General features: G+C 28.9%; 6 protein-coding genes and 3 long non-coding RNA genes across 17 annotated transcripts; 6 read left to right on the forward strand and 3 right to left on the reverse strand.

Annotated features, from left to right (window-relative positions):
• The first annotated feature begins 20,378 nt into the window (after positions 1–20,378).
• Positions 20,379–111,318, forward strand: LOC148234468 (protein SCAI). 2 transcript variants are annotated; one of them, XM_088187708.1, is made up of 10 exons: positions 20,396–20,499; positions 63,133–63,318; positions 88,545–88,577; positions 100,591–100,773; positions 100,901–101,254; positions 103,261–103,514; positions 106,433–106,624; positions 106,702–106,944; positions 107,113–107,283; positions 110,911–111,318. In XM_088187708.1, the coding sequence occupies exons 2-10, from the start codon at positions 63,221–63,223 to the stop codon at positions 111,165–111,167; spliced, it is 1,785 nt and encodes a 594-aa protein (XP_088043834.1). In that variant the 5' UTR covers positions 20,396–20,499; positions 63,133–63,220; the 3' UTR covers positions 111,168–111,318. The 2 variants fall into 2 exon arrangements, with proteins under 2 accessions (XP_088043835.1, XP_088043834.1); XM_088187709.1 differs by lacking the exon at positions 88,545–88,577 and having other exon boundaries at positions 20,379–20,499.
• A 5,479-nt stretch (positions 111,319–116,797) lies between these two features.
• On the forward strand, positions 116,798–134,204 carry LOC148234469 (uncharacterized). 2 transcript variants are annotated; one of them, XM_088187465.1, is made up of 4 exons: positions 116,798–117,103; positions 117,236–118,439; positions 127,779–129,969; positions 131,275–134,204. In XM_088187465.1, the coding sequence occupies exons 1-4, from the start codon at positions 117,073–117,075 to the stop codon at positions 133,747–133,749; spliced, it is 5,901 nt and encodes a 1,966-aa protein (XP_088043591.1). In that variant the 5' UTR covers positions 116,798–117,072; the 3' UTR covers positions 133,750–134,204. The 2 variants fall into 2 exon arrangements, with proteins under 2 accessions (XP_088043591.1, XP_088043592.1); XM_088187466.1 differs by lacking the exons at positions 116,798–117,103; positions 117,236–118,439 and adding an exon at positions 123,740–124,018.
• Positions 134,205–146,275: 12,071 nt separating this feature from the next.
• LOC148234470 (alpha-tocopherol transfer protein-like) lies at positions 146,276–154,902 on the forward strand. Its single transcript, XM_088187671.1, has 7 exons — positions 146,276–146,338; positions 147,608–147,803; positions 149,871–150,030; positions 150,321–150,382; positions 153,669–153,862; positions 153,964–154,168; positions 154,291–154,902. Exons 2-7 carry the CDS (start codon positions 147,620–147,622, stop codon positions 154,491–154,493), a joined length of 1,008 nt encoding a protein of 335 aa, XP_088043797.1. The 5' UTR covers positions 146,276–146,338; positions 147,608–147,619; the 3' UTR covers positions 154,494–154,902.
• A 5,503-nt stretch (positions 154,903–160,405) lies between these two features.
• On the forward strand, positions 160,406–172,528 carry blot (solute carrier family member bloated tubules). The gene is made up of 10 exons (XM_088187419.1): positions 160,406–160,692; positions 163,226–163,481; positions 168,810–168,952; positions 169,021–169,064; positions 169,133–169,225; positions 169,284–169,538; positions 170,468–170,678; positions 170,749–170,965; positions 171,476–171,732; positions 171,941–172,528. Exons 1-10 carry the CDS (start codon positions 160,654–160,656, stop codon positions 172,319–172,321), a joined length of 1,896 nt encoding a protein of 631 aa, XP_088043545.1. The 5' UTR covers positions 160,406–160,653; the 3' UTR covers positions 172,322–172,528.
• On the reverse strand, positions 172,526–174,991 carry LOC148234472 (uncharacterized). The gene is made up of 3 exons (XR_015809869.1): positions 174,685–174,991; positions 173,416–173,486; positions 172,526–172,867 (listed from the first exon to the last, which is right to left on the reverse strand). It is a non-coding gene; the product is annotated as an uncharacterized LOC148234472 (long non-coding RNA).
• A 23,759-nt stretch (positions 174,992–198,750) lies between these two features.
• Positions 198,751–205,548, forward strand: LOC148234473 (uncharacterized). Of its 5 annotated transcripts, XR_015810077.1 has the most exons (5): positions 198,751–198,856; positions 199,678–199,916; positions 200,576–201,985; positions 203,632–204,113; positions 204,301–205,548. It is a non-coding gene; the product is annotated as an uncharacterized LOC148234473 (long non-coding RNA). The 5 variants fall into 5 exon arrangements; XR_015810074.1 differs by having other exon boundaries at positions 203,632–205,548; XR_015810075.1 differs by having other exon boundaries at positions 203,671–205,548.
• A 57,839-nt stretch (positions 205,549–263,387) lies between these two features.
• On the forward strand, positions 263,388–268,063 carry LOC148234474 (uncharacterized). The gene is made up of 2 exons (XM_088188073.1): positions 263,388–263,744; positions 266,166–268,063. The coding sequence occupies exons 1-2, from the start codon at positions 263,529–263,531 to the stop codon at positions 267,417–267,419; spliced, it is 1,470 nt and encodes a 489-aa protein (XP_088044199.1). The 5' UTR covers positions 263,388–263,528; the 3' UTR covers positions 267,420–268,063.
• A 419-nt stretch (positions 268,064–268,482) lies between these two features.
• On the reverse strand, positions 268,483–269,932 carry LOC148234475 (uncharacterized). The gene is made up of 4 exons (XR_015810078.1): positions 269,874–269,932; positions 269,582–269,761; positions 269,251–269,516; positions 268,483–269,133 (listed from the first exon to the last, which is right to left on the reverse strand). It is a non-coding gene; the product is annotated as an uncharacterized LOC148234475 (long non-coding RNA).
• Positions 269,933–272,898: 2,966 nt separating this feature from the next.
• On the reverse strand, positions 272,899–282,664 carry LOC148234476 (proton-coupled amino acid transporter-like protein acs). 3 transcript variants are annotated; one of them, XM_088187461.1, is made up of 8 exons: positions 282,475–282,664; positions 281,056–281,151; positions 280,901–280,996; positions 279,435–279,585; positions 278,888–279,367; positions 278,646–278,824; positions 276,477–276,652; positions 272,899–274,563 (listed from the first exon to the last, which is right to left on the reverse strand). In XM_088187461.1, exons 2-8 carry the CDS (start codon positions 281,121–281,123, stop codon positions 274,322–274,324), a joined length of 1,392 nt encoding a protein of 463 aa, XP_088043587.1. In that variant the 5' UTR covers positions 281,124–281,151; positions 282,475–282,664; the 3' UTR covers positions 272,899–274,321. The 3 variants fall into 3 exon arrangements, with proteins under 3 accessions (XP_088043587.1, XP_088043590.1, XP_088043589.1); XM_088187464.1 differs by having other exon boundaries at positions 281,056–281,148; positions 282,475–282,644; XM_088187463.1 differs by lacking the exon at positions 282,475–282,664 and adding an exon at positions 281,275–281,322.
• Positions 282,665–288,358: the final 5,694 nt, after the last annotated feature.

Consider the following 288,358-nt stretch of genomic DNA (forward strand, 5'->3'; position numbering starts at 1 on the left):
GTATCCTATATCAAATATAGCAACAGGTGTCTAAAATAAATATAAAATAATAACCAAATATATCAACAGATGTCTATAGCAAATATAAAATAATAAATATATATTATATTTAACTTAAAAATCCTTTCAACCTGAATACTTTTGATATATTAATAATATTTTATATTTTATGTGAGTTGTATAAGCGCTGATTTAAAAATAAATTTAATGAGGTAATTTTTTTACAAAAGTTATCTCACTAAAAATATGTATCATATTACATATTAAAAAAACCTAGCTATAAAATTACCACAAGTCATTCACTAACGAATAATTGATAGACAAGCCTATTCGTTCAGTTTTGCTTGTCGCATACTGCAACCTTCCGTCATCTGAAACAGTGGCGTCGAGCGGGGATACATATTAATAAAAAAATTTACTTTATTTTTTAATAGTAATAATATTTAAAGTCTCATGGCCACCCGTGATCGTCGCAACGACATTAGTCGCAAGGTCACGCTAAAGCTTTCAAACTAATTAGTTAATTAACAGGGCGACTGCAATTTGGTGTGCAAGTTGTGCGCCGCACAAGAGCGCTGCAAGGTAAGGCCGGTAATAAGAGCAATTTATGTACATATATTAAAGCAATGTATCTGAAATATACAAACGTCGCGGCATAAACAGGTGTAAAGGCATTCGTGCGATGCAGTTTTTCAGCTTGCGTCGGCGCTCAGACAAATGGCAGTAATTTCAATATGCGTGCGTCAAGTGTGTTTCATAGGCTATTCGAGCGTTGATCCTAAGGAGTCCAAATACCCGGTTCTCGGATACTTTTCCATTACTTAATCGGGTACCCGGTTATGTTTCGGGTATTTTTGGTCCACTATTATATACTGACACAAAGATATAGTTTATATTATAATATATACGTACGAAGTGTGATCAAAAAATACGGTGAATGTTTTTTTATAGCAGCAGCTGCTGACGCTACAATCATTTGAAGTAATAAGTCCGTTAGCCTAATCCGTTGAGATAGTCAGTGTCAAGTTTGAGCAAGAGTTTCAGATCTGTGTTTATCGTGTCTGTCGCGCATCGTGGATTTCAAACAAAGCGTTGACATTAAGTTTTGTTTTAAATTGCAAAAAAGTGTCAAAGAAGCTCATGAAATTTAATATCAGTGGTCTTTATATATATATATATATATATTAAGGACGGAATAACGAAGTCCGTAACGTCTCAGACTAGTAACTCTGAGGTTGCAGGTTCGAGGTCCGAACTGTCGTGTCAGAACTGCGCCCCAACTGACACTAAAACAATCAACGAAAATATTTATTATTTTACAACCGTAATCAAAGTATCTAAAATATTATCTTATTGAACTTACTCCATCGATTATTTTTTTGATTAAAAATAAAATAAGAAAACAGTGGCGAAAAACTAAATATCCGCAGAAGAACTTAATTAAACAAACTGACTAATTCGCGATAAAATTCAGAGCATTAAAAATGAAACGTGTTCGCATAAACTTGAAAAATTAAAATCGGCAGATAATTTATTATGGAAAGTTACTAAATCGTTTAAAAATAAACACCGTTAAATCCGGAAAAATCATAGTTACCACGAATCAGTTCAAGGTAAAGATGTTAGCTTATGTTTTTTCTGCATCGTGTACTCTTAAATTGAAATCGAAGTAAATAGGTCGATAGGAAAAATGGAAGCATTCGCGGTAAATAAGGATTTTATTCGCTAAGTAAGTTTGCGGGAAATTTCCAATGTCATTAAAAACTTGTTTACATAAATTAACGGTATTGTATTTCAATTTTATCAGTAAATAAAAACGAATTACAGGGAGGTTTGTGTTCAGTAGAAATAATAAATAAATTTTATTTTTTTAATTAAATTATTAATAAAAATAATATTTCTTTAGATCCACTATAATTAAAATTTTCTTACTTACATAATATTAAAAGCATTTGATTTAAAAACATTGAAAATGTTATATTTGAGAATGAATATTCCGTCATAGCAATACGTAATTAATTTGTTTAAATTGTAAGAAGATTTTTTTCCCTGAAATTATAACTACTAACGTTTTATTTAATATTCTTATTTTTTTATCAAATTGTAGCTAAAAACAAGTTGTAAATTATTATATTATATAATTATTATGTTTGTAAAATTATTTAAATTATTGCAATAAACGCATTTAAAAAAATATAAAAAATTCCCGTATTTTTTCTGGTCGTAACGCGGGCTTTTGTGTGGTACCATTCTTGTTGATGGAACATTTTAGTCATTTTTAAGAACAAAACCCCACAATTTATACATTGATGATATTATTTCGTTAAAAATCTCAAGTTCTTTTTCATAAGAACAAGGTCAAGTAACAAATTGTTTGATGTTATTTTGCTAATCTAAATCCTCTGTTTAAATTACAGAAATTGAAAACATTTCTTAAATCTTAAAATCAATTACCATCTCCGATGTAAAAATAATCAATTTGCATTTAAAGATTTATGTTTTTAGAAATTAAATGGATCTCATATATATTAATAGAGGTGCCACATTTATACAAAAGGTAATAAAAAATATAAAAATAAATTACGAATGTGCGAATCAAACACAATCCGAAATATATTTTCAGTATGCAGTAATTATAAAAGACAGTGTTTTTAAATTTTAATTGTGTCTGAAAGATCGGAATTAGTGATAATTAAACAATTAAAATTCCGATCGATCATCACAGATTAAGTCTACGTAGATTTTCTTAATCTCACGGATGAATGTCGTAATGATTAATTAAAATCGAGCTAGGTCGTACATATCTGGCATTTAAAATGTTATATTAATGAGCTATTTTTAGCCCATAGAAAATACATTATATATATTAAAATAATAAAAAATAAAAAAATATTTGCTTTAATTGAATTTTTTATTTTTATTTTTTAAATAAAAAAATAACTCACGTGTTTTTTTACAATTTTTAATCCCGACTGCTTGAATGTCAGCGGCAGTCCTGTTAATTTGTGTTTCTTAAATAAAATAAAATAAAAACTAAATTAAAAACCGTCGTACCTAATCCACTTTTACTAGAAATTAGGAATACACTTCCTACAGAAACTTCCTTCAGAGCTACGCAGAGACAACCATCAGAAGTCTGAGAAAGCAGCCGCTTTCTACTTCAACCTTCCAACCAAATCCAAGTAATTCAACCCGATATTCGAGATGACTTGCATGTATATAACTCATCATTTTAAAATATATAAAAAATAAATACGCGCACCGCTATGAACCGCACATTATATTATTTTTACAAAACGTTCAATTTATGTTCAATTTGAAGGCATTCGGTTGACTTTTGAAAACATGTTCATTCAATAGTCATGCGAAAATTTCGATTAGGTCTGTTTCGAGCAATTGAACTATATATCAATATAATTCATTGAAAGGAAAATTTTGCTTTGGCAATTTCCATCGTATTTATAACTAGTAAGCTTTATTTACCCTTTTAATTCAATATAATGGTATTATTTATTTTACAGAAAGCAATAATTGCTTTCATTTGCATTTTCTTTCTATATATTTAGGTATTTGATATTGTTTTATTTTGGTCGTCATACTTACTACTCAGTTTAATTACTTTACAAATCTTATGAATAAATATTATCTTAATACAAATTCACGAACTAAAAATAAAATAACTATTAATAATCTATGAACCTTGTAATGTTTTTTTTTTGTATTTATATAGATACAAAGTTAGCCTTTTATATTTTTTTATTAAATTCGCCACTGTTCAATATTATATTTTGCGATTTTTATTCAAAGATGGTTAAAAAATACCGCATTTAAACTAAATGTATGTTTATTAATTATGAAGATTTATTAGATAAAAATATAATACATGATTAATGCTTAATGTTTTTAATAGAGTATTTTATTAACTATTTACCTTTTTAGTGCCAACGAAATTAGGCGATGTAGCAAGAATTTTTTTTGGCAAATACAGATGATTTTATAAATATATTTAAAAAAATATATTTATAAAATACAAGTAAATTTACAAAAATCATAGATTAAAATTATTTCATAATTTTACAAAATAAAATACAAAACTAGAAATGGACACCCGCGTCCATACGGCACTCAAATAAATAAAATATTAGAAAATGCGATAATAAAGGATAGTTGAGTATATGTAAACGAGTACGGCCAGGGGTATATTATAAAGTGTGAATTTATATAATAATATTCTATAGAATATTAGTATTTTTAAATAAAATGTAATGGGTTTCCTCAATGGAATAAAGAAACACCTTCGTGCATTAAGAAAAAAATTATAATATTAAAGACTTTTTTATATTAAATTTTATATCTGTTACGATATTCAGTGTATAAAGAATTAGCTATATGAGCTAAATAAATTATTAAAATTTAATTTAATATGCTTTTAAAGTTTTTGTGTATGTATAATAATATCACTCTACTACACTGCCCTTTTTGGTTTTATACAAAACTCATTAATCTAATGTTAGTTGTGAAGATAAGTTGTGTGACCTAGATGTTAATACAGAGTTAAAAATATTTTAAAGTGTAACTTTGCTCGGTTCGTTTTGCATCAAAGTTAATACAGAATACCCGGAGCTATATTAAATTGCACTTAAAACTCAATTACCCATTGCATGAACTTATTGTGAGGCTAGTTTCTCTGGCATAAATTTAATTGTGTAAAAGTTTAGTATCCATTACCAGTGGCACTTTTCATAATACAGCTCAGAATTACAAAGAAAGATATAAACAAGTTTACTTGTTATATACATCTATGAAAAAAATAAAACGCGCCTTTCATTAAAAATTAAACTATTGCTTAAAAATATGTTTATATAATAGTTAATTAAAATATAAATTATTACTGTGCCGTTAAATATATTTCATTATATAGCATATGCAGTTTGTAAGTAAAATATTCGAAACAGTATTAATTGCAAACCATTAATTATTCAACAATAACTTAATACGGACTTGCCCCACTTTCAAAATCAACGGATCACCTTTCAAAGAAATTGTTGATAAAACGCACGAAGAAATTTAAATGGTTATAATTGATTTACAATGCAAAACCGAAATTTAACAATATATTTCAAAACGACGATCTTCCTAATTTTTGCAAACATTATTTCCCATTGGTAATTAATAACTAACTATGATAGGCGAATGGTAATTTAATTTATAAGTACTTATCTCTACGAGCAATTGTTTTCTAAAATTAAATTATTAAGAACAAGGATCAAAATCTTATTTATGGCGATAGGCTCAAAAATTGCATACTGGTTGAAATATCTATGTTCGATACCAGCGGATGCTAGATAAAAAAAATGTTGAGTTTGCACTTTGGGCTCACGTACTTGACTAAGCATATTGGTCTGAAGATATTGATGTTCAGTTCAGTTCAGAGCACTTTAATCAGACAACTGATTCGTGAATTTAGAGAATACATTCTAAAATTTGCCACTTTTCGATCCTTCAAATTGAATTAAATTTTGTTACAATATCTACAGAAAATTTGACTGACGTTTGTGAGGGTCCTGAGACTGACATTTTGAATTAATTATGTGAATATATGTATGTTTGTGGGGACGTACGTGTGTCTAAATAATATATGAGAGCGAATACGACAGGGATGAAATTTGGACAACCCAAAAATGGCAAAATAGACTTACCGTGAGATGAAAATTTGGAACATATTAATCTATTAAAATGATATAGTGATAATAGCACATATCAATAAACTTTATTATACAACGTATGTAATTTGTCATTGTAGTTTAATATCATCTTTACGTTATTTATAAATATATATTACAATATTATTAACACATTAGTCTAGTAATTAAATGATTATAATTCTCAGATGTAATCGATAAAATTATGAAGAGAGAGAGAATTCTAGTTTCATATTTAGGAACATTGTCAATTAATTCATAGTAGTGAATTACGATGAAACTGGCGACCTAATAAAAATGCGACCTCGACATACAACTTTACGTTTAATAATATTTCATCTACACGTATGCCCTGCTTCACGGAGAAGACTGAGTGCCTATTATTGCTATTAGTACTCCCGTGAATAGAGGTGAGATAATTTAATTCTGGAAATTCACTTTTATGAATTTTTAATATTTTTTTTCGCTTTTACTCTATGCACATGAGTGGGTCAGAATTAATAAAATGTCGTTAAAAACACTCTACAGCAATTTTCCGAGGGAACTTGGGGCAATTTTTCATTAATTACTATTGATGCTGTACCATATATGATGAATTCAACACCTATGGTACTATATTGAATAAGTCGTATCAAATTATCCCGACGTCTATATTATAGGTTCCCTATTATTATATCGGTATATATGTATGTATGTAAAACATCCTTATAATTTTTATTTTTTAAATATTTTTTTGACAGTATTTAACCGTTAAAAATATTATATTCATATTATTTATTATTAGTATGTATAATACATTATTACACATTTTTCTTAAAATTACTTTATAAAAAGCACATATCATATAAAGTGGATTTAGTTGTTTTTGTTAGGAAATTTTCATCCGTGGAAAAGTTTCTTTCGTTTGTATCGATGTTGGCTTAATCGACAACAGGACATCAAACAAGCACTGTAAGTTGTTTGTTCTTGAGTCTGTCGATTCAAACACTTTGAATGCTTCCTCCGTTAACCCTTTGTAGTCCAAAGTTTTTTTTTAAATTGTTGCCCCAAGTCCAAGCCATTTTGAATGAATATATTTAATCAAATAATTTAATGATCATTAAATATTAAAAAAAAATATTTTTTCTATATTATATATTTTTTTATTTATTTATTTATTTACAACTAAATTTTTTTTTTTTTTTAATTAAATAAAATTTAATTTATTTTATTAAAACATACAATTTTATTATTTATAAAAATTGTTACATTAATTTAATATTATATATAGGAATATTTATATATTAAATAAAATATTAAAAATACGTTTTATTTAAATTAAATTTAAGATATATTATTTGCTCAAATACGTGTGGGCGAAGCACTTTGAAAGGGTTAATACGCAAGTTGTTGATTTTCTTATTTAAGTATAGAATGCTTGATTTTTCTTTGTTATTTTATATGCACTTTCAATTGTTTTATTGTTATTACTTTTCCTCGAGATTTAAAAATAATAATTTTAAGCTTCTTTTATTTGTTTCAGTAATAATTTTAACGCTACTTTGTGTGCAGTAGAATATGTGATTTCATTGATGGCCCATTATTTGGAAAAAATCATTCCAATCGTCGCTTCAGTTTCAAAAATTCAAACATGTCTGCAAGGTTAATTTTATTCATGTTTAACCATTACTTATTAAGGCAAAAATCTAATTAACAGCAATCTGAACAATTATTTTGAGTTCGGTCTTGATCCTCAAGATTCAGAATCATCAACTTGAAATATGTTCATATTTTCTGATATTGTTTTGGATTTTTTGGTGGGACCTGCGGTTGAGAATCAACTGGATTTTTTTGTTTATAAAATAAATAAAAATAATGTCACATTTTTGTAGAAAAAATGTGACGTCATTATTTTTATCAATCGCTACACACAAACATTGAGTAACAATTGCTTTTGAAACATTACTGTAAAAAAAGTGCCGGAACGCCGTTCCACCGCGCTACATGACAAAAAAAGTCCTGTGTAAATCAATTATTTTTAAATATATAAATATTAAATTAGTGGAACTATTTCAAGAGATTATTCGATAAACGCAAAATGGTGAGCGGTGATTAAGGGTTATTCGTTTAATTGATAGGATTTGTTATTTGCCACCCTTGAGTTTTGGAGCCTCTCGAATGCACACGCAGGAACCTTGACCCGCGCGCGGTCGTGAATCGTGAAACACATCCTCCCTCCACTCATCTCTCTCTCTCATTGATTTCCCGTGGTGTGTGCGACGGGTGATTTTGTGTGCGATGCGTCACGTTACGTCAGAGGGACGTGCGCGACGCCGTAACGCCGCCGACGACGCCCGTGCGAAGTGGCGTCGCGTGACGTCATTCATTGAACAGCTGCCTGGCGCCGCAGAGGGCCGCTGCCATGCGCCGTTCGCCGGCCGCCGCGTTGGCGCGAGTCAGGGGCGCCCAACGCACGGGCGAGGGGCGGAAAACTATTTTATTACACCGGTAAATAGAAGGGAGAACAACTTAACATCGGGTCAGTTTTGATCGAATTTAAAGTTAAACAGGTATTTTACCGTTTATCTGTTACATTCGATGCATAGTTTTACAATGTTTGCACCGGCTGGAATCATCATGTTGCATTAGCTAGTAATAAATATATATTGTAAAAAAATATGGTGGCAAGTATCGCTTTTCTCCGAGCGCTGGTGGAGAAGCTGGCGGAGGGTTGATGTCAAGTAGATTTTCATATCTCTGAAGCACGTTCCTCTTGCTGTCCGCCGATGTCTGTCTGTCTCTGAATTTAGAAAGCTTTCTTATGAATCATACTCATGCATCGCCCATTCAGCCAATTATCATTTATCTAGCTAATATAATTAATTTTTAATCTAAACAAATTTTAACTAAACATACATTTAAAATACATATTAAAAACATAAATAAAAAATATGTATTTTATAATGTATTTTAGAAACCCGCTACAGTTTTATTGTTACAGATTATCCTATGAATATAAATAAACAAATTCACACATCCGTACATAATTCCCCTGGCCGTACTTCATTTTTTTATTTACAAAATGTACGATGCACACAATAGTCATGCAGCTTCAGGCTTGTAAGCTCGTAAACTTTTATGGAAGATCTTCCACTTTATGGAAGATCTTTTCACAAAATCTTCCATAAAGTGGATGGACACAGCTCCAATTGCTGTGCACGATGGCGAATCGACTCATTCGAGTCCTCCTCAATACTACGCTTCACAGCAGAAACAACTTATTCGATGTACGACGTCTCTGCGGATGCGTATTATGAATTAGAGTATGCATGATGCAAAAACGATCCATGGATCACGATTTGAGAAATTTATTGCACAATTTGTAAGCGTTATTCTGGCGAAAGTCTATTCGTGGTGAAATGGCAAACCAAACTGAACACAAATCAGTAGTCAGCTGTAAAATTGGCTGTCGCTGGAAAAAGTGAAACCAAACCTCTAAAAAAACACTCGTTATTTTAGATGATTTTTTGTGTTCATACTTAACATATTTTTCAAACCTATTAATATGTAATTACAATGTACTATAACATTTAATTTTTTATAACTTACAATTATTCCTAAATATTTTATATTATCAACTAGTCTTATATTATTTTAATTAATAAACATACATTTAATTTTATTCTTATTTAGTTTAAGTACAATATTTTTTAACCATATTTATATTATACTTAATTCATCAACACTTATTTAATATTATCATCTATGTCATCCTCAAACAGATGTATTTTACATTTTTTTATATTATTAATATATAATATAAACAGCAATGGTCCCAATTTAGACCCTTGTACACCGTGAGATATTATTTTCTCTTTGAAATACGCATAGTCTATTTTAACTTTTGCTTTTTTTTTTTAAATAATTATTTAACCATCTTAAATCTATTTCACTTATACCAATATTCTCTAATTTCTTATACATTATTAATCCAAGAAAACTGTTCCAAAGATTGTTATTTTTGTAGCACAATTAAACAATTTTAAAGCGTTGAGCGGTGTTTAAGCGTTCCATTTTAATTAATGTGTTGTTGCAAACTAACAAATGACACGTTGAACACGCGTGATTATTGACAGATGTCTGATTTACAGTGCTGCTAACATAAGAAACTGTGTAAGTTAGAATACCACAATAAAAAAATCATTTCCTCCTTTACCTTCCAAAGTATAAAATCAATGTTCATACTACTTCACTTCCGACTTAACATCCGAAAGTATAAAAGCCTTAGTGCATGCCTTTGATCATCAAATTTAGTCAGCAAGCTTAATTTGATCTTTTAGATTTCACAGCATGAATGATTTATAATTTTTGGAATTTAAATATATATGTGAATTAAATGTTCACATCTTCATAATAATAATATAACTGTACCTTCTGAAAATGTTGGTGCTTGTGAATTACATTGTGGTGTCTAGTGTGTTTTAATTAGACGCAGTTCAAACTGTTTGAACAATGAATATTATGTTACCAACATATTACATAATTTTGTTGTGCTGGCTATTTTCAATTTAACACAGAGCATTATATTAAAGTGCAACAATGTAAATTCTGTTCACTTACAGCTTAAATAATGGTGTTATTGTATACATAAAATAATCTTTTCGTGTCTGTGACAAGAGCGGTTTGAACTCTTGACGTGAAGAGAGAAGCGGTTATTTCTTTGAAGTTGGTCAACCTGTTCTTACAAACGCAGATATTATTGTATTTTTTTTCTACGATTCGGGTATAAATACGAGAGCCCGACGCTCGCGTCTATTATAATCAGATGGAACACAATGATGGTGATGCAAGACTGCTTTTTATGAATAAACTGAAACGGTTGAATTTCAGTGATCTGTGGGATGAAGAGTAATTATTGCTGTTGGGGAGTTTACAACTTTACATCCAATTTTGATTATTGTAGAAAATAAATTACATGGATTCAGACTCAAACTTTCAGCTGGAAATTAAAAAATAAATATACAAGCAAAAAGACAATACAATAATGTAAAAATTCAGGATCTCTTTCCAATCAATAGATTAATGACTTTTTAGTTTTTATTTAAAGTCAGAAATGTTGAAGACGAGTAAAGAAATTATTCTCAGGCCATTATATGATCACTTGCGAGTCCATTATTAACATACAACATTTATTAATTTTTCAACAATTGTAAAAATAAAAAAGGTAATGTAAGAAACTCAACATTTTATGAATCAACGGAAGGCGCATTCAACATATTTTAATTAACTCGACAGCAATACTTCGATATAAAACAAAAAAAAACTTTTTTGCGGGCGAAAAATTCCTTACAAAAAAAAACAATGTATTCCTTTTTAATTGATTTAAAAAAAAATATTTTAAGAATAATTTTGTACGTAACATGTTTTAATCAATAATAAATGTTTCATCATTCTTCAAGTTTTTGTTATACAGGTGAGCATGTTTTAAATCGCTTCTGAGCGATAACATGGAAAATCCTTGGAAATTTAGTCGCAATGGATCGCTTTACGGGGGAAGAACGCTCTGCATAAAACAGTTTGACAACTACCGATTACACAGCGTTAATTTAATAAGCTCGTGGCTCAGGAAGTTTGAGGATAATAGTTTAATGTTAAATAAGAACAAAACCAGATGGCTATGGAGCAGGAGAAGCGAAAATAATGTCGCGCAAGCTAATGAGTCTGTACGAGAAGATCCGAGCGTGTCGACTCGCAAGCGTTCTGCTGCTATAGCGATACTAATATCAACTTTGCAGCGAATTTTGAAATTGGAATTGCAACTACACGTATATAATATCGAATTGGTGTAAGATTGAGAAACCTGACATACATCTAATGTTGTAATAATAACACCGGTGGTAAATAAAATGTTAAAAAATCACGTAGATGTGACACCAAATGGCCTCTCGCAGCCCAGATTTTTTTAATACCTCTTGTTTTATCATGTATTATCCTAAAAGTCGTGTTCACTTAAATAAACCAGTCACAATAACTCAACTTAAGGTGAATACACGTCAAGAGAGCCAACATCCCACGCGTTTTGTGTCATGGTGCTTAAAATCTAGGTGCCAGATATGAGGAATGCTAGCGGCGGAATAATACACATTTAATCGACACTATTTTTACAACATAATTTTCAGTGATATAAACATTTATTATCATTTTTTTTTAAATTAATTTTTAAAAGTGAAAAAATTATAGCATATTTAATATTTTAATTGTAATAAGTTAATATCATGTTTGATTAAATTTAAGCATTCTAAGATAATTTTAAATCGTGACATTTTTAACTATTTCTATAATATTAAAAAACTGTTACAAGAGCTTAGTAATTTTATGAATAATGAAAGCTTAAATTACATCCCTAGACAATATTTAATAGTGGTTGAATATATGGAAATGCAATTATTCCAAGAATCAATAATTAATATGTCATAACATGAGCCGTACAAAGAAAAAGCTGAACTTGTGGCAAAGCCCTAATTTAGCACTTCCTTAAATATATAGCACTGATAAATGTTTCGTTATATGTATATATATAAAAAAATATAATATATAATTATTGGTTAAGTAAAATTCAATTTTCACAAAAGCTTATATTTTTGTTATTAAATATCAAAAGCTAGATATTTATGATTTAACTAATGCAAAGACCCTATTGTTTCAAAATCAGGAGAAATCTTTACCACCAAAAAACGCTGAACTACCCTTATCCATAAAATTGTTCTCTCTTTTTTAACTTTAAATTTTGACAGCCGCTTGTAGCTTAGTTTATTTTATTTTATTTCAAAAATTATTTTTCTCACCTTCAACAAAAAAAAAACGTTTTTTCTTTTGTCTTTTTATAATAATTGTGTTAGTTTGCATAAACCAATTACTTAGTTTGTCGTAAAACATTGCTATTAGTTTAAGTATACTAAAAGATTTTTTTTTTGTCAAAGTGGCAATTATTAGGATAATTAACCCATTGAAAGCAACGGTGTTTTTAAAAAAATCTTTCTCATATTATTCATCGGTTCTTCCTACACATTAATATAATTAAAATAATTTAAAAACAGCTTTTTGTCATTGCAATACTATACTAACTAGGTAATAAGTTCACAAATTAATTTATATTTTTCAAGCATATAACACACAACAGTAATTTTTGTTAATATTAATTTTATATCATAACGAACGATGATATATCATTGTTTAGCAACCAGAGAGTATCACGTTATTTGTTTATAGTTTGCTAAATGATTTATTTTAAAAAATTCGTATATAAAGCCGTTAACATATTTTTGCAAAAATTCATAGTTAAAAATTTTGGCCATTCAAGTCTCTCGTATATTTGATCTCATTGTTCACTGATAGACTCATTAGCATACTAGCAATATAAACAGTTATGGTTTTTGTGTATATTTCCTCCGATGTTGTTTCATACTATGAAGCTGCAGGTAAATTAAAAATATTTTAGTTGCTTTATATTTTTTTGTGCTTCTTCTAATTTCTTCATGTTTTCAATATTTCAGGTTCTATACAACTAATGGGCATGACTTCGCAGTGAGACGCAGGTGGAAACTTGTGAGTATTTTATTAGATTATATTACACATTGCGGCAGACCATGAATGGCATGATGTTTTCTCCGAGCGGTGGTGGAGAAACTGGCGCTGGGATGTTATCCGGCCTTGTTGGTGGCGTGACAGCGGGTGTACAGCGGAAATTGATCTATCACTTACGGTGCTTGTATGGTAAAGTCCCTCTCAGGATGTGAGCCCCTGTGAGCCAGTCTGATAGTCTTTTCGAGTGACTGCTTGAGACATGCCTTAAGTACTTAACTTGCTGACAAATGCAGCAATTGTCCAGGCAATATATGTACTCGTTTCTTAGAACAGCGAAAAATAGAAAATTACATTTTCTTGATAGGCATTGTTCAACGGGAATCTTGTGGATCTTGTGATTTATTGCTTCTCGAGACCATTTCGCAGCATAGTAATATTCTTTCAATGACGGAAAATATTATTTATTTGATTCTTTTGGGTCATAACGAAGGCTTTTGTGTGGTACCATTCTTTACGTTATTTTCTTGTTTCCTTGTTGATGGATGATCATTTGCTGTACCAAAAAGCTACTGTTTTTGAGTATGATTTAAAAATGTCAAACATGGTTAAAATACGTAGATATATTTGTGCCATTGTCATAACGTTGAGCTCTGAAATATTAAATATCAAAGTTGTCAACCTGCAATTTGTCCATAATTTATTTTGCCAGTCCCTCTTCAGTGTGCTCTTTTAATTCAATAAAAGCAATGAACCTTTCCCCGATGGAACAATTACTGTATTTTATAATTTAAAGTCCGGTAAATAAGTAGATTAGGTGTCAATTAAAAGCCACGGATTTTATGTAGCGTTATCCAGATGAAGCAGCACAACTTTTATTAAAATTCAATCTAGATTTTACTTCTGCACACTTTAAAAATAATATGTAACAAGTTAAAGTTGCTTAAAGATTCTTAAAAATATAATTTAACATCAACCGTAGATTTAATTGCGCAAGTCGATAGTAGCAAATATAAGGATCAACTTCGAAAAGGAGTAACATTATTTTTATTGCTAAAATAAACATTTTTTAGCCTAAATTAACCTTGATTCGTAAATTGCAATGAGCATTTATCGAGTTATGGGATTAACTTTATTGATATTAACTTATGGTCCTTACTTTTTTAAATACTGTGATTTAATGCTTATTGTTACTTAAAAGTTGTATGTCATTAAAAATGCAGAAACAATCATTCAAGGTACAAGAAAAGTCATGATTTATTCTTAATCTTCTGGTGTCATTTCCGAATCCAGACGTTAATAGTCCTTTTTCATAATTTTTTATTAGCACTATCTAGGGAGATCCGAAGTTTTGAGTAAAAATGTCAGTGTCATCAGCATAACATTTTTTTAATTTAACTGCCCCTTTAGTGTTTCTTTAATTATGGTTTTGGAATATATATTAAAAAACGTAGAAAAATAATATATACCTGTCTGACACTTCTGTCTAATTAAATATCTAATGATTGATACAAATACAATTTTTTTTAATTTTACATATAATTTAGGCCTTTTATAAAATTGTAGTGTTTTAGGCGATCGAATGCTTTCTCAAAATCTCCAAAGCAGATGTTTGGTTTGAGAATTTCATTTAGCTTGAGAGAAAAATATAATGCTAAAAAAATCTTGACGGCAGCAAAAATTAGAACCGGAAAATAATTTAGAGTGATTACAGCTTTTACTGTTTATTGGTGTTGATGTCAGATTCTCATGTCTTATATGTTTGTAAACGCCGCTTTACAGCGGGGCGTACAGGCAGCGAAACCTGACGATTTGCGTCAGTCGGAACCAAACGCTTCAATTAGGCTTTATACTTTAATAAATATCCATTCCGCGCAATACGATACTCAACAAACGGTTAATGATTGCTAAATACGATAATGCTGAGCACAGCGTAGGTGTCGAATAACCCATTAAGTGCCGGTTATTATATCTATATAAAGACTTGAAATAAAAATTAAGCTTTTGTTATTTAAAAGCCTAATTGTATTTAAAATAAATACTATATTATCAGTTTTTTTATACCCATGATTAAAACAGATAAAAACAAAATATTATCTATCAAATGTCAGACTATTTAGAAGCCTGTAAAAGGGTTAAACTTAAGAGAGAAAAAATATATTATTATCAGTTCAGAATCACCATCTAATCTTGACAAATAAATGTTCTAGGTTTTGATGCTGAAGAGATGAAAATTTTCTGGCAAATAGTCACCAGAAAATTTTTTTTTAGATAATAGTTAGTATTGTGGTGATCGCTTTTTAAACCCTCCTTCAAAATATGTTCATACCTTATAGATAAAACGGTCTAGATGGCCACTCTGGCGATTGGTAACAACAAGTTAAAGAACAATAGTAATGTGTGTAAGTGTAGAAAGTATCATTACACAAAGAGTAGTTATTATCGGCGGTATTATGGATGATTATTATCTTGGGACGGATTTTATTTTATGTTTTGCCTCACTTTCGGGACAAGTTGATATCTTCTTTCGTTTGTTTGAATGGTCGTTCATATCTGTAAATTATAACATTTTTTTTTATTGTTTGAAACATACATATGCATCGTATTGATGCGGTTGAATTGAGGATTGTTTATATTTGCATGCCCATTGTCTGAAATATATATTTTTCATATAAACTGTTGTAGTTTTTACGTTGATGAAAATTTTGTGTATGCTTTTATAAAAAAAATTTAATTAAAATGTTTCATTTGACACATTTTTTGTGCAGCATAAAATTTGTTAGTTTTTTCTCACAGAGATATTTTCTTTAAATAATATTATAATCGCGTTGTATTTTATTATCCTTATTTTTCCTTTGAGGAAAATTTGATTGCTGATACTGCGATTTAAAATAAATGTTTCATAAAGCGTTTTTTTAAGCGTAAATAATGCAGCGAAAAATATTCTGGAATTTTAAAATCCATCTGTTCTGAATTTAAGTTGCTTATAAAATAATCAAATAAAAAAACCGACAGAATATATAGTTTCATATTACATGATATGTTTTTTTTTTTGGTTATTTGCATGTCAAAAAAATATTTTTTAGCGTTCTAAAATAATACTACAGACTAAGCATTAGAAAAGCAAAATATTTTTGATATTTTTATTTTAAAATGGATTCTATCTAAATGTTATAGAACGGTGTTAAAATTTTGCTTGAAAGTACTCGCGTTTTGCGCCACGTAGCAATCAAGCCATGACAGAGATCATGTTGAACTCTTAGGATTCAATTTATTTATTTAGATGGTCAAAGTAAAACTACTGCTTCAGTAATTCAAGTAAACTCTAGTTTATTTCAAGTTGAGAACAAATCAATATTAAAAAGTCTGATAACTGTACTTATTGGAGAGTTGTTTTTGCATGCGATACTTCAAACAATACTCGGGAAGTTCTTCCAGAATCTCCGGATTGTTTATATTCTCTGCTTTTTAATTACACTAGGAAGCATATCTCTAAAAATTCTGTTTGAATTTATTGAGAAATAAATATGGATAAAGTTACGTACAGGTATCTGAGAAATCAAGAAGTGAGTCGGATACATTAATTGGCAACTAGATCAAACAGCATGCTCAACGGTTCTGTGCAATAAGTAATTATATAATTGAGAGATATTATATAGTCAAGCGAGAAGATATGTATATTTACATTTCTAAGAAAGCTACAGTTGGAGCTAATACAACTATCCTCTCAAACCGGAAAACAATAGAACAATCTATTAATAATTAAGTCGACAAAGATGTGGCGTAACGAATCAAATCCAACTAAATCTCAGAATATCAATTCTACAAATAGAATAATCGATCCGTTACTGAGAATTTGTAATATACCATAAAATTATATCTGGACATATATTTCTAAAAAAATCCGGATAAAGTGTTAATATATATTTAAAAATAAAGACTATCCACCTATGTTTTTCATTTCTTAGGAAATGAGATTTCTCATGATTTTCTTGAGTATATTATTGTAGATGTAGTGACCCATGTCGATCCTTAACTTTGCCCCCACCCCTATAAAATATTATGTAATACAAAATCTGTAACTTAATCCATGTTTTTTATATTCTACAGGCCAGGTGATAAAATCAGTATTTGTTAAATTGTTATTTATTGATTATACATATGCATTCAAATATTTTTGACAGCACAGGTAACAGGATTATAAGTTTATTTGACGTTGTTTTTTCGAGTCCTGGTTTTGGTATCATTATTACATCTGCTATTTTTTAGGGCGAAGAAAAGTATTCCAGCCTTAATGGCGTTAAATATTATTGCGATAATTTTCATTCATTTTTCCGATAATTTTTAAAATTATTTTCCTGATATTAAGTCAAACTTTGGCGCTGTTAAATATGATTTGTTTTATTTCTTTTACTTTAATTTTTTTAATATTTAGACTCGATTTTCTTTGCATTTATTGTAGTTTCTGTTGCAGGATCATATGGTGTGATTACCTCCTTCAAATGAGCTACAAAGGTATGTACCTTTTTCTTATCACTTCTAGTCCATTTATTGTTTTCGGTTCTAAATGGCGGCGAGTATTTTATAGGTTGCTTTAGCTTCTTTTGTAGCTTTCCACAGCGTGTAGTATTTGCTTTTTGAGGCCGACAAGTTCTTAAAGTAATTTAAATCGTTTTTAGTTTTTTACCGGCTTTATTGAATTTTATATAACCACTTTTTTCTGTTATTTTTTTTTGTAATATTACAGAGGGCTTTATAAGCTGCTATTTGAATTGCTTTTGTTAATTGTTCCATCGTTTGTTGTCAATCAAAGTTTTCCTTGAACAAATCTTAATCTGTTTTATGATTATTTAAGGTCGGAGTTTGTTGTTTGTAGATTAAATTCGTTTGTAATTATACTAGTATCGGAGAATGATATGATGACAGCTCGAAACATAATTTAGCTAGAATTCGTTTTACATCTAAGCCTTTGAAAATGCAAAGGTCAATAAAGTCAGGTAGTTTACCAGTATGTTGGTCATCCTGTGATGATCCATTTCAAGGTGTTCAAATTTTCCACTCCCGCTTTGTACAATGATTTTTAGTCTTGATTCCCAAGCAAGATTTTTGCATTATAATGTCAAAAATGCCAAAAAAACGCAAAGCAAAGTTAAGTTGAGAAAATCGTAAGCGATTTTTTGCCGTTTAAATACATCTTCTTAAAATCATGCATATTATCAAGCATCTGGCACGGACTCACTCTTTTTTATGCAGTGATTTTTAAAACTTTATTTTATTTTTTTAAAAGGGTTCATTAAAATTTTATAAAAATCAGTAAAATTTTCGAGAAATGAGAATTTTTGAGTCGCAATTTTTCTTAAGAATTTTTTTAGAAGAAAAATTAGCACAAACATTAACTTAACTAACAGCGTGTAATTTTATATGCAATTTGAGTGTGCCAAATCTTGATGTACAGTAGAATGCAGTTAAAAATGCTATGGGGGCGTAAGTGTTTTTACGCCCCCACGATTGCTGCGTTAGTTCATGTCACTCTTTTTGCAGAAATAATGTTGATTTAAGTTGTTGGAAAAACTGTAAGCAATTTTTTTGCCATTTAAATATTTCCAATCAATATTAAGAGTTTTCAAAAAAGCATTCAATTTTTTAAACACCATATGCAGTGACTTTTAAAACAATAAAAATAATTCGCCCAATTATTTTTTTATATAAAATAAGGCTTTATGATAATTTAAAAAATCAGAAAATTTTTGATTCGCAATTTTTCTTAAGAAATTTTTAAAAGGAAATATTACCACAAAAATTTACTTTACTAACAGCGTGTAATTTTTACGCAATTTGAGTGTGACAAATCTTGTTGTACAGTAGAATGCAGCTTAAAATGCTAAGGGGCGAAAGTGTTTTTACGCCCCCACGAATACTGCGTTAGTTCATGTCACTCATTTTGCCAAGGTAATGTTGATTTGAGTTGTTGGAAAAATTTTAAGCAATTTTTTTGCCATTTAAATATTTTCAATCAATATTAAGAGTTTTCAAAAAAACATGCATTTTTTAAACATCATATGCAGTGACTTTTACAACAATAAAAATAATTCGCCCAATTATTTTTTTAATATAAAAAAGGCTTTATGATAATTTAATTAAAATTTATGATAATTTAATTAAAATCAGTAAAATTTTCGAGAAATGAAAATTTTTGATTTGCTATTTTTCTTAAGAAAATTTTAAAAGGAAACATAAGCACAAAAATGAGCTTTACTAGCAGCGTGTAATTTTATATGCAATTTAAGTGTGAGAAATCTTGTTGTACAGTAGAATGATGCTTAAATTGCTACGGGGGCGAAAGTCGTACAAAACGCCCCCACGAATACTACGTTAGTTCATGTCTCCCTATTTGCATAGATTTGAGTTGTTGAGAAAATCGTTAGCAACTTTTTACTATTTAAATACTTCCAATCTATATTAAGAGCTTCAAAAAACATGTATTCTTTCAAATATCTGCACAGACCCACCCTTTCTTATGCATACATTTTTAACAAAAAATGGCTTTTTGAAAATTTAAAAAAAATTATTTAAATTTTCTAGAGGAAAAAATTAGAGCAGACTGATTTAAACTCAACTAAGACTTTTTATAGCAAATTATCTAACATTTGTGAGAGAATTAATTTTGGTTTATTACCAAAAATATTCAAGTTTATTATTAAATTTCTGTTGCATATTTTGCCTAATCTGAATCCCAGCTTATGGTAAATATCATAAGCCGCTTTATAGAACAATACAGCGCTTATAAACAATAATTCGTGGCTCGTCCGATAGCCCTATGGTCAGTTGATCCACGCTTAATAAAAACAATACTGACAGTGTGTATTTTTATATGCATATCGAGTGAGAGAAATTTGAAGTGAAGTCGAGAATGTTACGGGGGCGAAAGTGTCTTTACGCCCCCGCGAAGACGGCGCTAGTGCATGTCTCCCTTTTTGGGGGCGTTCGGGACGCGCGCGCGTAAAGTTTTCATTGATTGAAAAGAAAGGTTGAGCGCAGGCGACGCACGCCGTCGTCCCACCCCCGCAAAGCGCCCAGTCCCGGGCCGACGCCCCCGCACGCGCTCCCCCAACCCTTAGTAACTATGATGGTAGCGGCACCCGCGGCCACACCGCAATTCCCTGACGTTTGAACGCCGCTCCCGGAGAGCCTCGCAAGTGACCATGCCCCACTGGAGAGAGACAGCCCCGGCTACCAGGTCAGTGTCTTTTTCTTCCGATTCCGTTGCGGCCCGAAACCTTTGTGTGTGCATGCGTGCGCTCCGAATTCTTGCCGTTGCCAAAATCCATAATACGAGCACACCCCTGCCCGATACATTACCCAAAATCAAACTGCCCCGCGGTCATTAACGTTAGCTTGCATTCTGAACGCAAGCAAGAATCTGTGTCATTTCGTCTTATCATACATATTACTCGCATGTGCTCTAATTTGCTTGTTAGGTTTCTCGTAAGAACGACACTCATTAACGTTTATAGCGCAGCGTGTTTCACTAGCGCCGCGTGACCGAGCCGTGATGTACAGTGAAAAAATTTAAGCTGAAAATGTGATACGAAATTGTGTGGTGCGTGAAATCAGTTATCAGTATATTCAATAAGACGATTTAAATTCAGGACAATATATTTATAAAAAAAAGCAACGTCGATTTGTACACGCCTGCTTTTAAACGCACGTGGAAAAATAGTTTTTGTACAAACAACCAATGTCCGAGCAACTTGCGGTAAAAACGAAAAATATCCAGTTTATGTATTGTGTTTCGAACATTATTAAATGTTAAACTACGTAAACTTTATTTTCTGACAGTTCAAAAAAATACGCGGAGTTATTTATAGACATTTTCCAGTGATGCTTTCATTGAACATGAGTTAATATATTTTCATTAAAATACCTTTTAGTGCAAATTTAATATGACATTTCGCATATCAAGTGTAAATTATTAACTTAAACTTAAATAAAAGTGAATCGATGGATTATTAAATTAAGTAATATTCTTCCGAACAAATAATACGGAAGAGCTTAAAGAGTTAGCAGAGGCACTTCTTGAACTTCGCTTCAATAATAAAGCACGCATGGAATTTCAGACCATGGCATATCTGTCAAGAGATATAAATTCTTAAAAAAAATGCACACTAGGAAGCAATAAAAATGCTGCTAACGTCTTTATTTATTTCATCTTTTCAAACAAGGATTTTACGTAAATCGGTTGAGCCTCAAAGAACCGTAATCCTTATTGTAAACATTGAAATTATACTGTTCCTGTTTCATGTTATAAATACTATCCATTTATAAATATTATATCTTGCTATTTTATTTATATAAAAATGTAGTATAACAAAAATTTGCGGCAATACATATGTATACAGACAGTCCTCGCTTTCGTACATGATTTGTTCCTGGAAATTTGAATATACAAAAGTAGAGCAATGTAAAAAATATTCTCAAATATTTATTTTAGAATAAATACAATATATTACAATTATAAATATAATTAATATGATAATGATCTATTTATTTTATTTAATTTTTTTATTTAGCTTAATAGCTAATTTTTACATCAAACAATTTTTTTTTCCATTTAGAAACACGTTACAGTTTTATTTTAGCTTAGGAATTTATATAAATTCACTACGCCATATCCGTACTCGTTTTCTTATACTTAACTATCCTTAAATTTTCTCTGTTTCTAGTGTTAAATCTATGTACATCTTTATTTCTTATTAAATGCTTTGCCGATTGCATCTCATTTAAAAAATTGTTGATTTATTTTACAGCCCTATTTTTAGTTAATAAATTGTTGACAATTCTTACATAATATGAAAAATATGTGTAGCACTCAAATGCTTAAAGTGTAAAATCGCTAACTTTACTTTTTGCTGAAAATGACTTAGCAATTTCATCTTGTATCTTAAATCCAAATACACAAGATCATTTATTTTCAGTCTATTTAGTTTTTTTGTTTTTACCGTAAAGTTGGCAAAAATGGAATTTAATTTACACTTTAAGCCATTGCTTTTTAAACTATTTTCATTCACGACCCCAGATAAATATAAAATAAAGATATGTAAATGTTTTGTGCTGATTTATGGATTAGGTAACAATATATAATAATATGAAAAAATATAGTTTTAGAATTTGCTTAGAAACAAATTTTAATATGAAAATTAAAAATTGCACAAAAAGTTGTAAAATTGTATTTAATATGTGTCCTATTTTTCATCAAAACTACATTTTTTGCAATAACATTAATAAAAGGTAATATTGAGCAAAATATATGGTGGCTGGTTTATATTATAAGTATACAAAAATTGAAGGGAATAACCGTTTTTAATAAAACGGATGTGCTTTTTTTTACTCCATAACAAATTGGTGCAATATTTGACACTGCTAAATGTAAAATCTCTCCAACTTTTTTAGCGATGAACGAAATCGGGATTTAATATGTGTTAAAGCTGAAAAAGTAATTTCACATAAATATGTGGTGTTGAATGGCAGAACAACACTTGTAAAAAATTCAGTTCTAGTTCAGTCAAGGGCTTTTTTGGAAAATCTAGTTTTAAGTTTGAGCCACTCGAAAGCTCAGCAAATTCCTCTTGAGCTTTATATGGCAGGTGATCAATCTCACTCAAGCCAATCAAAATTTTGAATCCAAGATAACTTTTTGAAATCAATATTTGATATAAAATATTTACTAAACTGTGTTTCTAGCGCTTTTAAGTGACATATAATAATTTTTACGATAAAATTATCGATACTGGAAAACATTTCGAACGAATGTTTTCTACCCTACTTTTTTAAATGTTGATGTTTTTAATAAAACTTTCAATTTTATCATTCAAAGTAAATATATCGCAATTGTTTTCTTGATGAGACAAGTTAAGATCGTTTAATTTCTTAAAAATATCTGACAGATAACGCAGCTTGGATTGCCATAGGTCATTTTGAAAAAAAGCCGCAAGATCGCATTTTTTTCGGTTACAAATATTTCGATTTCGTCCTTTACTAACAATCATCTTCTTAAACTTTGACCTTTTGATATCTATCTTACTTCTGCATGTAATAATAAATTTGTGTAGTGGGAATCCGTATTCTTACAGAAATTTGAAAATAAGCGAATGTTAAGGGAATGGCTCTTAATAAAATTTATAATCTTAACAGCATCCCGAAGCACATCATTCAATTCTCGTGCTATTTTTTTTTTGCTGCAAAGGCCTTTCGATTAATAAGGTAGTGAGTAAAATTTATATGATCATAATGAGCAGCTTGAAAAAATGATTTAAAACATTTAATTTAAATATTTTATATTAAAATCTCGCAACCCATATTTTAAGAAGCCTTGCTTTAAGCCATCGATATGTAATAATTAAAATATGTTGAGGGGTGTTTTCTAACATCAAATTTAATTATTATTTTTATTGTTGTAACATCATTGAGAGTACACAAAAAAAATTGCAAATTTTTAAAACAGATTAAAAAAATGTTAATCAATGATTTTTTCAAAATAAAAATTGGCAAATGTTAGGCTAAATTGTCTGGTACTTGAAGGGTTATGCAGTATTTACGTTTGTTATGTTCTATAATATTTATATACAAATTTAAATAATGTTACTTTTAACATGATAAATCTTTCGAAAATAAATATAATTAAAATATAATTATATAAAAAAATCACGTTTTAATCACAAAAATATCGGAATCATATAAATATGTTTTAAAAAAAATATGTCACATTTCGGATAATCGTAACTGACAAAAAATAATGAATAATATATTTTAATAGAATAAATTGTGCGAGTGGTTCTCATGGCCTCTGGTATAAAAATTTAGGAGGCATCCAAAAGCGGTTGATCAAAGACGATATTTTGTCAAAGACGATGTTGGCCTAGATTTATTGCTTCAAAAGAAAAAAATATACAAAAGTGTTTTAATTAAAATAATTTTAATTAAAATACTAAATATATCGAAACATTAGTTGCAGGGGTTTTCAGGTGCTTTGGTTTTGTTAATCAATTAACATTTTGCGAACGGTATTCGATTTTTTTTCTATTGGTAATACCTGTATTATTGCAACCTTAATATATATTTATAAATTATCCTGCGTACTTAAGATATACGCTTTCCATTGAGATCGTATTATTCTATTATGTTAAAAAATTCGTTCGTATTTTTAACGGTCAAAGTTTTAACAATGGTTTTATCGTCAGCTTCTTCATCACCTTGTTTTTGATTTTGTACCTTATCTAATTATTGTAATCCAATTAAGTCTTCATTTGATAAAGGTGCTGAATGAGATTCAATTAATTCATTAACAACTTCGTTGTTGACATCCAAGTTTAATTCATTCATTGATTAACTATTTCAGCTTAGTGATAGTTTCAGGAATTCCTTAGACATTTCCAAGAACCTTTCATTGTTGATTTTTTATTTTTGACTACTGCGTCTCAAAAATTATATCTGTACTTCATTTCCTTCTTTGTTAATTGTTTTGATTGACTGGCTAATTATTTTTCTTTTATAGTACAGATTAAAAGTAGTTATTAATGTTTGATTCATCGGTTGTATTGGGAAGATGAAACACAAAATTTATTTGGGGGTATAAATTCTGCAATTATTAATTATTTTTTACAATATTTTTTAACAACCGGTACAAAGAAAAGATTAAAACATTAATAAAAAAGTTTTTTAGTGACCCATTATACAATTTCCAGATTTTTTTATATTTATTTTTCAGCGTCCTAGGATTTTCTGCTTGTTAATTTAAAATCAACAGCTAAATTTTTACCTCAGCTAAGTTTATGTCCAGAGGCAACAGAATCATCATTTGACAAGTATGTACGCGCTGGCATATTTTATCAAAACAGGTAGTTTTAACTACATTTAATATAAGATAATAATTTCCATCTGTGATGATATTAGAGAAGCTGGAAATAAATTCATAAGCGCTTTATCTGCACTGGCATTAGGGTTCTCAATCGAATATTAATATAACTCCCTCTATTTGAAACTATATAATATTCGTAAAATAACATTTTATACTATCTCAAATGAAATTAAAATAAAATCTTAGAATGAAACAATTTGTATACTTTTTTGCTAGTGTCGCTCTAAAATTCATGATTATTTATGCGCCAAAATGCGAGACAATAAGACGCTTCTTTTTAACAAAAAAATGCTTCTTACGCATCTGAAAAACATTTAAAAAAACATTTTAACGTTTGTCCCTGCTATGACCGAAATTCGCAGAATTCGTTCTTTGAAAGAAATAAAATATTGGAAAGGCCCACTTTTTATAATCGTTTAACGCTTATCTCAAAAACAGGTGTGCGTCGCAAATTTTTGTGACTTCGTATTATGTTTTTATATTTGTTGTTTTAAGACTCACAAATTCGATCGCGATTAATTTAATTCGAGTTATTTAACTAATATGCAAATTTGCATGAATCCGATCTTTATGTAAATCAAATTCGTTTCAAAACATTATCAATTATTGTATTTACAATAAATTCGATAAAATTATGTATTTAGAATGTTTTATATTTTTTTCTAAATTAATTAAAACGCAGTTGATCTTAATTCTAGTGGTTTGAAGATGCTGAAATAGTATGCAATTATAGCCCGAGTATATTTATTTTGACACCCTCTTTGCTCAGTAACTCATACAGTATTATGTTTTGTATTTGTCATAAAATTAAAAAGATCAACATTAATAAATAATGTTTAAATGATTAAATAAATTAATATCGATAATTCCCGAGATTACGAATTTATTAAAATACTAAGTCCATTCTATATTTATTAGCTTAAAAATAATTGAGAACCCTAACTAGCAGCTTCCTCAGTAAATTTAACTTATGTAAATAATCTCTCATTTTGAATTTGTCAAACCAGCAGTTACTTGTACGAAATTCGGTATCAGAATCTTCTTTTAATTTATTTTTTTGATCTTTATAAATATAAGCTTAAGGTTTTGATTGAATAATCAATATAATTACAGGGATATCCCTTTGACGTTGATCTTTTATCCATATTGTGAGAGATAATTTCTTTTCGTCCATTATAATATTATGTTTTTTCGAAACAATTTTCGATGAGAGGTTTTTACATATTCTTTGATTTTAGTTGTGTTTTTAAACAGCTTAAATTGAACAAACTATCAATTAAAGCAAAAGATTCAATGCTTTTAGAACGCTTAATTATGTCCATCTTTGTTTCAATCAAGTTTATGATATATTAATTTTATGATATTTACAAAATTGAAATTTTTATTCTTTATCTATGCATCATGGTATTAAAAGCTTGTATTGCTTGTCGTCGAATGACTGAGCAGCAATAAATATGTGTAATTTAAAAATCTCTATTTACAACCCATGAGTCATTGTTATTTTTTATCTACTGGCATTGTAAATTTAGGGTTACTAATGAGCATCACCGATTTGACTACTGTTAACAAACACCAAAAGAATATTAGAAATATTGTTGATTAAAATAAGTTAAACAGTTTTTTCAAATGTAAGAAAAAAATGAAAAGACCCATGAGTCAGAATTGTAATTGACTTTTGTATGTAGTAGTGAATCTTATGTGTGCTATATTATATTGTAGACAATTTATAAAATTATGTAGGTTATTCACCATGAGTATTTGCATAAAATGAATTTATATATTTATTTATGATTTTGGGAGGAGCCAAATCTATGCCACTTGTATTCTACAAATATTGCCACAATAATAAAAAACTAGAAAAGTTGTATTTGTAAAGAAAGTAACAAATATTTTAGAATTATTTTTATAATGTTATGATTATTTTTTCCTAATTTTTATATGTATATTTATATAAATATATATATACCTTTATTTCAATCATATAAATAATTTTGCAAACATACTATACATGTTACTGATTTATAACAATTTCGTGTTTACAATTTGTTATTAGCTACAATTTTATAAAAATTAGAATATAAAATATAACGTTTGTGATTTTAATTTTAGGAAAAAAACTAAAACCGTTTTACAATTCAAGCGAAAAAAATAAGTTTAACAATTTAAGTATATTTTATTAGAGAACTAGAACTACTGATATATTGTCTTTAATCTCTAAAGCAAATTGTACTTTGGCATTTAGGGCTTGTATTTAAATTTAAAGTTGTTTTTGATCGTAGTCACCGATACACGAGATTAGTGTGGTTTTGCGAGATATATTTATATTATTTTTTGGTATGAAATTAAGTGTTCTTTAATTGTTGGTACTTGAAGGCTAATCTGCATTTTTTAAGATAAAAATAAAGTTATGTATTATATAGTATTTTGGATGAGTTAGATTTAGGTTAGTATTCTTCAGGATTTTCTTTTGGTTTTTGCTAGACATTTCCTTGTTTGTTTGGTGTTTTTAAATGAAAATCATGTATTCGTGTAAGAGAAAATTTCTCTTCTTCATAACTGGATGCAGCAATTTTTAATTTCTGTAAATCACATTTTTGGCACGTATCTTTACAAGGAGAATGAAAGTTTAAGTTCTAATTATTAACGTATCATATACTTACATTTCTCTAAATAAAAGCCATACATTTTTTTAATATATGAATCAGAAATAAATATTTTCGAACTGAAGTGTGATGAGATCTGGTATAGTGGCTTTCATTTGCTGGAAAACTTAAAATGTGTTCATTTATAACATTTTATCATCACCGGTTTTCCGAGATGATCTATTTTACACCTTTTGGTATTTAAAGTCCGAGAAAATCGTATCTAAGTAACTTATAAAAAATCTTACAATCAGCACCTTTTGAATTTAGTGTTTAAAAAATTTTTTTGGACGACTTTATTTTATTATTTGTTAATGTACTGTACATTTTAAAGTAAATTTTGCTTTGGAATTTTTTTCAGTTCCCCAATTTGTTCAAAATTAAATTTTCTAGAAGAGATTGAAAGATTTTTTTGAGCAGAAAAATTCTTGTTTTTAAAAACTTTAACTGTAAGTTTTGTAGTGTATTCTTTGCCGTTCTTAGTTATGTTCATTTTATGTTTTCTATTTTTTTTTCATTTTCTCTGACTCCATGTCTGAGATTTTTGTATTTTTATAAAAAACGCTTACAGGGAAATCTTGGTGAGATTCATCGGAAAAGTCTGTCTGAGATTCTGAAATATAAGCACTCTAAGGTTATTCTATATCTTGATAAAAACACAATAATTTCACATGTTTTATTAAAATTCTAATATGGGCCAATATTCGTTTTCATTTATGAAATGAATACCTTCCATTCTGAAATATAAGAAGCACTTCAAGATCATTTGTCTCTCAATTTTGCACAGTTACTTGGAAACATTTTTCGCTGCCTTGACGACGAACGTAATGCGCCGATATATGGCTTATATAAATTAATTTTAATTTCATCAGAGTGCCCCCCAATTTATTTAAATCCAAAACTTTTGAATAATTATAACCATTTTTCACCTGTCACGTATAAGAGTGGTCCACATTTATTTATTTAATAAAATCACATTCGTAGAATTATTTGCTTTATCAATGGTAGTTATTTTAAACATTTACTCGATTTTTAACAAACTTTGACATTTTAACTGAAGATTGTTTATAACAAACACGCTGTAAAATATCTAATCTATAATCTTATTAAATAATATACAATACCCTAATGGTTTTTTACGATTCATTGTATTTTTAACTAAAAAATAATAAAGACATACTCCTGAATATGTAATAAATTCTTATATTACAATTATATCTTAATTAAACTCTTATGACTTCTATAAATAAATCGTTGTTTTGCACGCTACTGGTATGATTAAAAATAATTTATATAGATTATTCCTATTTATATAAAAATATTTAAAAAGTACAAAATTAAAAAAATATTGATAGGACGATTTCTGATATTGAACAAATTTTCATTGTCTTTTGAGTTCAACTTTTCTTCATAATAGTTGCTCAAGAATAAGTACATAATGAAAATTATACCGTTGATTTTAAAATCACAAAATATATTTCTAACGAACTTATTTACTACATTTTTTTGGTGTCACTTTATTTAATGTGATTCTTGTGTTATCTTTGTGCCGGATAAAATCTATCAAGTTTATTGATATTGAGTTGCAATATTGTAAGCGACAAACGAAGTACGCTTCTATTCACAACATCAATACTGTTATGAGCTTTTGAGAGGAGATGCATAATTTGAATAAATCCAGATTCAACGAGATGAGCTATAGAAAATGCACTGAAATGAAAAACTTGCTCTCTTCTAGAGCTGTGAAAATGTACTTGTCGTTTCCGTGCTTTGTTGTCGAAAAATACGATCTCAAAGTATACTTGATTTAATGAAATTTATTACAATATTAAGACTATATATTACGCCGTATATGGAAATGTATTTTGCATAATATTTTTCAGATATGCGATAAGTCCTCGATATTTGCCAATCTTTGAAGCAGCCTCATCGGTTACACAAGCTAGTATATTTTCAAGCGGGATATTTTTCTTCATAATATTTTTTTCTTCCCTTTAATTTATCGGTTCAGTTTTAAGCTATCTGATAAAAGAGAATTTTTAAATGCCTTTGTCGTTATCTCGAAATCTAACATATGCCATTAGTAGGAATTTATTATAACGTATATACGATTCACATATTTGCAAGGCGAACTTATGCCTCTATATTGAATAATTGCTCAAAGTAATTACTTGGGTAAGTTTCGGCAATAGTATGTTATTTTGTGACTTTTGCAATTTACTGTTAAGTCTTATTAAGAGCAATTGAAGCATTGTCAATTTTTGTTAAATGCTTATTATACAGTTTTCTTGACTTAAAATAATCTTGAAGCTTTTTAAGGTATTCAACTGGTTCATCTTTATTGTATTTATATATAGTTTCCAAACGTTTTCGTAACTTGCAAGTTTGCATGCTATTGTTTGTTATTATATACATATATAATTAACACACAACTTAATATACGTAAAATCCATGCGTAAGATAATCGATAATATTGTCGACATTTTTTATAAGATTCAATACTCACGGGTAATTAAAAATATTTTTTAATAAATGTAATACATAACTACAAATAAGTATTATCCACTAGATTTTTTAGTCTTGAAATCAGTGATATTTTATTTAAAAATAATGATGAATTAATAAATGTTACTTTGCAGATAAATCAGTTTTTAACGATAGACTGTTTTTATAAAGATAAATTATCATAACAATTGTTTTAACTTTGTTAAAGAGATTTGGGGATTAAAATTTTATAATCTTATGCTGTCTTTCGTCTGAAATATTATTAACATAGCATTAAATGCTTTCATATGTATTTATTAAATGGTCAATCAAACAATTTGTTGTAATAGCAATTTAATACTGAAAATTCACATACAAATTTCGGTCCACCGCACTTTATTGTATATTAATTACAGTACGGTTTTATGATCGTATTATATGAGTGAATGATTTTAACGAATCATTTTCCAGAATTTAAAATTTTGTTGTATACATATGGTGAAATTTATTCACTCAAACATTAGCAATGTAATCAGTTATAAAATTTGTATTTTTTTGCTAGCATATAGTAACACAACTATATGTATGTGGTATATTTAGAAAGTTAAAATTCAAAGCTCGGAAAATATTTGTTTTCAGATTAAACCCAGTGATTTTGGTTGAACCTGTGAACGAGTTTCATGAATCCTTTTAAAAGTCACGGAAGTCTTACGTATGCTCCTTTTCCGCGCGTGAAATTTCCATCTTTGAATAACTATTTCTATTATATTATTCAGATACTACCAAAAATTGTTTTTTAATCTCATCATTGTCAAATAGATATTTATTTTTTTAATGACTTCCATTCACAATTATTATTGTAAAATCGGTTTGCTTTTTAATTTTTTAATATGGTTTCTTAGATTTTATTTTATAGTTTATATTATTGCTATTAAATATTTTTATGGAAGAAAAATAAAACACGAAAAAAATGCACTTGCAGGAATAATTAATTACCACTGGAAACATAATGTCAATTAAGTTATGCAGATGCTAAAAATATGGTTTAATAGCTTTGTATCTATACTATATGATTTTTTTAAATTATTTAATTATTTCGGCGTAGTTTTCTTTACCACTGCATCTCTATCATTAAGATGTTTTATTACATTTAGTGTCATTCTTTTTTATTTAAGCATTTTAAATAGTTTAAAAAAAATTGGTACTACTTTAATCTTCTTGAAATATAGTGCTTTATTATTTGCACAAAAATCTTTGAATCCCAATATTAGCTTTCGTCCACTCGTTCCTTATAACTAGATCCATTAACGTTTTATTTATGCAGCCCTTAAATTTTATCATTCGATCGTTGAAAAAATAGAGTTCACTTCGTCCAGGCATCTATAAGTAAAATTAAACCAGTGTTATATATTCAATTCATACGTATCCCTGCAATTAAATTTTTCATTGCGCTCCTTCTAAATATTTAAATTGCTCTCCGAGTTTATGTTAAAACATTATCAAATTTTGATTCCAAAGTAGATGTATTCTCTTGGAGTTTTCCCTCATCGCTATTTGTAATGTCAGATTATTCGTTATTATTATCATTGTTATTAGTACTAGCAGTTATATGTATAATACATATATTTGTTCCGTCTGTGCTCGTTGCTGCAATATCTGTTTTAACACTTTTTTTCTACATCTATTCATATTTTAATAATTATAAACGATAAATGAAAGTTAAACCATTTATATTGCGATGCTTCGTAGTTTTAGACTTTCATAACCAATAGTTGGAAAACGAAGAGGTAAATTACTATTTACCTCTTCGTTTTCGAAGCGAGATATGTTGATTTGAGAGGGTGATCTCGAGACTCGATTCATTACTAACTCTTTTTTAACGACCTGCTCGCAACCAACGAGAAGCATTGTACATAAATTGTTACAACGTTTTGTGCTTGTTTATTCATACACTTAATCGTTCACTACTACAATTTTAAAGAGAACGAAAATAAATAGAAAAAAAATATTCAGGAAATTGGCGAAAGGCTATCGTTATCTATTACTCAAATATTCTTTAAAATAAAATATGTTTAATATTAAAGTAGGAAAGAGGCATTATAAATATATTTAAAAAATTTAGTTTCTATAAATATATTAAAAAAAAATTTTTCATCTCATCTTTTTTCATTGAAAGTTTTGCTATTTCATTTTTTTTATTGACATTTTTATGATTTTTTTAAGAAAAAAATTGCTTATAGGTTTAAAAATAAACGGATGAAATTAAATCATAATATGTAATTAAAAATCTTTCTCAAAAATAAAATCAATGTTATAAAAAATAACATATGACAATAAAGCTACGCTTAACCCTTTGAGCGGTATCGCCGTACATGTACGGCGGTCGAGCTTTCGCTGTTTTGAGGTATTCCATATAGTTATATATTAAATATTAAATATAAAAACACTTATTTTTAATTTGATTGAATGTAAATGACTTTTATAAAAAATAATATTAAAAATAAATATTTTTTATTAATTTTATAAAAATTATTTAGAGCCTCTAAATTGTTAAAATTGAAAAAATTTGTACATAAAATTACGCAATGATCGCATTTTTTTTCACTGAAGTCTTGCTATTCAATTTTCAGTTTTAAAGAAGAAGTATGCTATTAAATTTAAAAATAAACCGAGCAAATTTTCTTATATGAAATCATAATATGTAATTCCGATTCTTTTTTAAAATTAAAATCAATTTTATAAAAAATAACATATGACAATATAAAGCTACGCTTAATTTTTTGAGCGGTATCGCCGTACATGTACGGCGGTCGATCTTTCACTGTTTTGAGGTGTAAATATAAAAAACATTGTATTTGTAAAATTTTATTTAATGTAAATGACTTTTATAGAAAATAATATTATATATTATTTTCTATAAAAGTCATTTACATAATAATATTATATATTATTTTATATAAAAGTCATTTCTATATAAGTCATTTAAAGCTACGCTTAATTTTTTGAGCGGTATCGCCGTACATGTACGGCGGTCGATCTTTCACTGTTTTGAGGTGTACATATAAAAAACATTATATTTTTAAAATTTTATTTAATGTAAATGACTTTTATAGAAAATAATATTATATATTATTTTATAAAAATTATTGAGAGCCTCTGAATTGATATAAAAAAAATACAAAACCAAATAATATGTACATTAAAAAACAATAGTATTTTTTTAATAGAAAAATGTTTAAATAAATTGTTATTATATTATTACACGCTAATACAAAAAAAAAAAATAGTGAGCTAAATAAAATGCAATAAAACGTTAAGAATCATTATTTTTATTGATAATTTATTTTAAATTAAATATAAAATATTAATAAATAAATAACTACAGAAATATTTATGTAAAAATACGAAAAATAACGTGTATAATTTAACTCGCCACTCAAAGGGTAGGCAAAGTCTGAATTTGGCACCCCCTTAAGATAAAATATTGATCAATGTTTCGTTATATAAATTTAAAAATAAGATAAAGATACACATGAAATTCTTATTTTCGTTATAAAATTAAATTGTCAGGAAAAAATACAGCTTGTGTTAAATAGGCCAGATTTATGTAATTAAAAATTAAAGGTATATTTCTATGATTTACCTATTGCAGAGGCACTCTTGATACGCCATCAGGATAATTTTAATACAGTATCTCTATCACAATGAACCGCAAAACCACCCTTCTCTATAAAACATTTTTACTGAGATATATTTTTTTTTTTTTTATAAATATATGTAAGAAATAAAAATTGTTTAAAATTCTGCATATATATAAAATGTATGTTATGCTGTTCCACGTTAAAAGTATACACAAATTTTTTAATCTATCATGATCCATTGGAGATAATAAATAGTTTTTGACAAGTTTAAATTTATTGAAGGATCGTTTCTCTGAAGCAACGGTTACTAAAATACTTATATGTTTATAGTTTGCTATCAAGTTAAATCGTTCAAGAAATTGAAGTACATCGAAATAATGAATTTTTAAAAAAATATTCATCGTTTACTGCATTACCTGTCTCACTTCTGGCACGTTCATGTCATAACTATATTTAATCCCAAGGTCCATAGGATATCTACTCGACTCAGTTTCATTTTGCGATATTATATTTGAACCAGCAAGAAAGTCAAAATGTTGTGACACCTTTTAAAGCTTTTTAAATCTCTAGTTTAGTTACTCGATTATTGTGTCAACAGCGTCTGTGTATGTTTACTTAATTTCCCAGCCACATTTTAATTGCAATATTTAACAAATTCTGAATATAGAGTGGTTTACATCCAACGACTGCTAAATACTGTTGTTGAAAAGTCTCAATATTTCGCCAAAGATATCCTGTAGCATCATCAGGAAATAATTATTTATTTATGGTACATTTTTTTTCTTGTAAATGCACTTTGATAATTTTGCTTCTTATGTTTATAAAACACGGTAATTAAATTTCGATTTTATCTCTTATATTCTTACAAGTTTATTTGATCAATTAATTTAAAGCAGCACGTAACTTATAAAGGTAACTAATAAATATTACATTATTCGCAAATTTTTAATTAAAATTGACACATGCATTTTTGTAATGCTGTATTAATATTTAACATACGTTCAAACGTCGATTTCATAAATTATTTAATATTGGTACGTTTGTTGACGTTTAAAAAACGTAACGGGTATTTTACGTGAATTTTGTAACGGTTCGATTCTATAAATAATTTCATGAATATGGGATGCGAAACTGAGTCAAATGCAGTGTAATATAAAATAGTTGAAGCTTTATTTGTACAATAGTATAACTAGATACTAAATTATATACTCTGTGGCTTGCTGTAATTAAATAGATTTTAACAGCTGGTTAAGTTTATGAATTATATCACAATCTTTTTATGTCAGTTAGATTTAATTTATTTTTGGTTAATTTAACAAATTTATTTTCATACAACATGCGAATAAAATATAAATGTATGTTTGTACTGTATTTTTATTTAGTCCCAGTCGATAACATTCGCTTAAAGATAGATACTTTACATAAAATATTTTCTCTGATACAATAAATCAATATGAAAACTAGTAGTCTGTTTTAGTTCAAAACACCGTTTTTTGGTTCACTTTTATGCAAATAAGCTTTTTTTTTTAAAGTTAGTAAAAGCATAAAAATTGATTTCGTTATATTTTAATAGCACACATATTATGTATATGTTTATAAAAGATTTTATTGACACAAAACAACTTATAAGTATTTTATAATATTTTTAGTGTTTAAGTTTTATTGAAATAAATATATTTTTCGTGTATTTATCTAAGTCTAATAACATTAATTTGTGTAAATTACTCTAAGACGATTACATTGTCAGTGTATATATTTTTTTGAGTAAATACATTGATGTTTTTCAATTTATATCCGTTGTTCCATTGATTATTTTATTGTCTTAGTTTCCTTTTTAAGGTCTATGTTAAATATAAAGTGTGTAAGACCTTCGTCTTGTGTTACAATTTAAATGTATGTCAGTTTATCGGAAAAATATAATAAAATATCGCGTTACATGGCCAAGTAAAGTTCTTAAAATAAAAATACATCTTTGGAAAATGTGTTGTAGCTAAATACTTTTCGGCTATTTCATATCAAATAATTTATAAAAATAGAAGCTTATAAGCATAATAAGCATAATTTTTCCAACTATGAAAAAAAATTGCATTTATGACGCATTGGGTATAAAATATATATTTTAAATGAATAAAATATATATGCGTATTATACTAATATAAAGCAGGATTTCTGTGTTATCTTAACACAGATTCATATGTGTCATTTAGTAAATTTAAAAAATCCTTTAAGGAATAAAACTATTAGCAAACAGTTTTGTTCTGCGAAAAGTACTAGCTTAATAGTTTAACTGAGCACATATGCGTTATTTATAATATGAATAAGAGTATGGGAATTTTATTGTAAGATTTAGAAAAAAACTTTTTAGACAATATAGCATGACAAATTGATTCATAAACTAAACAAATATAAAAATTCATACCTGATAAGTAAAAGCTATGTTGTTATACAAAACAGTGAACACTCGATCCCGCGTAAAATTCCAGCTAGAGTTTCTCTTTATCTTGTATACAAACGATATTCCAAAAATAAAAAATAGGCGTTTATGTAAGCTGACGAAACAGCTACTTTAATTATTTATTACAAAAAAATATGTAATTAGTGTTGGAAAATTTAAATGGGCTATATATAAAATAATTGTTCCGAAAACCGAATTATTTGTGCATTTGTGTTGGACAGTTTTAGAATGAAAAAAGCATTTTATAGAACAAAATAATAATGTTAATATAAAAGCATTTCATTTAAATAAACCCAATTAATAAAAAAGCAATTATTTTTTACAAAAAGTAGACAAACTCTGCCACCAAAATACTTACAGTGCTTACCCCTCGACTCTATCTTTATATTTAAAAAACATAATTTAGAACTTTGCTCTTAAAGGCTGGCCGCAATTGCGACCTTTAGACCAATATTTTATAGAAATATCACGCTCTATAAAAAAATATTCTCTAAGCAACTAATTAGACCCTTTTTTACATATGCTTATGGTTTTGAGTAACGCCAGTAGTACTAATTTTTCTACATTAAAAGCCATTCTAAGTAATATATAATAAACCTTTTTAAATTTATCTTTAAGCTTTCAAATACCCAACAATTAAAAAACACTGTCATTTTCATACCAGAAAATAATCTTGTGCATTGGTGACTACGATAAAAACAATCTTAAATTTAAATACAAGCAATACAATAAATTACTTTAAAAGTTTAGAAGCTAAAGACACCATATATTATATAATATAGTAAAATATATTTTTATTCTTTTTTTGCATTAACTATATTTGTTTTTTACCTTTTTTTCTTAAATTATAATCACGAACTTTTGGGTAATATTTTTACTTTTAATCAAATTGTAGCTAATAATAAATTGTAAGCATGAAAATGGCTATAAATCAGTAAAATGTATAGTAGATATAATTTATACGTTAAATAGCCGAGTATATTTTCTAATTATCAGTAAAATATTTATTAAAAAATAGACATTTTTTAATATATATATTTACGTAATTTTGCATCAGTAAAAGACATTTTACCGTTACAATTTAATATATTAAAATTATAAATTTATTAGGTTTCAAGGAAAAATATAATAATTACACTTAAAATTTCTATTATTTAATTTTAAATAAATAAATAATAAAAATAAGTAGCATGGTAAATAAAAACTAAAATTACAATTATATTGTAATATGACAAATGTATTATATATTTACTTAATTTTATTTTATTAAAGTTGCATGAATACATTAAAAAAATATTTTTTAATTTCATTTTAATAAATCGTTAAATGTTCTAAATGCAATATGTTTTAAAGAATTTGTGGCAAATTTCACAGAAAATGCATAAGGGATGTGAAAATCATCGGTAGATTTAATTTCATAATTATGTAGCTCTTTTCTAAATTTAAATTTAGTATTTATAATCGATTTTCCCACTAAAATTTTTCTGGTTATCATATTTTGTAAGAAAAGAAACAGCCAAAATTGTAGTTTTTATTTGTATGTCTTATGAGCATCGAAATGCAAATTTAACAAAAATTTTATAGCACTACTTTGATTCACCTGTAGTGATTTTAATTTAAATTTACTTGTAAATCTCTAAATGCGAGACATATATGTTAGATGAATATGAATATGTGCATTATAAATGTATATTATAGTAATACTTTTTTTATTATACAATCCATATGATTATAAAATTTTTAACTTTCATCTAAAAGTAGACATAAGAATTGTATATTATAACTCTTAATAATTAGAAATTTTTCAAGAGTAATTGTAATATCAAAATTATCAGTTGAGTTTTAAAATCATTTATGTATGGATTAAATAATAATGGTCCCAAAATAGAACCCCGTGGAATTCCACACTTTACCACCTCACATTCGTTTTTTGTACCATTTATTACAACTACTTGTTGTTTATTATTTAAATAGCTTTATATTAAATTTAACATTGGCCATCCTAAAAGCGTCGAACCCTTTGACGCAAACTAACCCCTGCTTTTCAGCGAATTGTGACATTGAGCATTTTCTTGCTGGAATCGGATGCTTGGAAATATTTTCCAGTAGTAATCCATTAAAGTGAATTTCAACATTGAAATATAAATGTCACTATTGTGCACAGGTTTCCTACCCTTGCTGTTCCCATGCACCCCAAACCATAACCGCCATATATTTGACTTTAGGTACTACGCAATCAGTAAGATATTCTTCTTCGACTCTTTGACGCACGTGTACTATACCAGGGGTCCCAAAAACGTATGATTATTTAAAAAAATTATTGCTTCAAAAATATTTGAATAAATTTAGTTTTTATTATTTTTTTTTATCAATCAATTTTAGTTTCATCGAACCAAATTACTTTCGCCAAATCTTCAGATGTCTAACCTCGTTGTTTTCTTGCCACTATTTGTGTCAAGCTTTACAACCTCTGTGTTTCATATGGTTGAGCTTTCTTCTCACCGTCCGCGGAAAAATGGATGGCCCTTCAGCAACCATCTTTGATTTTTAAGAGCATGCAATCTTCCTGAGCAGTTGTCTTTTGTTTTCTTCCAATACTTGGCTTCGATTTGTAAAAACAACATACGAACCGTTTCAAAGTATTTTAAGCAACGTGCCGTGAACAATTTATGTGTTTACTAATTTCTGATATATTCCGTCGATAATATGCAATAATATTATAAATTAACACCAATGAAAACAAATGTTGTAAGCACATTTGCACCCAACGATTTTTTTTTAAAATGCCATTATCACGCATCTATCGAAAAAATTTGAAAACACAATGGCTCGGCGTTTGTTACACATATGTAACATTATGCAATTGAGTTATTTTATTGAATGTAGACTGAGTTATAAGCGCCTAAATAAATTGTTGCAGATTTGCAACACCATGCATTTAAAGGTTAAGTTAATTTTACTGAAGATCCTAAATCATTGATATGCTATTTTTAAGCCTTACATACGGCCCGCGAGCCGGATCAGGTCCACCAAAAATTTTCATCCGGTCCTCTAAAAATCCCAATTTCTGCGTATAAATAATTAATATAGGATATATTAATTTTATATTTTTTTATTTGGTTATGAATTAACGGCAGCTATATATCAATTTATTTGGTAGTAGAGAACAAGAGTTTTCGGTGTTTTTCAATTGATTTTCAATTGAAATCAATCGATATTCAAGCAAATGCTAGCTCTAAGATATTTAAAAAAAATTAAACATTAATTTTCTTTTATGATTAATTAAATGAGTCGGACTTTTCCAAGTTAAAATCAAACGCTAGAAAAATAATTTTTGGGTGCACATATACATGTGAACAAACATTTTCCAAATTAAAATATATAAAATCAAAAAAATCACAAAAAGAATACCATCTCAAAAATTACTTGTAAATTGGCATAATTTCGTCAAAAAAGGCGCAAACTTTGCATTATTCACAATTTATACGATATGTAAAACTAAAAAACTATATATAAAAATAAATTCAATACGTTTATTATTACTTTCTTTCATTTATAATACATATATAATAAAATCTGTTTGTTTACATACACGTGAGTATTTTCCTTAATTATTTTATATATAACTCAATAGATAAAATAACATCCATACAATCCTTAAAACTGTAAAATTACGTAAAGAAATAAATTTAATAATTGGAAGGCCTTTATTCTTACTTTAAAGTTAAAATTAGTTATTTCTACATTATAAGAAATATTTTTCTATTATAAAATAAGCACATATAAATTATTATTCTTACTGGATTTCCTTCGGAAAGAATTTATTTTTCATCCGGCCCCTCAGGTTTTAAAAAAATTGAGTCCGGTTCTTTCCTCAAAAATATTGTTGAACATCACCCTCAAGCAATATGTACTTTAGCATTTTGTGCTTGTATTTAAATTTTATCTTGTTTTTATCTTAGTAATAGGTACAATAGATTAGTGTGGTTATGCAAAATATTATGTTAGAGAGCCGCAATAGCGGCAAGCAATTGTTTATTAAAATAAAACTTTCTGTGTATTTAGCGCTTGCTTTCTATTTTACGTTACTGTCATGTTCATTTTGGAGAGGTTCTGTTAATTTTAATTATCCACTTGTTAAAATAACTGTATCGTCAAAGTACGCTGTATATAGATAAATGCGTATTATTTTATTTATGGCATATCGTTCGTATATACAAGATAAAATGGAACAAATCAAGTGTTCATTAATTAGTGAAACAATTATTTTTCAGGTATTAGCGTATTAATTATAGTAGGCAGTCGGGGGTTTTGTTTTTGTATAGTTTATGAATCAAACCGTCAAGCCATAGTGTCGAAAGCTTTTTTTTTATATCTAATATTAAAAGATTCGTATTCTTTTTCATATTAAAATAAGCTTAGTAAAACTATTAAGTGTTGTTGAGTAATTTTCGCAGAAAATAAATTGTTTGTTGGTGATTTTTACAAATATTTTACGGTGTTTGTATTTTTTATTCCATCGATGATTTAACGATGTTTTAAAAAGTTTTAGTATCTAGTTTTAAAGTGTGAATGAACATAAATATTGCTATTATTACTTTACGTAGCGGAAAATATGTTAGTTCTTTTCTTCATCAAAGTGTAACGTATATTTCAAGCATAATATTTACCTTATCCTTCGTCTCTTTCTATAGAATTTTTCATGGATAGAAGGAAACCTTCCTATTACAATCCTTTGATTTGAAGTCTAATAGTATCGCATACATTTTCTCGAGAAATTTTACATATAGTCATGGAAAATGTATCGCTCATTTTGTCATTGAGTAATTGAGTATTCTCAAAGAATTTACTACTCGATATTAAATAATAAATTCAACATTGAGAACCTTAAGAATCAAATGTCAATAAAAGTTATTTACTATATAATTTTTTTATGTTGTTCAAAATTATTATTAATTATAAATATTTTTATATTATTTTTTAATGAATAAAAAGTTTTTATTAACAGATTATTAATTAGAAAAAATCACATACTTTTAATGTTTTATCGTTTTTTTTAAGCATTACTTAATTTAAAAAAAAATAGATTACTCAATGTTTTTTCAGTCAAAGTTAATAATTTATTATCCTAAGCATTTTAATATTTTTAGTATTTTCTAACAAATAGTCATATATTTGTTAAGAAAAAATATTTTAATAATTTATTATAGGCAGCTAAAAAATCAACTAAAAAAAAATCTTCTATATATAATACATCTCAAAATAAAAAATAGCATTGATACGATTTCTGCACACTATTGTCAACTGAAGCACAATGCACTTATCCTTTTCTATGATATTTTACAGCTAGAAATGGCAGTTTCGTAATATATATTAAATGGCGAATGCTTATCTGAAACGTGACGAAGCAGCTTCGAACATAGATTTAATGTACTTCAATGTACGTGATAAAACTCTATTCAATTATAATGTTGCGATCACTTCCAAGTACGGCGAAAGATTTCAAAGCACGTGTTTATATACCCAACTTTAGTTGTAAACAATAAATCTTATGACAAATTAAAGTTTGTATATATATTCTTAAGAATACAGTAACATGAAGTGCAGACATAAATTTTTTGTATTTTATAATTAACCAAAAGACATTTGCCTTAATATATTTCCAAAATAATATTTATATGCATTTATGTATATATTTTAATTTGATATGATATTAATTAATTACTTTAATTAAAAAATCATACTTATAGTACTATTGTAAACAGATACTTATACAATGTAAAAACAGTGCAAATAAAATTATTTATATTTCTAATATTAAATTAAAAATATTTTTTTTGTTGCACTCTATTTAGATTTAAATACTGCTAAAACAGATAAAAGCAAGAAATATTTCTAAAAATCAATAAGTTTGTGGTTCAATTCTTTGTGGCAAACTCTTTTAATCACTTCTAAATGTTTTTAGAAGTAATCAAAAGAGTTTTAAGGTTCTAATATGTTTTATTATTTAATAATTTATTTAGCTAATATGGCTAATTGTTTATTTACTAAATAAATTAAATAAAACATACATAAAAAATATATTATAAACATTTAAGTGTACAAAAAAATACTTTATTATTTTAATTTTTTTTTATTATTTAATATCCTGCTATATTTTTATATTCTGGGATTGTCTTGGGAATATTTTAATACAAATTCACACCTCTGTACAATATTTTCTTGTACCTATCACCCTCAAATTATCTTTATGTCTGTTGTTAAATCTATGAACATATTTATTTAATATTAAAATCTTGTAGTATTGCTATTTTTTAATTGATACATACATATATAAAATATTAAAAAAAAAAATATTCACAAATTTTTCTAACCAAACTACCCTCATTACCCTATTTTGTAATTTTTGCGACATCGTATGAATCATATTGTTGAACAATAATTGCAGTGAATCAATATAATAATACAGTAGATTTTTTTGTATTTCTACTTAACATATTTCTCATCATAGATGATATACTATTTTTTATACTAATTGGTTTGATTATATGAATACAATGTTCCTTGTTTTTTTTCTACTAAATTTTTCCTGAATATTTTATAATATCAAGTTTTTTACTATATCATTAATATATATTATAAACAACAATGCTCTTTATTTGGACCCCTGTGATACACCGTGAGATAATATTTTTTTATTCGAAATAAAAATATATTTTTTAGCTTTATGCTTTTTTTTCGAATAATTATCAAACAATCTTAAAGCAATCTCACTTATATCTATAATCTCTATTTTTTAACCCTTTGTACTTCAAAGTTATTTTCAAAAATTATTTACCAATTTTCTGTGATTTTTCAATAATTATGTTTGAAATAGTACAAGTAAAAATCAGGTTTAAAGTATATATAAAAATTAATTAAAATTAATATGACATTTATTTGACAAATTAATTTTAAAATTGAGCGTAATAATTTTTAACCTTTATAACGCCGCAAATTATTACTATGGCCATGCACTACAGACCGGAAATTTTCTTGTAAAAGCAAAATATATTGAATTTTTTTTTCTCTATAATGTATTCATGTCAAAATAAATATACGATGTGCCATTTACCAAAAAAAAAACACAATATTTTTTTTCTTTCAAGCTAGGGTTGTCAACTTATTAAATATTAAAATAAAATAATAAAAATATGTTGTTGAATATATATATAAAAAAAATATATAGCCGTTCTCATGCGCTCATATTTAAAGCGCGTTAACACGCTTAAGGCGCAGAAAGGGTTAAAAAATCTGGATATTTTGCTACGCAATAATACGCTATTTTGTGTCGCTTTCTCATATGTTATCTGTTAGACGCATTTATTCTGTCAATGACGATGTTTTGGCAGGTATACGACTGCATACATCCTTGGGTTCTCTAAATGTATATTTACATGAAATGGTTTAAAAATAGTAACTGGATAGTTACGTATTATCGTCTAAAGTCTTACGTCTATCACGTAAGCACATTAGTAGTATTACTCGATCTTCACCAATGATAGTTACTGTTACCCATAACGCGATTTATTGTAGTGATTTCGGCATTTTATTTGAAAATTGTCTTAAAATGATAATTGGTTATAGACTGTAAAACTTATTTGTTGATAACTTAATGGACGGATACTTATATTAAATTGTGAGCGATTTGGCATTATTTTTTATAAATACTAGGAAGTCTGACGTTCAATTAACTTAAAAACGAATGACATATTACATAGAGAGTGACAACAGTTGTAAGAAATCTGACCTGAAATTACGGATATATGTTGTATATATAAATATATATGTTTATACACAAATATATGTATATTTATTAAATTTATTAATCGAACGAAATTGTGGATGAATTAGCAATATAATCCATATAAATATTTTTATTCATAATATATTATTAGATAAATTTTTTTATTAATGTTCAATGAATTTGAGACTTTTTGAGAAAATATCATTTAATATAAATAATCTACAGAAATATATTTTAATCGAAAATCAATAGTTTAGCACTTACCTGTTACTAACTTCTGTGAACTTCTCAGTGTTTATTGGTAACTTCCGTTAATTAACAAACCAGATAATACAATTATATTACATAGAAACATCCATATGCGTTTTTTGTTAAATAATAATTTAAATATATTGCTATTTGATGGAATGCTTTGTAAATATATTCTATATCTGGAACAAAGAGTAAATAACATTTAAATTATCCACATTTCTAATAAAATATGCTTTTAATAATTTTATGAATTTATATTAAAAACATACAATTTTTTATAAATAATATTGAACGAAGCTTGATTTTATTATAGTTGTTATTATAATTTGAAGTATATTTAATCTGATGGCAAAATACATTTTTTTTATATTATTTTATTGTGACTGTGGCTCCCATAAAGTTTGCTATAACTCCCCAAAAGTACCCCCATTGAAATATTCTATGGCCTCAATGGAGCCACGTGAGCCACAATCGAGAAACGCTGACCAAGCATTTATATAATAAAATCTTACATATATTTTACCTGCCTTAATAACAATAAAATGTTATAAAGGAAACATAAAACAAAACTAAGGACAAAGAGTAATATGAACAATAAAAAACATTGTATAGAATGATGGAAACTCTAGCACTGAAAGCTGTATTTATTTTTACATTCAAACATTTACTTTATTTATTCAACTTCTCAATAGAAATACGTTTGTTAATTCATGTATTTTTAAATATTCTTTCAGTTATACAGTATAGTATTATTTAATAAAATTAAATCGAGAATAAACAATGTTTCTTAATATAACGTAACTGAAATAACTCAACCTCTTATTCTTTACAAATATTTATTTTTATGTACACAATTAGTATATTTATATTTATAAAAAATATAAAGTGTTGTGTATATTTAAATTTAATTAAAAAAAATTCTTTGATTACATAAATATATTTATTATTTTTAGCAATATTAAATTCAATATATATATATATTATATAAATATATTGTCCGAAAGTAATCTTAAATAATTTTTCACACATAGATAATATATTGTATATACAAAACAATAATAATGTTTTTTTGGTGTATTAAAAATACAAATTTGTAGCTATGCAATTTATCAACACTTTTTTTAATAATTAGAAAATACATTGTTTGTATCTATTGTTTTAACTTTTTGATTAAAAGCTATATAGGTTGTTCCATAAATTTTGAAAAAATGTATAACTTTTAGTAAATCAACTCTAATTTTAATATTCATTCTGTGCTTTATAACAGTGGTCACATGTGTTGCTAATTAGTAACTAGATATTTTTTGTTTCGATATTTCCAACCCTAATGGCAGTGGATATAAAATAATCTCAGTTAAGCTATATTATAGTATTAGTTTCAACTCAATCATATGCGACAGTCAGTTAAAAACATGTGATGCAATCAGCATGAATGTCAAATATGCTTAAAAAAAATTTGGGAATTTTAACATATTTTTTAAATACGTTTATTTCAATATTATAAATATAATGTTACTGGTTTATAACCATTTTCATGTTTAAAATTATTTATATCTAAATTTATTAAAAAATAAGATTATGTTACAAAACGCTTGTAGTTATACTTAAATACAAAAATTAAAAAACCCCTTGCAATTTAAGTAAAAAATAATATCATTTTTGGTATGTTGTCTTTAGTCTCTAAAGCTTGTATTCAAATTTAATGTTGTTTATCGTAGTCAAAGATACATGAGGTTTGTGGGTTAAATGTGGTTTATGGATATAAATATACTTTTATAACATTTTCTGGTATTAAAATGACAGTGTTCTTTCAATCCTCTGTTTTAAACATTGAAACTTTATTTTTTCTTAATAAAATTGACCTCGTTTTAGTACTTGAAAATGAAAATATGTCACTTTTTTCAAATTGGTGGCAAATTTTAAATCTTAAGAATTTATAACTTTGTTAGATAAATCTTACATGAAAGTGTACTTTATAAAAAATGTTTATAATGAAAATCAGCAGCAAAATAAAATTTATAGAAAATATTTTTTTGCTTTAAAATAAGTTTAACATCAAATCCATCTGACCGCCATACAAACTTTTCTTGAGACAGTTAAATCCTGTTTTAAACAGTTTAACTTTATTTTTTCTTTATAAAATCGACCTCGTATTAGTCCCTATAATAATCACTTAGTCTTTATTTTGCAAAATAGTGATAAATTTCAAAACTATTAAGTTCATAAATTTGTTGTATTAAATCGTACATAAAAGTGTTCGTAAGAAACATTTAGAATGAAAAACTGTATCGAAAGAAAGTTTAATTTTTTTTTGCATTATAACAAGCTTTATATCAAATTCACCTGACCGCCATACAATCTTTTATGAGTTGCGATTTTTATTTATAATTATTTTTATTTTATTAATTTATTTAGCTTAATAGCTAATCTTTACATCTAACAAATTTAGTAAACATATATAAAAATATATAAAAAATACATAACAGAAAGAAAAATAAAAATATACAATAATAAAGTCTTAATATTATAATTTATTTCTATATGTACGAAGGTGTTTTTTTATTCCATTTATGAAACCCGTTTAATTTTTGCTGTTTCAGATTTCTCTTGGAAGACTATTATATAAATCAAAACCTCCGTACATAATTCCCCTAGCCGTACTCGTTTTCTTATACTTAATTATCTTTAAATTTTCTCTATTTCTAGTATTATATTTATGTACATCTTTATTTCTTATTAAATACTTATTAAAATATTCTGGTAACATATTATTTTCTAACTTATATATAAATACTAAAACATTCATACTCAATATTTCTTGAACATTCAACCATTCTAATCTATCAATCATACTTTTACAATTAGTTAATCTATTTTTATTTAAGATTACTCTCATTGCCCTATTTTGTAATTTTTGTAACATTTGTTTATCTAATTTATTTAACATATTTAATAGTGTTGCACAATAATTAAAATATTATACTATTGTAAATTTTTTTTTTGTGTTTATACTTAATATATTTTTTAATCTAGATAATAAACCTATTTTTCTACTAATTTTTTTTAATATGTAATTACAATGTTCTTTAAAATTTAATTTTGTATCAACAATTACTCCTAAATATTTTATACTATTCACTATTTCTATACTAGAGTTATTTATTACTATTTTGGTACTATTATCTAACACATTTTTATAATTAATAAACATACATTTAGTTTTATTCTCATTTAATTTAAGTACGTTATTCTTAAACCATATTTCTAATATACTTAATTCATTATTTAAATTATTTACAATTTCTTTAATGTTATCACCTATGCAATACATTAATGTGTCATCCGCAAATAGATGAATTTTACATTTTTTCACGTTATTAACTATATCATTAATATACAAAACAAATAACAATGGTCCTAATTTAGACCATTGTGGTACTCCATAAGACACTAATTTCTCTTCAGAATATACATTATTTATTTTAACTTTTTGTTTTCTTTTATATAAGTAATTATTAAACCATCTTTAAAACTATATCACTTATACCTATACTCTCCAATTTCTTTAACATTATTTTTCTGTCTATTGTTTCGAAGGCTCTCTTGAAATCCAAGAAAACTGCTCCAATGATTTTGTTTGTATCCTTAGCTAACAGCCAATCATTTATCACTACTTGTAATGCAGTTTCAGTGGAATGCTTTTCTTTGAATCCCGATTGTTGTTCACATATTATGTTTTGAGAAGTAATAAATTCCTTTAATTGTTTGGTTACTACTTCTATTATTTTTTCTATACACGGTAGCATGTTGATTGGTCTCATTTCTTCAACTTTTTTACTATTTTTTATTTTAGGTATAGGTACAATAGTAGCAATCTTTAAATTTTCAGGCATTTCTCCTAAGGAGAGTGCTTTATTTATTAAATAATTTAATTTAGTTCCTATAATTTCCCATGTTTCTTTAATTATATTTATATCTAGTTCATCAGTACTAGTTCCTTTTTTAAATTTACATATTATGTAATGAATTTCATCTAATGATACTGATTTAAATTTACTAAATTTTACAATTATTGCTTTATTATTATATTGTACTAAATTACTAATCCTTGGTATTGAATTAACAATTTCTTTTATGCTCTCAATGTAATATGTATTCATTTTTTCTGCTATTATATAAGGATCTTGATATATATTTCCATTAATTTCCATTTTTATTATGTCGTTTTTCTGAGTTGGATTAATTAATTGTTTTATTGATTTCCACATCTTATTTGGATCATTTTGTATTTCATCTATCAATTTTTCATACCATTTCTTTTTAGCCATTCTTAATACTTTGACTGCCATATTTCTACATTGTGTGTATGTTTTCCATTTTTCATTAAAGACTTTATATTCTATTTGTTCTGTTTTTAATATTTGAAAAATTTTGTATGACTCATCTTTTTTCTTTATAGCATTTTTAACATCATCATTAAACCACGGTTTTGGGTTGTAACGATATTCCTTTTTAAAATTTTTCATAAGACTAATTATTAGTATTTAAAAGTTAAATATGATTTAAATGTAAAAGCAAAAATATGTTTCTATTATGAATCAAAGGATTAATATAAGCTATATGAAGTGACGACAATTGTATAATGTACGGATAATAAACTTGAATGCATCATAAAAGTGAGGAATAATATTTTTTGTAACTTCAAAATCAGAATTAAAAATTATTTACCTAAGCAAATAATTTATTTTGTGTATATGGTATCATAATTGCATTGTAATGTTAAAAAAAGCATTAACCGATAGATTCTCACGACGGTAAATAATATCAATAGACTTAAATGCCGTTTTTGTGTACAACCGTCCTCCGAGTTTGCCGTATATATTTTTTGTAAATATTCGCATTTTATTTTTTTGTGAAATGAGTCATGAAACTTACATTGTGAGGCAATATTTTCGTACTGTTAAATAAGGATTTCCTGTCCCTTTTCAATACACCGCTCTCACTTCCCATTTAATCTGTAAATGCGTTTTGCAAATTAGAAAAATAGCCGGAGAATTTTGCATCTTGAAAATTGTGAGATATATATTTCATATGAGGAAATAAAATATTATATTGAAATTAAAATATTTTGAAACCCGGTAAAAATAACAGGGTCTTCGGTTATTTTAATTACGCACTTTTATCGAATATAATAAGCAGTTTAATAATAGTTGCACATTATCAAAAAAAAATTCTAGCATATTTAATGCAGCGTGGGCTTATATTCATATTATTCTCCGACTTCTTGAGCCCTATACATGTGCACCTGTTGCACCGACAGTGTATCAAGCAACTTACTTATTTATCAAATCGTTTTCTGTGATTCTACGACTTTAAAATGATAAAATTATTCGCTTTTAAATATTTAATAATTCTACATCGCTTGTGATTATGTGTGCGCTGCATTTTTATAAAAGTTGTATTAAATTGTTTATAGATAGCATGTTATTTATAATTATACTATATATGACAGGTAGTCGATAAAGAGCGCGATGAATGATATAATGAAAGATGAGTGACATTTAATTGTATGATATCACTTACTGTATGCTCTATGCACGTATTGTATGCTTTTGCTTTTAAAAAAGCGCCTTAAATCAATGTTTTAATTTTTATTTATAATAAATGCGCTATTATAAAAAACCAGATCCAGCTACAGTGACATCTATTACATATAATAATTTATAATTGATAATATAGATATCACCGATAACTAGATTTTATTGTAGGTATTCATTATATCTGATTGGTACAGATTTGCCTGTTGTAACACATTGTCAGGTTAAAACGGAAGATTTATTAAAAAATAAAATAGCATTTTTTAACTTAAATATAAATTTTCAATATTGCTTGAATATTCCACGATTCCAATTTATCAATCATACTTTTACAACTACTTTCATTTTTCTATTTTATAATTTTTGCAACATCGTTTTATCTAATTTATGTAACAAATTTAATATTATTGCACAATAATTAAAATGGGGCAATATATACATGCAATAAATTATAAATGTTTATATATTATTAATTATATCATTTAAATATTACAAACAACAATGGACATAATATGAACCGCTGTGGCACACCATGCAATATTTTCCCTTATTTATGTAAAATAAATATTTTCGTTCGTATCCTTAAACAACATATAATGCAGTGATTTAATTTTTTTTTTTATTATAATATAATAATATTTTAAATATTGTAATTACACATATTTTTGACCATCGTGACGGATCGGTGTAAGCCGTTAGGTCTTTATTTAATTAAAATTAACGAATTAATAAATTTGACATTTCTCGAAACAAATTCACCAATATATTTCGAGACGCGATATTTTCTTTAAATATAATACTGGTATTTAATTGGAAATGTATATTTTACTTTTAATGAATGTTTAAGATACTGGCTTTACCATTTTTATGAGCGCTTGTTTGCTCAGCTAATTAAATTAAAAATCTGCTTTAGTAAGCTTATTTATTTCAATAAAAACATCTAGATTCATTTAGATGCACAGAAAAAATACATGAAAGCAAGACTCTAGTAATGAGCAATTTCTATTTTAAAACTTACATATATAATCTGGGGATAAAAATTCGCTTTAAATAAATTAAAAAAACTAAATTAATGTTTCTTACGAGAAAATAAAAAAATACAATACTATTCAGTGTAAAATTTTACACATGAATATTAATTTATTTTTACTTAACTTTCAATCCCAACAAACCATATTTTGCATATTATATATTTAATTTATACGAATATTTAATTTCTGGATAGTACGCTAAGTATTTAGCGCAACAATCTTATCAATTGTTATCTAGTCTGATTTACAAAGCGTCGATTCTTTTCTACATAATATTAACTCTCAACGATGTAAATCGGATTCCTGCTCAGCAAATTCCAGATTGTATTACATGCTAGCTGCTTATAAGCTTTACTGGCAAAGCTTTTGAAATCAATTCTATTTATTTCAATTTAAATTGTGTTGTATCTATATTATCACAGCATCGAATATTTTATATATTTACATACATTTTCTAAATCAATGTTTATCTTATATTTTTGCCTGCGATAATGAGCGATGCAATGAAATGTACTAATGAAGATTGTTCGATAACGAGCATGAAACGATCCGATTACGAAATTATATAAAATTCAATCCAAGACATGGAAGATAATTATTTTTTGTGAATTCCAAACGAAATAAATGACCCAAAATCTCATGAATAGTTAATGCTGCAGATAAATATACACATGTAGCATAAAATTAATACAATCGACATTTTACTATTATTTTTTTTTACTACTTTCGTATTCAAATCAAATGACTAATAATTATAAACACACTTACAGTGGAGTAAATAATAGAAATATTAATATTTTTTTTATTAAATATGTAGGTCAAAAGGGTATTTAGAGTTCGAGTTAAGTATGTGTTCCTTTAAGCTCGCTCAAGAATATGTTTTCATATCATCTAGTAAAATAATTAGGTTGATTGTTTATTTTGGTACATACTGAATTAATTCCTTTTCACTAATCCTAGTTTTTATAGTTTCAAATGTGCATTAGTAGGAATTTATCGGTTCATTGTTATTAATTTACTGTATTGTATAAACTAAAGCATATTGAATGCCCTTATGTGTAGCACATGCAGATTAGATGGGTTATTTCTGTGCTTGTGTTTTATATAAATGCTTTGATATATTTACTGTTTTTTGCGCTTTTTTATTTAAAAATAGATAATGAAGTATTTTATTATTTTTTAACGTATTTAATAAAAAAAATATTGATAATTTATTTTATCACATGAAAGAAGAAGTGCTGTGATTGAAATATTGTTGATTATACATTAAATTATTTTGTACATGCATAATGCTTGTAGATTTTATATAACTGTATTTATTTGTAAATAATTATTGGGTTCGTAAAAAAATATACAAAACACCTGTCAGCTATCATTCATTCAATGTCACAAAAAACATGAACGTAATACAATTATGCAGTACAACAGTATGTACCAATCATATGGCAATTTTTAAGTAACATATAAGTCATCATCATCATCACTGCTTTGTACTTCTGGTCTACTCTACCTGATAGTTTGATCCTTTCGACTCGAATTGCACCTTTTATATTATTGATTCAGGACTTTTTCATGCCTTTTTCATGGACTAGATTCACAATATTGATTTTTATGCTAGCAGACGCATTGTCTATTGCATTTTTCATGCACAAAAAGATCGATTTTTATGAGCGTACTAATAGGATCTGTGTTAAGATACGCAATTGTATTATTTATATTATCCATCTTTTGTCCAAACGAGTTGTTATTTCCTTTTTGTACGTTTAAAAGTGTCGTTTAAGTAACCTTAGCCCCCCACAATTTTATTTTTATATATTTAAAAATCTTAAAAGATCTTTATAAGTGTTGTATATTGAGGCTTTATTTGGAATATATATATATATATATATATATATATATATATATATATATATATATATATATATATATATATATATATATATATATATATATATAATAATATTATGACCGGCTCATAATATTTCAAAAAGTTTTGATCCAAGTAGTACAAATATATGTTGACATTTTTAATTCTGTTCCTCAGATGTAACATCTGAAATATTCAGAAAAATCGGCCCGTTTTTCAGACCATAGTTATACTAATATACACAAAAAAAAGCCGTAATGTTTCTGGTGCATCAACGGAGTATTAGTAACCAGAAGCCTGCTGATTTAGGCTTCCGGGTACCCGGGTACCCGCACGTTTTTTATAACACCCAAATATCCTGTTAATTTTAATGAGAACCCGATCATTTTAATTTCTTACAATAAATATATATCTCATACAATGTTCTATATGTAAAATTCTATTTCGCAAAACCAATTTATAGATTAAGTTGGTAGTGAGGGCGGTGTATCAAAAATCGACAGATAATCCCTATTTAATAGTTTCACAATGTAGGTTTTATTACACATTTCATTTCGGCATACTCAAAAAAATATATACGGCAAACTCGGAGGACGGTTGTACACAAAAAAAGGCATTTAAGTCTATTGTTATTATTCATTCTCAGTGAATGATAATCGTAAGAATCTTGATCGCTCGTTATATATCGGTTAATGATTAGCACAGCCAGTAAGGGAAGTGAAATATAAAAAAAAATCTGCATGTATAATTAGGTGATTCATAAATAGAAGATTATAAATTTTTTTAATGCTTTCATTTATAATCCGCACAGTTGCCAATGGTTGTCACTTCATAACGTTTCTGTTAATACTTTGTCTAATAATATAAACATATTTTTTCTGACAATAATATATTGGGACGGGTGAGTCGTTTAACGTGTTTTAATGATAAGCAAATTCCTATATTAAAATTATTGTACGCTCACGGACAACAGGCAAAACAAAAGTGGTTTTAAAATATTTGTTTTTGACATTTTTTCTATCTTACTTTCATTAAATTAAATCTTGACTTTGGACTCTAAAATTTATATATTATGACTTAAATTAATGTTTTTTTAGATACAATTTTTTAAAAATACATTGTTTATCCGTTATTTTAAAGCTGATAAATTTATCAACCATGATAGTTTTGTAATAAATAATAAATTACCTGCGGTTGTAATTATTCTTATATATATTTTTTTAAACCTCAGATTTTTGTTTCGCAAATGCAATTCTAAATTTATCTGTGTTTTGTGAAAAAAATCACCAGTACATATATATTTCTACTATCGAAAATATAATTAAATGGATATGCTGCTCTAACATATCTATGAAACTCAATTTGCCAGTTGCAAAATATTTTATGTTCAAACCAAAACCCTATCAAATTACTTGTCGCATATTGCTTCATATTTTGTCTGCACTTGGATATTATATTATGTTTTAAAAATTATTACGGTTTCTTTTATATAATAGTACTAGTCAAAGTATATTCAAATCGAATTTTGGTCAATAGGAGGGCGCAAAAACAATTATCACTTCTCAGAAGTCAAAAATTCACGTCAAAAGCAATAAAATCGTGTCGGCGCCGTTGCAGTGGGAACGCTCGGTAACGAGCGTTCCCACTGCAACGGCGACGGCACGATTTTATTGCTTTTGGCGTGGATTTTTGACTTCTGAGAAGGGATAATTGTTTTTTGCGCTCTCCTATTGGTCATAATTCGGTTTAGTACTGCTCTATTTGATTCACACTTATTTAAGTCCTAATATAAACAAAAAATAACCGAGCGTTTCTACTGCGATGGCGACGGCACGATTTTATTGCTTTTAACGAAGATTATATACTTTCTATTAGGCTAGAAATATAGAAATTTATATCTTGAAATAAAAATATTAAAAAAACGAAGACTGACTGGGCAATTTTTGACCCCCTCCCTCCCTGCCCTTGTAAAAGCTCCATTGACTTCCCTGTGTCTATTAAATAAAATATTAAAAATTAAACATATATTTTTTTTATTACCGCGTACCCGGTTAATTTAAGTAAAGATATACGAGAACTGGGTAATGAATTTGAAAGTAAAAAGGGATATACCTGAACTTTTCTTACATATGACGTATTTAAGTTATATTTTATTTATTATCTCCAACTAATCTTGTCAGTTCCTGATATTATTTTTAGAATTAATCAATAGCTCCAGATACATAAATACGTCAGCCCGGTCAATGAAGGCAATAACGGGATTATCTTGTTTTGAATCAGTTTAATATTTTTCTTGTATTCAAAAATAAAATTTTTATTCAATAATTAAAATGCTGGTGTATTAATTAAATAGTAAAAAATTAACGCTACGCGGCCGAATGTATAATTAATTTAAAAAAAATATATTGTTTTTTTTAAAATGTATCTCTACAATTTATCGGATAAAGTTCGTATAACCTTTGTAATTAGATAGAAGGAAGGTTGTTCATCGGTGTGCAGCGGAAATGGTATATTTTAATTAATGTGCCAAGGCGCGGAAAATGTTGGAAAACACAACATAAAATATTTTTAGTAAACGCCACGGGAGAGTAATCAACTTAAAAAAATTAATCGCAGCAATTACTTACACCTTTTTCCAATTCTTTCGCAAATATCATTTTACAAATAGTTTAAAATTAACCTGTCTATAATATAATATTTTAAATTGTACTGTACATGTACATTATTTACTTTATATGCTAGTATTTTAGGCGCATTTTCGGAGTATAAATAAGAGAAAAATCTCTGTTTTGAAATATTTTCGGTTTGCTTTCTTACAATGTTTATAACTACTGATAGATTCTAATACATTACATCATCATCATATATCTTAATATAACTTATGTCCTTTATAAAATGATCGCATTTTATGCGATCGAATGTTTTACAGTAATATATCCAAAATAGTGTTAACACGCAGAAGAGCGATTTATTTTATTTTTTATGAATTATTTATATTTTTTAAAAATTTTGTTTTTAAAAAAATGATTGCATATTTATTCTCAAAATTTTATGGTTAAATTAATTTTTGATATGAAAATCATTTACAAAAGACTGCAGTATTTAACGCTCGGCACGCTCAGGCGCCAATTGATGTGACCGGTTGGTAAAGTGTTAAGCATTTTCTGTAAAGTATGACACAAATTCTTTAAAATACATTGCATTTAAAATCTTGTATGATTTACAAAAATTAACTAGGAATAATTGCAAAGCAATTAAAAAATATATTTTTATCAAATTCATGCAACTTTAATCAAATACAATTGAGTCAATAAATAATTTATATTTATTTGCTTTTTTAAAATTAACTAATAAATATTTTAAGTATGCTTATAAATATTTTAAGTGTCTTTTTATGTAAATTATATTCGTCGTATTTGTATTATATTATTTTTGATATTTTAATTCATATAATCTTCTTGATTTTATTAAGACGATGAATATTTTTAACTGATTACTTAATCTCGAGAAACGTTTTACCCAACTTGAATCATTATCGTTTTTATATTTATAGTTTAGTTCTTCTTCGTACCCTATTTGTTTGATAATACTATTTTAATTTAATTCATATGCAAATGCAAGTTGTATTTTTTCGTTAATTTTTGTATACTTATAAAACCAATATAATTGTGCTTAGAAGCCCTAATATAAATGTGTATACATTTTTATGTTACGAGCTATTTTTCATAATGAAAAAAAATAGTCACAGTATATTAATCCACTCTGAAGTGGTGTTGTAGCAATCTGTCGTCATTGTGATATTTATTGAATATCAGCGAGGCAAAGTTTTGTATCAGATATCTCTACAATAGAAAGAGCGGATCGTATAGCACTTTTAAAAATAGCTAAGGGGCGACATTAACAACCCTTCGAGAGTCGCGATTGCAGTGGAATAGTGCACAAAGTATTACAATAGAATACAAATATTAATAAAGTGTTGTATATTAAAAAATGGTAATGCGAAAAATTAATATATTTGCAAGTGATACAATTATTCATTATATAGACGAATTAGTGTTCAATTATACATTTGCTAAAATTTTGTTGAAAAGAAAATGTAAAAGTGTTATTGGATCGGTACGATTAAGTACTGGTTTATATTATTAACAAAATAAAAATTAAAATACTAAATTAAATACCTATATTAACACTAATTAGGTAAATTAAATACTGTTAAAATACGGAAATATAATACTAGTTCGTCGTCGCAAACTCTTCGATCACTCTATTATCACAAGTTTTCTTTGCTCGTTGGGTTGTGCAGTCGATTTTTTTTTAATAGCTCATGGCTCAGAGATATTCCCCCAGTTTAATTAAGGACTATTCTAGTGCCAATCCAAGATTTTTTCGAGTAGTGTTTTATTTTATTTTTTAATCTTATCTTCACTGCATTAATTAAATTTATCAGAAAAGACATATAGCCCCCAAATATTAATCTGCATTTTTTATAATCGTTTTATGCATTTTACTTAACGTCTCATTTTATTTTATTCTCATTAGAGAGTATAGCACTTTTTAATCCAAAATAATCCATCTATTATGTTGATTAATTAGTTGCATACGTCTTAGACATATTTTTTTGCTTAGTAACGTTTTTTTTTGACAGGTATACATCCGCATAATACGCATTAATTTTTGTTTCTGTTTCACAAATACTCATTGGTAATATCAAATGCAGTTTCATTCAGATCATTCAAGCACATTCTAAGTAAAACCTGTTTTGAAAATACATTTATTAATATAAATAGTTTTATAAATGTAAGCTTGAAAAGCTTAGTTATTTTTAGCCATCTTTTCAAGTTGTCTACATTGAGGAGTTTGTTGCCCCGATGTTGACGTTCTGTGTTTAGCAGTAAAACGTTTTATAGCACTGACGATGTATTTGACACCTAAGTTGCGATTTCCAAATTCATGATCCGGTTCGTGGATATTTTTCCATTGCTTAACCGGGTACCCGGTTCTGTTCCAATAATTTTTAGCCACCATTATGTACTGACTATATTTTGCTTAAATAGTACTTAATTAAAAAATGTTTGCTTAGAAGTATAAAACTTATGTGTAATTGTTATTATTTAATTTAATTTATTTATTATTTTTTTTTATTTATAAAGTCAAATTTAATAAAAAGGTAATTTATCATTGCTGTTATTTTATGAAATTTATTTAAAGCTGTAGATACTGATTATTTTATAAATATTTTATGATCTAAATATTTCTTCTTTAAATAATATATTTAACCCTTTAAACGCCAGCGATTTTTTAGTGAGTCACCAGTTATTATCTTCACGCGTCTGTCCCTCTTTCTTTAGATGAGTATAAAATACTTGATTTAATAAATAATAAAGTTATTACAAAAATATTAAATAATTAATTAAACATAATTTTGTAATAATTCGAAAACTTCTTTTAAAAAATATTTTGCTGAAAAAAATAATCATCAAAGGACGCAACGGTGAGTCGCTGGTGTTTAAGTGGTTAAAAGTGGTTAAAATATTAAGTATGTATAAGTGTGTAAATCATTTTTTAAACAACGCGTTTTTTTCAATTTAAAAATACTACCCTGTTTGTAAAAATAATTGCTTCTAATATAATTATCCACCACCAAAAATATATTTATTTAAAATTTAATTTTTTTTTGTGAATTATTTTCGACTCAGTAAAATTGTTTTATTGTCAGCGTTTATAGATTAATGCGTGTTTTATTATTTTTGGGATTTCGTTCATATACAAGATAAAGCGGAACGGCTTGAATAAACTTTCCTGAGAAACTCTAGCTTTAATTTTACGCGGTATCGAGTGTTCATTATTTAGTGAAAAAACTTTTACTTCCCAGGTTGAGCGTATTAAGCGAAGCAGATAATCAGCGGTTTTGTATTAGTAAAGTTTATGAATCAAACTGTCATGCAATATTGTGTCGAAAGCTTTTTTTGTATCTAGCATTAAAATTAAAACTTAAAACTATAAAGTTGCTGTATTATCGAAAATCAAACTGTTCAATAATAATTTTATTTTCTTGAGATACTTTTAAATGCATAAGAAATGTAGGATCATTATAATTTTTTTTATTGAATGAATTTAAGCGGTTTTTAAAATGGTAGGGAAATACCCAAAAGAAAGGCAAGCGTTAAAAATATGATATAAATGATATTTTGCGAATTAAGGTAGTATCAATTATTATTCAATAATAGGTATTGTGTGTATTTTTACCCTTATTGCACTTCTTTAAACATTATTACGGTTTGTTATAACTGACAGTCTGAAAAAATTGTCTTGTTAATAACCAAATTGACGAATTCACGACCGACGTTCTAATAATCGACGAATCGAGGGGTGACGGAAAACAGATTTTTTATCTATTTTTCACAGATTTTCTGTATTTTAGCTAAGGAAATAAAATCAAATCAGATCGCGAAGAACATACTGTGCGCGAATTTCGAATTCCTTGCATCAAATAAAAGCGTCATAAATACAAATAAAAAATATATGCTGCTAAATTGTGATAAAACTATACTTTCTTAAATATGTATGTAAACTATTTTATTTGTTTCAATTTTAACATATCAATACCATTGAATTATTTTTTTATCAGCCTCGTAATCTTATGGTAATAGTAGTAAAATAAAATCTGTCGATGCAGCTTTTGATTTAACTAATAAAATACAGGAAAACTTAAACGATAAAAATAAAACTTCAGCATTAAAAAATGCTTTTGACACATTAGTGCATAACATATTATTAGAGAAATTATAACATATTGCAATAGTAGGAAAAAAGTTTAATTTATTATAAAGCTATTTAAATAATAGACAAGAAGTAGTTGTAATAAATGGTACACAAAGCGAATGTGAGGTGGTGAAGTGTGGAATTCCACGGGGTTCTATTTTGGGACCTTTATTATTTAATCTATACATAAATGATTTAACCCTATGTAAACTCGCTGGAAGGGTTCAACTATATGCTGATAATACGGTACTAATATATAACTTTAAAACACACAAAAATCTATATTAGTGAATGGATGAGATAGAACTAATTAATAATTGATGAAAAAAAATTGAATCGTAATTTTGATATTACAATTACTGTAAATAGTTCTTTAATTACAAATACGTAAATCTTCCTTTAGAAAACAATTATTATTTTATAGCTATATTAATTATTATATATAATAAAAAAAAATACCAAATAGATTAAACATTTTTATGCACATATTCATTAATTACAATTAATTAAAATTAAAATCAGTACAGGTAATTCAAAATAGTGCTATAAAAGAATGTTAAATTTGTGTTTCAGTGCTCACACGAAAGACATTAAAATTAAAATAAAAAAATCTCTCAAGCATTTTCTGTGAAATTTGGCTTCAATTATATAGGATATATTGCATTTAAAACCTTTAATGATTCACCAAAATATCTTGGTAATAGTAGCAAATAAACTAATGTGTACCTATTATATTTTTTTTAATATATTAAGTATTAAATTTATAATTTTATTGTATCAAATCATTTTTTACTTATGCGGAATTACTTCAATAAAAATAATATAATGAAAAAAAAACATTCATCACGCATATATAATTTTAGCAACTTTCGAAAGCATTTGTAATTAAAAAATAGCAATAAATAATCATATTATTATTTTTTAATGATTACATTGCACAATATAAGTATAATGGTAGACGGAATAGTGTAGTCCGTAACGTCTCAGATTAACAATTCTGAGGTTGCGGGTTCGAGCACTCCGGTAGCGGCACTCAAATTTTTATTTATTGCGCAATATTTTAGTTCTATTTTCAAGTAATATGTTTCGCCTTCTGCTCAGTCACTTCCTTGTTCTTGTTCTTCCGTACTGATCATCAAAGAAACTGAACGCTCAAATCTTAAATACAGCTTTAATAAATTCTTCTGGGTCTAATTTGATTTTGAAGGCTTGTGAAGTCAGTCTCGCTGCTACTCTAAAACGTATTTCTAATCTATGATAATTTCCTGAGCTATGTACATGCACAAAAGTCACCCCTATTTATAAAAAGGGTGACAAATTGTGTATAAATAGCCATAGACCAGTTGCAGTGTTGTCAGTTCCTGTTAAATTGTTTGAAATTATTAACCATAAATATGTCTTAAATCACTTTCGGCAATTATTGTTGGATAAAGAGCATAGTTTCGTGCCGCCTATTCCACTATTACTTCTGTTTTTCACCAAAACGGTGACAAAATCTCTCAATGCGGGAATTCAAGTAGACGTCGTATATTCAGATTTTGAGAAGGCATTCGACATGGAACTGGTCCATTTTGTGTATTTATATTTTTTATATTATAAAATAATACAATTATTGTTTTTGACCATGTTAATTTATTTTAAATAAATAATTACTCAGTTGTTACAGATTTACTCCGTTGTAACGCATTGGGCTTACGCCTGTCAGGTTGCAGTGTAAGATTTAATAAAAAAATGTTTTAGCAACTTGTATGTTTTTTGTATGGTAATGATTTTTATTTTAACACTTTACCTACCAGTCATATCAATTGGCGAACGGTAAATACTGCTGACGTCAATTGGCGTCTTTTGTATATGGTTTACATGTCAAATTAAAAATGTATGTGTTGTGTTTTATTGATTTTTTTACGGTATGAATTTTAAATTTATTTTGATAAAAATAATATATTTAGACAATACAAATTCAATACAAAGGTCTATTTAAAAATTAATAATTTACATATATATTATATATTTCTTTAATTTAAATTTCAGTAACGTCTAAAAAAAATCGAACCGTATCAAAAGATACATAAATTTTAATAAGAAGGTAATTTTGCGCAGATTTGCGAAAAAGTACCAATAGTGAAACTGCCGGTAGGTAAAGTGTTAACTTTACCAATTTTAAACCACGATATGATTTGATTTGATCGTTTTACTTATATTCTTAATCTGCGTAAGAACAGAATATTTTTTGAACGCTTCCTTAAGATTTCAATATTTTTTTGCACCGTTTATATTGTTATTGTTCCAAAGTGACATTCTAATTGACGAATGCAGCAATAAGAGTCTAAAAAAAATCTTATTCAACGAAAATATGTATATATTAGACATTAATAATTTACTGACTAGCTTATGCATAAATATTTTTAAAAGAGAAACATTTTTAATATTTTATTTTAAGCTCCGAGGGCTGCAGCTGCGCAGTTACCGCCACTGTACGATGGTAACGCAATTTTACGCAAATCAAATTCTATTTTTTTTTTTAAATATTATTAACACGAAAGCTTATGTATCTACTCAAAAATAGTGCAGACATAGCCCTAAATAGGTGGTAATATTTTTTTCTTATATACTATGCATTTTACTCAGCTCTATTCTGGATTAATTGTCGGTTCTCTTTCGACACTTTAAAATTTATAGTGTTTTTTTGTTCAGACAATCGTTTCTAGCATAAGCTACGTAATATTCTATCATGTTTCTAAATGTAGAATAAATATATATTTGCTTGCTTATTGCCTTCAAAATGTCTTACAAAATTGTGAACGTTTGTGTAACCAACTTAATATCTTGTTGAATGAAAATTGCCAGCTGTAGGGTATTTTCCACCTACCATATATACTCATGTTAACTTACATACATAATCATAAAACTAAACCGCGATATCATACATTTTTTATTGAAATGTTACGTGACTTTTACAACGGAACTAAAATCTATTTAATATGCGTATTCAATATGCATTATATTAAGCTATCGCTGATATAAAATATAATATAATACTGGCAGCTCATAATCGTATTGCAACAATGCACCCACAGTTGAGAGCCACTGAGTTGCATCCCACCCCTATGCGCTCCAAAACCCCCTCTCCGTCTCCATCCCTATCGAAGCACATAGATCATTTTAAAGCATATCAGTCGGGGCTTTCGTCAAGAGCAGACGTCCATTCAACACCTCGGAGAAAATACGATAAAGGATACTTATAATATTTAAAGTGATCTTACATCATTATTAAAGCTGTGGTGATCGTTAATTAATCTGAAAGCTCATCTTAAAAATACATTTTTAATTAAATTTAATTAAATTGTTACTTAAATAAAACTTTCGTTTTTTGCGATGTTAATTTTTTTTTAATACAATTCGACCAATATGTTACTAATATTTGTTTATGAATTCGCAGACTCGAATCCGTCGTATATCCACGTGAGATTGGATGGTCCTTTGACGCACCCGGACGGATGCTGAGAACTCAACTCTAATATCCGGCAATGGTAAAGATGGCCGGCATGGAAGAGCATGAGAGAAAAATCGTGATCGAGTTTTGCCATCTTCTTGAGAAGTCTAAACAACTCTTCAACGGACTCAGGTAACTTGCATGCTGTTTAACTATTAGATATTCGTATCCGCCACGCACAAACGCATATATCTTTTTTATTGTATTATGTATAATGCATTATATTTGAAATATCATATATCGACGCGCATAATAGAAAAAAAGTTTTTAGCTGCAAATATACGATAATCTCATCTATATAAAAATATGCAGTGTATTTTAATTAAATATGAATAGCAACTTATGTAATTGAACAGAAAAAATATGTTTAAAAATAGGTGCATAATAAACATTTCTGCTGTTAAGCTATGAAATATATTATTTAACTTTAAAAGTTATGATCGTAGAATCTCTTTGACTTTTCAATAGAATGTTAACTTTGAAATAGCAATATTATTCATGTCTATTTGTGTCAAATACAAATATAAATACAACTTTTTATTTTATGAATTGTTCGTTCATAGAAATAATAGAATTCAGCTGTATTAAAATTTAATGCTTTTCTTCATATGATTATACATTGATTTAATTAATTCGAGATTTGAGATAAATAAATATGAATATAAGCAGATTTTCTGTAAAAGTGCTTTCAATGTGCGTCACAATTGCATTCTTTAACTCCTTTGCGAATCTAATATATTCCTTAAATTAATTAAAAGCTTTCACTGATTTTTATTTAACGTGCTCAAAAATATTATGCGATATAACACTTCAATAACAATTTTCACTGGAGTGATCACAAAATCAATATTTATGTTTCGTACCAATATCAATTAAAGCATTACTTATGCAGCTCTTTAAATTTATTAATCCTTTGATCATCAGAATTATTAAATTTGGTTCAGTGTTATATTAAAATTTTTGTTATATTGCGTCCTTTTGTCCTTTTAAATGTCGATTAAAATTAGCGATTCTTAATGTAGAATTTTTCGTAACATATATTATTATCATAAGTACATATTTTATTCTGTGAATTATATGAATGATTTGTGAGTCCTATTTTGTGCCAGATTTTATTCATTACATTTTTGAGTATATTTTTATACCGCGGAAACTCTTGATAAATCCTTGTAAGCTAAGAAAAATATACAATAAGTATATTATATGTATTATATTTAGAAACATATTTTTTTTTGTATATATATATATATATATATATATACATATATTAAAAATACATTTTTGCGCGCAATATGTTTTCACACACTAGCCTTTGTTTTATATATTTCCCATCCAGGATATGATTTAATATTCATATAAAACGTCATTTAGCGCGCTTTTAAAGATTTTATTTTATAAGAGTCTTTGACAGCGAATATTTCAATGGAAAATTTGTACCGTCGCTCTTTGCATCCATCGTAATAATGACGTTATTTAAAAAAAATATAATCACTACACGACCCATGTAATATTTCCGTGAAGTTGAAAATGAAACATACATAAATTTCGCAAATTGCAACTGAAACCATAGTAAGCGTATATTAGAAAGTATATGAGGTGTAATTGCTTGTTATACAAATGAGTTTGCTAAATATATTTATAATAATAGCATATGTATCATATTCAAATGGTATTATCACAATCATCATAATAACTTATTAAAACGTTGTTTTAAGCTTAACCGTAATACAATTCTCAGCAAAATAATTATGTATAAATACATTAAATTTATTATAATTTGACTTTTTTACATATATGATACAAATAAAAAATATTTATTCCCTAATTATTGTAAAATAAAATGAATGAAGCATTAATTTTAATTAGAATAAACCGTGATCATTAGTGTTTGAAACCAATATCAATTACACATGTATGTTTCAATTACACTTCACTCTTAATAAGCTCTTTGACTGCGCTTTTCAAGTACCTTTGACATATGAACTAATTCACCTTCCTATTAACGACCAACTACAGTTGCATCAACGTGTAGCATATGGTATTCTGTTTAATGTCAAAATTGCTCTATTATAGGAATACATACTTTAATAGGACTACACTATCATGAAACAGATCGAAGTTATTTATTGAACAAAGGGAAAGCAACAAGTCGATAAAAATAGTAAGGGAATTTAAATATTTAGATTTATCGATTCTTAGATTAATCGATCCAATTTTGGGGTCATCATTTTAGGCGTACTCCGAATTTTTAGTTAAATCGATCTTGTGATTTGTTGTTTGCACTTTTAATTGTCAAAAAATCGTTACATTTACAACGAAACGAAAACAAACAAAATACCATTGAAACTATTTAATTATTAAACAAAAATATAGTACATTAAGGACGAAATAGTGTAGTCCGTAACGTCTCAGATTAGTACTCTGAAGTTGCGGGTTCGAGCCCCAGCAGTGGCACTCGAATTTTTATTACTAAGAAAATGATTGATTGATATCTATTGCTTATCAATTTAATTGCACATGATAATTTATATTTATTGATCAGTCTGGTTGTTTATAGGTATTCATTATATCTGATTGACTTACTCAGTACAGATTTACTCCGTTGTAACGCATTGGGCTTACGCCTGTCAGGTTGCAACGGAAGATTTAATAAAAAATATAAATAAATAAATCAATATTTATCATGTTTTTTGTATAATTATGATTTTCTTTTTAATTTGGAAAAGAGCGATCAGATCTGATTTAAAAAATAAAAAAAAAACAATATATTCATACAAATAGCTCACAATTAAAAAATGCAAAAATTTTTAACTAGAGCAATTAACAATTAAAAAACACTACAAAGTAAGTTTTGATAAAAAGTTTTCCATTCAGCAAAAATTCCATTCGAAATAATGATGTTATAAAATAAACATTTATAATATTATTGAGTATTTTTAGAACTAAAAAATACCTTCACAAAATTTATTTAAGTTAAAAAAATAATATGAAAATTCAAGCTGTTATTTTTAACAAAAATTGTTATAAAAATAAAATATAAGAGATTTTAAATGACAAGTTGTTTAAAAAACACATATTATCTATAAATCTAAATTAAAAGCTTTTTCAATTGAAATCATTTCACGTCAAAAATAGATTCTCTAAGATCTATTTTTGATGCAGTTGACGCTCTTACTTAAAAAATTGCAAAATTTCTAGCGAAACTATATCACCTTTAAATAAGGAAATTAAATCATATATCAGAAATTCTTACGATAAAGATGTTTTTGGCTAGTTATGCCGCAACTCAATACCAGAAATTGCTATATTGTTTTTCTGAAAGAAAATAAAGCTCTCATTAAGCACTGTCATAATTCAACTTTTTGATTTCCAATTAATAAATTAAAAGGTCACTGTGTACATATAAATTTTTTAGTGAAATATTTCTAAACAAGTATTAAAAAATTCGATATGTAAAAACATATTTATAATATGGTCACATATATTTGATAAATTCAACGTTAAATATTATATTTCATTTTTTTAGAAAAAGTAATGGTACAATCAGACACATTTTATAGGAAAAAATACATACACATGCTAATTCACACCTTCATTACTAAATTCTATAGCAGTTTTCTTATAACATAAGATTTCAGATATTGAACAGAAATTTAAAGTACGTGAAAAAAATCAGAAAATCGTTAAAAATGTTATGTATATTTGGAACAAAAATAATGCTATTTCATATATACCATATGTTCGAAGGATTTTAAAAAAAATAAGGCGGGTCCTTTTCAAAAATGTTTTTTTTAAATCTCAACTAAAATAGGCAACTTTGTACCAAATGAAAAAGTCTGAATCAGAAGTAGTATATACTAAATTTCTTGTGGCAATTGTGCCTAAATTTCCATTGATCAGACAAACCACAGGATTTTTAAATGAAAAATATAACATAAAAACGCGAATAAGTTCTTTGATAAAAAATTTCAATAAAAGGAAAAAATATTGATAAAATTAAAAATTAGATGAGAATAAAAAAAATATTGAATATATGTAATAACTTAATTTAGATCGTTGTTAAGATACGCTCATATATAATTCGTCAATCGATCAGCTTAAGATTACTTTCATACATGCTAAATGTATATTTTTTACAAATTGCTACAGAGCATCATATTTAATGTTTCATAATTACTAATAATATATTAAAATGCAGTAATTTTAAATTTATTCCACCTTCAGTATAATGTCAAACTTTCTTGATCACACGTCAATTTGTACCATATTTAACACTATGCCTTTACATATATATTTGTAAAAAAATATATAATAGTAAATAAAGGAAAATTCTCTATCGTTCACAATTATTTTAATGCCATCAGCGATTATTGATTTTACTTTTTTTCCGATATACTGGCAGAGGTCGGCTATTATCCATATAGTAGATAATTAAAAACGTAATTCCATGTTTAATTTTTCTTTGTTGTACACAGACGTGATATTTTTTAAATGTTTATCGAAAATACACTTGATAAACTAATAGTAAAGAATCAAGCGAAAAATGTAATAAAACTGCTAGTCTAGTATGAAATAAGAATATTAGTTAAAACTGCGTCACGCTAATTAGATTGTTTGATACATACAAAACCGCATGATGTTACAGCGCTGTTAATTGAATTTATGAACGATATAGAAACAGTATACTATATTCTAAGACTTTCCGTATTTTTAAATCTATTTAAGAATTCATTAAAAATATTAGTGCATAAACTATACTGCTTTAACTATAAATATACATTTTAATAATATATGTATAGTGCATTTTTATTTAATTTTTATCGAGAATAAAAATATATCATATTGTAATAGGAGCATAAACTAATTTTAAATCGACTTATAATTGAATTTTTATCGCAATAATATAATTGCAGGTGTTAAGGACTATGAATAACTATATTAGTCCAGTCAAATAAGGCGAAATAAAGGCTGAACCTCGGAATGAAAGATAACAAGCTGAAATTTTGCACAGACCTTCGTTTAAGTGTTCTAAGGACAGGGGGAAAAGTCTCATAAAATATCGTGTCTGCTAATCAAGATATCAAAGGTCAAAGGTCACAAAATTTGTTTTTTTGCAAATATCTCGCGTTTTATGCGTCGCACGTCATTAGATGCTTAACAAAACTTGTAAAGCATAAAATTTTCTACAAGTTTGGTTATTATATTTGTTTTGTATCATTAACCGTTTTTGAGATACAGCGCGAAGAGTGGGAGGCGTACATCCGTTTATAGAATCTAGCGAGTATTTCTACCTGCTTAACTTGGTATAAGCTTTGAAAAAGTAAACAATCGTGAAAAAAGTGGTCTCGGCAAGTCGTTTGAACAATAATTTTATTACTTTTTTCGTTGTATTATTAGGAATTAAGAATGAAATATTGCTCTGCAAGAAATTTGTGCGAAAAAATTGAAAGAGTTGAGAGATGTCCTTACGGAGTATGTACCAGATGATATGAAGATCATTTCCAAATTAAGAGAAAAATATTTAACTGATATTATAATTACAACGAAGATTGGATCATTCCCTATTTTTTCTTCTCGCGATGCTCAAGCTTAAATTTTATCCATAGCTTGGTATGAAAATAAAAAAGGCACTTCGGAAGAAGAACACTTGCGCGTAGTGGAAGCTGCTGCGGCGATTATTGGTGAATATATTCGATCTTCTGTTGTTGAGACCAAGTCCTATCCGCCCCCGAGTAAAATATTAATGAAGAAATTCCGAAAACTTAATTATATTTTCTGCAAGAAGTTATTATAAAGAACAGAAAAGGAAAGACGGGGCATTTTAAAACGAAATACACAGCTATAAGTAATGCTATAATGACTTCCATACGAAAATGGTCCTTTTCTTCGCAGTTATTAATAGGCCTATCTGTATTTCTTCATAGAAGAAATATAGATAGGCCAAACATCCAAAAAGACTTTTGGATGTTTTGTCAAGTTTAGGTTTTTTCGCTTCATATAGTGATACTGTAAAATGTTAAATTTCAGCTGTTTATCACCCACAGCCTCGTAATCAACCATCAGAGTCAAGCGACTTAGTACAGTATGCAGCGGATAATGCAGAAAAATATTTATACTCTTGATGGCTATAATACTGTTCATATAATGGGAATGATAAAAATAATAACTCCAAAATCTGAAGTTATATCCGATGACCGCATAAAGAAATTTACAACAAAACCAAGTGCAAAGGAATTAGCAGCACTATCACATATACCCCTTCTAGTGTATGAAAATCATGTCGTACCCAGATTGAGCAAGAGATTCAAGTTCAAAATTTTAATGATGTAGAAGAACTAACCGAACAAATATTTAATGTAGTTGATTTGTTGTGGATGTACGAAAAGTGGAAAAATATCTCACCGTTGCCAGGGTGGAATGGATTTATTGAACAACTTACAAAAAACAATGAGAACTTTGTAACTTCTCGGATTCTGTTTCTTACTTTTATTCATCATCCTGCGAGTAATATTGACACAATTTACACCACATTACAGTGTGCTATAAGCACTGCCAAGAAACATGAACAAAGAACATGCTTAATAACTTTTGATCAGCCATTGTACATAAAAGCACGTGAAATCGTAGCAGCTTCAGATGCTAACTCAAACTTGTCCAGAGTAGTTGTGAAACTAGGAGGCTTTCATATGCTTATGTCTTTTATTGTATGCATAGGATATATATAATGAATGGAAGCGGAATCAAGGAAGCTCTCAGTACAATTTATGCTTCGAATTCTGTCGACAAAATGTTGGATGGTCACGCTTTTGCAAGAAGTATCAGAGGCCATACGCTATTACTTTTTGCATTATCGATGATGATTTTTGAAGATATGGAGATTGAAAGTTATAATGCTTTAGATGGGTTCATTCAGCAGATAACAATTTGCGATGTTTCCTATGAAACTGTGGAAGAATGTGCAGGTAGGTAACTCTGGCTCCGTAGTTTACATAGCGTTATCCTACAAACGGATGCGCGCTTCCCACTCCCCGCGCTATATCTCGAAAACCATTAACCATACGAAGAAATAAACTACAACAAACTTGTAGAAAATTTTATTTTCTATAAGTTTTGTGAAACATCTAATGACATGCGACGCAAAGAAGGCGAGATATTTGCAAAAATATGATTTTTATGACCTTTGACCTTTAATATCTTGATTAGCAGACACGATATCTTATGAGACTTTTTACCCTATCTTTAGAACGCCAAAACAAAGGTCTGTGCAAAATTTCAGCTTGTTATCTTTCATTCCGAGGTTAAACCCTTATTTGACTGGACTATATGTTATATCAACATTATCTGTATATCTACTAATGGTATTTAATCATTTTGCAGTTGCTAAAAATGGTTAATTTATTTTGATAATTTCGAAATGAAATATATGACATTAAAAAAAATGTAAGGATATGTTTCTAACAAAAATCAGAATATTCATGAAATTCTTTAAATGTACATACTACTGAAATTCCTATGATTGAGATCGTCTCTTACAATTTCAACATCAAAGTTTGCCTTCTTGAAATCTCTCGCGCTTTACAGTAAACCCTGCATTGTTATATTTTATTACTTCTTGGAATTATATCTTAATATTTTTTATTATTCAACCGTTAAAATGTTTATCGGTGGCAGAACGCAAGTATAGTATCGTGCCATGGCATGCACCGGTGCCCGGAAAGTTTGCTTACGAAAAAATCATATGAGCCATGGCTACATGGTTTTTAATTTGATATTGTAACTTAATTATTTGTTTCTAAGGAAGCAATATTACAATGTTTATTTTTATCAGTTTTTTAGTAAATTTTATAAAAACTTTTTTATTACTATTTTTTTCTATTTATAACAATTAGTAAAACAATTTAATTTCAATGCTTCTTTAGCTTTTTTAAGCTACATCAATTAATGTTTATTATATGAAAGCTCAATAGAATTTAGTTGTGAAAGATGATGGTGCGAATTACCATTTCAATAGCGATTTTATGTTTTTTTTTTCATCAGTAGACTGTGTCTTAAAGTTTTAGCAATAAACCTAAAATTGCTAAAAATATGTTTTGTCAATTTTCAATTTAATTCTTAGGCGATGATAAAAAAAGTATAAAAAAAACATATGCACCTCCTGAGGATGCCGAAAGAATTTTTTGGCTAATATTTTAAATATAAAACAGTTACGCACTGATTAAATTTATATGATCATTAATAATATTAGTGTGATTTTTATTACGAATACAATTACTAAATAATGTGATCAAAAATTCGATGTTAATCTTGTTTAGGCTTATTTAGGCTTACTTCAGCCAGTTTTTATATTTTTTCCTTCGCAGTCTGCCCAGAAAAAAAAATTCTGTGTTGATTTAGAATACATGTTTTAAGGTAAAATACATGAAAATTGTCTAAGGTAATCCTGTAGTGATTGTCGTATTTTTAAAATTTAATTTTGAAGAGTCTGTCTTGCTTTGTCCGTTGATACCTGAGTTGATGTATTGTTATATCTGTGTATCTCATCAACCTTATTCTCCAGCCCTTGCTCTTCCCGACTAGATTATTTCGATTAATGCAACATTTACGGGATGAAAAAAACATCGAAATTAAAATATGCTTTATGGAATATTTTGCGTCATAGCCTCAAAAATTTTTATAGAAAAAAATATATCTTTAAAATAAAATTATGAATATTTTATTTGTAAAATATTAATAATTTAGCACTGAACGGCAAAAGTAATACTGTGCTATTAATTTAATATAGGCATTCACTTTTACAAAACAAGTGGATCATGTATAAGAGTTTAATTGAAATCCTTTTTTTTAATAATGAAACGGTTATCGACTATGAGTATAAGTGAATCGATTTTCATGAGATGTTGTTTTATCTTAAATAATACATGATTTGCGGCCCCGCATTTAAAGTTAAGTGTAAACCACTGATATAATATTCGTCTTTTAGCGTTACTTATGGTTGATTAGTATGTGCAATATTTTCAATTTTAAGCGCAATTGTTTGGTAACGAGATCTCTCTTTCTTTGTTGTAAAATACATATTTTTAAGTCGTATGGTTTTTTATTTTCATTTGTTTAAAATTATAGTTAAAGTTATAACAAATTAGTTGAAACTCTCACAAAGGTGTAATTTTCATGAGGAAATTAGCAATTTTTTTGTCATTGTTAAAGAGAAAAGTTGTTGTTAGCTATGTGACATTTCCATCGCAATATGCATTAATTCTGCAACATAACAAGCAATAGAGTAATCTAAAGCTGAAACAACTGCTTCTTTACGAGCAAGTTATCATTTTTTCTGAGAGCGTATTTATTAAAAAAAAACTTAATTAAATTGCGGATTTACTACTTTAAGACAATAAAAGCAAAATTGAAATGGTGTTTAATTGGTGATTCTGGAAAAAGCATTTTACATTATTAAGTAATTTTCACTCAAAAGTGGAGTCACCGATATGATATTTTAGTGATATTGTACAATTGCTAGTTTTAATTAGAATGCTCATCGCAGTTTTGTCCATTAAAAAAAAAAGATTGAAGACAATTTCATTGCAAGGTAAAAATCGAGGTATTGATATTTTTACCGGATAAAAGAAATACGTAACCAAGATCAGGTTGTCGTTATTAAAACTTTTCTCAATCAAAACCCTGTTAATTAATGGATTTATTGTCTTGAATTAGGATTAAGATTTTTAAATTATTTTGAGCTTTCACTGCATTATTTATTTATTAGTTATATGTAGCAAGAGACTTTCCGCAAAAAGGGTAATAGATATTGCTTTTAAAATGATGAAATCAATTAAAGGAAAATCTCTTTAGCGGCGACTTTTTTATATACGAAACATTACAGCCTTGATTTTAAGGTGACCGGAATATTTAGCAAACGAAAATTCTGACTGCTTATTATTTTTCTGTTTTAAAATTTTTTTTGTAAAATATTTTTTAAACAAGATATTTTCAAATTAAAATCATATATATATATATATATATATATATATATATATATATATATATATATATATATATATATATATATATATATATATATATATATATATATATATATATATATATATATATATATATATATATATATATATATATATATATATATATATATATATATATATATATATTTATATATATATATATATATATTTATATATATATATATATATATATATATATATATATATATATATATATATATATATATATATATATATATATATATATATATATATATATATATATATATATATAGACATTAAAAAAAAATATTATCAATATTGTTAAAAAAAAATTGCGCACGCGAAAATTACACACAGCAGAAATTTGTTTGATTGTCAAATATATTTTACTTTTAATTCCAAATGCTTTATATTTTTTTTATTTTTAAATAAAAAATTGTCTAATTGTAGGAAATGTAAGCTTATCATACCAATGTAAATTGCTGATAAATTAACGTAATATTTTTTAATTAAAATCATATCAAGATTTTTCATATATATAGAAATTATTTCTTATATAATATATATTAACGTGTACGATCAGAATTTTTTTTGTTTGAAATTTTCGCTGTGCGCAATAATTTTGTTTGAACAATAATCATCGATATGATCAATAAAATTGTCAGTGTTATTTTATATTTACAAGGAAAAAACAGCATCTCTGATTTTCTGCGTTTTAAAAAACACGCTTTAGTTATAACTCAAACGATTTGACAGATTTTTAAGCATTAGATCTTTTCACAAAAAAAGTATATGTCCGAAATACAGAACGTCTGTCTGAAATCTGGTTCAATTTATTTAAGGATTGCAATACTTTTTAATGCATATAAATTTGCTGCAATATTTAGTTTTGATAATTTAGTGATTTAAAATAAAATTTTTTGGTCTTTGCATATATATTTTTGCAAATATTTTTGTAACGAAAAATACCCAATTTTAATAAGATGCTGTGACTATTTAAATTAGTGTTTTAGATTTACGTACTTATGTGATTCAGAATTTTTGTATTTTAAAATGATACTACAAAATAATCGGGTGACCTTGACGAATAGTCACACGGCTTATTATTCTCCTGATTCTATAGCAAATACATTCGAAAATCGATAGAATTATATTTAGCTTTAAGTTTGCTCCAAATTTTCATGGATAAAAGTTTAGACTGATTTTCAAAAATTAAGACTATTTATAAAAAGTATTTGCCATTATTTCAAAGCAGAAAAATACATGTCTGAAATACAGAACGTCCATAAAGATTTTTTAAAAATGTTTAATGGTTTTAGAAAAATTAAAATTCTAGTTCAATTAATTTAATGACTGCAATTACTTTGAATGCAATAAAATAAGCAGAGCAATTTTGATAATTTAATGCATGAAAATAAAATTTTAACTATGCAAAATGATTGTTTTGGTCTTTGCATAAATATTTCTGCAAATATGTTTGTACCAAAAAATACTCAAATTTAATAAGATGCTGTGAATATTTCAAATATTTTTTTAGATTTACGTACTTATGTGATTCAGAATTTTCGTGTTTTAAAATGATACAAAAAAAAAAACACGGAAGATCATTTAAGGGTTGCGTTAACCAATTATTTGCAATAATTTCGAGTGCAAAATATTTTCTAAAAATGATTACTTTGCATAATAATTGCTTTGGTTTTTGTCACATGTAAGATTATTTAAGGGTAGCGTTAATCAATTACTTTATTCTAATTATAGGTTTATATTTACATATGCTTTCGAAAGACGATAGAAGTATATTTCGCTTTGGTTTTAATTCAAAATCTTAGGCATAAAAAATTTGACCGATTTTTAAACATAGGAGCACTATCACTTCAACACAGAAATGTCCGTAAAACATAACGTCTTAAAATATTTTAAATGATAATAAAAAAAATCTAGTTCAATTTATTATAAATCGCATATATATTAGATGCAAATAAATTCACAGAGCTATTCCATTTTGACAATAAAGCGCTTGAAAATGAAACTAATATATTGCAATGAGACATTTCTTTAAGAGCTAGAAATATTTTGTTACCTAGAATACCTATATTTATGAATATTTAAATTCGTGATTTAAATCTACGTGCTTTCGTATTTTAAAATAATAAAACATTAAAATTAGGTGCGTTTGACGAATAGATTCTTTAAGGTTAGCGTTTACCAATTATTTTTCTGAATTCCTAATATATTTTATATTGTATTAAATGTGGTATTAAATATTTTAAGATCATTTATAAATTTGTCTATTTCAAAAAAAAATCCAGTCGGTCGCAATGTTGAACAAGTTGACCATCACTGATATATACTATCTTTCTCTGTCTCTTGCTCTCTCTGATACATTGGGAGAGTTTATTGAAACGCAATTCGACATCAATATCCACAAGGCAACATTAACCAAACATCGGACGAGCCATGACGACGACAACGGCGCCGAAACTCACAAAGGAAATTAATCGGTTCGTGGTCGTGCTGGACGAAGCAGTTCGAGTGTGAAAATCATCTCTCGAGTGTAAAAATTGTCAAGTACCGACCGTCGTGCATCAAAGGGATTTACCGCTCGAAGTGAGCCACAGGGACACGTACACGCGCTTCGAAAAGTTTCGCAACATTATTTTGTAAAATTCTAAAAGATCACTTACAGTACGTTAAATATGCATTTTATTGCAACAAAGCATAAGAATTGTATGATTAATTCTAGCTGTACCTTCTAATTTATTCATACTCAAAGTACTGGATACTTTTTCCAACGATAAACAAGCTGTCGAAGTGTTTTTTTCATCTTTCGCACAAAGCAATCACAAGTTGCCAAGTCAGACAAAGAAAGTGGATTTATTATTAATTTCATTCCTGGAACTACCAAAACTTCACTTGTTAGACGAGCGGTAAGCAATATTGCATTATCATGCCGCAGTACGGGACATACTTGCTTCTTGCTACGAGTTTGTCGTACTAGTTTACTAATCAGATCAGAATAGTATTTGCCGCTTGTTGTGGCCTCATAAAATAACGTGATCATCGCCTTCTCAATTTATTACCATATATTGCACATGGGAAATTTCTTTAATTGATTTTTTTATTTCCAAAAGGAAAATCTGCATTTAAATACCGGTATTGTAGCAAAGATAATACCGGTTTTACAGAATTAAATATCGGTAGTTCCTATTTCTTTATCTATTTTATTTTATTTGTTGATAATAATAGTGCTTGTATTGCTTTATTATAGAATAAAATAATGATCATTGTAGGGAATTGATCTTAAGTAGTGTTATCAGCGTAGGATATTTACATAATCATTCATAACTTATGTTGCTTTTAACATGAGTAAATGAATAAGTTTACAAAAGAAAATCTTTAGAAAATAAATTATAAGTATACAATTATTAAAATAATATTATTTAAGTAAATCTCATCTCAGTCACATAAATATTAAAAACATAAACCATGTTTTTATGGTGCTCGGATTTTTCCGGACATTTATTGGATTTAATTCAATTTGACTGCTACATTTATAATATTGAAAATATTTTTTGGTCCGGAATAAGCTATGACTCAAATAATCAGTGTCCTGAAAATTTCAGTCCGTAAAATTCGTGTCCGGAAAAATAACCGAACTGTTTTTAGAATAAAATATGTCGCAATTTAAAAAAATTTTCTCGCACTCCTTTCTCATATATTTTTTTTTTAATAATAATCCTAATTAACTAAAAATCAGGCTTCGAACTATAACTAAAACAAAAATGGAAAAAAACGTTTTTTTTCGGAACGAATAAAATATCGATTTAATTCTGTTCAATAAAATTATATTTTTTAAAGAAATCAATTTTAATCACAAATGAACAAACACAATCATATTATGAAACATCCGATGAAAAGGTTGACGATTTGGAGGATTCAATTTTTTTTTAAAAAAAAACACTAAATTAAAAATTTGCTGATTTTTTAAAAATTTTCTTTTTTTTTTAAATTAATTTTTTTTTCTTCAAATAAATATTTATTTTATTTTCAATACATTGATAGCCTTATAGGATTTGATTGTTTTTTACGTGAAAAAATTCTGTTTGTTTTACAATCTTCGTAACATATCTGTATTCAGAAAAGCACTTTTTGTGTACCTTTTAGGCCTTTCCTAAATTTAATATAACACTGTTAATAGCTTAGCTTATGTGTATGTTTATAAATGCAGTTGTTTTACTGCAATGGATATGCGGTCTATCAGCACGAAACTTATCAAATTGTGGTGTTATCGAGGAAAGTACTACTAGGGATTATTTTGTCACCGCAGCAGCAGTTAATGCAAATAATCTGATTTCGCATTCACACAATGCTATAAATGGCAACATCACTTGTATATATTTGCTTATTAAATTTCGCAAAAATATTTACTTTGATTCAACCAAAGATCGGAAAACGACAGATTTTATATTTTCAAACTCTTATTTTAAATTATGTGTTATAACGAAAAGAGCAACATTTGAGTTAAAGAGTTACGAGATATGACGTATGTGGTGTTCCTATTGCTTGACATTCTACTGCGACGTTACGCATGTATAATTTTACAGCGTTTTCAGTGCTTTGTGTAACGCTTTTTGCGATATACTGCTCTTATCTCATCAAAGTCGAAAAAGAAAAGACTAGTGGACTTCGAATCTCATGCTTTTAATAAAGCAGGGTGGAGTGTAAATTATTTGTATTATTATGTGATGACATCATGTCTGTACGAAGTTAATAAAATATACTTCGTCATTATCAGATTAGACACTCAATACAATATTCACAACTTGCAGAAAAGTTTTTTATCGCAACTTATTTTTTTTCCGAAAATAAATGGGGTTGTGATTTAAGTTTTATCGCAGCCTTATTTTACAGGTTTTTAGCGAAAACAGTTTCTAGAAGTGTTGAGTACACTGTGTGAAACATCAATAGGCAATTTATTGACAAAAAAATCATTGACTTTATCAAGTGATTTACAAACTTGTTTGACTTTCAACACACGTGCTAAAATCAGGTTTCTTCAAGGCATTATAACAGGTGCACTTAATATTTTGTTTACTTAACGGGTAAGGTAAAATAGTAATAATAAGTGACTACTTCTTCGAATTTTAATGCAAATTCAAAATACATTTGCATTAAATTACAAAATACAAATAACTTTCACTTTACCTTCAATAAAAAGAGATAATTCTGCAAATCCATAAAAATAATATACCAAAATTTTCTAAATGTGCCTTTCAGGTGTAATATTGTCAATTAAGATCAGATGATCGTGAATTTATATTTTTATTTGGCAGCAGCTATGTAAAAAATTTTTTTTAAGATAAAGTATAATACATACAATCCCAATTTCAGGTCAGCATTAACAGATGACTATTTGCAAAAAAATAATAGGCAGTAACTTCAAACCCTAATTTAATAAAATATTATTTTAAAAAAACAATTAAATTGATTTTAAAGACACGTATTTTAAGCAAATTTGCGATTAACGAAAAAAAAATTTTCCTGCCTCTTAAATGTACTGTATAAAATGAATTTAACACAAATATTTATTCTACAATAAATAAAAATTAAAGTCTGAGGAGGTTAATATTTATATTATCTTATTCTTCTCCCACTTGGATATTTTCTTGTAACCAGTAAAAAATTATATATTATTTTTAAAAAGTATTAGGAATAAATTTATAAAATGTACTAATGGTAAACTTTTCGCGCCTTCAGTTTGAAACCAATGAGATGCCATAAAAAAACGTCGTCTTTCAGAATAGATTGATTAAGAATCGGTTGTTGTGTGAGTCTTCTAACCTAAAATTAAGCAGTTTCCTTTGTTAAATACGCCATTTAATTAAAATGTGCTCTATCTGATATTATAAACCTGAAGATGAATATGATATCTTCCTTGAAAAATTTTCAAAGGTAGTAGCTTCAGGTGTTTTGCTGAACGTCCACTATAAGTTACTTTTACGCGTTTCAGTCGGACGTTTTCTCAAGATTTTCCGTGAGAAAATAGTTATTTTTCTAACTACATAAAATGTGCTTTGACTTTAAAAGCATAATATTATAATTATTTTTGTGTTTTAAACTGCAGCTCGTTTCTCTGTAAGTCAAATTTATATTTAGTTTTAAAAGTCAACTGTAGAAATAACATATATTGCACAAATAAAATTGAAGGCTATGAATATTAATTTTTATCCCACAGGAAGTTTTGAATAAATCTTCTCATGGTAATTATTATTTTTATTTCATAAGCTTTCGTTCGCGATATTGCATCCTTATATGCTGAATCTAATACGGTTTCTTATTTTCGTCTCAACATTCATTTTCTATCTCTACAGAAATCGATTGCCCCGAGACGTGGCAGAAAAGTTATTTTTACGAAGATATATGCAGAATAAATCGCGGTTATTGAAACACTTCTGTATCTCTTATAAAGCCAATTTTTAATTGTTTATGTGTAGCTGCTTAAATTATTTCGCTCTACGAGCAAGCGGATCCATAGTATCATATTCTACAATTAGTTAAAAACAGATTTAACGTTCAAAGTAATTTTATTATAGCTATCTGCTTTTAAATTTGTAGTTACACGAGGAGCTTATAAAATAATAAAAAAAAAATCTGGTCAGTAATTTTACTACTCTATTTTAATTTAATATCGACACAAAAGTTTAAAACTGCATAATAAAAAATACACTGCTATAAAACTAGAAATAATATCTGTTAAATATATTTTTTATACCATTATATTTTTAACCGATCAATTTATTTTCAACGGAAATTTTCATTTCAGTGTCATACTTTTTAGAAAAAAGTTTTATTTAATTTGTATAATCTGGCACTGTTGCAAAGATTTGTTAACAAGAACAATCTAAAAAATTAATTATTCGTTCTAAAAAATAAATTCTACTAATAAATAAATTGTAAATATTATAGAAATGCTGGAAATAATGTGATAACATTATGAGTAGAATTTTATTTATAGCATAATTGATTTTGACGTTTTCTTCGAAATGCTCCAAACATACATTTTAGTATTTGGTTGGCTTCCAATTGTAACGGCGAATAGTCTTTACGCTAAAGTTAACCATTGTTTGAAAACCTACAACGAAATTTAATCAAATGTTTTAAATGCATATTTCTTATATTGTCGTAACTGACCTACTTTTTATTGTGAATGTCAATCATAATAAATTTACAATAAATGTAAATGCAGATTTCTCTCAATTTTTATAATTAAATTTGTTTATATATCTATAAGGGTAAAGTAGCGACTCTTAGTTAATTAAAAAATTATGTAAACATACGTTAGTTAATTATATTTAAAACCTTCCTTGTGTTATGAAATGTTGGTTAAAAACTAGGACACAAATACGAGTCAAAGTTAAAAAGGACTTGCACACACATTCAACATAAGTTGATACTTCAAACTTCTTTGTGATTTTTTACATACCCTGTATTATTAATTATCCAGACTTTTTCTTAAAAATGTAAGGTAATCCGTATAAAAATATTTTGTTTTAATTAATGGCTTTCGAAAGTATGCGCAGCTATCGTGTGTTGTTAATTTCGAACATTAGTAAGGCAAACCTTTTACCAAAAATTCTGCAATTCTTACTAGGATACGAATCTTTTAAGTCACGTTGTCGTGTATATCTACAAAATTACTAAAATATTTTAAATTGTGTCATTTGATATTTTTAATAAAACCAGAGTATCAGATATCTGTTTTTGACCGAAGGCTATCGATCTAGTGTATATAAACGTCCATTCTAAAATACTATAAATTTATTAATAAATTTAGTTTCATCGCCAGCTCAGCACATTCATTCTGTTTACGAATTCCGATTCTGTTTATAAAGACCAGATTCAAGGCACTATAATTAGGCATTCATTTTATTAACTACAAATAAAAATGAACGTTGAACGTTCATTAAAAATTTCATTGGCAGATTTATTTAGCTCTCATGATTTAGCGTTCACAATAAATGTTTTATGAAAAGCCTTTTTCAAAAAACGAAATTTCATATTTTATTTAAAATCCAACTCTGCAGCAAGCCTGGTCCCAAACCATGTCCATATACAGTTTAAACAACATTCAATCGGCACTAATATGTCAATCGTATCCATCCGAAAACGGAATAGCTAATAATGTTTACTCCCAAACATTGCATAGTAACACATACAGTAAATATAATGGACGTATACTATGTATATATACATATATATATATTAAATTTGTATCTCGAGATAATATTGGCTACCGATTGACCACGACTGGAACATCACAGCCGAAATATAGAAAAATAAGTTTTAATCGCGATCTTAAGATTACGATTTTTTTTAAATATGTATATATTTGTATATATATTAGATACATTATTACATATATACTAAAAATACTATTTCAAAATCTGAAATCATATTTAACACCCCGTTTTATTTTTTGTTAAAAAAATTTTAAGGTCCTTGAAAAGTTTGATTTAATCGTCAAAAAGGCGCTGTACATAATTTTCATTTAATAATTTCTTTCTCTAATTCTTGAGCCAATGATTTATTTTAATTTTTTTCAATAGATTCTATGGATTCTAATGATTTAATAGAGTAGCGATTGTCATTTGAATTCTCGCGCCATTAAATTATCTGCGAATATTTTTTGCCGCCATTTTATATACATATTTCTGATTTTGAAGAATTTTTTTAAAGTGGATTTAAGCCCTCATTATCGTTTTCTGATAAAAAAAAACTAATTTGCAATTTAAAATTTAGAAATTTATTAATACATAAAAAAAAACATAAAAATAACAAGATATATTTGCGCATTATAACATTACATGATAATTTATTAGCACAATAAATAAAAAATTGCCAAAATAAAATAGTTTGACCATATTTACATACAGTATCTTATTTAAAAAAAATAGGAATAATATATTTACAGACTTATAGAATACTGTTTTTAATTTAAAAGAAATACATTTATCATTTTATAAGTACAATTTACATGAATAATACGAATAAAAAAAATATAATTTCAACATTACTTAAAAATCATATTATTTTTTTATGGTAAATTAATTTCAAAATTAAAAAAAATTTTTTTTTTTTGAATTTTGCACTTAATTTAACATGAAAAAACAGACATTTTTTTTTCAAAAACACAAATTTCAGAAATGTAAATTAGTGAAATAATAAAAACCCATATTGTGAGAATTTTGTTTAAATAGATTTGAGCCCCCATGATCCCTTTCTAATAAAAAAACTTAATTATAATTAAAAATAAATTAATTAATTGATCAATTATTAATAATTATGACAATAAAAAAATAAGTTAACCATATTTACATATTTTTAAAACTTATAGTATTTTTTAAAAAATAACAATAACATATTTACACACTTATAGAATACTATATATACTTTAGAAAAAATACACTTTACTTACAATTTACATTCATTTTCAATTATTTATTTAAAAAAAGGATATAAGTCACTGTTTAAAATGCAAAAAATTGAATGTAAGTTTTTATTAGAGATCTTTGAACCATGTTATAATTCATTACAGAAAAAAATCTTTTGCAATAGTACGTCAAAACAACCATAATATATACAATACTTGATCTTATTCACTTTAGATAATTTATTATAATTTCGATGATCTGTGTCGCGTAAATGTGAATTAAAAATAGAAATGTAAAATAATATATGCAATAATATACGCAAGTATATATTTAGGATTTGACGCAAATTCAGAGTCTGAAAATAAATTTGCATTTTATTTACGTACTGAATGTGCAGTATAATTTTGGATACAGTTGAAATTTGATATGTTTAGGGCTATAGTAGTATTATTATATCCTATTAATAATACCTACTATTATTTTGGACCTCATGGATAATCAAACTTTTGAATCATCATTACCAATATTTTTTTTATAAAAGTAACGTTGCAATGATAATTACATGATAATTACACTTATTTTAATCCGATAAGGTTTAGCAAACAGAGTTCTATCTTCTTTTCTGGCTTTCAAATCTCGTAAAATAAAAAATAACTATGGATTCGTTGAATAGAATTTATCAAAACTAAAAAAATCACTTTGTTTTAAACATATTCGGTCTATTATTTTCAACTTCATAGTGCAAGCGGATATAAAAAAATATTTTAGTTTCTGGACAGCGTATTTTAACAAAACCTATCCACTGGATTTTTTTTATATACATATATACCATTAATATTTAATATTAGTGTATACATATTTTCCTAGTACACCTGTTGTAGAAAATTTTGAATATCACCACTGCCTAACAACCGTTCAATAGTATTAAAAATTCTATATCACTGATATCTCACTTCACATACATATCATCGACGCTTATTTTTAGAAACACAATTGACTAAATTTGGTAGATGTGACAATAATTGATGAAAATGTCGTGTTTATTGGCGTGCAAAAATAATATTATATTGGAATATCGGAGCCTTACCTAAGTTGTCACAACAACAGCCCTGACAGCTTGTTGCTTAACGCTTGAATTAAGCTTTTTATATATAGACATATACATATATAAATATTTATAGAATACGCAATAAACATAATAATAATTACCTGGGTGCAAAAAAGTATCTGTGGTAATATATAATATTATATACATAATAATATGATATTGTTTGATCGATTAGCAGTCAGATATAAACATAATTAAATCAACATTTTTTTATCAGTTATCTTTGTATCATTTTCAGAGCACTGTTACATATTTAGTAATATATATGTGCCAAAGCAATAGTCAGAAAATAATCGAGAGGCGGTTGGTTGGCAAGGAATTGAATCTAGCATATTGTAAAACAATACTTCAAAATCATCACTAAAAGTAAATTATTTAAAATATAAGCGGTTAATTACCACATGAAGTTGTACAGTAATTAAACTATAATTTTATATTTTCACAATTTTTTATATTGAGAAAGTGATTGAATTTTCCTTGGAAAAAGTAACAATTTGGGACTAAACACTTTACTCATTTTTTTTTAATTGAAAAAAAATCTACAGTATTAACCAAATTAAACAAGCATAAATCCTTTTATTAAATTTAACATATTATTTTTTTACAGGTATTTAATATTTAATTTATTAAAATAATGTCTGTTATGATTAGGAACAATTACTTATTTTTATATTTTATTTATAAAAATAGGATGATATTTTAATTTAATTCCATATTTGGTTTAAAATACGTCCTAGGCTATATTACCCTATATTTGAGTTATATGCAATATAATTGATAATTGACTTTTAATAGGGTTTACAATAATAGTTGTGATTTTTTTAATCTACATGATTTTAAAACTTTTCTTAAAAAACTTCCTGATGAATTCTGGTGTGAAAAAATATATGTGTTTTTATTTAAATCAATTGATTTGATTAGATTACTGATTCTTTTCACAATATTAGTATTTTTTCCAGTTAGATTTGCTTAACAATTTATTATTATATTAATAATATTTTTCAAGCCTATACCTATGTCAGTAAGACATTCATCTTTCATTGCTTGTAAGCTTTATAATTCTTTAAATATTCTTCTTATAAATATTGCAAGTTGAACTGTATGTTTTCATCCAAAACTGATGCATAAAAACTTTTAAGCATTTTTTTATTGAGATAATAAATATTGTGACATATCATTGATACGTCTTATTATAAAGGGTATTTTTTCCAAGACTTAATTAATTCACCCTCTGGTAATAATTAATTAGTCTTTTATGTCAAATAAAGTAACTAAGCTTAGCTCCGTCAGGATCCGTAAAATTGAGTTTCCTAACGTCTAGTATTGTTTCTGTAAATTATTTTGCAATATTTTTACATAAAATTTTCATATTTTGATGCACATTTTTTTTGTATTTTCAATGTTTCGATTAAAAGTATCTTTTTAAATTATACTATTTAAAAACAGCTATAGTAAATAAATATTTTTTATTTCAACGTTTTTATGGGTTCATTTTTAAAAATATTTATCTAATTAAATACGGATAATAACTTTTAATGTATGCTTGTTATGAAATTGCTGAAAAATACTATTTTAAGCATTTATTTTAAAGCGGCTTAAACTACAATTATGATGCAAATATGCAACTCTAAAATATTTTAAATATGTAAGATATTAAATGTTTTAACATGCTAAGGTTAATAATAGAAATGTGACATAGCGCAAATAATTTTATTGGGTTTATTTATTAATTTATTTTGATTAACTTTGCTTTATTGAAAAATATTAATTTAATTTAAATTTAATTGTTCGAAATATAAAAATATTCGTGGGCCCGATATATTAAGTCTTTTGCACACCACTGATATAGACCATGAGAGCCCAACCTTTTTCTAGTTTATATTTATTATGACGTTTACAAATAAGTGAAAAAAATTATAATTTAAAATATATTCATATAAAAAAAGTTTGATATAACATTATGAATGAGATCATTGACAATGCATCAATTTTGGATTATACGATGAAAATATAATTGTAGCCATTGGTTAAGATGTTCATTACCTAAATAATTTCACATATTTGATTTTATAATTTTTATATAAAAAAATGCAGATTCAGACAAATATGTTGAGTCATTTAATTTTTAAAGAAAATCTATCAGGATCTTTGGTTTTAGTTTGATTACTTTCAATTTTATTTCATTCTGATTTACTTGAAATATTGTTGAGATTTGACTTGCGACTTATTTTGTGTTGATATATTTCTGAAAGGAAAATAGTGTGATATTTTCCATTTTACCAAAGTTTTCGAATCTTGTCTAAAATTGCTTTTCAACATTTTCAATTTCAAGAATAATTTTGTTTCGGTCAAATAGAGTTATATCATGATACATTCGCAAATATATTTAAATTTACAAAATATGATAAATATTCCATCTTTTAAATTTGCTTAAAATATATTATAAGTTGTTTAAAATCGTTTAAAATTTTTGGCCTGTAGTACACAACCATACTAATAGTTTGCGGTGTTTAAAAGGTTAATATTCTATTTTATATTTAGAGAGCATTGTCTGAAAATGTTATTTGAAACTTAATTTTTTTTTGCAACCGCCACAGTTAATTTGACTATTAACCCTTTCACCGCGGATGAGTTCTATAAAAATTAGCAATCAAATCGCCAGTACTTATCAACCAATTAAATGTGCCATAAACCTTTGAGCCTAATAATATATTTATTTAGTATAATTTAAGGCTATAAATTACTTAAATTTATTGAACCATAATATTAAAAAAATATATATAGCATAAAGTATAGCTATTTTAAAAAATAATTATGCTTCCCTACATATCGCACAAAAATATCAACCGCGGTGAAAGGGTTAAGAAAAAAAATATAATAATGCTTATAATCTTACGTTTTATTAAAATATTTTTTTAAATTATTCTTTTCAAATACCTAATAAATATTTAATACAATAATAATAAAAGGGGATTATTTATTTAGAATAATATAATTACGGCGCTCTTCTTAATAAATTAAAAGAAATATTTTTATATACAAACACAATGTCAATTTCCAGCTGAAGTATTTTTAAATCAGCGTAAATCTGCGTCTGGCATTAATAAAAGTAACATGACAAATACCTTATTATAAACATTAATAATGACGTTATAGCGTAGTTCGTAACGTCTGAGGTTGCGGGTTCGAGTCACGGTAGTGTTATTTGAATTTTTATCTATAAAAAATGCGCTAATATTAAAAAAATCGGCCCAAGCTGCAGTGAGATATATTGGTTATAATTTAAATTACACATAATAATTTTTAATTATTATTATATATATATTACCGATTCCCAGATTTTTAGTCTGGTGGTTAATATTTACTTGTAGGTATTATATATATCTGATTAACTTATTCAGTTGGTACAGATTCACCCCGTTGTAATGTATTGGGCTTTTATCTCTATCCCGTTACAACAAAATATTAAAAAAAATATTTAAATGTCTTATATTTAAATACAATATATTAAGTATTGCACTTTTACTCACGCTTAAACAATATATGGATATTATAAACTGCTTCGTTCAATGCAGAACGTCGCGTCTACTCTATAAGCGACTAGCGAACAAATCAGTCAATGACTGGCACACAGCGTCACACATTGCATGATTCTGTAACTAGGTAAATAACAATATTTAAAGTATACGATGCGGAGTATGCTCAAGTGTTTAAGATATTTCAAGGTTACATTTGTTCATTTTATTAATGGAGCAAAGATTGACTTAAAACACGCTACGCTTTGTTATAGACAATAACATAAAAATGATACAAAAATTCAAAGCTAACCTTCAAGTGCACATATTTTGGCTCAATAATGTCCTTTATATTGTCGTCCTTCTAAATATTTTAATGTACGAAAATTAAAGTCTCTTCGTACGCGTATTATGTACCAAGCTTTGCGATACTTTTGCGTCACGATGGAAACACGTCGTTAACTTGTGTTTAAATAAAAAATTTAGAGGCTATTGAGGAGCAAACACGCAACAGCCTCATTTGTAGTTTATGCTCATTGGAGATGTACATTTATGTTATTATATTGTGTTAATATGAATATTGCTTTATATAACTACGTTAAAAAAATCTGATTTCCCATTAGCGGTTAATGCAAAAAAAATATATTGATATTATATCAACCGTCTAAAAATATTTTCTTTTAATATATATAAATCGAAGGTAAAATATTATAATATTGAAGCTTATTTTAATCCGTTTCTGCTTATGTGTAATTTATTTCCTTTTCCCAAAAACGATGGCAACAAAAACGTTACCAATCGCTCATTTAAAATTTCGCATCGCGTCTGTTAGAGCTGTAGGCGTTTTTGTAACCCATTTTTTTTTTAATAAAACGTATTCATATGTGCTACAATATTAAATTTTTATTATTTTAGTAGCTTTACTATATCACGAAATCCTGTTATTTCATGATATGTTCATTACAATGAACGATATAGACTAAAAATCGTACATCTATTGAAAAAGCTTCAATTAAGCTTTTTTATTTATTACTGCAGCATTACCATTACATAAGCTTTTAAAGGCCCGCTAGGTGCTTTTGGGCCATCTTATAACAATATTTATATGTTGCTTAAGTGAAAATTCAATCTTTAAAAACCGGCGATTGTATCGTTTCAAAAGTAACATATACTATATAATTTACACATTCATATATACATATAATACATACTGCTTTATATTCCAAATTATTAAACATTTAAATACATACACACATTATATTACTTGTTGCATTGAAAAAAAGACATATTTTTTATCTTGTTTCAGTATCAATACCCTTCATCCGAGAAGTTCTATATCGTAAGCAATTCTTCTTTAGTAATTATCGTAAATGAGTAACGAAATAATTGACAATTACTGTAAATCGGGACTTGATTGCATGATGGACGGAATTTTTAGACACTACAAAACTATAAATGATGTATATTTAATAATTATTCAGTCAATTATTTATTAAAATTAATAAAAATGCGTAATTTCTAAAATTCCGATCAATCGTTTACAGGCAAACTAAATTTGATTACACTGTACAATAATTTTGCACTTCCGTACTACAAATATAGATATTATAACTCGATTTATATGTAAACTTATTTCAGCTGTAGCATTAGTTTTTTCCTATAGGGTCTCATATTTCTAGGAATTCATCGTTTTTTGGCTAAATAATTGATAATTATAGAATATATTGTATAAAAATTGTATTTGTTTTAAAGTTCTAGGCTCTACTTTAAAACTATGTTTTTAGGTAGTGAGAAAAACGATTTTTTTTTAAAAAAAAATCGCTCAATTTTTGATCTAGTTATGTATTTAAAATTGATATATTTACGTAATTTGTGTTTTTATAGCATGTTATTAGATAATTCCTAGTACGTGTAGAATTTGTGAATAAGTATATTGTTGAATGATATAATAAATATCTATTTAAATGTCGATACTATAATACAAAAAACATGCTAGAAATTAACTAATGTTACAAAATCAGCGCGTCTTATTTTTTATACTTTTATTTTATTAAAAATCTAATTATCATGACAAGATTGACCAATGCGTAACGCTGGCTATTATTTATACAATTAAATAATAAAAAAAACAGCTATGGCGCATACCAAAAATAAATGACAACCATCTCACATTTATTTTCAACTCAGCTGAAAACATCCTTGTTTGGCAAGCAAGGAGCGTTCTGGCCGCAACGGCAAGAACAAGAGTCGCGATCGCGACTCTACGTCACTCTCTCTAACATATATTTACTGGCATATAAATATTGTTTCTTATAGTCAAATGTTTCATTTTTAAGGCTAATTCTTAAACTAAATCGGTATTTTTTAATAATAAAAGACCGGATCAAAAATATTTTATACTTGACAATAAAAATAATTCAGTAAGATATTTTTAATTAATATATTATATTCTTTTAAAATTTTTTTTTTGCATATTTTCTTATTTGAATCTATTATGCATTTTAGCATATATCGTAAATTTTTTCATTAAAAATAAGTTTGACTTATAAAAATAATGTAATTGCTTTTTTTTTGAGATAACATTTCATAAAACTGGGGTTTAAAATTTTTTAAATTAATAAATTATATTGTAAAATCTTATTATTGTATGTATTTTTTAATTTAATAGAGTTTTTATTTGTTATTAAATTTAAATGTTATTACCTTAATCTACAAGCTTTATAGTTTCATACAATTATTATCTAAGTCTAGATTATTAGGCTAATTATTTATAGAAGAAAATTTGTCCAAAACCTCTTTGCAGATTTATTATTTTAAATTTAAATTTCCATACTAATTTATAACCAATTAACAGTTTTTACAATTATACTAATAGATGTACTCACACGAAAAAGTTTACATTGTATTTTTATTAGTGCAATGTTGAGTGCCGGAGATAGTAGCGGACGATTCTTATGCCCCCGCTTTCTCCGGGGACTTGCGGGTGTCACGACAGTAAGCACCTAAATGCAGATCATTAAACTTTTCGGTCGGTTCGTTTCTTAATATATGTTTAGGTAGCTAATGCTTATATCTGATTGTATGTACTTCATCTTACAAATTATATTTTCACATTGCTGCTGCCAAATACAAATATAAATACCCAAGACTAAATTCGTCATATAAAAAATATTTATATTTTAGCATATCCTCAATCTGCAGATTATTAACCTTATATTTATACAGTCAAATGAATTTTAAAAATCAAAATGTGTTTTGAACTTGCATCGAGATTATAAAAACTTTTAAAATAGTCACTTACTACTACTATTTTCACCTCATGAATATACAAAATATACAGAATATATAAAATATGAGGCGCTATATTGTGTCTGCAATTAATCATCCAAAATGCTCGTTTTTGTTATGAGGAGCGCGTTTCACTTTGACGATCTGTCAATTTTTCTTAATTCACAGAATCAGAATCTCTAATCTGGAATTCTCATTCTCAATCAAAAGAGTTCGGATTTTTTTTTAAAAACATTTGTATAAAAATTAATGTAGCCCAGAGTTTGAAAATTATGTTGCTAAGCATTTCTTTAAACTACTGTAGACAATCAAACTATTTTCGAAAAAAATCTAGTTCTAGATTCTGGAATGTTTTGAGAATCTTGATCGCGACCTCTTCTGATGTCCGTTAGAGTTAAGGCGTCCGCATTAATAGACTCCCCTATGAAGCTAGATGACTGTAGCTATCTAGCTCCTTAATGCGCTGGCATTGCACACTGATCTATTTAATGTCAGCTATGAGGAGCTGGTCCGGTTCGTATATTTTAATTGCAATATTTTATTTTTTTATATATATTTTATTTTATGTATTATTTTTTAGCATCGCGATTTATTGTAGTAACCTTAAAAGTCACGATGGGCTTATTTATTTATTTTTAATAAATCTTTTGTTGTAACCTGACAGGCGTAAGACCAATACATTACAGCAGGAAAATTTGTGCCAACTGAGTAAGTCAATCAGACATAATGAATACTTACAAGTAAGTATTAACCACCAGACTGAAAGTCTGAAAATCAGTGATATCTATATTATTAATTATAAAATATGATGGGGTAAACAATTTATAATCAATTGATGTCACTGCAGCTGGTGCCGTTTTTTTAATAAAATTTGAGTGCCGCTGCTGGGGCTCGAACACGCAACCTCAGAGTTTCTAGTCTAAGACGTTCCGTCCTTAATTTATGTTAATACATAAATTATAAATCAGTATGTATATTCTGCAATAAAATGCTGGTGTTTAACTAAAATAAACACAGCTTCTTCTAGTTTTTCCCATTGCAAATTTTTGCGTTTTATATAAATGTGTTAATTCTTTGTACCATAAGAATCTTTACTTAATATTTGTATACTTCTTAACTTTTGATATTGATATTTAAAAAAATTCTTACTTGATTGTGCTAATTAGATTTTGATCTAAAATATGTATATATAAAAGCACAGCAAAATAACCAGTATTTTATTTTATATAAAAATAATTTACCTCTCTCAGTAATATTATCTCGTGTAATTAAAGTATACATTTTAATTTCGCTTTTTCTATTTACAAAAGTAAATAGAGCTTAATCGGAATAAAAGCATTGTTAAGTTTGTTGAACGTCACTAAGCAGATAAAGTTTTCTATTCTTCTAGATAGATTGTTAAGGACGTTTTGTCTCGTTAAGCCTGATCTCGTTCATATAACTACGTTTTGTAATCGTTTACTTCGGCTTCGAGTTATATATATATATATATATATATATATATATATATATATATATATATATATATATATATATATATATATATATATATATATATATATATATATATACAGTAAGTTCTCGACTTACGCGGTTAATTCGTTCCAGAAAAATTCGCGTAAGTCGAAAATCGCGTAAGTAGAGGAATACTCATCCGATATGTATTAAATATTAATACATTCCCCCAATCATCCGAACGATACTTAAAAGAACTAAATGCCGTCTTTTTGTATGTATACATTAGGTTAAAATGAAAATAAAAGCATTATAAATATTTATTCTATGTGTAAAATGTCTACATACATTATAATCTTAACTTTTTTAACAAAATAAAATGAGAAACATAAAAATAATATTTATACATACATATTCATTAAAATATCATGTCATACTATCTATACTATTCCATTTCAATATCTTTAGGTGTTGGATTTCTTTTATCTAATAAGAAACCGTACTTATCCAGTGAAGATTGTACACTAGATCATTTTTCTCATAATAGATATTTTTATAACAGGAAATAGCGTCCTGAACTGCTTTATTGGCTTTCTCAAACCGATAAATGTCGGGATCTTGTACTTTTAAACCAGCCATTCCTTGGTCTATCAAATTGAGGCATTCTTTCATTTTTTGTACTCAAATTCTTTTGTTTCTTTGACTTCCTCCTCTGAATCACCGCCGTTGTTTCTATATTCTTCAAGTTCTTTTAAATCTTCATTGTTTAATTCCACTCTATGACTTTCTAACAATTCAATGAAATCATTTTCATTTAGATTTAAATTTAATTGGTTTGTCATTTCAACAAGATCATTAATTATGTTATCTTCCTGCATGGGGTCTTCAACAACTTCAAAAAATTGAGGAGTAAGCTTCTTCCAAACGTTTTTCATGGTAAACTTTGCAATTTCATTCCAGGCAACACCAATATTTTTAACAGCTTCATAAATATTGTGTTCTTTCAAAAACTGTGTGAGTGATATACTGTTTGCTCTTCAGTTATTTTTATGGCATTTCTAAAAATTGTCCTTAAGTAATATTTTTTAAAGCTTTGTATTAGACCTTGATCCATAGGTTGTATAATATTATAGAGGTCGTATTTGGAGGCAAAAATGCTATTTTGATATGTTCGTAATCACACGGTGGATGTCCCGGTGCATTATCAACCAGGAACAAAAATTTACGCGCAAATCTATATCAACATCGATATTATAACAAATTTTAAATTTTCGAAATTTTTAACCGCGTAACTACGAATCCGTGTAAGTAGAAACCGCGTAACTCGAGAACCTACTGTATATATATATATATATATATATATATATATATATATATATATATATTATATATATTTATTCTATAATACATTTTTGTATAATACACAAAACGTAGTGTACGTATTAACCGTTTATTTTTCCACTCGTTAACTACAATAGTTTCGGGTTTAGTATGACCTCAGGATTCAACACTTTGGTGTGTGAACCACTTTCGGGTTTTGAGGCCGAAGGGGTGTGCTTTTGAAGCCGACATAGACGCCGGAAACGGTGTAACAGTTTGTTTTACAAGCATATAATAATTACAACATATATATGTAAATCTAGCTGTCTGTATTGGGTGGTAGTTGAAATGGCAGGTAATGAAAGTCGGAGAGTCTTAGCTGGAGTGTCGAGTTGAATTATCGTCGGCTGTGATTTATCGTAATGCTTTGTTATGATAATGCTGGACGGGTGAAGTTTCAGTATATTTGTTAAATGGAAAATTTACAATCCGCAATTTATGAAACAAAAAGTTCATCGATTGTACAATTGATCGCCGATGATTTATTTATTAAAAATCATGACACGTCAGTTTGCGTATTTAATTTCTTTTTCTGTCATTTTTTTCAGATTTTGTGTTTCTTTAATCCATTTAAGAAGCCCGTTACATTTTTATTTTTAGGAATATTATTATACAAATTCACACTTCCGTACAATATTCCCCTGGCCGTACTCGTTTTCTTATACCATGTCTCTATTTCTAGTATTACATTTATATACATCTTTATTTCTTATTAAATACTTAATTAAAAACTATATAGATACTAAAACATATATAGATACTAAAACGGTTAACCATTCCAATCTATCAATCATACTTCTACAACTAGTAAATTTATTTTTATTTAAAACAACTCTCATTGCTCTATTTTGTAATTTTTGCAAATCATTTTATTTAATTTATTAAACATATTAAATAATATTGCACTATAATTAAAATAGGCTACACCATGAAATATTATGTTCTCTTTGGAATAAGAATAATTTATTTTAACTTTTTTTTTTTTTTTTTTAAATAATTATCAAATTATCTCTAAACAATTTCACTTATATCGTTATTCACCAATTTTTTAACATTATTATTCTGCCTATTGTTTCGAAAGCTCTTTCGAAATCCATGAAAACTGCCCAATAATTTTGTTTGTATCCTCAACTAACAACCAGTCATTTATAACTACTTATAATGCAGTCTTAGTGAAATGTTTTTCTCTGAATTCCGATTGTTGTTTACATAGAATATTTTGAGAAAAAATTAAATTCTTTAATTGTTTGATTACTACTTTTTCCATAGCCTTTTCTATACAAGGCGATGTTAATTGTTATCATTTCCGCAACATTTTCATTATTTTTTATTTTAGGTATAGGTATAATAGAAGCAATCTTAAAAATATTAGGTTTTTTCTTCAGAGTGTGCTTTATTTACTAAATTATGTAATTGAGTTGCTAGTATTAACCAAATTTCTTTGATTATATCTACAGCTAATTATCTAAATTAGGTTGTGAATTTCTTCTAAAGATACTGATTTAATTGTTTTATTATTGTAATATATATTATTAAACTAAGGTATTTAATTCACAATCTCAACTGTACTTTTAATATAGTATGTATTTATTTTTTCTGTTAGTATATAAGGATTTTATATATATTCTTTATAAAATAATTTTCAATATTTTAAAATGTTTTACATTAAAAATTAAAATTATACGTAAGTAAATAAATGATTTTCTTAAATTTATGAATAAATAAATTAACAATAGAGCAAACTTACAATAAATAAAAATTAAATTAAATTAAAGTACAATTGAATAAGCAACTAAATTTTTTTTAATTAAAATATAAAAAAAAAAATTATCTATAGACATATAAAATCCAAAACATTGCAAATAGATAATATTAGGATATTACTATATCTGATCTATCGTTATTGTAATTAGCAAATAATTTAATTCAAAGTATTGAGATTCTACAAAATATTCAATATTAATAACTATATTATTATCGAAATAAAAAATCATGCTTCCAAAATAATCATTCACTTTTTAGAGACACTAGAAAAATAACAATATATTTTTTATAATTTTTACAATTTTCATAATATTTTTATACTAGAATGCACTTTTAAAATTATATTTTACTATAATATATAAAAATATTTATAATTACAAGTTTAAAATGTAATAAATAATCCTTATAATAAATAGACAATTTGCATTAAATATAAATATATTTATTTTTAAATATATTAAACCATAAAATTTGCTTAAAATAAAAAATGTTTTGAGAATTGTGAATTAAAAAAACGGTAATAAATAAATGGTAAATTTGGCTTTTGTTAAAAAGTTAAAAATATCCAAAACTTTTAAGTTTAATAATTGATTTAAACTAGTAGTTGATCTGTATTATCTAAATAATGTTTTCGCATATTATGTGTTATTAATATTTTATTACTAAATCCTTTTATTTTATTTAAATACCTATGTATACTAATGTCTGTTTTATTATTAAGAAAAAATAATCTCAATATGCTTCCACACTATTGTAACGAAAATTTAACGTTTCGATTTTGGCAAACAATTCGAAAAATAAAAATAAGGCGATGATGTAAATATTTAATTGTCTGGCTGGCGATGAAACGAATTAGATCCTTATTTTATCTCTCTATTCTGAATTTCATGAAAATTGGATAAATAGTTAATAGTAAAAACAAATCATTTATATTTAACATATAAAATCAAAAACTAAGAAACAAATACATTAATTGCCGTTTAATGATTTTTATTAAATAAATCATTGCCTATAAATAATTCATTCTGGTCGATGAATTTTTCATTCAAAAAAATTAAATTTTTCTGCTACGTTGCCTCTTTTTGTTCATCTGTCTAAATTTTACTTTTTTTATATTGCTGGTACGAAACAGCTCTAGCGAATTTCAGATAAGGATGTTGGCGGGCCAATTGCATCGCTTCATGAACACACCCTAAAAATGTATTAATGTCTTAAAAATGAAGCGCTGGCTACTTTTGGCGATCGTTATTAAATGGGACTTTTGGGATTATTGAACGCATTGTATTTCGTGCATCTTTTTCTCACAAAAGAGTAGTTTTCAGTTATTGATAGGTACTTACGATTATTGTGGTGGTCCATAAAATATTTATAATTATTACCGCAATTACTTAGTAACAAGATTTCTCTTACTTTCAAAACGAGTTAATATTACTGTTTATTTATTCGAAAGAGGCGTTAAAATTACCTCTATATCAATTGTACAGGTGGTTAAAACTCCCACATTAGTTAGTAGTCAATTAAATAAAATTAAAAAATGTTCACATTTTCGTGTCGTGAATAAAAAGCACATAATAAAGTTGTATAAGAGACACTACTACTTTGTAATCGCCCTTCCCCTATTTTATCGTTCGCTTGGCGACATTGCTGATTAATAATAAAATTATGTAATAGTTTGAACTATGCAACAAAATTGCAGGCAAACGTTCGTGTATCGAACAATTTTAAGTGTAGCAAAAATATGTTTTTGTGACGCTGAATTTTTACGTTTGTTTTAATTTGCAGCCTATAACAATTATCTACTCTGTGTATGTTATACAATTATCTACGGTATAATTATCTAAGTGTGCATGAAAAAAATACCATACATTGATTTTTTATTTATAATTTATTTTAAAACCACTTAAAACATACAAACAATATTTATTTATAATAGATTTATTACTACGATACATACTTTTAATAAAAAAAATGCAAAAATCTGTTCAAACAATAAATAATAAAATTATCTTCACTAATTTGCTAATTAATTAAATTTATACGGTAATAGTTTTTATTAATATATGCTGTAGCCCCGACGAGTGCTAAAAAGCTCATTAAAGAATTTTAATTTATTAAAATGAGTTTCTGGACGCCCTTACCTTTAAGAGAAAGTGTTATTTTCTTGACCGCTAGTGTAATTATTTGTGTACCGCATATTTTAGTAATTAAGGAACATATTTATACCTTAAAATTTATAGATAAACTGTTAACGAAACTTATTGTTTTGTATGCTACTTAAACCGCATGAAATATAAATCAATAATTATTATTTAATTTATTGACTATAAAAACATAATTTTCATTTTTGCCTCAATTATCATTTTCAATATATATTGCTTAATTGCATGAAAAATTACAGTACTAGTCTTATTTCAAATTTGCGACTTATGTGAATTAAAAAAAATCCGTTACTGTTGTTATATGATTTTTTAATAAACTACAAAATTGTATGCATGGTCAAGCTACAAACTGAAATGCTATAGTGACACGTTCAATTACTGAAAACTAATACTTCTTTTATATTTCATGCAAACTCCATTCTTGAGCATCGATCGTCTAATTTATTCATTATACTATTCGAAACTATGCAAAATCAGTGTTTAATTTAATATGTAACTGGGTTCTCGAATGTTTGCTTTGAATATAAAACAAATATTCCCAATCTATACATGCAATTTAATTGTTTACTTGCGACTTACCATCACTAAATACTATACATTATAAACAGTCTTGGAAAGTAAAAACAGTAACCATAATCTATCAGGAATTTTGCAAAAGTAATAATTGATTAAACATTTTCTATGTGAAACATTTTTTTATATAAACATTAAACCTTTAAATTTAACTTATTCTTCTGTATTTTCAGAAAATAGTGTATTAAGTAATCAGACAGTTTTTTAAATTATTTTTCTAACATCTGTAATAAAAATGATTTTAAAGCAAAATAATATTAAAATACGTATATACACTACATTACATTGTTATATGTTTTACTCTGCTTGAAAAGTCGGGCGCGATTCACCGCGCGCACGTAGCACATGAAACAACCTTGCACGCACTTCTAAGCGGCGATGCAACCAACAATGGCGTTCCTCTATACTTTTTAAACCATTCTAAAATGCGTAAATGCCTCATATTATCGACAATATTTTTAACTCAAAGACCCTCACTGTCATGGCGCTTTTGTACATTTTTTTTAATTACTCTAAACGATATTTATATTGCTCCCAAAGGTATAAGAAAAATATTTTATCTTTTAATTAATCAATATAATTTATTAAATCAGGGATCAATATAAAAATAAAATAATATTAATAGAAATTTAATTAAATATTTTAAAGCGCTAATAACTTTTATCGTCTACTTAGCCTGTCCAAAATCTTTAAAACGAGGGTTGAAGCGGAATTAATTAACCATCCAACGCATATGGATTTCCTGAAAGGACCAAAGATTTTAACAAAAATCCAAGATAATATTAACGACATCAAATATTATCTAGGAGAATTAATATTTTATATTTATCATAAAATTCTGAAAAAAATGTATTTATACTGTTAATTATATTATATTGTGCAAGCTAAACAATAGAGAATATTAAATAATTATAAAACAGAAGTTATTGTTCTAAAAATAGCATTTAAAAAAATAAATATAATGCATTGCTTCTAAAATTGTGATGTTATGAGAGATAACATTTAAAACAGTAAATACAAATGTTATATATTCTTTTTTTAAATTAAAAAATAATTAAATCGCATCTTTGATTAATAATTAGTGATTATAATAATATAAATATATTTTTGATCGATCATTACAAAATAAGTTTTCCTACTTTTTTTTATTGTCAAGGATGTATATTTAGATTTAAATTAAAATAAAAGCAAACTTAGCTAAGCAAAGCTGCATATAATAGTGTATATTTAATAAAATTTGTTTTTAGTATTATTACACTGTCACATACTTCTTTACTCTCAAGAATTGAACTCATGTAAAAATAACGTTATTAAATTTATAAAAACAACGTTATAAAATTCATGTAATGCTTTTTAATTTAACAAGCAGCAACTTTATCAATTGAATTTGGTTGTTTAATATTTTAACATGCGACATAACTTAATATTAAGTTATGATTTTTAAATATTTGTATAATAACTGATTTTTGTAATTTTTATAAATTTGTAAAGATCTAATTTTAGTCATAATATATTCATTTTAGAGTCCACAGTCAATATTAAATGTTGTCATGAAATCAATGTGAAAAATGGCAAAAAAATATTTTAGAACCACCCTTTTATCTGTGAGCGCTAGACAATTTTACTATATGAATATCGTAAAAACATGTGAAACGGTGCACCCGTTCCAATATATTATTGACAGAAAAAATGTGTTTCTACTATGAGTCAAAGAATTAACAGAAACTTTATGAAGTACCGACCATTCGCGGATTATATTTAATATTTTAAATGATTTTTTTTAATATTATTTATGGATCACTTAATTGTACGTGCAGAATTTGCTTTTTTTATATTAAAAAAAATTAGGAGTAAATATTTTTTATTAATTAAAAACCGATTATTAAAATAAATCTGTTCCGGAGTATTAAAATAAATCTGTTCACATCTCATGTTTGATGGATAACAAGCGAGCAAGACTAACGATCATAAATCACTGACGGTAAATAATAACATTAAACTTAAATATTGTTTTTTTTTTGTACAACCGTCCCCCGAGTATGCTTTGTGTATTTTTTGCAAATACTCACGTTTTTATTTTGTTGTTAAACGGCAAATGTTTGAAAATGCCGAAACGAAATGTGTCTTAAAACTTTCTTTAAATAGGGATTTTCTGTCCCTTTTCTGAGAATTTTGAGAATTTTGCATCTTAAAAATGGTATGAGATTTATATTTCAAATATTATATTGAAATTAAAATAATTAGATACCCGGGTACCCGGGTAACAACTAATAACACAATGAATATATCAAATTTTAAATCATATTTATTTTAATTGTCTTTACAAGTTGTAAATTTGTAGACAATTTTAAATACATTTTTTCTAAAAAAATTTGCGGTGTTGCAGTGTCGCAGCTCCTATGCATGAACCGCCACTCAATTTTGAATGAAAGACTGATAAGAAATAAATAAGTAAAGTTTGATCCTATGCTGCAATAGTGAATTTATAATTCTGATGAAATATCATACAATTTTGTTTTAAAACTACTGTATTATAGATCGCAATTGCCAGTGAAAAGTTATTTTAATAATTTGACTTTGTATTAAATTTATTATAATGTTTTATATATCAAGGATTTTTAAAAAATATTTTCAGCGATTTGAGGCACTTCGGAAAAAAATCGCTAATGCATACCATAAAAAGTAACGTTAAATTACATACTTATACAAATGGTTTTCTTTCTTTTCTTCTAGGGACCTACCTCAATACGGCCATAAACAATGGCAGGCCTACTTCGGTAGAACGTTTGATATATATACAAAACTATGGAAGTTCCAACAACAGCACCGACTGGTCCTCGACACAAAATACGGTCTCAAGAGATGGCAAATTGGGGAGATTGCATCGAAGATTGGACAACTATACTACCATTATTAGTGAGTATTTGCGAACCGAAAAAAAATCAGCCACGTTGCCCTGCGATATCAATTAAATGGCAATATAATGCGCACACGCAATATGTCGTTGCATTTTAGAATCATGTACTATTCGATGTGTTTACAGCCTTCGAACTAGCGAAACCAACTATCTGAACGAAGCATACTCGTTTTATGCAGCCATCAGAGGGAGGGCGTACTATTCCAGAGCGGCCAAAGAAGACAGGTCCGATTTGATGGTGAAGAAACTGAGATACTACGCCAGATTCATAGTGGTGTGCTTACTGCTCAAGAAGATGAAACTGGTCAGGGAGCTGGTCTCGGAATTAGATCGCCAGATTGCCGACTATGCCACCACTTACGATCCAGAAGACCAAGTGGAATGGAATGTGGTATTAGACGAGATCAAGTCTTTCATCAAAGCGGAAGCTATGGTATCTGTTCTGCATGCTGATTCCAATCCGATCGTTTTATCTCACAGGTAAATTATTCATTTAGGACATAAATTCGCATTCAATAATACAATAAAACAGTGTGTTAAAATTACAGCTAATCCATATAACAAATATTTGCGAACCATATTTATTTGCAATTTAAATATTTTTACAATAATATGCAATTTTTCTGGTTTCTAATATAATATTTTTGGTACCAAAGTTTTACAATGTTACAAATGTTCGTTGCAATCGAAACATTTTTAATAATTTATTTAATCATGTGGTATAAAATTCCGTTTAGAATTTGTGCATGGTTGTTAAAAACTACTAAGGCATACAAATACCCGCTCAAATTCATTACCCGTTTTTCGGGTATTTTTTACCCGGAACAGAACCGGGTAATTTATGGCAACTATTATATACTAACCCGAAGTAAAAATTTACGAATATTATATATCTTGTATATTGAATTTTATCTTGATTTATCTTGAATTTTAATTATAATTCATTTTACCTTTTCGATACCCTGCTTATTACTACCTACTCTGTATGCAGCTGCGATTTTAACGGACTTCTTGGAAGCACCGAATATTGTTGCCCGGAAGGTTTTAACTAATCTCTAAACCAGTTTCTCAAAATAGAAAAATATCGTAGAATCGTGTGACAATAGATGTTTAACTTAAAAAAATTATACAATACATTGAAATGAAAAAAACGGGTACCCGGTAACATTACCCGGTTCTCTGTTACTTAAAAACACAGATTTTGAAGCCCTAGACCTTTCTATGTATTAAGTTTTTGAAATACTTAGGTGATTATAGTAAGCAATATTTCATCATCCAATTCATTAATTGTCAAACAAAAATCATTTGTACGACACGTGTTCATTTTTTTCGCACATTGTCGTGCAAAAGAATAAGACGTCTCAGTTCTTTGTACATTTTCTTGACAATATCTGTAAAATTTTATAGATTTTTTTTAAGTTCAGTATTATGAAATGCTTTAGGGCTTTATTTCAATCTAACCATTACACAAATCATTTTCTGTTGTCATCAATAATCTAGTTTTCGTCGCAGGTAACAACAAAATTGGGAAATTGTTCGTTCATGTTGCGAAAAAATAGCGTGAAACAAACATTGTAACTATTTTTGTTTTGACACCTATTTGTAAAGCTTATTATTTAACTATTTTAGGTGTTGCAAAACTGTTGGAAAACAATTAAAATAAATTTTTGAATTGCTCATATTTTTATTAGTATAAGTTAATCCTTAAATTATTTATGTTTTTAAAGAAAATATAAAAGAAAAACACTAAAATATTTATTTTTATTTTAAAGATAAAAAATATATACTTTTAGATGAAGCTTGCTGTTATTGTTTAAGAGTTTCATAATGTACAATACCTTTGCAATCAAAATATTTTTTTAAGAGTGGTACTTGACTTTTAGATAACCACTGTCTCTTTCGGCGATTTTTGTTGTAAAACATCCAAGTCTCATCTCTGATTAATAAATGATCGAAAAATACAGAGGCTTTTGTGATATGGAGATACGTACCAAATTGTTTCATTCATTCAATTGGTGTAAAATCCATACACCTTGCCTCCAAGCCTTCCCAATCTTGTTAATGTGTCTATGCTCTGTTGAATCAGAATTGGTCAGCTGATGGATAGTGTGAGTAGCATTTCTTAAGAACGTAACTTTTAAAACTACGTTTTTTGTAGGCAAAGTTGCAGATTTTTTTTAACCACGTAATATGCAACTTTATATAGATTGTTTACTGTATATGCTATCGTAAATTTTTCAGTTCAATTTAAATATCATAATGTATTATAGATTTTAGATATGCATCAATACAAATGTAATGAAATATGTACTCATGTGTTAATACTTAAATTAAAAATTACAATATTTATTTTAATATTACCTTATGTATCAAAACATTAAGAGATTATTTCCAAGTTTATCTGTCGAAATAAATATTGAACTTATGCAAATTTATAAAATATTCACAAATCTTTTTGTCTACATTATTTCATATTCAATTTTCAGACTGAGTCCTTTAACAACGCCTCCAGTCGAACGATCGCAGATGATGAATTTAACACTTCAAGAAATACTCATCATCGGCAGTTGCTCAGATCAAGTGAAATTCTCTGAGCTGACGATGGACATGTTCAGAATGCTTCAAACACTGGAAAGAGAGCCTCAAGATGATTATAACCATCTATACGATACTTCCCCTGCTCCTGTTCTTGGCGGTGGTCGCGGATCTGGTGGATATCCTAGCGTTCCAGGATCTAAAGGTATACACTAAACCACAAAAATATGGTAAATTTGAAAAGACATAATCCAATTTAAAATAATTATAACATATTCTAAAAGGTGCAAAATTTTATATCTAAAAATAGATTGCTTAAAATTGAAGAAATATGTAATATTTCAAAAAAGTATTCATTCATAAATTAAGACATCTATGAGCTAAAAGTATATTAAAATAATTATAAATAAATTTAGCCAAGTATGAAACCATTAATATAATATTTATTATTTCATTAACTTCATCGATGTGCTTCTTATAATAAAAGATAACTATAGAAGAATAAACATCATTCAATATATATAAATATATATGTATATTTCATCTCATTTGCCGACGTTTCGACTACCGATGTTGAGATCATCATCTTGAGCGTAATTTTCACTTTATCTAAGCCGCCGCAGACTCTTGAGCTGCGTCATCTTTTATTCGATATTGTGTTTAATTATTTTTCCTTATTTATCTGTTGTAACGCATTGGGTCTACGCTAGTCAGATTAAAGCGGAAGATTTAAAAAAAATATTTTTTTACATTTAAAGGTTACAGTTTGCTTTAACTGCACTTACAATAGATCTTAACGTATGTTTTGTTGATGAATTTTCAGTAATAAAATCTAGGGATTCTGAAAGATTTTTGAGGTGGAATAATTTCTTGTTTGATTTTATTTTGAGGTGTTTTGTCAATAAGTTGTAGATATGAGGTGGGGACGTGATCCGTTTTTTTAATATACCTTCTCATTTAGAATCTATAATATTTTATTTTATTAATGATATTTGTTTAAAATAATCAGCTAGTAAATTTATTATACTATTTTAAGGCTTATAACTTCACAGCCAGTAAGACGTTGATTAAAACTGGTAATGATTTATTAGATTATATTACATATTTTGTGAGTTACTAGGATGAGCGAGTATCGTTTTCTCTGAGCAGTGGTAGAGAAGCTGGCTAAGGTATGATGTTCCTGTAAGTGGCAGTGACAATGTCTGAAGGTCAGTTCCTCTATGCTGCGATAATCGTGTTTGGGTGTTGTATGCTGTATCTTTACTTTTCTGCCGGTGGAGACGCGTCTACTAGTCTCCATTTGCGACAAACCTCAAGTATTTAGGGATGCAAAACTCGCTGAAGCAACGATCATTCAGCCAATTGTTCGCTTCTTAGAACAATGAAATATGTATACACCTTTAAAAATGACATTTACTTGATGGACATCTCCAAGGTCGAATTGTACAACGGGAATATTGTAACCTTACGGTGATTTTTGTCTTTCAGTGATATATTGCTTCCCGAGACCGTTTCGTAACAAAGAAATAATTGCGTGTTATTTATGTGAAACCCTTTTTTCTAGTCGTAACGAGGGCCTTTGTGTGGTCTCATCCTTTACATTATTGTCTAGTTTATCCTTATTGATAAATGCTCATTTTTGGGCACAGTCATTAATGCGAGTTTCAAGAATAAGAATAATTATTTTTTAATTATAGTGCTTTAGATAATTTTTGGGTAGGTTTTAAAAAAAAAAACGTTTTGACGAATAGTTAATTTTGTAACAGAATTGAGTTTGTATGTTCTGTTTCTACGTTACTAAGCATTTCTTGAATGGATTTTTTTAGTAGCGATCGCAAAGGTAAAACCATTTGCTAAAACTTTTTTTGTAGTGTTATCAAATTATAATCTGCTATAAATAATCATTTCAACCAAACAAGCCGGTAAATCGGCATGAAGAAGGGATGCATATTCGTCTGAAACTTGAACGGTCTCAATATCTATCATCATTAGTCTACGGGCCGGTATTCCGGCCTGCAAAAAAAATCTGGTAGAATACTTTTGACTCACCAAGTCACATAATTTGTCAATATGCAAGAAAATGTCCTAAATATGATTTTCAATTGAGTTTATATCTAAAAACTATTATGATGAGTACCGTTCTAAAATTTAATTCTAGCAATAAATTGATTTTTTTTAAATTTTTTATATGCAATAAATATTTTTTATCGTATTTTTTTGCGTTACATAAGGTGTTTCCAATTACTAAAAAAATCTAATTACTTTTTTAGTCAAATATTCTTACTTTGTCAGATAGGGATTGAAAGGGTTAAAAATTGTTGCATTTTCGAATTCTGAATTTTTTGTATAAATATCATATTGATTTAATCGTTATTTATTTTTTTATTGTTTTTCGTTATTATTAATGAATTTGGGATGAGATTGAAGGTACTAATAACTAATTTTATTTTTCCTACTTTTTTAGTATATAAAAACTGGTTTTACGTAATATTTGTTTTATTTTTAAAATATTTATTAGTACTTAAAGTTTTGCAAAATTTAGTGATATAATATATTATTGTAATATATTACATTATTATTAAAAAAATTAAGTCACATTTTACTTTTGTACATTGGATTTCAAATGCTTGTAAAGTTTGTATTATTGTATATGTATTCTCTCTGTAAAAGTATATTATAATATTTTTTTAAATTAACGTGTGGTCTAAATTTTATTAAAGATTTTACTGGATTTTAAATATTATTTAAATATTAATATTTATAAATTATAAATAAATGAATTATGAATTATATTTCACTTGTTATTTTCTTAGTAACAAACAAGCGGAAAATAATAAACCACGAGATCAATGACGATGCAGCTTAAGAGTCTGTGGCGTCTGAGATAAGATCAAAATACGCTCAAGATGTTTCATTGCTTCTCAATCATTTTTACAATGTTTTATTTTTCCTTATGAAATCCTACGGTTTGTCTGATCAATACACATTTTGTCACAAGTGTCATTAAAATTTGGTATTTAATTTTTTTTTTAATAATTAACCTTTGGCGTATATCTTAATAATGCAATTTATTTCTATGCACTAAATGAGATGTGTATTATATTATTACATGTATTTTTTCAGGATATCCTATAGAAAACGGCGATCGTTCATGCAAGAGAGACAATCCACACAAGTATCTTTTGTACAAACCATCTCTCAGTCAAGTTTTGGTGTTTCTTGCTAGTGGATTTAAAGAATTGCCTTTGAACGGAGCGTTGCTTTTGTATATATCTGCCGATGGATGCTTCTCTACGACCAAACACCCAGAAGATAGTACTGATTTCCTCGATTATTCTAAGTTATAAATCAAATAATCGTATACTAATATTTTATATTATTTATTTCTACAGTGGGATACGATCTCGGCGGAGTCATCACAAACAGTAGAAGAGAACTCGATCACGGAAAAAAGGGTCTCCATTTGAAAGAAATGCACTGCCTTCACCCCGGTGACATTTACCCATTTACCAGAAGACCACTGTTCATAGTAGTAGATTCAGATAACTCATTCGCCTTCCAACATATACCCAAATATTTTGGACAACCGTTGGTCACATTAATGTCCCCGCAGGATACTCCGCCTGCTTTCCAAGGTATTGGATACTATGTATAATGTAACTATATTAAATTTAGCGCGCGATTTCAATAAATGTTTATTATTTTATGTAACTCATTTTGTAATCTAGCAATTGCGAATTTTCTTTGCTCTCGCAGTAATTCCGACGCTGAACAAATTCACGTGATACGTTTACTTATTTCAGATCAACAGCACAATGGATCTTTGTTCACTCTGTTCTTACATTCGCCGTTAACTGCGTTCTGTTACTGCTGCAATTTGACAAACGTTCCAATCCATCACTGGGAACGTTGTCAGTCTTACGTTGATAGATTCGTCACGGAGGCTTCCAGGCTGTTTACGAGATGTAGATTGGGTAAGAATAAAACCATTTTTTCATAACGGTTTCTTTGCTTTTTTCTTGAATTGGTGCAAACATGTCTTTCCGAAAGCATACAAAAAATATATTTTAGGTGAATGTTTTTCAGCAGTGTTGATTTTAAATTAAAAACTTAATATAAATAGTCTTAGCTGGATCTTATCTAAATCAAAAAAAAATTGAATATTCAATTACTAATAATTTAATATTTAATAATCCATAAATGCCATGTCGAAGCTGTAAGACATTCAGAAAGAACAAAATTTAATAACTATATTTTTTTTAATATTGTACCAGTTCTAGCAGTGATTAAATTATAGTATATGTTAAAATTGTTAAAATTTAAATTTTTTTGATTCGGCATAAGAAATTCAAGTGAAAGTTGCTATTAAAGCAACCACAGAATCGATGAACAGATCAAAATTAGCAAGAGAAAATACCGTTGGCCATTTGCCAAACAAGTTGGCCACTCTTGTTCTAGAAGACCTTGTACAAATAAAGAAAAAAATAAGAGATCAGAAGTTTAAAAAAATATAAAGCAAGTAAAAGAAGTTTAAGAACAGACCAAAACCATGTATGTATATTTTTATTGCAAATCTAATAAATATAATATTTAGATTAAAAAATTAAAAGACTTTTCTACATCAATGTGTAGATCTAGCCCTTTATTTTAAAAAAAAGTAAGCGAAAATTTCTGAAACTAGGTACAAATAGCAGATTAAATAAAACTAAGAAATTTCTTAATAAATACACAGATACTCCAGAAGGTGTCACAATATTTTGACTTACTGATTCAAATTTAATATTGCTAGATAAAACTGAATTGACAGAATTTTAGTGAGATAGTGAAAAAAAATGTTTCTACCTTTAGATAAGGTTTTTTTAATAAAATAACCTTATAGATTTTTTTACCATAATCTATATGAAGCATATATAATTTTGTTAAATATTTTAACAACTGTCTCTCAGCAGAAAAATCATTCAGTAAACTTAAATTGCTCAAAAATCATTTAAGAGCTTCCATGGCTAATGACAACGATTTCTGTATACTTTCAATTGAAAATAGAGTAACGTAATTATTAGACATAAAAAAAACTATAACGATTTTTCTTTTTTTAAGGCAAGAAAGATAACTTTTAAAATATATTTTTTTCGCTACAGGTGACAGTATAAATTAACTAAATATATTTTAATTTAATTCATATTAGTCATAGAGTAAGAATAATATAAAACAATTTTGTTTAGAAGAGTGATTCTAAATTAAAATTTTTGTGTCAATTTATATTTATCCACACAACAACTAACGAAAATTATGTATATTTTAATTATATTATACATATAACGAAATATTTATTATCACTATATATTTAGGAAGAGGCGTTTAATATAATATTAATTGATTTCTAGACTATCACTGGATTAAAAAAAATAATTGCATGTTATTGATTAGTTGCATTTTCAGCCACTACAAAATGTTGTCTATGAATATTCTATCAATTTTCATTAAAATTAAAATGATCAAAACTCTTGAAGCAGTTGAGTCCAGTTATTCATAAAAACATAGATCTTTAATGTTTTGATATTTAAAAAATAGTTTAAATGGTTCAAAATTAGCTTTAAAAGCTTAGAATAAATTTAACAAAATAATATTGATTGCCTCATTGCAATTTAATACTTTATTAACTAAAATTTAAGTATGAACGAATGGTTTAAATATAACATAATTGATCTACCAGATGTTTAAATACTGTAAGGTTCAAATAAATATTTGTTATTTTTGTTTAGTTAAAGCTCATAATATCCTTCAATGATTTTTCGTTGATGTAAGTTGTAGAAAAACGACTCAAATTAAACTGTCTGCTGGTTTTTCTGTGCAGGTATGTTTCGAATATCCGAAATCCTTGGACATTACACAATTTTATCAGATTTGTGCATATAAATTGGAGTGGTCAGCCATAATGACATATTGACTATAAATAATCATATTATCTATTACTATTGTTTTATCGTAACAATTAAACTCAGGCTTACAGTATTCTCAATGTTTTTCATATCTGGAGAAATGAAAATTCGTATTTCTCCTTCTCGATTTTCTCGATAATTCTCGAGAAATTTTGCTAAATTAAAAATTATAAAAAGTATTGTATATATTTTTATGTTTTTAACTGTTTTTATTTTTGCAAAATTTTTTGCTAAAATTTAATTATATCATTCATAATAATTTTAATATAAAATCATTTAAAAAATGATTATTCATTAATTAAATATTAAAAGCTAAAGTGGAATAAGTCATCTTTGTTCTTGTTTTTTGTTAGAAATATTTGTCAGTGCAAAAGTTTTTTTTGGTTCAAATGACAATTGGGCATCAAATAAGCACTGTACATTTTTAATGCTCTTGATCTTTAATTTTCCATAAAATCCATAGCCATTAAATAATTTGAAATTAATTTCTTTACACATCTCACAAATTTTTGTATTAACCCTTTGAGTGTTGAATTAATTTAAAATTAATAAAAATATTTAAAGATTTAATTACGATTTTTTAATGTTTATCTATGGTGCATCTATATTCACCTTCAAGATTAAACCTTATATTATTTTTAATTGAGCGTAAGATAAATCCAATTTTCGTACGGTGATTCAAATTTATCAGCACTTAGCACACAAAGGATTGAAGGAAAAACTAAAAAAATATTTTGATTTGTGAAAGATACTGAATTTAAGAAATATTTAATTATTGACTTAAGTAGTTCTAATTGGCTGTAAAGTTTTCATTACCCCTTCAGCAATATTTAAATATTCTTTGTTCTACATATTATTGAAGTTCAAGTCCTTAAGTGCATTTCTGACGCGAATTTTCTTTGATTAATACAGGAATTTTATACCCAATCGACAAGAAAATGATTAATTACAAATGTAGCTACTTTAAGTTTTTTAGAAAAACTTTTTAGATTACCGAAATTTAAGTTTGCCGACAAGCGAATTTTTCTAAATTTTTCGAAGCACACATAAATTTTTGCAATCTGCTGATTTCTACGCATAGCGTTTTTTCTTATCTGGTTATTTATATATTTCTTAGACTATAGAAGCAAAGATAAAGCCAAATAATTCTGATCTAGATTAAAAGCTTTTAAGAAAGCATGTACATATTAACATATTACGGTCCGTTCACGTGTTTTCGCGTGATAGCGAAAATTTGCGGATAGTATGTTTTTTCAAGGTTACAAATAATGAAACTGAGGCTTGTTAAAATATAGTGCGAACGTAAACCTAAGAATATTCAAATTTTTATTGAGATATGGTAATAAATATATATTTATATTTTTTTATATAAATCATATTTTAGCAAATTCCATAAAAATAGCAGACTGTTAATAATAAGTTAAAACATCTGGCACGGACCTGCCTTTTCTTACTCAGATATTTAAAAAATTATAAAAAATTTAAAAATATTTTCACAAATTTAAATTTTAACAAAAATAAATAATAACAACTTTTGAGAAATCAGCAAATTTCTCGAAAAATAAAAATTTTCGATTTGGAATTTGTTAGGTTATAATGTTATATATTTCATCAAAATATTTTTTTAATACTGTATTCACAAATAAATAACTTACTTTTCAGATATGTCGTACATGCAATTCTTCGGCGATGATTTCCTGCGCCTGGTGCTCGTGAGATTCGTTTTCTGCGATGTGGTCCTGCGTTTGCACCGAGGTTTTAGAGGAAGACAGCAAAGACCAAGAGCAGCACCACAGCTTCCTGAAGCCGAACTGTTGGAGAACTCGACGTTATCCACATTAGTATTAGACTTGGCTACACACTTGGATGTGGCGACGCACTTCAGAGAACCGGCGCCTTCAAACATGCACTACAACTAGAAGAAGAAACATCACAACACAAACACATGAACACAGCAACACGAATTCAGCAATCAACACCGAAGTTATGGGTTTTGAGATAGATAGAAAAATTGAACACGTTAGTATATTATATGAAAAAAACAATAAGATGTTCAATCGCATCTTGATTATTCAATAGTTAATTAAAACGTTGCTGAGCATAATTTTAAATGTGTTAAATAGGATATTTAAATTGTTTCAGACGGTATAATGATTTTTAAATATTAAAACAATTTTTATACTACAAATCATGATAATGATAATTTTGGAATATCTTACACACGTTATTACATATGTTATAAACAGACGCATGTGTAACAGAATATGTGACAACTAACTACTTAAAACAATAAATGTAATACTATTTATCGTTTTAAGTGTTGGTTTATACATTTACTGAAATATATGCACAATTGCCGTCTTTAATGCTGCAATACATACTGTTTTTTAAAATAATAAAATACACATAGCCCAAAATTTAATTCTGATATATCATGAACTATGATGCAATTTTAACAATAAAAACACCTAAATAAAGTTTACTTAAAATTATGTATATATTATATAAATATATAGAAATATATATATATATATATATATATATATATATATATATATATATATATATATATATATATATATATATATATATATATATATATATATATATATATATATATATATATATATATATATAAAAGTATATATATATATACATATGTGTGTAGTTTTAAGGTCATATTAATATTACTATGATCTTGAATTATTGCGCTTCATAAATTAAACTATATTTTGGTGTTTTTATTCTTAATTAGAATTAAAGGTTCTTGAAATATTATATTAATCACAATTTGCGAGTTCTACATTTTAAGGTGGGCCAAAAAACACAATACTTTCTTGGTCCAAGCAAAAAAAAAGCTTACTCTAACTTTTGCGACCGATAGCTTGATATACTATTTATATGTAGATCTGTCTTATAAGATCAGAATATTCAAAATGTGAAGAAAAATCCGTATTTAATATTTTTGGTCCACCTCTTTAATATACATCTCTATAGAAATCAGATCAGGATGTGTATATAAGTATAAACTGTTTAAAAAATAATAAAATAGCAGATAATCAATTGATAACACTATGTTTGTAATACGGGTTTTATTAATATTATATTATTATATAATTGATATAATAAAATCAAATTAAATCACCATGGCGTTCAATATGGATACGTTTATATTTAAGTATTATATTATAATAGATGCAAATATAATACATCACATTTAACTCATTATTATATATTATATTTAACGAAATATATTTCAATGATTGTAACAGGTGTCTGATTTATTATTAATTGAACAATTACATAACATTTAAATTAAAAATAAAATTACGTTTCTTCGCGATGGTCTTAACTTATGACCGATGCTTCGGCAAGTATATTTACGCTTGTATATACACCGTGATCATGACGGAAATATACCTGTCGAAAAGTCGTTCCTAAATAGTAAAGAAACTCGTAATTTTAATTGATAATAATTAATATAAATAATATATATATATATATATATATATATATATATATATATATATATATATATATATATATATATATATATATATATATATATATATATATATATATATATATATATATATATATATATATATATATATATATATATATATATATATATATATATATATATATATATAAATATAAACTCACGTTGCAATGTCAGTATTTGGGGTTGTTTAATAAACACAATTTGCAGTTATTATTAAAATATTTATAAAAAAATCAATACACCTATATTGAAAATTGATTAAAAACCATCACGTATTAAATGGTAACAAAAAATGATATTAAATTATTAATAGTTTAATGTTGAAATACACTACAGATATCTAATATATTAATGTTTAATAAAAAGACTTATTTCACTTTAATGTGTAATTAAAAAATCGTATATATTTTAATATAATTATGTGAAACGATTTTGTTCAGTAATGTTTTAACAGTACTGTTACAATTAATTATTAATTAATAAAAGTCTTACGTTGAATGGTTTTTGCTGTTGCAACTTTTGTTTATTATTAGCCATATTTTATTAATTAACTTAAATATTATTTTTAAAATAAAGATACAGATTGTATTCATAAAATGGTACTTCGTGTATATAAATACATATTGAATATATATGTATAGGGCTACCATAGTGCAAGTTTTGGAGCCCGCATTATATTTTTTTATCATAAGTATGGTAGCCCTATAAAGTGACGGTTTAATTATTTTCTTTGTTATCTTAATAATGCTTTACAATGACAAAATATATATATATATATATATATATATATAAATAAAATCGCACACATTGATTTCGGTTTAAATATTTCGACCGATTCAAACTATATAAATAATATATAATACTTATAAATCATTATAAATAATCATGCCTTAAGCTTAAAAACTCACGTTTTATAAATTATTAAAGTATATATTTATTACAGAGTTTTATTGGGGTTGACCTAACTAAATTTTATAAGACTATATTATAATAAAGATAAAAAATATTAGCAGCTTAAGAATTTTCAAATACCTCGCCGATTCTTGTGTATTGTGGAATTTAAAATTTTACTTCGTTTACGATTTTGATGTTGTGATACGTAAATTTTATTATTTTGGTATAAAAGGTTCGAAAGTTACACATACACAATATGCAATAATAGCGGTTCATTAGATTATATACATACATAATATATACAGCGTGTTACTAATTAAAAAAAGCGTTCGATAAATTATACTTATACCCAGTGCTTTATTTGTAAATAAAAACGTTCCGGTATATTTTATTTATTTATAGTAAAAGGTCATTTATTAGTATTATTCAATTATAAAAATGTAAATATCATTAAAAACGTTGATTATATTTTTAAATACTTTGTCTATTTTGCATAATCAAAAAGCACTGTATATTTGTATGTATGTACTTACATACACACATACATGAATACACATATTTAATTTGAATTAATTATTGATTTGGTTAAAATGTTTTGGTATTTCTTCCATTAAATATTAAAAATAAAATAACTTAAGCAGCAATGAAAGCGTTTTTACAAAGCAACTCCAAATAATTGGATTTTCTAATAAAATTATATAAAAAAATATACATATAGAAAGTAATTTTTGACAAATTTTCAAGATTAAAAAAATTGACTTCATCAACTTAATAACGCAATGTTTATGTTGGTATTCTTTACCTTAAATCACAAGATTGAAAAAATCTTTAAAAATAATATTTTATCATTATTTGCATTTACGATATTTGAATTACATAGTAAATTCTCGTAACTGGACGCTTTTTATTTACATTATGTAGTTTTTAAATATTGCCTTAATACTAGTATAATAATCTATCGAAAATGGAAGCCTTTCAAATATGTATATATACATACATACATACACATACACATACAAATATATATAAATATATACACATTTAAACTGCATATGTTTTATCAGCTTATTATATTAAATATGTTTATGCTGCATATTTAAATCATATAATTAAACTTGTCATCTATAGGGCTACTATATTTTTTGTGCAATTTATATCAGAACGTCTTCTTTATTTATTTCAAAGAAAATCTAGATAGCCCTATAAATATTATATTTATGTATTATGTTTAGAGCTACTTTGAGATTTAAAATTGTTTTAAATCATTCAATTATTTGTAAACGTAATACAAGAATATTAGAGAAAATAAAAATAAAATTATTATGTATCTACTTACATATTTCATTGTATATGTTTTTGACATTGAATAATTTTTTGAAATTTGACAAAAGCGTAAGAGATATATATATATATATATATATATATATATATATATATATATATATATATATATATATATATATATATATATATATATATATATATATATATATATATATATATATATGTATATATATATAAATATATATATACCATATTAATAAATCTCGTAAAAATAATTACATTTAAAGAATACTTATTGTAACATTGAACTGTCTAAATAAATTACCATTTTCGATGAAGTGTATCAAAATCATAATAAAATGCTGAAAATATTTACGTATGCTCAATGACGTTTATGTTTTTTTAATACCTAGAAATCCTTTCCTATGATTTATTTTCTGTAAGGTCAAAACGACTTTTTATAATTACAGTGTATATCAGTGAGCGTCACGGCTGCCAATTTTTACTCACATACATTTGCGCGTGCTAGAGCCAACTCACAAGAAGAAAGTCGCGTAGCACGAAAATACGATTGTGTGTTGTTTTTGTTTCTACCTGCGCTGCAATAACTGTTATTATTGGGAAACTTCAGTGTATTGGCATACTACAAGTCCATGCAGAGCTTGATAGCAATTTTACACGTATGATATATTATTTAAAAACACTTGAAAAATATTTTTTTTATAGTGATAAAAATTACATTTCAATCTCTTCTGCTGCAATAAAATAATTAGGTAATGGACTTTGAAGCTGTAAAATCAATTTATTTAACTTGTTAAATATGTCAACTATATATGCAGACTTCTAGTTCCATTCCTCGTTTTTAAACAATTTTGATAATCTTATACGCTTATCTATAAGAAAAGAATGAATTTCTTCCTTCGATTCAAAAACACGCGATATCATTTTTTCCTAGATAGCAATCTAATTTCAGAGTAATACAAAATATCGTTGTGTTTATAGCCCATACTATTACATCTATGCTAAAATAATAGTTTTTTTTTATAAAATTTACAACTTTAATAGAATTATTTAAAATTTCTAGGAGATCGGGAGGCATTAGATTCGACGCCAGCACGATGGATTACACAGTGATTGGTTAAAAGACATTCGCAACTGCTCGAATCTTACAGGTAACTTCAGAATTTTTGTGCAAAGACCAATAGCCCGCTTCCAATCTAAACCGTGTTTTGTAAAATATTTGTATTGAGCTGGTTGCACATTTTAGTAAATTCCAAGCATTTAAAATTTCTCATTAATTTTAACATCATATATAAATATATTTAACGAGCCCTATTAACACATCACCATTAGATATATTGAGCGACTCATCGATATAAAAATAATATAAATATAAAAATAAATATTTCGCATAAATTAAATAACAAAATCATATTTCTGTAATATCACAGTAACTGGTTGTCAACTTCTAACATGTGATTGTGCTAGTCCAGCGTGTGTGTGTGTTTTGGATTAAAAGTGGAAGCTCTGGTGCGTATCTCATATTTTAATATGTCGACAAGTGTATTCATTAGTATGTTTTCTGGTCATTTTATTTTGATTATAATATTTATTTAATTTAACTGAGGAACTGAAGTAGTACATTTAATATTTTTAACTATGCTTATTTTTAATGCATTCTCTAGAAACACCCATAGATATTTTAAAAAATAATAGAAATTCAGTGATATTTTAATACCGATAAATTGATTAGACTTGAACCTATTTTTATTTCATCTAATCGAAGCACTTGGGCTTTTCCGGCGTCCAGGAGCTTTCTGACCGCCCTCGCAAGCGTCGGCACCCGTTATAATAGACCTAGAAATCAGTACAGTATCTTCTACGACCGCAGAGACATCTGGTTCTTCAGCAGTGTATCGGAAGCGTATTCACTCCCGTGACGTAAAGTGTTGACCTAAAATAATCATATGCTCAACGATATATTTAGCCATTCGGCACGAGTCCCACCAGCTCAACGCTACGGTTACTTCGGTGGGCGATTTTGAGCATCGCATTTTGCAAAGATTATATTATTTTAGTCAGTTTTGTGCCGTGAGAGTACGCCAGAAAATGACACATCAACTCCTGAGCCATGGTACGTAATGGACGCTGGAGCGGCTCAGGCGAACCAAGGTATTTCTTAAAATCTATTCTTGTTGATTTTTTCATTCGTCGATATATCTTAGTTTACAATCGCACTTTTTTTTGTAAACGGTATTTTAAATTTAAACTTTAATACTATAGCTCAAGTAATGTTTTATTTAGAGATACGGAAAGAATCGTCCTCTCCGCCGGTACCAATCAAGACGTATCAGTGGGAAGAGATCAGAAGGGCGAGGCGGCAAGGCGGCTACCCTTGGACATATCTAGACAAACCGGCTTTGGAAGACGACGAAATCACAGCTGAAAGTATACTGAAAGATACTCTACCCAAGATGTCCAGAAACAGCTCCAAAGACCGCAACGGTCGCAAGACTCCAGAGCAACCGCAGAAAATCTTGATGCTCGACTCTTCGCCTGGAAGCAGTCGAAAGTTAGCGGAAGGCGAAGATGACTCTATCAACATACCGCATTTTTCTAAAGAAGTATCTTTAGACTCAGAAGATGATGTGTTGAATCTATCCAATGCGACTGTAGAACAGATTTTGCCAGATAACTTGCGAGTCATGAATGCCAAAGTAACACTCCAGAACTCTCCAAAAAGTATATTGAAACGAAAGTATCCTGAAAAAGCGGCAAATGCAGCACCGTTGAGTGACGAATCTCCTAGAAACTCTAAATGTTGTCATCCGTTGGTAGAAAAAATTAAGCACATAGCAGATAAAACTATAAATAAAGTAGAAAAACCTCCACGGAAAGATGTATCTCCGATAAGGAAAGATCTACAGCAGGAGATTATTAATTTGGATAACTCGCCGGGAACTGAACGACGCGAGAGGAGAAAAGCTGCAGAGTTGGATCGAGAATTAGAAAGCGAAGAGCATGTGAAGATATCTTTTGTTATGCAGAACGAAGCGAATAAAGAACACGAATACGAAGACATGGCGACGGAAGACGAAGCTGTTCAAAAGGCCGCTCTCGAGGAGACCAAGTCGGGTGATTCGAAAGATCCGAGCTTGATGATGGACGAGCCGATGGAAGACGAAGTAGCTCAAGAGGAGACGATTAAAAAGCTCAAGACTATGTACGATACTTCGATGATTCTGCCGCCGGATGAAGATATTCACTGTGTGGTCGTTCACGAAGTCGATTCTGATGATTCAAAGTCTCCAAAACCGGAATCTGAAAATGGCTCGCCGAAGCTGACGATCACTGAAATCTTAGATGAAGACGACAGTCCTACGAGCGTCGTTGAGGACGACGCTGCCGATAGGAAGGTCCATTTCGACGTGAAAGACAATGCGAACGACGACGATGCACCTTCGGATAATGCTTCGAATGATCCAGACGATTTTTGGTCTAACATAGGGTGAGTAACTTTTTTTCACAATTATTTTTTGCGCAGCAATTCCACGTATTTATAAATTAAAATTTCATTCGTTTACTAATAATGTACTCATACTTTTTGTGCCTAAATAAATGCGTTAAATACATATATGTACATCTGCCATTGCAAAAATAATATTTATTCAACGCTAAAATATTTAATGCTTGTTTTATCTAAGTTTATGTTTATACACTTACTCTCAATCTACACTCGTAATTTGCCATTTCAAAATATTTGAAATCTCACAAACATCATTATTCTGGAATTTCAGCTGTAACATATACTGTATAAATAACTAAGCTATAGCGAATGACATGATGCCACAACTTTATATAGAATCGCAAGCGAATTTACAATTACGCCATTTATATAATAAATCAATAATACTGTATTGAATTACGTACATATTTATTATATTACTAAATAAATTTTAAGTCTTTAAAATAAATATATGTATATGCTAATGCTTTTTTTCAACTTAAACATGATATTTTATATTATATAAAATTAATAATATTAAATTAAATCTTGTTAATTATAAAAAAGAGTCATTGGCGTGCGATATATTTCGTTCTCAATTTAGAGAAATTGGCCTTGGAATGTTATATTTCCAGATTTGCTGACTTCATCTCTAAATACGTTTTGTTATGTGTTTATTTATTATTTAACTGTTCTTACAACAACAATAATATGATGACTGTTATTATATAAAATATATTAAATTGTATGTAAATTATCTAAAAGTATGTCTAAAATGTGCTAAACAAAATTAATTAAAATAAATAATATCCAAAAAAGTAAATTAGCTAAGAGCTACGAGATCATAACTTTATTGCAAAATTTGTGCTTGAGATGTTCCACTTGTAGCTTTTAAGTTTAATCATTTAAATTATTTTTATGTTGTCTGTTTTTCTCAACTATATTTATACAAGGAACTAAAGATTTTTTCTATATTATCTTAGTTCTTTAATTAGCAAAATTTTGCTACAAAACAATATAAAACTTAATTAAATAGAGCAAAACTATTTAAATATTAAATAATAAATTGAAAAGTGAATAGACATTTTTCTAATGTTCTAAATTTTTTTCGATATACTATATATCTATATATCATTAAAAAAATTAACTATTTATATTTGTTATTAAATTAACATAATTTTTGGATTTATTTTTTTTATAATATTAAAGATCAAACCTTAATCTACAACATTTTCAGTTACTTAAAATTATTATCTTTGTTCAAGCTAATTATTTATAGAGAAAAAGTGACAAAAACTTTTTTGCGGATACTAATTTTCATATTATTTCAAGTTTGTATCCACTGTACTTTTTTAATGTCACATACGTGTTTTATCTTTCGACTCAACTACGTAGTTATTTTAACTCGATGAGAGATTTTACGATTAGCACAGTCGCATTTTATATCACAGATTAAAACCTAATCTAAAATTGACCTCACCTTAATTACGTTTAACATCTATATCATCGCGATTTTCACTTACTTTATTTTTATATTTCGGCTGTGATGTTCCAGCCATGTTCGCGAATTTTCTGTAACTGCCGCTCTGGTCCTTGACCTTGTCATATATACGCGTTTCGGTGGGGCAGTACTAATTATATTAATTAATTGTACATTTGTGGCAATTGGGACGGTGACGATTTTATGTGAAGACTCTAAAACCGGAAGCTTGATAATATGTTACTATCATCTCGTTTATTTATTGTGATTTTTTCGTGCTTTGAAATAAGTGAAACGAAAAATTTTATTAATAAATATAATTTTCTTTCAAGGATATTATCTTCTTCCATCTCTTAGTCATTTTTGTAATTCAAATAACATAAAATGTTGGATGTTTTGAATCTAAATATTCCGATAGTATGCTTTTCACATCGTTTGAATGTTAATTCCGCCAAATAAATAGTAATCGGAAGGAGCAAGGTCTGAAGTAAATAACGGATGAGATAATAAGTTCCTTGATTTTATCAAAAATCAATAACGGGACGCACATTGTGTTTGACTTCTGCTGACTAGTACATGCTTTTTTTACTTCCTTATGCAAATAAAAATTCTTGCTGTAATTGCTTGGCCGAATTTAAGAGTGTCGTAATGCACAATCCTTTTGCAATCTAATCATAAACACAAAATATTTTTTTAATTATTTTAAATATTTAGATAACCACTGTTTATATAATGATTGTTGTCATATAACACCCATTACTTATCTCCGGTTATCAAATGATCTAGTGAAGGTGACCAGCATCAATATCCAAAAGCTCTTGAGATATGAGGACACGCGCCGACTTGTTTACTTCGATCAATTCGTATGAATCTTGTTTTCAAGCTTTCCCAATGTTCTAAATGTGTCTATGCACTGTTGAATCAGACTAATTTAGTTTCTAGGCCAGCTGATAGATAGTTTAAGTACAATTTGCTTTCATTTCTACAGCTAAGACATCATCGTCTATCTTTATTGATTTCGTAATTTTCCGTTCAAAGCTTTTTAAGCTTTCTTTATCAAAACCTATCACTACAAAAATAAAAAACAACGTTTATTTTAGAATTGTTTAGAAGTAATGACGATTTTATCAATAATACTTTCTTCGTTGTTTAATGTAAGCATATACTATAATATATTTTTAATAAATTACTACTGCCATTTTTGTATGGTTTTGGCTTAGAACTAAAATAATCAACAATACAATTTCACATATGCTATTTAGTTGGATACTTTTTCATTAAAAAAATAGTGTTCTGAAAGGGTCAAGTCTGATAAATATATGGACTTCAATAAAACTTCCCAATCAAGGTTGCAGATTTTATTCCGAGTCAATTAAGATGATCTTTTTTCACTTAATGTAACACTAAAAAAAAGAGTACATGTGTTGATCTTTATTGCTCTGTAGTGATCAAATAATTCACGGGAAAGCAAAACAGCACTTACCAATATTTTGTAAGCATCTTAAGGTAGTAGACTTATTCTTTATGGTTATCATTGGATATGATTCATTTCAGCTTGTATGAGTATAAAATATACCATAAAATCGAAAACACCATATTTATTTTTTGAAATCACCTTAATAATTGTCTGACACTCACAAATTATTTTTAGAAAAAAATCTTACAATGTGCCGTTTCATAGAATTTTATTTAAAGAAAAAATTTCTACCAATATCAAATGAAATATTTATTTTAACACTAAACAAATAGCAACTAAGGCCACAATACAAATTGTTTACTAAAACTGTATGTTGAAAAAACGACATTACTTCTGGGTACATTTAATTTATATCTATACATATTATTGCGTAACACTCACATCAATGATGTTTATTTTAACTGCAATCATTTAATAAATATTTATATTTCATAACAGATATACGGATTTGATTTATGTGCATATTTAAAATTGTTAAAACACACTTGTGATGTTATGTATATGATGCCATTAATGATTTAATGGTTTGATTATACTCTAGAGATTTCTCCGCTCTATTCTTGATTTTAAAATGTTTTAAATATGAATTAAAAGCAACTAAATAGTTTGTTTTAATTCACAAGTTTTCTCCCAAGAGCAATAATTTCGAGATTTGCGCTTAAATTCTTATTTTATCCAAATTCAATGTTATTCCTTGAAATAAATGGCGAATATTTTAAAATGCTCATATCCTATACTCAATAAAATTTGCTATAGATAAACATTAATAATTTAGCTGCTAGGAATAAAACAGGTATTTGAGCTAATACTTTTTAGAATAAAATATTATTTAAAATTATTATCTTAATATTTTTTATATACAGTTATTATTAATAAGCACATTCAGTTTTAATATATTTATAATACTTTATACATTTTTTTTAATACTTATTAGCTTAAAATAAATAAACGTATCGAATTTTATTTATCAAGTATATTTTAATAAAATTCAATAATATTTTTATTGGTAAGCAGCCTTTTTCATTATAGATATTTATGATTTTCTTATTTATTTACATTAAAAAAAAATGTTTAAATAAATAGTCATGAGGCAAAAATTTTGATTTTGATTTAGAAAAAGTATTTTTTATTTAAATTAGAAATGGGCACGATACATTAGGATTTTGAGTGTTTTTCTTAGTTTATACTGCACCTACTATTTTGTCACAAAGAATTAAACAAAATTGTTTTCTAAATTTATAAATGTAAGTTGTAAATTAAAAAGTTGTAAATTAAATAAATATTCCATATTTATTTAATTTACCACTTTTGTTTTTATGTTTGATGTTTTTAATTTTTATATTTATTTTTATTAGCATTTATATCGTGTAAATGTAAATTTTAAAAATATTAAATATTTTTAAATACATATAAATATTCTGAAAACAGGAAGATATAATTTAGTCATTTGATTTCAATGTGTAAAAATGGTTTATAAAGAACACGGCAAATGATTTAAAATTGTTTAGTTGCATACTTCTTCTCTCTACAAATTAATTTAGATTTTCTATGGAGATGGGCTTTCGTTAACCGCCTGCCTTTTAATGTCGGAAAGTGCCATATTGAGTCATTTTCTTGATCTTGTTTGCCATCACATAATTCCTACTATCTCGGTGGGAACGTTTTGCCTACAAAAACTTCCGTTAAATATCTAGAAATCATTTTTAAGAGCAAATGGGGATTCTCTCTACACGTAAACGACGTCTGCAAAAAATTTTCTAATATTTTCGGCTTTATTATGAGGATCGCAATTCACTTTTACGATCTGTCAGTTATTCGTGTTCTCTATAACCGTCCGATTTTTTTTTTTACAAATGAAAAACTTGTGAACCGGTTTTCAACGTCTAAGGAACATATAGATATTTTGTATTTTAAAGTTTTGTTTGTAACTGTTTGTCGCTTAGGAATTTATTCATCGATTTTGTGTCATTTATAATTTAAAAAAAACATAATCTTTTATGATTTTTAACTACACAAATATTTGAATAATTAAAATTGCATATATTAACCCTTTCACTGCGAATGACACCTATAGAAGTCATTAAGATAGTCGCCAGTATGCATTGGACAGCAAAAGGTGGCATGAACCTTATAATATGTTTTTTATTTGAATAATTTAAATTTAAAAAACACCACGATATTTAAGCACAGTTTCGCAAGCGAATATTGCAACTTGAAAAAAGCGAAACCGTCCAACAACTGTCCTGTGCTGATATAATTAGAATTGAAAGATATCAATGGTAGGGATGCGCAAGCGCGGGCGCAGTCATCTTTGGCACCCCGGCGTGCGGCGCACGAATATTTCGCGACATCCCAACCGGTGATCGCAATGACCACCGCCGTGACAGGAGACACAGCAAAGGCATGAAGGATGCAAACAACCACCCTTCGCCGCTGGACCTCCGAGGGTGGCACCCCTCGAAGGATACCCCTGAGACCTTCCCGGGAGGGCAGCGTACCGGCTAGTTCTTTGGAGGTCCGCTGCGGTTGCCAGTACTTTCAGAGCGACAACCTGCTGCCGGACAAAAATCTTATCATAAGAGGCACCCCCGTGCCCCGTCCTGTCGTTAACGTTTTCACACAAAGGTTAGTTAGCCAGTCAACGCGCGAATTTCCTGTGCCTACGCCACGCTAAATATAAGAAAGCTCGAGCGTCGCCAAGCGTCCGTTTTATACGACCTGACAGAAATAGATCAGCGATTTGCTCGCTGGGCTCGATCTATTACTGTCACAGCTGTCCACATGCTTTCCTGCACTTATATAATTAATCACCGCACCTATAGCGCACAGCCTTAATTATATGTTTGCCATGGCGTTAAGTCCACCTCCTCCTACATCGGGCTCATCCTGTTGATTGCCTCGGCTGCTCTGGCATCGCTGAAGCTCTACCTTGCCAATCAAATTAAACAAATGACTCCTATCTAAATAAATACCTTGTTCTTATGTTATATGACATCTATCCTTCTGAAACAATTTTGGTTACCTGAAAATATGTATAAACAATGATAATACCAGCGGCGAAATGTAAAAAATGTACTCACCTATCCCTCCTACAAAAACACACAATTATTAACCGACAACATTAATTAAAGATGCTCTTCGTAATTTTTTTCATAAAATTGTGTGTGCATGTTTGAATGACTGTCATTTAATTTATTACAAAGTGATTTTTTTTAATCTGTAAAATAACCGCGATTTAAAATAAATAAATCAAAATATATGTATATAAATAACTCAGAATAAGATGTTAGTATAACATTGAATCATTGCCTAGTATTTATATTGTTGTCTTGTATAGTATAGTACTTAGCTAGGAAGAGCACAAATAATTTAAAAAATACAGTTAATCCGATCCTTTAGAAGTCCAAAGACACGTATGTCATGCTCAAGATGGTTTTACTATTACAGTCCATATAAATCCATGTCATTTTTAAGTCACTTAAAGTATTTTATTTCATTACTTACTTAGAAATATTTAATTTAAATATTACGGTAAGAAGATTCAGTATTTCCTAACAATTTTACCAGAAATTGTAAAATCATATAAAATCCATCAATGGATTTTGAAAAAACTTTTTGATAAGTCTGTATCTGTAAATTTTTATCCATGGTTCTCAACCTAAAAAGTTTTGTTTTTACACTTATTTTTTCAATAAATTAAATTACAGATTATAGTTCAACTCAATATTGAAACAATTTATTAAAAATTCTATACTGTCACAAAAATTCAACTTTAAATATGTATAAATAAGCTCACACTGACCTTAACTATATTGCAAGTCTTATGAGCGTATGTATGGTGGGTCGATCGACTCATAACACTAAACGTGTTTTGAAAAAAAAAACTTTTTTTTTTTAATTTTTAATTTTTTTAAACGGTATCGTAAGTATATTCGAAAGCTCTATTTCGTATCAAAAATTCAAGTCTATATCTTTAAAAGAAACCAAATACGAGCGTTAACTATATGCCAAGTCGCATAAAAGCTCGTTCGGGGCCCGGTCAATATACCGTAAGACTCGTTTTTTATAAAAAAAAATAATTAAAAATTTTTTTTGAATGTAAATTAAGCTTCTTAACACTTTTTGCATACAAAATTTTTTAGTAGGATTTCATTTTGCAAAGTTGTGACACTTTTAATTTTTACATTGGCCGCCATTTTGTAAAAAAAAATTATATATTTTTTTCATACAAAACGTATAGAGGGTGCGTGGTAGTTCTATACGATACTAAAAATTTAATTTTTAATCTTTAAAACCAAACAGTTAAGAGCGTTAACTCTTCTGAAAGTCTCAAAATGGCTCGTAGGGGGTCCGATCGAACTGATACATCGCTTGTTTTGAAGCAAAAAACAATTTTTTTTATATTTTATTTAGATGTAGTTTTTCGTTAAAATTTAAGCCTACTGAGTTACGAGTGTTTAAATTGTTAAACTTGTCGCCATTTTGCAAAAAATTGACACATTGGATTTTGCTAACAAACATACACAGGGTGCTTAAAAGAGCAATAAATTCTTTAATGTTATCGAATCAGTTGTCATATATTTATTATTCAATATTTTATTTAAATTAAGAATAATCCTTAAGTTGAACAATAGTTAGTTAGGATAGTTAGGATACATAAAGGATGATCCAACTTCAATTTCCGAATTAAAAAAAAAAAACACAAATTTGAAGATATCTTTGGATATTTGTATGTAAATAATTATGAAAAATAATATCAATTAAATATCCGCCTCTGAACCTTTGCAGCAGCCAATTTTTTCGTATAATTCGGGCGGTATCTTGGTAAATGTGCTCCAACAGCTTTAAATCGCATAATATTGGCGGCCAGTTGCTCCCGCTTGAAAAATGCTGTCATTTAATAAAATTAAAAATTAACTATGGCATTTAATGATTTTTTTATTAACATGCTTCTTATTTTTCTTATTTAATTTGAATTTTCCATTCTACGAATTTATCAGTCGGTGAACTTTCCGGACACCATAATATATATCTACCAGTGAAAATGTATGATATGATTTTACTGAAATAATAAGATATATCAATTTTTTTGAGAGTAAATCTGAGAATTTCTGGTTTAGAATCAGAGACATCATTTCAGATTTTTTAAATGGAGAGGGGGGGAGCAAAAATTTCGTAATATTTCATTTTTTTTATTTGCCGTTTCCTCAAGGATTTAAATTAAAATGCTTCTTTGTTTCTTTTACAATTTATTAATAAATATTTAAAGTGTATTTATTATTTCTAAATGAATACGTATTAAATTAAATTTATTAAATTGTAACCGCCGAATAAGTTATTTCTTACTCATGTGGTATTAAGTAAATAAATAATAAAAAGTCAAAATATCCGTCAACACATTTTAATTAAATCGATTAGTTCAGGGGTCAAAAAGAGATAAATATGAGTAGCACAACAGTTTAGAATTTAGAGGGATAAATATATTTTTATAATACGATTGATGTATGTGTATGGTATGTAGCTTGTAGTTTTTAATTTCAGGCACTATTCCAAATTCTCATTGGTTATTTGGTTTCTCAAAATAAACTTTACATAGCTCATGATATTAAACGACAGTTAAAATACATATATAGATCTGAATATAGTCAGAATAGCAAATGCAATTTTTTTCTGATGGTTGTGGAAGGCTATTTTAAGTATTTAAATTAATATTTATTTAGTTTATTGTTTATACACAGAAGAAATTTAATCGAATAAACATAAACAGAATAAAAAAAATACTTTATTATTATAATTTATTTCTTAATTCACGTAGGTGTATTTATATTCCATTGAGGACATCCGCTACATTTTTATTTTTGCGGATTGTTCTAGGAATATTATTATTAAAAAAACACGATCTATTTATTATCAGAGTAATTTACAGTATTTTTAAACTCTACTCAATTTATATTTTTGTGGAAAAATCGTAGCTAAAATGCTACTTATATAAAATACAGTTATAATATTTAAAAATATTTTCCACTGTACATTTTTATTTGTTAGCATAAAAAATACAATGCCTTATTTTCCATGAAAAAGTTTTTTTTTTTAAAAACGTACGTAAAATAATCTTAAATTTTTAACAGATTTGCTTATGATGCCACTTCTTAAAAGTGTCAGTGGTGATATCAGCAACAGAAATAACTAAAAAAGTGGCAATGTAAACATGAAAATCATAAAATATTGCTACTGTCCTTATTAATTTTGCAACCCATTGTAAATAATTAATTAATACGTTTCAATTACTTAACACATTTAATATAATGTTGCAAAAGCGATTTATTTTAATCATGTCCTTGAAATTATTGTTACGTCTGTGTTGATGATTATTCAATGTTTTCAGCGATCATGAATACGAACCAGTCGGAAAACCGGTTTTGGAAGCAGAGATAGCTCTCGAGACAGTCGACCTCCAGCGACATGAACCAGACTCGTCGTCGACTCCTGACATATTGCCAGAAACTCCGCCACCTCCCGTTCTTCAAGTCTCCACTGAAGACTTTCACCCTCCGAAGGAAGACGACGCTTCCAGCACCACGTCCCATGAAAGACAGTTCTTGCGTCCCTCTACCGATGAAGATCATTCCCATTTCGACTCTTTCAGTGATCCTACTCCCGACCAGAAAAAATCTTCTGCCGCTCTCCAAAAGCAGATCGAAGACAGGTATTTCAGAGACACTCCGACGACGCCGGAATCCAAGACCGACTGCGAAATCAGCACGAGTCAAGTGGATTCATCTGCATTGGAAAATCTTCCGCTAAAGAAGGAGAATCGAAAGAGAAGCAGCATGAGCGCGGAAGCTTCAAAGTTGCAACAGCGCATCAAAGCGCAAACTGGTAAAATAAAAACGAAACTTAAAACGATAAAAAAGCCACAGTTTAACATGCCAGAGCGACCGAAGTTCGAAAGACCCAAGTTCACCATGCCAGAGCGTCCCAAGTTCAATCTTCCGGAAAGGCCTAAATTTAATTTACCCGAGCGCCCAAAATTTAATATGCCAGAACGTCCTAAATTCAACATGCCAGAGCGACCTAAGTTCAATTTACCGGAACGTCCTAAATTCAATATGCCAGAAAGACCTAAGATCAACTTTCCGGATAAGTCAAAGTTCAAGCTGCCGAATAGACCCAAGTTCAACTTTCCCGAACGACCAAAGTTTAATTTCGCAGAAAAGGCTAAGTTCACGTTGCCGGACAGATCCAAATTTAAACTGCCAGATAGACCGAAGATATTTTCATCTTTCAGTAAAAACAAAGAGAACGACCAACAAGATTCGGAAGCCACCGGAGAAACGTCGTCCACTCCTAAAAAGAAAATTTTAGATTTTGACTTCCGTACATATCCGCGGTTTTCAAAGTTTAGAAAAGAGAAAAAAGCAGATAAATCCGATAGACCGGGAACGCCACCTCCGACTTTTTATACTTTTCCGCATGCCAAAAAAGATCGAAAAGCGGTCATGGGCGCAGCTCATTGGGAAGATCCTACTAATAGATCGACTGAAGAAGAACCGCGAAATTATGGACCTCCGAAGAGCTATCCGTCTGATTCAGATCTCGATTTTGAATCAAAATTAGCTCGAGTCGATAAAGACTATAATGAAATGCAAGAAGAATATAAATACGAAAAACAAGATATATCCAAAGCTAAGCTTGAAAACGCAGAAATATGGAACGCTATGGAGAAGAATTCGGTTCAGAGGCTAGAACATAGAGCTTCGTTACCTTGCGAATGGCCGATGAGCGACATCAACGACGAAGAAATGGATAATGCGATGGCCATTGTTGATGATGATCGATCTTCTGCAGCGTCTGTCGACAATCACAGAAGAGGCGTATTAGAAGAAATAAACAACGACGAGTTCTTCTTAAGACAAAAAGGCATATCGCAAGATAACATCGAAGTAGGAAAATATCTTACGGATGAAATCAGAGACGCTTTCAGATCACCCGTAAATGCGCTGCATCAATTAAATGGCAGGGATGAAATTAGTAGAATTCCAAAGTACATAGAAGTTGTCAATATCGATAATGATGATTTCAAACAATCCGATGATTATATCGAGCAATGCGAAGATGGCGATCTAGAGCACATGATGGAACACGATGATGGTTATTATACGTTCCCGCCGATTAGACCGTCACGGAGTAGGAAGTTGAAGACTAAAAACGAAATACAGCGAGTGGAGATTCCGAAGGAGATCATCACGAGTGGATTCGCAGAAGAAAAACCTATTTCTCTGCCTCCTAAGTTCCAGGAAGTGCCGAAGAAGCACGAGCCCGAGAAAGAAGAACTGCCTAAGAAGAGCAAATTCTCATCGGCGTTTAAAGATACGGAGGTGCTAGATAATTTAAACGAATACGAAAACGAAATTGATCAAACCAAAGAGATGCCTTTAGCGCCCAAAAGACGCAAGAGGTCCAGTTCGAGAAAAGACATTGACTGTTCGGAAGACGGATCGTTATTCAACGGATCATACGAAGCGAATGTATGGGCTGCGATTAAAAATATTAATGATAAGCCAACAGATGACGAGGTATGTTTTAAAACTGTAAAATCTGTTTTTTTTCCAATGAAATCCTATTTTAGATCTATGCAGTTTTGCTTTAATAAAATACTTTTTTTTTCATTAGCATGATATTTTTAATGCAGGCGCATATGGTGAGATACATTCCCTTTCACTCGCTCGCGTGTTAAGTAACGAGAGTGAGTGAGAAGAATTGGACGTGTGGAACGCATGTACCGCACGCCCTTATCTCTCACACGAGAGCGAGCAAAAGGATATGTATTTCACTTCGGCTGTTATCTTTTTAGGCATAGAACTTTTTAATATATTTATAAAAATGTGTAAGTGCTTGTTTGTAAGACAATTTTCATGACAAAATCTGGGCTATAGCAATTTTAACAGACTTTAATCTCTTCAGGGTATTTAAAATGCTTTATCCGCTCCATTTTATATTCGTTTAATATTAAGCTTACGGGAAGATGGTTGTTTATAACCATACATTATTTTACTAATGTTTATTTTTGGGCACTTTTTATTTAAAATAACCAGGGATTTCTGAAGTTTTGAACTGATTTCTGAAGTTCGTCAACGGTATCAGAATTTCTTTTCGTGTCATCAGCATAACGAATATGGCTAATTATTTCCTCGCCGATTTTTATTCTTTTTTTTTACATTTCAATATGGATTCGTCGTATAAATTTAAAAAATAGGGAAAAACATTATCTTATTTCTCGATGATTTTTATTTCTCAAAAAATAAAAATTCTCAACTTTACTTTTATTTCAAAATAAGTCTCGAGAAATTTTGAATAATGAAAAATGTATGTAATACAATAAAGTATTGCTGATCTTAATAAAAAAATAGTATTCTTATAATAACCCTTAAAAACACGCCATCTAGAGTAGAACCAAATAATTTCGACCGTGGAAAAATTCTTTTCGTTTTGGGTTGATGTTGATTTAATCGACAACAGAGCTTCAAATCGGCACTGTAAATGATATATACCAATTGTTGTTATTAATTGTTTTAATTCAAAAGTTATCATATTTTACGCGGGGAAAAGAGAAATGTCACTCGAGTGTTAACACGCAATTGCTTCGGTGGTGGCCGGTATAAAACCGACCTGTACATAATTTTGTGTAAAAATACTGAGCTTTATATGTAGCGATTCTTAGTATGATTTTTATGATTATATTTTTATCGTCAGAAAAATGAGTGTTATTTATATATATATTTTAGATTTTATTTATATTACTTTGGAAAAAAACAGCGTGTAATTTTATATTTTGACGTGTGTTTTGCGATTATATTTATTGTTTTTCTTATATTTTTCAGATTGTTGTGTATCGTATGGAATATGTCGTTCCAGTTGCAGATTCAGAAGTATTACCAGAAGAATCGCCTTTACCACCAAGACGCTCCAGAACAAGATCCAGGGGATCTAGAACCGCATCAGTGTGCGACGATGATAGAACTTCAAGAGGAGCTGAATCGCTCACTCTAGACTCGCATATGATAAATACTGAATTTTCTGATTTTATCGATGATGTGGAAACGTATCCTGGATATGCCGTTGTTGAAAAGGTTTCTATGCCAAAAAAGCCAGAACCACCTCCTCGGCCTTCGGCGCCTGTTCGCAGACACAGATCCACAAAGAGCTTGAGCGGAGATAGGCAATATTTCACAGTTCCTAGATCTCTAAATGATTCCAGTCCACCTAGAAGACCGCTGAGAAATTATAGCACGCTCGGACCTTCTAGGCCTCCGAGAAAGAAGTCATCTACTACTAGTTTAAATAATTTGCAGCCGTCCATAACCCAAAGCGCTTCAAACTTAGACACGACTCAATACGTAGAAATCGACGATGAAGAACTAGAAGCGCATAAAGATCTAAAATCTGGAGAAGTTCTCAGAAAAATGAAGTATAGACCGCTGCCTCCGCCTCCTCGACCACCTAGAGGTCCCAAAAAAAAGAAGGATTCGGACGATAAGCAAGATCTAGATCAAGACGGCGAAGTGAATTTTGAAGAATTTAAAGTTCAAAGTTCGCACGATGCAGAAATTGATATAGAACGTTTAATTTCCCGTCCATCTGAATCAATCCAAAATGGGATAGATATAAACGATATCATTTTTGACGCTGATATAAATGTTTCAGTTCAAAATGATTTTGAAACTGTAGAGGATCCTGATATTGAAAAATTACCTGTAGAGATAGATTTACCCGTAGGTATTCTCAATGTAAGATCTTCTTATATTGATTATGATAACGATGAGATCGTCGAAATTGAAGTATCGACCCAAACTGATCCTCTGCCTGATGATTTTGATTACACAATTGGAATGGATGAACCTTTCCCTGAAATCAAAGATATGCAGATAGATGCCGAAGAACAGGAAGATAATTCTATCGATGCAGAGATATTCACTAAGGGTCTCCAGCGTTTTAGAGAGTCTTCGCGCCCGGGATCGCGATCTAGTAGACCTAGAACTCCGATCGAAGTTAGGAGCGCAGAGAGACCGAAAACGCCATTGGAGAGGTCTATGTCTCCTACGGCTATTCTAGTAGAGAGGAGAGTCTCTAGCCCGACTAGAATAAACGAGCGCGATGTGATGGTGACCGAAGCATCGCTGACAGTTATTCCTATAGAAGAGCCGGAACCTAAACCAAAGCTTATTCAAGCCGAACCGATCGTGAAGCATTCGCCGATCTGGGAGGCGTTCAACGCTCATAACCCAATCGAGACTATTATGGAAACTGAACCAGTTCCTCCGCCAAGAAAGAGTAGTATATTTGAAGAAAGATGCAGAGTAAACACAGACAACGTTAGAAAGACCGAGACGACTCAACCGTTGACGCTCAACGCAAACATGGAAGTATTGAGAACGCAAAAGTTACAAGTGTCAGATTTGGAAGTGGAGAGATTGAACGTCGGAGAACTATCGGCTTCTAAAATATTAGTGTCAGAAATTGAAGGATTGTCCTTGCAAGTGACCGATATAAATTCTAAGAGCGGTAATATTGTCGTTAGAGGTATAGAGATTGCGCCTGGGATGATCGATGAGCTATTGCAGAGATTTGCTAATATGGCGCCTCCGTCGTCACAAGCTTCTACTCAAACGCCCGCTGAGAACATTCAAACTGAAATACCGACTCCATTTCCTGAACCAGCTCCTTGTGCTGAACCAGAAGCCGCGGAAAAAGCTGAAGAAGTAGAGTATTGTCCAGGATCTCCGCCTATTATGGTATCTGATCCAGAAATTCAAGACATTAGAATTGAGTGTCAATCTGGTGCTCGCGGAGAGAGCGCCCCAGAAAGACCGCCTCCACCGAATATACCTTTCGCTGTTCCGTATTTTACTGGTTATCCAGAACCGCCGCCTTTTTATAGATTCAGACAAAATGCAGAAAGATCGCATGGAGATTTTTCGGCAGATAGTCGAAGTCACGAAGGAGAGACTTCCAGGCCTAGAAGGAGGAGAGCTAGAAGAGAGCCGCTATCTAGCTCCGACGACGACGAAGCTAGGCCAGCTTCCAGAAGACAAGCGACTAGAACAGCAGAGCCGTCCATCCAGGATTTATCCTCTCAGCTGTTGCGAGCGTGTCAGAACTCCATGGGCAGGACGCTGCGGTACATTTTACAGAGCATCTCGTCGAACTTTGGCAGTGAAAACAAAAAAGACATGCAAATGGCGTTAGTCATAGTTTTAGTAATGATCGCCGGCCTAATTTTATTGGGGGTCGGAGATGGAAGGACTGTTCATCATCATCATTGGGACTTCTACAATCCGCCGAGCAATGATAAATAAATTTCTTTAATACGAGCAAATAACAAATAAACTTACCTACTAACTTACTGCCAATTATTACATATTATTTAATATTTATATCGATGGTTGTTTTTGTTCATATGATTAAATTCATATTTAACTGTGTGCTTTTTTGTTGTTAGAGGGTCGAATCGATTTTTTAAGAAATTAAAGTTCTTCAACATCACATTATAAATGTTTGAAAAATGTAAATTTGCATTTTTTTCGACGTAGATTTTTGTATGTTAAACTTGCACTATATTTAAACTATCTAGGTGCATCTTATGCATTTCATTTTTATTGTATACTAGACCTTTTTTATATGCGCTAATATTGTGCTATGTATCGTGCGTATATACATGTTATTAATTTATAATGTTGAAATATTTATTATAAATTATTTAATGCATTTGTTACAAGATGAGTAATAAAATCTATGTTAAAATTTTGTAAAATGTTTTTTTTCTCTATCTAATCTGTTAGACCACGGTTTCCCAAAACCTGTTTGAACAACAGATGCGACAGAAAACTGCTATTTGTCTGTCGACAGTTGCCAGGAGTGGCATGTTAATTGACCGCGCTAGTAAGATTGCTCACAAGTTTTTTATGGGACAACGTGACTCACTGAAAAAGTCTAAACTAAAAATGATTATAATTGCACTTAATATTGAATCTCATAAAATTTAGGAAACACTGAAATGTACATGAAGCGACACAGAATGCGTTATTAACAAGCTTTCAATAACATTTATAATTTAATACTGTTTCACGATGCATAAATCCTTTGAGGCATATTGCCGTACATGTACGGCAGTAGATCTTTCGCTGTTTTGCGGTACTCCAGATACTTACATCATATATTTACATCAGTGGCGTGCGGTCCATACGTGCGGTAGATGCGGCGCATGCATTGGGATTATTAAACGATTCTGAAAATGAGATATTTTTATTATTTATTATTTTTTAATTTACGTAATTATGAAACGTAATCGCTCAGAAAATCTGCTATAGAAGCGGCTAAAAACAACTGCAGCACGGTCGGACTGGCTGGCCAGCTGTCTTGCGAAGTCGATACGCATGCGCCATGAATTAAATTGGTCGCGCATGCGCACTATAACTTCAGCCGTTACTCGTGCTCATGTTTACAGTCATCCGTCATCAATAATTCATGCGGCTAACGTTTTGAATCTGTCTATTTCTCCGACTTTACGGCCTTCATGTCTTGCCATGGGAGCTGCTGAAAAAAATATTTACTGATTGACTTCTGATTATTTGTATTAGCAATAAAATTTTGATAATATTTTTTTTTGTATATGTTTGTTATTTGTGTTTAATTATTATTATTTATATTTAATATTATAAGATAATTTTTTTTTATTTCAAGCAATGCTGGAAAATTTTAATTTTGGTATATAAATAATGTGCTGTTTCCACAATTTTTTTATTATATTTACAGTGGTCCGTATCTGTAATAAGGTTGAGAAACACTGATCTAGATTATTATTTTAGTGTTTTATATTTAAATATAGCTACAACGAATTTGCTATAAATCAAAAAATTGCTAATTTTATTTTTGTAGCTTAAAAATATCTCAATAAAAAATTAAATATTATACAACTGGTTATTTTTGTTATAAAACATATGCTATATTAATTATGCACGTTTAAAATATTGCTTAATTTGATAAATATTTGAATAGTATTAAAATATTATACTAATGATTTAGCATAGAAATTTATTGAAAAAAAAAGATCGAAATTTTATGGTTCAGTCTAGAGAAAGCAACCGTCTTGTTTGACGTTTTCATTATTTTTTAAACATGGTATAATGCCTCAAAATACGACAAAGGGTGAAGAGATAAATTAATTTTAAGGAATCTCAGAAAATATTACAAAAAAAATTTTCAATGAGGGTGTTAAAATAATTTTTAATGCTAGGTCTCACCATTCTCCATGAAGCATTGAAATTAAATGGTTTTACTAATATTTATAATAAAGAGCAAATAATAATAAAAAAAAGATCAAATTTTAAATTTTAATGGAATTTTCCATTTACCATGTGTTTGAGGAGTCTCAGAAAAAAATAAGGGGAACCATTTTTAGATAGGATGTTTGAATAAATTTTAAATAGTAAAATAAAATAGGAACCATTTAACCAAATTGCAAAGAAAAAATATATAATGAATCAGAAAGACTTAAATTTCATGTGGCACTCGCAACAAAGTTTACATTAGTCAGACAAACCATAAAATATCACAAAGAAAAAAAAAACATAAAAACGCGATAAAAAAAATGTCATGAAAATTCAACTTTGGCAAAACATACTTTCAAAAATGAATGTTGTTTTAATACAACCAACACTTGAGTCTAAATTAAGAACCTAATGGTTGTAAATTATATAGAACCAATGTTAATATATTTATTTTCTTAATTTTGTAAAAAATAAAAATTAAATTGAAATGTCAAAATTCGCGAGTATTAAAATTATTTAAAATACGGGATTCTTACTGTTCGATATTTCGGCAGTGATTCTCCTGCCATAGTCATGAAATTTCAGCATCTGTCGCTCTCGTCCTTGACCTTGACATAAATTGACGTGCTTGCAGTGGGTCAGGATCATAGTTTTCAACTATTCGAATATTGAATGAGAAATGGATGGTGTATTCGAATATTCGAATATATTTATAATTTATTTTTGGTTTTTACCGAAATTAATTTATTAAATCAATTTGTTTAAAAAATCAATATTTACTGTTACGCAATTATTTTACATTTTTCTGAATTACTTCCGTTACTGGAGCTGATTTAAAATGACGTCCCATAATTATGAGCGATACGAACGAATACATTCTTGGTTGCTTTATTCTAGTTCCATAAACTCTTTATTTCATACATAAAATAAAGACATATAATATATTAGACACAGATTGGAAAGATAAGAAACTTTGAAATAACTAGCAAATCTTGTGATATGCAATAAAAATAGCTGTAATTAAATTATATATAGAACACAATTATTTAAATTACCATTACCATTTTAATTATTAATCAAGTAACGTTTTAAAGTATTCTTATGCACGTCAATAAGAAAGTACTGTTCTAACCCATATATATGTGTCGCAATCGATTAGCATAATGGTGAAGTAGCTGTCACAGTTACAATTGGCTTCGGTTTTCTTTAGCTACATAATAATCCACTATCATGGTTATTGCGTTCTAATATGACGAATTTAGGCTTTTAATTTCACATTTTTCAATAATTTGTAACTTCATGGAATAAAAAAAAATAATCAATAAGTAACCTAAATTGTCGTTGCGTTTAATTTAGAAAGTTAAAATTGTGCTAATAGACGTCAAGCAAGCCATAATACAATAGGTACAATATTTAACCAATAGGTCACAGAAATACATTAAGCATAAACTTAAGTGCTAAGTATATATTAAAATAATAATAATAATAACTAGAGGATGTTAAAATCATTTTTTATTGGCAATATTCTATATTTGATTTAATACTAAATCATTTTTTTTCTTTGATACCTTATATATAATTGTTTCAATTTTCTATCGCTTTGTATGAACGGTGTATAATAAATAATACACGTAAACAAAAGAAATATATTTCATTATAATAATAAAAATTAAATTTGCTTCGTTGCTCTCCGAGGCACCGGTAATACGTTCTATTGTTTCGACCAATGAAAAATAAGCATTCAAATATAAAATAAGATGGCCGACAGTACCATGACAACAGTTTTAAATAATTATTATTTAATAATAAAATTTTGCTACGCGACAATATTTTTCAATAATTCATCATTTGAGTGAATATAAATAATCGGATTGCAAATTAAATAGGTGTGTTGAGGATTAGAAGAATACATTGATTAAATACATAAACAATCATAAAACAATCTTCGTAATGAAATCTTAAAAATTTTAATTCCCGGCGACGGACTCCGAGGCCGAAAAGTGAGTTTTTTCTTTAATAATCGGATTGCAAACTAACTAAATGTGTTATAACTATGAAAATTAAATATATACATAATGTGTTTAGAATAAGAAGAATACATTGATTAAATGAAATGACAATCATAAAACAATCTTCGTAATGAAATTTTCAAATTTTGAATTCCTATCGCCGGGCTCCGAGGCCAAAAAGTGAGTTTTTCCTTTTATATTACATAAACATTATCATTGCTTCCGATTTAATGCACATTTACATAAGATTTTAAGAATTGAAAATAAATCAGGTGTTTTAAACGTGAACGTGTTATATAGCATTAGTATGTATGAGGATTGAAAGTTAATGTCGATCAAATCGGCGCTGTCGCAATGGGAACGCTATATATAATATATCAACCAACGGACAGATTATAAATGTGTAGTTTCTGTAACATTATAAGAGTTTATTTTGATGCTGTAGTAATTAAAAATTAAATTAAAATATAACATCTTCCTTTGATTCAATATAACGAAATTTATTCATTGGTTCCGTGAGCTTCGCTATATTGAGAATTTACTGTACAATGTTTAATTTAATATTATCTAGCTAAGTTTTAAACTTATTTATAAATAATATACAATTTTTAGATTTATCATTAAATATCTAAGTTCCAAATCTAACGTTAAATTATATAAATAAAAAAATTCTGAAAATATTCTTATTCATCTTATTTGAACCATTAAATTTTAAAATATATTTAAAAAAATCAGAACGAAGCAAAAATAATATTTAAAACCCAAAAAGTTAAGGGTCTGGTATTCGCACACCTGCTAGCTTCGGTGGCTCGCGATAGTGAGGTACCGACAGGTAGTAAATATATAAAATTCATAATATAATAAATATATATTTAAAGCATCAAATACACCAGAAATTGATAAATGGCTATTTTAGACATGAAAAATTATTATTGCATAAGAACAAAAACCAAACTTGATCTAAGATTATTAATAGAATTCAATTAATTTGCATATACGATATTTTATTAAGTCTGAAAATATTTATTAAATTACCATATATAAACAACATTATTATCGAACATCTATTATAGAGAAAATGTTTTATATGTTTAAGGTTGCAAAACATCAGAGAGTTTATCAGAATTTAAATTTCCTTTGCTTTAACTATTACATAATTATTTTTTTTAACAAATTTTAGAATTCAGTTTTATTTTAAAATTGTGTTATTAGTAATATATGTTTATACATACATATATTATTTTTATTGGTTAGCTTTCTTTTGATTTATCAGCAAGTCTTTCATGAGGGTTACGATGTTTGGTTGAACGTGCTATTTGGGTTCGTGTAATTGGGGGACTAGAAAATACTCATACAATTTTTTTGTAATACGTACGTAAGAATCAGGGTCGTGTGGTGAGATATCTTTCCTTTGGCTCGCTCACACATAAAGTAACGGGCACCCAAATACCACGTCCCCAATTCACCGTGTTATTGGGGAGCCTACTGTATGTGTATATAAATATAAAAATTTAAATTTAAAAGTTTTTAAATAAACATTATTATTGACAAAAAAAATGTCAATACAAGCAATGGTCTAGGAACTGCAAAACATATTAGATACTATAAAACTAATATAAGTGGATTTTAATCATTTTGCCAAAAACAATATCAACCATGAGTGTCGTAGAAACAACCAAACCACTGCCAAATACAAACTTTTAGTTGTTTATTTAATTTATCTGAGATTGTTTGAACTTTTTTTTAAAGCAAATATGCATTTGAGAGAACGAGCCCATTCCTGTTTTTTAAAAACGTTGTATAATACTTATATGGTTTACATTTCTACATGTGTATATATTAGAGAAAGCATAGGACATGTTCATTTACTAATATTAATTTTAAAGCTCAAATATTCATTTTATTTACACTGAAGCATACTAATTAATGTGTATAATCTACAATTTCAAAATTTGAAATGTAAATTTGGGACAAGTTTACATTTTTGCGAGCTTTCACTTGAAACCTGTTGAATTGGCCTTAATATGTTTTTCAAACCTCTCTTCGCATCCGCACGTGTTGGCAAATGTCAGAAACAAATTCATTTCCATGTGGTTTTGTTTATATTATATTCTATTGCAAAATTCATCGTGAAAAACGAATCATAATCATACGCATAACATAGTATCGCATAAATTAAATGTGTTCGATAAACACACGACATTATGTATTCAAGAGAACTCGACATAAATAAGCATTCGAGTGTTGACTTTCACGATGTCACTGCCGTCTAATTTTGCGTTACGAATTTCACAATAGCAAAAAACAATTCTTATTGTAATCTTGCAATTGCTACAACGAACTCAAAACACAGACAAATAATATAGGAATGTCGACATTTTTAAATAATGTATTATTTTATATGTTTATATTAGTAGAACGATTTTAAAAAAGAGTTAAAATGGACAATTTAAATATATATAAACGTTTGCTTTACTTAAATAGGGCTTAATAGATAGTATGTATGTGTACAATAATAATTACCGACCCTCCAGTTTCTTTAGAATTTTGTCGCGACCCATGAATTTTTAATTTCTGAAATAAAGTACTTTAGGTTTATTTAGGCATGAGGATATCAATATTTTTTAAGATTTGTTTTTTCGGTCACTTCAAAGTGTCGCTAAAATAATGATAGTGTAAAGCTTTTAGAAGCTCGAAATCACCTGCTGGTACATGAGTTGGAGTAATATATTGGTTTTAGGAGAAAGAAACTCGACCTTAACCAACTCGAACTTTTCCAGTAAGTATGAGCAGGAGCATTATCCATAACCAATAAGACTAACTGGCACCACGTTTTGCTTGTATTGCAAGACATTATTTGATTATCGAGTCACAATTTATTTAAAATATTTCTCGTATTGCGGGTGTCACATCTGATTCGAGACAGCTTTGGCGAATCGCAGATAATGATGTTGGGGGATCAATTGCACCCACAAAATATGTTATTAAAGTGTTTTTATTTTTTTTTAAATATATTTATAAAAATATATCCCGTAGTATATTAATCAAAATCAATAAACTACCTGAAGCATAATACAAACAATACACCATGAGGCAAGCCTAATAACGGTTGAGCCAGAGACCGTTATGGACCGAATTACATTCGTCACAATTGCACCGGCAGCGGTCACGGCCTTCGATTTTAATGTATTGCGCTTCGCACTAAACTTGAGCGATCTTTTTTATTCTTACATTCAATGACGTATTAATATTTTTTAAATTTAATAATTTCATAAAATTTCTAATATAAGAATAGTGAAAATCAAAATTCAGATGTAGGTATTTATATTAAAAATAATAATTTTATGTAAATTTTTAATCATATTCTGTGCAAATGGACCAATTTTCACTAAAATACCTAGGCGCAATCCGCCGGCGTTATAGCTCGCGAGTTCAAATACGGCCCACAAAGATTCCCTTATATTTGCGACTCGAATTAAAATCATTGCTTATTGCAGTTGGAGAACGTGTAATGTCTCACAAATTATACAATTATTGCGGTAAAAAAAAATATAATTCATCGTTGCATATGCGAAATAGTTAGGTTATATAACTTTTTTTACCGTACATAAAAAACATGCACCGTTTTTCGTTGCACCACAACGCTTGCACAATAGGAAATGGTGCTTCAATTATAACGAGCGTTAGGTACACAAAACTCGGTGCGTGAATGTCAAAAAAACTGTCCTATTTCTTCACAGACAAAGTTTGTAAGTGTAAGAAGAAGAAAAATAAAAAGTGGTTATCAAAATTGCCGCGGTGCAATGCCGAAATGTTACGTTTGCACATTTCGTGTTATATAACCCATCATTTGGCAATAGCCCATTCTCAATTCGTATTATATTATACGAAAACGGTAGTGTTTGTGATACACAAACTTCCTCAAGCGTTGCACAAAGTGTGACGGTCGTCATGCTGAGAGCTGGAAGGCGTCTCAAAGTGTGGGGCGCGCGTTTCAATGCCATAAACACGTGGATATTAGGCTGATGGATACACACATTTACAATATTAAATTTACTACTTGTATATAATAGAACATGCTACTGAAGTTTGTTTAGGTTATTCCTTTTAATTTTTATTGTTTTAAGGGGCGTAGCCCTAGGGATGGTTGATGAGACTCTTCGGCGAATCCTATTAGATTATTTATTAAGTTATAATTACAATTTTGACTATCGACGTTTCTCGCGATTAAGGTGTGCATGTGATGATGTCTCAGGGCTCTGCGAGTGTCAGGTGTGATCTTCAGGTCTGTCGGTGAGGGCGCGTGGCTTGGTCCTCCGGATTGCTGCTGGTAGATCTTGGCTCTCTGGCTCTGCTGTCTGGTGACGTCTTTTGTCTCGTGCCTCAGCCGTCTTGTATCTCGGACCGTCTACTTTCTCATATCCTTTACTGGTCGATCGCGACTGTGCATTGATCTCTTAGCCAATCGCTGCAGTGGCTTCTTAGAATTCGAAAAATCGGATGTGTATTTCGAAAGCCAGTTTTTTGCTTGGCTCCAGACTTGCGAATTCTAAGGAAAGATTTGCATTGTGGTCATTGATTGCGTCCGTATCGTTTTGTATCTTAACTTCAAAATAAATCCCTCTTGTGCCATGATGTTTGTCTCATTGTTAATGAATGAACGTTTTTGCTCACGGTCATTAACAATAAAACAATCGCCCTTTTAATGTGCCTATATGTATGGTCGCCACATTGTTACCAAGAGAATATTCAATTCTGCTTGGAGAAAACTGTGCCCTAATTTAGTTGATAAGAAGGCGCTAATTGTCAATGAAATTGCATCTTTGGAAAAGAACATGCGACTGTTAGTGGAAAAGAACGATTTTCAAACGTTAGTGAACTATTAATAGAGCACAATTTGTATCGTTATTCGTGGTGAAATGGCGAACCAAACTGAGCGCAAATCAGCTGTCAGCTGTTAAATCGGGCGAAAAAGTGTTGCCAATTCAAAAAAAATTCAAAATTACAATAGTTAAATATTCGATAAATAAAAAAAAAAAAATTATTATATATGTCATTTAACACAAAAATGATTTTAGATTATCTTAATAAAAAATAAGTATGTACATAAATGTAATACTAGAAACAGTGAAATTTTAAGGAAAGATAAATTTAAAAAAATAAATTTGTACATAGGGGTAAATTTATATAAAAATATTTCTAGAGCAATCTAAAAAAATATATTTAAGAAGGTTGCCTTAATGCAAAAGTGGAAAGCATCGCCCACCGGCTCCAGGCGAATTAAGTGGGCGATGGAGTCAGAGACGTCATTTCAGATTCTTTTTTAATGGAACAATAATTGCCCAGTCAGTGTTTTTTTTATTATTTTGACATGCATTTGTCTGATCATATTTAAGGTTTAGACTCCACTCCATATTGGAAACGCTCGGTTATCTAGCGTTCATATTAAGTATACTTTTTAAACAATATTTCAGCTTACAGTAAGTGAGAATCAAATTAAGCATATATAAACCGAATTTTGACCAATATGAGAGCGCAAAAACAATTATCACTTCTCAGAAGTCAAAAATTCACGTCAAAAGCAATAAAATTTTTTAAAGCACGATTTTATTGCTTTTGACGTGAATTTTTGACTTCTGAGAAGTGATAATTGTTTTTTGCGCTCATTTATTGACTAAAACTCGATTTAAATATACTTTGACTAACACTTTTATATCAAAAGTAGTTTGAATATACTTTGATAAACACGCATATCTATGGAAAAATATGCAAGATGTGACTTCAATTTATTTTAATAATTTATTTAGCTTAATATAGCTAATTTTTGCAATTTTTCTTTTGACTTACTTTGTATTGAAGACTTGGCCTTATGAAAGTTCGTAAACTAATTATACTTTAAGAGCTTTCATTGGGTCGGGTTTGGGTTTGAACAGCAAATTGACGTTTCGCAACTGTCAAATTGAGTTTCATAGACATTTTAGAGTAGCATACAATTTGTTGTTAAAAAAATTTAAAACTGCTAAGTGAGCGTACATGCAACACGTGCATATGATCAAAGACCACTAAGAATTAGATTAATTGTAAAGCTATAACACACTACTTTTTTATGTTAAGCTTACTTATAAATTATTTTCAACAACATATCAATTGCACTGTGATTTTAAAAACGCCGTTTTTAATAATGTTGAAGTTGTATAAATAGCTTTCCTAACTATATATATATAGATAAATATTTTACATTTATTAAAAAGGATTGCATTATTATTTAATGCTATATTATTAATTTAATACTATATAATAAAAAGTATTTTTTTATCTCCCCTTATAGTAGATCGACTCATGGGAACCACATTTCTTACTCTCTGTGCTTCATAGCTTTGTTTAGCTACTATATATTCTTTGTTCTGTGGTTACCATTCAGTTGTTTTCGCCGCCGCTTAAATACGCTAATTTAATAAATAATTTCAATACGATAAACAATTATTTTGATTTACTATAATTTTTTATTTTTAATTATTATCATTTTTTTTTTTTGAAATATAATTTATGTTGAAGTAGTATTGGTGTATGATATTTTCTCTTGGGTGCTAAATAATATAGGGCTAGCCTTGCATATATACTAGTTAATCATAAGGAAGTTATAAATAGGTTAATATTATATCAAGGTGATATAATCGCGAAACGTTTGACAATCACTGAGGTCGTCGCAGTCGTTTGGTCCGGGGATGGTTTCAAAACTGCGCGGCAACCAGAAGTGGGGTTTAACTTACATATTGCGCGGTCAACTTTTAACCGGCATAGTGCGTCCAGTTTCTAAGTGGTAACACACGTGTCAGGTGCAACTGACAGATTGGCTCTACGTCCTTTAGTGAACGAAAAAGGTTGGCAACGAATGCTTTAAAATCTTACTTTGCGTACAAAGGATTGTGATTTGACGTATTATGATTTGTGAATATTATAACTGTGAGTTCAAACGATAAAGCAAAAATAAAAATATTGTCTTAAAGCAATTTATTTTTAATGAATATATTTTATTTTGTGCATAAAAAAATATTTATAATATTACTTTGTATGTGTAATTTTTCTTAAAAAAAAACAATAAATATCTTTGTCGATTTTTGCTACTAAATAAAAGTGGAATTTTTTGATTTAATCGAAATATAAGTAAACTTTTAGTAATGATCTTAAAATTAAATATATTTTAATAGAATTCACTTAACTAGAAATGAATTAAACACTTAACAAACGCATGACCTACATAAAACTGTAGTTTTCGTTTAATTCTTAATATTTTTTTTAAGATTCAATATTAATGAGAGAAAGATCGTAGATAAAAATTATATATATAAATGATAATTGCACATATTTTTTTACATATTCTCTTAACTGAAAATTATAAAAAATAAACATTTATATTAAATTTTTAAAAATATCGGTTATAAAAGTTTTTCTGAGAGACCTGAATGATAACTCTAAAGTCATTAACAAGAATAATTGAAAAAAACATTTGAAGTGCAGGTTCTCAAATAGTATGTTACAGAACATATGCAATTTCGGAGCTTCCTATTATTTTCATATAATTGAGTGATATATGTATAATACATATTCGCACAACCGTTGCTTTTTTTAATTTGACTTATTTACATGCAAATTCACGTGACTAATTATTATTTAGTTAATTAAAATTAAACGATCATAATAAAGCTAATACATAAAATAGTATATTTTACTTTTATTTAAATATTATATTATTTTTTAAATTTATATAGCAACGTTTATAAAATTAATATTAAATAAAACATATTTTTTACTTCTACATAATAATTTAACTAATTGTTAGAATGTATCATTTTTTACGACTACATTTATTTATATTTCGCTCGCATAACATTTTTTCCTACAAATATTTTATTTATTTTAAGAGCAACAATTGCAAAAAATACATTATCTTACATAAAAATACGGTTATTTAATCTTTGTGGTAAACAAATTTAATCAAATAAAACCGAGCGAAATAGTAAAAAAATTAGCATATTCTATCACAAAACTTATTACAATAAAAGACTCTTTAATTATTAGTCTATAAAAGAACACTCAGTATTTATTAAAAAAAAAATACAAAATATTTTGCAATATGGAACAAAGAATTTTATTGTAAATAAAATTCATAAACAAAAAATCAGGAAAAAACTGATTTTTTATATTATTGAAAGATAATTTGTGTACGTATTGATTTATTTTAAAGCATATTCACCAATAAAATTATTTGTCACCGTAATTTTTTTCACCAACTAATTGACTTTGATAGAAAATTTTAATTCAACATATAAATCTATTATGCCAAAATCTTGTAATTCATGGTTATTTAAATGTTGCTTGCTCGAAAGAAACAGTAGTTTAACACAATTACTTCGCGTTCAATGTTAATAACGTTCACATAAGATACAGCTTAACTCAATTTTATTAAGTCACTTACAGAAACTATCGCTTTTAATAATAAATAAATTATCATCGTCGTCATGAATCATGTTTCGTTTTCTCAGACGGGTTTTGCCGGTAGGCGATAATACTCGGGCATCGAGTCAACTAGGGCCAGTGGGCCACTTTCTGTAAGTACCAAAGTGAAGAAATTGGCCAACATTGTTTTTTTTTATGTCTGCTTATTGCGTCATTGAATCTTTGGGCTGTGCGTTTATGTATGATATAACCGTTGTAAACTATGATGTAATGTATTGCCAGTCATTCTTTGACGAGACCCGATCGGCGCGGTGGCGAAAAACTTTCTCTCCGATTATGATGAGACTATATCTACGGCAGCTGCCCAATGTGGGTCGCACAGGGTGGTACAAAAAATATTAAACATTCATATTAAAAAATAAAAAAACATACAAAGAATTTATGTACATAATATCTACACCTTTTGATTAGCGTGTATTTAATTTAATTTAATTCTAATTATAAAATAATTGCTTTAAGCTAAATAAAAAGCTTCACTTACTTCAAGGAATATTCAGAAATAAATTAATTCAAAGTACATAAAATGTTTTTAAATAATTTATATAAGGTTTGACTTATCTTTAAAATAATCCTTTATTATTTTTTTAATATGAAAACTTACTTAGGATCACAGTAGTGAAATAAACTATAGTCACCAGTAGCAATAATAAATAATTATAGAATGAAGTCACTTGCTTAAAATGTATCGATATTTGCGACAAACTGGATGCAACCCTTACCGCTTTATATGACGAAATTTACGGTGTGTTCAACCAATGATCCCATAGGAAATGAGACCGCATTCTGATTTTTTTTTGCTAGGACTGTTGGGATACTATTTTATGTTTATTGCAATTTTTAAAGTTGTTAAGGAACGGTGTCTTTAAAATGCATTATAAAGTCGCGATTGCGTCGCGATGATTACGTCAGTGCTCCTCCTGCACGACCCATCCAGCTTCTCAATGTGGAATGATGCATATCTATTTCAAATGTGCACCATTTTTTTTTTTTTTAATTAATTTTTCAAATGTTAAATTGTATCATGATGCTTTAAAGAAACCTATTGTCATGATGGTCAAATTTTTAATAAAAAGTAAATATGTATGCCATCACAATATTCCACACAATAATTTTAAAACTATATTTCACTAAGTACGTTTCTTACACACCGTGTGCCTCGAACAAATCGTTCCGGTTATTGCATAACTTAGTATGTAATACTCAGTAGGTCACTGTCAAACATTGAGCTGCGCTTATCCAATAATGCATTAAAACTGGTATTACGTTTTATTTATTGTATGCGTCATGTTGTTTATTGCGAGCGATGTTTTCATTGTGCTTTTTATGTATCGCATCAAAATATGTTTTTTTATTTATTTTAGAATATTTGAAAGATGTCTTCCAAAACTAAGAAGCGCTTCATCACCGAAGCCGATGAGTATGTCTGCAATCTGGCGCCAGAAGTGAAGAAAATGGCTGAAGATGAACTCAGAGAGAATTCGAGCAACAGAGATCAAGCAGTCAGGTCGTTGAGAGAATGGGCCATTCAAAATCCGAGGATCGCTTCCATAAGAATGGGTATAAATTACATTGTATTTTATTTTTATTTTAACTGAAAAATTCAGTGTGTTATATTTTTATCTACAAGCATATTTTTACTATATATTTTCTAAGGAATCGTCTCTTATTAGTCACTAAGTTTTGGTTTAAATAATAAAACTTCAAACCATGAGGGTTGATTTGTACTGTGGTCAAATACTTGCATTAATAAAATATAAGAAATCAACTGAATAAATAGTAGCTTATTTTTCATAAAAAAACGTTTTACAACTATGCTAGAATTTTTCAATATTAGTTGTAAGTATTTAGGTGATTATTTATTATTTGTATATCATCTTTACACTTCATAAAAAAAATTTAATTTTTCACTTAAAAATTTGTAGAAAAACTGTATTTATTTATGATTTTTTTTTAGATATCCAATCTGCAGATTTGGGTATTTTTGATACCTTGTAACATATTGTATTTAGTGCATTTATTTTGGAATAAATCATACTTTTACTTTTATTCATTCAAAGTTCCATATTATTACTTTTCATGGAGTTCTTCTGGACCTGATTTAATTTTTAAGGGTTGCGATGTCAGTCTCACTGCTCCTCTAAAATATACTTCAAAACTTCGACGATAAAACATTGGACGGTTCACAAAATATTGCCGATGGTTCTGCGAAATATTTTCGTTCTATTTTCGAGGAATATTTTTCGTCTTCTGCTCAGTCGCTTACTTCTTCTTGTTCTTGCTCTTCAGTACTGATCACCTAAGAAACTGAGCGCTCGGATCTTAAATACGGCTTAAAGATAGGGCGTTCTTCTGGGTCTGATTTAATTTTGAAGGGTTGCAAAATCAGTCTCGCTACTCCTCTAAAACGTATTTTTGATCTAATGATCATTTCCTGATCTATGGAAATGCACAAAAGTCTATCAAATTAAAAAAAAAGAGTGACAAATTGTGTATAAAGAACTATAGAACAGTCACAGTGTTGTCAGCTTCTGCTAAATTATTTTCCACTGTTACTAACCTTCTGTCTTTCAACAAAACATTGACAAAATTGAAGTGGATTGTCAGTAGTTATTAATAAAAAAATTGTCGAATTTCGGTTACTCGGTTGATTTAATTCGGTTATTCTCGAGATATTTGAGCGATCTTAGAAAGTTTATAACCTATGGCGGGCGATTGGCAAAAGAATATTTAACACCTTTGGGGGTACCTCAAGGGTCCAACCTAAGTCCTCTGCTCTTTATGTTATTTATTAATGCCATAAATACGGCAGTATATTTTTATCATTAATTTATTTTTTTAATTTACGTAAATATGAAATGTGATCGCTCAGAAAATCGGCCACAGACAACTACATCGAGGGAGCGGCCAAAGCCGACTGTAGCGCCAGCTGTCATCAACCGTTCGTGCGGTTGACATTCAAACAATTTGTTGTCCATTTATTCGTAGCACACTTTTTCAACATATTTGAGACAGTCAGAAGCTCATACTTTAAAAATGCATCTGAAACTATTGTTTTAGTTGAATTTCCCCTGAGACTATTGTCTCAATAAATATGTTGAAACTCCCATTAGGTTATTATTTTTTATGTTAAATAATTACAAAGAACTGAAGTTTTGACTAGCAATCATAATTTAAAACAAATTTAAAAGAAAGTAGTAATTCTAGTCTCGTCGTGTCCTAAGCGAATCAGACTTAATCAGAAAAATGAAAGAAAACCTGCCTCGACGTGATATAACATACCTACGCTATTATGTTGAATGAATTATCTGACCATAATTGATATCTGTATATCTGCTGCAAAAGCAATAAGTGATGCAACGTCAATCTCAACAATACCGATTCGCTAAGACGACTGGCCTACTTTGCCTACGTGTATATTTTTTTCGACTTCTTTCATTAATGTTGTATTTAATTCCGTGACCGACTTTCACTTGACATTCGTACACATTTTGCCTTCCTGGTAAAATAATTATAGTGCTATTACCCAAATGTGCCAAACGACAATGCAACAAAGTTATATAACTAAAGTTCAATTTCATCATCGAGTCTTTACGTAGCCGGTAATTTTTTTTTGTTACTTTACAGATGCCAGCTTCTTTTTGAGGTTTTTGCGAGCTAAGAAGTTCAGCGTGCCTATGGCACAGGATGCCATTGAGAGATATTTACTTTTGAGGCAATCTTTCGGCATTGCTTTCAATCAGTTGGACTACAAATTACCTGGAATGTTCGAGTTGATCGAATTAGGGTAAGATATGATTTTGATATATATTTTAATGCATAAGTTTTGACGTCAAAAATTTTATTATTGCATAGATGACACTTTATTATCAACATGTATTTACTTCTGATATTACTGTCAAAATATATAGAAACATTAAAATAGCTCATCGTATTGTTAAATATGCAAAAAAAAATATTATTATATAAAATTTACAGGGGTTTAAAGAAGAAGTTTACGTCAAAATTTCTGCATTATATGTTTAAAAATAATATATTTTATGTATTTAATTAATTAAAATATATTAACTATTTCAGATATTGTTTCATCAGCCCTTTCAAAGACCCGCTTGGAAGACGGGTCATAATTTACAGACCGGGTTAGAATTTTTATATGTTAACATAATTAAGAGAAAATGCTCCCATTTTTTTCTTGGTTTTTATGATTATACAAAAGTTAATAAATCGATATTTTTCCTTCACAATAGTTAACATAATGCTAGATTAGTTTAAGAATGTTTTATTCCAGACGATCCGTTCGAGTTAATCTAGGAAGGTAATATTGGGTTAGATTATTTTATTATATTATATAATACAATCTATATTTTATATAATAAGGACTTTATTACACATTTTTTTTATTTTTCTAAATAATAATTTGTGTTCTATTTAAATTTATTTATTATTATATTTAGTATACTATTTTAGAAAAATATTTTAAAAGCTTTATTACTGTATATAATTTATAAACGAAATATTTGCACGTTTGTCGGTATAATTATAGATTACCAATTTCTTTTCTATATACTTTTTTTTATTAAGGTGTCACTTTTCAACAGGTTATAGGCGAGCTACTTAAAAACATTTATTATTAATAATTAGATATGTTTTCATTCCACGTAGAAAATAACCTTTATTTTATTTAATAGCATTTTTCTTTAATAATATATATTTATTAAGAAATTAAAATAAGATGATCATGCAGTTGACTTAAATTACAAACAATATTTTTTCATTATTTCCCATAATACAGCATTAAATTTACTTTCAAGTACTTTTGACATTTTTTTATATGCTTGCTAAATCATATTGCTCTAATTGATTTTTTTGTGTACTCTTTGTAACAGTTTTTAGGCTTCTGTAACTATTTTAAGTTTGAAGTATTTTAAAGTAAACATCTTTATAACAAGTTTTCTTTCTCATTCTTAAGCAGAAGTATCTTTTTGGATCATCTGGAGCATATTGTCCAATAAAAAAATTATCAAGGAGCGCAAATATAATTTATTACTTATTTTTTACAGTCCAATAGTTTAACTAGAACTTTAATTTCACAAAGGTTAATAAATAATAATTATTAATGTGGACACTGATCTTATTTTTTCAATATTAGTGCATCAATATCTTTTTATATATTTATTTCAGTAATATAAATAAGTTTACATGCATAAGAATTATTGTATATATACTATACATGTTATAGATTTATACAATTTGCTTATAACTACAATTTAATAAAAAAAAATGTGGTTATAAATAAAGGAAAAAGCTAAAAAATATTTCAATTTAAGCGAAAAAAAAAGAAACATATTATAATAATAAATTAGTAATAATCAGAGTATATTCCAGTAAAAATCTGAAATTATTAATATATTGTCTTGGGCCTCTGATGTACTTTGTGCATTTTATGCTTGTATTTAAATTTAAGGCTTTCATCATGGTCACCCATTAGTGTGCTTTACGAAATATTTGTATAATATTTTCTTCTATTAAAATATTAGTATTCTTTAATTGTTGGTATTTGAAGGCTAATATGCATTTTTTTAAATATTAGTTTAAAAAGGTGTATTATATATTATTTTTATAGCTTTATTTTTAATGAAAAAATCACACAGGACTGGCATATGTTAGGATGTGTTAATTAATTGTTTCGTGATTGAAATTTTATTTTTTATAGTTAACGATCTCTTACTATTAAATATCGGTCCAAGCGTCATTGTAGCGGCAAGCTTTTTAGAGAAAAGTTCCATTAATTTAAGTTTGAAGACAATGTATTTAACTCTTGCTTTCTACACTATGTTCAAATATAATGTTCTATTAAAATACAAAATCCCTGACTATATGCTAAGTTTAATAAAACCGGTGTAATGAAAAACTTAAAACTATGACAAAAAATCGTTTCAGGGAAAAAATATTGATGATATTAAAATCAAATGAAAATGAAATAATTTTTTTTAAATGAATAGTATATTTTTTTTAAATTGTATAAACTGCAGAAAAATATGCCTTTATGCCTTTTTTATTTTTTTACTAAGAAATATTCTAGTAATATTTTTTCTTGAAACGCTTTTTTGTCATAGTCTTAGATTTTTCATTACACCAGTTTTATTGAGATAAAATGTCAAACCAGTTTTATTGAGGTAAAAGACACGCTAAGAAAATTAAATTTATTTTGTAAAGGTTGATGCGTGGATATTGCCACAAACACTAATACAAATATTCTTCGATTTTATTTTGAAGATTAGAATCCACATTGAAGCAAAAATTATTATTTATGACATTCACTTTATTATTGCAAGCAATGCAACTAAGTCTTCACTGGTTATTGTTTTAAAAAAATCTTATTGCATAGCTTTAATTTTTACGCCTTTTGCTTATAATATCTACATATATATGTCAAAAAAATCGAGCTCTAGCAACATTGGAAAGAAAATATTCACAGACATATCACATCACAGAAAATATTCGCAAAATTTTCTTTAACCTAATTCGACTATACGCTAAAGGCCACAGGGTTTTTTTCGACCCATATCGAGTTTCTGCCTTAAATCAAATAAAAAATAGTTATATGTATTTTTTAATTAAAAATATCATATTTAACAGTATATTAATTAATATGAATACATAAATTTATTCACAGGATTTTATAAAGTAATTATAACGCAAACTTTTCTTTATACGTTCCTCAAATCTTATATAGACTAAAAGCCCGGAAAGTAATATTTTACATATTCGTCAATAAATTAAATCAAAAAAAAATTAATTGAACGGATAATTTCACATTGTCATATACAATAAACTCATATGTATTTTTTTAATTGCTGCAGTCTCTTCTAAATCTGTAACCAAATCTCTTAAACTTTCTTTAATTATCCCATAATTTATTTAGCAAAAAATAAAATAAAAACCATAAAAAAATATACTCTGATTTAAGTAATATAGTTAAGTTTTGTTCCTAATTATATTTTTTTAATGATATCTAAATTTTAATAAATATTATAAATTAAATTATTATTATAGTTTATGACATATAATATATTTTTTACTCTGTCTTAGGCTCTTCTGTTTTATTAGATTATAATTGCAGAATTTCTATAATCGAAGATAATAACAGTATCATACATAATCCGTACAATAAAAAATAATACTTTAATATTTAAATCACAGTATTTAATTTCGTGACTAAATATATAGCTAAAAAGGCGTCCAGTATTTACACGCACTCGCTTGCTGCGGTACCTCACGATAGTGAAAGTCCGACATATTTTTATTAGATATATTGTCAATATTAAATAGCAAAATCATTCTTAGCTCACTAGGTGGATTTATAAACTGTTTATATGTTTGTGACCATGCATGTGCATATACCCTAAAGCACGATTTTCACAGGAGTATTCGATCCCTACAAATACACTAACCAGGACATGTGCAGAGCGCACGGAATTTGCTACGAGACGCTGATGGAAGACGAAGAGAATCAAATCAAGGGTTTCATACATTATGCTGACGGTTCTGGTGTCAGTTTTCCACATTTGACGCTATTCACGCCCAGAGAGGCAGTGAGAATTGTGAAAAATGGAGAAGTAATACTTGATATTTTTATATATTAACTGTGAACTTGGTTTAATTTAAATTATCTTAAAACATCTGCTAATGTTTGCTTTGCATTTGCATATTTTATCAGAGAACAATACCGATGAGACACAAAGAAATTTATGGCATCGGAGTTCATCCGACTATTAAGTTCGCTTTGGACTTCGGTATGGCTCTGATATCAGAAAAGATAAGGAAGAGAGTTAAATTGTATACTTACCCCAAAGATGCTCAGATGGACATGAGCGTGCTGCCTAAAGAGTATGGTGGCACTATGCCTATGGCAGAAATGATCAGTAAGTTTTTAATGAGCTATATATATAGTATTTTATATCTCACTCTATTTAATATTAAAAAAAACTATAAACTAAATGAGATGATAATAAAATAAAGAATAACAATTGATCTAATTTTACAGAACTATGGAAGATTGAATTGACCAATTCCAGAGACTTACTCCTACTAAATGACAAAATGGCCGTTCGACTTGAGATGTTCAGTGAAGCTGCAAGAGAAGGTGCAGTTTCAGCACTCAGAGGAGATTCGAAGCGTTCCTGTGCTGCTGCTAATGATCCGCTGAGAGGTGTCACTGGAAACTTCAGAAAATTAGAAGTAGATTAGGCACTTAAACTAAGATCTCTTTATCTTATACATAATTACAATAAGTATTCTGACTGTCTATTCCTCTACCTCAGTTTATTTTCCATACATTATATTTCTTCTTAGTAATACTTATTATGTAAACTATATTATTTTACTATCTCTCTCTCTATCGTCTCTTCATAAATTTCCAACGCTTTTACATCTATATATTTCTTTATACATCTTACATTCTTATAAATCCCATGACATTTATATTATACATACACAAATCATGTCATCTTCTATGATCTCTAAAATCATTTACGACATTATTCATTCATTATTTTTATATACATTTCTTGTGATATAAATTTATAAATCGATTGACATTGCTCTTTGCTATATTATAATATATGTATATATGCACTGATATATACATTATACAAAATAAGTATTTCATATGTGATATTAACAGGTTACCAGTGATAATTACTATATTTATATATTTTGGGGGTGCAATATATTTTACACTCGTAAATATAGTATAGATTATAGTTTAAATTAGATATATAAAAATATACATATAAAAACATTTATTTTTAAGTTTTTTCGTGTATGTTATTTTTGCCTTTTAACAATAAATATTATTACCTTTTAATTATGTAATTTTATTTATAAGCTAAGTTTATTTTAGTATCAAATATATAGTTTATTAATATTAGTTATTTGTGAGGTCCGATTTATTTGGCCACTTTAGCCACATTTGGTGGACCACGACGAGAATACAACGGCCGGCGGGGCCTCGTCCGCTAAACTGATCATGAGCACATAATGGTTGATACAGATGTAGATGCAGAACCATAAACCATGAATCCGCTAGATCAGTGTACGCCACAGCTTTCAATTTTTACACACGTACAAAAAGAAAGTCGTATACGTCGCAAGTGTATACTAACAAATTAACAAATGTTTATAAATTAACTCACTACTTAAAGGGTTAATAAAAGACCTGGAATGTCTATCACCATTATCATGAATTGGAGATTGATTTGGATGATGAAAATTTATTTGATCTCGATTAGTGTCTTGAATTTCTTGAGGACTAAATAATATAAATATATAAAAATATAAAAATTAGGCATAAAATAGTAAATAGAAAATCATACCAAAACTTTTCTTATTCATGCGAAAAAATATTTAGAATATTTAAAAATATTTAAGTAGTTTTTATGATTTAATTTTGCATAAAAATATTTTTGAGTTCTCAATAAAAAAAATAAAATTGTATGGAGAAAAAATTAAAAAGTTACTTATTTAAGTACAAATATTTTAATTTATAAAATATTACAATATATATTAAATTGAAAAAAAAGGTATAACTTGACTGTATCATATTAAATTATAAAAGTGATATTAAAAACATTTTTGAGTGTACATTTTACATAAATTAATACAAATAATATCTTATTGAGGGGAGAATAGAGATACAGTTGAAATAAGACATAACGAAAAAAATGTTGTTTAATGTCATAATTACCACAAAATTTATTGAGCAAAAAGTAAATAAAGAAATCTCTTGAACAAACATCAGCTTTATATATGTTTACGTGTTTATATTTTATTAATTGGCATTGAAAGACTTAAAATATATTTTTATAATGGTTTTACAATTATTTATAATGGTTGTTGTATTTTTTTTCTGGAATAATACTCAAGATTTTAATATAATAATAATATTTTATTTGCATTTTAAATTTTGTTTTATAAAATTAATTTCTGCTGTATTTTTTTTTAAGTATTTGTATATTGTTTTACTAAGTTTAATTAGTTTGTTTATAATCTATAATATTAGAAATTAATTATATTTTATTTCATTAATACATTAGATATTTTATAGTAGTTATAACATGCAATCGAAATAATTGCATTTATTGTTCGAAAGTGCATTCATAAATGGCACGAATGCAATTCTCTATTATTGTTAGCATGCTCAAATATTTTAACGAGATTCGTTGAACTTAAAAAGATTTGATTTCTAATTTTAATGTATGTTGTTATCACCTATATCCTAGCTTTCTAATAAAAACTGATATATTTTAAAATGACAAGACTTGAGTCGTCAATAAAAATATAAAGTGTCACTGAAAATATATAAAATTTAATTAAATCAAAAATATCAATGATAGTATTTTATTTTAAAATAATACAAATATTCAATTAAACCTTGGTAATAAAATAAAGCATACCAAACGTAATTTTCATTTAGTTATTTTTTTTATTTTAGATCATGTCAATGATACAATAACGCGTTATACTTATTATGCTTTAAATTTTTTAATATGCTCTTAACTTTTTAATAGTTTCTATATTTTATTTAAATTTTTAAGAATTACGTATTGAATCTCGTTTTTTATGCCTTTTGCGTAAGCGAATTAAACGAATTATATGCGCACCTTTACGTAAATATGTATGAATTAAATTATTCAAAGTGCGGTGGCGATTACTCAAGCAAGTCATATGCGGCTCGTGGTTATGATTTATTTTAACCATAAATAAATAATTTTTAATTTTGGTGTTCTTTCTTTTCTAATTTTCAAGAAGGTTCTTATTTAATTGTAGCGTATGATTTTCAGCACCATGTTTTATTGTTAATAATTTTGACGCTGAGGGAAGACAAAACGATTATTTATACTGATACCATGAAGCCGTTTTTAACTATAATCATAAATTAAGAGTTCTGAATAAAACACATTAAACAATGAAACAATGATTTTATTATATGAATATGTGGGTATAAATATTTTTTTAATATAAAATACTCTAAATATTTAATTGTGAAGAATTCATGATATATTATATGTTAGTATCTGTATTGAAAATCTGAGAGAGTATGCGATATGTGTCACGTCGCTTGGCACTCAATCTAGTGGTTGTTTATTTCTGCTGCCGTCACAAAAATTAATATAAATTTTGATAATATACTTATTTTTGCTTTTTTATCACTAATAACAATAAAAACTTTATATTTTTTGTTAAATAAATTCCTTTCATTTTTTCAAAAATATTTATTTTGATACCCGATGGGGTCAGGACCCATAGTTTTTACACAACATATAATACTAGCAAAAATATAAAATTTACAATATAATATTATATTTACATTTCATTTATTAACACGGTCAACTGCATTTAAAAACATTTATTTTTTATTAATGTAAATTAAAAAACACTATTTTTCACTATTAAGAATTACTGATAATAACACAGTTTTGACAACGAGCGGTCGGCACAGACTGGTCAAAAAATTGTTCCTGAAATCCATCAATAAATTGACAGATTTTACGACAAATTTTAATAACTCTCATGTAAAATTCTTAGGAGTTACTATATATTTTTTATATCCATAAATTACTAACGAAATCCTCTTATTTTAGTGCCATGTCCGATTACAAACGTTGGCGACCAGCTTTAAGTATCTATCCTGGTATTTTTCTACATGAAACAACTATTATATTATATAAATAAAATATTTTATTAAATAACCATAAGTAGTGAACCTAAAAAAATGTCGAAAATATTCCATTGATTACCTTGAGTATTAATTACAAAATATTTCAAAACCGTATTTAAAGATAAGAAAGATAAATCAGTTGAAGATTCTTATTACTTTTTTACAATGGATTTACAGTTGTCCTAAGATTCTAAATGTGTTATTATTGAAATATAAATAAAATACAAGACATGTTAAAAGCACTTGAATAAAAAGTTCATCGATTAATTTAACAACTCACGTGCCGCCATTGTCCAATTCATAACCCGCTGTGTCATATGACCGCGAATTAAAATTTGAACGCGCCGGTGACTGGCACTTGTGGCAATTTGAGCATTTTAACACACAACGAAATATTATAAAAGTAACGGTGGCACTGTTATCACGCTTGGGTAAAGATTTGCTAGCACGCGAGTCCCATTCCGACATGCTTGCTTGTATCCATCTACAGAAAGCCATTGCACTTGGATATAACATAACGGCAGAACTGCCAAAGCAGGACTGATAGGAAGCATGCCATGTGACCAAACTTGGCCCCTAACCGAAATGCGTTCCATGACTGAAATTATAAAATTGTTCCATAACTGACATTGTAAAATTCAACTTGGGACACAGTGCTGCTGAATCCAGAATAAATATGAATTTAGCCTTTTGAGTGTATTATCATCAAAAAATGAAACAAAATGAAACTAATACCATACTAATTGACAATGGAAAAAAACTGTGCAAAAATGCTTGTTTTGCCATAATATTTAATAATAAAAAAAATTGATAAAAACTTATTGAAAGAAAATTATTGTAAAAAATATTATATTTTGCTTGTCATAATTAGTAACTCGTATACAATAACTAATAAATACAATAAACATTTGTACTAAACTAAAATTCTAATAATATTTTGTTGTTATTATTAATTTATTATTTTAATAATTTATTTAGCTAATATTGCTAATTTATACACAAAAAATTTATTCAAAACATACATATAAAACACAATATAATATTTTAATGATATAATTTATTTTTAATGCACGAATCTGTTTCTTTATTCCATTGAGGTAAACCCCTATTTTTTTATTTTTGCGAATTTTATTATACAAATTCACACCTCTATTCAATATTCCCCTGGCCGTACTCGTTTTCTTATACATAACTAGCATTAAAATTTGAATTTAATTCATAAACACTTAGACGTTTCTTATTAAACAGTATTACAACATCTGGATAACATAAGAAATAAAAATAAAATGGGTACCGCACGAACTTAACAAAAAATATACAACAGCAACGTTTGAAAATTTCTTAAAAAAATTTAAAAAAATATCCTTGAATAAATCATTATCTGTGATGAAAAATAAATTATCTTTAATTATCACAATAGATCACGGCAATCACTACAGCATCAAATCTCTAAAAATTAAAAAAAAAATTTTGATTATTTATTAAATTAGATGAGTTTATTACAAAATCAGATTGTATCGAAATTAAAACGACGAATAGAAAATTAACTATACAACATTGTTGGTAAACAAATTTGACGTAATATTGCTCCATGATAATGAGAGACTTCATATTTCACTAATTATTATTGCAAAATTAAACGAATTGGAAATTTTGCCTAATTTCTCACATTCTCCTGATCTTTTTCTTATATTTATCACATTTTTAAAAGTTTATACTTATTTATTCGAAATACTAAATACAATAATCAAAGTGATTTTTTTATTTTTAGAAGCATCACTTAACAAAACATTTTCTTTTAAAAGTATTTTTTCTGTAAATAAATATATATAAAATATTAAAAATAAATAAAATATAAAATATTTATTTATTTTATTTATTTAATAAAACACTCCTTTGAAAATTTTCAAGTCATCCTCACATATTAAAAAAAAATGAGAAATTCATTGTCACTTCTATGCCATTAATACACATTAAGAACAGCAATGGATACATGTTGAATCCTTGTAGTACTCCAGTAGAAGTACTGTTAAGTAATTTAAAAATAAATTTTATAAGGCCTTCGTATAGCACGAATCTGCCACTTCATATGAAACAACCTAATAGTTAAAACTATCTTAAAACATTACTCTTGCCACCAAAATATAAACATTTAGTAAAATTTCGTCTTAATATTGGTTTATTGGGTTCTTGTCAAAATTGTCGTTTCCTTTTAAACTTTCCCCTGGTGCATTTTGCTGTGCAACAATTCATTCCAAATTAGAATTAACGGTATTGATTCGACTCAATAAATTCACATATATCATGTAAACATGCATTTTCTATCTGCATTCGTTTTCTGCGCAAATATTCGCGAGCCATACGTGCAAAAGTCATTAGCGTCACGTGAACTGTTCTGAATAAATTAAATCAGATATGTAGAAAAAAATAATAACAGCTCGAGCGGTAGAAGGCGCGAAGTGAGCTCACGCCTCGGATCAGTTTACTAACTTTTAGTTTAGTCAATTGCCGTCCGTTAATCAGTTAAGTCCGTGAGTGCTTGTGAGAAATGTTTCGCGAGTTTGAATTGCCTTTTCAACGAATACCAATACTAATTTAATGATAATAATATTACAAGACAATACACTAAAAAGCTAAAGTTTAAAAAGTGCGTGAGTGATATATTGAAGTTAAGTCCCATCGAACTGTATGAATCGTGGTCACCGCAATGACAAAATCAAAAAAAATGTAATTATTATATTAATATACTAAAATACCATTTTAATCGAATACTATTTAATTTAATTATTTTAGAAATATTTAATTATATACAACAGCCTCTTATGTGGGTATATGTTAATAATGTTTATGTTTGCAAAATAAAAACAGAGTCTCATAAGCTGTTTTTTAAACTTTTCTTGACTTTCAATACTCTATGTACCTTTTATTTTTAAAATGCATTTAATCTGTTTCTATACGATCATCACTACTAATTTGCAACTTAAATTAGTACGAATTGATATTAATAAAATACAGAGATTCGTTTTATTTATTTATTATTTTTTTTATTATTTTTTTACTATAAGCCTGAAGATTATCAAAAGTAGTATTGATTTTTTTAATAATTAAATATGTATTGTACTTTCCTATTTTATTAATATTTGTTTTAACTAGTTGTGAGCTTGCCTTAAATATTTTTTTATAATTTTTCTAAAATATATTTAAACTTATTATATATTCCAATTTGTTAATAAATTACTCATGCATTCACTCGAAATACTTGTTGCAACAAAAAATTGCAAAACAGTGAAGATGATTTGCACAAGCACTTATTTTTCACAAGCAATAATGGATGTAAAAAAATGCTTTAATGTGTTTGATACATTTATAATATTGATACAGAACGATGGGGTGAAAATAAATAATAGCAATAACAACTTTTGTATATAAAAAAATTATTGGCTTCAAAATCAAAATTAAAAATGGCCCAAAAAATTTTAATATATAAAGTCAATATCAGTAGAATTTTTTATAATAGTGAATGCAATATAAGTATTAAAAATCCGTTCACTTTTCCTTAATAAAGTCGATACTGACATGTTTATGGAGATACACTATCTAAAAAACGAATTTTAAACAATCAATCAATCGACTTTCTTAAAATGAAATTTCACTTTAAGTCAGTTGGTAACCAAACTGGATGTTTCAAACCTTGTTCAAGAAAAAATAATTTATAATTGCCACATATTTTAATTGAACTAGGAAGCTTGTCAGAATAATCAGATTTTTATGCAAATAACGGCACGCGATCAATGACCGACAATAATGAATGAACATTATCATAATTTATTAATTTATTGAGTCTAATACTTTCGTTTTAATTTAATATATAATATGTTATGTATTATATGTACATATTATTATATTGCGGCAATATTAAATTTTTGTATCAAATAATATAATAACCATGAGTGTATTAACCAATCATATATGTCTAGGAAATGATCAATGTATAGGATTAGATTAATACAATGTAAATCAATAAATAAAATATTAATAATAATAATAATAATGAATATACAAATATGATATTTTAAAGTAATTTATGTAATTAATTTTTATTAATTATTAGACATTCACAATCAACTATAAAAAAGACATTAGCACTTTCTCCTATTTGATGAGGAACAATAAATTGTATACTGGTTACTAATCACTGTCATCGTGACGAGCTAGAAAGTTGAACTTGATTTTTTTATTTTATTACTTCTATTTTAATTAATTTGTAAAATATATTAAGTACTCACTTAATTAAAAAAAATATTTTATAATATGTAATATAAATTATGTAGAAATAAATTAATACCATAAGTAAATAAAAATTTGTTCTCAAAATTTGTACATAAATTTTGATGCCTTTTTAATTTTAAATTTATGATTTATCAAATAATCGATAATGTATCTTTCTCTATTTTATTTATATTTAAATTAAATCAGTAATGAGTATTTTTTTTTTAATTTTTGCTGTTTTTTCGATATTAGTTTTAATTTACACAATATAATTATTTTTATTATTTATGTTTCAGAAAGTGTGAATGAAAAACCAATTTATTTTTTTAATTAAACTAAGCTTTTGCTATCGCAAAAAAAAATTAGCTAAGATCATATGATTGTAAGTGAAGAACACTTAACATCTAAATCGAATAAATATATAATAGTTTAAAATATTTGGAACGAATTATATTCATGTAATGATCTGATCTCTTTAGTTCTTAGTTAAGTATATAAGTACAATTGAATATCATACAATAAGATTAAAAAATTGGATATATTAAAATAATTTAAAAAAACAAGCATAATGTACAATAAAAATTTAATTAACAAAAAAAAATTATGGCGAATAAAATATATATTAATCAGATAGATTAACAAAATAATATAAATTCAAATTAAAAAAATAATTTTATCGTATCGTATTTATGTGCTGTGCGTGTTCATTACACCTTTACCTATAAAGTTTTTTAAAACTATTAGTTCTGCATGTGCTTATATATTATAGTTCTGTGTGTGTTATTTTATATTTCTTCTATTTTAACTAATTTTCAAAAAAAAAAAAAATTAACCTAGCTTACAAGGAGACTTTTTTTTTTTGCAAAGCAAATATACAAATTAAAACACCTTTTCGACACCGCGTGTTCTGTGTGTGTTCATTACACCTTCACCTATAAAGTTTTTAGATTTGAATCGAATTATGTTGTAATTTTTTTTTTTATTTTACAAGGGAAATCCAAATATTGGAAAAGAACGTGCAACTGTGGTTCGCAGCGCCTTGTGCTCCATGTGCGTGTCGACAGGATTGGCCACAACTCTCCGATTTCCTCGGGAGGTATCCGTACACGGCGGATTACCTTTCCTGATCTCGTACACAATCATGGCCATAACTTTTGCACTACCGCTGGTTTTCCTCGAAATGGCTCTGGGAAGACTCACTGAACAAGGTGCCATCAGGCTTTGGCGTGCTGTACCATTATTAAAAGGTATCTGAAGCGTCTCTGCAGCGATTATATTACACGTGATTAATAAATTAACAATTCATTTCAAACTGACGTTATATGGCAAGCGTACAAATATTATATTGCAGTTATAGCGCCTCTAATCATGATAAGCGTTAAAGTATACATAAATAATAATTGTATTCGTAACGGATTTCCCCGAAAATTTCAGTCTTAAATCCCGAGAAATTCAAGATTTAAAATCTTACGTGAAATGTAATTATAATACTGCTGTTATTTCAGTTCTATGGTGTTTCAAACGTTATTACAAAAATAATTGTATATTAATGTTTGAATAAATTAGAACTAAGTTTTAAACCAAATATTTACAGTTTGCGCACAAAATTGAGCTCAGAAATATGTTTCAATCATAAGGTAATTTACAAAATTTAAGATCAATGAATAAAATAATTATTAATAATATTAACGAACAATCAATATAATAATCTGACATTAAATATTATTATAGAATTTTTAAAGATTATATTTATGTATAAAAAAAAAATTAACACAGCACAAAAATAAATCTATTACCAGATATCTGGACCATCAATAATTCGTTGATTTTGATGATTGAATTAATTTTAGTAGTTCTCTTTTTAGTAAAAGTCAAATAATATAAATTCTTGATTAACATATTTATTTTTACTGAGACCTTTTGTACATCAGTGTACACCATATTATTAAAATATGACAAAATGCCCTAATTTTAGTGTTCTAAAATGTTCATGAAACTCAGTTTGACAGTTGCGAAACGTCCATTTGATATTCAAACCCAAACCTAACCTAATGAAAGTACTAAATTTATGATAATTATAGTTCTAGAACATAATTTAGGTCAAGTCAAAAATACAAACTATGCGAACTCATCTCTCAGAAAATAAACGGAAGAATAAGTACAGACTTCGTATCTCAAATATTGCTCCATAGTTTGTCTGCATTTTGATATTATACGTTTTAAAAATATGATAGCTACTCTTACCGATATCACGATGGACTTCTAATATAAGAAGGTTGATCTAAATATATTCAAACCGAATTTTGGTCAATAGGAGAGCGCAAAAAATTTTTATAGGAACCATAATTTTCTTTAAATTTTTTTTTTAATTAATTCGAAAATATGTAACGGGTTGCATGGCGTCGGTAAGGACAGAAGCAATTGTTGTTCTTTTCAAAAAATATAGTCTTCATACTAATGTCATCAGTAGACCAATCTTCATTTACATTCTGAATTTCAGAACCTGTCAAATCATGATAATTAGATTTATAATTAAAATAAAATAAAAATAAATAAATTACAAAATTATCCTAGAGTATCGTAGTGCCTTTTTTTAGGAGCGTTGGGGTACGATTCACTGAAATCTCGCAGAAAGTTGCATGCCATTGCTTTTTTCCTTGAACTACTGAAGGGTTCTATTTTTTAAGAATTACAGTTGTTGTTATAACTAACATATATGTAATATGCGTTAATATTTATTAGATTATTCAGTAGTTAATTTGCACAAGCGCCATTTATTTTTACGGCAATACATGGGTTAAAGCATCGAACCAATGAACAGCATGTATACGCGAAACACTTGATGGTATTGTGCCGGGTTTGTTTGTGTGCATTTCAGTGCATGCTCTAGTTGCGAGACCCTCTACCGGTTTCTGTGCTCCTAATCGAACGTTTCAGTTTCCAGGGTCTAGTTCAAGCACAATCTTGAGTTGATTTTTTTATATTGCTAAAAAGGAAAAATTTATCAAAACAGCACGTTTCTTTGAATAAAGTACGAATCTTATGATGCACGGTGAGACTAAATTTTTTTTATTAAAGTGCAAATAATTATGATAAATAAAATTAAATAATAATAGCAGTAAAGAATCAATAGAAACATACGAAGTTTCTAATGAGAGTCACGTGACATTTTCTTGCGTTGTTCATTAAAACATGTTAACCCTGTCTTTCATTAAAACTACTACTAGTATAATCATAACACAAGTAACGTATTGTTAGAAATCGATTTTGCCTTTGGCAAGCGTATATTCTGTTACATAGCATAATATGATTGTATATAAAATTAATCGTTATATATATTTTTGCTAATTTCAGTCACTTAGCAATAAATCGGTTTTAAACTTTTATTCAGACTTTTACAGTAAAAAGTAAAAAAAATGCTAAGGGATATGAAAATTATGACGTTAAATTTACGCAAATGCAATAAATATATAGTTAAGTGTTTTACCGAAAGTCTTTTGAACCATTACCGCCATAAGTTTAATATATTTATTCTACGTAAATCTACCTCTGACCAACATCTGTTGTCCCTCTCCGGCCGTTTCAGTTGCCATGACGACCGCCTAGTACGTATCAGTCGTTGTACTATAGATGCGTACTATGGTATAGGGTTGCATTTTTGTTGGAACCCAGGCAAACCTCTGTCTGCTTCTGTTTTCCTAATATTTATTATTATTTGCGGGGGTGTCTTGCGATCAGCGTATGAGCGTTGAACGTTGGAGAGAATGTCGATTCAAAGGATTGCAAAATGTTTGTGAGTTAGGTACTTTTTTTTTAAATATATTTACAAATATTTGTTTTAAAGTTACTTATTAAAAAGTTTTAAATTTAAAAATATTTGATAATATAAATATTTTTATTTATTATATATTTACATATTATATAACAGCAATTACTTCTTAGAAATTAAAAATCACGACACGATTAATTTGCTTTTGACGTGAATTTTTACATCTGAAAAAGGATAATTGTTTTTTCGCTCTCCTGTTGGTCAAACTTCGGTTTATATGTGTGTTATCTGATTCTCACTTATTGTACGTTGTAATATTATTACAAAGAGTCTTAATATAAACGCTAGATGGCCGAACGATTTTATTGCTTTTGACGTGGATTTTTGACTTCTGAGGAGAGATAATTGTTTTTTGCGCTCTCCTATTGGTCAAAATTCGGTTTAGATGTGCTTTATTCGATTCTCACTTGTATTATTAGCATAAAAAGTCTTAACATAAGCACTTGATAATCGAGCGTTTTCATGGAAATGGCACAATTTTATTACTTTTAACATGGACTGAAAATTCACTACATGACAACACTGAGCAGCAAAGAAAACAAATAAATATTATGAATAGATTTGTTTAATAATTTTTAATGTCTTTTAAAATATGACTTCAGAAAAAAATTCGCAACGGTGGCTAATTTTTATATTTATTTGTAGCATTAAAGACTCGTACATATTATTATTTATTGAAGAAATTAAATTACGGTGTTAAAAAATGTATAAAATGCCATTTTTATCATGAGGCCCGGAATCATTGTTTTTTGAGGACCCCGTCTGTATATGTATATAATTGTATATGTTCGATATGTTTTATCAATAATATTTTTATATACATTTGTCATTGTCAATCAATAAATTAGCCGAGTGGTATGAGGAGAAAGCACTGATTTATCCCGGGCAATTGAAACGAAGTATTAAGGGAACAGATCGAGCTTGGTATCGTGCCCAGTTTTCTCATAAATGCACCACTACACAAGATGCAGCAGATGGCATGCATTTTCATTTGCAATCAATACATCACACGAGTGGTATGAGAAGCGAGCTAAAATTTATCCCGGGGAACTGAAACGGTTGTATTAAGAGAACAGATCGAGCTTGGAATGTATAACTGAGTTCCACTATAAATGCATTCCTGCAACGTAGTTTTAACGTGAGAATCAGAAAAACAGAAGTTAGCAAAGGTTCAATCGGTTTTCACAACAAATGCATTCTTCGACTGTCGGAAAATTTTATATTTCCCGGAAATCGAATGAAAATTTTAAAATTAATACCAATTATGAGCCAGTGGCACTCCGCAAATAGTCATGTACTTTAAGAAAATTGTGCGCTATTAATCCTAATTGCTGTTTTATTATTTATTTTAGCAATTATTTTAAAATTAAAAAGTAACTTTAAAACCAATATTTATATGAATAAATAAATAGATAATTGTAAATATATTTTAGCAGAACTTGAGCGCATGACAGTCCACAAATAATCATGAATATCAGGAAAACAGAAGCAGACAGAGGTTTGCCTGGTTTTCAATTAAAATGCAACCCCGTAGTATGCACCTATAGTACAACGACATAGGAACGAGAGACGTACTAGGAGGTCGTCATGGCAACTGAAGCGGCCGGAGACGGATCATTTGTTTTAAAGTTAATTATTAAAACTTTTTAATAAGTAACTTTAAAACAAATATTTGTAAATATATTTAAAAAAAAAGTACCTAACTCACAAACATTTTGCAATCCTTTGAATCGACATTCTCTCCAACGTTCAACGCTCATACGCTGATCGCAAGACACCCCCGCAAATAATCATAAATATTAGGAAAACAGAAACAGACAGAGGTTTGCCTGGGTTCCAACAAAAATACAACCCTACACCATAGTACGCATCTATAGTACAACGACTGATACGTACTAGGCGGTCGTCATGGCAACTGAAACGGCCGGAGACGGATCATAGATGTTGGTCAGAAGTAGATTTACGTAAAATAAATATATTAAACTTATGGCTGTAATGGTTCAAAAGACTTTCGGTAAAACACTTAAAAATATATGTATTGCATTTGTGTAAATTAAACGTCATAATTTTCATTTCCTTTTAACATATTTTTTTTTACTTTTTATTGTAAAAGTCTGATACAAAGTTTAAGAATTAATTAAAATTAACATTAAAGAATCATCTCAAGCTGATTTTTAGATAATGGATAAAAAAATAACTTGTTCAAAAAATTAATTTCAAAGAGTAACAAAGATGGAAATGAAAATTTCTAAATAATCGGGCCAATAATGCGATTACATATTTCGGCAAAAATAAAAAGTTACAGATCAGCTCACTTAAAAAATTGATCACGAAAATCTGCTGCACACAAAGAAGTGTAAAATAAATTGTTCAATACAAAAATAAATATTGTAACTAGGATTTTGATGACTAAGTTTATCATACATATTCAAAGTCGCATAGACATATATGTATATGTCACAAGAGTGGCTAATTTTTATATTTATTTGTAGCATAGAAAGGGTTAACTCCTATCGTGCTGATAATATTCTACTTCTAACAATAAATAAGAAACTCAACCGTAGAAATCAGACCTGAAATAAAAGCAAAAGTTACAAAAAACATGACGGATTGAGACTGAAAACTTGGGAATTTATGTTTTTAATTTTAAGTTATTTATATGCGTCATTATGTATAACATATTCTCAACTGCACTGCAAATTCCTAACCTTGAATTCCTAAATTTATACATAATTTTATTTTTCAGGTCTAGGATACGTTAAACTCTTTGCTAGCTTTTTAGTAGCTGTATATTATATGATATATTTGGGAATTGTTTGCGCTTTGCTCGTATGGACAGCCAAAGGACCAGTCCCTTTAGCTGAGTGCAGAGAACTTTATAGATCATTGGTAAAAGTCAATAAAAAAAATACACATCATATATATTATATCATAATAAACAATTTGCAATATTTTAGGACGGTTATCGCGTTCTTGGAATACCTGGATACAAATGTTTAAGGTTCAGAATTTTTTTTGTGTTTTTTTTTTAGAATATATAATTCTACAATATATATAATATATTTTTAGCGAAACATTCTTGAAACCTGTAATCGATGACCCGATGTGGTATGGGATTGTAGCAGCAATTATATTTACTCTTTGGCTTCTTGTGTCGTTATGGTAAATCTTCTTCGTTATTATAATGTTAAATTTTTTTTAAATATGTTATTTCATCTAGCTTAATTAGAATACCGCAAACATTCTTCATCTCAATGTACATCTTTGGAAGTAGCATCTTAATTCTAAGCATCACCATCGTTTTGACGAACGATTTTAGAATTGAGAAGATGTTTCAAGACTTCAGATGGGAGCTACTGTTGTCTTTTGATTTATGGTGTGCTGCTTCTACGCAACTACTCTTCTCCACTCATCTCGGTTTTGGTTATCACATAACCATGGGTGGTACAATTTACCAGAGTGGTTCAATTTTCAGGTATTTAAATTTAGCTTTTTTTATAGTATGAATAATGTCTCTTATCATTAATGTGCAGTAGTACCATAGTGAATTAATTGAATCAATTCTTAAAAATTAAAATATATAAAATCCTTAATTATTAGAGGGACCCAAAAGAAAATACGTTTTTCATTATTTATTTATTTAAATTAAATTAAGATCATCAACCCCTAACAGGTTATCCCAATGCGTCACGATTGTGTTGTATCGAGAGAATATGGAGGGTGAGCAACAGTTTTCCATCTGAGAGCATTATTTTTTTCTCGCGTGATTCTCGCAAAATGAGGCAGGCGCGTCGCCTTGTTCTTGTCGCTTACTGCCCTCACGCATTGTTTCCACGCCTACCCAATATTTTTTTAAATTCTTTGAATGCTATACCATGAACCTATTTTTTTATCTGTTAACTCTTGAATCAACATCTCTAAATTTTTGCACCTATGCGGTCATCATCGATGATTTTTGGTCTTCTAAACAAAAATTTCCAGATTCAAATCTTTTGAACCAGTAAAACTTAACCATAGACGACACAAATGTTTCTGGTTTCTGTGGTTGCCGATTTTTTTTTGCGAAATTCATACATCATACAAGTGAAGTGAAATCTTTCATTGAAACTTGCGGTGTTTTTTTTTGTTGCTATGTTCGTAACGCACTCTCCAGATGTTGATCCAAACACTACTGAAAACACAACTGACCGTCAAAGTTACTCAGCATAAAAACGTCCTTTCTTTTGGGTACCCTTAATATTATATTCGAAATAAATAATTATTATTATTAAAAATTAAATAATTATTTTGTATAATTAAAATTATGGCGAAAATATTTTCCATAAATCAATTTTCCAAATTTGTATAACTAGCTGCAACATATTTTTTTAAATAATAATCGATTCATTATAACTTATATTTCAGAAATGCATTATGGTTCATCTTGTGGAACATTTTCTACAGTTGGTTTATTACGTTCGTGTGGTACATTGTTCACGATCCACGATTTATCAGAGATCAATCTGTCTTGATGACCCTCATACTAATTTATGACTCTTCAATATCGGAGGAAGCGAGCATCGTTCAGTCATCGTTCGCATATTCTCTACTTCTATTTTCAGGACTGATCAGCGTGGTTTGTATATTTTGTAATTAAATCGATTAACTACTAAATCTATATTACTTCAAATGCCATTTGTATCTAGCTATCTCTGATTTATCCGGTCGTTTGGTGCATATCTATAGAAGATTGTTACAACAAACGCAGCATCAGTTGGTTAATATCAATCACTGGAATATTCTGTTCCTTGTCCATATTCATACTCGGATTAGACGTTATCACAGTATTGGACTTGTATGTGATACCGGTTTATTTAATGACGTTTTTAACGCTGTTGATATGCGGTCTATTCTATATATATGGTAAAACTTTTATGATTTATATCCCAATATAAACCGAACGAATTCTTAAATGCTTATATCTCATATTATATTAGTGGTTTTGTGTTATTTTGTATTTTCTCACCTGCTTAGATTGAAAATGTTCAGAAAACTAGACATGAAAAACATGCAATTGAAGACTTTATTTGAAGAACAACCATTTGAAAAAACATTTTTATAGGAGAGAGAAAAACTAATTCTCTTCTTTAATTACAAGGAAAAATCTTATTTATTTCATTTTAAATATAAACATTAGATAATAAAACGTAATAATTATATATCAAAAATAAAATAATAAAAAAAACATTGGTCGTTTTTTGGACTATTTTTCTAATAAAATTAAATTTTTAAAATATTTATTTATATGATTTAAATGTCAGTAAGGACTTGAAATCTAAAAATCATTTTGGGAGATATAAGTATTTAAAATCCGTTCAGATAAGTTTTACCATCCTATATATTACCATATGTACTTAATAAATATTTTTTAAGGTTTCAAATCTATAAGGAAAGACTTGAACTTCATTTTAGAATATAAGATAAGCATAGTCTTTATGTTGTTGTGGACAGTGATGCCAGCTTATTTGATCTCGATGACTGTGTGGCACATTTATAAATATTTCAACAATTGGCCACACAAATACTGGACATTTTGGCTGGCAATTGGAATGTTCATATTCGCGATTTCTTCCATAATAATATGGGCTATCTGGGTGATCATTTACAAAGAAGGTTACGGATTTTCACAGGTAAGAAGTAAATTTATTTTATTGATTGTTTATCATATGTCCATATTATTATAGTTATATATAGTCCATAATTGATTGTACGCGGCGCAACTCAACACATAAGTACAGCTAGTGCAAACAATTCAATTATCATTAACTCTAGAGTAGTAACATATATTATAAAATACATATTGAATTATATTATAAATTAACATTTTTATTTTTTTAGAAATTTGTAGCCGCGATGAAATCGTCGCGTAAATGGGGACCCGTCGAGTTTAAACTAAGGTACAAATGGCTGCAATACAAATCTACAAAAAATAAACTGAAACTGTTGAAAAACAATAATGAAAAACAGCCGATTCAAAGCGTGGGTGACAAGCAAGGACTTGGATTATCCGAGCTGGACATACACTCTACGAACAATTCCATACAAAAGATCTTATGGGTGGCGGAATACGATAATGTAATCGTTCCAAGCAAGAGCCATAATTATGGCACTTCTCAACATGTCGATCTCAACTCAACTTACGTGCTAAGACAGCCCGGAAAGAATAGGAATCCTAAAAGTTCATGTGCTCATGTGTATTGGAATGAAGATAAAATATGAATTATATAAGAAATTTAGCGGTTGGATAATTTACATATGGAGGTACAGAAAAATATGTGTTTTCATGCACACTTTCGCCTGAGAAAGTGGCTTTATTAATAAATACATCAAATGAAACAAACCGTGCATATAAAATAAGCATCTTTAAATGTTATATTAATAAGTTGTAGTAAAAATGTTATTTAAATAAAAATATGTTACTAATTATATTTAATGTTTCCTTTTATTGTATAAATGATATTATTGGGTCAACAAACATACATCAATTATATTTTAAAATATTATATAGCATAATTATAAGATTGACAATTTTACATTGACAGGAAAATGTCATTTTACAAATGACAGGAAAACCTTTAATTTATTCCTAATACTTTTTAAAGGAACTACAAGTAAGTCCTATAAGGAAGCAGCAGTTCCTAAGGCGATGGTCCTCATCAGCAGCCAGATACAGACGACAACTGGGTGGAGCAAATCCATGTGCCTATCCAATGGTACCCAGTCACAGCACCAGCTCGTCTAAGCCAACAGCAGTGCGCCCGGATGCTGTCGATTAATGAAAAATCAGCATTTAAATAAAAGACAAGATGGCCGTAAACAATTGGCTATTTTTACACATTATTATGCTTATGTATAGAATTTAACATTACAACAATTGTTTCCAATATAGAAGAGTGTAAATCATTCTAACAAACTCTAAATGGATTGTCTGCATTCTTTTCGAAATATTCTAAACGAATATATGTTTTACAAGAGTTAGAAGACTTAATTCTGTAGCACCTACGAGATGGAATTATACATCACGTTTAAGTAACACAATTCAACAATACAGAAATGAACGTTCCGCTTTAAACTTTTTCCGGCCCGTGAGATTCACCACACTTTTACAAAATATATTTATTTTATAATGGCCAATACACTATAGACAATTTTTCACTCCAAAATATGTCTATAGTGTATCCAAATCTAATATGGGGATATATGATTTTATATGTGGCCCGCGGAGTTATGATGCATTTCCAAAGTGGTCTGCAAGATCATTTGGGTTGGCCACCACTGATTTAGATCCTTGAAGTAATATAATATAGACTTACCTAATCAGCATTTAGGTTAATGTTGCAGCAGCAAATTGCACGTACCGATGATTCTCCTCTAATATTTGGACCTAAAACAATAATAATACCATTGTTATAATCAATTTTGTATATTTTTATATCACAATATCCTTAAAAATAATAATTCATGTAGTTTTGATGATGCTTAGTAGTCGGTAGTGGTTGTGAGAATATTGGGATTTAGATTATAGTGTATAATAATAATATAAAGAGACCAGGTGTTATGTTGGAATGCGGAACGCTGGCTCGAGCTAAAGAAGATGGACCTTAAATTTTAATATTTATTTAAAAAATTTTTTTAAATAAATAAACATTTCTTTTTAAAAAAAAATCCAGATATATAAATGTAAAAAATAACCATTCACAGTCGATACAAAAATGAGTATGTAATTAGAATAATAATACCAAAAATAACTATCAATATAAAGAATAATATTAAACTCTACATAAATAATCATTTATACATATTTTTCACGAAGTGAATATTTTTAATACATTATAAAAGTCTTCACATGAATTAAAAAAATTGCTGGTGTGAGACAAATAATGCACGAAGAAAATGAAACAGTGCATATTATTCATAGTGCCATACCATCTATAAATAATAAGAGTAGGCTTGCCATAATTATGAAACTCTAAATAGGGACAGCTAAAAAAATAAAAGGTCATCTCAGAAATTTTGTAAAATTGGGACATATGGTAAGCCTAAGTAAGAGGAACCAACAACTTTGTGCTCCTGCATACATATCCATTTGCGGGACACTTTCTAGGACGATGCAGGACGAGCATATTAAATCCGACAGTCCCGCACAATCCGAGTCGTCTGGTCACTATAATGTAATATATACACAGAACACTATAAACAGTAAAGAAATAATATACCAATAAGTTTTCGGAGTTTATTTAAAATTACTAATAAATGATTTACCAACGTAATGATAATTTAAACATGTTTACAAACAAATATGTCAGAGAACTAGGCCTGTGGAGTCGTTGGAAATTTTTCTAGCTCTAACTCTGCATTTAAAATTTTTTATAAAATTATCTTAAGATATTAAATTTATTTTTAACTATTTTATTTATTTATTTTCATGTTAATAATAACAAAGAAGAAAGAACAAAAAATAATTAATAATTTTTTGGTATACAATTTACATGATTTTTCTATACATATTGGAATTTTCTATACAATGTGAGTCAGATGATGTGTTAGCGAATTAAGTGTGAAAGTAATTAGTAAATACGTACTATTTCTGTCATATGTAAATATGACCAGTGAAGAAACATGACCTTGGATGTTACTCGCTTTGATTAGTGCCGCACTATTGTATGTCTACTTGTTACTACACCGGCCGGTGTCCGATCAGCTGTTGTTGGGTATATGATTAAGTGCACAGTAACTTTTGTTTACTTCATATTATGAACAATTTAAAAAATATTGATCGAAACTCCGACTCAGACTCCGACTCAGACTCAGACTCAGACTCCAACTTCGACTTCGCAGTAGTGCTGAGAGAATCCATTTGTCAATCCGCACGACAGTTAAATTTTGGTCTTAGCATCCGATTTAGCTGCCATTACATTACAAAATTTGCGAACATGAAATAATTCAATCTTAATATTACTTAAAACAATTTAATTATTATTTTCACGATTTAAAAAACATAATTTATTTTTTAAATACATATAATAAAAAAATTACATTTTTTCTGAATAAAAATATAAAATATTCTATTACGCCGTTTATCATTAATTAAAAAGTTAAAATCGCGAGACATCATTTCATTTTTTTAGAGAGGAGGGGGGCAAAAGTTGCTCAATCATTAAATGTAATGCATTTTTTGGACAAATTCAAAGAGGGATATGGACGTCCATTTTTAGAATCTACGTTAAAAGATAGAAAATCGTGTCATTGTCGTTCATATTAAGATTCCTTATAATAATATTACGATTTACAATAAGTGCGAATCAAATAAAGCACATCTAAACTGAATTTCGACAAACAGGAGAGCGCAAAAAACAATTATTCCTTCTCAGAAGTCAATAATCCAGGTCAAAAGCAATAAAATCGTTCGGCCATCTAGCGTTTATATTAAGACTCTTTGTAATAGTATTACAACTTACAATAAGTGAGAATCAGATAACACACATATAAGCCAAAGTTTGACCAACAGGAGAGCGAAAAAACAATTATCCTTTTTCAGATGTAAAAATTCACGTCAAAAGCAAATTAATCGTGTCGTGATTTTTAATTTCTAAGAAGTAATTGCTGTTATATAATATGTAAATATATAATAGATAAAAATATTTATATTATCAAATATTTTTAAATTTAAAACTTTTTAATAAGTAACTTTAAAACAAATATTTGTAAATATATTTAAAAAAAAAGTATCTAACTCACAAACATTTTGCAATCCTTTGAATCGACATTCTCTCCAACGTTCAACGCTCATACGCTGATCGCAAGACACCCCCGCAAATAATCATAAATATTAGGAAAACAGAAGCAGACAGAGGTTTGCCTGGGTTCCAACAAAAATGCAACCCTATACCATAGTACGCATCTATAGTACAACGACTGATACGTACTAGGCGGTCGTCATGGCAACTGAAACGGCCGGAGAGGGACAACAGATGTTGGTCAGAGGTAGATTTACGTAGAATAAATATATTAAACTTATGGCGGTAATGGTTCAAAAGACTTTCGGTAAAACACTTAACTATATATTTATTGCATTTGCGTAAATTTAACGTCATAATTTTCATATCCCTTAGCATTTTTTTTACTTTTTACTGTAAAAGTCTGAATAAAAGTTTAAAACCGATTTATTGCTAAGTGACTGAAAATAGCAAAAATATATATGACGATTAATTTTATATACAATATATATGCTATGTAACAGAATATACGCTTGCCAAAGGCAAAATCGATTTCTAACAATACGTTACTTGTGTTATGATTATACTAGTAGTTTTAATGAAAGACAGGGTTAACATGTTTTAATGAACAACGCAAGAAACTGTCACGTGACTATCATTAGAAACTTCGTATGTTTCTATTGATTCTTTACTGCTACTATTATTTAGTTTTATTTATCATAATTATTTGCACCTTAATAAAAAAAATTTAGTCTCACCGTGCATCATAAGATTCGTACTTTATTCAAAGAAACGTGCTGTTTTGATAAATTTTTCCTTTTTAGCAATATAAAAAAATCAACTCAAGATTGTGCTTGAACTAGACCCTGGAAACTGAAACGCTCGATTAGGAGCACAGAAACCGGTAGAGGGTCTCGCAACTAGAGCATGCACTGAAATGAACACAAACAAACCCGGCACAATACCATCAAGTGTTTCGCGTATACATGTTGTTCATTGGTTCGATGCTTTAACCCATGTACTGCCGTAAAAGTAAATGGCGCTTGTGCAAATTAACTACTGAATAATCTAATACATATTAACGCATATTACATATATGTTAGTTATAACAACAACTGGAATTCTTAAAAAATAGAACCCTTCAGTAGTTCAAGGAAAAAAGCAATGGCATGCAACTTTCTGCGAGATTTCAGTGAATCGTACCCCAACGCTCCTAAAAAAAGGCACTACGATACTCTAGGATAATTTTGTAATTTATTTATTTTTATTTTATTTTAATTATAAATCTAATTATCATGATTTGACAGGTTCTGAAATTCAGAATGTAAATGAAGATTGGTCTACTGATGACAGTAGTATGAAGACTATATTTTTTGAAAAGAACAACAATTGCTTCTGTCCTTACCGACGCCATGCAACCCGTTACATTTTTTTGAATTAATATTTAAAAATTGTTAAGAAAATTATGGTTCCTATAAAAAATCGCCATGGTAGTTTTGTTAAGTTTTACTTATATGTGGTGGCAGCGAAGGTGTTAGCGGGCCTGCTAGTAGGGTGTCTGTTCAATTATGCAATTGCGGTATTGAGTATTATCTTATTGTTTTGTAGCCTTTTGTCAAAACGTGTTACTACTTCCTTTTTATAAGTTTGAATTGTCGTTTGAATAAACTTAGCGCTAAATGCGCAGCTGTGCGGATCTCCCACAGTTATAAATATATATTTTTTTAGTGCAGGTAAAAGTATTTTTATTTTAATATTTTTTAATATTTAAATAAAAATATTTGCTTAATTTATTCTGAAATTTTCAGCAATCTATTTACAATTATATATTTATTTTTGTCCTGATCATTACATATGTATTGCTTTGTATGAATTTTAAATTCCCTCTAATTTGAGAAAAATCGACAATTAGGACAGCTCTTTAAAGTTAAAGAGTATATAACATGGTAAACACTGTTCATGCCAATTAACGTATCAAACGCCAATGATCAAGCGGTATGAGGAACAAGGTCTGGTTTGTCCCGGGCAACTGATTCAAAGTATTAAGGGAACAGATCGAGCTTGGTATCGTTCCCAGTTACCTGCATAGGTATATGTAGTATACACAGGTAACAGCAGATGCATTCGTGTATGTATGTACATTGTATGCATTTTTCATGGTCAATCAATACATTAGACAAGTGGTATGAGGAGCGAGCTCAGATTTATCCCGGGCATTTAAAATGAAGTATTAAGGGAACAGATCGAACTTGGTAGCGTGCCCAGTTTTCTCATAGATGCGCCACTACATGTGTAGTAGTATCAGATGCGTTAGTTTATGTGCATCTGTATATGGTATGCATTTTCATGGGCAATCAATACATCACACGAGTGGTATGAGGAGCGAGCTCGGATTTATCCCGGGCAATTGAAATGAAGTATTAAGGGAACAGATCGAGCTTGGTATATGCCCCAGTTTCTCTATAAATGCAACACTGCACCGTTATATGTAGTAGTGTCATACCTCATTCCCACTGCCGCTATCCGTGTATACTAATACATCTTACGGTGCAGGGATGCAGTCGTGTTTTAAATAGGTTATTTACCCAAACCTCAGACTATTCCCCTAATACAAATGTTAAATTGCCCGGGACAAGCCTGAGGTTCTTATTTACAACTGAACTGAAATTTTAAGCTTTGACATCATATAAAGTTTGCGATAGATGCTTGGCAAATTCTGCGTTGTCACATTTTTCAGATCCCATTGCCCTGCGGAGTTGCAAAATAAACGCAAAATGGAACGATGTGACAGTAAGTGAAGTGAAACAGTGGGGTATTTACTTTACTGGGTATAGTTCATAAGTTAAACAAACCTCATAATCGAGACGCCGATATTTCGAAAAACAATGGAATGAACAAAATTGCTTATTATTTATTTCAATGCGCATTGTTTTCTTTGTTCAGTGTTTATCAATATTTGAATCGTAACGGCAAAATTAAATTTTCTTTTGAGTAAGGCTATGCAAAATTCAGTGGAATCTATCGATTCTGAAGACATTTCACCGGCTATTACCACATCTTGCCATACTTGTGTTATCGATCCACCAGCAAGGCTTTCGGATAACCTTAAAAATCATTTGTCAATAAAAGTAAAAGTGGGAAGAAATATGTGTGAAGAAAATGTCGTGCTTGTTCTGCACGTGGAATAAGGAAAGATACAGCATACATGTGCAGAAGTTGTGAAATTCCTCTTCATATTGACGAATGTTTTTATACGTATCAAAAAATATTGCAATAGTTAAAAAGTGTAAATAATTTAAATAAATATAAATTGCGATGTAGTGTAGTTTATAAGTGTAATGATAAAAATAAATGTGTCTGTGACAGTGGTAAGCAGAAAAAGGACGCCGAAAAATTTGGTGAGTGCAAATTAAATTATATCATTATAAACTGATATTTTTTATAAATTGTTATTATACAAATTTATAGAAGCATTTAAATATACATATTATTAAATTATAAATATCTGGTTCGTAACCATTGCAACTATTTACAATTTACACAAAATATTAAGAATGAAAAATACATATTTATTCGTTTATGATTTTATTCTTCAGAGATTTTGCGATACTATTTTTTTCAATTATTTTACAATAAACTAATGACTTCTGAGAAGGGATAATTGTTTTTTGCGCTCTCCTATTGGTCAAAACTCGGTTTAGATATGCTTTATTCGGTTCTCACTCGAGCGTTTTCATGGCGATGGCACGATTTTATTGCTTTTGATTTGGACTGGAAATTCACTATATGGCAACACTGAGCAGAAAAGAAAACGCGACTAATTATCAAATAAATAGTATGAGTACATTTTTTTAATAATTTTTAATGCATAATTAAAATATTTTGCATGAAATATGACTTCAGAAAATATGTCTAATTTATATTTTTATTTGGCATAGAAAGGGTTAACCGTTTATTTGATAAATTGTATTAAGATGTTAGAAGATATATTTTTTTCATGAGGCCCGGAATCATTGTTTTTCTCAGGGCCCGGGCTCGCTCTCGACGGCCCTGTCTGTAGTTAGATCATGTTATATGATTGTGTATGTTCAATATATTTTATCAAGTATATTTTAATATACATTTGTCATGGTCAATCAATACATTAGGCGAGTGGTATGAAGAGTGAGCTCTGATTTATCCCGGGCAGTTGAATCGAAGTATTAAGGGAACAGGTCGAGCTTGGTATCGTGCCCAGTTTCCTTATAAATGCACCACTACACAAGTAGCATGCATTTTCATGGGCAGTCAATACATCACACGAGTGGTATGAGAAGCGAGCTCAAATTTATCACGGGCAACTGAAACGGTTGTATTAAGAGAACAGATCAAGTTTGGGATAAATAACCAAGTTCCACTATAAATGCATCAGTGCAACGTAACGTGAGAATCAGAAAAACAGAAGTTAGCAGAGGTTCAATCGGTTTTCACAACAAATGCATCTTTCGACTGTCGGAAAATTTTATATTTTCCGGTAATATTTTTAATGTTAGATTTTTATTTTTAAATTCCTGAAAATAATGTTTTGTTACAAAAATCTTAAAAGTGTACTACAAAAGCTCTACTTTAAACCATCATTTAGTGTACAAATTTATTAATATGAATCGGTTAAGCACGCATTTTTCATCGCGCGGCAGCAGGAGCGCATACTAGAAGGCAGGTCGCATTAATCAGTCCGTGAAATTGACAATTAATTTATTTATTAATTCTGAAAAACGTTTTTAAATACAATTCTTATTTTTTTCATTCTTGTCATCTTTTATTGGACAGTTGTTTATTTATATATACGTGTCAATATAAGTTGTATTGATTTTGTTAAAAATGAGGTGAATGTTCTGCCGAACAGCTGAGAGGAGTCGCGCTGTCAAATTCATATTTTAGCTAAATATGGTGTTTGAAAAACTACTACATTTTTTAGTAAGTTTAGCTGGTTAGCGTGTAAAATTTCAGCTTAGTGTAGAATGACAAAATAACAAATTTGTTTTGAATTACTAATTTATTGTAGATTGGTTGGTACAAAAAATAATTTTATTTATAATATAGTCAGCAATTTTTTAATATATATATATATATATACATTACTCCTTTCACTTGACATTTCAGACCGAATAGGTAAACAGGCTCTGTGGTCATTTTTTATATTTATGTTTTACTTTTATCCATAAAACTTCACCTTTATTATTAAAACAAATATTAAAATTGGACATTTATATTGATTTATCTGCTTCTTGTTAAATAACCATCCTGTATTTCTAGATGTGCATCATCGCTACAATTCCATTTTTTAAAAGCACTGTCTTTATGTCTTACGTTGTATCGCTATATTTTATTCTAAAATAAAATGTAAGTTTAAAATACAAATATAAATACTAATAGAGCAAGAGAAAATAATTTTTATTTTAAAAACTTTTTGAGCATGCCGTATGATTGAATGTATATGCATTGCACCTCATCCCTCTGTTTTTATCTGTCTACACCAGGAACCAGGGGTTACCAACCATGTGCCAGCGGGTGTCATGGCGCCCGCAGACTGATTTCTATGAGCCCGCCAACATTATTTAATCATTTAATTAGGAAAGTCTTAAAAATTTGTTTGTATGTTTGCAATCCTTATCGATTGCCTGCTTTGCTTTGTCTTGTCTTATTACGTTTTCGTCTGTATTGTTTTTGATCGTAGAGGAAAATTCTACCAAATGTAGAAAGTGATTTTTTGGATTCTATGGAACCTGAAACAAGTAAACTATGTGAGCTAATATTGATAAAACAAATTTGATAAGTGACTGGAATATGATTTATGTGATCCAGGTTTTTAAATAATAAGTGACACAGATAATGTTTCCAATCTCATTCAACCAGAAATGAAAGAGAATAAGACTGAAAATGAAGTAGATATTATGAATTGCATTAGTCACAACATGGCACTGACTTCTGATGACACTTTATTGGAGTGCATCGATTAATGGGAATTCGAATATAACAATATATATGCTCTATTTCTTTGATTTGAAAGAATAAAAATATATCTTGAAGCCAAAAATGAAAATTTTGGTAAACTAACTCTTGCTGACCGGTGCATATAGGTTTTCTGAATTGAAAAATTGGGAAAATTGAATTCTTGGAATTGCGAGGAAAAGACAAACATGTTGCTAGCATAAAAGACTAATAGTCCAGTCAAATAAGGGTTTAACCTCGGAATGAAAGATAACAAGCTGAAATTTTGCACAGACCTTTGTTTTGGCGTTCTAAAGATAGGGTGAAAAGTTTCATAATATATCGTGTCTGCTAATCAAGATATTAAAGGTCAAAGGTCATAAAAATCGTTTTTTGCAAATATCTCGCTTCCTTTGCGTTGCATGTCATTAGATGTTTTACAAAACTTATAGAAAATAAAATTTTCTACAAGTTTGTTATAAATTATTTCTTCGTATGGTTAATGATTTTCGAGATATAGCGCGGGGAGTGGGAAGCGCGCATCCGTTTATAGGATAACGCTATGTGAACTACGGAGCCAGAGCTACCTGCACATTTCTCCACAGTTTCATAGGAAACATCGCAAATTGTTATCTGCTGAATGAACCCATCTAAAGCATTATAACTTTCAATCTCCATATCTTCAAAAATCATCATCGATAATGCAAAAATTAATAGCGTATGGCCTCTGATACTTCTTGCAAAAGCGTGACCATCCAACATTTTGTCGACAGAATTCGAAGCATAAATTGTACTGAGAGCTTCCATGATTCAGCTTCCATTCATTATATACCCTATGCATCCAATAAAAGACATAAGCATATGAAAGCTTCCTAGTTTCACAACTACTCTGGACAAGTCTGAGTTAGCATCTGAAGCTGCTACGATTTCACGTGCTTTTATGTACAACGGCTGATCAAAAGTTATTAAGCATGTTCTTTGTTCATGTTTCTTGGCAGTGTTTGTAGTACACTGTAGTAATGTGTTGTAAATTGTGTCCATATTACTCGCAGGATGATGAATAAAAGTAAGAAACAGAATCCGAGAAGTTACAAAGTTCTCATTGTTTTTGTAAGTTGTTCAATAAATCCATTCCACCCTGGCAACGGTGAGATATGTTTCCACTTTCCGTACATCCACAACAAATCAACTACATTAAATATTTGTTCGGTTAGTTCTCCTACATCATTAAAATTTCGAACTTGAATCTCTTGCTCAATCCGGGTACGACATGATTTTCATACACTAGAAGGGGTATATGTGATAGTGCTGCTAACTCCTTTGCACTTGGTTTTGTTGTAAATTTCTTTATGCGGTCATCGGATATAACTTCAGATTTTGAAGTTATTATTTTTATCATTCCCATTATATGAACAGTATTATAGCCATCAAGAGTATAAATATTTTTCTGCATTATCCGCTGCATACCTATCTGTATTTCTTCATAGAAGAAATACAGATAGGCCTATTAATAACTGCGAAGAAAAGGACCGTTTTCGTATGGAAGTCATTATAGCATGACTTATAGCTGTGTATTTCGTTTTAAAATGCCCCGTCTTTCCATTTCTGTTCTTTATAATAACTTCTTGCAGAAAATGTAATAAAGTTTTCGGAATTTCTTCATTAATATTTTACTCGGGGGCGGATAGGACTTGGTCTCAACAACAGAAGATCGAATATCTTCTCTAATAATCGACGCAGCAGCTTCCACTACGCGCAAGTGTTCTTCTTCCGAAGTGCCTTTTTTATTTTCATACCAAGCTATGGATAAAATTTAAGCTTGAGCATCGCGAAAAGAAAAAATAGGGAATGATCCAATCTTCGTTGTAATTATAATGTCAGTTAAATATTTTTCTCTTAATTTGAAAATGATCTTCTTATCATCTGTTACATACACCGTAAGGACATCTCTCAACTCTTTCAATTTTTTCGCACAAATTTCTAGTCGAGCAATATTTCATTCATAATTCCTAATAATACAATAAAAAAAGTAATAAAATTATGGTTCAAACGACTTGCCGAGACCACTTTTTTCACGATTGCTTACTTTTTCAAAGCTTATACCAAGATAAGCAGGTAGAAATACTCGCTGGATTCTATAAACGGATGTACGCCTCCCACTCTTCGCGCTATATCTCAAAAACGGTAAAGGATACAAAACAAATATTATAACCAAATTTGTAGAAAATTTTATGCTTTACAAGTTTTGTGAAGCATAAAAGTTTTAAAACTTTTTGAGCATACCTTACGTCGATTGCATGTGTATGCATTGCACCTCACCCTGTGTACACTAATACATATTACGGTGCAAAGATGCAACTGGGTCATCTACCCCAAGCTCGATATGTTACCCTAATACACCCGTTTGAGTTGCCCGGGACAATCCAGAGCTCGTTTCTCATACTACTTTTGAACGTGAATGTACACTTATGCAGGTATGCAATATCATGCTTTGCCTGTTTCGTGCCCAGGACAGCGGCGTGCCATTTCAGTCATACAACCTGTAGCTTTCTATATACTAATATACACACATTTCATAGCTGTGATGCATTGATCGCTGAAATCTGGCAACCTTCTCTCTCAGTATGCTTCCTCGATACAATTTCCACTATCAGGGTTGGTTCAGGGCTGACGATGGAACTCCGAAAGCATCCTCAGGTCATTTTTATATTATGTATAATTCACTTGCGACATGAAATTATTATATAAATTACATTTTTTTTAGTTTATAATTATAATTGTTAAATTATATGCTAAGAATACAACCTTAACTGATGTGAGGTGGAAGCGTCAGTGCTATGATATTATTTTGTCTAAAGAATTCGACAACGCCAATAGTGTTTGAAGAGTAGTGGCAGTTGGTTGTCGCAAAGAAATATTTTTATTCTTCTTTAAGAAACCACGAAGCCATGCGTGATGTCGTTGCGAATCGATGGGGATTATTATTTTTTCCCCAAATTCAAAAGTCAGATAAATTTTAGTCCAGTTAAATAAGGCGAAAGCTGAAATTTTGCAAAAACCTTTGTTTTGACGCTTTAAAGATGGGCTGAAAATACTCATAAGATCAAATATCCGCTAATCAATATATCAAAGGTTAAAGGTCACAAAATACTATAATTTTATTTTCAACTACAAATGCTCCGATATTTTTTAAATTATTTTTAATATATTATTAAAATATGTCATCCTTGATACGGTCGTGAAATATTATTTAATATTAGGATCGCAGAAAAGCTAGAGAGCTTCATTTGCAATATTCTGAAATCTAGAAAATAAAATGTAAATTTTCAGTATTAGGTATACGCATATTTAAGATTAGTGCATATTAATTATAATATTAATATAATAAATAAATGTATTTTAAATACAAGTTACTTACTTAATATTTTATAATATTTTATAATATAAAATATATATGCTCCGCCACTTATTCATAGTTCAGTTATAACTTTACCATTAATTGTGTAGAAGTGTAATTCGCATTACATTTTTTTTAAATAGAGACAATGAAAATCGCTTTGCTTTTTTTTTGAACTTTTAAAATCTCTAAGAATTTTAAAATCTATTTTTATTTTAAAATTTTCTAGCAAAATAGATGTTTTGATTAGGAGAGCAGGTGAAATGCTCGGTGTTTTGAATCAGACGGTACATACACCAGACTTCGCACACATAGAAAACTTGTCAACACACATAGACATGAAAGCTCAACATTGTACACCGGAAAGTGCAGTGAATCAATACTTTACTTTTACCCATTGCGGTACAATTTTTTTTCATATTCTAATTTTTTTAAATTAATCTGGTGTTTTGAAATAAATAATTATTATGCTAGTAATAATTAATTAGCTCAGTAAGTTGCGTTAAATTCTAATGTAATACGCACGAATTTTTTTCTAACTATATTTTTACTAATTCTTTTCAGTTTTGCACTATTGAACAGCAATTTTAATTATAAGCACCATCATTTTTTTAACTCATTCGCTTCTATCGAATTCGATGTGTGCCCATTTAAAATGCTTTACCTTCTAATAATAGCACATTACATTTGCTGCATCGATTTTTTTATGATCACGGTGAAGAAAGTTTATGTTTAGACACCTTAAATTTTAATAAAAAATATTTAATATATATAAATAAAATATGAAGCAAATCCACACAAGCTTCGTTAAAAAGTACCAGCAGCGCTTGCGTACTGCTGCCCCATCTCTTTGCTGCGGAGCATGGTTGAATAAGTAAGTGCAGAAAGGGTTCATTATTTTAATTACTTTTTAACTCTCTTTTTTTTATAACCCGTGAGGCTCAAAATCATTATACGATACTTTTAAACTAATAATGCAATACTACACAACGTTGTAAGTTTCCATCAAAAGCAATCCAAAATATATTGCTTATACAGGCGGCCCTTGACTTTCGCACATAATTGGTTCCTGAAAATGTGTGCGAATGTTGAATGTTCGAAAGTAGAGGGAAGTAAAAAAAATTGAAAATGTGTGTATTTTTAAATAATTATTTATCAAGTAAATATAAGATGTTTAAGAGGCGTTTAAGAGACATGTTTAAGTCATGTTTTCGGGTGTTTCCTTTGAAAAGTTATCAAGAGTTAACTGTTTTCCACTATTCTTTTTCTTTTCTTCATATAGTATTTTATAACATGCTATGTCTTTATTGATCGCCCTACGCACTTGAGATATGCGTTCTCCATTGGGATCACAATCTTCCATAATATTTAAAAATTGTCAAGATGCGTGAAGGCTTCATTAATATATTTCATTGTTAAAGAGTCTTCCAAAATAAACCTGTCTCATCTACATTAAATATTTGGCTAGAGGAATATCCTCCATCTTCAATAATTTTGAATAATTAGGAAATAAATTCTTTTACAGCATCTTTATCCGCATCAGCCGATTCTCCAGTAAATTTAATATTATGAACAGAATACCTTATTTTAAAATTGTAAAACCAACCGTTACTTGCTTTGTTACTCTTTAAAATTTATTTTTCGAGCAAAGGTTATTTTTTTATCCATTGTCTCAAAATTCAGCCAGACATTTTCTAATTGACATTATTCCTCAAAGTCAGCTTGAGCTGATTTTTAAATTGTTAATTCTTTAATATTAATTTTAATTAATTTTTAAACTTTAAGTCAGACTTTTACACTAAAAAGTAAAAAAAAAAAATGCTAAAATTAGACGAAAATTATGACGTTAAATTTACGCAAATCTAATAAATATATATTTTAATGTTTTACCGAAAATCTTTTAAAGCATTACAGCCAAGAGTTTAATATATTTATTCTACGTAAATCTACCTCTGACCAGAATCTGCGATCCCTCTTCGGCCGTTTCAGTTGCCATGGCGACCGCCTAGTACGTATCAATCTCCCTCATTCCAATTTTGTTGTACTATAGATGTGTACAGGTGTGCAGGGATGCATGTTTGTTGGAAACCAGGCAAACCTCTGTCTGCTTCTGTTTTCCTAATATTTATGATTATTTGCGGGGGTGTCTAGCGATCAGCGTATGAGCGTTGAACGTTGGAGAGAATGTCGATTCAAAGGATTGCAAAATGTTCCAATGTTTTGTACTTTTTTGTATTTAAATATACTTACAATTATGAAATTATTTATTCATATCAAATACTTGTATATCAAATAAAAAATTGTTTTATCTATTAGATTTTTGCAATACATCAATTAGCAGGTGGGTTGAATTTAGCCAGAAAAATGTATAGCATTTAATGAAAAACTATGAATTTTATTAAAATATAAATATTAAAAAATCGACCATTGACTGGCCAGTTTTTACCCCCCCCCCCATCTCCTAAAAAAAGGCTAAAATGACGTCCCTGATTTGAAACCAAAAATTCTCGGGTCATCCCTCTTAAGAAACCTATAAAAACGGTCTCTAATCTTTCCCGAAATTATTTTTTAAAATATCTCATTTCAGTGAAATCATATCAAAATACGCTTTCACCGATAAATATATATTTTTACCAGTGAAAATATTATTTCTCTGGCATATGCTAGAAAAATTATACGATTTCAACTCTCTCATTTATTTATTTACATGCGATTTATAAATTTTACAGTGAATGTGTATTTTTCGGTGAAGTAAAAATATACTTGTGAAGTTCAAATACATTTTCACCAGTGAATATATATATTTTCAATAGCGAAAATATTTAATTATAAGGCACTAGTGAAATTAAATGTATTTGAAACTCAATTTCACAGTTTCGAAACGTACATTTGCACTTTAAACCTAAACCTAATCTACACGAATTAACCAAATTTAACTTGACCTAATGAAAGTTCTAAAACTAATTACGGTATTAAAATTTTCATTCGATCAAGTCTAAAATACAAACAAATTGTCCGTAAAAGTTATTCTCCTGATTTTATTACTTTCATCGCTTATTAAATATTTCTTAAATATATTTATTTGATATTTTACTATAAAGGCGGCTCTCGACTTTCGCACATAATTGGTTCCTGAAAATGTGTGCGAATGTTGAATGTTCGAAAGTAGAGGGAAGTAAAAATTTGAAATTGTGTGTATTTTAAAATAATTATTTATCAAGTAAACATAAGATGGTAAAGAGTCGTTTAAGAGACATGTTTAATTGGGGTTTGCGGGTGTTTCCTTTGAAAAGTTATCAAGAGCTAACTGTTTTCCACTATTCTTTTTCTTTTCTTCATATAGTATTTTATAACATGCTATATCTTTATTGATCGCCCTACGCACTTGAGATATGCGTTCTCCATTGGGTTCACAGTCTTCCATAATATTTAAAAATTTGTCAAGATGCGTGAAGGCTTCATTTATATTTTTCATTGTTAAAGAGTTTTCCAAAATAAACCTGTCTCATCTACATTAAATATTTGGCTAGAGGAATATTCTCCATTTTCAATAATTTTGGATTATTAGGAAATAAATTATTTTGCAGCATCTTCATCTGCATCAGCCGATTCTCTAGTAAATTTAATATTATGAAAATAATACATTATTTTAAAATTGTAAAACCAACCGTTACTTGCTTGAAAAATCGTGTTAAAATCTTTTTTTTAATCTATCCTTCCAATCTTTATGCAAACTAAGAGCTTTTGCTTGAATAATTGAAATACTCAGAGGGACATCTTTTTGATGTTGGTCATCGATCTATGATGACAAAGATTTTTCCATTTCATCCATGGTTTTTTTCCCGTGTTTTTTTGGAAACATATCTTTAAAGATTGTGGAAATATATCTTTAATTTCCACAATTTTTTAAGTATTCCTTAATTTTATTTTGCACAATTTAACATATCGTAGACCTGTTTGTATCATACGAACATCCGATTGAAGCAAAAGATTCACCGCTATCAAAACGTCTAATAATTTCCATCTTTGTCTCGAATCGTGTGAAGTTTATGAGTCCTTGATTCATTTTTGTGCGAAAGTCGAGGGCCGCCTGGATAGCATACCACATATTTTATTACTTTATTTAGCTTTTTAGCTATTTTTTTCATCAACAAATCTTAGCTTAACATATATATTATATATATAATATATAACATAAACAGAAAATATATTATAATTTATTTCTTAATGCACGAATGTGTTTTTTTTTATTCCATTTAGGAAACCCTTTATAGTTTTATTTTTATGGATTGTTCTAGGTATATTATTATGTATATATTAACACCTTGGTACATAATTTCCCTAGCCGTACTCGTTTTCTTATACCTAACTATCTTTATTTTTCTCTATTTCTAGTATAAAATTTATGTACATCTTTATTTCTCATTAAATACTGTGCTAACATATTTTATGCTAACTTATAAATAAATACTAAAAAACTCATCTTCAATATTTCTTGAACATTTAACTATTCCAATCTATCAATCATACTTCTACAACTAGTAAATCTATTTTTATTTAGGACTACACTCATTGCCCTGTTTTGTATCTATCAGAAGAGGTTTTCTTAGATTTTAATAGCTAATAATTTACAATCCGATGTCGAACATGTTATGTATGATCGATATTTAATTTTAGTGCGCAATAATAAGTAGTATTCCATTTTTTAATTGATTTTAAGAGTTATTAATTTAAAAATAAACTATGTGCCGTTCCCGAATTTATCGATGATATGAGGAATGGTTCGAGGCCACCTCTCGCTGCTCCTGTATTCCTGATCTACGTGTTTCTGTTACTAGGGAGTTTAATTGCTGCATAGCAATGACAGATTTACTCTCTGCAGCCTCGAAAAACTATCCATCCATTGTGAATAAAATCCCGGAAAATCTTGGACATGCGCATGATCTCCCTACGATCATGATTGGGTCTAATAAATAATTTTAATTGCAGTTTTAATTTTTTTTAGGGGATTATTAATTAATAATAATACAGTAAGAATCAAATAAAAATTTAATATGTTACTTTTATATATCATTATCGTCAAAAAAATGTTTATTATCTTTAGTAAAAAAAATTAATGCACTAAGTATATCAATTTATTATTAGTAGAGCATATAAACCGATAATACCGGTATTATACAAGAGTTGATCTTTGGTACTAAAAGTAATTCAAAATGAAATACCGGTATTTAAAAAAAAAATTTTAAATCTTATTTGTTGAAAACTAAGATTTACTACAAAAACGACGATTATTGCACATCTTTTTCATTAAAAAATGAATGATTACTTCAGCTTGTAAAATATTGCTATATTTTCTACTCCAAGCTATCAGTTTTAACACGTCTAATATTTCATTTAAAATATAAAGGACCTTTTCATATTTTAGTCTCATAAACATATTCCTAGAGTTATCACTTTCATAATTCAATTCACAGATATTATCTTGCTATCAATTTGCAATCATTGACAGTCGTCAATGCTAGGAAATTTCCAACCAATTAAATTCTTCTTAACTGCATTCGTAAGTTCGTAATTATTTTATTTGCTCTTTTCCAAAATTATTACGAATCCCGGGATTTGACATAAGCATTCCCGGGATTCTACGCATCGAAAACCCTATGCACTTCACAGATGTTTATTGTTATTGAGAGATTTAAATACATATAGATTTATTAAATTTAATTTTTAAAAACATGAGAAAATGTTGATTATATTTATTTCGAATATCGCTTAAACATTGTAGCTCATCCTTTCCTCCCTTTATAAAGTAACATATGTTATATAACAGAACAGGGATGCATTTGTCATAGAACGCATTCACCTTCCCGTCATCCTGTTTCCTTGAAAATGCACGAGCTACCATTGATTCATGTCCCCATACCCCTCAATACGAACGCTTCGTAGACAGCTGCATAGTATTTTTCATAGCACCTATAGCTTTCATGCATTGATCGCTGAAAAGTAGCAACCCTCTTTCTCATTATGTTTCCTCGATATGCAATTCTGCTCGCCAGGGTTGGCGCTGGTCTGGGCGAACGTATATTGTACTGTCACAAACCATCTACTCGATCTGTTTCCCTGATACTAGTGCTTCGAAACCAGACACCCATGCGCCATTTACCTTGTACCACCAACGCTAAATTTAGTAAAAATCTATTTAAATAATAGACAACAAGTAGTTGTAATAAACGGAACATAAAGCAAATGTGAGGTGGTGAAGTGTAAAATTCCATAGTAGTCCAGTCAATGGAATGAAAGAAAGAAAGCTGAAATTTTGCTTGACGTTCCTTAAACGGGCTGAAAAGTCTCGTAAGATCGCGTGTCCGCTAGTTACGATATCAAAGATCTAAGGTCACAAACATATTTTTTCTGCAAATATCTCGCTTTCTATACGTTGGACGTCATTAAATGTTAAACAAAACTTGTAGAGAATAACATTTTCTACAAGTTTGCCAAACTTTATTTCTTTATATGATTAACTGTTTATGTAAAATAGCGCGGAGAGCGGGAAGCGCACACCATGCGTGCACCCGTTCATAGGATAACGCTACATAAACTACAGAGCATGATGCCTAGTACACCTTACAAAATATTATTATTTCATAATTATTTATAATTAAGAATATTGTGCAATAATATATAAAATTTTAAATTAAAATTTTAAAATGATTCATAAATAATAAATAACAAAATAATACATTCGTGTCCACATCACCTTTGAGGTAAAACGCAAGGTGCGTTTTTATTTAGACAGGGACATTTTATTTGAACAACTTCCTAGTGAATGGTATCAGAAGCTACTCGGTCCACCTTTGAATATCATCATCAATCGGCATGCGTTTCAAGATTCCTCTTTTTTGCCGTCGTCCTCTTCTTCTGGTCGCCCGGATCATTATCGTCATACTCGTTTTTCGTCACATTTGACTCAAGGACCACATGATCAAGTTCACTTTCTCCATTAAAACCATTTGATTTTGATTTAGCGATGAAGCATGCTTGTTCTTGACACTAGCCTTAAACTTTAAAGCATTGTAACTCTACTTTCCAAAGATCGTGTCACAACCTTTCTTGCAGTTGCAGAAGATTCTATTCAATAGTTTATCCAGTGCTAGCGGCAATAATCTTGCCCGCTCCAGGATCTCGTTCTGTAATTTTCAAGTTGCAAATCCTTTCCTAACCAAGTTTGGATATAAAAGTAGATATAATTGATATGCTGACGAACTGCTTCACGTGTAGGTGGAAGATATGATAATTGCACCGGTCATTTGATGAATTGTGTGTACCTCAAATTTTCTGATTTTGGAGCACTATACATTGCTAATTTTTAAAAATATATTTAAAGGGCAGTTTTCTGGTTGAAATAATTCAGCAGATTGGTACAAATCTGGGTGCTTCTCGAACATTTTTTTTCTTTCTTAAGCACCGCAGATGTGTCAAAATAAAATATGTTCTTAAGAACGAGGATATGTGTCGAAGCATTTAGACGAATACATGCGTGTCTTTAAATTTCCTTTAGCAATTTTCTTTCAGATTTTTTTTTGCTGGCGTGATTAGGTTCGTCTTATTAAAAAAACCATCCGATCAATATCTTCTCCAACGATGATGGTGGTGTTTTGTTGTTCAGATGCTCCTCTATTGTTTTTATGTTTTTACTGTACTTTGAGCGTCAAATACAACAATATTTTAATCGAAATGCGTTTGCAAATAGTTGACTTTTTTATTGAGAACGACGGAGAGAGTACCATCTTTGCTATAAAGTTTGCAGTAAGCATCACTAAGTACCACGTTGTCACATTTTTCAGATTCCATTGCCCTGCGGAGTTTTCTTACAGTTAAAACATGGGGGTGACCTTTGAGCAGTGATCGATACTTTAAGTGAGCTGATCTGTAGCTTTTTATTTTTTACTGAACATGTAATCTCATTACTAGTCCGTTTTTTTAAAAGCTTTCATTTCAATATTTGGTACGCTTTGAAATATATTGTTCGTGCAAAAGTTATTTTTTTATCCATTTTCTAAAAATTCAGCCAGTCATTTTCTAATTGCCATTATTCTTCAAAATCAGCTTGAAACGACTCTCAAACTGTTGATTCTTTAATGCTAATTTTAATTAATTCATAAACTTTGAGTCAGAATCTTACACTGAAAAGAAAAAAATGCTATGAAAATTATGACGTTAAATTTACGCAAATGCAATAAATATATATTTAAATCTTTTTAACCAATACAGTAATAAGTTTAATATATTTATTTTACTTAAATCTACCTCTGACCAACATCTGCAATCCCTCTCCGGCCGTTTCAGTTGCCATGACGACCGCCTAGTCCCTCGTTCCCATCCTGTTGTACTATAGATTCATACTTCGGTGCAGTGTTGCATTTTTGCTGGAAACCAGGCAAACCTCTGTCTGCTTCTGTTCTTCTAATATTTATAATTATTTGCGATTTCAAAATGTTTTTCATTGTTGTTTTTTATTTTTTTAAATATACTTAGTACGTGAGGGGCATTCCTCTCAATGAAATTAGCTAGAAAAATGCATGTCATTAAATGAAATATCATAAAATCGATAAAATGACCACTGACTGACAAACTTTTACCCCCCCCCCTCCCCTTCTAAAAAAAAGGCTGAAATGATGTCCTGGTTTAAACCCAGAAATTCTTGGGTTATCCTTCTAAGAAAATCTAATAAAAATAGTCTCAAATCTAGCACGAAAATATTATTAAAAATATGCCATTTTAGTGAAATCATGTATCGATAGCATTATAAAATGTATTTACTAAAGAAAATTTGTAAACCATATTTTCTGAAACAATCACACTTGAAAAAGCCTAAAAGATTCCTTTCAACTTTTAAAAGAATAATCTTTTTTAAAAATAATATAAATCAAGAGAGCTTTGTTAATGATTTCGTTTAAAAAGAAACATAATTTCAGAAATAAAAAAAATAATAAAAGGGTAAATAAAAAAAATTGTTAAGCCAAAAATCTAAAAATGAACTTCAAATTTGAATAAAAATTGCTATTTTTAAAATTTTTTTAAACAAATTGTATTTTCTACATTTAATTTTAACAATGATAATAAACATAACTTGTTGAATAGCATTACCCGACATCTTTGTAGTATTAGTACAAAAATAGGTAATAATATTAAATATAAGTACGATTTTTATACTAGTCGTACGCAGCATCCCTATGATTTAAATCCACGAGCCACCACTGGTTACAATATAATGCAAGTGCTTCACTTTTACAAATAATAATGCATCAGAAAATAATTCTAATCAGGTAGTGATATTTGTAGAAAATGCTTTAATTTTTAATACGTTTTAATTATCTAGTAAAACGCAGTATCTTGAGTTTGGTCCATCCATATTCAATCATATTATATAATGCAACGGGATCAATCACGATTCAGTTACCTAGCAACAAAAACACGCGGACCAGGAATACAAGACCAGCGAGAGGTGGCTGACAAACCATCCCTCATAGTATCGATAAATTCAGGAACGGCACATATTTTATTTTTAAATTTTATCATCAACTCTCCTAAATAATAGTATGTCACTTACACTTAAAATATCGACCATACATAATACAATGTTAAAAGTCGTGTTAAAATATCTAACAAAAGTTATTTTAATAATATTAGTATTTTTAGCAAAACATTTAAATTTTGAAAAATATTTTGCCAAAGCAAGATTCTGGGTTTCTGCATCAATTGGAAAGCTTTTTAAATCAATTTAATATAGATCGTATAAACATCAAATTTAGAGCCACTGGTTTTATTACTTGTAGTCTTGCTGACCAACATGTTTTTGATATGAACAGAGTGATAAATGGAGGCGCGTATGGTGAGATACATTATCTTTCGCTCGCTCGCGTGTTAAATGACTAGAGTGAGTGAGAGATTAGGGCGTGCGGTACATGCGTTCCGCACGCATAGTTCTTCTCACGCACTCTCGTCACTTAGCACGCGAACGAGCGAAAGGAATTATATCACATCGTATGCGCCTGGCTAAATGTTGTTATAAAATATTTATTAAAATAAATTTAATATAAACAGAATTTTAAGTATGGTTTCCACATTTGCTATTTCACGCAAAAGAACTGCTTACACACTATTATACTTTCCTACCATATTGACTGCGTTATCGTAGCCATGTCCCACATATTTTTTAAAATTCAATTTTAATTACTTTAGGTGGAAATTTATATTCTTGATCTTTTTCATGATAGGAATAATAGTTATTGGCTTTATTTTTGACCAAGATTGTACTTTTTCATATATAGTTTCTAATATCAGCATTTCTTTCTAAAAATTGATCAAGCTATCATCTTTCTCAACAAGAGTTTGAAGATAAATTTTGATCATAAAATATAACCGCGCTTCAACCAAAACAATAAATTTAATCAAAATTTTAAAATAAATTTTGCTTTAAATTTTCATCCTTGAACTAAACCCTGAAAACTTAACGGATGGATCGGGAATACAGGAACTGATGGAGGGTAGGGTAACCAGAACATGCACCGATGTACACAAATACAGCGACCAGGCGCAATACTATCAAATGCATCACAAATCGCGTATACGTATCGTTAATATATTTAACCTCTTGATTGCGGGTTTAACCACTTTATTGCCGGAAAATTACAAGCTTTTATTTTTTTTAAATTTCGGTTAAAAAATAATATGAAATATTTTGAAGAAAGACTACAACGGAAAGATCCCGTTGTAGTCTTTCCACCAGGTCAATACATAAATTTTATAAGATGAAGGTCATGGATAAATCTTGAAGGAGTCCCACTACTTTTCCACTGCCGGCCTTGTCCGATTTAGAGTCGCATGCTGAGCTTTTTCAGCCACCAACTGATCCATGAAATCCACGTCTTCGAGGGCAAGAGTTGATGCCAGTCCGATATGCTGCCTTGTTAGAGTTTCCTGTTCAACCTCTTGAGACGATGGATGCGAGTCAAGAAATCTTCTTAGAGTAGACTCTTCTTTGTTGAACTGAGTAAGAGGTAATCCCTTATATTACGGGTAAAGTTGATTGGCCATACGTACATGGTGCTCTTCAGTAATAAGTTTCGGCAAAACTCGTTCCATTTGTCTCTGAAATTCAGTGATGAATTCTTTCGTGAGTTGTTGTGTTAGATCAGCAGCGAGCACTTTTCCAAGATAAGAGAAATGGGAATATTTTTTGAGCGGTCAGTGAATCATCAGCAGAAAGTCCCTCACTCACATCTTTAACTTTTTCTAATATCAGGACTAGTTCGGCCATAAACGTGAAGTTAAAGGGCGCATAATTTCGCGCGCCATTGTTTAACATTATTGTATTTTGTACTTTCCCGCCAAATATTGCTTAAACAAACGATAATATCGTTCATCATCGATCATTATCGTTAGAGATCGATAATCGAAAAATTCATAATCGTTCATTAACGATATCGAACGATAATCGATAATGAAAAATTATCGTTGTCGTTATCGAAAATTATCGTTTATTATCGATCATTATCGTTACTCAATCGATACTAAACGGAGACTTTGATCCTTAGTATGTGCGACCGCATACATACTTCGACGCACAATATTTGTACATAAGGTTAAAATCACATGGTTTTTATAAGAATATATATTTAACCGTGTAGTTTTGCCCTTATGTCTGATACTAACCAATCAGCTGTTTCATTCTGCTTCCTTGATACGCAATTTTAATCGCCAGGGCTGTTTCCAGTTTTACGTGTATTACTCAGTTTTTATCCTTTAATTGTATGTAATTTAAGATAGGTACCACATATAAAATAATTTTAATGATTTATATAAGATAATTGTGAAACATAATTACATTTATTTATGTTTTAAAAAAATAGTTGGATAAATATTTTTTTTTACTTATTTACAAATATTTTTATTTACTTATGTTAAATATGTACAATATTTTGATCTTATAAAAGTTTTAATATATTTTTAGAGTAAATATACTAAAACCATGGCGATAGTAAACATTCCTATTTTTATTACGTTGACTGTATTTAAAACCCATAATATACTAAAAAAAAATACTGAAGCCTTTGATAATACAATAAAATAATACCGTCATACGTTGCATGTGTTTATTTGATGTTAATCTATTTCTAACTAACATCCGCAATCTCTCTCCGGCCGTTTCAGTTGCCATGACGACCGCCGTGTACGTATCAATCTCCCTCATTTCAATCTTGTTGTACTATAGATGTGTACAGGTGTGCAGGGATGCATGTTTGTTGGAAACCAGGCAAACCTCTGTCTGCTTCTGTTTTCCTAATATTTATGATTATTTGCGGGGGTGTCTTGCGATCAGCGTATGAGCGTTAAACGTTGGAGAGAATGTCGATTCAAAGGATTTTTTTACAAGTTTTGTATTGTTTTCTTTTAAATATATTTACAAGTATGTAATTATTTATTCATATCAAATACTTGTTTTAAAGTTATTTTTAAAAAGTTTTAAATTTTAAAATACTTGATAATATAAATATTTTTACCTATTAGATATTTACAATCAGAACGAAATAGCACAGTCCGTAACGTCTCAGACTAGTAACTCTGAGGTTGTAGGTTCGAGTCCCGTTTTCAAGGAAATATTAAAAAGCATCTATAAAAATATTTCCCCTTAAGTGTATTGTGTGCCTTGGTCTATTTCCGACCAACGTATACAATTCTTCTCGGACCATTTCAGTTTCCATGACGACCAGCTACGTAGCAAACACCTCATCCCCTTTTCGTTTACTATATACTCATACTGCGTTGTATAAATACATTTACGGTGGAAATTTGACAACCCTCTGTTTCTGTTTCCTTAATATCCATAACTATTTGCCGACTATTTGCCTACTATTATTGACTTATTTGCGACATGCCATTACAGTTTATATATATTTGTATATACTACACTACATTTTATATGTATTTATATGCTTCATGGACAGGGCCGCGTTTACCAAGGTAACTAGGCCTAGGGCCTCAAAATCCGGGGGCGTCCAACCGAGGTGCATAATTTTAACAATTTGCATCCTTAAATAACAGCAATGGTCCTGGTCATCCACTAGTAAAATCTTTTTACATTCTTGTTTTAATAAGTATGGAAATTCCAAATATTTTTTAATATTATTAAAAATGGCACTTTATGTTTGTTTCAATTTTGCTCGCCATAATTATGTTTATGAATTTTATAAAAAATATATTTTTATAAATTTTCTTTTTTACTAATTATATATAAAAAAATATTCATATTTTTTTCTTAAAATTTTTAAACATTGCTTTGTGAACGTGACGCCGATATTATTAACAAATTATAATTATCGCCAAAATATTTTGCTCTGTATTATTAATAATTAAAAATAATAATAAAATTATTTTTTTTGCTATTATGCACTATTTTTATTGTTACGAAAACATACAATTTTTAATTTTTAATAAGTAAAATGAAAGAGAGATTGAATATTATTTGTAAACGTTAAATTTAAATGGCCGTTTAAGCGTGGCCGTCTTATGGCCAAAAGCAACTGCCAAATCAAACGCGCGCTATTGGCATTGGCATATAAAATATAGAGTTTTATGATATTCAACGAATGTCTAACTGAAGGTATAATACAAGTAAGTTTAACCATTCTTTTTAATTGCTATCATTTAAGAAATTACACGTAAAATGTTATAAACACACGAAAATATCAAGTATTAAGAGGACACCAAGGCCCACTGTCGTCGGGAGGTGAGGCGTCGCTGCATAGTATGCCTGTTGTATGCCTGTTTGCTAAGTACATATAAACTAACGAAACACTGTCGACGGAGCTGCAACGTCACCCTCGCGTCGCTGCATGCAAGCTTCATGACGACCGTCGTCAAACATGTCAGACGCCCGAGCGTATCGAACTGCGTGAACATGTAAAAAACAATAGCAATTTCAGCTGCTAAATTTGTTCAGATCTTCGAAAATTACCAGTGTCTTTATAATAGTAATCTTGCAGATTATGCAAGAAAGGATATTACTGAGAAAGCTTGGAGTGAGGTGGGAAGTCAAATAATGTTTCGTTAGTTTATATGTACTCAGCAAGCAGGCGTACAACAATCGTACAATGACGAATACGCGTCTACGTAGCGACGCCTCCGTGGACAGTGGGCCTAAAAATATCAAGGCCATTTCGAAAATTTTTGTTCGAACACAAAAAAAGACATTGCTATGGGACCTAAAAAATGTCATAACGGAAATCTTTGTTCAAAGGCCATATCAGAATTTTTATTTTTGTTTCGAGTGGTCTAATTAGTGATTTATGTTAGATTATTTTGTTTTTATTATGGAGCCAAGGCCAATTGGGTCATAAATTACTTTTTACGGGACTCGTCTATTTGAAATTTAAAGGTTAATCTATAATCTAAGTGTAATCCTAAGTATTTAATTTTTTAATTTCACTTTACAGATGATTCATTTAAGCAGAGTTATCAGAAAGCTGGTGCTAGTCTCTTTTTTAAGAAGATCATCGCCTTGCTTTTGCCCTCATTAATTATAATCTTCCATTGGCGAAAGTACGTCGCCAATTTGAGTAGTGCCTCCTGGAGTCAGACTTAAGGATGACGTGTAGCAAGCTGTGTCATCAGCAAAAAGAGGCAGCTGACAGTCAGTGGGAATTGGCATAACGCTAATATACACATTAAATAGGTGAGGTCCAAATATGCTTTCTCATATTACTCCCATCGGTATTTTAGATCCCTTGACATTACTGGTGTATTGTCTGTTTCTCACACACTCAGCTACATCAGCTTTTAGTAATTTAAATATGTGTCGAATGCTTTTTCAATATCTATTAAAAACATTCTTGTGCTTCTTTTAATGTTGAATTTTTGTGAAACATGTTCCACAACTCTTGTCGATCGGTGATCTATGAACTGTTTTTGCTAACCACTTCAACGCCAACGAATCAACGGTGTGTCACTTGTTGATTTTTTAAAACAAGTTAACGAATTATTCACAATTTTTTTTAATTATTAAATATTATTATACTAGCTTCATTGATCAGTAAAGTATTTAATATTTATTTTTTTAGCTAGCTTTTACTTAAAAATATTGAGAGCCTCTGAGTTGATATAAAATATTATACAAAAAATATGTAAAATAAATTAATAAAACATGCTTCTACAAAAAAGTAGTGAAATAAATCAAAACAATATAACATTGAGAATCACTGATTTTTTTCCAAAATATACTGTATATATTCAATATAAAATAATAATAAATAATTATGAAAAAATACATAAAATTAACTTGCTTCCAGTAGTATACCAACAAATTAACAAATGCTTTCACTTTATTTGTTTCAGGTAATCTAAACAGGTAGTGTCTTATGTTGCTCCTCCCTTTTACTATGTGCGTTGTTTACACGATAGCAATATAATCAATCCGATGTCCCGCTGATGCGAGTAGTCGCATTCGCGCTTCGCTCCGTTGCAGTACAAAGGCACCCATACTACCGTTGCCGTACAAAGGCACCAATACTACCGTTTTGTATCTACTGAAATCGACTACAACGAAGGCGTTATGAAAAAGGCACAGACGCGAAAGCGTTCTGTTGGTACGATGAAGGTGTACCTGTATGCTTCACCGTCTACATGCCTGCCCTACCAAGAATGACAAGTACCTAAAAAAACATTTAAAGTGTCACAGGACGCTAATGTACTTGCAACTAAGAGCCACAACAGGTTCGGAAGGCTTCCGGAAGTGGTCGAAAGGAATCAGCAGAGGATACTGCCCGTGATTGTAGAGATTACAGGGACACAACTCCAGACGATCGACTTAATTAAGTCAATCATAAAAATGGTAAAATTCTCGTTGCGATACACAAGAAGAGGAAACGTTTCAGTGCCTTGCGTGTCTCTCAAAGCCTGTGCATTGCTAATGGGCGGTTTAAAGGGCCAATGCGCCTTTCACACTTTCACTGCCGATGAAGATAAGACGGTGAAATCTCTACTAATTGGACTACCAGAGATTCCAACCGGAAACATCACCGCTTACCTCGAGCGGCAGGGACTAAGCGTTGTTAAAATGAAGACCATGAATACAAAGGCCGAGAAACAAAGAGACTCCAGACTACCTTGTCCAGTTCCTGGCTAACACGGTATGTTTGCTTCACTAAGGCAACGCTTGAAAAACACAAGTGTAATAAATTGCCGCACAAAAACACAAGTGTAAAAAAAATCAACAATTTGGCCGCTCTGCTAGGAATTGTCAACGAGCCCCCAGGTGCTTCAAATGTCCCGGAAGCCACGCCACGACCGAATGCTCCAAAAAGACCATCCGGCCAACTTCAAGGACTGCCCTCGCAGGTTGGCAGACAACAATGGCCGACTCTCAATGTCCACACATCTCAGCCGAAACTACAAGAACAATTTCCCGCTTTGAGACCAACAAAACCAGCAGTTGTAAAAACGTCAGTTTGCAGTTATCCCATCAGCCGCTTCATGGAACGCCCGTGTTAGCGCCCCACTAGCAGCAATAAACAAGGCACCACAAAAACTTCAAACCAGGCAGCTTGAGGAACTCTTCCAGACACCAGAGCTGCAGAGCTTCAACTGCAGAGCTTCATGAGATCATAGTCAAGGCTGGAAAGTGTGCGAGCAAAATGGAGATCGCCTTGATGGTCTTTATGTGCTCTTCTAAGATGGGGCTCAACGTGTTGACATGGAATTCACGAAGATTCCGAAATAAAACTGGGGAACTGAAACTACTGATCAGTGAGTATAAAATTAATATTGTCATAATTACCGAATTGTACCTCAAACCACACGTCAACGTTCCAATACCGATTTTTGTCTGCCTCCGGAGGGACCGTCTCTCAAGGTCAAGCGGAGCCAAAAAATATAATTTTTACCTTAATCAAGCCGGGGAGAGCTTATTTATTGGGATTTTTTTGATGACTATATTTAAAGGAAGATTTGTCATAGCTTCTCCTGAAGGCGGCAGCTGGCGATCGTCCTACGATTGATACGCGTCAGTGTCGTTTTTATTGTCTATCGTGTCTTCGACAGTGTCTCGGTTGTTCCTAATTTGTGTTTAAGTGAAAATATAATAGTGACGGATAATTTTGTTTAATTATTTATTTTTTTAAATTTTATTGTGAAAAAAATAGTGCTATGGCCATACCTAGTGATTGTAATGATAGTGATGGGGTGGATTTCATATTTGATTTTTCATCTTCTAATGATAATAGTGAAGAAAGTAACGTTAGTGTGAATCGAAGATGAAATGTGGGCGATTTAAATAATAGCGATGAAGAAGCAATACCAAGCAATTTATTATTCTTTTTTATGTTATTATATAACTTAACCAATTGTAAACAATGAAAATGGTTATGTGCATTTAATGTGTTTGTATTTGGGTTTTTCTATTCCCGGGACTGAATTCATAGCTCTGGATCATTCCCGGGATCCCGGGATAAAATTGTTTTTGAAATAAAAGATTTTATGTTTGATTTTTATAAACATTGTTAATTTTATTTCAATTAGATTGTTATTATAAATTAAACATGTATTGACAAAAAAACATTTAAAAATGTATTTGAATGAAATATATTGTATGTACATATTTACAATCAATCTATTATATATTATATTAACAAAAATAAAATATTAAAATTTAATACATACATTAAAACAATTTTATTTAAAATAGCATTTTAAAAATACCAAAATTTCCAACTTTACATTTGATATCCTGCTTCTCGATTTTATACATATATTTCCAGCAATTGAATCTGTTCCAGCTGATGTCGGTTTTATGGTCAACAGGAAAGCGAATCATTTTTGTAAAATAGTTATTTGCTCCCCCGTAGATTCATAAGCTTTAATTTATTTTTTCATCAGCTTCCTATTTATTTCCTGACTCATTTTCAAACACTCCGTAATATCAATATCATTATCTGAATCTACAAGAATTTCGTTCATTGTGCTATCATTTATAATTGCAGTTGAAGGATATAATCTCTTCATTGTTGTTTCTCCATATGATATATGCTCACCTTTGGTGCAACATTTAAAATTTGTGTTAAAAATATTGATTTTAAATTTCTTCTTTCTTAGATTTTACATTTTAATTCTTGAAACATTTCTTTTCCCAGAGAAGAATTTATTGCAGAAATCTTTTTCATTAATAAAATGAATAATTACTTCAGCTTGTAAAATATACTTAACTTCAGTGTGTGACGACGAGCTTAAGTATGTTTCATGTAACAGATTAATGTCGATATCAAAATTATCATTTCTTCCAATTTCTTACGAATGCCGTTAGCATTCCAGAACATTAACAACTTTAGTTGGTCTAGTCATTTAATTTATCTACAAAAACCTAAACCAACATAAATTTTTCTGTCATGTTTTTACAGGTTCTGATGCCTGTTATAAGATTGTGGTTGTGTTTACAGTACCAGGACTTTCCAGTGGCAAACGCTTGCACTTCCTACTTCATAAATGCAACCTTGACATTAACCGTTTCACCGCATTTGACATCTCCAGACGACATGGCGAAAAATCTCTAGATGCGGATGGTGTTCCTAGCCGTGAACCTTATATCAAAGATGTTTCATGTTTTTTTAAGGTTGAAAATTACTTGACCAGAATATTAAAATCTAGCGACATCTCTTGATGTTTGCTCAAAAACATTTGTACATGTATTAAGATTAAATATTTTTCAAGGAATTATAGTTGCTTCCAATTCTTGGTACCGTAGTGCTGCCATCGATTTATCATAAAAGTATATGGAGCGCGCGAGTAAATCCTCATCTTTTGTATGGCATTTTTTACAATTTACACTGAATGTTCGACACATACTAACTTATGAATTGAAAAAAACTTTAGATATTACTTAGCTCATATGCTTCCTCCACACTCTCTGGAAGTAGGCCATGGTTGGGCAAGGACGGAAAATATAATGTGTTAATTCGGGGCTACTTCGGTCGAGCTCGGATCTGCCAGCTCTAATGTCTCGGCGACCTCGACCATATTCGGTAGACCTTTGGTTCGGTAACTTCCAGAGAGTGTAGAGGAAGCATTAGCATGTTCATTATCTTTTATGAAGTAACAGGATAAGTTTATGTTCGCCGCGTGCGAATGTTATATGAACATTTTTTGAACTTGGCCAAAGGGTTAAGAGTCAAAATATAATCAACAGTTTAACTGATTTTGTGTTTATATATGTAGAGTACGCTCGGGGTAAGGATGCCGGTTTGTTATTGTGTGCGTGTACATGTATATGAGAGAAAGAAGCGATGTAGCGTGAACTTCGTTGTCTCGCTTTCTCTTTTAAGGACAGTCGCTGATTCGTCAACGCTGGTATTCGTCATTAAAGTGCAGTGTGGCACAGAAGTTCGATCTTCTCTAGTGATTTATTTTAAATAATTTTGTGTTGATATTGGTTTAAAACCCAGATATGCCCACTGTCCCATGGGTAGGTCACTAAACTCGTGCCACTGTTTTTTAATTATAAATGAAATTTTAAGAGAACAAAATTTCTTGGGCATATCTGGGTTAATTGATATCAAGGCTTCAAATATACATTGTAAGTTATTCGTTCTCTTACCTGTGGATTAAAATATTTTAATTATTTTTCCATTAATCCGTACGTTGTTGGTTTTTTACACTATTCTCTGTAAGGCTTAAAAAAGTTATTATTCTTATCGTTGCGCTAATGATAATTTTTTAATTTATTCAATGGATTCTAATGATTTAATAGAGTCGTCGAGCCATTAAACAATCTGCGAATAATTTCTTTCCCCATTTTATATCTTTTTGCTTTTGAAGAATAGCTAAAGACTTCATTGTTTTTTTGACTAGTGAAAGATTTTGAATTTTGCAAATATTTAATTAATGACATCAATGTCTGGTTTCTTCGATTATATAATATATTTTTAATTGTCCGTTGAAATTTCCAACTTAGCTCAGATGTATGTATGTTAAATAAACATATATTTTCTTTTAAAATAAAAAATTAAATATTCTAAGCGAAATTGTTTTGAGCCACACAGTTCATGCACACAATAACAAACCGGAATCCTTATCCCGAGCGTACTCTACATATGTACATACAAACTATATTCTTAAATGAAATGTAAAACACGTTACTTTTAGTTCATACATAATACAAATAATTGTTCTCGTATTTACATCTTGTCACTTACAGATTCCATTTTAGCTATAATTAAGTTGACTATTCCAATATTTGTGTTTTATTATCCTAAGATAATAGTATTCGATTATGTATGTAAACGAAAGAAATAAAGTCCAATAACAGTTTTAAAAAAATATTGACATCACTTTTTTCTTCCATAATTTTTTCTATACAAGGCAACATTGGTCTCATTTCCTCCACCTTTATACTATTTTTTATTTTAGGTATATGTACAATTGTAACAATCTTCAAATTTTTAGGTATTTCTCCTTCGGAGAGTGTTTTATTTATTAAATAATTTAATTTAGTTTCTATTATTTCCAAAGTTTCTTTAATTATATTTACATCTAATTCATCAGTACTGATTCCTTCTATTACATTTTTATATTATGTTATAAATTTCTTCTAATGATAATGATTTAAATTTGCCAAATTTTACATTCAATGCTTCATTGAACTAAATTACCAAACTTAGGTATTGAATTCACAATTTCTTCTATACTCTCAATGTAATATGTATTAATTTTTTCTGCTATTTATTATGTCGTTTTTCTTAGTTGAATCAATTAAACTATATTATAATAATTATATATTATACATAATTTACTATAAAAATAAAATATATATGTACATAGCATGCGTGAGGAATGAAAGTAAAGGTTAATTACACTGCAGTAACGATTAAAAAAATCAACTTATGTTTCTCGGACGGCTCGGAGACTGAAATATTTGTATAGTATGTGATTGTTTATCTGAATTAATTGATAGTTAAAATGTCTAAGAAAGTAAATCTTGACGATTACTTTTTTTTTCGTTCTGATGTGTCCAAATATCTCACGAGGGTAGTCTGAAAAGTTTCAAGCTTCAACATGAAGATGGCGTTACTCGTCAAAAATATGACTACGCAACTACGCAAATTAAATCCGAGTTGGATGCTGTTTACGGAGAGGCTGCACCATCATTTGCCACAAAGAAATTTTGGGCAGTTGAATTTAAACGTGGTCGTACCAGCTTGGTTGACGATGAACGTACAGGACAGCCAAAAACTGCAACCACTACCGATAACAGGAAAAGTACACCAAATGGTACTAGATGATCGTCGAATCAAAATTAGAGAGATAGCAGAGGATGTGGGCATCTCGAAAGAACGTGTATGTCATATATTGACTGAAGATTTGAGCGTTGGGTACTGCGTTTGTTCATTCAGAATTAAAAACATTTCCAACGCCAGTTTAAGCAAAATAAGTGAGAGTTTTGGCGTCGATTAATAACTGTAGATGAAACTTTGATACACCACTACACTCCTGAAACTATGACACAGTTGAAACTGGACTGCGAAGGGTGAATCGGCTTCGAGAAAGGCGAAGTCTATTCCATCGGCCAGGAAAATGATAGCGACTGTTTTTGGGATAGTCATGGAGTTGTGTTAATCGACTATCTCGAAAAAGGTAAAACAATAACGGAGGCATACTACGCATCATTGTGACCTGACAAGCTGAAGGCAGAAATTGCGGAAAAACGGCCCCGTTTGAAGAAAAAGAAAGTTTGTTGCACCAAGACAATGCAACATTGAAGTTTGAGACACACTTCAATGGTCGTCATGCCAAAAATTCACGAGTTGGGGTTCGAATTGATTCATCACCAGGTCTGGCTCCCAGCCCTGAATACTTAAGCCTAGACTCCGATGAGGAGAAGGCACCTGGCAGACTCCAGCAGAGACTCGCAGACTCCGGCTGATACTCGAAGAGATTAGCATATCCACCGACAGACGCAAAGATACGACCTGAGACATCCGAACACGATCATCGTAGGAAGAGGAACTGTCCCCAGACACTGTCACTACCACCTACAAGACCCTTGAGGACACCTGCGCCAGCTTCTCCACCACTGCTCGGAGAAAACAATACTCCCTCATCATAGTAGCAGTAATATACATATGTATAATTTAATAAAATTCTCACTAGTTTCCACCTGCGTCTTACTGGCTGCGAAGTCACATCCCTTAGGGTTACCAAACCTTTTATTAATAATAAATGATATGCAATCCAGAAAATGTTTATACATTTTGCATAATTTAGCACCTGATCTTTACTGGTTAGATTCTTTTGTGATGTGCATATAAACAGTTGTATGTGTAATTTCCTAAATGACAGCAATTAAAACGACTAGTTAAACTTGATTGTATTAAAATGGTTTATACCTCCATTGAGAAAGGCGTACAATATATTATACAATTACACGTTTTATAAACAAACGTCAACGTGCACGTGAATGTGGATTGACAGTAGGTCAAAAGCAAACTAGAACGGTCATTTAATTTCAACGTTTGTTATTATTTAAGGATTCAATTCCTTTTTCATTTCATTTATTAAAAATAAAATTATTTCAGGTTAAGGTTAACTATACCATTTTAAGTATATCAGTATTCAAGCATTTTAGTTGTGTTCTATACCGTAATTCAAATATGTATCTCAGTATTAATGAAGACTGTGGAATATGATTTGTGCTAATATATGATATTTATTAACTAAATAATACATACAATGATATTTATCGTTATTTTTAATTAAAAATATAAAATAAAATATTTTAATATTTTTTCCTTAACTAAAATTTCACTTTTGTTTTAGACAATTTTTGCAACTGCACAACATAAAAAAATTGTAAAATCATCTTTGTTCATGAGAACTAATACAATTTCAAAGGCAATAAATCATGTTTTTATTAACATATAATCTTTTAAAAAATCAATCTAGTATGTAAATCTTATACAGTAGTAATGGGTGGCAATTAGACACAGATTGAGCCGCAGCAGTAATATTTTATTGGAGATTAAGGTGATTTACATGTTTAAAATATGTATAAAAATGGATGAACAGTGCACAAGGCAGCACCGGCTGTTGCCAGTCCGCCAAGAGAAGTCTTGTCCATAATAAAACCTAAATAAATACATATATAAATGGGCCCCCACAGTAACATAACCCAGCTGATCTAACCTAAACGACTATTTAGCTATTAAAATTATTATATTACACAAACATAACGTATTGTTTGAAACACTTGATAAGCGTTGCAATAAATGATGATCCAACATCAGTTTCTGAACTACAAAAAAAAATTCAAGGATATCTTTGAATTTTTTTATTAATCGAACATTTGCTGTATTTCATTAATTATGAAAAATAATATTTAAATGACTGCCCCTGGATCTTTTACAGCGGCCGATCCTTTCGATGTAATTTTCGACGACATGTTCGTATATCTCGGCTATGTTGGTTTTTATGTGCTCAAACGTTTCGGGTTTGTCGGCGTAGATACGATTTAGCGTTAGCATGATCTTGGCCGCCAGTTGACGTCACAAAAACTTCACGCAATATAATACTATTGTAGATTTTTTAATATTTACATTCATCCTAAATAATATACTATTTCTTTAATAGAGTTATCTATTTTTATATTATTATGTAACGTATCTTTATAATTAATAATCATACATTTAATTTTATTCTCATTTAGTTTAAGTACATTATTTTAACCATCTTATGCAAAATTATTATTGTTATTATCGTTATGCAAAATTATTCAATTTGAGAACAATGACTGTACTTATTGTGCGAGTAATCTTGGGCGCTCACATTTCCGGACTTTCATTCGATAATATCGAAAGCCTGTAAGTAAAGCAAGAACAGAGTTCAGTCACGAACTGCCCATCACAGAGGTGATGTCAGAATTCTGATGCTCAACACAACACGACTCACTTAGTGAGAATAGGAGAAATTTTCAATTCACGAATTCGATTGTCTTGCAATATTAATATCACATTAATGTATACACATCAAGTATTCACAATAATGCACTACCTGTGTTTTATATGGGTGTATTTCTCTTTTAAAAAATAGATATTTGCATAATAAATTATTTTTCTAATATTAGTGAAGTGGTTATTAAACTACTCAATAGTGAAGTGATTCTTATATGTTTTGCTTGGAAAAGAATAGAATGATCCATTCTTCCAATTATTCACGGGTAAGGTTGTCTTTTTAGGTATCAAATTAAAAAAAAAACTTTTTTATAAAAGTTTTAAGATGACGTTTTAGCATAATATAACTATGTTCTTAATTCCATAGCACGATTAATACTCGTCCACATGTTAGAAAGTGTACTTCTGTATAATATAACAATTCAGTTTTACTATTATGATTTATACTGTTTGATTTCGGTTTTAAATGAAGAGTTTTTGACTGCAATGTGTGATGATGTATAACGATCACGACTTTTAGAGCTTCCACCTTCGTTAAATCTCCATAGCCAGACTTTCTTCACACTATGGAAGCAAAATTGGATCATCACTACAGTCAAATTTATTATTTTTTTAAAATAATAAAACCATTAGGTGAAGCACGTCAGCAGTTTTTGTGGTAGTAAAAGATGATTCACTAGAAATACATTATTATTTAATATTCATATCTCACAGGCGTATCTCACAAAGAACAATGAATGCATTGAATTTCATCTGTAATTTTATCCAATTAAAGTCCGGTGAACTGTCACTTTCTTGAATTCTTCTATTCTAGAATATAGTATATTCTAGAATACATCATATTCAATGTACATAATATTTTTTGTAACTGATAATTTCAGGAGCATAATACTTTTTTAGTGTTTCACTAACTGTCCCTTGCGATTATAAATAACACTTCATAGAAGACTTGATGGAGTGAGTGACTTGTAGTTTTAAAACTTGGTGAGCTTTTATTTTTGTCAAATGATAATTAAAATAATTATTTCTTCTCAAGTCATGATGATAAGATACAAAATCGTCAACGCGTAAAGACTATTATTTTTTCATAAAAATCTTGGTTAATTCGAAGCCGTTTCGTACACTTCGTTCTATTTATGATCAGTGGAGTTCTCTATTCACCAGTTAGTAAAAAATGAAAGCCAAAGGTTTAGACTCTACATTCCACCACGTCAAAGTTGTGCAAGAATATATAATAATATCGTTGCTGTAATAAAAACGTAAGAAAGAATTAAAATATTCTGCAACATTCCTCAGATTGTGCTGTAAATTTTACTCTCAAACTTATCAATAATTAAAGTCTGCCGATTTTCATATGGGTCGTGATTTTGCTATTAGGGCTCTTAATTTTGTCAAAAAAATCTTACTCACTCCACCAAATACAATCGTGATGGTCATTTAATACCATTAGTCATTGCGTTTTTTAAGGTGCATGTTAAATGAGTAAAAAATAAAACGTGCAATACTCTCGATCAAATATATATTATTTACATCTTTATACAATTATTCTCAAAGTGTTATTATTTTTTTTCACCAGATCAGAAAAATAATGTATTTCTGAAAGCAATCTATTTTTAAATGTCATTTTTTATGTTTGTTTTTGTAAGCTATTATTTTTCACTTTAAAATTTTAAGGTTTGGTACCCTAAGGCGCGTGACTTTGCAGCCAGTAAGACGCAGGTGGAAACTAGTGAGAATTTTATTAAATTAAGAGGTGAGATCGTTATCGTTGCAAGAATCTAAAAATGTGATCTGAAGTACACGGTGGATCACAAGAAAATTCATTAATATTTTTATCATTTACTCTGTTTACAAGTATTTTTATGGTCAGACCTAATTTTAAATAAATCAGCTAAGCATACTATGTGTCTATCGTAATTGTTTGTCCATGATCCTATAATTCATAAAGAATTATGCCCATTTATAATTTTATCAATTAAAATTTCACTGTCGGGTTTGTTAAAATCCAGTTTAATTTAATAGCACTGCTAGTATATTTTAATAAATACATATGCATATGTATTATATGTACTTTCCAACGAAGCATTATGCAAATCGAAATATTTTACATTCAGTGATAAGCTCATCCAAATGCACTTTATTTTTACTTTTAATGTATGCTAAATATATACTTCTTTCGTTATTTTTTTAGCAAATTTATTCAAGATAAAAACAATATTGAATAGAGGATTGTAACATTCCTTAATGCACCATTTATTTATTTTTAATTAAAGCTTAGAAAGCAACTAAGTAGATAGTGATACAATTGATTTAACTAAAAAATAAATGCTGTACCGCTCAATATATTATTCAGACGTAGCTATGAAAAATTAAACCGAAAATGATTCATAAACTACAAATCAATAATATACCTAGTATACATGTTATATAATATATAAAAAATATATACATACAAGTAGACTACAACTACAAAATAATGGCTCTGTAAAACACATATTTGTATTAGTTTTTTGTGGCAATACTAATGTTTTGGGGGAAAAATGCTGTAATTTAAAAAAATCAAGTAAAACCTAAGAAATGTTTAAAATCAGTATGTTATTATAATATACATACAATATTTTTATTTGTGACAAAAAACCTGTATTTTTTAATTACGTGGCCATGCACGTGATAGTCCTTTATTGATCTTGGTAAAAGATCATCGCTCAACGAGTCAATCTACTTTAGTGCTTTAGCTTCAATTACAAATAAAATAAATAATTCAAACATAAATTATGACGGGCGCTTTAGGGTTGAGCAAGTGCTGTATACGGTCATTGTAGAAAGGAAGAGTAGAAAGGTCTCTGTGTGCGCAAGTTGCTCGGCCACCATGTCCATAGGTGTGTAAGCAAGTTTGCTCACAAAAGACAAGTTGTCTGCGAACGGACAGATTATGTTGGAAAGCGATTTTGAAAAACTCAATGGAAAGACGGAAACTGTCTTCATTGCTAGTTATCATGAAAGACATGATATGCTGAATATATTCCTCAGTAATAAATAAAAAATCTATTAATAAAATACAGCTATAAATACTTTATTTTTCAAAAATATTATAATATTTTTTTAAGAAATACAGACATCATTTTATAGTGGCTATTATACAATTTCAGCCTTATCAAATAATTAAATGATTTTTAGTAATTTATTAAACAATAAAAACCATGAATTGTAACAAAAAATACTGCGAACTCCGATGATGTACAGTCAGTCAACATAGTGGTTTGAAACTCAATTTGCAATATAAGTGCTGAAAATGCACTAGATCTCGCGAGTATTATGTAAACAATAGCCTCAAATGACTGTTCCTTAGTAACTGATATTGATGACCGAACGGTAGTTGCTATTCTACTACCATTTATCAGTCCTGGGTTTTTATTGATCATATTTTATTCTCAACGTCTTAAGGATATTATCTGTGTGGAATTATATTAAAACCCAGACTAAATTTTATATAATTTATTTATTTTACTTTTCTTCATGATCTTAAATTTTAGTATATTAGCTTCGCTTAAATAAAATATTTTATCACGCTTAAAATATTTTCGTTGTAGTTATATTATAAACGAACAATATGGTTATCGCGAAATGCATTTAATGACGCAAAAACTTAATAGGCTAAATAAACACGTAACATGTAAATTATTCATGAACATAAGTACAAGAATATTGATTATAAATATATATAAAGCATTTAATAATTCAAAATGATCTTAATATAAAGTCCTTAATTATTTTTAACACATAATATGCTAATAACTAAAATTTTATATATAATGCTAGGGGTGGAGTACCCTGGGGGTCGATATATTTGGCCTCAGAACTTGACGACACCCTGGAACATATTTATAAATTAAATAATTAAATAAAAAAATATGTAACGGTCTTACTGAGAAATGTTAATAAGCAACAGTGGCAGTAAATCCAACTATAATATTTAAAGTATTTAACTAAGTTGATACTGTTTCCGTTTTGTAAGCATTCATTACATTCCGTCGGCATGCATGCTCTTGATTGTAAGATTTTTTTCTGTAAATGAGCGGGGGAAAAAACTTGTCGTGAGAATCTGATTCTTGATCTTGATTCTCAAAAAGGAAACGGAAATACATAACACTGTTAGGTTTAGACTACAATTAATAAAAATATATTATAACTATTAAATTACATTAATCTCAGAAGACCGAAATTTGTGATAAATCTATTATTTAATTTCCTGTTTCATACTGTATAAATGTGTATATTTATAAATGATTTAAGTTCTACAATAAATATAAAAATGAAAGTTCAGACATAGATGAAAGTGTTACACAAAAAAGATAAACATAGCTCTTGGAACATATCAATAAAATCCATTGTTTAAAACACAAGAAGTACGTTTTCGATAAGTTTATTATATTATTATCGTTTGTGATTGCTATCAGCATTCTATCACTTTTATTTTACATTAAATAAATACTTTCACATTGCTTGTTATTATTGCATTTATTTATTAATTTATAACTAATTAAAATTACAAATCTGATTGTTATGACTAGAGTTTTCCTCAATTACTCGTGATAACCATTATAGAAACAATAATTATACAATTAACCATTAAATATATATATTAAAAACATTTATGATACACAGATATAATAAATAAGCACCATTCCACACATATTTTTCCAGTTCCTCATAGCTATTCTACAATACGGATACGATCCATTCTCCCTTTTGTGATATTAGATATCTCAGAAACTTTATTTTAATTATCTAACAACAAAAAGCATTTTAGCCATTCGAGCTATATTACAGGAAGCTATGAAATAGTGTAAATATTATATAGAATGCGAATCGCTAATAAAATTTTCAAGCGACACGCGCTCCGCATAACGAAGCCGAGCATCCTCAAGCGCAAAATTTGGCGATGTGCATAAAAAATCTCCATCTCTGCTCTTCAAAGTTCGCGTTGGCCACATCTACTTACATTTTAAAATCGAGGTATTTTGTCACTGCCTTCGAAAGCCACAAAAGTTTAGTGACCGTGAAATCCGCGATATTGGTCTTCTAGTGCTTGTACCTTTACTTAGTATCATTACGTTTTTTTAATTAAAAGGTCGAGTATTTAATCCATGTATTATTAAGTAAAAATTACATAAGCAGATTCGTATATAAATTATAAATATAGATATGTCAACAAAGATAGATATGTATGTCAATTCGTAGCATACAATTATATCAGTAGATTTATTGGTAGTTATAATAATTATATAGTATTAGTTTACACTTATATTTATAACACTATTTTCTCACGGCATTAACCGCATCGTTACTTTCTATTGAATAACAAATAATAGTTAAATTTTTATGCGTTAATGGAGCGTGAATGTTATTGTTTTTATTATTACGTCGTATTACGCTATTTTCCGTTTGCTTTATTGAATGGTAACATAAATGTTATGATGTATTACGATATTTGTTATAAATATATTATATATGGCGTGCAGTTCATACATACGGTAGATGAAATTTATTTCCTATTCACCCTAAGAACGTGATGGACCTTATTATATTCATTGTGACACACCTGATCCAACTATATTTAGTTCTGTGACTTATTTTTTTTGCAGTAGATCCCACCCGCCCACATTATCTCATTTATTGAACAGATAGAATAGATGCAGGGCATCCCACAGAATATTCCTTTGTGGTTAGAATCATCAAAAATGTAAACTAATAAGATTTAAAACAAACTTATTTATATGGCGTCTTGTGCCTCTTATGTATATATGTATAAACGTTAATATTCGCACACAACGGCCATTACGGAACGATTTGCGTAATTCCGCAATGTGAAGTAACGAGTCGAGCCACTCTCACTCTCAAGGACTAGGTCGGCAAATCTCACTTTCTGCAATGCTTCAATACCACTGCATGCATTCTCACGTCGTACCTATCTACCTACCTACCGTTGCTCGGATATGAACCGGAACGAAACTCGTTTCGGTCATGGGTCGCTAACCTTTAGACATATTAACAAACGTAAACGGATATGCAGCGATGACTTGAGAGACGTTTCGCATGGTTGTTGAGGTATGCTTGGAAGTATGGAGAGTCAATAGACTAAGAAATATATGAGAATTGAATATTATTACCTCTGGAAAACGGCAATGAATTTTATTACCCAGTTTTAACACAATTTTATGTATGCAAACTTGGAACTTTCTCAATATATAAATGTAATGTTTTTTCAATGCATCACACATTTTTTTTAAATAAATAAAAGCAGCATTTAACTTACTATAAACTCATGTTATACATTTTTTGTTGTAATCGTCAAAACAGAGTATTTACAGATGAAAGTAATCCAACAAAAATATGGCCGAAATATCGAACAGAAGTTCTAATCGCGATGAATCCCGATTAGATTCAAAAAATAAAATATTTTATCATTTATTTATTATTTAATTTACGTTATTATGAAACGTAATCGCTCAGAAAATCGGTTACAGACAACCGTACCAAGGGAGCGGCTAAAGCCGATATGCATGCGCCATGAATTGCTTATCGGGAATTGTATTGATCGCGCATGCGCACTAGAACTTCAGTCTTTACACATGCTCGTGCATGCGATTGACTTGCTTTTCAGCAGTGGGAGCTGCCGGCTTCCCATACCTATATATCTACATCCCGACAATCGTGTTCAAAATTTAAGGAATACGAAACGAATTTTCCAGAACCGCTTTTTATATCACTTCAACGCTCGTATGGAACTTTTTTTATTTTATGAGGTTGAAAAATTAACTTATTTATGTATATTTGTTACAAGAATTTCATTTAAAATCTATAAATTGCATTAATAATGTGATTATTTAAAAATAACTAAAAGATATTTTAACGAAAGTATTCGGCGACAAGTGCTACTGTAGAAAGATCATTTTCTACAATGAAAAGAATAAATACATTCTCTAGAAATAGTCAAAGTGAGAATATATTGTCAACTTTTACATTAATATTAATCGTAAAACACTTTTTGACAAATTAATGAAAGACAATATATTATATGATGCGGTTATTGATGATGATTTTTGTAAGACGGAGCGTCGAATAAAATCAATTTTTAAAAAAGTTTTTGTTCCCCTCCCCCTAAACGCATGCCCTGTTTCAAAAGTCACCGCACGCCACTGATATAAATATCTTGTTAGTAATAAAATACTATGAAATAATATAAATTTTTCTTCTCTTTTAATATCTTCATGTGATGTTAACTGACAAGGCTAAAATTAATATCATATATTACCAATGACTATTTTGGCGCCACACGTCTGTAATTTAGGCTTACACTTTCACATCCATAATTATATAATACTGCGAAGCAATGACGCTAGAATTATTCTATAGCGGTAATCTAAAAATTGCATCCGTTTTAAAAACACACGAGAAAACCGGTCAGTATAATAACAAAAAATGCGACGAAGTATCTAAAACAGGGTTTCTAAAACTATGTTCCGTCAAAAGTTAAGTGTTTCGCAAACAAATTTGAAGCATGTTTGACCTCATATTAGTGATAAGGAATGACCATCTTTTCGCACTTGATATGCAAGAAAGAGATATTTATTTTGTTTGGCTGTCCAATCCCGACCGTTGCAATATCTGATTGTCATTAGTCTGTCGACAGTTGCTACGCTGTTTATTTTATTCAAAAATTTAATTAAAATATATATATATATATATATAAAGCTTGAAAATACGTGTTAAATATTCTCAAAATTTTGGAGAAAACAACTTTGCGGGAATATTATCTATTTCGCAAGTAAGTTTGTGCTGTTTTAAAGACTAAAAATTATTCAGTCTTAAGTTGAAACTATTTGTAAAATATTCACATAATTTTTGAAAATATATTTTTTTAAATTTGCGTAAAAATTATATTTTGTCAGAAATGTTTTTCTTATTATAGAGTAAACAATATAATTAAAAAAATATCTATGGATTTTAGGTTAAAAACAGGAAACGTGGTAGTTTTACAGATACATCTACAATTGAATAAGAAAAGAATATAAAAACTGTGGTATCTTCAAAATTAATCATAACCTATGAACAGACTTTAACTTTCTAATATTTAATGATAAGGTTTTTAACTTTGAATATTTATTATTAGCTTCACAACAAAATAAAGTATTTCGTTCAAATTATAAATCGCAGGAAATGTTTGGGAAGCCCATATATAAAACAAAACCTTCAAAGGAAAATAATTTTCTCAACTTTAAAATTGAAATAGATTATTTGGCTTTTATTAGATATATTTTTATGATATATTAAACACTTTATTTACTGTTTAGTATTTTTCTCAAAATATAAGTCACTTAAACTAATAATATTATTGTAATAAAACATAATCATGTAATAGAAAAAATATTATGAAACCCAGTAATAAAATTTACATAATCAACAAATTTGTCAATGTTTTTTTTTCAAGGTCAAATTCAAATCGTGTTAAGATTTTCTCATAAATAACCAGTTTTTATTTGATATTGGTTTGAACAGCAAGTTTTGATCGTCTAAATTTGCTTAAATCAATAAATAATGTATTCATAATAAAACTGTCAATTTGCAACATATATATTTAATTTCATCAATAAATTTCCTTTTGATTTTTAAGAGTAATAATTAGTCTTAAAAATTTGATTTATCGATTTATCGATGAAAGAACTTTTCCGTGTTATTTTTCCACTACAAAATGGGGCTGATATTTTAATTTAATGGCAGCTAATGCAAAAAATCCTTTTGTATACAAAGTCTCTCAAAAACTATTTACTTTGATTCAACAAACAATAAACACGAGTTTAAGTTTAAAAAAAATGTTTTAATAAAGTATCGCATTATATTGTTCATTTTCGAAAGTTGTCAATCCAAATACATTATGTTGTTCATCGACAAATAGATTCTGTGCATAATGCCAACATTGTGAAATTAAGGCTATTGAAATAATGTGTAAAGTGCATTATCTAATCTTACGAATGTTAAGTAAAAACATTTTTGTACACATCAATCGTCTTTTTAAAGAGAAAACAAGTCGAACATGTTTTTTTGTAATTTGAGATTTCAATAGCTCCATTTTTTTATTATAGCTTTTACTCTGTCTTTTTGAATCAATGGATGCATTTTTAGTCATTGAATTGTTTATTTAATTCACTCAATTTAAAAAAATAACTTAACAGGTAAATTTAAAAATAATTAATCGTTAGGTAAATTTGCTTTTTCTGGTTTTAATAATGTGTTTTTTGTTCTTGGAGTTTGAAAGTCATTTGAATAACCATTGTACTATTGTAGATAGCCGATGCACTTTAAAATAGTATAGAACTTTGGCTTCTCTTTGCGTCCAGATTACTCCGTTGATTATTTTTAATACCATATTTGATCGACAGCTTCTGGATGTCTCCTAAATTTTTATACTAGGACCCAGAGCACGACTCGCCGATTTATTCCAATAAAATATATTACTCATTATTTTTTTAATTCTCTTTATGTACTCTCAATGATGTGAGGTAATAAAAAGCAATAATATATAGTTGTTACAACAATAAAAAAATATTTTTCCTAATTATTTTTATTATTATATTAATCAAGTTTTTTCCTTTAACACATTATAATTGTTACTTATTTTAACACAAATATTTTCAGATTTTTTATTAAAGTTTTTTCTATTGTTTATCTATATACATTTAAGGTCATTCTTAATATAAACTAGTAAATATATTACCTACTACTTATATTATCACAACATTTTTCAAACCCTTAGACAAAATCATTCCTAGGTACCAATCACTGATACATGTTTAATGTATGGGATCCATACGAACAATAATTTGTCTGTAACATTAAAACTTGATGTGATACATCATGGTCACCATAAAGACTTTGAATATGCATGATAAACTTAATCAAAACCAGTCATCAAAATCTTTGTTAGCCAGTGTTATCAATGAACATTTATTTGTGTCTTGAACAATTTATTTAAACACGTTTTTTCTCAAATATTTATAATACTTACATAAATAATAAATTTTTCAAATTATGGAATATTTGCTTTTGCTTAATTTTTTACGAGATAATGACTAAAAAAATGTTCTTAGAGCTGTTTTTATTTGGCTTCAGATATATATTTTTACGCTTCTTCGTGTGCAGAAGATTTTCTGTGATCGATTTTTTTTAAGTAAGCTGATCTGTAGCTTTTAATTTTTGCCTGAATATATATGTATTCTCAATATTAGCCCAGTTTTTTAAAAATGTTTATTTCCATCTTTGTTACTCTTTAAAATTTATTTTTCGAGCAAAGGTTATTTTTTTATCCATTGTCTAAAAATTCAGCCAGACATTTTCTAATTGACATTATTCCTCAAAGTCAGCTTGAGCTGATTATTAAGTTGTTAATTCTTTAATATTAATTTTAATTAATTTTTAAACTTTGAGTCAGACTTTTACACTAAAAAGTAAAAAAAAAAAATGCTAAAATTAGACGAAAATTATGACGTTAAATTTACGCAAATCTAATAAATATATATTTAAGTGTTTTACCGAAAATCTTTTAAAGCATTACAGCCAAGAGTTTAATATATTTATTCTACGTAAATCTACCTCTGACCAGAATCTGCGATCCCTCTTCGGCCGTTTCAGTTGCCATGACGACCGCCTAGTACGTATCAATCTCCCTCATTCCAATTTTGTTGTACTATAGATGTGTACAGGTGTGCAGGGATGCATGTTTGTTGGAAACCAGGCAAACCTCTGTCTGCTTCTGTTTTCCTAATATTTATGATTATTTGCGGGGGTGTCTTGCGATCAGCGTATGAGCGTTGAACGTTGGAGAGAATGTCGATTCAAAGGATTGCAAAATGTTTGTGAGTTAGGTACTTTTTTTAAAAATATATTTACAAATATTTGTTTTAAGGTTACTTATTAAAAAGTTTTAATAAGTAACTTTAAAACAAATGATCCGTCTCCGGCCGCTTCAGTTGCCATGACGACCTCCTAGTACGTCTCTCGTTCCTATGTCGTTGTACTATAGGTGCATACTACGGGGTTGCATTTTAATTGAAAACCAGGCAAACCTCTGTCTGCTTCTGTTTTCCTAATATTTATGATTATTTGCGGGGGTGTCTAGCGATCAGCGTATGAGCGTTGAACGTTGAGAGAATGTCGATTCAAAGGATTGCAAAATGTTCCAATGTTTTGTACTTTTTTGTATTTAAATATACTTACAATTATGAAATTATTTATTCATATCAAATACTTAAAAAAAATAGTTTTATCTATTAGATTTTTGCAATACATCAATGGGCAGGTGGGCATTTAACCCAACGAATTTAGCCAGAAAAATGCATACCATTTAATGAAAATCTATGAATTTTAATAAAATATAAATATTAAAAAATCGACCATTGACTGGCCAGTGTTGACCCCCCCCCCCCCGCACCCATCTCCTAGAAAAGGCTAAAATGACGTCCCTGATTTGAAACCAAAAATTCTCGGGTCATCCCTCTTAAGAAATCTATAAAAACGGTCTCTAATCTTTCCCGAAATTATTTTTTAAAATATCTCATTTCAGTGAAATCATATCAAAATACGCTTTCACCGATAGATATATATTTTTACCAGTGAAAATATTATTTCTCTGGCATATGCTAGAAAAATTATACGATTTCAACTCTCTCATTTATTTATTTACATGCGATTTATAAATTTTACAGTGAATGTGTATTTTTCGGTGATGTAAAAATATACTTGTGTAGTTCAAATACATTTTCACCAGTGAATATATATATTTTCAATAGCGAAAATATATAATTGTAAAGCACTCATGAAATTAAATGTATTTGAAACTCAATTTCACAGTTTCGAAACGTACATTTGCACTTCAAACCTAAACCTAATCTACACGAATTAACCAAATTTAACTTGACCTAATGCAAGTTCTAAAACTAATTAAGGTTTTAAAATTTTCATTCGGTCAAGTCTAAAATACAAACAAATTGTCCGTAAAAGTTATTCTACTGATTTTATTATTTTCATCGCTTATTAAATATTCCTTAAATATATTTATTTGATATTTTACTATACAGGCGGCTCTCGACTTTCGCACATAATTGGTTCCTGAAAATGTGTTCGAAAGTAGAGGGAAGTAAAAAAATTTGTGTATTTTAAAATATTTATTTATCAAGTAAATATAAGATGTTTAAGAGGCGTTTAAGAGACATGTTTAAGTGGGGTTTGCGCATGTTTCATTTGAAAAGTTATCAAGAGCTAACTGTTTTCCACTATTCTTTTTGTTTTCTTCGTATAGTATTTTATAACATGCTATGTCTTTATTGATCGCCCTACGCACTTGAGATATGCGTTCTCCATTGGGTTCACAGTCTTCCATAATATTTAAAAATTTGTCAAGATGCGTGAAGGCTTCCTTTATATTTTTCATTGTTAAAGAGTTTTCCAAAATAAACCTGTCTCATCTACATTAAATATTTGGCTAGAGGAATATTCTCCATTTTCAATAATTTTGGATTATTAGGAAATAATTTATTTTGCAGCATCTTAATCTGCATCAGCCGATTCTCTAGTAAATTTAATATTATGAAAATAATACATTATTTTAAAATTGTAAAACCAACCGTTACTTGCTTGAAAAATCGTGTTAAAATCTTTTTTTTAATCTATCCTTCCAATCTTTATGCAAACTAAGAGCTTTTGCTTGAATAATTGAAATACTCAGAGGGACATCTTTTTGATGTTGGTCATCGATCTATGATGACAAAGATTTTTCCATTTCATCCATGTTTTTTTTTTGCTGTGTTTTTTTGGAAACATATCTTTAAAGATTGTCGAAATATATTTTTAATTTACACAATTTTGAACGTATTTCTTAATTATATTTTTATTTTGCAAAATTGAACATACCTGTTTGTATCATACGAACATCCGATTGAAGCAAAAGATTCACCGCTATCGGAACGTCTAATAATTTCCATTTTTGTCTCGAATCAAGTCTTTGATTTCTTTTTGTTCGTAATAACACTAAAGTTTTTCCGTTTCTCACTCATGTTTATAATTTAAAAAAAAAAAAAAAATTTAAGAAAAATGTTTTTTTTTTAAATGTGCGAAATAGCAAATTGTGCGAAAGTCGAGTGCCGCCTGTAAAGTAATAAGCATTGTATAAAAAATAGTTTATAATATGTTTATTATACAACAAAAATCCATTTAAAGTGTCAGAAAAAAATATAGTCGACCGCAATCTTGAACTAGTTGCCCATCTCTGCCACATAAAATCGTGATTGTGTCCCTTATTCTTGCCCGTTGCGGCTAGGACGTCAGCGCTCGAGAACGTTCTTTTTGCACAAGTCATTCAGCTTCTCAACGACATTGTAAAGCACAAAAATTATCTTTGATATAGATACCGACTATTATTTTGTGTTTAATCGGTAATTCCTTAGTCCGAAGCATTTTTGTATATTTTTTAATCGCTCACGTCATTTGTACTATTGAATAACGACACATCCGTTTACGGTATTCGCGCCGAATGACAACACAATCGCGACGAGCCCACATGGAAATCCTGACACCATCGCGAAACGCCCAAGGAATTCTTATTGGTGCGAGCGAAATTATTGTCATTGCGCAACATTGGGCAGAATACTCGCGAATAAGGAAGGAAAGCTGCGCAGGTAACCAATTCAGCGGTCGTGTCGCGTCGCACGGAGCATGTTGGGAATTCCAAATCGTAAAGTGCAAACGGTTGCCAAACTCCCACGGCCAATCTGCGCGTTGATCTCGTCCGTGACCACGAGTGGACACAATGACGTCGAAACGTCACGACTAATACTAAATTTCTAACTCCCGACTAAAATTTGAATTTTTCACCTGCTCAATAAAAATATTTTATAAGTTTGCTAACCCCAAGGGGCGTGACTTTGCAACCAGTAAGACGCGGGTGGAAACTAGTAATAATTAATTAATTTATAATACATATATTTCAGTGTGAAGAAATGTCACACAATTTAATTTTCAAAGTCGTCGATGCCGGCAAAATATTCCTACCATCTCGGCGGATATATTTTAGACAGGTGTGACTTTCGAAGAACGTTGCAAACTTAGCCAGCACATTGCAGAGACTAACACCAGATCATTAAGAATGCTCGGTTTTATCTTAAGAAATGCGCGCTACTTCAAGAATACTTTAGTATTGCGCACTCTTTATGATGCTCTAGTCCGCAGCATACTAGAAACTATTATTTTGATTCCAGGCGTAATGAGTCAGTATAATGAATTGAAGCTGGAAAAAGTCCAGCGTAAATTTCTTCGATATTTATACGGGTATTATCCGTTCTTTGAAAAAAATATTGAAAAAAAATCTGTTCACAACTCTTGCTAGAAAGCTATCTATCAACCTGAGAAAGGAAAGATAAAAAATATAGCTATAAAAATCACTCATTGTCAAAAGGTGCTGCCAAATACAATATTCAGTTTCGAGCATATGATCATAATTTACCATATTCGTTACTGGAAAGACCGTTATTTTCTTGTACTACTTTAAATTGAAGGCAAGGCAGAAGTTTTTTAACTGTACTTTCGCCGACTATTATACACATATTGGGCCGCTGTAGTAGAATTTTATTAAAATTATTATTATATTTAAATATTGTTGAACGATAATAGAAATGATCGGCGGACGAGATCCCACCGGCCGTTGCACTGCCATCGTGCTCCGCCAATGAACTTTGCCCTCGCCGTGTTACATATTACAGTCGAATAGATTAAGAATTAAAATGTATTCTGCATTTGCATAAGGTTTAAAAAACGCTTCTGGAACTGTGGTTCAAGCTCAAAAAATATATCCGGCACTTTTTTTGTGGAAATAGAGTTTCACATTTTTTTAAATTTTTGACACCACGGGAAATACAAAAAGCAGCTTGACACGATTTGTGATTCAATCAACGTCAGTGACCGTCATTAGTTGTTTTTATTACATATACTATTACATACAAAACAGGTTTAAAATCATTTTCGTGCTTATAATTTTCATATCAAATACAATTTAATAATAAAACGTTAATGGTTATACATTAAAATATTTTATATACAGATTTGGATCTATTGATATGTTGTCTTCAGCTTTTAAATAAATATGTGCTTTGTCTTATAAGGAGAAACGGCACTTACCTGAGTAACTTCAGCTGGAATTTTACGCGGTATCGAGTGTTCATTATTTAGCGAAACAACATAACTTATATTACTTAGGTATGAGCGTATTAAGCATAGCAGATAGTCGGTGGTTTTATATTAGTATAGTTTGTGAATTAAATTTTTGTGCCATACCGTGTCGAAAGCCTTTTCTATACCAAACACTAAATGGCCCGTACTCTGTTTCCTAATAAAATTAGCGCGTATCATATGATTTTCGTGGAGATCGTTACTATTGAGTCTACATATGCAGAAGCTTCAAAAAACGTAGTTTATAAATTAAATACCACCGATAAAAATAAATCTAAAAATCAGAAACCTACTTACATGAACATTTAATTTGGTAATCAAAAGTTATGCTTACGCAACACTTTATTGTTGATTAATACAAAAATCCCGTTTAAACATAAGAGGGTTAAGCTGTGATTTATTTTCATCTGTGAAGCATATATAAAGAGAGTTCCAGTTCTAGCATAAAATTTACAAGTGGCCATTGAATTGGTGACTCAATAAATGTTATTTAGCATATATTTAGCATACTCTCTTCAATTTGAATATTTAAAATTATTATTATTATTGTTTGTTGATTTTAAAAAGCGCTTTTTCAGCTGAAAAGATTTCGAAATACGAGATAGTTTTGTTTTGCCAATGAATATATGTTATTGTTTAGATTCGTCTCATTCACTTTCGCCAGAGTGGGGGAAAAGACTTACCGGTTTGGTTTACTGGTATATATGCACATTGTGCATATGTATGGTTTGTCTCGGGAGAGTGAGAGTGATCAATGTTGAAGATTTTTGATAAGAAAAACTTCTCTAAGCTGCTCGACATCCATCAGTGTGAAAAATAGAGTTGTTGTTTAATATATTATTAAGCATATTTTTTCATTTTGATGTAATTTATATTTACTTTCTATTTTTATATATATATATATATATTTATATTGTAATTTTCATTAATAAATGTTCTAAAATAAAGTTTTCGATTAAGAGCCTGAGCAATTGTCGTTAAATGGTATTTTAATTACAACTCTTAGTAACTATTTTTATCTTCCCGTAACAAACATAAAATAATTTGTTCATTTTGTGAAGACATTATTTAAGCGCTAGTACATCAACAAACATGACCTCTACATGCGTCCAAATAATAGTAAATAATTCCGGAATGAATGTCTGTTTTCTTTAAATTTAAGTTAACAGTCAGTTTTATTTTGGCCGTTGATAATTGAGTACGTATTTTATTGTATGTGTATTGGTGCGTAATAGGGACGTAAACCCACACTCTCTTTCTAAATTATGAATAATGATGAAATGGATAGCTTTCATACTGACTGTGTTAACGCAAATATAGTGTAGTTGCTCAGTATATAATTGAACATCTAACCTAAATAAGCATTAAAAAGCGCTATGACAGTGCAATATACATAAAATGGTAAAACCATTTGCATATGGTTCCGTGATGTCTTGCTATCCTAACCCACTTTCGTCACAAAAAATATATTGAAATGCCAGTCATCGCCAAAATATGACCTCACAAAGGTCATCGGTTAGATTAGTGCCGTCATCTGAAGATTGGCAAATCGCTCCAAAGTATTACAATAGAAAGAGGTCAGTTTTGGTGGGACTAACCGATCGGCGTGGGTTGATGAATTGTAATTCGGTTTCCTGGTCGAAAGTCGCACTGGTATGTGTATACAATTTAGATTTGGACGAATATTTTAATAAATGATATAGACGAATATATTAATAAGTTGATGATGATATACGACACCACGCCTGGTAATATGGTAATCTGAGCAACGTGCATAGGAGAAAATGCGGACAATTTGTTGTATCGATTTGGTTCGATCAACGTTACCTCATCGGATTAGAAATTACTCCGAACACCGATCATTTTAAAACATATATGTATATTTTATGCATAAGAACAGCAATAGCAATATTCTAGGATAACTTTTTTTTTATTATTTATTTTTATTATAAATCTAACCATAATGATTTGACAGGTTTTGAAATCCAGAATGTAAATGAAGATTAGTCTACTGACTAAAGTAGTATGAAGACTATATTTTATTAAAATAACAACAATTGCTTCTGCCTTTAGCGACGCCATGTGATTCGTTATATTTTTTCGAATTAATTTAAATAAAAATTGTTAAGAAAATCACTTATTTAGATGTTTCCTATAAAAAATAACAATGCCAGTTTTACTTATAGGCGCGTTAATAGGGTGTCTGTTTAATTATGTAATTGCGCTATTGAGTATGCTCTTATTGTTTTGAGACCTTTTGTCGAAACGTGTTACTACTTCCTTTTTATAAGTTTGAATTGTCGTTTGAATGACCATAGCGTTAAATGTGCAGCTGTGCGGATCTTCCACAATTATAAATATATTTTTTTAGTGCAGGTAAAAGTATTTTTATTGTAATATTTTTTAATATTTAAATAAAAATATTTGCTAAATTTATTCTGAAATTTTCAGCAATCTATTTATAATTATATATTTATTTTTGTCCTGATCATTACATATGTATTGCTTTGTATGAATTTTAAATTCCCTCTAATTTGAGAAAAATCGACAATTAGGACAGCTCTTTAAAGTTAAAGAGTATATAACATGGTAAACACTGTTCATGCCAATTAACGTATCAAACGCCAATGATCAAGCGGTATGAGGAACAAGGTCTGGTTTGTCCCGGGCAACTGATTCAAAGTATTAAGGGAACAGATCGAGCTTGGTATCGTTCCCAGTTACCTGCATAGGTATATGTAGTATACACAGGTAACAGCAGATGCATTCGTGTATGTATGTACATTGTATGCATTTTTCATGTTCAATCAATACATTAGACGAGTGGTATGAGGAGCTAGCTCAGATTTATCCCGGGCATTTAAAATGAAGTATTAAGGGAACAGATTGAGCTTGGTAGCGTACCCAGTTTCCTCATAGATGCGCCACTACACCGTAATGTGTAGTAGTATCAGATGCGTTACTTTAGGTACATCTTAATATGGTATGCATTTTCATGGGCAATCAATACATCACACGAGTGGTATGAGGAGCGAGCTTGGTATATCGCCCAGTTTCTCTATAAATGCAACACAGCACCGTTATATGTAGTAGTGTCATACCTCATTCCCACTGCCGCTATCCGTGTAAACTAATACATCTTACGGTGCAGGATGCAGTCGTGTTTTAAATAGGTCATTTACCCTAACCTCGGACTGTTCCCCTAATACGAATTTTCAGTTGCCCGGGACAAACCTGAGGTTATTATTTATACCTACTGAACTGAAATTTTAAGCCTTGTTTACTCTACTAAGACATCATATAAATTTGCTATAAGGCGTCGAAGATTTTTCTTCTTATTATTTATTTATTTACGTAATTCCGCATGAGTAAGAAATAACTCATGCGGTTACAATTTAATACATTAAAATTATAAATTAAATACTTATACAATTAGAAAAATAGTAAAAATAAACCTAAAATATTTATTAATAAATTTTAAAAGAATAAATAAGAAAAATAAGAACCATATTTAATAACTTAATTTTATTTTATTAAAGTTGCATGAATTGATTAAAAAAATATTTTTTAATTTCTTTGCAATTATTCCAAGTTGATTTTGATAAATCGTTAAATGTTTTAAATACAATATATTTTATAGAATTTGTGTCAAACCTCACAGAAATTGCTTGAGGGATGTATAAATCATCGGCAGATCAAAGTAGCTCTTTTCTTAATATATAAATTTAGTATTTATAATCGATTTTTTCTCTACCAATTTTTGGTTATCATTATAAGTTCATATTTTGTAAGAATAGTTATAGGCAAAATGTTAGTTTTCATATACAGGCTTGGCCATAATAATAAGGCATTTCAATAAATGTGTTATTTTTTTAAAACTCAATTGAGCAATTCCTTTGTATAGTTCTCAGAATTACGGTTAAAACTACCTGCCAAAATATTTCGATCAGACAATGCACTTGTAAAGAGTTACACACCACTTTAAGGGGTGGTAAGTCCCCAAAACGCAAGGCATATATGTTAAACAACTATGAATATATGCATAATAAATGTTTTATCTAGCTATATGTAATAATATATTTTAAAACCTGTATAAATAATACACATAAACAAAGGAAATATATTTAATAATAAATAAAAATTGAGTTAGCTCGATTGATTTCGGAGTCAAAGGTAATACATTCTGTTGTTTCGACCAATGAAAAATAAGCATTCAAATATAAAACAAGATGGTTGACATCAACATGACAACAGTGTTAATAATTTTGTTATGCCACAATAATTTTCATTAATTTATAATGCGCGTTGTTCGATTTGACTGAATATGAATAATCGGATTGCAAATTAACTAGGTATGTTATTACTATTAAAATTAAATATATACATAATGTATGTAAGGATTATAAGAATACATTGATTAAACTAGATAAACCATCATAAAACAATCTTCGTAATGAAATCTTCAAATTTTGAATTTCCGTCGACGGGCTCCGAGGTCGAAAAGTGAGTTTTTCCTTTTACAATACATAAAAATTATCATTGCTTCTGATTTAATGCATATAATTGTTAGATTTGACGAATTGCATATACACCAGGTACTCTTTTAACGTGAACGTGTAATATATCCTTAGTATGGATGAGGATTGAAAGTTAATGTCGATCAAATTGGCGCCTTCGCCGTGGAAACGCTATATATATCAGCCAACGGACAGCTTATAAATGTCTAGTTTCTTGGATGTTATCTAATAAACGATATTTTACAATGATTATAAATATGTGATTGCATACCTGGAATAATCGATAGCCAAACTATCTAAGAGTGGTTTATTTTTAATTCCAATGTGACAAAATATGTATCTACGTCATGGTTTTTTATCAATTTTTCTTCTATGCAATCATTTCTTTTTTGGAAAACCCAAATTCAGGATATTCAGTTACATCAAACTTATGTAGTATGTTCTTTATAAAAAGATAATACTTGCTGACAGTGAGATGATTGATTTTTTGTTTATATACATATATAAATTCTACGTTGTCGTCATATAGATCATCAAATTGTTCTATTATTGTTTCTGAAAAATAATAATAACAATAAAAATAAGACTTTTATTAAGAGTTAAACATTAAACACGTTATTTCTACTATTATAATCTATAAATGAAATTTAAACGACAAACGAAGAACAAAATTAAGGATTAAACACGTAGATTGGCATCTATTCATTTTTATCAAAGTTGTCATTATACGTCATATTTTAATTGTTTGCCATACGTAAATGGTTTTAGATCTTTCACTGCTTCTGAAAATGAACTGTAAACGATACTATATAGTGGGTAAAATGTTACTTTTTGTTTAAACTAATATGATATTTTTCATTATTACTACCATTGTAATATATTTAATTAACTTTGGTATGTATATCTTTAATTGCCAAGTCACTGCTGTTTGTCTTTTAATATTTGATCCTAGAAATTCAATAGTAATTTTGTTAGAACAACCTTCATATATTATTCATATAATCAAACACTTACTGGCACACTCATAATTTAATGTTGTCTATAAATCCAATACGACATTTTGAATCTTATTCAATTAACACTTTGTAAGAAAAATTATGTTATTATTACATATTTCACTGTTTATTTAATTGCTCTAAACTTTGCGGCGTGCGCTTGACAGATGACAGAAGAGTTGCCATATTTAAATAAATTTGACATTAAAAGGAAATCCCGGTTTTGCCGCGCTTGAAAACGAACTACACAATTCATTTTATCGATTCAAATTGTCAAACAATTATTAAAATATGTAAAAAAATCATCTAGTTCTAAAAAAATATTTGTATTACTTAAGAAAAATATATTTAATTTATAAGGGATTTTAAATATAATATAAATAATATGGATTTGTATTAGATTCTCAATAAAAAAAAAATACGTAATTAAATTTTGGCGAACGTTGGCAATTTAAAGTTATATTATTTAGAGAATTTTTTTGAATTTCTCTTAGTATAGAATAATTGCAACAAAGGATGCACCCCATAATTGTTCTTTTATTTTTTCTCTTTAAAATTAGCAATGCTAATATTGCAATTTCTTGGTATTTTTTTTTCAACTTGTGAAACATGACGACGTGACGACGTATTTTCGTGCGACGTATATGACTCGCCTCTAGCAGGCGCGAATGCATGTGTGTAAAAATTGGAAGCCTTGGCGTTCACTGTTTTAGATTTATATATTAGCACTGTATGATCAGCACACAGTTTCATCCTTCCTGGTTAAATCATTTATAATAAAGCTCCCAAAATAGAACCCTGTGGAATTCCACACTTGACCACATTACATTCGCTTTGTGTACCATTTATTAAAATTACTTTTTTCTATTATTTAAATAGCTTTTTAATAAATTTAGCTTTGGTCCTACTATTTTAATCATGTAACCTGCAATAAAATCTGTGCATAAAGTCACATTTGGTACAAGGAAAACGGCGCATGGGTGGGTGTCTGGTAACGAAGCATTAGTATCAGGGAAACAGATCGAGTTGGTAGTTGCTGACATCACAATTTACGTTATCCCAGAACCAACGCCAACCCTAGCGAGCAAACTTGCATATTGAGGAAACATAATGAGATAGAGTGTTGCTACGTTTCAGCGATTAATGCATGAAAGCTTTACACTGAAATGTATGGATATACATGAAAGCTATGGTGGTATGAAAAACACCATGTTGCTGTCTATGAAACGCGATTGAAGGGTATGGGGACCAATGGTAGCTCGTGCATTTATCAAGGAAACAGGATGACGAGGAGGTGAATGCGTTTTATCCAGGGCTGTGGAGTCGGAGTCGGAGTCGGAGTTGGAGTCGTGGAGTCGTGGTGTTTTGGCCGGAGTTGGAGTCGGAGTCGGAGTCGTGATAAATGAGCGACTCCGAGCATTTTTTTAAATTATTAAGTTTATGAATTTTTAATTGCGTAATAATGAATGTGTATAGCGTATGAATATTAAACGTGTAGAAAAACATTAAAAATACCTGATGAAATTAAACTTTTTTGAGTCGGAGTCGAAGTCGGAGTCGGAGTCGGAGTGGAGTCGTGTTGTTGGTAAATATCGGAATCGGAGTCGGAGTCGGAGTCGTGTTTTTTTTTAACGACTCCACAGCCCTGGTTTTATCACAAATGCATTTCTGTAGTGTTATATCATATATGTTACTTTACAAAGGAAGGAAAGAATGAGGGATATTCGTAATAAATATAATCGACATTTCCACGTCTATTTGTATTTAAATCTCACAATAACAATATACCATAAATATATGTTATGTGGATAAAAATATTCTTAAAGTATTTTATTTTATGATTACCAACCCTTTATCTATTTTAAAGTCTCTAAAGTAACTATCGTATGCAGAGCTTACGATTGACTTTAAAAAAAAATATAATTTTAATACAAACAAAACCTTTTAAAATACTTATATTTTAATAAAAAAGAAATTTAAATTTAGAATCATCAATTATACACATGATAAAAATAAACATGATACAGATTATAATGAAATGACGATGAAATACTTTTACTTGTTTTTAAAACAACAAGTCTGTGACCTCATAATATTTATTTTATTTTTAACACTTTACGGTCGATATACGCGGCGATATTCGCACGACCGTTCAATTTTGATACCAGCGAAAAAATGTCGATAAACCGTTATGTTTTTTGATCCTAATTTCTCATGCATCATATGGTATGCCCAACCGATGGTATGCGTAGGTCGAAGTATTAGTTGCAAATCTCATATTAGAGAGTAATGAATACGTTCGAAGGCCATAAATAATAAAATAGCAGGGACGTCATTAAGTGGAGGGCAGGTAGGAGAATTATCCTATCCCCTCCTTTACATTTGGCTCGAAAAATGCATGTCATTTAGCTTAATACTATAAATCTTAATGAGATAGAAATATTAAAAAAACAATAAAATTCTCGGATCATCCCTCAAAGAAAATAAAAAAATCAGTCTCGAATCTGTCGCAAAAATATTTTTTAAAATATGTCATTTCAGTCAGATATAAATGACATGACATATTTTATTTAAATATGTCATGTCATTTAAATCATCAATGTTAATTTAAATTAATTTTTAAACTTTGAGTCAGACTTATATGATGTTAAATTTACGCAAATCCAATTTATATTTTTATTTAAATGTATTACCGAAAATATTTTAAAGTATTACAGCCAAGAGTTTAATATATTTATTTTAAGTAAATCTACCTCTGACTAACATCTGTGATCCCTCTCCGGCCGTTTCAGTTGCCATGACGACCGCCTAGTACGTATCAACGTCCCTCGTTCCCATGTCGTTGTACTATAGGTGCGTACTACGTTGCAAGGTTGCATTTTAGTTGAAAACCAGGCAAACCTCTGTCTGCTTCTGTTTTCCTAATATTTATGATTATTTGCGGACTGTCATGCGCTCAAGTTCTGACCTTTTTGCTCTTTTTAGCGTTCCCAGTGCGACGGTGCCGACACGTTTATTGCTTTTGATGTGGATTTTTTACTTTTGAGAAAGGATAATTGTTTTTTGCGCTCTTCTATTGGACAAAATTCGGTTTAGATGTGTCGTAATATTGTAAAAAAGCCTTATTATAAACGCTAGAAAACAAAGCATTTCCACTGTAACGGCGACGGCACGATTTTATTGCTTTTGACGTGTATTCCCTTGAATTTTACCGGAAAAATTCATGTCATTCAATGAAATACTACAAATCTTATTGAAATGAAAATATTCACTGGCTTTTGCAGCTCTCCATGCTTTTATTTTGTTTCGTAATGCGAGACAATGAGCGCGTGTTCTTAACAAAAAAATGCTTTGACGCCTTCGATAAACATCTGTAAATAGAATGTCAATCGGTGGTATATTTTATGACAGAAATACGTAGAATTCGTTCGTTATGAAAAAAAAATGTCGGAAAGTCTCAACTTTTATTATCGTTTAGCGCTTATCTCAAAAACAAGTGTGGGTTTGTGTTATATTTTTGTATTTGTATTTTCAAGATGCAAAGATTTTATTTCAGTCAATTCAATAATTCTATCGCGGTTAAATTATTTTTAGTTATTAAATTTTATACAAAATGTAGGTACAAAAAATAAAATTATTTACATAAAATTTGCTAAATTAACTTAATCGCAGCTGATCTTAATTTTGGTGATATGAAAAAGATTAAAAAGTATGTTAATAATAAAAAAATTAATAAAATAATTACAATATATTTTATAAAATTTATAGTTTATTAAAAAAAATATTTATCGCTCCCACTGATCGGTAATGAGCGTTCTTACTGCTCGATTTTATTGCCTTTGTCGTAGATTTTTGACTTCTGAGAAGGGACAATTGTTTTTTGCGCCCTCCTTTTGCTCAAATTTGAATTAGAGATGCTCTATATAATACTCACTTATTGTTAGTCGTAATATTGTGATAAAAAGTCTTAATATGAACGCTAGATAACCGAGTGTTTTCACTGTGACGGCACGATTTAATTGATTTTGACGTGGATTCTAAACGGGTGTCGTTAAATTTAGATAGACTATAAAAATAATAAAAAATGACTGGCCAATTTTTGCCCTCTCCTGAAAAAATCTGCAATGATGTTCCTGTAAAAAAATTACACAAATTGTATTTAGGTATACCATTTTTGCGTTAACACAGTCAGTTCGAGAGCTATCCATATCATCATTATTGATAATTAACTACTATTAGATCTAAAGCACACGATACAGATATACGGTCGATATACTTACCACTGTTTATATTTCGAAAAATATATATTAATTAAAATTACTTCTATATATTTTATATTTATCAATCAATCAGAGTAATGATAAGTATATCGAACGTATATTCGTATCGTATGTTTTAGAGCTAATAGTAGAGGCGTGAACCCAAACTTGCCATCTCTTTCTCAATTATGAATAATGAAGAAATAGATAGCTCTCGAAACTATAGGACAGGAAAACTTAAACATAAAATGTATACATAATAATATAATAAGTTTTTACGATTGTGTATCTCTATTGGAGGCGAGTGAGCGTTTTTCATTGTTTTTGTTAGTAGTTGAAAAAAATTTGTTTGTCTGTTACATTGTGCAAATGTCAAAGTTGCACGGTTGGGCGCCGTGCGACTATCACCGCGTATATTGATCGTAAAGTGTTAAAAAAGTATTTAAATACTTTTTTATTTTATTGGTACGCGATTCACAGCTACGAATATATCATATTATATATGGGATATGTTCATAGGAAAAAAATCTGTAAGCACTGCCTTGAAACGATTTTTTTCACCTTAGTTTTGAGCCTCAGGAATTTCGGGTATCGAATTTTTTCAATTATTTTAGTTAATATAATATTAATAACATCTTTGGCTAGAGCACTAAATGAATACGTTACGGTAAAATTGCAGTTTAACGTGTGATTTTGTTATATGAAGTTGAAATGATGGAAAGCACAAATTTGTACACACGGTATTCAATGTGTTATCCAAGGAAAAGAATTTTTTTTGCGCAATAATCATCGAACCGCTTCTGCAACAAAAAGCCATAGCTTTTTGTTGCATAATTTTATTATGTGTAGCTTATGATGATCGCTATATATCTACAAAAAAAAATCATGCGAACTATGATGACGCGGGTGAAAAGTATTCTTTCGGTCATTCGTTGTAAAATTTAATATATGCAACCGGTGAAATTAAATACAATACAATTTTCATGTTGTAAATCGGTCGACTAGCCGGCGCTAGAACAGTTTTTAAGGTCTAGAAATTTATTTTCGCCTTAGGCTGTCCGTTAGCTCATTATGCTGAAGCGACGTATCCGTTTTCTTCGAGCGGCGCTCGGATTCTCGAGCTGTTCTCGACTTACGTAACCAAGAGTGCTTTCTACCAGATTCGCAGTCACACACACTCACATGTACATAGGTAAGAGCGCACAATGCTGAAACATTTCCCTACGCTGTTTTTTTTTCTGTTCGAATCTGACTGTCAAGTTTACTGATACGGTATCAGTCCGTGAGAATCTGACGGTTACATACATCTTTCATTGTTCCAAAGTCTGCTCATTGTGTTGCAATCGCTCAATTGCACAATGGACACTTCGGGGAAGATCCAGTTGTGTTGTGCCATTAGATGGTAACGGCGAGGTGAATGCGCGCTGTTGCGGTCGCGGTGTCGATGCAGACCTTTAAAAGTTAATTTGGAAGGCTCGAGTCGCGGACACACCCTACCAAAATTAACGACCTTTTGTGGTATATTTATTTACAACATTGTATACCACAATCGAACATCAATGTTGTGGTCGTTTGTCCATAAAACTAAGATGTATATTTTATTCGTTTTACTGTAAAGGTCCAGCAATATCGCAGTGCATAAATTATTATATGCGAAACTCCCACCGGTAAATTTATACAATTACCCTATCCATCATCTATCAAAACCGTTACCTTTGACTTATATTATGTTATTTTTTTACTAAAAAACTATTATAAATATATTATTTTGAAGTTTTTCATTTACCAAGAAATGAAAAATGTCATTTACACAAATTTTTGATAAATAAAAAAATATGTAGTATATATTATATGTAAAATATCTTTACTATTTTTATTTTTGCAATATTATTATTAGTACATTCATCGCTTATTAAAACAGTAGAAGGTACATTTTCACACATTTGAGTAGTGAGCTAATTTATAAATATTTGTTAATTTGTTAGTATACACCTGGGAGTGAGTTAATTTTACATGTATTTTCATAGTTATTTCTATTGTTATTTAATATTGCGTGTATAGTAAATAAGAATAAAAATTAGTTTTATCGCTTTAATTTATTTTAGTATTTTTTTTGGTTAGTATATTTTAATAATTTAATTTAACACTTCTCAATTATTAAATTTTATTACTTCATTTCAAATATTTATTATTCGTTCTTTTATATCAATACAGAGGTTTTTAATATTTTTATTAAAATTAATATAAAATACTTTTTTGTTATGTTAATTTATTTCGAACTCTTAAATTTATTTTAAAGATTATTTACAAAAAATTAAATTTAAGAAATATAATATTTTTTCATTTCTTCAATTATACATGTAAATATATAACTAAGATCGACCGCCGTATATGTACGGCGATACTCCTCAAAGGGTTCAAAGTTAAATTTTGATCATTGAGCAGCGATTTTGACCTTTAGTAAAGGAATAAATAAGAGAGAAAAAACTCAACAACAAAACGACAGATTGGAAAAGCTTCCGAGTAGAACTGAAAAACAGCAATAAGTTGAATGTTCAATTAAAAACAAAACTGCAACTTGAGGAAGAAGCTGAATACTACTGTAAGGACATGCAAAAAGCAGCTTTAAACGATAATGTTAAAGAACTCACCCATAAGGCAGTAGGCAATAATCTAGTAAATGAAAAACGAAGGGCAAGGAGAATAGGGCATTAAACCAGAGATCCAATTCTAAATAATAAAACACAACAATTAAAACTAAATATACCGAAACGAAAGAAAGATTCAATTATTAATTACCTGAATAATTTAACAACAGATATTTTTTATGGAAAGCAACCAAAAGTTTAAAAATACATATAAATAGAGATTGGGCGAGAAATAACAAGCAAAAGCATAAGCTTTTGCTGACGATCTTAAGGAAGTCTTCAAACCCAATGAAACTGAAAAAAACTGTTAGCTAATGATAAGAATTAATTCATGGAAGCAGTTTTCATGGATTTTAAGAGAGCTTTCGAAACAATAGACATAAGTATAAAGTTATAGAAATTAAATATTATACATATAAGTAAAATTGTTTGATAATTATTGAAAAAAAAGAAAGCAAAACGTCAACATAAATTATGCTTATTCTAAAGAGAAAATAATATTTCACGGTGTACCATAGGGGTTCAAATTAGGACCATTGTTGTTTATAATATATATTAATATAGAATAATGTAAAATACTAGAGTATTTTAATAAGTATTCAATAAGAAATAAAGATATATTATACATAGATTTATTACTAAAAATAGAGACAATTTAAGGAGAGTTAAGTATAATATAAGAAAACCTGTAGGGCCAGGAATTATGTACGTAGGTGTAGAAAACATGAAACTGTAACAGGTTTCCTAAATAGAATATGTAAAATTTAGTTTTTACTTTTTTTTTAAATATTAATGACAAATAATGTCTCAAATAGATGAAATTGTCCCTTTAGAAACCGTACTATATTTTTATTATTATTCAAAATTTCATCATCTCCACCCATTTTGTTAAATTCTGGACTAATATTTTCGCAAACATATTTAGATATAGTAGGGGAATTTTTCTGAAGTTTTAAAGGTTAGGTATATTTATTAAATGTTTGCATGGAGGAAATTTCCATCAGTAGTAAGCATAAATGATTTTCTACTCTGCTCAGAACATCTAAAATATTATCATTGATGTATTCTATATCTGATCATCGTTATCCATAAAATTTGGATCATTAACTATTTCTTTCAATTTAGCAAGTGAATAGAATTTCCTCGTTCTATATCTATAAAATAACATCACAATATGTATCAAATATTTCTCACGGCATCAGTTATGATCTCCAAATGGAACAGGCAATAAAATAATAATAACATTGGCAGTGATGATTTTTTATTTATGGCCGAGCACTGACGTTTACTATAACCAATAATTTAGCCATTCACGATATAACAACCTATAATTTAAAGAAACAATACAAAAAGTATATTATATAAAGGCCACATTTATCTTTTTTGTGACTTACCTCTAAAATTTCATTTTCATCATTGATTTCCATTTTTAAATAAATTATGTCATATGTTAAAAAAAATTGAAACTTTTTTGTGTATTCTCAATAATGTAATGTAAAAGCAATAATATTTATTTGTCACATAAATAAATAAAATAAGAGAATTTTTCATATTTATTTACTTTAAAAAATAAATGTAAAAAACACCCGTCAACATATTTTAAGTATAACTCAAGTTCAATATATAATCTAATACAATTTATTTTTAATTAGTAACACAAAAAAATACCATAGCATTATTTTTCAATGAAAAATAAAAAAAAAACACATTTCACGCAAATTTTTAAAATACGATTTTTTCAAATATAATTATTGCGACTTATTTACTGCTAATATTTAACGCCTATGCTTAGTAAAGCATATTCCGTGGACTATTTGGTTCAAATTATTTTAAAATAATAAAATAATACCTTTTGTTTTCACTTCGCCAGCCATCCCTATTATAAAAAAGAGCCCGTCAAGATTACTAAAACTGCTAGCTACTGCTAAACTTGCCTAAAAAAAGGCAAATGTATTTTTTTTGTGGTAGCACGTCGTGCATTTGTTCAAAAATATCGATTTAAAAAAAATAAAAAATATTTTCTCTAATACCGATAGTAGCAAAGGTAAATTTTTGCCCGTTAGAGTAATAGAAAATCGCAAAAATTTGTTGATCACTTAAATAATTTGCTCTTCCAAAAAAGTATGCATAATTTCAAACATCTGGCACGAGCACCTTCGGAAAAGTTTTTTATCTGAGTGTCTTCTTTTATTACTTAAGCAAAAATAAAGCGGGTTCGAGTGTTAAAAATTTGTATACATTTTTTTGTCATTTCCAGAGATGCCTTAATAATTAATTTTTATTCATATATTATATGAATAAATCCGACATAACTTAAATATAATACACTGATATTTATATTATTATCCACCGTCAAAAAAAATGACGATATCTTAAAAAAATATAGTGGACAAATAATATCTATAAATTTCGTTTAAATTCTTCAATCTTATTTTCAATTTAAATGTGTTGCACGTGAGCTCAAAGTATCTTTAACACTTACCATGATCGTTTTATTATACTCACATAGTACATACATATATACAGTTTCGACTTATGTAAGCCAAACCTGATAATCGATCCGTTGGCGTGATCACTTTCGTGAAAGTCAATTCGTCTGTGTCATGAACTTGGTACAAACACTATGCCCGCTCCTGCCCGCTCGTGTACCGTATAATAAGAAACTACCTGTCAAAGGTCGTAGGAGTAATTGAACAGGAAGATATTCTCTCTCTCTCCGTTGACATTTGGAGAGAATAGACGGAGAGAGAATAAAACACCGTAATTGTGCAAAGTCGAGAGCGGATGAGTTATTGGCTGAACATCAACGTTAGCTCTATTATTTATCTAATGGTCATATTGATAGTTAAATTTGAGCATGTGTAATAATGTGACTACGTGAGTAGTTGTCTGAAAAATTACAATGGGATAACATATATACAGAAATAATAGAGATTCAAAGCAAATTCGTTTTTTTTTCTCAACCGTTTTCATAATACACATGACACGTGTCATAAATAAATAAAAATAAAAATTATAACACATAATTTTGTAGCTCAATTGCAGTACACTAGAATACAGACAGACATTGTATTTCACATATTGCGTTATAATTTGTCTGTATTTCGATATTACACTATGTTTTAAAAATATGATAGCTATCCCTTACCGATATAACTATAGACTTCTAATCTAAGAGGGCTGATAAAAATGTATTTAAATCGAATTTTGATCAATAGGAAAGCGCAAATCAATTATCATTTCTCAGGCAAAAATTCACGTCAAAAGCAATAAAATAGTGACGGTGCCGTCGCAGTGGGAACGCTCGGTAACGAGCGTTCGGCTAGGCGCACCGGTCCCATTTTATGCTAGGGAAGGCTGGCGAAGGAAAAATAAAAGCCGGTATAATATATACATAATAGTTACATGACATGCTTCATTAAACATAGGCGTGTTAAATATTATCAATAATTAGGTCCTAATAATTATATTTCAATAAAAATGTATTTACAAAATTTGCGCGAAATGTATGTTTAATGCTATTTTTTCTGTTACCAAATAAAGATAAATAAAGAATAAAATGTGATTAATCTTTTTTTTATTTAAATAGATATGAAAAATGTAACTTTTGTTTATTTTTGTAGTAATAATTTATTTATAAATATGCAAATCAATGATTTAAAAAAATCTGTAAATAAATTTATGCAGTATTTACGTATTTTTTATTTTATAATTTTTACATAAAAAAAATAATGTATTTTAATTCAATTACTATTCGTCTTTACCCGGGATTTGATCATTAAATATAATTTTTACGTTAAGTAGATATATAATACAGCAAATTTCATTACACCAGAGCTCACCGTATAAGAGTTTTAGCTCGCTAAACCAATTTTTGATTTACCCTTTATAAATACACTATTCGTATTTTTATTAATAACAATTTTTAATCTAAACATAAACTTAGAGATGAAATTAAAATTAGAAAATAACATTTGTTGGGCTTTTAATTGCGACTGCGAATAGCATTTTCTCACAAGTTTTTTACTCAGTATTGTTTAAAAACATACAATAAAATTTTATCGTAAAATGATTGAATTGTATATGACTTATATTTATTGTAATTATCATAATTTTTACTGTGATCGCCATAGTTGATAATCTGCAATTAATATAAATTAAGAGATTCAGATCTGACAATTACAGTTTTATAACTTTCCAAATCTTAAAAAAGCTATTAAATAATAATTGAAACCCATAAATATAAACAATACAAACACGCTCGCTATAATTTTATATATATTTAATAATAATAAACGGTTACAAACCACTTTATTAAACAGATTCATTTTGTTCTACATTCGATAATCTATTTATAGCAACTATTTTTAAAAGTTAATATTTGGATTAATGTTTCGATACTGATCCTAATATATAGTAACTCGAAATATTTTTTTGTGCTCAATGAATAAATTAACTGTCAATATATCATATACGATTAACACATTGTAATATTTGACACGGCTAAACCTCTGTTTGTTACATTGTCAGATAAGTCGTTAAGATGTGTTTAACCATTGACTTATGCGTGCCAAATTAAAAAAAAACAATAATGAAAGTTCTGACAAGAATGGTCCTTATATAATATTTTTTACCATACAGTGAACAACTACAACAATCGACAATGCGTTATCATTATGTTGAATTGGCATTTAAGGCAGATTTATTGTATTTTTAATAGATAAGATAAATTAAATTCAGTATTTTTGTAACAATAAAAAATGTTATTGGGCACTAATAAAATTTGAATTGAGAATTACTCTTCATGTTTCTCGTATAAAAATAGCTTCTTAGCAACATGTGAGAATTATTCTTGTTTTTTTGTATATTTAAATAATCATTTTTATTTTAAATATTTCAAGAAATTATATGAACTATTTAAAAAAAAAAAACTAAATGCATTAAATTGAAAAATAATACTGTATTATTATTTGGGTTCTTAATTGAACCACAAATATCAACTGCTAATTGAACTACTAATTTTTTATCGGAAACTCAAGTTCTGCTCTATAAAATGCCTTCCTACTCAAGGTCAAACATAATGTTAAACTTCAGATTCTTATCTGATGTTTTACGTAATAAATTCACACGAAAATTTAAATTTTGGCTACTGTATTACATAAAATTATAAGGCTTAGTTAAATGTATGTCAAACAACGCATATTAATGATGGATTATGTAAATTTTATGATATTGACTATTTTATTATACATGTGATTATTGTCGATAAGTTGTTAATCAATTCAAGATAAAAACAAAAAAGTTTCTCTTGTGGATTCAATTAATTAAAATGTTTCTTTATCAAGATGAATTGCCAGCCTAACTCACTACTGTTCTAAAATGTTATCTCAAGATATAATGGATCATTGCTAAAATAATGGAAAGTGATAGTGCTCGTGCTCCTAATTAATTACACTATATAATTTATACGTTGGCGTGACTCGTTATTTTTTTTAAAATACATATTTGCTTTATATGGTGTACTGCTCATTTCCTATGAGCCGAGCAATTGACCTATAGTGGTTCGTTAGAACACGGCTACAGAAAAAAATACGAGAAATGCCAAGAAAGATGAACCCAGGAAGAGCTATAACATAGACAAGATAAGCGTGGAAAGCGAAAATTTGCAGCGTTTACCGCAAGACCTGTTTTAGTGCATGAGTTCGTGAAATCGACTCGAGTTTGCTTCCGAATATATTATAGGTATATATGTTATACAATATACGACGAGAGTAAAAAATATTCAAATTAGATTTATTTTTAGATTGGTCAGCATGATAAGTTTAATTGCTGATGTTTATAAAAAAAAATATATCAAGCGTCTTAACATATGTTACATATGCGTGAACTTGTGAAAGTGTCAAAGATGGTGTGTGAAATGTTGCCATACAATGAACGAATTTAAATCCATAAAAAATAGAATACTATTTATGGAAAGAGTCTTAACCTTGACATTAACTCATTTATTTTAATATATAAATATATATATAATTTTTTTATTTCTTAATGCACGAAGGTGCTTCATTATTCCATTGAAGAAAACCGCTACATTTTTATTTTTGCGGATTGTCCTCGAAAAAATTAAATACATTATTCCCCTGGCCGTACTCGTTTTCTTATACTTCTTTTCTTTAGCTGTCTCTATTTCTAGTATTAAATCTGTGTACATCTTCATGTCATTTTAAATATTTGAAAGTGGGCTATTCCGTATTAAGTTATTGTTAGATAATTAATGGTTTGCTTTTTAATTGATTTAAAAATATTAGTATGCAATAATAGACTTATTTTATATTATTGAATTGATTAAAAACAAATTGGCTGTAACTCTTTTTTTATCAAAATGACTTGTGTATATGTATTTCACATTTTTTAAATATTATATTAAACATACTTTTCTGCATTGTGATTTATTAATACAAAATATTAGTCATAAAATAATTTGATATTGTCTTTGACTAATCGACAATCATTAATAGTTACAATAACATATACAATATTAATGATCGACAGTTCTTAATTGAGAGTCATCCTCAAATAATAATTATGACGTATCAGAACAACGCACGGTAATTTGAAAGCTCGCACAAAAGCTAGGCGAAAAAGTAATCAATCAGTATTTAAAACAAGCAAAAAAATATAAAAAAAAATTGTTGCCACACGAACTGTAAAAAAATTATTTAAAAATAATTAAATGCGTTTGATAACAGGGTGCCCAATTCTTTTAAACAACAACACGAAAATATTATACGCGGCTTCTGAATTTCTATTTTAATTGCGTCGAATACTTATTAAACATTTTCGCCAAACTTTTAATGCTAGTTAATAATATTATCATAAATAATTATATTTATTAGTTCAACCAATTTAAGTGACGTAAAAGTAAATGTGCTGAAATGTAATCCATTATGTGTGTAATCGTATCTATATCAAGATATCAAGATATCAACTTCAATACTTTCTAAGATGTTTTTTTTTAAATACATAACACACGATTAGATGCTAGACGATAAATATGCGTCATGCGATTCCATTTTCAATTCGAAATTCCTAAAACATTTTATTTTACTAGTGCCTTTCGAGACCTTGACACTGACCTGAGAAACGTTCGGGCGCTGTCTAAATAAATAAGCAAAAACAAAAAAAAAAGTTTATCGACATCACGAAATCCAAGCGCATTGAGCTCTCATTATCTGCATTTCACCAATGATTCATGTTGTGATATTTCGTTGAAGATTAAAGAACTAGTTTGTTATGTGCATAAAAAAATGTTAAAGAAAATAGATCAGTCTTATAAAATCAACATTTTATTTTTATTTATTTAAACATGTACATTATTAATTCTTAACCTTAATAGAAATATCATAATCAAAAAAAGGTTGGTCACAAACAATTATGACTCCCTTAGATTCAGAATTTTTAAAGTTGAGAGTCCTAGTTGATTTATTTTACTCCAATTATGGGTTTTACAGATACATTCTTAAATATTGCGTTATTTAATAGGACGATTTTTTGACAGACTAGCTTCTCAAAATAAGCAGACATTCATGTATTTTGATGAGGTTGTCCTGGAGATAAGTAGACGCTGTATCTCCTGAGAAGTACAGGTAGTACTGTTGAGAGTTGAAATTCTGCAATATATATTAGGTATAGTATTGGCCCTAATACACTGCTCTGGGTACTTCAGATTTGCATGAATACTATACTTATGTAATTAATAATGCTAAGATGATTCTAATTGAGATGACAAATAGTAACGAGCCATATTGTAAAAGCGCGTACGTTAAAATGAGCAACGTTTTAGAAATAAGCATAATGCTTTACGTTAAAAATTCTTAACACGTATACGTTCCATTATTTCTAATAGTGCAACATTTTCTTTACTTCGGCCCTTTGCTTAAACTAAAATGATAAAAAAAACCAAAGACAACATTATGTCCATTGTTCGCAACGGTTTCACCTCATTACCGATTACAAAGTAAAAATGAGTCAGGTATTACTATATTTTTTTACAATTCAATCAACTTTCGTTCAAAACATTACAATGCGCTCCGAAACGAGATACGGATCTATTGACACTGTGTGTTATATATTATATTGTAATAACTATCGGAATGGTAATATTTTTATGATTGTGCAATATTTTTTTTCATTATGGCTTCAAACGAAATATACATATAATTCTGCTAAAAAATGTTAATATAATATATTATTCTTTTTTGTACGCACGCTTCAGTAATTGTCGTGAAAGTATCAAAAATAAAAATCAAATGTATAATTTGCATTTCATTGCGAACTGTTATTTGATTGCTATATTAATATAAACTCATAAGCAGAATTTAAGTTTTGACATACACATATAAAGTAATCCTGAAAAAATACTGTTTTTTTAATTTAAGTACAATCTGTCTTGCTTTAGATGTTGATACCTGAGTATGTTTTTTGTTATATCACACTAGACTCTAGATTTCTATATTTAAAAAAAATAAAAAATCTAAAATTTACGATGGCAGATTTTTTACCACGTGAACCATTTATATAAAATTGTTCGTTATATGAGCCTATAATTATGAAAGTGAACTAAGCTTCTTTTCAATATATTAAAGGTTTGCTTAAATTGATTAAAAAATATTTTTTTATTACGCAATACAATGTTTTCAAATTTATATAATTTGCTAGATTTATTATTTATTTTGACATATAAATTTTGCATGTAGCTTATAAGGAAACAAAAATTTAAGCTTGAAATGTCTTAGATAATTTTCAAAATAACCGAACGTATTAAAATTGACTTAATACAATAATTTTTTTTATTTTCATTCAAAAGATTTTTTTAACATTTTTAATAATGGTTCAAGTATTTGATTATATCAAATATTTTTTTATTTGTTTTATAATAATTGTTATTTTTTAATAATATGATCACCATGGTAAAATCAGTAAAACTCAAATTCTGGATCGCGTACTAATAAAATAAAATAAAAATTTGATTAGAATCACCAAATATACACATATTTAAACATGAAAACTATACTGAGTATGATAAAATACAAGTCAAATACTTTTTCTTGTCAAAAAAAAACAGCAAATATCAAACTTTGTGAGATATACAATTTATTTTTTATTTTTAACACTTGACGCGGCGAAATTCGCACGACCGTTCAACACGAAATTCCTCTTTCTTGGGCCTACAATTCAAGAAATATAATACTTTAAATACTTATAAAACTAAAATTGCATGAATTATTACATGAAAAAAAAAAAATTTAATTTAAAAAAAAAAAATTTTTTTTTTCTTTAATGTATTTTTTTAACAATTATAATATTATATATTTGCCGTAGAGCAGTTATGGAATCAAAGTGAAGAAATAATTTTGGCCGCCCAGATCGGGCAAATACCCCACAGTGCGTCGTATAGAACTCTACGACGGACTAATACAATAATATACAAAATGTTTCGATTGAAACAGTAACAGCCAAACTTAATAAAGTACATCACGAAACACCTTTATTGATTAAAAAAATAAAAAATAATTAAATTATATTATATGAATGTCATATATGACATTTATAAAGGAAAGTTTTGTGTAAACTGTAATAAAATAATACGATATTCAATTTTATCGCAGAGATCGGAATGAGGATACTGCATCTGCACTTGTGCAATTTCAACCTTAGCAATGTGAAACGGCAAAATCGAAACTGGTTTAAGCGAAGTTGAATGTCAGTATTTTTCAATAAGCTTAATTAAATCTTTAGAAATCTACGGGAACAATAATGTTTGATTGGGAAAAATGCTAGCGATATATTTTATTTTAATACTATTATAAATTGCACATAATTAATCTTAATGGTTCTATAAAAATAATATGTTTTTAATATTTTTTTAATGACAGTCAATTGCATGCTTGAGCTTAACAAGTGACAACTGATTAGTGTCTTTCTATTCACTTATATATTTTTTGTTGAACAAATTTCATTTATAGTCTTATGTAATATTGATGCAGAAAAATATTATCGTATTAATAGAAATACAAATATTAATCCATTTAGAAATAAATCATGACAAATATTTTATCGATGGGTGATGCATATTTTTATTGACCTTTCAATCTTTTTTATTTTACTTGTACAAAAAGCCACCGACCATTAGCTCATAATTGATCATATTAGCACCACCTTCTCCTTCATCCATCATCACATTATGTTACATGTTTCACACGGTATTAGAGACTCCACTGGACGAGCATGGAAATCTAAGTGTACGAACATTGTATCACACAAAAAAAACTCGATTAGCATTGAGGAGTGTTCGAGATAATTACATCGAATCCGCTTACATCAAAGACTTTCACGTCGATTTAAAATGAATATGAGAATATTTGGTCATTAAGAAAACCATGCACATATAAAGATAGCACGCAACGTATAACAAAAACCTACAAAAAAAAATCCCAGGTGTTCTAATAGAAACTATTGAACTCGTCAAGGATTCCCACAATTGAGTTTTTTCCACTGTGTCTTGAAAAAATATAAATAAAAAATTACTTTGTAAATTATTATTTAAAAAACTAATTTTTTATGCTATTATTATTATTTATTAATTTAGAGGAAAAATCGATTATAAATATAACATATAAATTTAGAAAACAGCTGCATATGCCGATGATTTACACATCGCTAAAATATGTTATGTGAAGCTTAGCACAAATTAATTAAAAAATATTGCATTTAAAACCTTTAATAATTCACCAAAACGAACTAGGAATAATTGCAAAGAAATTAAAAAATATTTTTATAACGAATTCATGCAACTTTAAAATATACAAAAAATATACAAAATCACTTTTAAGTGTAAAGAGTTTTAAACCTTTTAGTGCCAAGCTAAATAAGGCGGTGTATGCTAAGAATGCTAAGCATAAATATATTTAAAAAAAAACATCTAAAAATTAAAAAACAATTGTGTGAACCAGTTTAAGAAGGCTTGAGCACATTGTGAGTAACATCAATAGACAATTATATGAAAAATGCAAAAAAAAATATTTTATTTTTATTAATTTATTTAGTTTTTTTTTTTTTAAATAATTTGTTATAGTGTCGCCTTTATGATAATAGGAAGCACTGGCATTATCAGTATCGCTCAATTTCTACAGATTATTCGTAGATTCAGTACCAGATTTAATGAATAGTATGCACGAAACATAAAAAAATAATTTAAATTTTAATGTGCGATAGAAGTTGAGGCATAGTTTTTATTTGTATTATTCACCAGTAGGTGCTTTGTGGGAAATATCTCAATATATGCTGTGTTATTGAATCAGTTATGTCAACGGTAATTTTTTTTTCTCGTGGATTTAATGTCGTTATTTACGTTTTTTTTTATATATTTAATAACATTTTTTAAAGAGTGCTTATATTTTTTCCAAACGAAAATACATATCCTTAACTACTATTATTAAATACAAATTGCTTAGAAAATGATCTGTAGCTGCAGATACCATGAGAATTATTAACGGATTTAGCTTTAAGCTGCAAGGTAAAACAGTGCACAAATATGCAATTTATTTATATATGTAAATATTTTCTAGTTTACTTTCTAAGCCGCTGAACCTAAAATATTTATGATCGGGCCCTTCGCTAAAAATGTTTCTTTGTCTACGTTTAAAAATTTAGTGCAATTCTCAATGGAATTTTATAGAATATATTCAGAATTTTCAGAGATGCAGTTCAAAATTCACGCAGATAACGAGATACCTATGCTATTGATTAAGTATATATATAATAGGTACATATACATTTATATTTAAAATTTTGTTTAATTTAACGTAAGTATCATCAAATAAAATAAGTAATGGTTCCATAACATATAATCCAATAACATTTACTTTGATCTATATTTAATGATATTACTTCTATTATATGCGCGTTAATTTTTTTATACAGTTGAGTACCCACAAGATGTTTATTTTTTTTCTAGCTGTCGATAAAAATATTACATCGACTTCGATCTAGATTTCACTACAACGAATTTTTGATCATAACCAACGTAATGGTATGTTTACAGTGCCCTAGGCTTGTTTCATATACTTAAATGGTCCTTTCCACATGCAGTGAGAAAGTTGTTCCGATATTATATAACTCAAAATCGGACATGAGGTATATGTGTACGCAGACATACAAGCTTAAAAGGTACAAAAATGGACCTAACGTTCGAATGATCTTGAATATGAAAATGGAATTATAAAATTCATTAGTCAGTAACTAGTTCTCTTGATAATCTATACTTAGAATGTAGCTCTAATGATTTTGACGATTTTAAAAACATATTTTATGACAAAAGCTTTGAAAAAATCATTTTAATTTAAATTTATTACAACTCTGACTGATGCTTGCTTCTAAAAAATCTGACATTCCGATATTATATAACTCAAAATCGGACATGAGGTATATGTGTACGCAGACATACAAGCTTAAAAGGTACAAAAATGGACCTAACGTTCGAATGATCTTGAATATGAAAATGGAATTATAAAATTCATTAGTCAGTAACTAGTTCTCTTGATAATCTATACTTAGAATGTAGCTCTAATGATTTTGACGATTTTAAAAACATATTTTATGACAAAAGCTTTGAAAAAATCATTTTAATTTAAATTTATTACAACTCTGACTGATGCTTGCTTCTAAAAAATCTGACGGTTTAAATATTAGACACAATCATTGGCATGTTCACATATTATTGCAATAAATCTAGACGATCTAATCTAAGAATGCGATCGAATCGCGCAATGTTTGTTTGGTGATGTCCATAAATCTAGTTTTGGACAGTCGATCTCATAAATTTCCATCAATTTATTGGATTATGGGCGCGTCTGTTCTTATACCTGACACTTCCGAGCCGGTTTTGGAAAGTGAATCAGGAACCGTTACGGTAGAACAGAACCAGTCCGAGTTTACGCACAAGAATCCAAAAGAAGACATTGTGTACTTGTGTGCGTGTCATTTATGTAACGCGAAGATAATGACCTTCTTCTGGTGTGAAAGAAAATGATAAACACTAAGTTGAAGTAAAAAATATATATTCCTCCAAGTCTAAAAATATTATTGATCTTAGATTCAATTCATCTATATGTCTAGATCATCTTTTTCAAAAATAAATACTCTGACCTGAATCAATGTTTTTTAAGCGTAATGTATCAAATGCAGTGGCGTTCCAATTATATTGTGCACAAACTACACAGATGACCCCCCTTTTTTATTTAATAATTTTTATATACACCTTTAAAGTTATTAAATATTTTTCTCTGCATTCTAGACATAACTAGGGGTATTGTGATGGTTCGTTCAGTCATAGCCTTTGTTTATATTACACTATTTTCACGTTCATTTTAATAGTTATCGTCGTTATGGTGCTTTACTAGGCGAGTTTACAAAGAAGAACCCCACACATCCAATTTTAGTATGAATTTAAATGATTTAAAATTAAATTTTAAATCACACCTTAAAATAGTTAGATTTTGTAACATTATAATTAATATTCATTCTTATGAAATTGTAATAATAATATTTTATATAAAAAAATACAATTATAAAGTATATAATAATTAGATCAGATTTTAAATTCTAAAATAATACCAAAATAAAATACAGAAGGAAAGCGATATAAAAAAATTGCAAATAAAAAATGCAATAATATAATAGGAATTAAAAAAAACAACATTGAAAAGAAGTAAATAGCCATTGACACAAAAAATAATGTCATTTACATATAAATCATCAATTAATTAAAACAAAAATCCAACTTTATGCCAAAATAGAGCAGGATGAAATATCTTCAAAGAAACTTATATTTTTTTATATAAAATGAATACAACATAGTTTTTGGTATTATTTTCTATAAAAATCATTTACATCAAATTTTTTTTTTTAATAGAATATAAATGTAATGGTTTTTATTTTATATTTATTCAGTTATATATGTAAATATGTAAATATATATGGTATCTCAAAACAATGAAAGATCGACCGCCGTACATGTACGGCAATACCGATCAAGTGGTTAAGATGAGAGGCTTAAAGTCGCTACACATACTAAACTGTTTTTTTGTTTATCTTTGTTATTCGAGTCATAATTTAGGAATCATATACATACGTATAACGAAGTGCAATTAAATTTTATGTGGTGTTTGATTATATTGTTTCTTTTTATTTACACAATTTATATTTTTGGTGTTTAAACTGTACGTCAGAATATTACCTTATTTCTCTTTAATGCTAATATTTAGTTTGTTGAAGGTGTGGAGCATAAAAAATATTAAAAAATCTTTGCTATTTATCACAATATTCATCTTAAATTATTCACCTAATTCTGTGATACTATTGCGTGAAGTAAAATGCAAAGCAAATCGCACACACGTTAGCGGTTAGATTGAACCATATAATCAGTCCCCGTTACAAAAAATCATAATTATGTAAAACGACGTCGAATTAAGTTAAAAAAATGTATGTGTAACACAAATGATAATAAAACATAAAACTGGACGGTGAGAGTTTTGCAATTAATTTCTTACTCGAAATCGGTCGCAGCTTTAAGTTATAATCGCAATGTTCCACCAGGCTTGCCATACGGAACGGTATGATTTTTTTATATATGTACATACATCTACGTATAAATATGATCTTCGTTACATTGTAGTGTATATGATTTGAAGCAAAAAATGTACAAAATTTTCGTTTAATGTACACGTAACTGAGTAAAAAATTTTTTTGCTCGCATACTTTCATTCTTTGGCGCTTCTTCGTCGTTATGTCTTATGTGAACGGGCTGTAAAAAATACATCATTAATTTTGTGTGATGGAAAGAGTCGTGCATACAAATAAGTTATTAGATACACACGCAAATAAGTGTTGTATAATGTGACTGAAAAAAAAATTAATTATGAAATTTATGATAATAATAACAATTTGATATGGATAGTGAACATTAAATGTAATTAATGAGCTATTAAATATTCTTTGTAGTATTTACCAAGATAATTTTACACTCGTTAATTGTCAGCAACAATTAATAGTGAATAATATAAATTATTCAGGGAAAAAAAAGTAATTTAAAAACATAAAATGTTTCTTCATAATAAAACGCAATTTATACATGACAGCCTAAAACATTTATTACATAAATGATATAGATTAATTACCCAATGGTTTTGTTCAATCTGAGATCTAAGGATTTTTTCAGGCGGTAAGTCTAATGATGACATTTACAAACTGAGCTTAAATTATGAGAATATCATAGTGTGATATCTGCATCACGTATAGTTTTAAAGTATTGTGAATAGTTATCATCGACAATACTCTTCACAGGATTTAACAGAGCAATATAAAACAGACTAGCTGTCGGTACCTCACTGTCGTGAGGTACCGAAGCTAGCGAGTGTGCGATTACTGGACACTTAACTTTTTGGGTTTTAAATATTATTCTTGCTTCGTTCTGAATTTTTGAAATATATTTTGAAATTCATTACTTCAAATTAGACATTATTATTTAGGATTTTCAATGATAGTCAAAATGGTTCAATCTATAAAAAACTACTTTACCTTTTCAATTCATTTGAAAATAGGTTCACAACTTGACTTAATATTTCCAGAAAAAAACATTTTTTATTATTTAACGTTAGATTTAAAACTTAGTTATTTAATGATAAATCTAAATATTGTATATAATTTATGAATAGGTTTAAAACCTAGCTAGATAATAATAAATTAAACATTGTACAGTAAATTCTCAATATAGCGAAGCTCACGGAACCAATGAATAAATTTCGTTATATTGAATGTAAGGAAGATCAGCATCAAAATAAACTCTTATAAGGTTGACAGATCATTTTTGTCCGTTTTTAAAGATGCTGTATGAAACACAATAAAATTTGTAAAAAAAATGTTTAAAAAAAAAAGGTTGAGGGACAGCGAAACACATGTAATGTCGCTTTTGAGCATATCTGGCACACACAAAATAAAGCATGAACTGAATTCAGAGAAATATTGTATCAAGTTGTAACGTCATTCTTAAATTCGGATCAAAATATTTCGTTATACTGAGATCGGTCTTCGTTACAATGAAAACATTTTGTATTAAAGTTTTTCGGGGACAAATTAAAGATTCGTTATACTGCGAATTTCTTTATTTCGGTATTCGTTTCAAAGAAAGTTCACTGTAATCATTTTTAAAACATGTTTGTAACTTATTTATAATATTAATTAAACAGAAAATACCAAAATATTTTCAACATAAAAAATAATATTAAAACGTAACATTTTGTAACATTACATTTTATTACACTTTTCAGCCTCTTGAAGATTTTATTACGAAGGTTATTTTATGATTGTTTATCTAGTTTAATCAATGTTTTCTTTTAATCTTCAACACATTATGTATATATTTAATTTTCATAGTTATAACACACCTAGTTAATTTGCAATCCAATTATTTATATTCAGTCAAATGACTAATTAATGAAAAATTTTATTTTTAATTTTATTCTTAAATAATAATTAGATAAAACTGTTGTCGTGGTACTGTCGGCCATCTTGTTTTAATTTTGAATGCTTATTTTTCATTTGTCGAAACAACAGAACGCATTACCGGCTGCTCGAAAATTAATCGGAAAAAAATCAATTTTTTTTTTTATTATTATTTATTATTATAATTAATTATATTTCCTTTGTTTACGTGTATTATTATACACCGTTCGTACAAAGCGATACAATATACTTCCATAAAATCTTACATTAACAGTTAATACAATAGAACGGAAGGAAATTATTCATACGTTTAACAAAGCCACTTATCACAACTACAATATAAACATAAAGCATGCGTCACAATTATATTTTAAAAATCATTTTACAATGTACATATGTAGCGTTCATAATAAATACACGTGTCTCTATATCTGCATGGCACAATAAATTCTCCCAAACAATGAACAGCAGCGACGTGACATTTTTACATGTCATTTATCGGTCAATTGTGCTATTTTCATCCAATAAGCTTAAAATTGAAAGTTGAGTTGAACGGCGACGTGCTGACGATCGATTACGTGCTACTGCAATTCAATAGAAATATAGTATTAAAATAAATTTATAATAAAAATATAAATATAAATATTTTTAAAGAATAAATAATTAATTTAAATATGTTCCGGATAATATAGATAATATGAGTCCATAATTATAAAAGTAAATTAATAAATAATGAGTTTAATAATTATTTCGTGTCACACTGTTCTAAACCAAAAATCACTCTTTAATGTTTATTTGTAAAATCATAATTCAAAATCAAATCTTACTCCTATTAAGGTCTAAAATAAACACAGCTTGACCTAGAAGGAATAGTTTCTCCTTCTTTGGTGGAAAGTACTCGTCAGTGTTGGACCACCACCTTTATAGGAGAACACAAATATGAAATTAGATCTGAGGAGATAACGCATTGAAGTTACTTGTTAAGATAGTCTAAATTTAATTTAAATAAATAAATAAATTTACCAATTTTTTGCTATATATTTTTTTATTGATTTAAGGCTAAAATTTCAAAATAAATAAATTTTATAATTGTTGGTTTATTACAATGGAACAATCCATCAAATCCTCTAACCATCTGAGTTTAATGTGCACGTTTTAACGATTTCCTTCCTTAACATCTTTGATTCATAATTTTACCACACATCCGTCGCTTTCTATCTAAATGTAATGGGACAAATTGCAAGCTTCACACCTTCAAATTGAAGGCGTACGCACGAAAACAACTTCCGATGTCAACAAAGATCATTGTTGTCACTTTTGGGCCATTGTGAGACGCCGGTGTCATCTCTCGTTTCACCGTTAAGTGTTGCCACATTACATTCATCGCGGTCATTATGTCGCATTACATAAATGACTGGCGGTTGTCATTGACAAAAGTCTATTTGCTCCAAGGCTAAATTGACACAGTGGTTCCAATGTATGTAAATTAAATAATGTCACTAGATACCGAACTTTTCCCTTAATGAATAAACATACATCTTCATTTAACCTATATAGCTGGTTGTTCCCATTTAAATCATAGTAATCTTACTGGTTTAAATTTAATGATCATCTCGTCAAAATTACGTTACCCATTTCTCTTCACATATTAATCTGATCTTCCATTTAGACGCGATTTTAATTGCTTAAAAATTTATGTAGATTTTAAAACGATTTCTTGCTATTTATTCAGTCCTCTTATCAGATTCTTTTTTTATTAATATCTTTTTTAACCTCGTTTATAGATGCATGAACATTTGCATTTTTAGTTTTAGTGTTTTGATAGTAAATGCATTTGAGTACCAAACATGTATGTATGTTTTAAAAAGTTATTTTATATACCGAATATACCTTGTATTATTTTTTTAATATACTTATTATCAATATTCCGCAACGATATTTATTTCCGACCTGGTCGGCTATTGGTATTGGAAGCCGGCAGCTCCCACTGCGAGACATGAAGGCCGAAAGGCCAGAGAAATAGACAGATTTAAAATATGTAATGAGGTGTTATCGGGTTGTTCGCGTATAGATATTTTGTCATGATATTTTTGACGATGATTTTGGGTTTGTACTCCTTGTGTCTAAACATATATACATTATAATTATTTATCAATATTTTTTATCATACGTGATATAATGTTACGTAAGTTAAGCTGGAAGTTTTCAGGGTTTTGCCCGCAGGCACTTCGTCGCCATCTGCTCGTACCGAATGCGTTACATGAGCTCTAGTGAAAGTGAATTACTATACAGCTATAATTGAACCTGACCAGTGAAAACGTAACAGTTTATTATTTACAACGGGATTATTTCGTGTTTATTTTGGTTAATAATAATCTTGACCTCCAAACACTATGCTGTTTGTATAAATATTTAAACAAAACCTAAATTTAATCATCGTCTTTATTTATATCTTTTAACACTACTGATGGCATATAAACTAAAATCATATTTATCTGTACGTAAAAAGCACATTTAATTATTTAGTTTGACAACATACTACAAAATTAACTCCTTAAGGATGAACTTCATAGAGAAAGTATATATTTTAATCTTTCGCATACGAAGTATTAAGAGATGTATAGAAATCATAAAACTTCGAACTAATGATTTTGTTAACTTAATTTCTGTATTCTTCTGTAATTTTTTTACATCTGTATTAAAATTTTGCCATACTTTCCAGATTATAGTGTAAGACTATTTATTTATGTATTTATTAATTTTTAAATTTACTCAATAGTCAAAATCAGCATTATATTAACATATATTTTGTCACTCTTTATCCTCGGAGAATAACAGTCTTGGAGTCTGACGATGAAGAGTGACAGACTCTTCGAAACGTCAGACGCTTACATTCAAGTAAGATCAGTGGCGTGTGGTAACTTCTGGAAAAGAGCATACGGTCAGGGGGGGGGGGGGGAAATAAAAACTATATTTTTATATTTATTTGATAAGCATAATGAGTTTATTTTTTTTTATATAAAAAGCGGTTCTAGAAAATTATTTTTTTATTCCTTAAATTTTTAACATGATCTTCAGGACACCTGGCCGGCTATTCGTATAGGAAGCTGGCAGCTCCCACTGCGAAACATGAAAACCGAAAGGTCGGAGAAATAGACAAATTCAAAACGTCAACCGCATGAACGGTTGATGAAGGGCGACCGTAAGCACAAGTAACGGCTGAAGTTCTAGTGCGCATGCGCAACTAATTCAATTCCCTATAAGCAATTCATGGCGCACGCATATCGACTTTTTTAACATGTTTTGTCGAATCCATGCATAAAAATGACTAAGATTTAAATTTATTGACTTCTTTCAACAATTATTTATTTTTTGGAGACTGCGCTTATTCGTTTATACATATTTTTATCTTTATTATTGCCCGCTGGGGCCAGAATTCAGCGCTTTAGAACGCTTCTCTTGCATGAGCCATCCAGCTACTCAACGAGCTTGCAAAGTCCAAAGATATTTTTGGTAATAGCTATGAGGAGCTGGAATAAATTATGTGTGATGATGCTCATCTATTTTAGATGTTTATTAAAACTGTTTTTATAATTATTTATATGATGGCCATAATGATACTATTACTATATACAAGTGTTTTTTTGCGTCTTGCCATTTAATAAAGTATACATTAGAAATCAATATCGTACCTCTGTCGTTGTAATTGAAACCAGTCTATACTGTCAAGTTCAAAGTCATTTAAGAAATTCGTGCTTTTCAATCTGAATAAAACATCAAGTTTGCACCAATTACCAAAGGCACATATGATGATGATCACTACCGTAAGATCAGGGCTCTACAAAACCAAGCGGCGTAAAAATATAATACAAAATGCTAATTCGAAGAAACCTTGCTACCATATTTAGCGAAATTTTGAACAAGTGGAACGAGCATACGAATATTATCTTGGACCGAAACATTCGTATTATTAATTATAGTTATATATTAATCAACAAGACATGAAGTGTTTCACTTGGGTCTGACAACTACTGGAAGATTGGCTCAGTTATTGGACGCATTGTATTTTTTTAATGTACATATCAGTATTATATTACATATTATATTTTATTATATTAATCTAACTACTCCTCGATTACTCAATATAATTCATTACATTCGTTGCTTTATGTTAATCATTAATTATAATTATATAACGCATCTTCATGAGTCTCGCTTAATTAAGTGTAATATATTTGCGATTCATTGGATTGTGAGAGCTTGATAGTGACATTTAACTGAGATAATTGAATGTAGCTAAGTTCATTGAACCATTTTTTACCAATTAAAAAACATACATATACTGAATAGTAGTGTATGGTTTTAAAAACCATTCTAATAAATAATCATAAAAAAAAATTTACATCTACAAAGCTCAACCTTGATATAAGAAAAAAAATATCTAAATGTTTTACATTTATTTATAGTGTTCAAAATTATTTGTATTGATTTAAGAAATCATAGAAATGTATGTTTAATAATACAACAGATATCAATATAATTTAATTTTAAAAATAATATGTAATAAAAATATTTTACAATTATATTAGTAATTTACATTTGTATGATACACAAATGTTTGCTTAAGAGTAGGGAAAAATATTAAGCAGTTTAAATTAAAAATAAAATATATTTTACAATCAATTCACCTATATTCAGAATTTTCACTGAATGGATACTGTGAATACAGATACTGAAATAATAGGACGAATGAACCGGATATGTGAAAATAAAAATAAACAAAGTATCATACACTAACAGTCATTGTGTAATAAAATTATGTCATGTTTACTATAGTAACTACAGTAAATTACATTAAAAAAATGTAATCATCTCATCGCCAATTTAAAAGCTTTCTTGAAGCAATTGCTGCTAAATATGCTGATTTATTTTATCACAGTGCAATACGATGGCGCAGTAGCGAAAAGTGTTAAAACGATTATTTTAGTTTTAAGATAAAATTGAAATATTTATAATGGAGAAAAATAAAATTTACAACTTCTGAATATAGTTAATTTGCATTTTTAACTGATATTACTAAACATTTAAATTTCCTGACTTTAAAATTAAAAAAAAAACTTAAGCAAAATTAGAATTTTGTTAAAATTAATTCAATAAAAATAACCTGTGTAAATAGGTATTTTATACGTGCACTGAAAAAAGTTTTCTTAAATATAGAAATTTCAGACATAATAGGTTAGAAAATTTCATGACGCCAGAGCTCACCGTACTAAATTTTGCCTGGCTAAAACAATTTTCGATTTAATAAATTCTTCTCGTGTTTTTAGTATCAGCAATTTTTACTCTTTAAAAATTAAAATTGAAAATGACTATTTTCTGGACTTTCAATTGTGACGTCGATTAGCTTTTAAACTTGATAATATTTGGAAACTTACAATAAAATTTTATCATAAAATTATTTAAAAGAATATGACTTAAATTTATTGTAATTCGCATTATTTTTTTTTAATTGCCGTAATTGATAATTAGCTTTAAAGTTTTATTACTTTCCAAATCTTTGGAAAGGCTATAAAATATCATTAAAAATAATAAAATATAAACAATACAAATACGTTTGATATATTTTTTTTTAAACTAAAAATAATACAAATATATATTAAAAATCACATTTGCACCACACGCCACTGAGCTGCCGAGTCAAAACATTTAATGAAATTTCTCAGTTTGATTACAAATTAACGGACAATTTACTAATATAGAAAGAAAAATAACGTTGAAAAAATTTGAGAATATCAGTATGAGTGAAATAGTTTTAAGATGGTTTTTATAATTATTAAAAAAAAGCAAAATAATAAAATAAATTTTGCGTATTCCAAAGAGAAGTTAATAACTCACAGTGTACCACAGGTGTCTAAATTAGGACCATTTTTTTTATTATATATAAATGATATAGTTAATAATGTAAAAAAGTATAAATTACATCTGTTTGCGGACGACACATAGGTGAAAATATTAAAGAAATTGTAGATAATTTAAATAATCAATTAAGTATAATTGAAATATAATTTAAAATATTGTACTTAAACTAAATGTATGTTTATTAATTTTAATAACATAAAAATAGTTATAGATAACTCTATTATAGAAATAACTGACAATATAAAATATTTAGGAGTAATTGTAGATACAAAATTAAATTTAAAGGAACATTGTAATTACATATTAAATAAAATCCTGGGACCAGACACACTGCAGCTGAGGGATCAATCTCCACTACACTGTCGCTGCCTCACCTACAAGGCCTTTGCGGATCTTTCACTGACATCATCCCTCCGCCAGCTTCTCCACCACCGCTCGGATAATAAAATCTCGTCTATCATGTAATTTTTACGAATAAATTATTACCAGTTTCCACCTGCGTCTTTCTGACTGCGAAGTCACACCCCCTAAATATTATATGTATGTTAAGTTTAAAAATTAACTATATTAGCTAAATGAATAAATAACTTATACGACTGATTTAAATAACAAACTTAATAATATTGCCCGTATCCTATTATGTTGGTTTGTTTATATAGGTACATGAATCATATACGTTTTCTTTCGGACAAAATAATCAGGGTAAAAACTGCAATGGAAATAAAAAGAAGACGGCGCGTATGATTGTCCGTTTTGTAACCAAACATGACCACACACAATCATATTTCATCACTTTATTGCGTCTTCATGAAGCCGCAACTTTCACAACTCGCATTTCCGATATACGCGATTTTTGCACTTTGACCGCAGTGCGCTGTAAGTATATCGCGCACATCTAGAACTGAGGAATAATAACAGCGGTTGTTTTTCACAGACTTTTGCAAATTATTTTATGGCCATTGTAACGGTAGTATTTTTTTTTGCGATATTAAGATAAATGTAGTGACTTCCGAATTTAATGTTATATAACCGGTTAACTTTTCTTGGTTAAAAAGTTATTCAAAAATATTATGTTTTCATATTATTTTTTTATCTCAAAAACAAACTATATTTACTATATCATTGCAACGAAACAATAATAATGCATATTGTTAAAATATTTTAACACAACAACAAAAACATATTTGAGACATGATCATTTTATAACAAGTCCACATAAAAGTTTTTTTTAAATATATAGTTTCATTTAAATTTAAGCTTTCTTTAAAGAATTCTGTTTTTTTAAATGCTTAAAAAAATACAAAAGTTTTGATACACAAAATAAAAAATTCAATTATTCTTAATATTTACAAGACTATTGCTTTGTATCAGTATTGCGTTTCTTAAGATACGGGTTAAACGAGCTAAGAATTAAAAGGTATAATACTTTTATTAAATAATAAATTCTTCATCTTATTTTATAATTATTCTCCACATAGTAATTTTTAATGCAATAAATTCTCTGATGTCGTTTTTCTATATCCGTTTTTTTAAATATTTTTTTTATTATCTAAAAACTGTTTCAGGGATTTAAATACGTAATAGTCGTTTGGAGCAATGTCTGAAATATACGGTGGGTGAGAAAGAAGTCCCCAACCAAATCTATTGATTTTTTCTATTATTGTTTTATAATTTATTTTCAAACATTTCTACTATAAAATTTTGTTAATATGTTTCATGTATTTTTTATATATTATTCGGCAATTATGTATTTTTTTATATTGATTCAGAGGCTCTCAATATTTCTTATAAAATTAATATAAATTATTAGTTGTTATATTAATTTATTTTGTACTCTCGAATGTATTTGTATTATTTCCTATAGAAATCATTTACATTGAATTAACTTTAAAACATATAATATAAATATATTGTTTTTTATTTAATATTTCTTTAGTTGTATATGTAAATATATAACTATTTAGGGTGTAGCGCTACCGCTTAAACTTTAAGCCTTAAAGGGTTAAGAATAAACTTCTCGTCTTCAGTAACAGTTCTACTCAAAAATAAATCATCTTATAAATTGCGAGATTTTCCTCAGGCAATTTATAAGATACCTATATTCCGCAAAATAAAATATTTCCTAATTTCTTAAATGTTTATGAACTGATATAGGAGATACGTTGAGCTTATGTAATAGCTTCTGTATCGGACGTGCTTTAATATTCCGACTAACAACCTGTCCTTACGTCGATATTCAATATCAAAATTCACAGAAAAAAATTTGCAACCACATTTAAACTTAAATTTAATGGCATCCCTGACCATTGCATTACAGATGTTTTAACCGTTTGTATGCCACGGACACCGTACGAAGCTCTATCGTATTGCCACAAACTTGCTAGGAAGCTCTCGCAAAAACTCGCATTTATATTTTGAAGTGATTACAAGACATTTATAAACTTACTTAAAATAGTTCAAATTAAATGTTAACTTTTCAATGTCGCCTGGGCTGTCACAGGCATCTTGTGCCTTTATTATTATTTCATCTCCACTGCCATTGTTGATTTAGGGTTGAAAATATTGAAATAAAATAAATCCTGCTACTAAATAGCGTCATTAATACAACTACTATTAACAAACACCGAAAGAATAGTGAAATAATCGTTAATATATAAAAATTTATACAAACGTAAGAAAATATAAGCTGACATGAATCGAAGGGTGAGCGGATTATTGGGCACACAAAAATTGCGCACGCGAAAATTCCACACAGCGAAAATTCTTTGATGATCAAATATATTTTACTCTTAATTTCAAATGCTAATATTTTTCTTTATTTTTAAATAAAAATTTGTGTAATTATTTTCTGCATTGGGGTTTTAAAATTGTAATTTTTATTAATGTAAATTACATTCTAAAATCTTTTTTAAATATGTATATATATAGTTAATGATTTTACATTTATTAAAAAGTTATTGTTTTAAAATATAATGGTACATTTTTAATGTTAGCATAGCAAAATGTTGAAAAATATTTGTTTAGCTCTCATTATATAAGAGCTACTTGATGATAGCATATATTTTACTCTCTGCACCTTGTCGCTCTTCTATGCACTCTTTGGTTAATTACTATTATATTCTTTGTTCTGTGGTTATCACACAGTTGTTTTTTCCGCTGTTTTTCAGTGTTAATTTACTATTATTTTAATCAGTATTTTTTTAAATTAGTTTTTTGGGTAAATAATGAATTCAAAATATCATACAATAATAATAGTACTTATCTAATATTTTGCAACACAATTTTTATACATTTAAGATACTACTACGATTCATATAAAAATGAGAACCAAAATCTCTTGATTTACTATATGCTTTATAAAATAATACTATATTGTTTTTCGTATATTTTGGGTGATATCTCGGATAACTGTAAAATCGAAAGTATTTTTTATTATATAAAATTAAATTTGTACGAATATTTTTAAAAGGTTTACAACCACTGCCTTTTTATAACACTGCATAAGTAAAGTCGGGTTCATGCCTAATATTTAAACTTGGGTCTGGAAGAGACAAAAAATCTTTTGGCTGAAGTAATAAAATAAGACACTCAGACAAAAAACCTTTCTGAAAATGTTCATGCCAAATGTTTGAAAATATGCATACTTTCTCGGAAGATCATAAGTATTTGAATGACCAACATTTTCCAATTTTCTATTACTCAAACCAACCGGCGGTTTTATCATTGCTTTGGTGATCTAAGAACCCGCTCTGATAAAAAAAATTACGCATGGGAATCGGCAGAATGCTAAACAATTTGGCGTTATTTTTCTTTTTTGATATTTTTTATATTATTTTTGTTAAATTCCAGCAGCTGTTATTGACAATTGTCGCACAATTATTATTGACAGCACAAGTTATATTAAAACAAGTGGAAAATATCAATTCTGATCTAAGCACGAAATTTCAACGGGCAATTAAATAGAAATAATATAATCGAATAAAACAGATATTAATGTTATTAATTAAATATTTATATAATCCAGAAGTTATTTTTCAAAAGCAGAAATATGTAAAATTAGCAAGGGTAAAATTTATTTATATTATAAAAACAGAAAAACTACTGCTATACTATCTTTAGCCAGCTGTCGATATTTGTAGGTCGCGTTGCACCATTGCATCGTTTCCATGATCATGGGCGCTGACCATGTCCTGGCCGTGCGAAGGACAGGGGCACTGCGGTGGGGGCAGCCTTGCGCGGCCTTGGGTCGGGGGCACCGGCGAAAGTGGCCTGCGCCCCTCCACGCACCGGACACTACATATAGCCAACGCTCTCCAAGTGAGAGCACAGCAGCTGAAGCAGCAGCCAAGGAGAGCCGACAGAGCCTGCTCCGCAACCATGACTGCTCGGACAACCACACTGGTCAGTCTCTTTCACACTTACATCCCTTTGACAGCCCTTGGAGCCTATGTCTACAACCCTAGTGACATTGACTGAAAAATTTTAGTGAACAAAGAACAAGTTAAACTAACCTCGCCCTTAAAAAAAATATATTAAAATCTCAAACCATTTTACAAAGCTTTTTTATATAGACTAAAATTTATATTAAAAAAACTACTCTAAAAAATTAAACACATATTATAGTAAATGTGTAAATAAAAATTAGCTTAGAAACTCAAATAAATAATTTAAATAGCATTTTTTAATCCAGTAAATATAAACCGACTCTATTATTAATTTATAGAGCGACATATTCATTAAATATTTCAAAACTAACCTAAATCTAAAAAATAGTTCTAAAATCAAACTATGAGCATGTTCTTATTAAACTATAAAATTAGGACAGATTTATTTTAAAGCTAACTTTATTTGTATAATTTGTAAGTAAAATTAGTTAAAAAAAGCTTACTCAATGTTTTACATTTTTGCCTTTTTAATACAGCTTCTCATATTTTTTTAATAACATTGATTTAAAAACTCAACCCTTTTATTTTAATAATACTCCAATCGTTTTCTGTAAAAATATAATTTTTAAATTAATACATTAATTTACTGCTTTATTTTTATTTTAATTTATTAAAAACTAATAAAAGATTAAAAGTATGCAAAACTATTAAATTTCTGTTTCATATTTCTAAAATATTATTTGTACATTTTCTCGTTAAAAATTATATAATATATGTGTATATATATGCATTTAAAAAAAATGACAGTTTTTTTATTATCGTCATTTTGCTCTTCAAGTTAGTTTCGCTACAAAAAGTGTCAAATATATTACATGGTAGAAAATGTTAAATGAATTGCAAAAAGCAAGTGTTACTAATCAGATGAGTTCTGACCCAACATATTTCACTTTCTCATTTACATTAAAGTTCACCACTTCCAGAACACCTTCTTTTTCGAAATGAGCCAAAAAAATGAATAAGTTGTTTGTAATGAATCATCGAACGATTCTAACGTCACATGCCTTTTGAACTACTTATCACAAACGCCACCATCGTCACTTTCACCCATTTTACATAATAATTTTAGATTATGTAGCATATGCAACTTCCCGTATACCGGAACTGCACTGGAAAACCGGAAGTTGCATATGAAATTAAATTTCAGTACATACAACTCAATAAGATAATTACATGAGCCAATATTGCGTTGCGAATATTATGTTCTCTATACCTATGCATTCTTCTTATGTTGTTTTCGACCTACGACTCTCATTCTTCATCTCGTTACAAATACATCTGTCAATCTTCACTTTCACCTTGTTTAAAGATTTAATTAGCGGCGTGTTATTTATTTGTATTTTTTATGTTATGCACAGCGCTAAATATGATTTATTGCATATGCATGTAGAATATAATTAATGCATTTAAAAAAAAAGAAAGTTTTTTTTTTATAATTATTTAAGCTGTAGTCCTTAAGGTATACTTACGTATTGCGTCATATTAAAATCAATGTACAAGTAACTCATGACTCAATGTTGACAACCATGTCATGCGCATCATAAGGACTTTTCCTTTCTTTTCGTATTGTGTTGTTGGCGCCTGCCCACGACAAGCCTTACGTAAATAAAATAAACTAAACACATTCACCATATTACGTGATTGTAACAAGAGCATGTTGACATCGCGCAGTTTGACTTTAAAAAAAATAATCGAAAACTCTCACTATCCGCTTAAGGAAGGCATTTTGTAATGTGCTTGGAAAACAAATTAGCAAAAGCAGTGACGAAATAGGATTTGACTATTCGCATATGATGGGATATATATATATATATATATATATATATATATATATATATATATATATATATTTGTTTTGATCTGCTTCTCTCGAAATATCCTCTTTTCAAAAACATAAATTCTTAATACATGCATGACACAATTCTATCCAGGAATAAAGAAATAAGGTGCCACTTTTGATTGAGTAGAGCTTTTTTACTGTTTAATGTGTGATAATATTAGTAGTACATTCCATTTTTTAATTATAATGGTCGTATTTATTAAGGCTATCTCTTGTACTAACTTACAATAAAGATTTTTTTTTACTTCCTTTTACTTGTCACTAAATTAATTATAAGAAAGATACTTATCGACGACATGAATTTAAATTTATTTAATAGTGAACTGTTCGTCGTTTTCTTCTCTGTCTTGGCTATATATAATTAACAAGTCATGACTTTGATAGACGGACACATCTTAATAAAAAGGCACACAAACACCACCTTTTCACGCGCGCCTCGGTGCTTTCACCGATTAGTACACTTCTACGAAATGTGTCCACGCGCTCATTAATTGTTTCCGAAAAGTCAATGTACCATTATTTTTTTCTCTTTGTCCACAGATTACCCTAGTGGTAATTGCTCAAGTGTGTCTGGTCGCGAGCAAAGCGGTAGTCGATCAACAAGCGCAAGCGTCAGAAGTAGCAGATAAGAAAGTAGGATATGACTATCCAGCGCCTTCCGGCGGCGGCCTGGATGCTGGACACCACGAAGATCATCACGTCGTAGAGCACCATCACGATCATCACGAAGAACACCACGACCCTGGCTTCTGGAAGAAGAAGCTCATATGGAAACCAGGCTGGAAAAAAATCTGGAAACCTTCTAAAAAGCAAATCTGGAAGCCTGACTGGAAAAAAATACAAAAACCCGTATGGAAGGAGATTCAGGTACCCGTTTGGAAGGAAATTCAAGTTCCCGATTGGAAAAAAATTTGGAAACCGATTTGGGTGCCGACTAAAGTAGCTGCATGGAAAGATATCAGTGTCCCTGAATGGAAAAAGGTCTGGAAACCATATTGGAAGCCTATCAAAGTGCCCGCGTGGAAAGAAGTGAAAGTACCTGACTGGAAAAAGATCAATGTACCAATCTGGAAGCACATTAAAGTCCCAGCGTTTAAAGAGATTCAAGTGCCTGCGTGGAAGCAACACTGGGTACCCGAGTGGGTTAAAGTAGGAATTCCCGGCGAGAAATTCTTGGGTAAGGATCACGAAGGCTGGGAGTACACTTCTCACGATCTATGGAAAAAGAAATTAGTATGGAAGCCCGTTTGGAAAAAGTACTGGAAGCCAGCCAAGAAGCAAGTATGGGTCGACGATAAGAAATTAGCGTGGAAAGAAGAATGGAAGCAGACTTGGAGAACTGAAAAGAAAGAAGTCTGGGTAGAGGATAAGAAATTAGCGTGGAAAGAAGCATGGAAACAGACGTGGAAGCCATCTAAAAAAATGGTGTGGGTGCCAGACAAAAAATTGGAATGGAAGGAGGCATGGAAACAAGTCTGGAAACCAAGCAAAAAGCTCGAGTGGGTACCTGACAAGAAATTGGAATGGAAAGAGGCGTGGAAACAGATATGGGTTCCGGATTACAAAGATATTTGGGTCCCAGCTTGGAAGAGAATATCGAAGCCGGTCGTGATCTCAGAATGGTTTCCATCCCCGGATCACCACGACCATCACCACGACCACCACGATCACCACGACCATCATCAAGATCATGGCTGGCAAGACCGGTCCGATGGACAGAGCAAGTCAGTCGTGCAGCAAGTTCAAGCTCAACAAACGCCGCAGTCCCCTTCGGTTGTGCAGTTTCCGAAATGATTCTAAACTATCCATTTTGTGCTAGTGAAACGTAATAATTCGTTATAAAGACGTTGAAGAATATCAGTGTACCTTTTTACCGTTCTTCTCATGCGATGCCATAATACGTATTAGATTTTTACAGGGACTTCCAGAACAGAGCCCTTAACTATATTAAATCACTAACTATTCAGTCCTTTTGATGATCGATTCTAATAGAAGAAGTCTTCAGTTCAAATAGCTCTAGGTAGGACCGCGGCAAATATTTCTACGACGTCCAAAATCGCGCGTTTAGATAGATAAAATAAATACAAATTAATGCTCATATTTTGATCAAGAATAAAACTACAATATTGATCAAAATATTCATAAGAGCAATATCCTGACTTTCTTAATATTAATATTATTATTATTATATAATAATATGTACGCACATCTACATACATAAAAAAATATTTGTATATAAATATGTATGTATATGTGTGAATATATGCACTTTTGTACATTGTTATATGCTTTTTTTATATTATGTGTGTTTGTTGCATACTGCGCTAACATAGATTGTTGTATACTTATAAGTATTATATAATTATTATTTTTTTTAATTTGTTGTGTAAATTACATCGTTATTATTTCATTATTGAAATAAATGCAATTTTCTTACATATGAGCGTTTGTTATTTTTAATACATTTATTACAGATGAGTAAAATTTGAGCGCTGAACTTCAAAAGACGTGTGATTTACTTCTACTAGTTCATCTTCATAAGCATTACAGTAGTACATAATAAGATTACTACTACATACAAAACTAAATACGAGCTTAAGTAATGTTTCACTTATATATTTTATATACAACATATAAATAGCTTTAGAAAATTTCCGTGTAGTTTGATGATACTCAAAGTTAAACGCATCTAACTAAATTAACGATCCGTTATTTATCACGCGAGGTACGGTTCAAGTGTTAACCATTAAAATTAGATGTGTTTGTTATTGGTGGGAAAATTAGCATAAATCTTGATATGGTGAAAGCATAGCGAAAATATTACAAATAATAAGAGCGTGATAAAAAAACTATAATAATATGAATAAATATTTAATTAAACTAACAAAGACTACACTTTTACTAAAATAAAAGAGAAAAACCTACAATGCTTAATAAAATAAAACTTTTTTTCTGATCTTTAAATAGATTGTCTGCATTCTTTTAAACATCTTCTAAACGAAGACTTCCTTCTGTAGCACCTACGAGGTGAAATTATACATCACGTTTAAGTAATACAGTTCAACAATACAGAAATAAATTTATAGACTATTTTTGAGACGTCCCGAAAAAATGTGAACTATGGAACTCCGATACTATAATAAAAGTGCGAGGATTTCTTAGGTTTTTGGAAAATTTTCAAACAAGAAAACTTCTTCATATATTTTCAAAACTTTTTGGAATAACTAATGTGTTATATTATACAACATTCTACAATCTAAATCTTTAGATATATTATATTGCTGTAAAAATATTATCGACGTTTTGCAACAACTTAGATATAAATAGATTAATAATTGCAAAAATTTATGGGATTCTTATTTATCCAAAGAAAATTACCAGACGTCTGAGAAATTAATTAGGTATTGAATAAAGGTTTACATTTAGTCAACTATATAATAGTTGATAGTAAATGTAAGTAAATTGAATCCCGATCTCTTCAATGTCCAAATTGGAATATTTTCACCTCCTGAAGAAAAAAAAATATGCACAATATAAAGAAAACTTTCTAAATGAATTAATCAATAAATTAAAAAAATTCTATGGAACATAATTCGATTATATAAGATTAAAAAAACGAGCTTACTGTTCTATATTCGTGCTCTGAATTTTGCAGACAAACTAGTTCATGAACTTGTATTTATGAAAAAAAATAATCTTGTGTCAGGTTTTCAGGAAGTAGATATAATAGCCAAGCTAATATTACTCTTCCAAGTACTGTTTCATCAGAACGTTAATTTTTTGCTCTTGTTATTAAAGTATGCAAGGCCAGGAGAGACTATGAGGTCTAAGATTGATTTCAATGGAAATAAGGACTCCTTATGGAATCAAAAGCGTAATTGAAAGATCTGTCTAAAGAATGAAGAATAGAATTAGTATATAAATAATAATAAAATTTGTTATAAAATATTTTGCACTTTTTTCATTTTTCATATACAGCCCACCACCCGTATTAATATTAATCCTGAATCTATAAACAATTCTGGTGAGATTATCTGGATTATTATTCAGATGAGATTATTTAGCTTCCGATTTGTGTATCTCATTTTTCGATAATGCGCCCCAGATATCTGGTAAGCCTGATCTAAAAGCATTCCCTAGAAAATATTCAGATTAACTGCCACTTTTTCTTATCAAGTTTGACACAAATACATGGATATATTAAAGAATATCTTTATGATTCACAAGAAAATCTTAGAAGAACAGTACCCTCAAAAATATTTCTGGCCCCACGAGCTACCAAGTGTCATTCAGCGTTGGCATTAAAACCACAATTCTTGACCATGTCTTAACACACCAAATCGTGACCAGCTTTTAAAATAAAATAAATTATACAAATAATACAATATAAAAAAATAGTAATTAACCCTTTCATTGCGGATGGCTTTTATATAAATCATCAAGAAAATTACTATCTAACAAATATTTTTAATGCCTGCTTATCTTTCGGGTACTTTCCCGGTATTTGGAAAACCGCAAAGATCCACCCAATTAGAAAGCCAGGAAAGGATAACACTATCGCAATTAATTATCGTCCAATAAGCTTATTACCGTCATTCAGTAAACTATTTGAAAAAATAATTCTATCACGTTTAAAGGGATCTTTGGGGAATAAAATTATCAATGAACAATTTGGCTTCCGCGAAAACCACTCTACGACTCATCAGCTCAATAGGTTAACAGAGCACATCTCTGCTAATTTTAACATGAAAAAATCAACGGGACTCTTATTGTTAGATGTGGAAAAAGCGTTTGATACTGTGTGGCATGATGGGTTGATTTACAAACTACACAAATATAAAACCCCTAACTATCTGCTACACTTGTTACGCTCCTACCTTGATCGTCGAAGTTATGTTGTTTCAGTAAATAATGAACAATCGATACCGCGTAATATCCCAGCTGGTGTTCCTCAGGGGAGTTTACTTGGACCGTTCCTTTTCATTTTGTACACAAATGATATACCTATTTTAAAAAATACTTGTCTTTCAATGTATGCCGATGATACGGCGATAATGAGTAGCTCTTACGGTCTTAAGCCTATTTCAATAAAATTGCAAAAATCCTTAACTCTCTTAAGTAATTATTTCAAAAAGTGGAAAATAAAAATAAATCAGGACAAAACGGAGGCTATAATTTTTACAACTCGAAGACAACCTTTGCCCCCGACTATTATAAGCGAGCAGGAAAAGTGTATAGAATGGAAGGCGAGCGTTAAGTACCTCGGAATTCACCTGGACTCCAAGCTTAAATTTAATAAACATATAACCGAACTTAAATCTAAAGGGCTCGCAGCCATTGCGGCGTTAAAACCAATTTTTAATCGAAAAAGTGCGCTAAATACTAAAAATAAAATTCTATTATATAAGCAATTAATCAGACCGGCAATGACTTACGCCTGCCCAGTGTGGAGTAATACGTGTAATACTAACTTTTCTAAGCTACAAGTTGTTCAAAATAAAGCTATAAAAATAATTTATAATACACCTTTTTATACTAACCTCAAAAAACTTCATAATAAATATTTAATTCCAACTATTAAAGAACATGTTCACCACCATACTAATAATTATTATAAAAAAATACCGCGAAATCATACTAACCCGTTAATCTCAAGAATCGGTGATTACGACAAAAACAAACTCCAATTTAAATATAAACACAAAATGCCAAAGCACATCTTGCTCTGAAGCATAAATTTTATCTATTAATTTAACAGCTCCAGGTCCACGAGTTTTATATTAAAAATATATGTTTATAATTTATAATTTTTTTTTTTTTTTTTTTTTGTTAAAGGTGTTTATGTACTTTGACCTAAACTTAACGTATTTTATGTTCTTTTATTATTCTTATTTTTGTAATTCCTCTTAATTTAGCTAATCAATCGTAAATTGTGATAATGGTAATTAACCAGCAACCAATGAAATGTAAATATATATGTTTATAAAAATGTATTATTTAATAAACAAAAATTAAAAAAAAAAAAATCAAGAAAATTACCAGTACTCAGTGGACGCTGAAAAATGCCCTAAATAATATGATTATTTAATATAATTTAAGGCTGTAAATCAAATGTTAGTTTGCAAATTACATTTACAAAATGGATCACTTACCCACTGCTCAACGCGTTAAAATGATTCAATTGTTCTACAGAAATAATATTTTTGTACGAACTGTGTATCGAAATTTGCTGGTCAATTTCATCATCCTACCGAGCGAACAATCCGGAAGAGATCGGAAGCATTGAAGATAGGGTAATGTTAGTGCATTATTGTGGCGCTCTGTGTGAATATTGCTGCTCTGAGTGAAAATGTGGCCGAAGACCCGATTGGTCGATTCGTCGGCGTTTGCAGTTTTTGAGCTTTTGTTATGGCTCCCTTTGGCGCATTTCGCATTTGGACTTGCATTTATACCTATCTAAAATTCAGATAACACAAGATGCTTGGACAGCGAATAATTTACGCAGATTTGGTATTAGAGTAGCGGGAAGTTAAATTATTTATAAATTTTTAACACTCGAACTTGCCTTATTTTTGCTAAAGTAATAAAAAAAAACACTCAGATGAAAAAGTGCCAGATGTTTTCAAATATGCATACTTTCTCGGAAGATCCGAAGTATTTGAATGACCAACAATTTCTCTGCAATTTTCTATTAACCTAACCGGCCGGCGGCTTTATCTTTGCTTTGGTGATCTAAGAATCCGCTCCAATAAAAATAAATTACGCATGGGAATCGGAATAATGCATAACAATTTAGGGCTATTTTTCTTTTTCAGATTTTTAATATCCGATGGCTCATAGGCCGCAATCCCGGGCCTAAAGCAACCGTGGGAGAAGGGCGTGAGCGCATTAAAAAAAGCATTCTTTAGTGGGACGCCATACACTGGAGTGGGAGAGTAATATGAACTCCTTGCGGGGGTAGGCAGAAGAGGATATTGTTGATGTCCCTCTCTTGATGTCGTTCCTGGTGGATGACGATGCTCATATGATGCATGACGCATTACTTAATTCATAGAGTAATAATTAATCTATAAATAGTATCTAGTTAGAATTATTTAACTTCTAATATGGTCATAATAAAATTTATGTCATAATATTTTTTATTAAATTCGCTAGTCGTTTCTAAAATATAATATAATATTTATACTATTCTTATACCATGCGAGAGGTCAAAAAATAATTATTAGTGTCTGTATTATTAATATTTTCAGTAGGCACAATTTGGAAAATAAAAAATGTAAAATAACTTTTATTAATGCTTTTATAACGACATTATATTATTTATAAATACATTAGATTTTTGGTAAAACACAACAACTCACAATAGTCGTATAAAATGTCTAACATCTACAGAGGCTCAGTCGTGTATATTGCGCACCTATCAGTGTGTATATGATATAATTGATTTACAACCTTTTTGTGTTTTTATTGTTAATTTTTCAACGCGTACCCAATGTTTGCTCAATTATCGTTATCCATTTAAAAGCTAAGCTTGAGTTCTGGTTATTTATCAGGTCAGTGGCAGTATTCTTAGGCAAATATACTTAAACCAGGTTTTACCTACCCTTCCACCGCGATATGAACATGAATGTGTTTTTTGACTGATTCTTTATTTAATGGAAGTGTTATGATATATTGTAAAATACTATGCTGCGCATTAAGAACTTTTATGAGTTAAAAACATAATTTCGAGAAATGAAGTCTAAATAATTTGTTATGGCCGAAAAATCGTTTAATACTATTGAAACATCTATCTGGAAAGTATTCTTTATAGCGTTTTATGAGCGAAGACATCCAAAGGGTGGAAAATGATAGATACTTTTGTAATTACCACAAGATGCACTAACATCTTCTACGTTGTCAAAATAGGACATCAATTATTTTTATAAGAAAGAAATTTTATACATAATTATATATATAACACATTCATATAAAATACACAATATAACCACAATGTAATAATTTGCTATAAAAACATACAATCACGTGTATGTGTAAATTAAGAACCAGGCACGGATCAGCGACTTTTCAAATAATATAAATTTTAAATTCTTTATTTTTTAAGATAAGAAGATCGGATATACATTAAAAACTTGAACACATCCCATTGTTCTCCACATTAAAGGTAAATTCTTTTTTAAATGCTGACTAGTTTTAGGTAGTAAGTCGCTAATTTGCCACTGATTCTCACTTACACATTAGTAAAGAGCCAGGCGCGTACCGTGAGATACTTTCCCTTTCGCTCACTTGCGTGTTTAATGACGAGAGTGATGAGAGATGCGTTTCATGCGTCCCGCACGCCCTTATCTCTCACTCACTCTTGTCACTTAACACGCAAGCCAGCGAAAGGGAAAGTATCTCACCATACAAAGAACCTGTATTAACTAATATATTTGGTATTGCAAGGTTGGTAAAAATAAAGTTATATTGCTCTTTTTATTCCATATGTGAATAATCCAACACAAAACATAATATAATTAATACGATCTTGAATGGATAATGGCAAGAATATCATCCGGTCCTTAAATCATGTAACAAGTTTAAGACTTATTGTCAAGCAGAAGCCATCTCTTTATATCTTTGATACTAATTGATAGAACGCTCAACAAAAGCAGGCTAAAACATTCGGTGGCAAGCACAAGACCAAGGAGTGTCGTTCACATGAAGGACACTATGATCTCAAGCAGACTGGTGTATGTGCCTGCCACTAATCCCACCACTCCGAAGACGATGAGCAGCGAGTCCTTGATCAGGATCCAATTGTATCTTCCTAAAGCGTCAGGCCACGCCACACATAGTTCCATGATGGCCGGGAATGCTATGCCCATGGCTGATAGGCACAGTGCTCCAAACAAAGATATGAATAGGCCCAGTCTGGGTATAGCCACTGCCAGGATAACTGAAAGGATAAAATATATTATAAAATAGATACCATATAGCTTTTTTTGCAACAAAAGTAGCTTATCATGTCTGCAAGCTAATTAAATACTTTAATTTACTATTTATATACTTCGTCATTTCACAAATAAATTCAATAAAAAATAGCATCCTTAAATTTTAAATTTAGTTTAGCTTTTTATCTGATAATCTAATAAATATTTTTTTAAAACAAAAGAGAGATAATTTGTTTTTCTTTGTTGTTCCTGGCGCGAATAAATTAACACATCGGAACCGGTGTCGATTAGGAATTGGTCGTCAATGGGCGGTGTCTGTCATATAGTTTCTCAGAAAACTTTTCTGTGATCTGTCCGATAATACCGTTAATGTTTGATATTTGTAAACTCAAGAACAATGTCACCTATATGCAGTGTTGTAGTGTTAAATAAATAAAAAAAACAGCGCGGTATTTTATTTTTACCCTCCTACACTTATTTCGGTATTTAAGAAACATATTTCATATTATTAGTAATTTAGATGTTTATAAAAAAAATTTAAATGCTATTTAAATATTCTTATTGCTGAAATTATTGTGTTTTATTTTTCATACAAACTTCCATACCGCATCTTCTTCAACATTTTGGTCTTTGCAAATGCGTGTCTATGTTTCAACTGCTGATCGATGTGTACTTAACTTTTTTTACATAAAGTTATGGGTTACAAATCAGAGTTTAATAAACATTAAATTTGCAGTATTTTGAATAAGTGAGCTGACACCTTATTAGTGTATTTAAATTTTGTGAAATATTATTTTCTAATATTGTCATTGTTAGTTTAGTTGTTTTGAGATAAGAAATTGAATATATTCTAATTCACGATCGCCAAAATCTGAGAGTATATCTGATTGGCCAAATATTGGGATCTAATATCATGAATTCTGATAATATATCGCTAGATTTTTTAACACTTTCTTACAATGTTTATCTAGTGAGAAATTGGGATAATTCTTATCAATAATAGTTTTTCAGTGGCGTTTTTAACTATTATGTCATTTTCCCCTTTTTTTATTCTTCATATTTTATAAAAGACGAATTAATTTATCAGGATGTACGAAAGTCATTTACATTTTTTTTAAGAATTCGAAAAAATCGATAAGCGAGATCCAGCAAAAATTGTTTTGATGAAATTCGCCTTAAAATGCCACAATACTTTGCTTGGGAAACTTTTTATGAAAGATTATCTACACTGGCTACCTCAAAATATTAAATGTTGTTGAAACTGTTAAAATAAAATTTATTAACACTTAATCGAAGGGTCATTTTTTGCCGCGTGATTTTCACGCAACACAGAGTTACATCAATAAAATGATTTTTTTAGTGTCTTGCTTTGTGCATTTAAAATCAAAAGAGGCGAGAATAATGCCAGTTTAATATATATTTTACTGCTTTGATTTGCACTTGAATGAAATCTCCGGTGACATTTTACGATCTGTACGTATAATTATACAAGAAATAATTATATTTCCAGACCATCAAAAGTCAGCTTTTTGCTGTTATATGTATATTTTTACCGTCCACTTAAAAATTTTATACGAAATATTTTATGCCAAAATTTTTTTAATATACCTAAAAAGTAAATTTCATTGCAATTAAAGTGCTAGGGAGGCGTCAAGGCTCAAAAAGTACTAGGGTGACGCCCTGGCCTTACTATTGTACATACACCATTGCTTATATGTGACATGCTTCTGCCGTTCATTGTTGCCATCTGCACATTGTGTAAAGGTTTTTTAAACAATAATCTAAATAAACCAGAATTTAAATCAATACATATGACAACCACAAATAAGCATAAGTTATTATATTAAAAAAGTTATTGCATAAATAAGCATAAAAATATAGAAGAGATATAAAAAAAAGCAGGCCTAGAATCACTTACAAGTAGCTAGCACTATTAGAAACCTCAGCAGGAACTCATACAGCATCTTATGTTTGCTGTTCTCCACTCTCTTGAACACGTAAGTGTTCCACACTATTTCATTGGGTACGTAGCATTGCAGGCCGTAAGATATAAAGATGGCTACGGCGAAGATTACCTTCACGGACTGCGCCATTCTGAAAATTTTACATGGATTTAAAACATTGCATACATATTTAGCCTGTGGCGGTCCCGAATTGAATTAGACTGAAGAAGTTGCATTGTCATTATTTATTTTTAATACAGATATTCCCAGTTATGCCTTGAGCTGACACAATTATCTAATCCAAATCTGTAATTTAATGTATGTCTTCAATTTGACAAAATTTTCAAGAATAAGCGGCTCATTTTGCCTCCTCCCCCTCCAGTTACGCTACATATCCTTCACATGTTATATGCATATAAAATAAAATTTTCAAAACAGTTTTCATGTTAGATGATATATGTTAATCTGGTGTAACTTTCACTTTTACTGATTCTAAGAAACTGGTAAGATTTTCAAGCCACTTAAAAATATGTTTATCTATAGGGACAATATTTTATAGCCGGATCGGTTTTCACATATATAACTTAGCTCTAATCTATTCCTGGATATAAATGTTTTAAATCGTATTACAAGAACAGTCCTTCCATCGCGAAAATGTCGCCCCCAAGGAAGTACCGCTCGGGGTAGTCCGCTCCACGCAAATATAAATTTGAGTTAAAAATTTACTGATTGTCAGTATTAGCTCTAGACATGGACGTCATTTAGGGAGAATTCAGGTTGAAGCATTTGTCAAAAAAAATCATGCCATTTGATGAAATATGAATTTTATTAAAATTTAAATTCAAAAAAATTATGACTGACTGGCTAACTTTGCTTCGGTGGTGTATACTATGATCGAAATACGCAGAATTCGCTCGATAAGTGAAACAAAATGTCGGAAAGTCCCACCCTTTATTATCTTTTAATGCTTATCTCAAAAACAAAACGTTTTCAACATAAAAATTTTATGTAAATGTAAAATCTAGAATTTTTTAATAATAATATTAAGTAAATGTTCAATTTTTATGTTTATTAAAATATACTATTTTATCATTGATTTTTTTATGTATACTTAATAATACGCATTATAATAATAACCGTCTTCCATTAATATACTATTCTATAAATAAATTATAGTATCTAAGATCAATATCATTAAAAGTATTTGATTTTATTTAAGATAATATATATTATATAACAAATCGAAGTTCATTTAAATGTGAAAATTTTGCTTCGCCCTGCTCGGCCTTCTGATTTTTCGCAAAGAGACCTTTTTGTCTTAGAGGGAACATTGGACACAGAGACTGAGTGATGAATTCATTCATCATCGATTGAGTGTTTGCAAAGTTGTCAGACCAATTCAATACTTGACCGCTTGTATAAACACATACATACGCCCTTTTGCGTCAATGGCGTTCTCTGAAGCATAACAACCGACGTGGAATTTGCAAACGCACAGCGAAACGAACAAAACGATACAGAAACGCTAGAGCGATCGCAGTACGCAGCGTGAAAATAATTTCTACCTCTCGCTAATATACAGTGGTTGAATGCATGTAGTAATCAATATAATTATAATTATTACCGACTGAAGAATATTTTTTAGATTCACCGATGAAAATTGAGAGAGTTCAACTAAAGGGCGGTGCGGATTTAAAAGTTTTTTTGCAATTTTAGAACTGTATTGAATATTTACTATGCTAAATTGAATAGCATATTTGCCTTGTATTTGAAGGCATAAACCCTGATACAACATCAAACAGTCATATTGATGGCTTAAAGGGAAAATTTCTAACTCCATATTTGACAACTTTACAGGAAAAGACAAAAAACTTGAAAATAAGAAAATAAAACAATATCTCAATTCTCATTTTGCAAATAAGGATTTTTTGAACATGTGTTTTTTAATCAAAAGTAAAAGATAACACTGTTAAGTGGTAATGGCCCAAAAGAAGAGTTAGTAAATTTATACTTTAAGCCAATGATATGCCATATTTTCAACAATTGCAATATCAGAGAGAGGCATTCGTTCATTTTGATCTAATGTGAATGTGGGAGCACGCCACCGGCAGGTAGGTACATATGTATATATATGCCATATTTACGCTTCGTCTTGAGGTAGATTCAAAGTGATGGACCCCTCGGCAGCTGCTCCATACTTAATGTATCCCAAAGCTCCCATCAGGACGTACAGGACCACTATTACAGTCATGCCCACGTTCAGCACTCCGCAGCTGCCTCCGAACGAAGCTGGAGTTTTCATGTTATTCTCAAGAGCTATGATCTGAAATTTAGACATGGGATAATTTAAAGGCTGGAAGTAGTGGGTGATATTTATTTGACTTACCACTCCAACTGCTTCTAAAGCGAACAACGTCGTACCGAAGAAGAGCGGAAAGTTCCAGGCTTGTCCGATCATGTCCCTCTCGGATAAGGGCGGCAGGTCTTCTAGGACGTACGCCATAATAAGGCCCATTCCAACAAAGGTAATGAGGTTCGCAAAGGTGGAGAAGGGCGCTAACAGCTTAAGATTCCTGATGCAGTTGATGCCAACGAGGGGCACGAAAAGGATGCACATGTGTAGCTTGACGTCTATGGGTGGCATGTAGGCGTCGCAGATCTGTTTGACGTTGGTAGCCACGAACACGATGTACACACAGCAGATGCCCAGCTGGTATACGATCATGAACACGTCGATTACCAAGGGAGCAGCTGGTGCCATCTTTCTCATCCAATGAGGACCCACTTCTAGTGCCATCTTCATGGACTCGGGGTAGGTCAGCACTGGAACTCGCTTCCTCTTGCATAACTCGTACTGGGCCTTCACCTGCAATGCGAATTATGCGTACATTAGTGTACTTGCTTATGAAGATTGGATCGAGCATGCGACTCACCAGTACGTGTAGACAGTAAGTACACAAGATGCCAATCAGGATGGTGTTGATGATGCCAGAAATAAGACCGGCGTTGTGGAAGGCCTGGGGCATAGCCATGATTCCTGTGCCTAGACTGCCTTTCAGAAGGTGCACAAGCGTCTCTCCGTTACTAAAAAAATATGACGTATTATAATAAACAAGCGAAAAAACCTGAGATATATGTTTTATTTTGTTGTCTAAGATAAAAATCAGTGAAAAATGCGACATTTTAAAGTTATAAGGTACGTCTTTTGCTTTAATTTTAATAAATTATTAAATGTTTTAAAACATATATGATAATGACTGGATGACATAATAAATTTCACGCGTCCATGCTATACCGCTTTGTCAGAAAATTTCGCAAAAGAGAGATGATTAAATATTATATATCGGACGGTGGGTATATCCCTTTTTCTCTTGCACGGATTCGCTTGTACGTGTGCGAGCTTGATGCATAAGTGCGCTTTGAATCGCTCTGACGCACGCATCAGACGGCGTTTCAATCGTGCGTCAGTATTTTTTTGACTCCCGTCAGGAGAGTTACATTGAAGCGCAGAATATTCCTGCGCTTCTCAATTATTTATTGCCTTCACAAGTATATTTTAATTTTTACTATGTTATACCATTTTAATAATCACTAACTCTGGTTTAAATATTATTGATAGTGATGGCCAAAATATATAATGCTTCCGATGAATCAATAATGTAGTAATTCTCTCGGACCACGAAGATAAATATAACTAAACATGAAGTATATAAATATGTAAGTAAATGTAATGTACATACTTAAATATATTTTGTGTTTCATATAGCAAAGTAATTAAAAAAACAGTTATAAATTCCGTGCGATTAAAATTGAAAACCATTGTTGTTGTGTGAATTATAATAGTGAACAATTAACTAAATGATAGAACGAAACATTTTTTTTGTCATTGCATTCCTGTGTATTTTTTTTCAATGTTGTGGTCCCAACTATAAATAAATTACATATAAATACTAGATAAGAATCTTATTTTTGTGATTAAATAAATTAGATCACAGTGAAATCAATTAGAAATAAAAATTGTGTAGTAGATTAATGTATATATAGGGTGTCTATAATATTATATAATAAGCACAAAATAAAATATATATATCATGATTGTAGTGTCGTTAATATTTATCTATAATAAATTACTATTTTTTATTTATATATGTACAAAATATTTCTGATATTTGTTTCATATTTTTTTTATATATAATTAAGCAAAAACTAATCAGAAAAGCCTCAAAAATTAACGTTTTTTAATAAACATTGGAAAATATTATAACTATTTTTAATGAGTACTTTTGCTTATTTTAATTAGATACTTTCGAATGTTTTTAATATGCTGGTAAATAACTAAAAAAATAATTACGTCTATATAAATATAAATAAAAATTATTTAAAATGACAGTGTACTCACGTGGTAGGGTAAGCCACTTTCCTGTGTAAATGCGGATCATATTCTTCATCAGGTACTTCGGCTAGGGTTACAACCGCTTCTTCTTTTGTCCCGTTTCTAAAACATATATATTTGTAGTAGCATTTAAAATATAAAACTTAAAAATTCGTTCTCACTTGACTTCGACAAAGCTGTCCATTGGTTGCAGCGCGATGGTTTCATCTTTGTCTTCATCATCAATCATTTTGGATGTTTTCTATTCTTTCTATCTGCTGAAAGTTTTTATTTAATCATGAATGATGTCAAGGCAATATTATTTAATTATTAAAAAAATCTTTATTGAATGGGATAAGAGAATCAGTGACTTCATATTATACGATATCTAATGCGAAGACCTGGTTTTGTAGAGGTGCTACTGACAGAACAAGTTGCAGTAGAAGACTGACTCTGAGCGCCAATCTACAGCACCAATTGCTTAAGGAGTCAAAGGTTAATGTGTGGAATTAATGAGCTTTAAAAAAGACGGATTCTCTGAGCAATATGCTCAAGACCTTTTGTTATTTTTAGATAGACGAGGACAGAGCGTTTCATTCATCCAATTGAGATGATTTAAGATTTATACCGGTTTTCTCCAGTTTCGATCAAAATTTTCGACCTGTAAATCACTAAGGTTAATGCTTGATAAGCGGAAAGTTTTCAACGTTTCGATTAAGTTTATGATAATTTTGGGTCAATAATTAATAATCATATGAAAAATATTAGCTTATTAATTATTTCATGTCAGTTGGTTTGCGTCACCTACAAAAAAAGGGTTGCAGCTGTAATTAAAGTTAAAGGTGGGCCTACTAAAAAATAAAAATAAGCTTAAAATAAACATTAAAAAACTTTGATCAATATTTATTTTATAATTTCACGTTTTTTTAGGATATAACACATTTATTGAGGTGCCCCATTATTATGGCCAATTCAGAAATTAAAATCAAAATTAAATAAATTTATATACAAAATTATTTTATTGAATTAATAAAATCAAAATTCAAACTCAATAAATTTATTTAAAAATATTGCAAAGCTTCTTTTACTGCTTAAATGTGAATAATTTAAAAACATATTTATTATAATTTCGAAAAAAGCTTTTTATGGAGACTGAAGAATTAATTAAAAAATAGAAAGCAAGTGACAACTAAGGGTTTTTTATGAATCAGCATAAAAAAAATTTCCAACGCAAACATATGTATCGACATATTTCTGTAACCAATTACTTTCTGTATCGAATTACATACATACATACATAGTCATTGAAAAAAATTGATTGAAAATTTTTGATTTTGTGTTTTTTTCTTACTAATGTATATTGAACAAAAAAGTATATAAATGAAATTTGACTTTAGTAAAGCCCAAATTTTTTAGAAAAAGCTGGTTTTTTACGCACAAATTATGTAACATTACACCGATCGATACTCGAAATGGAAATTTCGAAAACAAAAGAATTTATATAATACATATGATCATTTAATTAAAATATATTTTACATATGATTCATATGTTTAAATAAAATGTTTTATATAATATCCATAGAATAAAATTGTAATCACCTGTCAGTATGTTAGGTTTCGATCTTCAGTGCGGTTTAACCTCTCGAATTCGCGAACACTTCTATATTATCTGCTGCACAATAATAACGTCATTCCGTCAATTTTGTAACACGTGACGATGGATTTTCACTGACAGGTGCTGACTGCAACCTTTCACGCGGGAAAAATCCATAAGGGTCTAACCTTCAGTAGCGCATGCGCCCTATATATTATATTATTAGCGACGTCTAGCGGGGCACTGCCAAACTAATATTTTCTATTAATTAATTTATTATAAATAGATAGATAAATACAGAAATTTAATTATATAATACTTATGATACAATTAAAAATCCTGGTTATCAGAACATTAAAGAATTAGTGAATATTCGTGATGAATTGAGACCGAAACTTAAGTCATGGTGCGAACGAAATTTCGATGGTCATGTGAAGAAAAGGAAAAGTATAAAATATAGAAAACTCGATAATATAATGCGAAATTCGTCTTAAAGGATTTTTGTAGTGATGTTCAATTTACAAATTGTTTATACTATTAAGATATTAAGTCAAAATTTTACATAAGAAAAATGTTCATATAACTGAATAAGCACACATGTAACAGAGAAATGATTGCGGTCAAATTTTCCGGAACGTCTGTGGGCTGGTCCAGTCTCCTGTCAACCTACACAGCTGCCTTAAAAGTCGCTAAATATACTGAGCTGTAAAATTATGTATCTTAGTCTATATTATCATGATAAAAGTGCAATTGAAAATAATATTTTATTTTTTTTAAAGTCAGTTTTTAAAAATATTTAATTTACCAAAATTAAAAAAAAATTAAAGGTTACTAAGCGTTGCATTATCAGTTTAATATATAAATATATTAATTAAATATAGAAAAGTAATTTAGCTAAGACTTCAACCATATTTTTATTAATTTAACTTAGCCAAGTTTTAACCTTTATTTTATATTTGACTAACAGCTGTTTTTTTTTTTAATATATTTTATAATTAGAGTGGCGTTTTGCAATTTTATATAATTAAAATAATTTTAAGTTTAGTTTTTCGTATTAAATGTTTACAACGATCAAATTCAAAGTGTCTATTTATGAAATTTTATATTATTTTAGCAGTGACATCTATGACTTTTTTTTAAAAACTATTAAGAAATAGAATTATTCTCGTGTTTGCTGATAGGTCTTCAGGTATGTAGCGGGAAATTAGACTTTCGAATTCGTTCAATGTCGTCGACGGTTTTAGACATTGCAAAATTATATGTGTACATCATAATAAACGCTGAAATTTATTCGCACTAGTTTTGCGAGTTTATAACCGTGAAGAAATTAGGGTCGTTGCTAAATTAATATCAACATTTTTAAGATAGTTGCAGACATAGAAGTGAGTGTAGTTCTTGAGTGACGACGAATGTAATTAGCGACCTCGCTTTCAATGTTTGTCGATATTTTTGAGCGGTATTTAACCCCGATCAATTGATAACATAGTTACTATTGTATTATCAATCATATTGAATTATGTTTTATTATGTTTGCATATTACATTGTATAAAAAAATGCTTATGCAACTAGAATCGCATTAATGATTAGTGAGCACTGTCTCAGGAGGTACTACTTGGTAAAATTTAATGAATAATTAAAAATATATATATGTACTAAGAATGGAAATATACTGAATCTATGATACATCTAGTGGCAATAAATTAAATGGTCAGACACATCATAATTATATTATTCACGGTCAGATTAAATATCAAATATTAAGAATAAAAATAGTATTGAATTAAAATATGAAATATACAGAAATGAAATATATTTCTGACTCATGTAATAAACATTCTGAAATTCTGATCCGAAAAATACTAACAGATAGGAACGGATGGCGTCATGTTGTAATAGCGGGTAATAGCGTCAATATAATAAGTGCAAATAAAATGCCACTGAGTGTTACTGTGACGTTTCAATGTCAATGGTTGACAACTTTCTACATCTGGAATTACCCAAAAGAGAAAAACAGTATATTAGAATGTTATATTTTTAGTGTTTCGATCCATATTTTAAAATAAAATGATACGTCTGCAGTCTGACATCAAAATAAAATATTTGTAGGAATATGATATTACATTTCTACAAATATTCGTATAGAAAGTAAATAAAAATTTTAATTTTGAAAAGGGATGAACAAATTATTTTAAGCCGTGAAAGTAATATTAATTTTTACTAACTTTTAATTGACGATTCTGGGATTATTATTATATTTATTAAATCGAATCGTGTCCACTTCAAAACGGAATAAATACAAATTATCGCACAAAAACTGAAACCACACTTTGTTAAGTATAAACATAAATAAGAGGATAGTGTATATTTCATATTTCTTGAACCCAGCCTTGCAGTCAATTTCTAAGAAGTCATAAAATGAAACCGTTAATTTTGGCGGAGAAGAGTAAGAATAAAAAACAAGCGTACCATTGTGAATGATTTATGATAAAGAAAGTGCACGCCAGCCGATGTGCCAAGTATATTTATTATTTTGCAACAATAAGAAGTTGTTTTTATTATTTGCAGTGCACTCAAAAGTCGTATAAGTCCGTCCAAGATGTGAACGCTCATTGACACAGTATTGGTGAAAAATATAATAGGGTGACTAATAGAAATAAAACGTATGTCTCGATATTAGGAAATTGTGATATACAATGTTAATATTATTGTTAGAAAATTGAACCATGTTAGTGCCATTTTGCTACTACGATTTTGTCCTGAACAAGCTATTACGTGTTTTTGGGTAGACACATTTTCACAATGCTTTAAAATACACGAGACGGCTTCTTGTGAACCTCTTGAAGCTATAGTCTCATTCCATACATACATTTTAATCACACTATTGTGAAAATTATGGCAACCTAAGTAGTATACATACATATTTCGCTTATAATAAACAACCAATAAGGAAAAAATGTGCATGTTTTTTTTTTTTAAATTAATAGAGGTCAGAAGTAATTGATTAGCAAAAAAATACGATTTTCTCAATTATTTTAATCAGTCTTATATTCGCTTTGTTAATTTAAAAACTAAATTAATAATTAAATAAAATCACTTTGCATGGAAATCGGAAGATTGCAAAAATTTATGGGGGCTTTTCACAGTTACGCCATAAATTTCATGCTGAAAAATATAAATACTTGTTTCAGGCTCAATAGAATCCAAAAAATCACTTCATATATTTGGTAGAATTTTCTTCCACTATCGAAAACAATACAAAGACGCAAACGTGATAAGACAAGACAAGGGCGAAAGCTAAGGAGGCAACCGACAGGGATCGCAAGCATACGAACGAATATAATAAAGCAACCGAAACAATTTTTAAAACTAATCAAATGATCTTTTGCGGCTAATGTTGGCGGGCTCATAGAAATCGGTCATCACCATGGCGCCCTCGGGCACAGGCTTGATAATCCCTGTAACACACACCTATAATTTTACAGCTTCACTGGCAGCAAATGTAATTAACTGCGATGCAACGCTAAACTTCTAGGAATTACAATATTAGTGACATTTACATATATATCGAGATACAATTTTTATTTCTACACTGTAATTTCCACAAAATATTTTTTAAATTTTGTATAGTACTTAGTAATATCTTTTCTGCAGAGATAATAAGTAAATATTAAATCCAATAATGATATTGGTTGCTAATAAATTGATTATAAATAGACTGACGTTAATTATAATAGATTTTAGTTGATTGTCGAGTATATTCCATAGCTATCAATTACACACTACCATATGCATGTGAGAGCCCACTACCTAACAATAGTAACATTAGTTGCTATTGTGTCAAGCCATCATATTATAATTGTAAATCTATTGTTGTAAAATGCCTTAATACGATACAAAGAGCTGTATATGTATATATGTATACAGGAATGGCTCGTTACCTCAAGCACAAATAAAACCCGAACCAATAAAATAGCATATAAAAATTCCCAAAAAATTTAACTCGTTGACAACTGAGTACGTAAATGTCAAAGATGGTTAAAGCATTTGAACGGGAAGTTAAGATATTAATGAATCTAATATATCAGTCTGATTTAATAGTGCATAGCTCTAATATGAATATTTGGAAGGCTTGGAAGCAATGTGTTTAGGGTCCACGCAAACTGAACGAAGTAAGCAAGTCGGCACGTGAGCTAGATATTGAAGTATATTTTTCCTGATCATTTTTATTTGCTTAATTACTGCATATTTATAGTATATATTTAATTACATATAATTATAATTACATATTATTGCGCAAAATTTTATTAATTTGCAACATGTATCTAAAATAATTTCTTCGTTTCCATGCAAATTTATTTTTATTAAAATAATATGAGATTTGTTGATGGTTAACACTTAACACCAAGATGGAAAAAGTTGAAGTACGATGAAAAAAATGGCTATCGGAATATTTTGTATCAAAGCAAACATTTTATGCTAATGTGTTAAAAAATTACTAAGAAGTGCGAGATGAATAAATCTTGAAAATGAAATTATATTCAAAATTATTAAAACCTAAATTTTAGAAACTATTTAAAATCTTAAAACTCAAAATCCTACTTCCAGAAAATAAAAACATATATGTTATAATCAAATACTAGAAGAATTATTAAAAAATTTCATTACCATGGCTGAATAAAATTTTTTTTTAAGTAAAAAAAATACTTTTTTATTGTGTTAAATCAATTTTAATACGTTCGGTTAATTTTGAAACTGACCTAAGTCATTTCAACCTTAAATTTTTATGTCAAAATAAATTATAAATCTAGCAGATTATATAATTTTAAAAACACTGTGTTACTTATTATAAAAATATTTTTTAATTAATTCAAACGCAAACTTTTAAATATCTCGAAAGAAAAGAAACATGACTTAGTACACTTTCATAATTATGTGCTCATATGTATTTTCATGCATGTATTAGACTGTCATCTGTACATATATTATCAAACGATATGTTATAATATATGTGACATCAATAATGCTAATGTCTCAATTTAATTATCCCCTCGGGTTAAATTGGAATATTTTGGGATGATTATAATGTGACGCGGATTTTGTAATAATAATAAAATATGTTTAGTATACTTTTAACACATGCATTTGCAGCATTTCTAAGTATCATCTTAGGTCAGCCTTCCAAGCTTTCCAATTCGTTTGAGATAGGAAGAAAAAAAAATATGGAGATCTCAGTTCTACTACGAACATCATTTTTTGGGAGTCCAATAGTCGTTTAACTCATACAAATCAAAAGTTAGAGAAAAGTGGAAAGGCTAAAAATATTATTTTTAATATTTTAAGCATTTATTGTACTGAAAATGCAATCCTAAACTTCGTCATGATATATAAATAAAAACAAACAATGATTTTATTGCACCTCTAATTCGAGTACCCACTTAAAATATAAATCTAAATCTCCTCTAAATAAAATATTTTATATAAGTTTTTTTATGAAACTTTAAATAAAGTTTAATTTTTTTAAGATTTTTAATTTTTATTTTTTTTGTTTAAAGATCTATGGCGTAATCTTGGCTTTATCTCAGCCGCCACAGATTTATCTTTGATTCGATCAAGATGATTCATTATAAATAAAACAATCAATTATGGGTACATAATTTAATTTATTTTTTAATTCTGCAATTACATTATTATAATTATAAATAACTGCAAAGAAAACATTAAAGCAATCTATTAAATACATATAGTTACACATACACATAAAAAACAGTACACGTCAATCGGGCAGTACAAATTATCTCAAAACAGTTCTTCACTGCTGAGGGCAGGTCTGGTTAATTTAATTAATGTATAACTAATTTCTCACATTTGTAATGTAAATTGTATATTTA

This window comes from Plectrocnemia conspersa, unplaced genomic scaffold (assembly GCF_051122295.1).
Source record: "Plectrocnemia conspersa isolate PC_06_02 unplaced genomic scaffold, ASM5112229v1 ptg000006l, whole genome shotgun sequence".
Taxonomy (NCBI): domain Eukaryota; kingdom Metazoa; phylum Arthropoda; class Insecta; order Trichoptera; family Polycentropodidae; genus Plectrocnemia; species Plectrocnemia conspersa.

Bases quoted from the DNA above. Each gene is read 5' to 3' on its own strand.
- LOC148234476 (XM_088187461.1), bottom strand. From the start codon at position 281,123: ATGATTGATGATGAAGACAAAGATGAAACCATCGCGCTGCAACCAATG. The intron at 276,653-278,645 runs GTAAATATGGCA...TAAAATTTTCAG, and splicing joins AATCTACCTCAAGACGAAGC to AATGGCGCAGTCCGTGAAGG. The intron at 274,564-276,476 runs GTAAGTGATTCT...TTATCCTTTCAG, and splicing joins TCTAATAGTGCTAGCTACTT to TTATCCTGGCAGTGGCTATA.
- LOC148234469 (XM_088187465.1), top strand. From the start codon at position 117,073: ATGGACGCTGGAGCGGCTCAGGCGAACCAAG. The intron at 117,104-117,235 runs GTATTTCTTAAA...TGTTTTATTTAG, and splicing joins AGCGGCTCAGGCGAACCAAG to AGATACGGAAAGAATCGTCC. The intron at 129,970-131,274 runs GTATGTTTTAAA...TATATTTTTCAG, and splicing joins ATAAGCCAACAGATGACGAG to ATTGTTGTGTATCGTATGGA.
- blot (XM_088187419.1), top strand. From the start codon at position 160,654: ATGAATCGTGGTCACCGCAATGACAAAATCAAAAAAAAT. The intron at 169,226-169,283 runs GTAAATCTTCTT...TATTTCATCTAG, and splicing joins TGGCTTCTTGTGTCGTTATG to CTTAATTAGAATACCGCAAA. The intron at 171,733-171,940 runs GTAAGAAGTAAA...TTATTTTTTTAG, and splicing joins AAGGTTACGGATTTTCACAG to AAATTTGTAGCCGCGATGAA.
- LOC148234470 (XM_088187671.1), top strand. From the start codon at position 147,620: ATGTCTTCCAAAACTAAGAAGCGCTTCATCACCGAAGCCGATGAGTAT. The intron at 147,804-149,870 runs GTATAAATTACA...GTTACTTTACAG, and splicing joins GATCGCTTCCATAAGAATGG to ATGCCAGCTTCTTTTTGAGG. The intron at 150,383-153,668 runs GTTAGAATTTTT...CGATTTTCACAG, and splicing joins GGTCATAATTTACAGACCGG to GAGTATTCGATCCCTACAAA.
- LOC148234474 (XM_088188073.1), top strand. From the start codon at position 263,529: ATGTCCTGGCCGTGCGAAGGACAGGGGCACTGCGGTGGGGGCAGCCTT. The intron at 263,745-266,165 runs GTCAGTCTCTTT...CTTTGTCCACAG, and splicing joins CTGCTCGGACAACCACACTG to ATTACCCTAGTGGTAATTGC.
- LOC148234468 (XM_088187708.1), top strand. From the start codon at position 63,221: ATGGTAAAGATGGCCGGCATGGAAGAGCATGAGAGAAAAATCGTGATC. The intron at 63,319-88,544 runs GTAACTTGCATG...ATCTTGTTTCAG, and splicing joins CAACTCTTCAACGGACTCAG to TATCAATACCCTTCATCCGA. The intron at 106,945-107,112 runs GTATTGGATACT...TACTTATTTCAG, and splicing joins TACTCCGCCTGCTTTCCAAG to ATCAACAGCACAATGGATCT.